This window comes from Balaenoptera musculus, chromosome X (assembly GCF_009873245.2).
Source record: "Balaenoptera musculus isolate JJ_BM4_2016_0621 chromosome X, mBalMus1.pri.v3, whole genome shotgun sequence".
Classification (NCBI taxonomy): domain Eukaryota; kingdom Metazoa; phylum Chordata; class Mammalia; order Artiodactyla; family Balaenopteridae; genus Balaenoptera; species Balaenoptera musculus.
In genome coordinates this window covers 69,596,410-69,884,767 of record NC_045806.1, presented here as the reverse complement: position 1 = coordinate 69,884,767, position 288,358 = coordinate 69,596,410, and the positions used below count along the sequence as shown (strand labels likewise).

The following is a 288,358-nucleotide window of genomic DNA, read 5'->3' as shown; positions in this document are numbered from 1 at the left end:
GAACCATGCTACTACCCAGCAAATCTAATGGAATTAATTAGATATACAGATGAGAGTTTCTCCAACCATTTATAAGGCCTGAATCCTTTCTATCACATTTTTGTATTCAGCATAGCAACACGCCACTTTTTTTTTTAACATCTTTATTGGAGTATAATTGCTTTACAAGGGACAACACACTGCTTTTAAAACTCAATTACAGGCACTGTAGGACTTAATCCACTATTTTTCAATAGGGTGCTTCCTAGACACTGAATTAACTTTGTTGAGGTAGAGATTTTACAAGTTATTCCATTAGAAGATTTTTCTATGATATTAGATGTGCAATTTAGCTACAAGAGTAAATACTGTGTTTTAACAACAACAACAAAAAGCAATACTATTGAATTAAAAATATACAGCATATATTTGCTTTTCTCACATTAGACCTTGTGATTAAAAGAGGTGATTTATTACATGCTATTTATACCTCTTGGAGACAGAACTAAATCAAAGGTGATGATTAATTTCATTTAGCAGGGAAGTGGGAAGTATATTTTTTAAAATACCTAAATCCACTAAATTGTACATTATGCTATTATGGTTCTAAGTACATACCAGTAGCTTGGCAAATCTGTTCTTTTGAAGCATATCATCCCCAAATGAGCCCACCCACTTCCTTAAAAACCTGTAACACTATTATTGTAGTAGCGGGTGGAAGGAAGGTGGGCTTTTTTTATAGCAGTAGACAAAACAACATTGAAATACTGTGTAAAAGCTTAGGGAATAAAAATAGCAAAAACAAATACTTGATATATGTATTCTACTTGGGAGAGACTTTATAGTAGAATATTTAATGTACTTAGAAGTTGGTTGATAAATTGGGTTCTAATGACCTTACTAAAAGTGAACTAAAGTATTTTCTAAATACATTAGTAGATAAGAATGAAATTTTAAAATGTCAAACCCTTTGGTTAAAGTTAAGAATTAGCAAAAATTAAAATGTTTGCATTTGACAAAGTATAGATTAAGGTAACAAATAAATTTGGGTTTACATGTGAATGAGATTTTGCACTGAAATGTCTCTGCAAATAACTATATAGAATTCGGTCATTCTTTATAATTATATTCTAATAATTATCCATTATACTAAGAAACTGTTAAGATAGGAACATATAAGGCACTACATGAAATCAAACCACAAATGAAGAGAAAAAATGCTTTTAATACTTATATAAATATCCAAATAAGTCTTGATATGAAGCTAAAAGCTTTATTTTATTTTCTTAATACCTCGACTAAAATGTTAAGCTTGGGGACATCCCGGCGGTCCAGTGGTTAAGACTCTGCCCTTCCACTGCAGGGGGCAAGGGTTTGATCCCTGGTCGGGGAACTAATATCCCGCATGCCGTGCAGTGTGGCCAAAAAAAGAAAATATATTAAAAAATATTAAATGTTAAGCTCTATAATGTGGATTGATACAATTCCAGTCTTATTAGTTATTTTGTGGTAGAAAATGTTAATATTCTTTATGAGCTATGTAGTCCTTACATTTTTTCCCTTGGTGTAGAAACAACAGGGTAGTTTCTCCTCTGCTAACTACTCATATGTGTAACTGTAATTATGCCATGTTATCTACCCATTGCATATAAATGGAAGTTTTTAGTAGCTTGATAGAAAAGTGCCACCATAACTGTCTGAAAATTAGAACAAGTGTGATTTTCCTAAAATACCCTTAAATAAAAATAACAGTGTCCAAAATTTGGGATAGTTAAGAAGTCAGCACTTCATTGGCTCACTTGATCCATGCATAGTGAGAAATGGGGGTCATAACAAGGTGCTTATTATACTTAACAAAGTTAAATGTATTTCTTTTCCAATTTTTGATTAAGTTCAATAGAAATAGTAGTGATTTTTTTCCTCTCACAAGTTTCGCACAGCTTATCTCTGAAAATTGCAAAGATATTGTCAGATGAGGAATGCCTGTTTATCTAATTTCTATTCCCAGCATATTTTGCTTTAGATGTTGAATAAAATGGAGACTGTGCAATGACATGCAAAGTAATTTGTTTAAGTGTGTAAATAAAATATATATCTGTATGGTCTTTGTGGAAGTCCTAGTAGGAAACATGCGGAATGGAGTTTTAGCTTAGCTGTATACTCTTTTCAGGAAGTTATTATCATGTGAATGTTTATGTTAGAGCTAACAAGCACCACTATAAAAATAATCCTGATGTGGGCTACTAGAGACAACAGTTTAACATAGTTGGACCTCTGGTTGATGCAGGTTTCTGCTTTAAATGAGAATTTCTTTGCTTACAAACCTAGTCTTCTAAGTTCTGTAATTCACTAAGTTCATAACTAGATGCCATAAAGCATTCTTCCTATTTTTGTAATGGTGCTTTAACTGTAATACTTTGTCTTTACACAAACAGTACAAAAGGAAAAAAATAAAGCTCAAAAAATTGCATGTCACCACCCAATTTAGATCACTTTAACAAAAAGCCATTCTCACTTCTTTCCTGTTATAATCTACAAAGATAACATGTAGAAATAATTCCCTCGAAAGTAAATAATAAGCCATGAAAAGACTTCCCTACAAGGTCTCTCTCTCCCACCACATACCATTACTGAATTTACTGGATTTCCATAGTACTTTTTTGTCCAATAAAAAAGTACAACATATTTCAAGCCCATCCTAGGATAAATAAAATATATTTTTTAAAAACAAAGAATGGAATAAACAACTACATCTGTCTTATAAAACCATTAATCTTTAGTGACAAAATAAGACATACTGCTTTTGAGTCTACAAAGGAAGACTGGAATTGTTGTATGACATGATTATAATACATGATAGCCAGGCAGTCTTGGTAATCTTGGATTGGTCTCTTGTAGATGAGATGTTAAGTCCAGTTCTTAATCTGTGCTGTTTTCCTTCAAAAATTCTTAAAAATCTGTCTGGGATTTACTTCAAATTAAGCCAGTGAGAGAAGGGGTCATCAAAATAAACCAATGAGAGGCAGGTTGGTGAAAGTAGGAGTGAGGAAGAGTAAAAATGAAACAAAATTGGCCATGAAGTGATGATTGCTGAAGCTGGGTAATGGCTATATGGGGGTTCATTATATGGTATGTGGTTGGAAATTTTTTACAATAAAAGTTATCTGTCATACTACATCTATCATACATATCTTTAAGGGAAGGCCAAGGTTCAAACTGGTGGTTGTCCTGTATGAGACGTGAATTGGAGAGGTCTACCTGAATAATTCTAAATATTTTCCTCTCCATCATGGTATAGGCCACTTAGAAGTGACAATCAGACAAATCCATCTCCACATAATGACCCTAATGACCCTGAACTGTCCTGGAAAAGTGCCTTTTATTTTTCTTTTGTTTGTAACATGGGCTGAATTCTTATGTGTTCTATCTTGGCTGTTTTCTAGGCCCAATTTATAAGAAAGAAAATTCATTTGTTTTTCTCCAGCACCACTGTAACCACGAACAACTGGAATAACCTCTTCACATGGCTGCCTGCTTCCTTTGGCCCCTGTACAATACATTCCTCACACAGCCTCCACAGTGATCTTGAAAACGTAAATCACATCATATCACTCCTTTCCTTAAAACCCTCCAATGACTTCCCATTTCAAATTCTCACAGGTCTCATCCCTTATCAGTCCCCCTTCACCATGATCCAGCCAAAGCTGGTACCATCTCAGGTTGTTCGCATTTGCATGTGCGTTTCTCTGCCTTGAATGCTCTTGCTCTTGCACAAGATTTTCATGACTGGTTTTTTCCTGCCACTCATGTCTCAGCTCAAATGCCAAGTCCTCAGTATGGATCTCCTCTATCTACTCACCCATAGATATTTGTTTAAGCAAAGTTGGCAAAGTGTACAGGAATTACACTGGGGGCTTTGTCTAACACCTTACTATTTCTATGGTGGTAACACATTGGGGGCTTGCTAGAAATGCAGAATTGTAGGCCCTGGCCTACACCTACGGAATTAGAATATATATTTTAACAAGATCCCTAGATGAACTCTATAGAATTAAAGCTTAAAGCACTGGTCTAACATGTAATAGCTAATAGATTCTTTCTTTTTCTCTTAGTGATCACTAAAGAATAACACAACTGACAAAGAATCTTAGCAATAGTGCTATATATTATATCCAGGTACATGGATTCTACTGAATGCTGACTAGTTTGAATACAGCACGTTATTTTTACGCTCATTTGCAGAAATCTTTCCCAAATACTTGATTTAATATTTTTCCTTTTGAACGTATATTGGTCTATTGGGAATATAATTAGATTCATTTTTCAGGATTGTGTTACTTAAGCAGGTTAAGAATTTTTAGTTTTCTCTGTAATACTAAGTCTCAAGTCTTAAGATGGGCAACTTAAAACATTCCATCACGGTTTTAGCAAAAACAAAATTTTGAGGAATAATCATGCCATAGTCATCATAATTGTTTAAATTCCTAGCTCATGTTGTTAATGCACAAAATTCTACAAGACACTAAACTGCAGACAAAATTGCCTAAGAGCAATTTTAAGTGAAGTCTTTTAATGAGGGACACTGCAACACAACTTTAAATAAACTCATAAAACCCTGAAGTGCAATAAATGCTTTTTATTATATGCTCATTTCAATGAGTAACATTTAGAAATAATCATCGCACGTAACAGTGACAATCTTATTTTACAGCGTGTACATCATTTACAATCACATGACACACAATTTTAGATTTCCAAATTTAATATTCTGAAGTTAAGAAAGATAAAAAATTTATTCTCAAGGAACTGATTCTTATCTGGTGCAAAAACAGAAAGGTGAACATTATTTAAAACACAAAGCCACAATATAGCATGAAGTAAAATTACATTTTAATTATGTTTAACAGCTGAGTGTAAACATGAAGCAACTAAAACTTAAAAGTACACATCATATGCATTACATTTATGAACAGGATTTTCATTAAGTTTCCCTAAACCTGCTTTTTATATTAAGCGCCATGTTGATTTGCAGCATGCTAACATAAAGCATTGTTAAAGGGATGCATATTTTAAATTTATACACTGTAAACTGAATATCCACCTCCAAGCTCTATTGGCAGCATAGTGTTTTGTTAAATACCGCATAAATACTGCCTCATATTGAAAATGCATGTTAATAATATGGTATATAGATTTTAAAAATCAAAATTTTCAATAATGGCGTAAAATTGCACCTTTAAACATTAGAGCAAGTAAGACTAGAACAATCATACTTGCTATGACTGTCCTAAAAAGCCTCTAAACATAATATTTAAGAAAACTGTGTTCTCTCAATTTAATCTTTAGATCATTAAGAAATATAGTGCTAACTTTGCAACATTACTGTTGCATCCACTTTAGAAAGCCACATTTGACTCAAATATACTTCTGTCATGTATGCCACACTGAACAACAATCAACTTGAACATCAGAAAAAGGGGAACTTTAATCTTTAGACTTCAGTACAGAATGCTATATTTTAAACATCCTATCCTGTGATAAAATCTTAGCAGCTCTGAAATTCTTTTAAATAGTATTGAATGAATCTAACCTGTTTTCCAGTGAAATTTCTTTTGATGAATACACAAAACTTTTGCCATTTCTGGAATTCAATTTCCAGGTACCATATAAAGGCTCAATGACTAAGTGACTAATGGATGACTGCATTTTATTTCCCCACTTCATTTCTAAAACTGCATAAAAGTGACACTTGCTTGCGATAGCAAAGCATTGCTAAACTCCTCAATTAGATATGATCTTTTCAGAAACATCTGTCTCTAGTATGATCAGCCAAATAAAGTGGTTGTCTTTGCTCTTCCCCTCTGTAGCTGAATTATGCTTATAATACTATTAAATAGACAATAAGGTTTTCTGCAACCATTCTATGGTGCTCCTTAAATTCTTTAACTAATTTCAAAGGGCTATGAGATCCCCTCTCAATTCAAATATCTTAAGATCTTTAATAAAAAGAAGGTAAATTTATGATTTAATATCAAGCTTTGTAACCAGGTGAAACAGTTCATGAAATTATCTTCCCATGTAACATGTCATATTTTCTAAATAGCTTCTTTCTTTATATTGATCTTATTACATAAGAGCCTCCTTGTGGTGCCTCATAATATGCTGATTTTTTTCTGATGGTCTTCGGAATCCCTTCTTGCAGAATTCACACCTGTGTGGATAGTCTTTTGTATGTATTGATATCACATGTCGTTTAAAGCCAGATGCATCTGTAGTGCTGTATTCACAATACTCACATTGGTAAATCTTCCTTCCAGTGTGAGTCTTCATATGCTTTTTGAGCTCATTTTGTTGTCTGAACCCTCTTTTGCACCTTTTACACTTCAATGACTGATCCTTAGTATGAACTGAAAGGATATGACCACTAAGAATAAATGGATCTGATGTTTTAAAGTCACAGTGCCTACACTGATGAATCTTCCTACCCTTATGGATATCACTATGCTTTTTGAGCTCAGAAGGACGATGGAAACCTTTATCACAGACCTCACATTTGTGAGGAAAATCCTTAGTGTGGACAGATATGATGTGCCGCTTAAGGTCACTTGAGTTGGTGCTCTTATGGTCACAATGAGGACACTGGTGTGTCTTATGTCCTTGAAACAAATCCAGATGGCGTTGAAGTTCCCTCTCATCACCAAATGCTTGGGGACAATGCTCACATTTATATGGCAAATTGTTACCATGCTTAGACTTAATGTGAGTTTTCAAATTTGATTGATCTGCACACCTGAAGACACAATACTGACATTGATATGGCTTCTCACCAGTATGGGTTCTCATATGCTTCTTGAGTTCAGAAGGATGTCGAAAGCCCTTCCCACACTCAACACAAACATGAGGAAAATTCTTGCTGTGAACAGCCAGTAAATGTCGGTTTAACAGTCCTTGTTCTGCAGTTTCATAGTCGCAGTATTTGCACTTGTGCATCTTCGGCTCCTTGTCTCTTAATATAAGTTTATTTGAACTCAATGGACTAGCCTCTCTGTATCTTCGTGTGTATTCCGTAAATTCATGGGTTTTGTCAACTTTGTTTATAAGCTTATGGCTTTCTAAGTGGTTATGGAAACTCACTTTCTTGTTAGTTGTAAAGTCACAATCTGTACACTGATATTTTTTTCTCATCAAATGATCAGGATGATTCTTCATGTGTCTTTTCAAGAATCCCCTGGATTTAAACTTTTTTGTGCAAATATGGCAAGGGTATACTGTCAGGGGCTGTCCATCAGGGCCTATTATAACAGCTAGATTTAAAAAAACAACAAAAACAAAACAAAACAGGGAAGTTGTGAAATTTGGCCAGACTGTTTTAAACAGTTTTACCACAAAGGCGGCAAAATTAGCTGACATTCACAATGTGAGAACTATACTAGTAGAATAAAATCCTGTAAGATAAAATGCACATTGAAAGCAATTTATAATAAAGTAGCTCACTAAAAAGTAATGAGCAGCACTCTACTATAGACTATTCACCTGCCAAAATGCTATATCACATGCACTTTGTAAACTAGAAATAGGAACCCATTATTGTTAAACCAATCTGAAAATTCTCTTTAAAAACATCATTTGGGTAAAAAGCAAACAAGCATAGTTTTATTAAGTACCAGTAGAACATTTAAAAAAACCCAACTATTTAGATCAAACACAAGTAGGTACATGGGAGTAGGACTAACTACACTACAAACAACTGGCATATTCTTGGGTTACAAAAAATACTACTGCATTTCAAATAATTATAATATTCATCGAGTAATGTATTAATATTTTACCTGTTTGCCACTGCCTCGTTTCTCCCCTTCTCCTCTTCTTAGCTTTTTGTTTAAGTACTTTGTTTGTATTAATGCTATCACAAATTTGAAGGTATTGTGCTGCTGTACTACTTCTGTTTTCTAATGTTGAGTCCAAAGTATTTCCTGGAAAAAAAAATCGATACACCATTAAACTGCATATATTTGTACTTTTTTGGTTTTGGTTAGATGAATTAGAGAAGACATGGCATCCAGTTGCCATTGCAGTACTAAATTTCACAAAGTACACCCATCTTCTCCTTCTCTCTCTTTTATACTCTTACACACACATGTGTATATGCAAATACTTTAAATACGATACCATGTGAAAGTAACTTCAAAATATCCCAATTTATTCATCCTAAAGGAACAAACTGATAAGGTGAATGAAACATAAGAAACTGAATTTTATGACCCTAAACAAAATCTTGATATCAGATCAATTTCTCATCGATGAAGGCTGATGAAATTAAAGAGAATTAGCAAAGAAATTTACACATGTCAGTTATCCAATACAATCATGGTAACTGTAATACATGACAAACAACAGATTTCTTGTATTTATGCTTTAGAATAGTTTACTTAATGTTAAAAGTATTAAGATTGATTTTTTTAAGTGTTAAGATAAATGTGGCAGGCAATCTACTGCAATTTCAGTGGGATCAGTGTTTATGGAATAAAGTACTTAATAAAATCTCAGTTCTCACAATCTCTTGTGTTATGCAATTCAGTTTAAAAGTGTAGCCCTAAGAAACTGTGTAGCTTAAATGCTATGATATATATGCCTCTCATTAATTCCCCTGAAATCTACAGTTAGAGAGTCAAATACCTCCTAAAGCTAGAAACAAAATAGACACTTCATCATAAGAAAAAGTCTCCTTGTGTAAGAAAATAAAAAGAACTATCAACCATGGAATAAATAACACTATATGAAGTGTATTAAAACTAAAAAAAAAAATTTACACTGACACATGAACTTTATGTAACAGCTATATAAATCTACTGGTTGCCATAGAAATTAAAAAAATAGTTCCATCCCAAGGAAGACATTAACAAGTGGTTGATATCATTGACAACTTTTAATTCCATGTCAGAATAATTCCTATTTTATAATTTTTTCCATAGTAACTTTTTTATGGCCCATGTAGTAAGTGGCCTGATATTTGTATCTTGAGGTAAATCTATTTTTTTAATTTTTAATTTTTATTTTTTGGCCATGCTGCATGGCATATGGGATATTAGTTCCCCAACCAGGGATCAAACCCGTGCCCCCTGCAGTGGAAGGGCAGAGTCTTAACCACTGGACCACCAGGGAAATCCCGAGGTAAATCTAAAATGAACTGCATTCACAGAATAACACACGCTATGTCTCTATATAAATTAATCAATTTCCCAAAGAGGTAAACTCTTCTAACTAACTAGATATGACCAGGCAAGTAAGAGTCTAACAAATGGGTCTGTACACACAAACTAATAACTCTGTATCTACCAAGCAGTACACAAAACCAGCTACTTAACTTACATCTCACATATAATGCTCTCTCACCTGATGACTGACAATCTTCATACCTTCGAGAAACTCTTCTTTCATCTCCTTAAAAAAAAAAGACGAATTAAAAACTGATAGACTGAGTATAATGATTACTAGTAGATCACATCTTAATCTACAAAATCTTACTTTGATCACCGTTCCTTGGATTAAACATTTTTTTGTTGTTGTTGAGTTCTTCCACTCCCATGGATTAGATAATATCACACACTGAAAATAAGGGCTGCTGTCAGCATCCTTCGAACTACTAACATCTAGGACAACCTTACTTTTCAAATAAAACCTGGGTAGATATTTCTGCAGAATGCCCTCAAAATTGAAGATGCTCAATAAATGACTGTTGAATGAATGAACCTTTGGAAAAACCAAGTTAAGATACATTAATGCATTTGAACAACAAAATTTTTCAAAGTAAAGAGTATACCTGGACCATCTTGTAAATTAAGTAAGAATGAGATAAAATAGAAAGGGAAAAAATAACTTGATAAATTTACCTTTCATTACGTACTTCCTAGAAGAGCACACCTGGATTTCTGTTCCTTTTCAAAACCCCAATATCTTATTATTTGTGGTGTTAAAACATAAAATAAGTTTTTCCAAAAGGGGAAGGATCAATTTTCAAAGGATATTCCTATTTTAGAAAAATAAAACTTTTTATGGCACTCACTTATACATGTAGGATTTAAAATAAATCCTTCTGAAAAACAAAGTGCATTAAGCAAGGTTCATTGTAAATAACACAAGATATGTGGTACAAAAATTATGTAAGTAACTAGAGATGAATCAGTCCACAGCAAAACATTTTATAGTATTAGCCAACTCATGGGGGGCATTAGCACAGCATATTTAATGACCTAAAGGCTGATCAAATAGATATGTTATGTACTTATCAGGTGAAAAAATGCCAGTGTCCTACCATATGTCGCAGCCCAGACAACAGGGACAATTGTTTTATTAACATCAGAGTCCTCAAGCTGAGTCTCAGGGAGAGAAGTTCCTTCCTCTTCCCCTACAATGACTTCCATGTAAACTTCATCTGCTATTTCAGCGCAACCTAAATTTTAGAAATAATTGCTTGTTTATAACCCCAAGTATTTAATAAATGGGTAAAAATTTCCAAACGATTATCTTTCAACTTTCAAGATTTCGATTTGGTTAATTTAAAAATTACATTAGGCACTTCGCAGGCTGGTGCCACTAGGAGACAGTAATTTATCAAAGTTCTTATCCTCCTCTTAAAACCTAGTCCTACGAAAATGACTTTTAGATTATATAAAACGTGCGCCTGAAATATATTGACTAATTTCACAGTCCACTGGGCATTAGGAATTTATAAGAAGAGTTGTATTCCATAATTCTGCCTGATAGTTCTTCAGAACTCAGAAGGCACTTCCCATAGAATCAGTACTAGAAAGTGGTCCATGCTATCCCACATGTAAATTAAATGCAGTACTGTACATGCAATGAAAAATTGTCAAAAATACTAGTAATTGAAAAAGAATTAAAAATGAAAGTAAGTAAAACCATAATATACGGTTATAATATAAAATGCTGGCGGCTCAAGGCTATGTGGACACCCATTAACAGGCAGGATTTTCAGAGACCCTACTGAAGACGAAAGCATTAAGTGAGACATTTAAAAAAACATCGGATTAGTGTAAAAGAATTTAAACCTAGAAGGTCAGTAAGTATATTTTATGTGAAATAATCCATTTGGATTTAACGTAGAAAATTGGCTTGAATTTACGCTTTTCCTTTGATTCACATACTGGGATTTTCTACTAAATATTTTTTTCTTTTTTTGGCCGCGCCGCGAGGTGCGGCATGTGGAACTTCCTCAACCAGGGCTCGAACCCACACCCCCTGCAGTGGACGCATGGAGTCTTAACCACTGGACCACTAGGGAAGTCCCTACTCACTACTGCAAAATGTGGAAAAAATGTGGGAAAAAAGTATCCCTCTTCTCCTAGGTTTCCCTTCTTTCAATTAACCAGAAGGAAACATTGGTCTAAGTTTTGCACATCCCTATGGAATTCTGGCATCAGCTAACCTAACCTTCAGTCTCCTGACCAATGAGTAAAAAAGAAAAGAAAGAATCTAGAGCCCAAATAGAAATTAATTCTTTTTCTCTCTAACCAAATCCTCTAGACTCATTTTTGACATTTTCAGCTGTGTTATATTATTCATGTTTGTTTGGGATTGGAATTCAGCTCCCTATGACTTCTAGGGGAGGAAATCTGAGGAGTGGGGATCATAGTGCAGTATAGGTAAAGCTAACTATTGTCAAGGTAATGCACTGAAGTGGAGGCTCTTGCTCTTCTAGGGCAAAACAAAGTAGTTTTTGTCTCAGCATGGCAAGAAGACAGAAAAAGCCTTAGGGAAGGGCTGCATTCCTACACTGAGGTGAGGAGAAAGTAGGAAGAAAGAAAAACATCTTCATAAGGAAATGTGTACCATGGCAGGAAAGGAAATGTGAGGAGCTTTTTTCACCCTGTGGTACTCAGCTGCAAGAAACTTTAAACAGCAACTACTTGGAGACCATCAATGGCATAATAAGTAAAAATCCTGGTGGCTTGACTTGGAAGAATACTTACTCAGCTAATCTCTCAGTGGCAGAAGGTAAACAACCAGCTAGCCCTTCTACTGCTAAATTCAGAGAGAGGTCAACAGTGCTCACTGCCATGTACAAAGATCACTGACAGCAGAGTTAGGCAGACATGAGTTCAAATCCTATCTTCCTCGTTTAATACTGGAATGACCTTGGGCAACTGCTTAACTTCCCTGAGCACTTTCTCCTTCCATAAAACAGGGATAATACCACCTACCTCAGAGATGAATTATGAGAATTAAATGAGATATTATATATGCAGCATATTCAATAACATATACAAAGTAGATTCTCAGTAATTCCCTACATATTTGTGGGCTCTCCTAAAGTCAGGAACCATATTTTGCTGATCTCTGTATCCCTAGTATCTCAGACACAGTATTTTATGTTTGCTCATTTGAACAATACATGCATGCACGGATAGTCAAAAGGACCCTTTTCCTTTAAATTAATTATAGCGAAGGGTCAGACTTATTTTATTGAACTTTGTTCCTATGTAGTGCTTGAATATGAAATTGCTTTTTTTTTTTAAGAATGCATGATGACTACTGATAAGTCACTACAGTGCCTTTTTTTCTTACTGATATCATCTTCTTCTTGAGAAGAATCTTTAACTGCCATGTAAACCATCTTCTCCCGCTGCATTCGGCTCTGGTCAAGCACTCCAGCTACAGAATGCCCATTGGTGTACTCACTCTCTGTGACAATTTCCGTTCCACCTTAAAAGTTAAAACATGTATCAAAATCAGTAAGTATCATGGAATAATTCCCTAAATTAATAAGAAGGATACATAAAAATATTTTCCTTTAGAAAAATATTCCCCCTCAAATATTCCAACATAAATTTCTAAGTGTCAAGAGAATTTTCTTATAAATTGCACTTTAAATTTTCAGTCATCACTAAGAAATAACAACAAATGTTAACACTTACATTACACTTGTATATGCCAAGCACTATTTAAGTCTTTTACATGTATTTACCCATTTAATCCTCACAATAGCATTATAAGGTAGTTACTACCATTATGGCCATTTTATGGATGAGGAAACTGAGGCAGAAGAAGGTTAAGTAATTCACCAAAGGCCACTCAGCTAAATGGAAGAACTAGGATTAAAATCCAAAGCACCCTTCCTCTAGCCTGCCCTTAAGTACTCATAATTTCCTACTCTAAACCAAATCCCCTCCACTCATATGTTTTGAAATTTCAACTGGAATCTTCTACTCAAGTTTAAAAGTATCTAAGATGACTTGTTCTCTATCCTTGCTTTATATTTATATATAATTTTTAAATATTCTATCCCCAAAGAAACCTTTTATAAGAGTTGCACTTTGAAGACAATATTAGAACTTAGTCTCCAGAAAAGAGAAGTTCTAATTCCTAACCATTATAGCAATAAATTAAAATTATTATTTGTACCTATTTCAACGTCATCTTCAGCCTCAGCTTTAAATATATACACTTTTATTACTTCTGAACCAAATCCATCTTCTTTAACATCTTCTTGTGAACCATCACTGCTGATTTTTAATGGTGTGTTCCCCATATGCTCTAATTTTTCCCCAACATCATCCACTGTAAAATATAAACGGGAAACTGTTTCAGTCAAAAAGTACCATTGACATTTAGTGGGTGTTAAGTATTAGTGCAATGTGAAATAATGTGTTAACCACCTACCCACTATATTCAATTAATGACCTATTATGCAACCATTAAAAGTGGTATATTTCATGAAAAAAAGTATACAAGACAGATATACTACATGATCATAATTATATAAAAGACATAATCACAGATTTCAATTTATGTATATGAAATACTCTTAACCATACAGCTTTAATTAAAGTGGTTTGGGAAAAGATTAAATAATCTTCCATTACGTTCAACATTTTAAGCTAAATCCTAACACCAAAATTAATAACAAAAATTAGAACATAAAATATATAGTACTCATGAAATAAGCTGACATAAACAATTCCCAAATTAAATAGCAGTATACTAAAACCAATTAACATATGAAATCTAGTATTTAAAAAAAGAGAAAACAGAAAACCTGAATTATTTTATAAAAAGGGCTTTTCAAAAATCATAAAAATAAAATCTTAGTAAATACTTTTAATTCCTGTTGAGTCAACGAAAGGCAACTTCAAATCAGAAATTTTGTATACTTCCAGGTTTACCATTATATGATTTGCTTCAAATCATATATAAAATAAAGCAACAATAATTACTTACATTTTAAGTATACTTAAAAATTTGATTCTTTAAGAATAGCATTTAGTTTCAAGTGAATACTGTGCATAAACTATGCAATGAATACATTATATTCATAAAGTTTGCTCTTTGGACATAAATATTAAACAATATACTCCCCCAAAGATTATATGCCTACCATTTTTTATTTCAATGCTTGTCCTGTCCCCATAAAAACTGAAATGTAACCTAAACTGAAAATCTGCTCCTCCCTACTATATGTATCATAGTATCATATATGAAACAAAATCATGAAGGCTTGACTATATCTAAACAATTCCAGAGCTACTGAAAACAGAATAAAGTGACATTAAAAAGTTTTTAACTCAGTACTCTTAAAATATGAATTTCAGTAAGATCTAAATGGGTCAAAGTCTAGATTTTCTCTACCTCAGTTTCAAATTTGATACATGCAAATTCAAAAATATTCCTTTGGCCTTTCAAAATGGTGAAAACACATTTCAGAAATTCTTTTTACAATGTAAAACTACTTTAACTTTGTGATTAAATATAAATGATTCCACACTATTTAAGAGTTCAAATAGTTTATTGTCTATGAAAGAGAGTACCTAAATGATCAAAATAAACAGAAAAAAAAATTTCATTCCATCATAAACCCTAATTCTGTTAGTATTTTTTTGGCAAATATTTTTTTCACAATGGGACAGATTAAAATGAAAGAAAAAAAGATGAGGAAGAATCTGATATTACTGGTTTTTAACAGCCTCTCTTTTAAAATACGTTGAATAAAACAATGAGATCATTAAAAAAATTAAGAGGCAAGTTAAGTCTTCAGAAAAAAAGTACTTTCTCATTCTTGGAAATAAAGACATAGGATATAAAACACTCAAAAAGTGTCCAAAATATGAATTTCTTAGGTTGCACTAACAGTAAATTAATGAAAAAAGTACTCTCATCTGATAAATACTACTTTATTACACTTCAATGGTTAAAAGTAATCACAGTTCCTCCTGGGATAAACTGAATTAAAACTGTAATTCACAAAATTAAAACTCATGAAATGAAATAGACATTTGTTTGGTCATTTCTCAAAAGTTTTGTACCATAATTTTTGCTTTAAGTGTTGAAATTACTGGTGCTATTCTGATTACATTTATACCTTTCCTCGAGGTCCACAGTTTAATGTATCCATTATTTTCTACTTAATTAGATTCCTCAGAATGAACAATTTTGAAATGTATTGAGTAATTAAACTTGTTCTGTATTTTAAGTTCACAGACGATGATAGTTATTAAATATGTTACTGTACAGTTTTAAGAGATAAACCATCAACTTCACCAAGATTTATTCTGTATCCTTTGTTATAGAAAGTACAAAGTTAACAAAGATTTAACAGGCAATCAACAGATTTTAGAAATAGATCCTGAAAGACTCTTCTTTACACAGATAGTACTCAAAATACCCAAAATTCAAGCTTAACCTTTTTGTTATAAGGCTTACAACATTCAAGTCCCACGGTGTTGTTTCCCAACCCACATGACATCCCAGCCAGTAATAAGTGGGTAATATTATATACAACGCAGAATTCTACTGGTGCTAAATATAACATTAAAACAGTAAGTTGCGGGGGGTGGGATGAATTGGGAGATTGGAATTGACATATATACACTATGTATAAAATAGATAACTAATGAGAACCTTCTGTATAGCAGAGGGAACTCTACTCAGTGCTCTGTGGTGACCTAAATGGGAAGGAAATCTAAAAAAGAGGGGATATAGGTATACGTATAACTGATTCACTCTACTGTACAGCAGAAACAAACACAACATTGTAAAGCAACTATACTCCAATAAAAATTAAAAAAAAAAAACAGTAAGGTGCATCATTTGCCAACCCTACAAAGTTTGCTATCGTTCAATATTCTTCTATAGCCCATTGGTACAATTTGATTAAAATTTCATTTTAGCAAAATGTACAGTATAATATTCCTTTTAAAAACTAAGTAGGCTTTTTACTGTACCCCTTTCATGTTACATCTACCAAAATTATATGGTGAATATGACATCAGTATAGACTATAGCTGACCCTTGAACAATGCAGGGCTTAGGGGTGCTGACTCTCCACATAGTCGAAAATCCATGTATACCTTTACAGTTGCCCCTCCGTATCCATAGTTCCGCATCTGCGGACTCAATTAACCTCAGATTATGTAATACTGTAGTATATATTTATTGAAAAATACCTTCGTATTAGTGGACCCACACAGTTCAAACCTGTGTTGTTCAAAGGTCAACTGTATATTGATGTACCACAGGGATGCAGTGAGGCAATGTGTAATGGATCCGTATTATGCAATGATGAAACAAACAAAAATTAGTAATATTTAAATTACAAAGGTGTTCCACCCCCAGGTGTATATATCCAAGACATCTGAAAACCTATGTGCACAAAAACTTGTACATGAATGTTCAGAGCAGCATTATTCATAACAGCCAAAAAGTGGAAACAACCTAAATGTCCATCGACTGATGAACTGATAAATAAACTGTATATCCATATAATGAAATATTACTCATTAATAAAAAGGAATGAAGGACTGATGCATGCTACAACATGGATGATCCTTGAAAGCATTATACTAAGAGAAAGAAGCCAGACACAAAAGGCCATATATTATATGATTCCATTTACATGAAATGTTGAGAACCAGCAAATCTATAGAGAAAGAATTTGGATTAGTGGTTGCCTGAGGGGTGAGTGGAGTGGTGGAGGTGATTGCTCAAGGGTATGGGGGTTTCTTTTGGGGGGAAGAAAAAATTCTAGAATTGATTATGGTGATACAATTCTGTGAATATATGAAAAACCACTGCATTGTACACCTTTAAGGAGTGAATTGTATGGCATGTGAATTATATCTCAATAAAGCTATTATACTAAAAAAAATACAAAGGTGTTAGCTTTTCTCTTTTACCCCTGAAATTGGTGAGGTTTCATGACCTCTCCCATAATGACCCTACCAATATATTTTGCTTTATACAAAATTATTTTCCTGAAAGAAATAAAAACTGATTTTATAGGTAAAAAAAATAATTTGAATGCATTATATTGGTTCATTATTTAAAGGAACCCCCTTTCTCCGGTGAAGCTTTTCATAAAGAAAATCATCACCCATAAATGTTTTGAGGGTGTTAGGTATTTTTAAAGAAAAGCACACCTGGGATAACTTTAGACAGATACAGTTATCCTATATTAATTTCCAAGTTACTTGGCACAAGTGGAAGAGCCTAACCAACTGCTAAGATAAAGAAATTGTGACATTTGGTCTGAAAGTGGAAAAAACTCAGATGCACCTCAGAGACTGAGAGAAGACAAACTCCCTACCACAAAAACTCAGCTGCTGATAAGATTTCCTTACAGGAATAGTTAGGGATTTAGGAATAAGATAACAGTCTGTTTTAAGTCCTCAATTTTACCCCTTGAGTAGTTTGAAGATATCTTGGTAAAAAAAGAGGACTTTTAAAATTACCATTGAAACATTTCAAGGCAATTTATTCTCTAACTCCTGAAAGATTCAATGGTCAACAGAAACCAAGAGGTAAAAAAATGAATTAAAGATTAAGCGATGAAGAAAAAAAAGGGAAAACTAAATAAAATAAAATAAATGAAAATGGTTAAAAAGAGTAACTAGTCCCGGGGCTTCCCTGGTGGCGCAGTGGTTGAGAATCCGCCTGCCAATGCAGGGGACACGGGCTCGAGCCCTGGTCTGGGAAGATCCCACGTGCCGCGGAGCGATTAGGCCCGTGAGCCACAATTACTGAGCCTGAGCGTCTGGAGCCTGTGCTCCGCAACAAGAGAGGCCGCGACAGTGAGACGCCTGCGCACCGCGATGAAGAGTGGCCCCCACTTGCCGCAAATGGAGAAAGCCCTCACACAGAAACGAAGACCCAACACAGCCATAAATATAAAAATTAAAAAAAATTAAAAAAAAGAGTAACTAGTCCCAATTTGAATATTCTAACCATTATAAAAAGTTAGGGATCTGGGTGGTGAGAGAATGAATGATATAAAAAATATTTAATTTTTGTATATTCTATTTTCTAAAATAAAAAATTATTTAAGTTTTAAAGGGATTTTTTTAATAAAGGAATGCCTTCAAATTTTATAAAGAATAGACCCACTTCTTCCTCAAGCTCCATCAATAACTTATGAGATTTTTTATTATTGTTGCTGTTCAGGCAAACTTACCACTTAAAATGAGAATAAGATATTTCTATCTTCCTCATTCAGATAGAATGTCTTAAGGACATCGTAAAGCAGTCTGAAATAAATATGTTTAAAGTATTTTTGCATAGACTATACAGACACATATATAGACAACAGAAAACAAACACAGGCAGAACTGTAGAACACAATCTGAGTTGATTATTTACTTTTCAAGTATTTAATTCAAAAAACTAATCATATTTCTTAACATGCTATGCTTAAACTCCTAAGCAAAACTGAACTGACAACTCCAGTACCTGTCATATTAAAAAGAAAGCAGTGGTTGCATGAAATAAACTTCCCATTTTGAAATATATATATTTATCATTAAAATATTGTCACTTAATGTTCTTCTTTGAACCTTCCAAATCTGTATTTTTGTTCTAAGATATTAATAAATTGCATTATTTTACTCCATTGTGGGTATAAATTTTCATAAATTAAAAACATGAACAAATTCAAAAAAGCATCTCAACACAGCTTTGAAAAAAAATTATTTTTCAAAAAGATCACCCCCATGACTTTTATTGAATAGATCCCCATCCCAGAAAACCTGTCCATGTTATACATAAATCAGTTTCTACCAAGTAATTATGGACTTTAAGTTTCACTTACAAGATATCATTAAGTAGTCTTCAGAAGTGCTCTTGACATCATCATCATCATCATCATCATCATCATCATCATCATCTTCAGTTTTAATAGTAACTGTAGAACCAGGAACACCGCCAGCTGCTTGAATCACAGTTTCTGTATCTGAATTAGTTACAAGAACCTCCTCTGATACCATTGTGGGAGAGTCAACTCCTGAAACACAATCTTGGACCACATGTTCTAAGTGTCCATCAGGACCAGTAACAAGGTCAGCCACAAAAACCTGCTCAGGTACTCTAACAGTTTCCGTAATTAGCTCAGACGTCAAGATGTGATCACCATCATCTTCCTCTAAATCTTCTTCAATAGCAACATCAGCCTCAAGCACGGCTTCAGGAACAATTACACCTTCTGTTACTACATCAGTCTCGGTGATGATATCAGGCCCATGGACAACTTCAGCTGCGAGGCCATGATCAAGAGTTATCCCATCATCTGTGACAACATCAGAAACTAATACAGCCTCAGGAACTGAAACAACAATATGGTCTCCATCGATATGCGCAGTACCAGCCATTCCAGCCACTACAATACAAACAATTATCCAAAAAAAGTAAAGTTATTTTATTAATTAAAAGTACTGTATGTATATATCAGATGACATAAAATAGTTTTTAAATATGAAACAGTCCTGGGCAAACTATCATTTTAAAGAACCACTGACAATTTAACTGTAATAAAAATCATCACCAACCAGGAATTGGGGTGGAGATGGGTGAAAACGATGTTAGTAAAATCTAAATTAAGAACTTAAAAAGAATGTACTTTATTTTCAAGTAAAAAAAAAAAAGCTACACTGAGATATCACTACACACTACTTAGAGTAACTAAAATAAAAAATAATAACACCACAGGTTGATGAGGATGCAGAGAAACTGGATCTCTCATACGTGATGGCAGCAGCCACTCTGGAAAATAATTTGCCCAGTTTCTTATAAAAAACATGTGCTTACCAATACAACCTAACAATTGTACTCTGTGGCATTTCTCCCATAGATATTAAAATATGTTTACACAAAAAGCTGTACATAAATATCCATAACAGTGCATAGTAGCTATTATTCCTAGTAGCAAAAAACAAAAACAAAAACACAACAACTCAAATGTCCTTTAGCAGGTAAATGGTTGATTAAGCCAACTCTGGCACATCCTTACTATGGAATACTACTCAGCAATAAAAAAAGGGACAAACTATTGATACATTCAACAACCTGAATCAACTGCTAGAAAATTATGCTGTGTGAAAAAAGTCAATTACCAAAGGTTACTGTACTGTATAATGTATAAATGGAATCATTTATATAACATTCTCAAAATTCTAAAACTATAGATATGGAGAACAGATTAGCAGTTGCCAAGGGTGGGTGTGTGTGTGACTATTTTGGCATAGCATATATATGGTGACGGAACCATTCTGTATCTTCATTGTGGTGGTGTCTACACAAATCTATATATGAAATAAAACTGCATAGAACTATATACACTCTCACACACACAAATGGTGAAAACTGAATGAGATCTGTAGTCCCATTAACAGTAATGTACCAATGTTAATTTCCTGCTTTTGATACTGTACTACAGTTATTATAAAGATGTCACCATTGGAGGAAGATGAGTAAAGGGTATACAGGACCCTATATACTATTTTTTCTACTTCCTGTGAGTCTAGCATTTCAAAAAATTAAAATTAAAATAAAAAGGACACACAAACATAAAAGGTTGCTAATATGTTAAATTGAGTTAATAAAATATGACAAGCTTAATACATTAGAAAATATGTATTACAAACATAAAAGTCCCTGAACTTCTTTATTTTACAAGAATTACTATATTCAAAAATGGAAAGCATCCTTTAACATCTGATTTGAGGAGGAAAAAAAACAACTCATTTTAGACAAAGATTTGGTTTATTTAAAAAAATACATACAAACTCTAAATTATATTAAATTCTAAATTAGTAAATCTGCAGGAATAAAGTTTTAAATAACGTTTTTCTTGAGTAGCACGGTAAAAACCAACTCCTACCCCCCTTTTAAATACTGTAAGAGTGTAAAATTCCTTCATGAGTAATTCTGTTACATTCTCTCTGAGGTGGTATAGTAAATAAATTAACAGAGTTTGTGGACCAGGTTACAACAAAATTACCTACATGAAATAATCCGGTACAAAGCCTTTTCTACATAATGATCACTTTCTATACAGTAATACCTGAAAGAGTACCATTTGTTATACACTGTTCACTGTTATTAACCAATTCATTATGGAAGTTTGTTAGCAAGTTAGGATGGAGACCAGTAAATGCTACTAATACCCTAACACATCAAAAAATAAGGTGAGAAGGGAAAAGCTGCCTTTCAGGATTATCTTCCTTTCAACCCTTCTGTAGCCTTCTCACTATTCTCAAACTCTCACCTAAACCACCATATTACCCAAAAGGACACAGCCTCAACCTTGAAAATCTGGTAGACAAAGGGAGTATGTATAGAACAAGTGCTTTCTATTCACTTGTTACTCCACTGGCCATTTTTGGAGACAGGGAGAAGGTGAGGTTCAAATTTAGTATTCAACCAGACTGGAAATGTGGTTTTTAGCAGGGAAAAATTAAATGTTAACCCTATAAAATTCACAGTATTGCAATTCTATGTATATGAACAATGAAATTAGTATTTTATAAAATCTTTTCATAAGTTAGACTTAAAATATGGGAAATCCCATTTATTTTAGAACATTGCTGGAGAGTAGTTTGGTTCCTGAGAGTAGACACTAGGGAAGGATGGAAGGATAGAATAATGCTAGTGCTGGCTTGGGTTCAGATTAACCTGTTTGGGAGGATTCTAAGAAGAAGGAATAAGTGTTTTTCAGTTTACCTAGTCTTTACTCTAGCAGGAACTTACAGGTCAAAATAAATCAGATCTAAACCAAAAAAATCCAAACATCCTTGTTTGCCCTGAACAAAATAATTTAAGGATCTTTTAGACCAAGAATTGATGGGTTCCTCACAGGGCATTGGCAGATTACTCAGACCAAGATCCAAGATGTCTTTTATTAAATTTTGCTCTTTCCTCTTATCAACTCATCTGTTAGATTTCACTGACTTTCTAAACAAAGTCACTTATTTTAGCTATACTCTAGCTATATTTATTGAGTACTATGCACCAAGCAACCTAATACTTTTACATATATTATCTCATTTAAGCCTCAGAACTGTGTAATAAGGTGAGTGTTATTATCCCCATTTTAAATATGAACAAACTATGGTTTAGAGAGGTTAAATAACCTTGCTCAGATGGGAATAAAGATGCAGACCTACTAGAGAATGGACTTGAGGACACGGGGAGGGGGAAGGGTAAGCTGGGACAAAGTGAGAGAGTGGCATGGACATATATACACTACCAAATGTAAAATACATAGCTAGTGGGAAGCAGCTGCATAGCACAGACAGGGAGATCAGCTCGGTGCTTTGTGACCGCCTAGAGGGGTGGGATAGGGAGGGTGGGAGGGAGGGAGACGAAAGAGGGAAGAGATATGGAGATATATGTATATGTATAACTGATTCACTTTGTTATAAAGCAGAAACTAACACACCACTGTAAAGCAATTATACTCCAATAAAGATGTTAAAATAAATAAATAAATAAATAAATAAATAACCTTGCCCAAGGTTCAAGCTGGGAACTGAACTCAATTGTTTTACTCCAGACTGGCTTTTTTTTTTAACTTGCCTAAATGAGGAGAATAGAATTTACTTATTCTAGAGAGTATTTTTTAAGGAATTTATAGGGCTAATCAAGTGAGTGACTACTAAAGGAAGAGTTTGAAAGAGAAAGAATAAGAAGACCTACCATAGAGTCACTCGTTTAAAATTTAAGGCATTTAGTAAGCAGCATTAAAGGGCATTAAAATTTATCTCACTAGGTAGCAAATTATAAATGATATGAAGATCTTTTAAAAAGTGTGAAATCAATTAGATAACCAGATAACAGTAAGAAACAAGTCATTATTTCAAGCATTCCCCTTTTTACTAAAGTTATTTAATTTAAATGTGAATACCTGGAATTTCACCAGAAAGACAGCATAAAATTTGGTATTTGTTGGGTCCGTCTTGGGCCACCATCTAAGGTTTTTTGCTACTTAAGTCCCAAAGCAATATGGACTTTTTTCAGCAATAAAATCTTAAACAACAATTAAATTCAATGGCACAGATTCCAAGGGCAACTATTATACTGAGACACGCACAAGTTATTACATAAAGCATACTACTGTAAAATTTAAACTCTGAAGTATCCTTCAAAAGAAACTGGTCCAATAAACTTCTGAATTAAATTAATAGTTCAGATTCTTAATATAGTAGCCATTTCATACCAACCAAAAACCTTACAGAATTTAGAGATCCTGTACCACACAGTGTGTTTGCTTGGCTAGCTCTACCTATGTATGCTAAACTCTTATGTTTCACAAGTATAATTAATTTATGGCATTGCAGATATCTAAGTTTTGATGTTAGCAAAAATTTAAAGACAATGTTTCTAATTTCTAATCAATTTTTGAATTTGGAAAGCTTAGTATTAGATATAATAAGGGATTAATTAAACCTCGAGACACTGAGGAGGAACAGTGGAAAGAAAGGTAAGAGGAACACCAAGCAAATATTCACCAGCACCAATCAGACATTTTTTTCACTCTTTGAAATGAATCAAGTTTTACTTGCTAATGGGCAACTTCTTCAGGAGTGAGGGGGGTTCTGGCACTTTACCAGATGCTACAGGGTAGGTAATATTTTGTATTAAATGGAGAAAATACTGCCTTTCTTCCATTTAAAAATATCTTATTTTTAAAAGGTAAAAAATTAAAGTTGAAATTTCAACCAAAACTTAATTTATCACATTGAGTTTCAAGTGTTCCAGAATTTGAAAAACTATCTCTAGCAAAGAATTCACAAAATTCTTTGTGAAATCTCTTATGCTTCAGCCTTTTGTCCTTCTTCTAGAGTTTATTCTTATTTTTTTTTTCACATAAAATCACTTCTAAGTCATCCATAATCAACACAACTCACTTCTGACTCTTTCAGCAGAATAAATCCATAATTCCTTTCTATTTCATCAGCTACACAGTCATCTCGATTCCCACCATATTAAATCTTAATCTATGCATTGCACCTTTACCATCAGACAGAAATGTCAAGGAATCAGAGAACTGGGGAGGACATTAAATGTTTTCTAGTCCAACCCCTTCATAAAAGTAAAATATGTAATTTGCCCATTTACACAGATAATTTAATAGGACTGCCAAGACTAGAATCTAGTTCTTCTGGCTCTCATTACTGTGGGCTTTACAACAGGAGACAACATAACATATTCAACCATATTATCTGAAAACAGTAGGAGCATTTTCTTAATTGAGTAAAGTATCACTTGTTGTAATCCCCCATTCCTAATTTCATCTTTAACAATTCTACAGTATCTCATGTTTCTGTTTACTTTTTGTCCCAATTTGCCATTTGTCTTTTCTACTCTCACTCTGATCTTTTCTTTAATTCTTACCACCCTATCCCTGCCTCTTACACTTCAGATACCTCTCTCTTCTATCATTCAGACTGAACCTGTCCAAATTCAGTTTCTTTGTTGACTGTCAAGGGAGTCTTATCATCTTCATCAAAATGACTACTGTTAAGAGGCTACTGAAAAACTTGGCCACAAAAGTGGGGAATTTTTTTTTTCAAAAAAAAGAAAAAGGTAATGCTATTAGTAACAACTTTCTGAGGATATGGCATCAGAATATAATTAATCACCTAGTGCAAGATATTCCTCTATCACTATATAAGCATCTAACTTCTTTGAAATGACTGAAGTACTTCCTTTTCCAGCTTTATTAACAATGCAACTTAAAATGTATTTTATATTTTAATATTTCCTACACATGAGAACTGATGCAGGTATTTATGCAAATTGAGTTTTTCATTTCCAATGACATATTACCACTATATTCCAAGTTTCCTTACCTCAACCTTCCCACAAAATTATAAGAATGATTTTATCTAGACTACTGACACATAGCTTTACTTTAAGAAAATAAGCCCTACAAATGTATTTTCCTGGCAAAAGAACAATTTTTCATTGTAATTTCTCCCCTTCTCCAATACAGTTTTGATATTTAGTATGTTCTGACTTTTAAAAAAGAAAGAAAAAATATAACAAAGAAAATGCTTTACCAAAATCCTGCATAATCATGGTATGTGCCATTCTAGAGTCTGATGTGTGCAATCCAAGACTTCCACCACCTGAATCCATACTTAGCAAAGTTCATTCACAAATCTCTGTAAAAGAAATGGTTTTAAAAATAGTTTAAATACATTTAGGCCAAAGTCAGTTGCTTTGAGAAAATAATGCAATTGAAAATAGGCCTCTCAACCAGGTGTGCAAATCTCATTACAAAGGAAAACAAAACAAACAAACAAAAACCTTGATTAGATGCTTTATGTGACAACCATAAATAAAAGAAGGGTCAAATGGAAGTAAACCAAAGATAATGGAGAATAAGCACAATAAGGGTGATGAGCCATAGGGAAGTGATAGAAGCAAGCAAAAGAACAAAACTGTAGCACTGAGGTTCCACTTAAAATACAGGTTATTAAATAAGAAGAAAAAAGAGAACAAGATGACAACAGACAATAGTTGGGATATTTATACATTACTAGAGGACTCAGGTGTCTAGTATTAGTGAATTTCATCCAGTGGCTCTCATCCATTTCTTCCAGACCCAGCTCAGCTCTGCAGCGTAGTTCTGCAGATAAACGTGTGTTTCACCTCTGGCTCCCGGGGTTCTACTTATAATGTAAAATGTTCTATCCCAGTTTCCCTGGAGTTCTTTGAGCCAGTAAGGACGTCTGGCCTTATTCTACTACATTCTCTTGTCTCACAGTTTTGAGGACTCATGAAACATGACTGCTTCCTAAATATAGTGGAGATAAGATCAATCACATACAAACATTTAGTAAATTGGTTCTTTCAGAATATCTTTTACTTGTAATTGTATGACTAATTTTTTCCATTAATGATTAATAAAGTCACACTAGCCTCATGCTAGTTTTGAAAGCAAGGGCTCAACCTATTTCATTTCAAATGACTTATCCTATATTTAAGATCACCAGATCGTATGGAACCTAAAGTCAGGTTCTGTAACTCAACGTATTTCTTACAACTACATGTATACTTCGCTTTCAAACATAAGATTCTAAGTAAATCAACCAAAAAGTCTGTCAATTTTATAAAACATTTCCTCATTTTTAGTTAGGGATGTTTAATAAATTGGGCTATATCACACAAAAGATGAGGTTGCATCATTAAGTTTTAGAAACTTTTAGAAAGCTGCCACGTAAGACAACTTAATCTATCCTTAAGTACCAGAGATCACTAAGATTTTTTCCCTTGTCTTAAAATTTGATAGGTGTAAAAGAGGCAGGAAAGTTTCACAGAGTAATCTTTATTAACATTTGAGTCATGTATATCAAAATCCTACAGCAGTAGGTTACTTTTCTGTATATTAAAATGATTCAAACAAAATTACTTCATGTGTGAGCAAAATTACAAATTTTTAGAAACTCTTAGCTATATTTCGCTATCTTTTTTCAAATACCACATTATTTTCTGCCTTCAAAATGAAGTCAAGAGGGGCCAAGAGAGTTCACAATAAACTACCCGGGGCTTCAGAGAGATAAATTAAAATGCCATAAGGACTTATTTTTAACATTTAAAACAGTGTACTATTTCAAATTTAATTAGAGTAATTGCTTTCTTTATCACATGACTAATAGAACAATTACAGATGTCTTTAAAATGTTTTAAACACTTAATTTTGTTTAATTATTAAAGATAAAACATTAAGTAACTTGTTAATCACCTTAATATGAGTATCCTGAAGAAACTGTTGATTTTCTTACATATTGTAAAATAAAATCTGCAGCACTTTCTTTTTGTTATTTTTCCTTCTGAACTACGTTACTTTCTTTGGAAAAACGTTCTTTTTACCTATTGTAAAAATACATTCACAATTAGATATTTTAAAACATTTTAAACCAAATCTCTTACACAACTTAAGAATTTTTCTTTACACTTTAATGTGCAGGGTGAGATTGGAAGGGTTCATATGCTCAAAACTGCTAATCTAAAAAGCAACCGAAGGGATTGCAACAGAAACAACTACCTAAAACGACATAAGCAACGTTATTTCACTTAGAATTCGACTACCTGATTAAACCAAAATCTTCCCTAAAGCATATTTTAATAATCACTAGCAATACCTTATTTTGGAAAGTGAAAGAGAACCAACCAAGGGCAAGCGTTACCCTCATAGAGAAAAATCTGCACTAGTGCTCAATGAAGTGTAAAAATTTTAACACACAGTGCAACTATTACGGGAAGTATCACACTGTAAGAATACCAAATAAATAAATTGGAGCACCTTCTTCCCATATAGGAAGTTTCAATAAGATCAATAATGAATGAGGTATGAGAACAGCAGTGTGTTAAGGATTCAACAGCCAATGGATAGCTAGGCTTCTCAGTCTTCTCAAGAGTGTATCTCACATCCTTATTGAATGGAGGTAACCACCAAGTACTCTTCAAGTAAACATCTTTCCATAAATATGTGGGGAGCAGAAATCAGAAAACAAAAATCAAAACAAGACAACCGCCCCCCCACATTTTACTCTCATTCGTCTCCTCGTCTCCTCTAAACATAGTTCACTCAGGACCTAGCTTCTCAATAATGTAAATAGGATGAAGGACAGGAGAGAAATCCTAAGGCGGCAGAGCAAGAGAATGTGAAAGTAGTATTAGCAGAGATAGGAGACAAAGGAGCCCTGGCAAGTAGCAGTATTGCAGCTTTGGACGCAACCCTCTTCCCGCAGAAGTCTCCCTTTCCCATGATCATGCCAAGTTTCAATCATTTTGAGCAGAACGCACACATGTGCCCTCCCATATATTACCCATCTGCCTGGATCTTCAACCAAACAAGAGAACCTTCGCAGTGGAAAGTCAAGAGACCGAAGAGACAAGAATACCCTTTCCCCTCCTCCTGCACTTGGTGCAGCGGTCGCCACCGCTGCTACCCACGCCGTGCTGCCCAACCCCTCATCCTCCTCCTGCTACCTCTGCCCCGCTACACGGGAGACGGTGGCTGGGAACCAAAATGGTGGTGTTTTAACGGAGGCGACAGTTGCCGCACACGGCCCCCCACCCCCACCCCAGGCTCTGACGGCTCCCTAGCCCCTAAAATGCCCGATTCAGTGCCACCTTCTCGCAAACGCCGCCATCCCTCGCGCGTTCCAAGGTTACCATCCGCGGCAGGCGGGGGGCGGGGGCGAGGTAGGGGCAGTGCAACCGAGAGGAATATTGCGGGGGGGGGGGTCGCCGAGAGAAAATGCCAGGGGGCCGCCGCATTCTTCACTTCACTGTTTTGTTTTCCGCCATTTTCCCGTCACCCTAAACCACCGACGGCCTCCACGACGGCTCTCGCCCCCGGGGGCTCTGGCCTTGGGGAAGAACGGATCGGCTGAGGGGGAAGTAATTCTCTCAATTCCTCCAGCCGCCCGCTGCTGCTGAGGAGAAACACTGTCTGCCCGAGGGGGAGGGAACGCTTAGGGACTAGACGCCACTTCCATTGTTCCCTTCGTCCTACACTACACGCTGGGTGGGAGCCTCTCCTCAACTCACGCTAACGACACTGAGCGCAGCGGACCCAAGTCCCTCTACTTTCTCCTCAGGAGTCTCCTTACCTGCAGCTGCCACCGCCAGTTGGCTTCTGACCGCGCTCCGGATTTCTGCGGGGGGCGGCAGCTGTGGATCCGTAAGCTCCTCACATTCGGGTTTCCGAGGTTCCGCAGCTCGAGCCAATCACAAGCTACTCTGCGTCTGGGAGGCGCGCCGCCTAGTCCTCCTTTATATCGCGGCTGACTTGCTGAGGTTGCATTACGTCACGCTCCCCTTGCTGCAGGGTAGGGGGCCGAGGGGGGAGCGCGCACGCGCGCGCGGTCGATCCAGAAGCCCGCGCTGGGTTTCTGCCCGGAGACCCCGCGGGCTTGCAAGCCGGGGCTGCGCCACCGGCCGAGACCCAGTGCGCAAGCCTCGATGTTGGCGCGACCCTGAGGAGTTTCCGTGGGAAGATTTTCTGTTTTCCAGGTTTCTCAAAGGAGAGGAAGAGGGGGAGGGGGAGAATTAATATCTGAATGGCCACTCACTGAACCTCTCTCATAGATGTTGGATACCGTTAAAAAAAATCGGCCCTACCCTCGAGGATTTGACCAATTAGGCTGACCAGAGTGATAAAAGGTTTACCTCCCCCAAATGAAACCCTTGTGTGTTTTGCAGTTTCCCTCCTTCATTTCTTTTATATTTCCTAATGGTAGACAATTCGATGAAGAAAGTAAAGTGAAGAAAAGCATAGAAGGGAAAGGTGGACAAAGGACCTAAATGAAGTGAATATTAAATATCTTGAATGTGTCACTTTCAGCTTGTGTCTGAACAAAATGGGAGAACAGTGAGAAATTCAGTGGTGAAAAGAGTGATGCGATGTGACTAAAAGGTTGCATTTGCAAAGGGCCTTATGTTCTGGAAATTTAGCTTTAGTACTATGAGCATTTGGAATGAATAGCAGAGTTTAAGGAGGGAAAGGGTACGATCCTTAAAAAAAAAGGAAAAGAAAAAGTAACATTACCTTTGCCTAAATAATTTGAATATTTTACAAATAAAACGTTATTTTTCTCCATCAGCTAGATAATTTCTCCATGTCTCTATAACCTAATATACCACTAAAGGTTTTGAGAAAAGTAAAAGAGACACGGTGTGAAAGCCCTGGCACAGTATCTGGCTTATAGAAGACCGGGAGTCTGCAAACTGTCTACGTACAGAGCCAAGTAGTAAATATTTTAGGCTTTGAGAGCTATAGGGTCTCTGTCACAACTATTCAATCTGCAGCTGTAGCCCCAGTGCAGCCATAAACAGTATGTACACAAATGAGCATGGCTGTGCTCCGTAGAACTTTATTTATGGGCACTGACATTTGAATTTTGTCATTTTAAAGTGTCTTGAAAAATTATTTTTCTTTGAATGTTTAAAAACTATTTAAAAATGTAAAAAACATTCTTAGTCTCAGACCATTAAAAATACAGGCAGCCATCCAGATTTGGCCTGTGCACCGTAGTTTGCTGACCCCTGTAGGTATTATTTGTTTACACTTTTATTTTCCCTCCTAGATGAAGAAAGGTATTTTTATGAGTATATTCCCATCCATGCTGTGTTTCTACATTGGATACCCTGGCAAATACTATTTGAAAGGTCTTCTCCCAGTGACAATTCCAATAGGAGACATGGAAAAATCTGAGAAAGATGTGGGGTTTTTACATTAAAAACCTTTGTGAACAGTACATTGTGGTAGATAATTTTTAAAACCTGAAGATCATCCTTGCTCTTCTCTCTTTCTCCAAACATCTCTTCCATCAAAATGTCCTGAGACTTCTACTTCCTTAATATCTGTGGAATTCATCCAATTTTTTCCATTCCTAATATCATTACCTTGTTCGGGTTCACATCCCTTCTTATCTGGATTACTGCAACACCTTCCTAACTTGTTCATCTGGTCCATTTGCCATCAAATCCTGAAATCAAAAATCACCAGATCAGAAAAATATCTCAGATCAAGCTTCCTGACTCCAATTTCATTTCAGTTGAGGCCCTCAGCAAATAGGTCTGTGCAATAGCCTCCTAACTCATTTCTCGGCTACAAGTCTGTCTTTACTCCACTTGATATCTTTTACTGTGTAAAGTCTACACCACCACAAAGATCACTTTGCATAACAAAACAAACAAAACTGATATCTCATTCCCCTGCTTAAACATTACTGTCAATTCCCACTGGAAGTCAAGGATGATATTCAGGCAAGGAGAGAAGGAGACTTGTAGGACTCCCAGCTGGGCAACCATGTGGAAGACGATCCAACATACATCTTTTAGATATTTGGTCAATATTTATTTGAAGGGTAAATTAAATACTATGTTAAGGATGGCTGTTTGTGCTATTATTTTAAATAGTAAGTGTTGCTTTTATAGTCATGCTTCAACGTTTTGCAGTTTCACATTAGCCCCAAGACCAATATTAGTTAGGTGCTATAAACTCTTTGTAGTTTGTAGCTTGCTTTGTTTTGTAGCTTGCTCACTTCACTCCCTCTACTTCCCTTGGTAGTCTTGGCTAACTAATAGTGTTTTGCTATGGTACATTTATAAACCACATGTTGCTGTCTCTCCTTCCTCATGTACTTCCGAAGTCACAGTTTGTCATCAGATACATTCCCTTTAACTTCAACCTGTTCTCTGAAAACTCTTAGACTCCTTCCTTTAACCGGCACCTGGCCATCTCCCAAGGAAATAATCTAAAATAAATTAACATAAGCATATTGAGAATCATCTAGAAGACTGCTTTGTAACTGAACACTGTCATACATTATCAACACTCACATTTGTTTTTGCATTTACAAGCACATCAACACCAGAGAGTACCACTTTAATTGTTTTGGGTTGATATGAAATGAAGGAGTCAGACTTTGTAAATTGTATGGTCTGGTCGTATACCAGGTGTGCTGTACATAGTACAATTTCTTGGTAGTTGGAATAAAGTGGTGGGGCAAATGAGTCATCCCACAGTATACAATAAGATAAGATATGCTCAATATGCTATTGTGGAGTCATATTCATGTTATGAAATGTAATTTACTTTCAGCAAAACAGTGTAATGCATAGCATTAATGCTGTTAATTTATTAGTTTTGTTGTTTATTGTTTTGGTTTTCTAATTGTATAAGCACCGTAAGCCTACGATATTTATTTATACATAGCTCTACTGTTATTTATGTTTAAGTAACATTATAATAAAACTAGCTTAAATCAACATTGACTACAAATATTTTTCCTTTAGTCTATAATAAAAATATACAAAATGATGCACAAAAAGTTCTCTAAATACTATTCCACAGAAAAAGTATGAGGACTTATTTCCAGGTTTGAGATAGGAAATAAGCAAGATGAAATTGTGTTATATTGTTGTGTCAATGAGCAAAACAACCATCAAAGACAGTGGGATCATGTCAAAAGTACACAAGAGGAAGAGGGACCAGAAAAAGTTGCTGCTGAAGGCGGCCCAGCTTTAGGAAGACCAGCTTTAACTACATGTTGAAAATTTTATCCCATAAAACAAAAACCTAGGTCGGAGGGGGCTGATGGCAGACTCTGGGAGGGCTCATGCCAAGGAGTACATCCCAGAAATTCTGCTGCCAGTGTCCTTGTCCCCATGGTTAGCCACAGCCACCCCCTGCCTCTGCAGGAGACCCTCCAATGCTAGCAGCCGTGTGGCTGACAAAGTCTTGGTGCTCCTTCCGGGTGTCAGGCCTTTGCTTCTGAGGTGGGAGAGCCGAGTTCAGGACACTGGTCCACCAGAGACCTCCCGGCTCCACATAATATCAAATGGTGAAAGCTTTCACAGAGATCTCCATCTCAACGCTAAGACTCAGCTCCACTCAGTGACCAGCAAGCTACAGTGCTGGACTCCCTATGCCAAACAACTAGCAAGACAGGAACACAACCTCACCCATTAGCAGAGAGGCTGCCTAAAAACATAATAAGGTCACAGACACCCCAAAACATACTACCGGATGAGGTCCTGCCCAACACAAAGACAAGATCCAACCTCATCCCCCAGAACACAGGCACTAGTCCCCTCCACCAGGAAGCCTACATAACCCACTGAACCAACCTTAGCCACTGGGGACAGACACCAAAAACAAAGGGAACTATGAACCTGCAGCCTGCAAAAAGGAGACCCCAAACACAGTAAGTTAAGCAAAATGAGAAGACAGAGAAACACATAGCAGATGAAGGAGCAAGGTAAAAACCCACCAGACCAAACAAATGAAGAGGAAATAGGCAGTGTACCTGAAAAAGAATTCAGAGTAATGATAGTAAAGATAATAAAAAATCTTGGAAATAAAATGGAGAAAATACAAGAAACGTTTAACAAGGACCTAGGAGAACTAAAGAGCAAACAAAAAATGATGAAGAACACAATAAATGAAATTAAAAATTCTCTGGAAGGAATCAATAGCACAATGATTGAGGCAGAAGAATGGGTAAGTGACCTGGAAGATAAAATAGTGGAAATAATCACCACAGAGCAGAATAAAGAAAAAAGAATGAAAAGAATTGAGGATGGTCTCAGAGACTTCTGGGACAACATAAAGTGCACCAACATGAGAATTACAGGGATCCCAGAAGAAGAGAGAAAGAAAGGGACTGAGAAAATATTTGAAGAGATTAGAGTTGAAAACTTTCCTAATATGGGAAAGGAAATAGTCAAGTCCAGGAAGCACAGAGAGTCCCATACAGGATAAATCCAAGGAGAAACATGCCAAGACACATATTAATCAAACTATCAAAAATTAAATACAAAGAAAAAATATTAAAAGCACCAAGGGAAGAACAACAAATAACATACAAGGGAATCCCCATAAGGTTAACAGCTGATCTTTCATCAGAAACTCTGCAAGCCAGAAGGGAGTGGCAGGACATATTTAAAGTGATGAAAGGGAAAAATCTACAACCAAGATTACTCTACCCAGCAATAATCTCATTCAGATTCGACAGAGATATCAAAACCTTTACAGAGAAGCAAAAGCTAAGAGAATTCAGCACCACTAAAACAGCGTTACAAGAAATGCTAAAGGAACTTCTCTAGGCAGGAAACACAAGAGAAGGAAAAGACCTACAATAACAAACCCAAAACAATTAAGAAAATGGTACTAGGAACACACATATTGATAATTACCTTAAATGTAAATGGATTAAATGCTCCAACCAAAAGACATAGACTGGCTGAATGGATACAAAAACAAGACCTGTATATATGCTGTCTACAAGAGACCCACTTCAGACCTAGGGACACATACAGACTGAAAGTGAGGGGATGGAAAAAGATATTCCATGCAAATGGAAATCGAAAGAAAGCTGGAGTAGCAATTCTCATATCAGACAAAGTAGACTTTAAAATAAACATTATTACAAGAGGCCAAGAAGGACACTACAAATTGATCAAGGGATCAACAAGAAGAAGGTATAACAATTGTAAATGTTTATGAACCCAACATAGGAGCACCTCAATACTTAAGGCAAATGCTAACAGCCGTAATAGGGGAAATCGACAATAACACAATCATAGTACGGAAATTTAACACCCCACTTTCACCAATGGACAGATCATCCAAAATGAAAATAAATAAGGAAACACAAGATTTAAATGATACATTCAACAAGATGGACTTAATTGATATTTATAAGACACTCCATACAAAAACAACAGAATACACTTTCTTCTCAAGTGCCCATGGCACATTTTCCAGGATAGATCATATCTTGGGTCACAAATCAAGCCTTGGTAAATTTAAGAAAATTGAAATCGCATCAAGGTATCTTTTCAGACCACAATGCTGTGAGACTAGATATCAATTACAGGAAAAAAATCTGTAAAAAATAAAAATACATGGAGGATAAACTGTACACTACTAAATAACCAAGAGATCACTGAAGAAATGAAAGAGGAAGTCAAAAAATACCTAGAAAAAAGACAATGAAAACACGACAACCCAAAACCTATGGGATGCAGCAAAAGCAGTTCTAAGAGGGAAGTTTATAGCAATAAAATCCTACCTCAAGACACAATAAACATCTCAAATAAACAACCTAATCTTACACTTAAAGCAACTTGAGAAAGAAGAACAAAAAATCCCCAACGTTAGCAGAAGGAAAGAAATAAAAAAATTCAGATCAGAAATAAAAGAATAAGAAATGAAGGAAACAATAGCAAAGATCAATAAAACTAAAAGCTGGTTCTTTGAGATAAACAAAATTGATAAACCATTAGCCAGACTCGTCAAGAAAAAAAAGGAGAAGACTTAAATCAGTAGAGTTAGAAACGAAAAAGGAGAAGTAACAACTGACACTTCAGAAATACAAGGGATCATGAGAGATTACTACAAGCAACTCTATGCCAATAAAATGGACGACCTGGAAGAAATGGACAAATACTTACAAATGCACAACCTTCCGAGACTAACCAGGAAGAAATAGAAAATACAAACACACCAATCACAAGCACTGAAATTGGGACTGTGATTAAAAACCTTCCAACAAACAAAAGCCCAGGACCAGAGGGCTTCACAGGCGAATTCTATTAAACGTTTAGAGAAGAGCTAACACCTATCCTTCTCAAACTATTCCAAAGAATAGCAGAGGGAGGAACACTCCCAAACTCATTCTATGAGGCCACCATCACTCTGATACCAAAACCAGACAAGATGTCACAAAGAAAGAAAACTACAGGCCAATAACACTGAGGAACACAGATGCAAAACTCCTCAACAAAATACTGACAAAGGGAATCCAGCAGCACACTAAAAGGATCATACACCATGATCAAGTGTGGTTTATCCCAGGAATGCAAGTATTCTTCAATATACGCAAATCAATCAATGTGATACACCATATTAACAAACAGAAGGATAAAAACCATATGATCATCTAAATAGATGTAGAAAAAGCTTTCGACAAATTTCAACACCATTTCTGATAAAAACTCTCCAGAAAGTAGACATAGAGGGATCTTACCTCAACATAATAAAGACCATATATGACAAACCCACAGCCAACATCATTCTCAATGGTGAAAAAAATGAAACGATTTCCCCTAAGATCAGGAGCAAGACAAGGTTGTCCATTCTCACCACTATTATTCAACATAGTTTTGGAAGTTTTCACCACAGCAATCAGAGAAGAAAAAGAAATAAAAGGAATCCAAATCAGAAAAGAAGAAGTAAAGCTGTCACTGTTTGCAGATGACATGATACTATACATAGAGAATCCTAAAGATTCTACCAGAAAACTACTAGAGCTAATCAATGAATTTGGTAAAGTAGCAGGATACAAAATTAATGCACAGAAATCTCTTGCATTCCTATACACTAATGATGAAAAATCTGAAAGTGAAATTAAGAAAACACTCCTATTTACCATTGCAAGAAAAAGAATAAAATATCTATGAAAAAACCTACCTAAGGAGACAAAAGACCTGTATGCAGAAAATTATAAGACACTGATGAAAGAAATTAAAGATAATAGAAACAGATGGAGAGATATACCATGTTCTTGGATTGGAAGAATCAACTTTTTGAAAATGACTATACTACCCAAAGCAATCTACGGATTCAATGCAATCCCTAGCAAACTACCAATGGCATTTTCCACAGAAGTAGAACAAAAAAATTCACAATTTGTATGGAAACACAAAAGACCCCGAATAGCCAAAGGAATACTGAGAAAGAAAAATGGAGCTGGAGGAATCAGGCTCCTGAACTTCAGATTATACTACAAAGCTACAGTCATCAAGACAGTATGGTATTGGCACAAAAACAGAAATATAGATCAATGGAACAGGATAGAAAGCCTAGAGATAAACTCACGCACATATGGTCACCTTCTTTTTGATAAAGGGGGCAAGAATATACAATGGAGAAAAGACAGCCTCTTCAATAAGTGGTGCTGGGAAAACTGGACAGCTACATGTAAGAGAACGAAATTAGAACACTCAGTAATACCATATACAAAAATAAACTCAAAATGGATTAAAGACCTAAACATAAGGCCAGACACTATAAAACTCTTAGAGGAAAACATAGGCAGAACACTCTATGACATACATCACAGCAAGATCTTTTTTGACCCACCTCCTAAAGAAATGGAAATAAAAACAAAAATAAACTAATGGGACCTACTGAAACTTAAAAGCTTTTGCACAGCAGAGGAAAACATAAACAAGACGAAAAGACAACCCTCAGAATGGGAGAAAATATTTGCAAATGAAGCAACTGACAAGGATTAATCTCCAAAATTTACAAGCAGCTCATGCAGCTCAATATCAAGAAAACAGAAAACCCAATCCAAAAATGGGCAGAAGACCTAAATAGACATTTCTCCAATGAAGATATATAGATTGCCAACAAACACATGAAAGGATGCTCAACGTCACTAATCATTTGAGAAATGCAAATCAAAACTACAATGAGTTTTCACCTTACACCAGTCAGAATGGCCATCATAAAAAATTCTTCAAACAATAAATGCTGGAGAGGGTGTGGAGAAAAGGGAACCCTCTTGCTCTGTTGGTGGGAATGTAAATTGATACAGCCCCTATGGAGAACAGTATGGAGGTTCCTTCAAAAACTAAAAATAGAACTACCATACGACCCAGCCATCCCACTACTGGGCATATACCCAGAGAAAACCATAATTCAAAAAGAGTCATGTGGGGGCTTCCCTGATGACGCAGTGGTTGAGAATCTGCCTGCCAATGCAGAGGACACAGGTTCGAGCCCTGGTTTGGGAAGATCCCACATGCCGCGGAGCAACTAAGCCCGTGAGCCACAACTACTGAGCCTGCGCGTCTGGAGCCTGTGCCCCGCAACAAGAGAGGCCATGACAGTGAGAGGCCCACGCACCGTGATGAAGAGTGGCCCCCGCTTGCTGCAACTAGAGAAAGCCCTCACACAGAAACGAAGACCCAACATAGCCAAAAATAAATAAATAAATAAATAAATTTTTAAAATTTTAAAAAAATGATAATAAATAAATAAATAAATAAGTAAATAAAGCAAGGGATTTAAAAATATATTTTAAAAAAAAAGAGTCATGTACCACAATGTTCATTGCAGCTCTATTTACAATAGCCAGGACATGGAAGCAACCTAAGTGTCCATCGACAGATGAATGGATAAAGAAGATGTGGCACATGTATACAATGGAATATTACTCAGCCCTAAAAAGAAATGAAATTGAGTTATTTGTAGTGAGGTGGATGGACCTAGAGTCTGTCATACAGAGTGATGTAAGTCAGAAAGAGAAAAACAAATGCCTTATGCTAACACATATATATGGAATCTAAAAAAAAAAAAAATTGTTCTGAAGAACCTAGGGGCAGGACAGGAATAAAGACACAGAGGAGGAGAATGGACTTGTGGACACGGGGAGGGGGAAGGGTAAGCTGGGACGAAGTGAGAGAGTGGCATGGACATATATACACTACCAAATGTAAAATAGATAGCTAGTGGGAAGCAGCCACATAGCACAGGGTGATCAGCTCTGTGCTTTGTGACCACCTAGAGGGGTGGGATAGGGAGGGTGGGAGGGAGATGCAAGAGGGAGGGTATATGGGGATATATGTATACATATTGCTGATTCACTTTGTTATACAGCAGAAACTAACACACCATTGTAAAGCAATTATACTCCAATAAAGTTGTTTAAAAAAAGTACACAGGAGCATCAAAAAATAATAGTAACTTCGTGGTTACTAAGTGATTGAAACACATTGAATATGTAAAAAAATCATGAGTTTATTAAGGATCCTGGAAGAGAAATAGAGAACGCCCCCCTACGCCCACCAAAGAAAAATCTCACTGGATACCATTTGAAATAAATAAAACATCAACTCCTTACTCTGACAATTAACAATTAAAAGAAAAGAACTCAGTATTTTATTCTGCTTTTCCTGTCCACACTATTTCAGTACAACCAAATAACTCTAGGTTGATGAGGCAAAGTTCTTTTTTCACAAGAAATATAATAACTATGGAATAAACATAGAAATAAATATAGAAATTCACCATTTTACAACCTTTAATGAAGTAACAGATCCAGGCAGTAATCATCAGTGGGTGAAACATTAAATGAAGGGCTGATGGAAAACTTTATAAAGGAGTTCAGGCTGTCATCACCTGGACCATCTAATCAGTTTCTCCCCATCTTCACCGGCATTTGGTATTATCACTATTTTTTATTTCAGTTGGTCTATTAGATGTGTAGTGATATCTCATTGCGGTGTTAATTTGCATTTGTCTGGTAGCTAATATTGCTAAACATCTTTCGTATGCTCATTTGCCATAATCTCTTTGGTGAAGTGTCTTTTCAAGTTTTTTGCCCATCTTTTAATGTGGTTGTTTCCTTATTGCTGAGTTTCATAGTTTTAAATATATATATTGTGGAAACAAGTCCTCTATCAGATTTGTGATTTGCAGATACTTTCTATCCATTGCCACCTGGTCTTTTCTTTTTCTCTCAGTGTCTTTGGCAGAGCAAAAGTTCTTAAATTTGATGAAGTCCAATTTATCAACTTTTTCTTGTATAGATTGCACTTTGATGTGAATTATAAGAATTCTTTTCCTAGTTTCAGCTCACAAACATGTTCTCCTATGTGTTTTCCCAGGAGTTTTATTGTTTGGGCCTTACATTTATATCTATGATCTATTTTGGGTTAGTTTTTGCATAAAGTGTGAGATTTAAGTTGTGGTTCATTTTTACATATATCGACGAGTAAAGATTCCAACATTTGTTAAAAAGTCTATCCTTTCTCCAAAGAGATTTTACACATTTGTAAAAAATCAAATGGCCATATTTATGCAGATATATATCTGTCCTATTTATTAGGTTCCATATATCTGTGTATATCTATCCCTTCACAACACTGACCTGATTACTTTAGCTTTTTTAGTATGTCCTAAAATTGGGTAGTGTAATTTTTCCAACTTTTTCTTTTTCAAAATGGTATTAGCTATTCTCCTTTATTTTAATATCACCGTGTCTATATCTATAAAAAAAATCTGCTGAGATTTTGATTGATATTTGTGAATCTGTAGATCTCTAAGGAAAATAGACATCTTTATTTTGTCGATTCTTCTAATTCATATAACACAGTATGTTTGTTTCTTTAGATCTTCTTGGGTTATTTCATCAGCGTTTTGTATTTTTCAGAATTCAGCTTCTGTACATGTTTTGTTAGATATACACCTAAGTATTTCATTTTGGGGGAACTGCTGTTTCTTTTTTAAATTTGGTTTCCAATTGTTAGTTGTGTTTAGCTTTAAGCACTTTGATTATAATGTGACTGGGCTTGGATTTCTTTGGGTTTGTCCTGTTTGGGGTCCACTCAGCTTCTTTGGGACATTTTCAGCCATTATTTCTTTGAATACTCTTTCAACGCCATCATCTTTTTCTAGTCCTTTGAGACTTTGATTAGATAAAGTTTAGACAATTTGTTGTTGTCCCACAGGTCCCTAAGGCTTTGTTCATTTTTTCAATCTTTTTTCTCTTTGTTGTTAAGACTGGATAATTTCTACTGGTCTAACATCAAGTTAACTGACTCCTTCCCCTGTCATGTCTATTCTGCTATTGAATCCAGAAACTGAGTTTTTCGTGGGTTTGTAATTGTTTTGGTTATTGCATTCTTCAGTTCTAAAATTTCCATTTGATTCGCCTTTGTATATTCTATTTCTTTGATGATACTTTATTTTAATATTTGATTCAGGAGTATTATGATTGCTTATTTGAACATTTTTGTCAAAGATGCTTTCAAGTCCTTGTTAGATAATTCCAACATCTTCTTCATCTCATCATTAGCACATGTTGATTGTCTTTTCCCAGGTACATTGAGATTTTCATGGATCTTCATATGCTGAATAATTTGGTTTGTGTCCTGTACATTTTGAGTAATACATTGAGACTCTGGGTCTTGTTTATATCCTATGGAGTATGTTGACATTTTTGTTTTAACAAAGACTTGTTTTGGTTAGGTCAATGAAGAATGAAGAAAATGAGAGAGAGAAAAAAACAAATGGTGTTTTACCTTACTCTCTTTGAGCTTTAGGAATTCTCTTTTTCTCTCTCAAGCTAGAGCTAGTGGATTTCTCATGGCTCTCTATCTCTGCACTCCCAGTTCTCACTTTTGGGTTTCCAGTTATATCAACTTCAGGCCAGGGAATACTGGAGGGGATAAAAAAGGGTAAACTTAATCACTGGTTCACTGGTACTTTGATTTCTGATTTTCTGCCCTGATCCTCCTGTTGTTGTTTACTTTTCAGAGTTCTCAAACAACTTTCTGTGCAGTCTGTCCACGTTTTATATTTTAATTCAGTAGGAGATAAAGGGAAGCATGTGTTTACTCCATCTCACCTGGAAGCAGAATCTTGAAAGTAAACTTTTCAATTGCTTGAAATTTATTCAAAAATAATTTTTAAAAATTTTACCAAAAATGCAAGGAATGATCAACTGTATCAATATCAAATGCTCTTGACAGACACTTTGAGTATGATAACAGCTAATATTTGATGATTGAATTGAGCAATATGAAAGTTATTGGTGATCTCGACCAAACATCTTTTGGAGAGTGGTGAGAACAAAAGCCTAGTTAGAATGGGTTCAAGGGAGAATTAGATAAGAAAAAGTAAATATAATGAATATGGACAACTCTTGGATTACTATGTTAAGACTTTATCAACCTGAGGCATAGAGGCTTAGTATTAGTCATTCATTCAGTCAAGCAGTTATTCACGCATTCATTCACCTATTTATTCAATAAAGATTTAGTACCAGGCACTTCTAGACACTGGCAATAGAGATATGAACAAGACAGTCTCTGCCTTCATGGAGCTTACATGCTTATAAGATCTAATATTTAAGCCAAAGAAGGAGTGATCTCATATGAACCACTTACCACGTTAGAGACTAAGGACAAAATTTTAAAACTCTGTGCCTCATTTGTAAACTGCGGATTTAAACAGTACTTTACCTCATAGGGTTGTGAGAATTGATGTGAGAACTGAAAGAGAGAATCCTTATAAATGCAGTCCAATGCTTGGTACACAGTAAAAGCTCAATAAATATTACTGTTTTTATTAATCTTGTTACCATCTTTACTAACAGAACAATTTGAATATGTTACTTCCCTACATTCTCTGGGAATCTGAAATGATTTATTCAAGGTTAAGTATCTGTGAGTGGCCATACACTTGCTTAAACTTTGTCTTTGTGCTTTAGAATAGTCCAGTGGTATTCTGGTAAACAGTCTGAGGGAAGATGGGAACCTTGAATTATAGTATTTCTCGATTTCCATGGTGTAAATACTCCCACCATGGGTAATTTTAAACTACTAATGTGACATTATTGAATGCAGCCTTGAAAGAGATGTACTAAAAATGGCTTTAGTGAGTCAATACATACAGCTCTAGCACACCATTGAAATACTCCTGTTATTTCCTGAATTCCTATATAGGAATCCATCTCACTTCAAACCAGGTAAAACTTAGGCAACTTGTGACCACCGAATTACTATTTTCCATAATGTTACCACCACTTTGGAAAACACTTTGGCAGTGTCTACTAAAGCTGAACATATGCATACCCTGATACCTAACAATTCCCCTCCTAGGTATATACCCATCAAAAGTGCATACATAAGCAAAACAATAACAACAAAAATATGTCCAAGAACATTTATAGCAGCATTATTCGAAATAGCCAAAAACTGGAAACAAACCAAATGTCATCAAGTCATTCATTCATTCATTCATTCATATTCTTTGAGTGCCTAATATGTGCCAGGCCCTTATCTAGTGTGTCTTTGCTTTTTGGAGCTTACATTCTAGTTGAGGGATACAGATAGTAAACAAAACAAACTAACAAGCAAATACATACAAATTGTGAAAGCTGCTATGAAGGAAAAGGAGTGAGTATTCAGGTAAATAAAACCTCTCTGAGAAAGTGATATTTAGGCTGAGACTTAAAGTCTGAGAATATTTTAGTCAGAAGAAGAGTTGGAGAAAGAGCAACATCCAGAGAGAACTGCATAAGTGAAGGCTTTGAGGCCAGAAAAATCTTTATGCACTTAAGAAATTGAAAGAAGGCCAATGTGGCTGGATCATGGTAGGTGAGGGGGAGAGCAACGCAAGATAAAGTTGAAAGCATGCAGATCTCAGATCATTCAGGGCCCTGTAATGAGTTTGTATTTTATTTTATTCACAATGAGAAGTCATTGAAAGATCCTACTGATTCAACTTTCCAAGTATTTTTTATATTCTCCATCCGTATTCCAGGTTGTCATCATCCCTCACCTGGATTACCGCAATAATTTCCTAACGCGTCTGCCCCCTTCCTTTGGTTTATCCTTTTCATGTCTATAAAAGAGATCTTTTAAAAATGCAAATCTAATCACTCTGCTATCCTATTTAAATCTTTCAATGATTCCCATTTATTCTACAAGATGAAGTTCAACTCCTTAACCAGGCCTATAAAACCTAGTGCAAGACCACATCATGACTTTCATGAGCCCTAGGCACTTCTGCCTTCCTCCGTAAGAATATACTAAAAATTACATTTTTTGACTGAATTGTTATAAAGACTAATATAAATCAGGCTGGATTCATTATTGTATGTTCATTATTATTCCTCTTTTTCTTCTGATTTTAAAATAAGGTTAAAACATTTTCATGACTTTTATAGGTATCATGGGCCCTAGGCATGGTGCCTATTTTACTTAGTGAGTATGTCACCCCTGTTAGTGTGATATAGCTCCATCATAACTCTCTATATTCATTCATTGATTAATTCAAAAAAATATTTATTGAGTACCTACTGTATGCCAGACACTCTTCTAGGTACTGGGAGTACATCAGTGATCAAAAAAGACAAAAAGCCATGACTTCATATTGCTTTCATTCTATTGTGGAGGGAGAGGGACAAAAGGTAAACAAATGAGTAAATAAAATGAGTAGTGTGATAAGCAGTGATGAAACAGGGAACAAGGATGATGGTTTCGGGGATGGTTTGCAATTTAAAATAGGATATTCAGGGGAAACCTTACTGAGAATATATTATTTTTGCAAACACCTGAAAGAGATGAGGGACTGAGCTAGGTGGCTATCTGGGATAAAAACATTCCAAGTAGATGGAACAGCAAACGTAAATGTCCTGAGACAGGGATTTGGCTAGTGTATCACTGAATAACTAGGAAGCCAGTGTGGTTGGAGTAAGAGAGAGAAAAATGGATAAGATCATGGGCCTTTTATCATTATAACTTTGACTTTTTCTCTGAAGGAAATGGGAACCTAACGGAGGGTTTTGACTGTTGAAGTGACATGATTTAACATATGGTTTATCATCCTGGCTGCTGTGTTGAGAGTAGACTATAGCAATGCAAAGGATGAGGCCAGGAAACCATTTAGGAAGGAATTACAACAATCCAGATGAGAGATAATGATGGCTTTGACCATCGTGGTAGCAGTGGGTGGTGAGAAATGGTCAAATTCTAGATATATTTTTAAAGTAAACCTAATATGTTTCACTGATAGGTTGGGTATGGGGCTAAGAGAAAGAGAGAAGTCAAGGATGACTGCAAAGTTTTCAGCCTGAATAACTGAAAGGATGGAGTTGCTACCAAGTGAAGTGGAGACATGGATAGAAGGGAAGAATGCTTTTAGGGAGTTCAGTTGTAGACTGGTTAAGTTTGTGATGCCTGTTAAATATCCAAATGTAGTGTGGATTTCAAAAATGTTTTTTAGGGGAAAAGTCCAGGACAGAAATATAAAATTTAGAGATGATCAAGAAAGGGTATAGATACAAAAGAGAAGGAATGAAATCTAGGGAAGTGAATTGTTTAGAAATCAGAAAAGTGAGAATGAACCAGCAAAGGAGACTGAGAAGGAGAGAGGAGCAAGGAAGGGGAAAACCAGTAGAGTATGTTGTTTTGGCTGCCAGGTGAAGAAACTGTTTTGAGAAGGGAGTGATAAACTGCATCAAATGCTACTGAGAGTTCAAGTAAGGTGGGGACTGAGAATTGACCACTGGATTTAAGAACATTGGGATTATTGGTGGCTTTCACAAGAGAAGTTCCAGTGGTGTGGTAAGAGTAAAAGCCTGGTTGGAATGGATTCCAGAGAGAATAGGATGGGAGGAGTTGGAAACTATGAATGTAGAAAACTCTTTTGAGGGGTTTTACTCTAAATGGGGCAGAAAAATGTGGCAATAGCTGGAGGGATATACAGGGTGCCTAAAGAGGACTTTTTTCTTTAATGTAAGAAATTATAGCATGTTTATATGCTGATTGGGGCTGATCCAGTAGGGAGGGGAAATTAATAATGCAGGTGAAATAAAGGAGAGTTACTGGAATGGCATCTTTGAATAGCTGAGAGGGATGGGTCCTTTGTACACTTTGAATAGTGTACAAATGAAGTGGTCTGCCTTACCATGGGGTGTGGATAATGGCAAGAGGGAAGCAGAATATGTGTGTACTGTTGCCGGTAAGTCAGCAGGAAGTTCTCTTCTGATTGCTTGTGGAAAATCTCTCTTTTAAAATATTCTTCATTTTGGAAAAGTTCAAACATATACTGAAGTAAAGAGAATGGGATAATGAACCTCTTGTTGTCATCACCCAGATTTAGCAATTATCTCTTCATCACCTATCTTGCTTTTCCTGTAGGCCCACCTACACTCTTTCCTTTCCCCAGATTACTTTGAAGGAAATCCCATATGGCATATTATTACCATAAATGTTTCCATAATAAGTACCATAAGAACCTTAAATATTTATGATTTATGAAACATAAATATTTGATTATATGTCTCTAAAAGATAGTTCTTTTAAAAATTTAACCACATTACCACAATTAAAAGACTAATGATAATTCCTTAGTAGCATTAAGTATCCATTCAGTGGTCAAAATACCCCAATTGACCTTTAGCAATGTTTTCTTGAAATAGGATCCAAACAAGGTCCATGAAATGTAATTGGCCAATGTGTGTCTTAAGTCCCTTTTAATCTATAGATTCTCTTTCCATCTATTTTCCTTAATTTGCTTGTTGAAAAACTGAATTATTTGTCTTACAGAATCTCCCACAGTCTAGATTTTTCTGTTTGCGTCCTCATGGTGACTTTTAACATGTTTTTCTGTTCTCTGTAATTTGCATTCTAGAGGCTTAATGAGATATGGGTTCAAGTTTTTGCAAGAATATTTCATAGATGGCACTGTATAGTACCATCAGGAGGCATATAATGTCCAGATGTCTCTCTTGTTAAGCTGTTAGCAGCAATTGATGATTTTTGCTTAGATCTATGAATTCATTAGGGGTTGCTGGAATTAGCTGGAATATTTCTAAAATAAGAAACTTCCCCTCATTCCTGATAAGGTTACACTAGTATACAGTTGGAAGTTTTATTTTGATTGATTCAATTTTCTCAGTGAAATAGGAAGGAATGTCATCAACTAGAGTGAGGAGAGAGAGGAGATACTGGAGATTTGATGAGGAGAAGGTATTAAATAGACATCTAGGAGAGTGGGAACAAGATTGGACTAAGGAAATTTAATATGATTTCCAGGTAATACTAAAAGCACAGATGAGGTTCATGATGAAGAATTTGACATAAGACCAGTAAGTGTACTTGTGTGCTTTTCTCAAGCAAACTGCAGCTGCATGGGTGCAGGTGAAAGTAGGTAAAGAACTGGATTTAACTAGGATTGGGTTTTGGAAGATGAGTACAAGCAAGAAAAAGACAAGAATATTGAGGATATGTGCAAGGGAATGATTATAATGATGAACCATGGAATTTGAATTAGGTATAGGGGGAAGTGAGAGCATGAGAATGATGAGGAACAGTGAAAAGCTGATAGGGTCAAAGGAGTGCATATCCTATAATGGCTGAATAATTAAAGAAGTCAAGGAGCTAAAAAAAAAAAAGAGTGTGCTATAGGGATAGGTGGTTTTGATCAGATAATGTAAGGCTAAAAATTGAGTTATGAAGAGGGTAATGAATGACTAGGGCTAGAGAAAGACTACGGGAGTAAGTGGCTGAGGTGGAGTGAGGGACAAGATCACTGGAAAAGAGAGGAGATCAAGGAAAAAGAGGCCAAAGGATTGGAAAATTCATTAATATAGATATTGACATCATTAAGTATAATGACGGCTAGTGGGCCAGAAGCTAAACTCCTCAAGGGATGAGTGGTATAACTCAATGAGGAAGGGTAGTAAAATATAAACTCCATATGAGCAGGGATTTTTCTCTATATTTTTTATCACTATATCCTCAGGTCTTAGGATAATACCTGGCATATAGCTCAATAAGTTATTATATGAATTAATAAGTGAATGAATAAATGACTTGAAATTCAAAGCTGAAGAGTGTTTAGGGAAGAGAGAGAGAGTAAATGAGTTGTAAGTAGAACATTTAACCCACCTCTAGGACCATTGATTTGAGGGGTATAGGAAAGGAAACAGCTGCCACTTGATAGGACTTCAGGTGAAGCAATGTCTTCATGGGAGAGCCAGAGTTCCTAGATCAAGAAGGTGAAAGGAATGTTCAGAAAAGAGGTTGAGGATATAGGGAATTTTTCTGGTGAAGGATTGTAAGTTCCAGTAGACATCGTAGAAGAAATTCAGGAGGGTGTGAGGGGTGGGGGAAAAGGACAAAAAGAGAATTTGCGCAGTTGTATGCAGATTAGGGATTTGGGATTTCTGGACTTCTTTAGGCGACAGAAGAAAACAGAGATAAAGGGTGAAATGAGATGATTCTAATGATCTCAAAGCAGATAATAGTTGTGAGGCTGTGAGTGTTGGGGGTGAGGGAGAGAGAGGTGGGGATCCTGCAAGGAATACAGAGAGATATGAGGCCAATTCTTCATTTATGTAATGAAAAGGTGGAGACCAGGGAAGGAGGTATGTCTTTCTCCTAACTCTTGGAGAACAAGAAATGCTAGGGTTCTCTTTCAATTCTTATGTATCATAGTGTTGAATTCCAGGGATTCCTTTTGACTACTACCAATGGTGAACATTTCAGGAAAAGTGATATCTCATGCATATGCTCTTTATGCTTCAGCCATACTTCACTTACTTACAGCTCACTCAGTCTGGCATGCTCTCTCAGGTTTCTTTGCCTTCTAGTCTCTCTTCCTGGAGTATCCCCTATATACATTCCCCATCTACCTGGAGTGCTCCTACTCATTTTTCAAGACTCAGTTTAGGCATCTATTTCAATACAAAGTCTTCCCTTTTCCCCACATCCAAGGCAGATTTAAGTACCTCCTCCTGTTGTATTCCTTAACACTCTATAAATATACCATCATGACATTAACTTTTTTATTAAGATAGTGTAGATTCACATGTAGTTGTAAGACATAACACATAAATAATCAATGTACCCTTTACCCAGTTTTCCCCAATGGTAACATCTTGCAAAACTATAGTACAATATAGCAACCAGGATACTGACATTAGTAGAGTTCATCAATCTTATTCAGATTTCCCCAGTTTTATTTGTATTCGTGTGTGTGTGTGTGTGTGTGTGTGTGTGTGAATTTAGTTCTATGCACTGTTATCATATGTGTAGGTTCCTGTATCCACCACCACAGTCAAGGTACAGAATAATTCCTTCACCACAAGGATCCCTCTTGCTGCTCTTTTATAACTACAGCAAACTCTATTCTACCTCCTGCAACCCAACCCCTGACAGCCATGAACATGCTTTCTATTTCTAAAATGTAGTCATTTCAAAAATGTTATAAAAATGGAATCGTATAGTTTGGAAAATTTTAGGATTTACATTTTTCACACATAATTCTTTGGAAATTCATCCAGGTTGTTGCATGTATCAATAGCTCATTCTTTTTATTGCTGAACAGTAGTACATCATATGGATGTATTATGGTTTATCCATTCACCAGTTGAAGGACATTTGGCTTCCCCCCCCCCCCCCAGTTTTGGCTACTACAAATAAAGCTTCTATTCATGTATAGGTTTTGTGTGAACATAAGTTTTCCTTTCTCTTGGATAAATACTCATGAGTGGAATTGCTAGATGTAGTGGAAGGACTAGGGAAGTCCATCTCCTCTTATCAGGAAGGCAAAAACTTTCCCAGAACCCTATCCCCATCATACTCCCCATTCAATTTCATTGGCCAGAAATAGCTGCAAGGGATGCTGGAAAAAACAGGGACAAACTTAGATGACCCAAACAAAACTGGGATTCTGTTAGCAAAGATGAAGGGGATATTGGTTATAAAATTAAAAATGCCTGCTAAAAAGTCAATGTTTGAGAACAAAAGAAACTGAATAGGAGAACGTGTATCATAGTAGTTATAGTGGGCTAAATGGTGACTTCCCCAAAACTATGTCCCTAACCCCTGGAACCTGTGAATATTACTTAAATGTCAAAATATGTGAGTAAGTTAAGGATCTTGCTTGTCTGTTAAGAGACAGAAGAGGAGACAGAGACATACACAGAGGAGAAGGTGATGTGAAGATGGAGGCGGAGATGGGCATGATGTGGTCACAAGCCAACAAAGCCATCAGAAGCTGGAAGAGGTAGGGAATGGATATTTCCCTAGAACTTCTGGTGGCAGAGCAACAGTGCTGACACTTTGAATTCAGGGTTTTATATTCCAGATCTGTAAGAGAATAAATGCCTACTGTTTTAAGTTGCCCAATTTGTGGTAATTTGTTATAGCAGCCACAAGAAACTAATACAGCAGTTAAGAGCACTGACATTAGAGTTACTTCTGAGTTCAAAGCCTTCCTTAGCTACTCAGGACTATGACATTGGAAAAGTGACTTAAAGTTTCTATGTTTAAGTTTCCCCATTAGTGAAGTGGTGACATAACATAAAAACATTTAGCACTGTGGCTGGCACACAGTAAGCACTTATTAGCTTTTAGCCATTAGTGTTATTCAGAGAGGTAAAGCTACAGAGGAAAGCAAGAAAAACACTCGCATTAGTATATAATCCACCAATCTCAATATCTCTCTCTCTTCCAGTGTTATCATTTCCATAAAGAATGCTTCAGGGTTTTAAAGATGGCAGAGGAGTAGGAAGGCATGGAGTTCATCTCTCTCCACAAATGCATCAAGAATACATCTACAGATGGAACAATTCTCACAGAACACCAGCTGAACACTAGCAGAAGACCTTGGACACCGGAAAGGACAATAAAGATCCCCGCATAACAGGGTAGGATGGACGGAAGAAGGGAGAAAGAAGAGGAGAGGAAGCAGGACGGGACCTGCAGACCTGGGGGGGAGCTGAAGCAGAGGAGAGGTTCCCGCATTCAGGGAAACCCCATCACCAACAGGGAAATCAGTTGGGACAGAAGGGAAATAACTGAGGCTGTTAGAGGAGGGTGAAATGGCCTGTCTGTGGCAGACGGGACAGAGTGAGAACTACATAGACAGTCCGTGCCATGGCCCTGTGTGCCTCAGACTGGGACATGTATCCACTGGTGTGCATGTCCACTGTGGGCTGAGAGCTGTAGTGTGGGGATTGGAGAGCAAACCTAGGGGGAGAACTTCTGTTAGCTGCAAGGAGACAGACTGAAGGGACGGGGGGAGGAAATCTGCAACAAGGAATGCTTGTGGAGGAATCCTGGTCTGCCATGGAAGCAAGGTGCCACTGTTGAGTGATGCACAGGGGGTGGAGCCATCATTGCGGCCTCTCTCTCAACACGTGCTGTCCCCTGCCACCTGAGGCACTAGGAAAGGGCCCCACCAGGGCTGGCCCTTGCACACCTGCCACCAGGCACTAGAAAAGACTCCCACTAGGGCTGGATCACTCGTGCCCGTGGCCGCTGGCTTACCCGTGCACCTGTCACAGCTGAGGGTCCTGTGACCCAGGAAGCCATGCCACCTCTGTGACCTGTCCTCACTGGGGCAGACCTGAGTGCTCTAGGGCAGGCTCGGGAGCAGACTCCTGTGGGTGGCCTACATGCAGAGGTGGGGCTAAAACCACAGCTGAGCCCCAGTGGGGGGTGACTAAGGAAGAGTAACGAAAATCTTTCCCTCAGCTGCACAAGCCACAGATTAAATGCCCGCGATCTGCTTGATAGACCCTGCATCTATGGAATACCTGAATGGAAGAGTGTTCCCACAAATGAAGCCAATCTAGCTCTGGCAGCTGTGGACTTTGGGGGCAAGCACACATAAGAGTTGGGCCAGATCAGAGTCTGAGCTGTCCCCACAGGGCCCACAGCAGGTCCAGAGACCAACCTAGAGGCAGTGGAGGGCCTCCTGGGGAGGCAGAGGTGGGCTGTGGCTCACAACAGGGGCAAGGACAGTGACAGCTGAGACCCCAGGGAAATACTATTATTACGATTATTTTTATTATGTTTTGATTCATTCAGCTGTTGGTATTGTTTTGTTTTCTTAAATTATTTTTATTTTTAATTTTTATTTTTATTTAGTTTTCCTGGGGTTTTTTTTGTTTGTTCATTTTTTTCTTTTTTCTCTTTTAAATTAAAAAAAAATTAATATATTTTATTGTTTTATATTTCTATTTTTACTTTGCTTTTTCATTCTGTTTTTTCCTTTTATCTTTTCTTTGTTCTGTTTTGTTTTTATCTTTTATTAAATCGTTTTTATGTGTTTGTTTTGTTTTCTTTGCTTTATTCTTCAGTTTGCATTCCACTTTAGTTTTGTTGTTTCCTTTGTGTTTTTGTTAGTTTTGTTTTTAATTGTTTGATTTCGTTTTGGGGTTCTTTTGTTTGTCTGGTTGTTCTCTTGTTTTTTGTTTATTTTGTTTTTGTTTCTTTTTTTGGTGTTTGTGTGTGTTTCTTTGCTTTTGTTTGTTTGGTTTTGCTTTTACCATTTGTCTGGGGTTTTGTTTGCCTTTTTTTTTTAATTGCTGTTTGTTTGCTTCTGTCTTTGCTATTTGTCTTCAATTTTGTTTCTCTGTTTGTTTTCATTTGTTTTCTCCCCCCCATTTTTTTTCCCTTTATTGCCATGATGTGTGGCTTGCAGGGTCTTGGTTCCCCAGCTGGGGGTTGAGCCTGAGCTTCTGGGGTGGGGGTGCAAAGTCCAGGACGCTGGACCACCAGAGAATTTCTGGCCCCAGGGAATATTAATCAGAGAGAGCTCTCCCAGAGGTCTCCATCTCCAATCCAAGACCTGGCTCCACCCAACTGCGTGCAGCTCCAGTACTGGACACCTCATGACAAACAACAAGCAAGACAGGAGCACAAAACCACCCATCAGCAGACAGGCTGCCTAAAGTCGTACCAAGCTCACAGACACCCCAAAACACACCACCAGACATGACCCTACCCATCAGAGGGACAAGATCCAGCTTCACCCATCAGAGTTCAGGCAACAGTCCCTCCCACCAGGAAGCCTACACAAGCCAGTGGACCAACCTCACCCACTGGGGGCAGACACCAGAAGCGAGAGGAGTTATGACCCTGCAGCCTGTGGAAAGGAGAACTTGAACACAGCAAGTTAGAGAAAATTAGAAGACAGAGAAGTATGTTGCAGATGAAGGAGCAAGGTAAAAACCCACAAAACCAAATAAATGAAAAGGAAATAGGCAATCTACCTGAAAAAGAATTCAGAATATTTATAGTAAAGATGATGCCAAATCTCTGAAATAGAATGGAGGCACAGATTGAGAAAATACAAGAAATGTTTAACAAGGACCTAGAAGAACTAAAGAACAAACGAACAGTGATGAACAACACAATGACTAAATTAAAAACACACTAGAAGGAATCAAAAGCAGAATAACTGAGGCAGAAGAACGGATAAGCCACCTGGAAGATAGAATGGTGGAAATAACTGCCATGGAGCAGAATAAAGAAAAAAGAATGAAAAGAAATGAGGACAGTCTCGGAGACCTCTGGGACAATATTAAATGCACCAACATTCAAATTATAGGGATTCCAGAAGAAGAAGAGAAAGAGAAAGGGCCTGAGAAAATATTTCAAGAGATGAGAGTAGAATACTTCCCTAACATGGGAAAATAATAGTCAATCAAGTCCAGGAAGGGCAGAGAGTCCCATACCAGAAAAACCCAAGGAGAAACATGCCAAGACACATATTAATCAAACTAAAAAAATTAAACACAAAGAAAAAATATTAAAAGCAGAAAGGGAAAAGCAACAAGTAACATACAAGAGAATCCCCATACGGTTATCAGCTGACTTTTCAGCACAATCTCTGCAGGTCAGAAGGAAGGGGCAGGATATATTAAAAGTGATGAAAGGGAAAAACCTACAACCAAGATTACTCTACTCAGCAAGGATCTCGTTCAGATTCAAGAGCAAAATCAAAAGCTTTCCAGGCAAGCAAAATCTAAGAGAATTCAGCACCATCAATCCAGCTTTACAACAAATGCTAAAGGAACTTCTCTAGACAGGAAACACAGGAGAAGAAAACGACCTACAAGAACAAACCCACAACAATTAAGAAAATGGCAATAAGAACATACATATCAATAATTAGCCTAAATGTAAATGGATTAAGTGCTCCAGACAAAAGATACAGACTGGCTGAATGGATACAAAAACAAGAACCGTATATATGCTGTCTACAAGAGACCCATTTCAGACCTAAGGACACATACAGACTGAAAGTGAGGGGATGGAAAAAAGATATTCCATGCAAATGGAAATCAAAAGAAAACAGGAGTAGCAATTCTCATATTAGAGAAAGTAGACTTTAAAATAAAGACTATTACAAGAGACAAAGAAGGGCACTACATAATGTTCAAGGGGCCAATCCAAGAAGAAGATATAACAATTGTAAATATTTATGCACCCAACAAAGGAGCACCTCAATATATAAGGCAAATACTAACAGCCATAAAAGGGGAAATCTACAGTAACACAATAATAGAGGGGAACCTTAATACCCCACTTACACCAATGGGCAGGTCATCCAGACAAAAAATTAGCAAGGAAACAAGGCTTAAATGACACATTAGCCAACATAGACTTAACTGATGTTTACAGGACATTCCATCAAAAAGTAGCAGAATACAGTTTATTCTCAAGTACACACAGAACATTCTTCAGGATAGATCACATCTTGGGTCACAAATCAAGCCTTGGTAAATTTAAGAAAATTGAAATCGTATGAAGCACGTTTTCTGACCACAACACTATGAAATTAGAAATCAATTACAGGAAAAAAAAACTGTAAAAAGACACAAAACTTGGAGGCTACACAATATGTTACTAAATAACCAAGAGATCACTGAAGAAATCAAGGGGAATTCAAAAAATACCTAGAAACAAATCACAATGAAAACATGATGACCCAAAACCTATGGAATGCAGCAAAAGCAGTTCTAAGAGGGAAGATTATAGCAATAAAATCATACTTCAAGAAACAAGAAAAATCTCAAATAAACAACCCAACCTTACACCTAAAGTAACCAGAGAAAGGAGAACAAAAAACCCCCAAAGTTAGTGGAATGAAAGAAATCATAAAGATCAGACAAAGATATCACAAAAAAGAAAATTACAGGCCAATAACACTGATGAACATAGATGCAAAAATCCTCAACAAAATACTAGCAAACCAAATCCAATAACACATCAAAAGGGTCCTACACCATGATCACGTGGAATTTATCCCAGGGATGCAAGGATTCTTCAACATACACCAAACAATCAATGTGATACACCATATTAAAAATTGAAGGATTAAAAACCATATGATATTCTCAATAGATGCAGAAAAACCTTTTGACAATTTTCAACACCGAGTTATGATTAAAAAAACTCTCCAGAAAGAGGACTTAGAGGGAACCTACCTCAATATAATAAAGACCATACATGGTACACCCACAGCAAACATCATTCTCAGTGGTGAAAAACTGAAAGCATTTCCTCTAAGATCCGGAACAAGACAAGGTTGCCCAATCTCGCCACTATTATTCAACATAGTTTTGGAAGTCCTAACCACGGCACTCAGAGAACAAAAAGAAATAAAAGGAATCTAAATCAGAAAAGAAGAAGTAAAGCTGTCACTGTTTGCAGATGACATGATACTATACATAGAGAATCCTAAAGATGCTACCAGAAAACTACTAGAGCTAATCAATGAATTTGGTAAAGTAGTAGGATACAAAATTAATGCACAGAAATCCCTTGCATTCCTATACACCAATGATGAAAAATCTGAAAGAGAAATTAAGGAAACTCTCCCATTTACCATTGCAACATAAAGAATGAGATACCTAGGAATAAACCTACCTAAGGAGACAAAAGACCTGTATGCAGAAAACTATAAGATACTGATGAAAGAAATCAAAGATGACACAAACAGATGGAGAGATATACCATGTTCTTGGATTGGAAGAATCAATTTTGTGAAAATGACTCAACTACCCAAAGCAATCTACAGATTCAATGCAATCCCTAGCAAACTACCAATGGCATTTTCCACAGAACTAGAACAAAAAAATTCAGAATTTGTATGGAAACACAGAAGACCCCGAATAGCCAAAGCAATCGTGAGAAAGAACAACGGAGCTGGAGGAATCATGCTCTCTGACTTCAGACTATACTACAAAGCTACAGTCATCAAGACAGTATATTTCTGAAATATAGATCAATGGAACAGGATAGTAAGCCCAGAGATAACCCACACACATATGGTCACCTTATTTTTGATAAAGGAGGCAAGAATATACAATGGAGAAAAGATAGCCTCTTCAATAAGTGGTGCTCGGAAAACTGGACTGCTACATGTAAAAGAATGAAATTAGACCACTCGTTAACACCATATACAAAAATGAACTCAAAGTGTATTAAAGACCTAAATGTAAGGCCAGATACTATAAACTCTTAGCGGTAAACACAGGCAGAATACTTTTTGACATAAATCGCAGCAAGATCTTTTTTGACCTACTTCCTAGAGTAATGAAAATACAAACAAAAATAAACAAATGGGACCTAATGAAACTTAAAAGCTTTTGCACATCAAAGGAAACCATAAACAAGATGAAAAGACAGCCCTCAGTATGGGAGAAAATATTTGCAAAAGAAGCAACTGACAAAGGATTAATCTCCAAAATATGCAAACAGCTCATGCAGCTCAATATGAAAAGAATAAAAAACCCAATCAAAAAATGGGCAGAAGAGCTAAATAGACATTTCTGCAAAGAACATATACAGATAGCCAAGAGGTACATGAAAAGCTGCTCAACATCACTAATTATTAGAGAAATGCAAATCAAAACTACAATGAGGGATCACCTCACACCGGTCAGAATGGCCATCATCAAAAAATCTACAAACAATAAGGGCTGGAGAGGGTGTGGAGAAAAGGGAACCCTCTTGCACTGTTGGTGGGAATGTAAATTGATACTACCACTATGGAGAATGGTATAGAGTTTCCTTAAAAAACTAAAAATAGAACTACCATATGACCCAGCAACCCCATTCCTGGGCATATACCCAGAGAAAACCATAATTCAAAAAGACACATGCACCCCCATATTCACTGCAGCACTATTTACAATAGCCAGGACATGGAAGCAACCTAAATGTCCATCAACAGAGGAATGGATAAAGAAGGTGTGGTACATATATACATGGAATATTACTCAGCCATAAAAGGGAACGAAATTGGGTCATTTGTAGAGATGTGGATGGACCTAGAGACTGTCATACAGAGTGAAGTAAGTCAGAAAGAGAAAAACAAATATCATATATTAATGCATATATGTGAATTCTAAAAAAAATGCTATAGATGAACTTATTTGCAAAGAAGAAATAGGGACACAGATATAGAGAATAAACGTATGGATACCAAGGGGGAAGGGAGTGTGGGATTAATTGGGAGATCGTGATTGACATATACACACTACCATAAACAAAATAGGTAACTAATGTGAACCTACTGTATAGCACAGGGAACTCTCCTCAGTGCTCTGTGGTGACCTAAATGGGAAGGAAATCCAAAAAAGAGGGGATATATGTATACATATAGGTGATTCACTTTGCTGTACAGTAGAAACTAACACAACATTGTAAAGCAGCTATACTCCATTAAAAATTAAAGAAAAAGAATGCTTCATTTTCATTTTGTAATCTGAAAACATTAGGCAGTATACTCCCAACTATGATTCATGCCTGCATTTATCCTCTATTCCCAGAGACATAAAAGTGTACAGTGCCTTCTTCATTCCTATACTTGAGAATATATTCTTTTACTCTCAGTCTAAATACCTAGTTTTGAATGTTGACAGAGAAAATATCCTAAGGTTAATGTAGTGACATATCTGATTATCTGTTCAGCTAAGGCTCTGGGCATTGAAATACTATCCTACAAATACTACATCTACCAAGGGAGTTCCTCAATATCAGTAATGAGTTCACCAGTGAGAATTAGTTTTGTTTCAAGGAGCCTTAGGCAAGAAAGTAATTTAATATACAGTATAATGCTTCATTTTAATTATGTGATTCAAAAACATAATATACATGTGTTACAGCTGATTTCAAATGGATGTACCTAATCAGATACTAAACTGTTAAAATTTGGGGTTCCCATCAGAAAGCTTAACATATTCTCCAGTCCTGTGTTTGGAAAGTAAACACGCTATTGCCAGATGCCAGCTTTCTTAAAAGGAAAACAATTCTGTGAATTGCAGGCTTCTGACTAACACACATTTTGACTCTCATTTGGGGACCATAACTGGACCTTTATCTTACCTAACACAGAAAGGAAATCCTGGTAAGTTTATCAGGACTTCAGAGTTTCAAGAACTTTTAGAAAAGACGAAACATGCTTTGATTTCATTACTAATGTTGAAAGCTCCAGTCTTTTCAAATCTATTCATAATGGCCTACTACAAAATTGGATGCAGCTCTGTTTTAGGAACATGAAAATATAAAACACCTTGTAACATATTTCAATAGAATGTTATTGCTAAACGAAAGAAAATTATTTTCTTTCTAGAAATATAATCTAGTAATTTTGCAGGACATAATTTTTAAGTAAGAATTTTCCTTTTGAACTCATCCCTAATCCCTGACAAAGATATTTGCTATGATGGCCTTTATCTAGAACTATCCCTGCTCCTCTAGTCCGTTATTTTAGACAGTCACTCCTAATTTTGTGTCTATAGATTCAAGTCTGCACCTATGTTGAAAACTGTTCTGAGTGACCCTGGGCAGGAGGCATGTAGGAAGTTCCTCCTGAAAAGGTGTTTGGCTCAGCATCAAGTGTCTCTTTTGTTGCTGATGCCCTGTGCATATCACTCAGATCCATAATTAGAAAGCAGCTTTTTGTGGCCCTGATTTTTTGGTCTAGGATTTTTGTTTCCCAGTCAGTAAGCCTGGGAAACTGATCTCTGCTAATTGTCCTCCTAGATCTGATCCACTTTCTGGACATATCTTGGTTCATCCTGCAGGATTTGGATGATGCAACTTAATGGCTGGAAGGGAACTGAGAGGCCATCTAGTCTAACTTCTTAATGTTATAGGGGAGGAAACTAAAATCTTGACCTCTTTTTTTCTCTCTGGCCCTATCATACCTGCCTGCTTGTCTTGGTCTTAGATGCCCTCCTTGAAACTCGGTTTTCTGACTTACTCAAAATATTATCCCTCTTCCAGTCTAATAAAACACCCAGCCAGGCACTCACTCAATCCTACCAAGTCTCTAAATTACAAGTGTCATAACACAAACTTTGTGGGCAAGGACATGGGAGAATTCCTAAGATAAAATATTTTTATTGTGACAGTATCTCAACCACATGATATGAAGGCACAGACCTTGAATGTGTACTACCTAGACCAATCACAATTAAATATACAATGTGCTCAAAACAAATATTAAAATAAAAGCTTAACAGTAGAGGAAAAATAAAAAAATTTCCTCTGAAACTGTTAAAAATCCCAGAAGGGATGAATATTCCTTCAGAAAGCAGCATGAATAACTTTGTATATGAGGCTATAACATTGTAGCCATTTCAAGGATAGCTAAAACAAGAGCCATTGTGTATAAACTTAAAAGTAATCTTTGCTAGAGACTTTTAGTTAGTAAAGTAATGTTAAGTGGACTCTTTTATTCCTTAAAAGTTCGGTAAAAAATATTCTCTCCTAATTGAGGAGAACCTATTCATAGGGGTACTTACTTTCCTACACTGCTATCTGTGTTATTTTTTGTCTCTGTCTTTTAGTCATGAGGAGCAAAGGATATACGGACTTATAGTTGTTTCTTGACAGTGTCAGAAAGGCAAACTAAAATCATCCTTGTGTCTGGCAGGAAGCAATTAAAAAATTGCTTTTGTCACTGTGAGGTAGATGTAGGAGTCAACAAAACAGACCTGATTGTAATTTCATAATTAAAGTAGTTAAATCAGGCAATCCAGGTGGCATACACCAAGGGAATAGACATAATTGGCAAAAGTAAATTTTATATACGTGTGTGTGTAAAAAGTTTGGAAAAGTCAGCTAAGGAAGGTATAATCAAGCACATACTGAAAGCTGAAACGTGATATTTGTTCCCTAAAGTGCCAAGAGCATAGAAAATAAGTCACTTGCTCAACGTGCCATAACTAATAAGTGGAGAGGCTAGGGTTTTAATACAGAGGCTGACTACAGTGTTGTCTAGGCTATTAACCACTATACTATATTATCTCTAGTATATAAACCATGCCTTTGACTATCCTGGGTTCTTTCCTGCTCTGTCTCTAGCACTTATAATAGAAGCTTCTGACAATTTGGCAACTCTTCAGTGCATACAAACAAAATCTCAACTTCACAGACTATATTCTTATGCCCGCCTCATCATGAAGAGACCAATGCTCAAAATCCAATATATGTTTTTGTTTAGAACTATAGGAGCCAGGTAGAATCTGCTCTTATGTGGTATTAAGCACCTAAAGGAGTACTACTACACAGGGTCTGCTCCTACAAGACTTTCAGGTTGAGTAAAGAAGGCTTTCAACAACCTGAAGCCTATTGCTATTCAGGACTTATGTGGCATATCATACAAAACATTCAACCACCCAGGAACACTTTCAGGGCCAGCCTCTAACTTAGGCTGTGGCCACATCTTCCACAGAAGAAGCATCTGAATGCCAGAGACTTATTTCTGATTAGGTTATCAAGGTAGAGGAAACTACATGTTTGAAGGCCCTCAAAAAGAAACTGAAAGTCCAGTGAGACCAGAGCAGAGAGCCAGAGGGAACGTGGTGTATGAAGAAACTGGAAAGAATATAATTCAGTTGGTACAGACTTTGGAATCAGGTTGGTTATGTTTGAATCCCAGCTCTGATACTAATTGTGTGACCTTGGGAAAATTACTAAACTAATTAAAGCCTCAATTTCTGTATTTGTAAAATGGGAAAAATAATATTACCTACCTCATAGGGACTTTGTGAGGACTCCATAAGATAATGCATGTAAAGCATTTTGCACTTACATCATGATAAGTATTCTATAAATATTAAACACTAACACACACTTGATCGACATAGATGTATATATAGATAGGTAGGTAGATAGATGGTAAGAAAGAGAGAAAGAGAGACAGAGACCATAGGTCTTAGAGTCTTGGAGGGCCTTGTAAACTATGGTAAGAATTTGAAGCTTCATTCTAGGGTAATTGATAGATATTAAAGGCTTTTTTTAAAACATATTTATTGGAGTATAATGGCTTTACAATGGTGTGTTCGTTTCTGCTTTATAACAAAATGAATCACCTATACATATATCTCCATATCTCCTCCCTCTTGCATGTCCCTCCCACCCTCCCTATCCCACCCTTCTAGGTGGTCACAAAGCACTGACCTGATCTCCCTGTGCTATGCAGCTGCTTCCCACTAGATATCTATTTTACAGTTGGTAGTGTATATATGTCCATGCCACTCTCTCACGTCGTCCAGCTTACCCGTCCCCCTCCCTGTGTCCTCAAGTCCATTCTCTATGCCTGCATCTTTATTCCTGTCCTGTCCCTAGGTTATTCAGAGGCAATTTTTTTTTTAGATTCCATATATATGTGTTAGCATACGGTATTTGTTTTTCTCTTTCTAACTTACTTCACTCTGTATGACAGCATCTAGGTCCATCCATCTCACTACAAATCACTCAATTTCATTTCTTTTTATGGCTGAGTAATATTACATTGTATATATGTGCACAATCTTCTTTATCCATTCATACGTCGATGGACACTTAAGTTGCTTCCATGTCTTGACTACTGTAAATAGAGCTGCAGTGAACATTGTGGTACATGACTCTTTTGGAATTACGGTTTTCTCAGGGTGTATGCCCAGTAGTGGGAGTGCAAGGTTGTATGGCAGTTCTATTTTTAGTTTTTTAAGGAACCTCCATACTGTTCTCCATAGTGGCTGTATCAATTTACATTCCCACCAACAGTGAAAGAGGGTTCCCTTTTCTCCACACCCTTTCCAGCATGTATTGTTTGTAGATTTTTTGATAATGGCCATTCTGATAGGTGTGAGGTGATAACCTCATTGTAGTTTTGACTTGCATTTCTCTAATGATTAGTGCTGTTGAGCATTCTTTCATGTGTTTGTTGGCAATCTGTATATCTTCTTTGGAGAAATGTCCATTTAGGTTTTTTGCCCATTTTTGGATTGGGTTTTCTGTTTTCTTGATAATGAGCTGAATGAGCTGCTTGTAAATTTTGGAGATTAATCCTTTGTCAGTTGCTTCACCAGCAAATATTTTCTCCCATTCTGAGGGTTATCTTTTCATCTTGTTTATGGTTTCCTTTGCTGTGCAAAAGCTTTTAAGTATCATTAGGCCCCATTTGTTTATTTTTGTTTTTATTTCCATTTCTCTAGGAGGTGGGTCAAAAAGGATCTTCCATGTGATATATGTCATAGTGTTCTGCCTATGTTTTCCTCTGAGAGTTGTATACTGTCTGGCCTTACACTTAGGCGTTTAATCTATTTTGAGTTCATTTTTGTGTATAGTGTTAGGGAGGGTTCTAATTTTATTCTTTTACATGTAGCCATCCAGTTTTCCCAGTACCGCTTATTGAAAAGGCTGACTTTTCTCCATTGTATATTCTTGCCTCCTTTGTCAAAAATAAGGTGACCATATGTGCGTGGGTTTATCTCTGGGTTTTCTATTCTGTTCCACTGATCTTTATTTCTATTCTTGTGCCAGTACCATACTGTCTTGATGACTGTAGCTTTGTAATATAGTCTGAAGCCTGGGAGCCTGATTCCTCCAGCTCCATTTTTCTTTCTCAAGATTGCTTTGGCTCTTTGGGGTCTTTTGTGTTTCCATACAAATTGTGAAATTTTTTGTTCTAGTTCTGTGGAAAATGCCATTGATAGTTTGCTAAGGATTGCATTGAATCTGTAGATTGTTTTGGGTAGTAGAGTCATTTTCACAAAATTGATTCTTCCAATCCAAGAACACGATATATCTCTCCATCTGTTTGTATCATCTTTAATTTCTTTCATCAGTGTCTTATAGTTTTCTACATACAGGTTTTTGTCTCCTTAGGTAGGTTTATGCCTAGGTATTTTATTCCGTTTGTTGCAATGGTAAATGGGAGTGTTTCCTTAATTTCTCTTTCAGATTTTTCATCATTAGTGTAAAGAAAAGCAAGAGATTTCTGTGCATTAATTTTTTATCCTGCTACTTTACCAAATTCATTGATTAGCTCTAGTAGTTTTCTGGTAGAATCTTTAGGATTCTCTATGTATAGTATCATGTCATCTGCAAACAGTGACAGTTTTACTTCTTCTTTTCCAACTTGGATTCCATTTGTTTATTTATTTTATCATTGGTGTGGCTAAAACTTCCAAAACTATGTTGAATAATAGTGGTGATTGTGGGCAACCTTGTCTTGTTCCTGATCTTAGTGAAAATGGTTTCAGTCTTTCTCAGTAGAGAATGATGTTGACTGTGTGTTTGTCAAATGTGGCCTTTATTATTTTGAAGTAAGTTCCCTCTATGTCTACTTTCTGGAGGGTTTTTTATCATAAAACGTGTTGAATTTTGTCAAAAGTGTTTTCTGCATCTATTAAATTGATCATATGGTTTTTATCCTTCAATTTGTTAATATGGTGTATCACGTTGATTGATTTGCATATATTGAAGAATCCTTGCATTCCTGGGATAAACTCCACTTGATCATGGTATATGATCCTTTTAAGGTGCTGTTGGATTCTGTTTGCTAGTATTGTGTTGAGGATTTTTGCATCTATGTTCATCAGTGATATTGGCCTGTAGTTTTCTTTCTTTGTGACATCTTTGTCTGGTTTTGGTATCAGGGTGATGGTGGCCACGTAGAATGAGTTTGGGAGTGTTCCTCCCTCTGCTATATTTTGGAAGAGTTTGAGAAGGATAGGTGTTAGCTCTTCTCTAAATGTTTGATAGAATTTGCCTGTGAAGCCATCTGGTCCTGAGCTTTTGTTTGTTGGAAGATTTTTCATCACAGTTTCAATTTCAGTGCTGTGATTGTTCTGTTTAAATTTTCTATTTCTTCCTGGTGCAGTCCTGGAAGGTTGTGCTTTCTTAAGAATTTGTCCATTTCTTCCAGGTTGTCCAATTTACTGGCATATATTTGCTTGTAGTAATGTCTCATGATCCTTTGTATTTCTGCAGTGTCAGTTGTTACTTCTCTTTTTTCATTTCTAATCCTATTGATTTGAGTCTCCTCCCTTTTTTTCTTGATGAGTCTGGCTAATGTTTTATCAAGTTTTTTTATCTTCTCAAGGAACCACCTTTTAGTTTTATTGATCTTTGCTATCATTTCCTTCATTTCCTATTCTTTTATGTCTGATCTGATCTTTATGATTTCTTTCCTTCTGCTAACTTTGGGGTTTGTTTGTTCTTCTTTCTCTAATTGCTTTATGTATAAGTTTAGGTTGTTTATTTCAGATGTTTCTTGTTTCTTGAGGTAGTATTTTATTGCTATAAACTTCCCTCTTAGAAGTGCTTTTGCAGCATCCCATAGGTTTTGGGTCGTCGTGTTTTCATTGTCATTTGTTTCTAGGTATTTCTTGATTTCCTCTTTGATTTCTTCAGTGATCTCTTGGTTATTTAGTAGTGTATGGTTTAGACTCCATGTGTTTGTATTTTTTACAGATTTTTTCCTGTAATGGATACCTAGTACCATAGTGTTGTGGTCAGAAAAGATACTTGATATGATTTCAATTTTCTTAAATTTACCAAGGCTTGATTTGTGACCCAAGATATGATCTATCCTGGAGAATGTTCCATGAGCACTTGAAAAGAATGTGTATTCTGTTGTTTTTGGATGGAATGTCCTATCAACATCAATTAAGCCGATCTTGTTTAATGTATCATTTAAAGCTTGTGTTTCCTTACTTATTTTCATTTTGGATGATCTGTCCATTGGAGAAAGTGGGGTGTTAAAGTCCCCTACTATGATAGTGTTACTGTAGATTTCCCATTTCATGGCTGTTAGTACTTGCCTTATGTATTGAGGTGCTCCTATGTTGGGTGCAGAAATATTTACAATTGTTGTATCTTCTTCTTGGATTGATCCCTTGATCATTAGGTAGTGTCCTTCGTTGTCTCTTGTATTAGTGTTTGTTTTAAAGTCTATTTTGGCTGATATGGGAATTGCTACACCAGCTTTCTTTTGCTTTCCCTTTGCATGGAATATCTTTTTCCATCCCCTCACTTTCAGTCTGTATGTGTCCCTAGGTATGAAGTGGGTTTCTTGTAGACAGCATATATACGGGTCTTGTTTTTGTATCCATTCAGCCCGTCTGTCTTTTGTTTGGAGCATTTAATCCATTTACATTTAAGGTAATTATCAATACGTATGTTCCTATTACCATTTTCTTAATTGTTTTCGGTTTGTTATTGTAGGTCTTTTCCTTCTCTTGTGTTTCCTGTCTAGAGAAGTTCCTTTAGCATTTGTTGTAAAGCTGGTTTGGTGGTGCTGAATTCTCTTAGCTTTTGCTTCTCTGTAAAGCTTTTAATTTCTCCATCGAATCTGAATGAGATCCTTGCTGGGTAGAGTAATCTTGTTTGTAGGTTTTCTCCTTTCATCACTTTAAATATGTCCTGCCACTCCTTTCTGGCTTGCAGAATTTCTGCTGAAAGATCAGATGTTAGGTTTATGGGGATTCCCTTGTATGTTATTTGTTGTTTTTCCCTTGCTGCTTTTAATATTTTTTCTTTGTATTTAATTTTTGATAGTTTGATTAATATGTGTCTTCGCGTGTCTCTCCGTGGATTTATCCTGTATGGGGCTCTCTGTGCTTCCTGGACTTGATTGACTATTTTTTTCCCATATTGGGGATGTTTTCAACTCTAATCTCTTCAAATATTTTCTCAGTCCCTTTCTTTTTCTCTTCTTCTTCTGGAACCCTTATAATTCTCATGTTGGTGCGTTTAATGTTGTCCCAGAGGTCTCTGAGACTGTCCTCAAATCTTTTCATTCTTTTTTCTTTATTCTGCCCTGCAGTAGTTATTTCCACTCTTTTATCTTCCAGGTCACTTATCCGTTCTTCTGCCTCAGTTATTGTGCTATTGATTCCTTCTAGAGAATTTTTAATTTCATTTATTGTGTTGTGCATCATTGTTTGTTTGCTCTTTAGTTCTTCTAGGTCCTTGTTAAACGTTTCTTGTATTTTCTCCATTGTATTTGCAAGATTTTGGATCTTTACTATCATTACTCTGAATTCTTTTTCAGGCAGACTGCCTATTTCCTGTTCATTTGTTTGGTCTGGTGTGTTTTTACCTTGCTCCTTCATCTGCTGTGTTTTTCTCTGTCTTCTCATTTTGCTTAATTTACTGTGTTTGGGGTCCCCTTTTCACAGGCTGCAGGTTCGTAGTTCCCATTGTTTTTGATGTCTGCTCCCAGTGGTTAAAGTTGGTTCAGTGGGTTGTGTAGGCTTCCTGGTGGAAGGGACTGGTGCCTGTGTTCTAGTGGATGAGGCTGGATCTTGTCTTTCTGGTTGGCAGGACTATGTCCAGTGGTGCTTTTGAGGTGTCTGTGACCTTATTATGATTTTAGGCAGCCTCTCTACTAATGGGTGGGGTTGTTTTCCTGTTTTGCTAGTTGTTTGACATAGTATGTCCAGCACTGTAGCTTGCTGGTTGTTGAGTGGAGCTGGGTCTTACAGTTGAGATGGAGATCTCTGGGAGAGCTTTTGCTGCTTGATATTACGTGGAGCCGGGAAGTCTATGGTGGTCCAGTGTCCTGAACTCGGCTCTCCCACCTCAGAGGCACAGGCCTGACAGCCGGCTGGAGCACCAAGACATTGACAGCCACACAGCTCAGAATAAAAGGGAGAAAAAAAGAAAGAAAGAAAGAAAGAAAGAAAAAAATAAAATAAAGTTATTAAAGAATAAAAAAAAATTATTAAAGCTAAAAGAAAATTATAAAATAATAAAAAAAAAGAAAGAAGAGAGCAACCAAACCAAAAACCAAATCCACCAATGATAACATGTGCTAAAAACTATACCAAAAAAATAAATAAATAAAAGAAACGACAGACAGAACCCTAGGCCAAAAAGAAGCATACACATACACACTCACAAAAAGAGAAAAAGGAAAAAAATATATTTATCATTGCTCCCGAAGTCCACTCCCTCAATTTTGGGATGATTCATTGTCTATTCAGGTATTCCAGAGATGCAGGGTACATCAAGTTGATTGTGAGATTTAATCCGCTGCTCTTGAGGTTGCTGGGAGAGATTTCTCTTTGTCTTCTTTGTTCGCACAGCTCCTAGGGTTCAGCTTTGGATTTGGCCCAGCGTCTGTGTGTAGGTCGCCTGAGGGCATCTGTTCTTTCTCAGACAGGACAGGGTTAAAGTAGCAGCTGATTAGGGGGTTCTGGCTCACTCAGTCCTGGCGGAAGGAGGGGTACGGAATGCGGGGCCAGCCTGTGGCGGCAGAGGCCAGCGTGACATTGCACCAGGCTGAGGTGCTGTGTGGTCTCCGGCGGAAGTTGTTCCTGGATCACGGGACCCTGACAGTGGCGGGCTGCACAGGCTCCTGGGAGGGCAGATGTGGAGAGTGACCTGTGCTTTCACACCGGATTCTTGGTGGTTGCATCAGCAGCCTTTGCGTCTCATGCCCATCTCTGGTGTCCGTGCTGATAGCTGCGGCTCACACCCGTCTCTGGAGCTCATTTACGTGGTGCTCTGAATCCCCTCTCTTCACGCACCCTGAAACAATGGTCTCTTGCCTCTTAGGCAGGTCCAGTCTTTTCCCGGACTCCCTCCCAGCTAAGTGTAGCTCACTAGCCCCCTTCAGGCTGTGTTCATGCAGCCAACCCCAGTCCTCTCCCTGGGATCTCACCTCCCAAGCCCGAGCCTCAGCTCCCAGCCCTCATCCGCCCCAGCGGGTGAGCACACAAGCCTCTCTGGCTGGTGAGTGCTGGTCAGCACTGATCCTCTGTGCAGGCATCTCTCTGCTTTGCCCTCTACATCCCTGTTGCTGCGCTCTCCTCGCTGGCTTTGAACCTTCCCCCACCCCGCCCCCGTCTCCACCAATGAAGGGGCTTCCTAGTGTGTGGAAACCTTTCCTCCTTCACAGCTCCCTCCCAGAGGTGCAGGTGCCATTCCTATTCTTTTGTCTCTGTTTTTTCTCTTTTTCTTTTGCCCTACCCAGGTACATGGGGAGTTTCTTGCCTTTTGGGAAGTATGAGGTCTTCTGCCAGCGTTCAATAGGTGTTTTGTAGGAGTTGTTCCACATGTAGATGTATTTCTGATGTATTTGTGGGGAGGAAGGTGATCTCCACGTCTTACTATTCCGCCATCTTGAAGGTCTCCTCTCTCATTTTTGTTTTTTACTTGGTTTATTATCATCTAAAGGTCCTTCCTCTACAGGAATACTGTTCTTCACTTCACTGTTTGGGAGAAGAGGGAGCGATATTGAAAGCTTTAAGAAGAGAAGTAACATTAGATTTGTATTTTTTATTGAAATATAAATGAAGTAAAATATGTTGATTTCAGGTGTATTACATAATGACTTCATGTTTGCATACATCATGAAATGATCACCATGATAAGTCTTTGTATTTGTCCCCATGTAAAGTTTTTACAATTTTTTTTTTTAAATCTTTGCCAACACTTGTCACTTGTTATTTTTCTTTTTTATTTATTTATTTATTTATTCATTTTTGGCTGTGTTGGGTCTTCGGTTCGTGCGAGGGCTTTCTCTAGTTGTGGCAAGCGGGGGCCACTCTTCATCGCGGTGCGGGGACCGCTCTTCATCGCGGTGCGCGGGCCTTTCACTATCACGGCCCCTCCCATTGTGGGGCACAGGCTCCAGACGCGCAGGCTCAGTAGTTGTGGCTCACGGGCCCAGCTGCTCCATGGCATGTGGGATCTTCCCAGACCAGGGCTCGAACCCGTGTCCCCTGCATTAGCAGGCAGATTCTCAACCACTGCGCCACCAGGGAAGCCTTACAATGTTTTTGACAATATTACTTATGCTGCATATTACAGCATAATGTGACCTATTTATTATATGACTGGAGGTTTGTACCTCTTGATTTCCTTCATCTATTTTGCCTATCCCCCATCCCCCACCCTTCTGGCAACCACCCATTTGTTCCCTGTATCTATTAGTCTATTTTCACTTTGTTTTGTTTTTTAAATTCCACATATTCAGTACATCATGGGGTGTTTGTCTTTCTCTGTCTGACTTATCTCACTTAGCATAATACCCTCCAGATGCAACCATGTTTTTGCAAATGGCAAGATTTCATTTTATATTTGGCTGATTAATATTCCATTGTGCATATATATATGTATATATATATACACACATACATACATACAATATCACGTTTCTTTATCCATTCTTCTATCAATGGATACTTAGGTTGATTCCATATCTTGGCTATTGTAAATAATGCTGTAATGAATATTTGAGTCCATATGTCTTTTCAAATTATTGTTTTTATTTTATTGTTATAAATACCCAGAAGTGAAATTTCTGGATCATTTGGCAGTTCTATTTTTATTTTTTTGAGGAAACTCCATACTGTTCTCCATAATGGCTGCACTAATTTTCAATCTCACCAACAGCGCATGCGGGTTCCCTTTCTCCACAGCCTCGCCAACACTTGTTATTTGTTGTCTTTTTTGATGATAGGCATTCTGACAGATGTGAGGTGGTATTTCATTGTAGTTTTGATTTGAATTTCTCTAATATCAATTTCTCTTTCTGATAGTTCATTGTTAGTGTATAGAAATGCAACAAATTTCTTTACATTAATTTTGTATCCTGTAACTTTACTGAATTCATTCATTAGTTCTAATAGTTTTTTCGTGGTATTTTTAGGATTTTCTATATATGGTATCATGTCATCTGCAGAGTGACAGTTTTCCTTCTTCCTTTCCAGTTTGGATTCTTTTTATTTCTTTTTCTTGTCTGGTTGCTGCGGCTAGGACTACCAATGCAATGTTGAATAAAAGTGGCAAGAGTGGGCATCCTTGCCCTGTTCCTGATGTTAGAGGAAATGCTTTCAGCTTTTTACCCTTGAGTATGTTAGCTGTGGGATTGTCATATATGGCCTTTATTATATTGAGGTATGTGCCCCCTATAACCACTTTGTTGAGAGTTTTTTTTTTTTTACCATAGATGTATGTTGAATTTTGTGAGATGCTTTTTTCTGCATCTATTGAGATGATCATATGATTTTTTTTATACATCTTCACTGGAGTATAATTGCTTTACAATGGTGTGTTAGTTTCTGCTTTATAACAAGGTGAATCAGTTATACATATACATATGTCCCCATATCTCTTCCCTCTTGCATCTCCCTCACTCCCACCCTCCCTATCCCACCCCTCTAGGTGGTCACAAAGCACCGAGCTGATCTCCCTGTGCTATGCAGCTGCTTCCCACTAGCTATCTATTTTACGTTTGGTAGTGTATATATGTCCATGCCACTCTCTCACTTTGTCCCAGTTTACCCTTCCCCCTCCCCGTATCCTCAAGTCCATTCTCTAGTAGGTCTGCATCTTTATTTCCGTCTTGCCCTTAGGTTCTTCATGAAGATCATATGATTTTTATTCTTCAATCTGTTAATGTGGTGTATCACACTGATTTATTTGCAGATATTGAACCATCCTTGCATCCCTGGGATAAATCCCACTTAATCATGGTGTGTGATCCTTTTAATGTGTTGTTGAATTTGGTTTGCTAATATTTTGTTGAAGATTTTTGCATCTATGTTCATCCATGATATTGGACTATAATTTTCTTCTTTTGTAGTTTCTTTGTGATATATCTTAAATTCGGGGGGGGCACAATTGCTCTCTTACCATAATATTAGTTTTAGTGGAGAAATTGATTTTAGGTACTCTAAAGAAGAACTAGCCTCACTGTAACTTTGACTAGAAGACCTCTATATTCTCTTCCTCCCACTGCATCCACAGGTTCTGAACAGCTTCTACATTCAACACTAGAGATCATGGAATTTGCAAAACTTTCCCAACTTTGGAACAATCATATGAATCCCTTCTCTCCAGTTGTTGGAAAACAATTTAGCTGGAGAAACAGCTAAGCCAATTCCCCCATCAACCCATCTCCATCTGCCTTTCTGTGAGGGAAAAACGGTGCTGCATGGGTTAGAATTATATTTGGGGAATGTGGCAGACACTTCTGGATGCCATTCCAATACCCATTTTCTCCTTTCCTCTTGCCAACAAAACCTTTATTGTGATCAAAGTCTTGAATGATACAATAGTCAGAATAATGCCCTTCCCCCAAAGGTGTCCATGTCATAATCCATAGAACTTGTGGATGTTACCTTAAATGGTAAAGGGGAATTAAAGTTGCAGATGTAACAAAGGTTGCTAATCATCTAATGTCAAGATAGGGAGATTACCCTGGATTTATCTGGGTGGATCCAATGTAATTCTTAAAAGTGGAAGAGGAAGGCAGAAGAGGTATTTGGAGTGATGCAATGTGAGAAGGACTCAACCCACCATTGCTGGCTTTGATGGGGACCATAAGCAAAGAGATGTGAGAAGTTTAGAAGCTGGAAAAGGCAAGGGAATAGATTCTCCCCTAGAGCAGGAGCAATACAGCCATGTCCATACCTTTATTTTAGCCCAGTGAGAGTCATGTTCAGACTTTGACCTACAGAATTGTAAGAGAGTAAATTAGTGTTATAAACCAACTAAGTTCTTGGTGATTTGTTACAGTGGCCATAGGAAACTAATATGAGCAACTAGATAGATGAGCTCACTTTCAGAAATATTGAGTTTTCAATGCTTTTGAGATATCCAAGTTTACAGTGACATTAATCTGCCTCTATCCTCCCAGTTCTTTCGTTCTCTTACCCCTCACCCAGTCTGCTCATTGACCTGTTGATCTGTTAACAACCTACCTCATTGAATAGTCCCAACGTCCTTTCAATCATAATAACTTCTTCCTCCCATCTGTGACATCTCATGAGCCTTCATGTCCTGTCAGTTTACTTCTTGGAATTTGCTTCAATCTGCCTTTCTTCTCAATCTTTTTCTCTCACTGCTACAGTGATACGATTCTTCATCTCTACCTTCTAACTGGTCTCTCTGCCTCTCATCTTGTCTCCTTTATTTTTAAAAAAACATTTATTTATTTATTTGGCTGTGCCGGGTCTTAGTTGCGGCATGCAGGATCTTTAGTTGCGTCATGCGGGATCTAGTTCCCTAACCAGGGATCAAACCTGGGCCCCCTGCATTGGGAACATGGAGTCTTAACCACTGGACCACCAGGGAAGTCCCTCATCTCCTTTAAATCCATCCTTCATATAGGCATCAAAGTGATCAATCTAAACATAAAATCTGATTATGATTATTTAAAACCCTTCAAAGGATCCCCATAACCAATAAAATTTAGTCTAAACTCCTTAACAAGACATATGAGACCCTCCATGACCTAGTTTTTGGCTACCTCCTCAGCCTCATCTTTTATCTTACGCCCTTGCTCACTTTTACACGCCAGCAGTACTTGAAGTTCCCTGCATACTCCATGTTGTTTTTCATTTCTCCACTTTTTGCTTTCTCTCTGTCTCAAAAACTCTCTCCCAACCTCACTTCATAAAGCTATCTCCCACTCACCTTTTATGACAGCTTAGGCATCACCTTCTTTTATGGCCTTCTTCCTTCACCATTATCATCACGCTTCTCCCTAGGTTTGGTTAATTGTTCTTTGAGCTCCTACTTCCTTGTATACATTTTTATCATTGTATTGATAACCTTGGATAATAAGTGGTTTTTGTTTCTGTCTCTTCTACCAGTCTGAGCTCCAGGGACTATCTCAGATTCATCCGTACCTTTGCAACTAACCAGTGCTTGGCACATAGTTGGTGTGAAATAAGTGCCTTTTAAAGAAAGGAGGGATGAAGGAAGAGAAGTAGGAATAAGGGAAGAAAGGAAAAGGGGAAGGAGCAACCCAGATCTTGGGATCATTCCACAGCACCACTCAGTTACAGAAATCATTTAGCAATTCTTAGTTTATTTTAAGGAATTAATTTATAATCAAATCACACATTTCAAATAAAATTCATTATTTATATGCTGATGCTTTGGTGCAATTCCATAGATTTATCCAGTAACTAAAAAGTATTCATTATTCTCTATAAGCAATTTGCAACCAACCTTCTATGCATTTCACTGAATACTTCATAAAGATACATGTCATAAATCAGTAAGCAAGTGTTATGCTGAATTTTGGAGATAACAAGTATTTGCCATCCCTGCTGGTTAAAGAAGTTGGATATTGGAAATGAAAGTTTCGCTCTGTGGTCATAGAAGGAAGGGTTGGGGGAAGGAAAAGTTAAAAATATAAAGAGATAAGAATTGATGCCACTAATACAGAAAGAAAGGTAAAGTATAATTTATAGCATAGGTAACTCATACCCATAGTTTTCTAAAAATATTCCAAGTATGCTTTGAAAATGATCAAATTATATTATATATATAATATATATAAATTATATAAATTATATATATATTATATATATATATACAGATTTTTTTCTGCCGGAAACGTTTATTAGTTGGGTTTTGTCTGCACACGTCCTATCTTATAAGGGATTTTTGGCTCTTCAGAACTTGGGTATCCAATTTGTTGTCTCTCTCTTTGAGTGTAGCTTGACTTTGGAACTCCTGGTGTGGCCAAACTCTGCAAGGAAGTTAAAAATATCAAACATAATTAAATTATATTTAATAAAGTTTCTATTCTTGTTTAGATATGTTGTGTATTAGAAAATTGTGCATATAATATCTGAATCATTTTAGAAATTTGTTTAATCACCATTATACATTTTAGTTATTTCAAAAAACACACACACAGAATTTTTTTTAGCAAATGAATTGTTGGCTGCTTTTAAATAACCATTAAATACTGTACTCATAGTACAGTTTCCCTAGACAAGTTTAGATATTGTCCAATCCAGAATCTCTGTACTAAAGTAAGAAACTAACATTACAGGAGCAAATTTATGGAAGAAAGACAGATACCTCTTTTTTCTGAAATTACAGTACCAAAGTCCACACTCTAATCTTGCAGTGATGAATGTTAGTACTATATAACTGCACAATTAAATTTGTTGCTTTTATGAAGTATCTCACTTTTCTTTTGTTGTATGATCTTATTCACAAATATTAAACTACATTAATAGTGTTTCCACATCTTATGTTATTATAACAACATTGTTTATGTCATAGTAACCCAGACTTTTGTTACCACTATAAAATTGTTTTATGATAGGGGTTCATGCTAAAACCTCATTTTCTCAGCATAACATGTTACTTTTTGACAATTAATCTCTACTCACAGATGCACTTTTCTATTGCAAAGACTCTCAGAAACATGTTCATGAGCATTTAAAAATACCATTTTAAAACCGATCTGAGAAAGGAATGAAGGCCTTTTGAGAATTCTCTATTTTTATTGGAAAACATTGCACTGATCACTTTCCTCAACTGTAAGAGAATGGTTCAAAGGTAAACACACATATGTGCACATATACACATATGTTGACCACCACTCTGTGGCAGGCATTGTACTTGGCACTAAGGATACAATAATGAATAAGTGAGGTTTCCTGATCTGGATGAATTAAAAATCAAGTGGAAGACACATACCAATAGTCAGGTAGATAAATAATTATAACATAATATCTTAGTATAAGAATGAAGGCAATAATAGTGCTGCTGGGAGGGCAGAGGATAGAGCACTACCTCTGCTTAAAGATTTGGGAAAGGCTTCATGAATGTGATATTCAAAGTACATATTAGGATGACTAGGAGTTTTCCAGGCATGGAACCATAAATGCTTTGGAACCATATACTTGAGAAACCATACATGTGGTATGGCTGGAACATAGAGTGAAAACCTAAGATCAGCCATAGATGAAGCTAGAGAGCTGGAGAGATGAGGGGAGCTAAAATCCTTCACATTATGCTTGCTTGAGGAATTTTGACTTTGACCTATTGGTAATCAGGATCAAGTATGGTCTTTTAAGCTAGATAACAATAAGATCATATTTGGTTTTAAGATGATAACTTTGGCAGCTGTGTGACAATTAAGCCTGAAATAGAGACACAGGTGGCAGAGGAATTAGTTAGTAATAATTTAGAAGGGACATGCTGAAGACCTGAATTTAGTCCGTGACAGAGGGATTGAGTTTTCCCAGAGCTGAGGGCGTTCCTGGAATGTGGGACTTTCACTTTTAAAACCAAGACTGTCCCAAGCAAATTGTGGTGAGATGGTCACCCTAGATTTAAGGGAAAAAATTAACAACACATGACTTTGTGCACGATTAGATTTAGAGAGAGCAGTAAAGGAGAGAAAAGAGCCTCCTAGTGTTCACAGACTTCAGTCTTAGATGATTGGGTAGATGGCACCATTCACTTTAATACAGAATACAGGAGAGGAGCAGGGTGGAGTGAAGAGATAATGACATAGGTCTTTAAGGGGCCTGCTAGAAATACAAATGTACAGATATCCTATAGACTACTAGAATCACTGGTCTAGATCTAGAGAAACTTCTATGAGTTGAAATTAGATTTGAAATTCACGAACAAGATGGAACCCTGAAAAAACAGCACCATTTAAGTTGTGGACAGAGTTGGAAGTGTTTCAGAAGGAGTTTGAGGAATAATAATCAGAGAAGTATGCAGACAACCAGGGCAGTGTTACCCTGGCAGTCAAATGAAGAGTCAGGAAGCAGTGAGTGTCAAATGCCAACAGAGACGTCAAGTAAGGTAAAGTCTTAAAATAAACCTTTAGGTTTGCTTATCAGGGACTTACAGGTATATGTAATGAGAGCAATCTTAATAACATGGTTTAATAAAATGCTGAGTTTGGTCTCTTGTGTCCTTTAAATCATAGTACAATGAAAGATTTCTTGAGAAAAAGATAAGTTGAAGTTGTTAAAAGAAACTCAGATGAAAATTTCCCTAGGTATTATGTAAGGAGCTCTTGGCATATTGTTTTCTTGTTTGGTGCACTATCTTCTACGCTTATCAATATCAATTTCACTTCAACTTTTTCTCTTACCTTGCCTCCTCCACTTCCAATCCTGCCCCTACTTAGAAATTGCTACTACTTTTTGACTGAGGTAACCACAAAAGGGAGCTACGGCCCACTTCTTCCCTTTTAAGTCTCTTGTCCAACTCTTGTATATTACTGCTTTTCTTTTAGTGACTGCAATTAAGGGTAAAACTGATATGCACACTGCATTGAAAGTGACTGCACCAACTTTGTTATTTTCTCTCACTACCCTCTGAGCTATTTCCTCATAGCACTTATCACAATTAGTAATTCTATATGTGTTTATTTGCTTAATATATTTCCCCCACTATATTACAGCTCCATGGAGCAGGAACTTTTCTTTCATCGTTCTTTAACTACCACAACAGTGCTTGGCATGTAATGGGCAACAAATTAGTTGAATGAATGAAAAATGTCATGTTACTCTGTTAACTTCACTCAGTTTTAAAAGATTAATCTACCTGTCCCAAGATTTCTATAACTCTATAATCTTTAAGGGTCACTATTTTTTCCTGTTCACCTTGTCTTCCAGTAAAATGCTGTTTTAGTACCATTTTAGTCCACTTTAAGTGGTAACCTGCTATTTATCTGGACACACCCTAAAGAATGACCCTCCAATGAGTCATGTCCCCTGTGTAACCCCCTACCCTTGAGTGTGAGCAGAACCTGTGACTCGCTTTTAGCCAATAGAATATGGAGAAAATAATAGGAAGTATCAATGGAATAGTTATTCCCTTTAATAGATTTTCTTATATGACTCCATCTTAGGAGAATGGAGCTGAAGCTTCTTCTGCTGGCTTTGAAGAAAGCTGTAATGTTGTGAGAGAGTCTGTCAGAAGGCCAAGTGGCAACTGTAGGTAGCCTCTATGGACCGACAGCGATGCCCTAGTTGACAGCCAGCAAGGAAAGATATGGGGCAGGGTGGGCGGAATCACCTAAGTGATTCCTAAGGAACTGGATTCTACCAACAACCGTGTGAACTTGGAAGAGGACCCAAACTCCAGATGAGAATGCAGCCTGCCTGACACCTTGATTGCAGCTTGGTGCAACCCTGAGCAGAGCACCCAGAAAAGCCATATCCAGACTCCTGACCCACATAAATTGTGACATAATAAATGTATAATATTTTAAACTGCAGAGTCTATGGTAATTTGTTATGCAGCAACAGAGAACTAATGCATAGATCAAAACTGATCATGATGTCACCTGCATTCAAACCCAGACAGTTTACCTGCTATATTCTCAATATTAGTCTTTCCTCTTTCATTATTTAGATTGTATTTTCTCTTGGATTTCCAAGTATATTGACCCACAATGAGTTCAGTACCATTCTCTTTCTGATTTTACATGTCACTTAAAAATTCCCAGTTTCTTCCCAGTTCTATCTTCCAGAATCACTGGTCCACATAGATGGTACCATTTATCTAATGTGTGAAAAATCAGTTTTTATTCCATCACACATCCAGCATTTTGTCTTTCTCTTGTACGTCACTAAAACTCCACATTTGTATTTCCTTTCTTTACCTCTCTGAGGTCACTCATCAATTCACAGTGTTTTTTCCCCCAATTTTAATGAGAAATAATTAACATGCATCACTGTATAAGATTAAGGGGTACAGCACGATGGTTTGATTTACATATATCATGAAATAATTACAACAGGTTTAGTTAACATCCATCATCTCATATAGCTACAATAAGAGGGAAAAATTTTTTTTTCCTTGTGATGAGAATTCTTAGGATCTACTCTCTTAACAACTTTCCTATGTATCATACATCAGTGTTAACTACAGTTATCATGTTGTACATTACATCTCTCATAGTTATTTATCTTATAACTGGAAGTTTATACCTTTTGACCACCTTCCTCCAATTACCCTCCCTCCACCCCCACTTCTGGTAGCCACAAATCTGATTTCTTTTTCTATGAGTTTGGTGGTTTTTCATTTGTTTGTTTTACATTCCACTTCAAGGACCATCCATGTTGTTGCAAATGGTAGGATTTCCTCATTTTTATCTTGCTGAAAAATATTCCATTGTGTGTGGTATATATATATATATATACGCACATACCACAACTTCTTCATCCATTCATCCATTAATGGACGTTTAGGTTGTTTCCATGTCTTGGCCATTGTAAATAATGCTGCTATGGGCATGAGGGTGCAGATATCTTTTTGAATTAATGTTTTCATTTCCTTTGGATATATTCCCATAAATGAAATTGCTGGATCATATGGTAGCTCTGTTTTTAAGTTTTTGAAAAATCTTGTACCAATTTACAATCCCACCAACAGTGCACCAGGGTTCCCTTTTCTCCACATCCACATCAGCATTTGTTATCACTTGTCTTTTTAATGATGGTCATTCTAACAGGTGTGAGGTGATATCTTATTGTGGTTTTAATTTGCTTTTCCCTAATGAATAGTGATGTTGAGCATTATTTTCATGTAACCATTGGCCATTCATATATCTTCCTTGGAAAAATGTCTATTCAGGTCCTTTGACCATTTTTAATTTAATTATTATTATTATTTTGCTGTTGAGTTGGATTAGTTCTTTATATATTTTGGATATTAACCCCTTATCAGATGTATGGTTTGCAAATATTTTCCCCATTCTGTAGGTTGTCTTTTTACTCTGTTGATGGTTTCTTTTGCTGTACAGAAGCTTTTTAGTTTGATGTTATCCCATTTGTTTATTTTTTATTTTTTTGTTTGTGCTTTAGGTGTGAGTTTCTAAAAAATAATTACTGAGACTTGTGTCAAGAAGCTTTGTCCCTATGCTTTCTTTTAGAATTTTCATGGTTTCAGGTCTTACATTTAAGTTTTTAACACATTTTGAGTTAATTTTTGTAAATGATGTAAGAGAGGGGTCAAGTTTCATTCTATTACATGTGAATGTCCAATTTTCCCAGCACCATTTATTGAAAAGACTGTCTTTTCTCCATTGAGTATTCTTGGATCTTTCACGTCATTGGTTAAGTTTATTCCTAAGTAGTTTACTGTTTTTGATACTATTGTAAATAGCTCAGTTAGTTCTTCTTTTTCTATTACTTAAGGCATAGAGTTAGGTTGTTTATTTGGGATCTTTCTTACTTCATAATGTAGTCATTTATTGCTATGAAGTTTCCTCTTACAACTGCTTTTGCTGCATCCCATAAGTTCTCACATGTTGTGTTTCCATTTTCGTTTGTCTCAAGAAACTTTTAAATTTCTCTTTTAATGTATTTTTTGATCCAGTGGTTGTTCAGGAGGGTGTTGTTTAATTTCTATGTGTTTGTGAATTTTCCAATTTTCTCTTGTTATTGATTTCTAGTTTCATGCCACTGTGGTCAGAAAAGGTAGTTGGTATGATTTCAGTCTTCTTCAAGTCACTAAGACTTGTTTTGTGGCCTAATGTATGGTCTATTCTAGAAAATGTTCCATGTGCAATTGAGAAGAATGTATATTCTGATGTTGTTTGATAGAATGTTCTGTAAGATCAATTGGACTATAGCATTGTTCAAATCCAAATCCACTGTTTCTTTATTAATTCTCTGGCTGATCTATCAATTGTTGAGAATAAAGTATTAAAGTCCCCAAATGTTATTGTATTACTGTTTATTTCTCCTTTTTAAAATAAATTTATTTATTTTATTTATTTATTTTTGGCCGTTGGGTCTTCGTTGCTGTGCGCGGGCTCTCTCCAGTTGTGGCAAGCAGGGGCTACTCGTTGTGGTGTGCAGGCTTCTCATTGCAGTGGCCTCCCCCATTGTGGAACACAGGCTCTAGGTGTGTGGGCTTCAGTAGTTGTGGCACACGGGCTTATTTTCTCCACGGCATGTGGGATATTCCCGGACCAGGTCTCGAACCCATGTGCCCTGCATTGGCAGGCGGACTCCCAACCACTGCGCCACCAGGGAAGCCCCTATTTCTCCTTTTAATGTGTTATTGTTTGTTTTATATATTTAAGTGCTCCAATGTTGGGTGCATAAATATTTGCAATTGTTATATCTTCTTGATGGATTGACTACTTTATCATTATAATATGACCTTCCTTGTCTCTTTTTACCAATTTTAGTTTAAAGTCCATTTTTTTCTCATATAAGAATAGCTACCTCTGCTTTTTTTTTTGGTTACCATTTGTTTGAAATGTCTTTTTCTATCCCTTCACTCTCAGTCTATTTGTCTAAGGCTAAAGTAAGTCTCTCATAGGCAACCTATCGTTGGATCTTGTTTTTTTTTTTTAAATCCATTCAGCCATTTTATGTCTTTTGATTGGAGAATTTAATCCATTTCAGTTTAAGGTAATTATTGATAAATAAGAACTTACTATTACCAATTTGTTAATTTTTTTCTGGTTGTTTTGTAGATCCATTGTTTCTTGTTTCTTATCCTGCTCTCTTTTTTTGTGTTTTGATGCTTTTGGTATCAGTAAGCTTTGACGTCTTTATCCTATTCTTTTGTGTAATTGCAGCAGGTTTTTTCCCTTATGGTTATCATGAGGCTTACATAAAATATATATAACAGCTTAACGTCAATGAAATTCCTAAACTTTACACTTTTCCTTCTCTTCCCTCTTACATTTTATGTTACTGCTGTTATAATTTACATATATTATGTTGTGTAACTAATAACAGATTATTGTAGTTATGGTTATCTTTACCATGTTCATTTTCTTAAACATTTAAACTAGAGTTGTAAGTGAATTATGCACCACCATTACTATATTATAGAATCTAACTTTGAGTATATATTTACCATTAACAGTGAGTTTTTGCTACCTTTTTAATGTTTTTATGATGTTAATTAATGTGCTTTTACCTCCACTCAGAGAACTCCTTTTAGCATTTCTTGTAATGTAGGTCACATGGTAATAAACTCCTTTAGCTTTTTTATTTTTTCAGGAAAGTCATTATCCCTCCTTCAGTTCTGAAGGACAGCTTCACTGGGTATACAGTTCTTGGTTGACAGGTATTTTTCTTTCAATATTTTGAATGTCACCCCATTCCCTCCTGGCCTGAAAAGCTTCTGTTGAGAAATCTGCTGATAATCTCATGGGGGTTCCCTTTCATGTAACTTCTCTCTTTAGTCTTGCTGCTTTTAAAATTCTTCATTGCCTTTGACTTTTGACAATTTAAATAATGTCTCAGTGTAGCCCTACTTGGGTTCAACCTATTTGGTGTCCTTTGGGCTTCATGGATCTGGATGTCAATTTCTCTCCCCAGGTTCAGGAAGTTTTCAGCCATTATTGCTATAAATATACTTTCTGTCCCTTTCTCTTTCTTTTCTCCTTCTGGAATTCCAATCATGCAAATATTGTTTCTTTTCATTGTGTCCCATAAGTCCCATAGTCTTTCTTCACTCTTTTGCATTCTTCTTTCTTTTGCTTCTCTGACTGGATAATTTTAAATGTCTAGTCCTACAGGTTGCTGATTGTTTCTTCTGCATGGTCGAGTCTGCTTTGGAAACTCTATTGGATTCTTCAGTTCAGTTTTCATATTTTCCAACTCTAGGATTTCTGGTTGGGTTGTTCTGATGGTTTCTATTTCTTTGCTGAACTTGTCATTTTGTTCATGCATTGTTTTTCTAATTTCAGTTTTTTGTTACCTATTCCTTGTTTTTAATTACAGGGTAACACAGTAAACTCCAACACAAAGGTAGGGATGGGGGAGTGCAAAAGGAATAAAGAAAACAGAACCAGTATTTCACAAAAGCATCAAGCCAGTGATGAAGTAGCAGTTAATGCTTTGCAGAGTCTTGAGGGTAGAATTTGCTCAGGGTGCTCTGAGGGATTCTCTTCAGCATTTCTTTGGAGAAGATTTGGAGCAGCTGCCAGTCAATGTTCAAAGTCTCATAGACAGTGCGATTTTCACGAGGACTCTGAGCAATAAAGTTCCTCTCAAACTTCTGCAGAAATTCCAAGTAAAGAAGATCATCTGAGGTAAGGGCTTCGTCTCCAACTACAGCTTTCATGGCTTGTGCATCCTTACCAATAGCATAGCATGCATAGAGCTGGTTAGATACATTGGCATGATCATTTCTGGTCATATCTTCTTCAGTAGTAGACTTCATTAACTGTGATAATGAGGGCAGCACATTAATAGGTGGGGAAAACTGTCTGTTGTGTAGATCTGCCCCTCTGTAATATATCCAGTCAAGTCAGGGATTCAGTGAGTGATATCATTGTTATGCATGGTGAGAATAGGAATTTGAGTAATAGAGCCATTTCTACCTTCCACTCGACCAGCACATTAATATATTTTGGGTAAATCTGTATATATATAATGTGGGAAGCCTCGTTGACCAGGAACCTCCTTCCTGGCTGCTGAAACCTCTCAAAGTGCTTCAGCATAAGAACTCATGTCTGTTAGGGTAACCAATACATGTTTCTCATACTGATCTTCACCACTCAGCTGTGGTTAGAGCCAAGTGAGGAGTGATAATTTGCTCAATAGTTGGGTCTTTAGCCAAGTTAAAAAAGAGGCAGGCATTGCCCCTTGAGCCGTTTTCTTCAAAGTCAGATTTGAAGAACCTGGCAGTTTCCATGTTTACAGCCATAGCAGCAAATACAATCACAAAATTTTTCTCATTGTAGTCCACTACATCTTTGGATTTTTTTTTAACCAAACCAGGCTGGCAATAGATTAGAGCTGCAATCTAATTGTGTGGTAAGCCAGCTGCAGAGAAGACAGGAATTTTCATGCCATCTATGGGCAAAATACCAGTCTGAATCATCTCCTCTGAATAGATTCAACACTGAGGATTGATTGCCTGGCCCATGATGTCAATGAAGTCTTTAGCCAGTACAACAGGACCTCTGTTGATTGGTTTTTCTAATCCATTGAATACCCCACCAAGCACCTCCTGAGACACTGGTGTTTGGAGAATATCCTCAGTAAACTCACAGGACGTTTTCTTGGCATCTATACCTGAAGTCCCTTCAAATACCTGAACCACTGCTTTTGAACCACTGACTTCTAGAACTTGCCCACTCCGCTTCATGCCATCAGGTAATGTCAAGTGCACAATTTCAGCATATCTGGGAAACTTAACATGAACTAAGATCACTAGTGGACCATTGACTCCTGATACTGTCTTGTATGCCCTAAAACAATTTCTTCATTGTTCTCATTTTAAAAGCATCCAAACATTGTTTTTCAATGACTTTCTAAAATCAACTGTCTGGCTCATCACTTTTTCTTTAACTCTGTGCTGCTGCTCAAATTCTAAAACTGAACTGCTAATTTTTTTGTGGTCTGGGACACTCTTGTATCATTACTGAAAAACAATATTTCTCCAATGGAGTGTAGCCACTGGAGAAGTTCTTCGGTCACTGGCTAAGCACACACAGAATGTTGAGAAATCATACTCATCTTCCTTAAGGGTTTACAACCTTAATCATGGAGTACTCTTTAAACTATGTTATTGTTTCAGTTGATACTCTCTGAATTGAGATTGAGTGAATAATTATATGGAAAAGTGACAGCTGCCCCTTATAATCTTTTCCTAGAAGCTGCCCCTTCTAGGGGCAAAACATATGAATGAAATTCATAAAAGAGTATTTGTAATTGTTAGGTATAAATTTATTGTCATAAGAATGCAACATCTGTCAGTTACTTGGCACATTTACTTCAGCTCACATAAACTCCCAAAAGGCATTCTCTAATGCAAATAATTCCCATTATAAAAAGCACATCTGGGAGAGGAGGGATAAATTAGGAGTTTGGGATTAAAATATACACACTACTGTTTGTAAAATAGATCACCAACAGGGACCTAGTGTATAGCACAGGGAACTATACTCAATATCTTGTAATAACCTATAAGGGAAAAGAATCTAAAAAGAGTATATATACTGAATCACTTTGCTGTACACCTGAAACTAACACAATATTCTAAATCAACTATATTTAAATAAAAAAATTTTTTTATAAAAGCACATCTCCTCAAACCATAGAATCAAGTCTTTTCCTTCTTCCTTACACTGCAGTGCTGTCACATGACCCAGTGACTCATCAGGACAGGATTAGTCAGGCAGGAGAGCGCCCAGACTGAAACCCTTCATCTGAAATTCTTTTTAACCAATGAGCCACAAACAGGCACTCTGGCAATTAACCAGTGCAGACATAGTCTTACAACCTGGGGAAATATCAGGTGCTTTCCTAAGTTTTAAAGAGTCTACTTCCAGGGCTCATCCCCAGTTCCTAAGAAAGCTATGAAGAGGTCTGATGCTACACAATTGTATTGTTTAGTAATCAAGAATCATTTCTTTCAGAACTGCTGAGCAGTCCACTTAAGTCTGGTTTATTAAGGTCTTTTTACAATCACAACACTTAAACATATCAGTGCATATGTTTTGGATATATGCTATATAATATGGGCAAAGCTGCTTGTCTTCCCCAAAGAGAGCCTTGAGCTCAAAAAAGTTAATGGTAGAAAAAGGTCAAACAAGACTTAAGAAACCTGGAATTTTCCTCCTCTGCCAATAATCAGGTGTCTAAATCCTGGCAAGCCCTGTCCCTCCCAGAACCTTAGGCTTCTCACTGTAAAATGAGAGGGTTAGACTAGATGACCTGCAGGGTACTTTTCAGCTCTAGCCTTCTCTGATATCTAGGTGTCCTCCTACGGAGCAGCCTCTCCACTGAACAACACCTCCCTCTGGCTGCGGGCCTGACCTCCATCCATGAAAGCAGTTTTCTTAATTTCATTTAGTTGTTTGTGTGTGTGTTCTTGTATTTTGCTAGATTTCCTTAAGAGAATTATTTTGAATTCTTTGCCTGACAGTTCATAGATCTCCATTTTGTTAGCGTCAGTTCTTGGAACTTTATTAGTTTCCTTTGTTGGTGTCATATTTTCTTGGTTTTTCGTTATCCTTGATTCCTAACATTGGTATCTGCACATTTGAGTAATTGGGGTCATCTTACAGACTTTACAGGTTTGCTTTGGCAGAGACGGATCTTCACCAGTCAGCTCAGTTTGGGTCTCTAGGCATATTTGTTGGTAATATCCTTAGGCAAGTGGGGCCTACTGTTATGCTGGGGGTGGAGGGAGGCAACTGTTCAAGCTCTGAGGTTGGGGACGGGAAGGTGTGCCACTGGCTGAGAACAGTTGGATAGGACTGCTGGCTTGGTTCCCTACTCAAGTAAGGCTGTTAGATGGTGCTGCACTTTCCTGGATTCTCTGGTCAGGCTTACTAGATGGTTGGGACTGGGTACAATATTCAGTAGTAGATGGGGCTATGAATTAGCTTCACTCCCTGGTAGGGTAAGAAGGACCTGTATGGCTTTATTGTTTGGGAACCCAGATCAGGCAACAGTGTGCACTGAATTTCCTGATCAGGTGAGACCACCAGTTTTTTTCTGCAAATGGGGAAAGACATGGCTTGTGCTCTCTGTTCAAGTGCCACTCTAATCTGGGCTGTTGGATGGGCTATGCAGCTTCCTGTGTGCTCTGATTAGGTTCCCTGGTTAGGCAGGCTAGAGGCTGTATTCATCAATGAGCAGGGCTATGAATTAATTTTCCTGCCTGGGTGCAGTGAGAGAAGCAACATAAAGCCAGTAAAGGTCTTTGTTGTCTTAACTCAAGCCAATCTGCACTCCAAGTTCTCTGGCCGAACAGGTTCATTGGCTTTGCTCTGCAAACTATCAGCTCTGCCTGCCTGCCTCTTGCCTTGAGTGCTGCTAGGCTGCACAGCTTCCAGGTTTTTTGCCAGCCTTTCTGATCAGATGGGCTGAGAGATACTGTCCACAGTGAGTGGGGATATGTCTCAGTTCCCTTGCCTGGGCAGGCCCGCCTCTTGGCTCGAGCATTGCTGGTTACACAGCTTCTAGGGGTTCTTGCCAGCTCTTCTGGTCAGATGGAGCTCTGGAGCCACAATGGGTGGGGCTATGTTTCAGGTCACTTCCTTGAGTGGGACAGTGAAGGGTCATTCCAGGCAACTCCCATTTTTCTCCAAGCAGGATTTCTGGTCTGGAGGGGTTGGGAGCTACCCTCAGCCTTGGCTATGAGTTAATCCCCCTGCCTGGGCTTAGCAAGAGAACCCTCCATGCCCAGTACTGGCTTTACTCTGGGGGCAATCAGCTCTGTATGTCTCTCAGCTGGAGTGTTGCTAGGATACACAACTCCCCGGTGCTCTCACTAGCTATTCATCAGATGGGGCTGGGAGACACTCTTCCCAGTGGATGGATCTATGACTCAGCTCCTTGCCTCAGACTCCTTGGTCCAGGCTCTACGGCCAGAAAAACTCCTCATTTGAGTACCCAAATCAGGCAGATCTGTATCCTAATGGGTTCCCTAGTCAAAGTGCACCACTGACTTGGTTCTGCATATGAGCAAAACCATTAGTTAGGATTACTACTTGGGCACTGCAGGTATGAACTTGGTCTGCCAAGATCTTTGTTTCAAGCCCCTTCTCTCTTCTCCATAACAGTCAGATTCCCAGTGGTTGAGCCCTGCAGATTACCCTGCAGTCTCCATGTAGCGAGACCAGAGTAGGGGCTCCCACATGAGTAGGGGCTCCAAGAAACTTAGGAGGTTGGTTGTCCCCCTGGCCTCTCCTTTCCCACTGGAGGAACCAGAGACTCAGGGAAGACCTCTCTGTGTGTTGCTACACTGGCAATGGGAGGGACAATGCAGTCTTTGTGTAGCAGCTTCTCTTATCCTTCTGAAGCAGTATCTTTTGGTCTCTGTGGTGCAGGGGGTGCTTTAGTCTCACCCTTATTTATAGAATTCTTTCAGTAGTGCCATGTTCTTGAATAGATATTAGTTCTTCTTCTGAGGGGGAGTGAAGTCAGGAACGACATATGTTGCCATCTTGGTGATATCACTCTCCCCACTGTGGGTTTTTTGGGGAAGGTTATTTTGTCAGTGGTCACTCAACTAAAAATGACCCTTCCCACAAAAAAACACAACAATTCAATATGTCAACAAACATAAGGTATTCGTTTTTGGTGAATTAGTTTCATTTTTCTATAATTCATTGCATTTGTCAAGAACATTCATAAAGATAACTTTCGGGTGATAATCCATTTCACTTTTTTTTCTGATTTCTGGTTTTAAACACATACAGAGAAACACAGTTTGCACTTCATGATAATTGTTAATATGTCTTGTAATTAGAGATCAGCAATTAGCCAGTATTCAGCATTAGCTTGAGCAATGTACTATTTAATGTATTAAGTACACTAAAACAGAAAATAGCAGTTGTCTTTTTAAATTATGATAATTTAATGATTATCATAAGACCAGTCTCATAGAATTTAACCAGTCTTCCTTTGATCTCAAACCTCCTTTCTAAAGATTGCAAATTTAAGTTACATACATAGTATATTAATACATATGAAGTATTATATGTATTATACCTTTGACTCATATTTCCTAATCCCATTTTACAAAATGAAATAGTAGCGATAGTGAGTCTTATAAGCTAAGCTTTCCATATCTTTATCTCAACTGATTCTGTCATATCATTTTGCTATAGCAAAGTCTTAGCGTTCATTATATTACCTTTACTAGAACTACAGTGATGATAACTATATATAGAAATGGAAATGCATGATACATACGAAAAGTGGCTTCATGTGCATGGCTGAAGAATACTTGTCCCCATAATTTGCTTCAGGTCTAGCTGTTCCCAGAGGGCCATTCCAATTAAAAGATGGATAGATGTAAGGATTGTCCTCTTTGGGCTCATGAGTCATAATGCTATTTTAAATGAAAAAACAAACATGAAATATTTTAGGATATTTTAAAAATATCAAACACACATAGATTCTTATCATTATATTCTCTAGGAAGCAAATAAGTGAAAGCATACAGAAGGCACATTAGATCGATATAGCAGATATACTAAAATAATGGCATCTTCATAAAACAAAGAAAATCATTCTGCTTTTATTCTATTCCTCACTAATACTAGGGTTTTTGTTAGGGAATATTTCCTATGGTCTAAGAATGTCTGAGAAATTATTATGATACTTAGAGAAATGAAGGAAATACAATTTAAAAAATCTTACAGATTAATCTAGGTCAGTGTTTTTTTCCTCAGGAAATGTGTTATCTTCTGGCATAAACACAATTATGTATATATTCATAGTTAGAAACACTGTTATCTCTGACTATGCCTCTCCTTCTCTGCAACCCCACCTCCTACTGAAAAATAAATACATAAAACTTTCTGCTAAAATTCTTTCCAAATAAGATCCTGCTTTCTTTCTTTTTGAGTATTTACAAGCTTTAATTTTCCTTTTAAGGGATTGCTTACTTGTAATTTCTTCCAGAGAACTGTTGTGGTGGAGATACAGGACTTCTAGGAAGGATGCTCTGAAGGGATGAACTCCAGGGATTCTGCACATAGATTTTGTTTTTTTTTTAAGGGAGAGAGGAAAGGTTTAGCCATGATTTTAAGGAAATTTGAAATACAATGGCTCATATTGATACCACATGCTAAATATCTAAATGTCAAGATATTTCCAGGCCTGTTCCTAAAAAATGACAAATAAGCAAAGGTATTATTAAAAGGCAAATGTTTACATATTATAGTGGTAACTTAGCAGGTCTTTGTCTATTTCTATCTATTATCTATTTATATTTATTTATCTTTCTCTCTATGATGTAGAATGGCTTACTGAAGGGGAAATGCAAATGGAAGATTCATTTCAGCTGGTACTCTAAGCAATATGTGGAGCTTCCAGTCAAAATAATTAAATATAAATCCCCCTTCCTATTGTCATAGTGTGAAAAACGCTTATCCCCAGACAAAACAGAGTTGACAAAAAGTAACTTAGACAGAGAATACTGAAGCTGAATATAGAGAGCTGCAACATTAAACAGTTACAGCATACAGCAGAGTTTTGGAGGGAAACTAATACAAATCAATTGATAAAGAGTTGGTTCTTAAAGACCATACTTTGAGTAAGTATATAAGCAAAGAGTAAATTGTATCAATATGGACTTTGAAATAAGAAATTGGCATTTTAACACAGACATGAGGCATATAAGTGGATCCAGACCAGATCTACACAGAGCCTATTCTTACAGCCATACTGGTTATGAGTGGGTACATAACATTGTGACATAGCCATTTTGATGGAGCCATATTGAAATCAAGGATATTTTTACATAGGTACTTTGATAGAGATATTTTGACATGGGGAAATTTGATGCAGACTATAAAATAATCCATTGCACTTTCTGATTAAAATAAGATTAAGTTGGATGTGAAATATATACCATGACTCATCCCTAAGTTTCAGTTCATGTCCATCCACAACCACCCCTGGAGGAGGGGGTGGTGAGGAACCTTGGATTGATAATAATGTTGGAGATGAGATAAAGGTTAGGTATTATCTGGAAAAAAAAACTGATACAAACAGGAAGAATGAGACAGACCCAATATTTTTCCTCCATTGTTTAAATATCTTTCTTTTGTCTTTGGACTTTCCTTTTCTGCTTTGTTTTTGCAATCTTCTTTAAAATAAAATTTTTTAAAACCCACAAAACTAAAAAAGAAAACCATGACTCTTGAAAGTGTGGTTTCAGTGAAGCTTGGCAAGAAAGCTTCACTTGGGTCTATAACCAGTCCCTCTTATCTTGGCTCCCTGATGTCATAGTAGACAGAATCACGGGTTCCTGAGCATTCTGTACATCAGTTCTTAAAGGGGCTACCTTTCCTCCCATGGACTTAATTTCATTGGTCCCGGCCTTTTTCTCTAGCAGGCAAGAGAGAATAGCATATCTGATGCAAAGAAAAGAGAGCTATCTAAAATTTGGATTTGGGGGCCACAAACCAGATTTTCTAGCTGAAGCAGTATGGATATATTTGGGGAGAAGGATCCCATAGGAAGTAGTAGGTGAGTCTCGGCTGCTATATAGAGGGATGCTTCATAATTCTCACTTGTCTATTTTTGGCCTAATTTAAACTCATTAAGCCAGACCTGGGCCTTGATACAGCTAGATAGATGTAGAAAGGTGTTTCAGGCAGAACCTAAGGGGTATAAACTTACAGAATAGAAGGCAGGGTCAGATGGACATGGTGACTTTTTTTTTTTTTTTGAGATCAGGTCCTAGGGGTGGTGGTGATGGTCATGTGATCATAGTGTGGCACCCTACTCTTTTTTTTTTAACATCTTTATTGGAGTGTAATTGCTTTACAATGGTGTGTTAGTTTCTGCTTTATAACAAAGTGAATCAGTTATACATATACATATGTTCCCATACCTCTTCCCTCTTGCGTCTCCCTCCCTCCCACCCTCCCTATCCCACCCCTCTAGGTGGTCACAAAGCACCGAGCTGATCTCCCTGTGCTATGTGGCTGCTTCCCACTAGCTATCTATTTTATGTTTGGTAGTGTATATATGTCCATGCCACTCTCTCACTTTGTCACAGCTTACCCTTCCCCCTCCCCATATACTCAAGTCCATTCTCTAGTAGGTCTGTGTCTTTATTCCCGTCTTGCCCCTAGGTTCTTCATGACCTTTTTTATTTTTCTTCGACTCCATATATATGTGTTAGCATACGGTATTTGTTTTTCTCTTTCTGACTTACTTCACTCTGTATGACAGACTCTAGGTCCATCCATCTCACTACAAATAACTCAATTTCGCTTCTTTTTATGGCTGAGTAATATTCCATTGTATATATGTGCCACATCTTCTTTATCCATTCATCTGTTGATGGACACTAAGGTTGCTTCCATGTCCCGGCTATTGTAAATAGAGCTGCAATGAACATTTTGGTACATGACTCTTTTTGAATTATGGTTTTCTCAGGGTATATGCCCAGTAGTGGGATTGCTGGGTCGTATGGTAGTTCTATTTTTAGTTTTTTAAGGAACCTCCATACTGTTCTCCATAGTGGCTGTATCAATTTGCATTCCCACCAACAGTGCAAGAGTGTTCCCTTTTCTCCACACCCTCTCCAGCATTTATTGTTTCTAGATTTTTTGATGATGGCCATTCTGACCGGTGTGAGATGATATCTCATTGTAGTTTTGATTTGCATTTCTCTAATGATTAATGATGTTGAGCATTCTTTCATGTGTTTCTTGGCAATCTGTATATCTTCTTTGGAGAAATATCTATTTAGGTTTTCTGCCCATTTTTGGATTGGGTGGTTTGTTTTTTTGATATTGAGCTGCATGAGCTGCTTGTACATTTTGGAGATTAATCCTTTGTCAGTTGCTTCATTTGCAAATATTTTCTCCCATTCTGAGGGTTGTCTTTTGGTCTCGTTTATGGTTTCCTTTGCTGTGCAAAAGCTTTTAAGTTTCATTAAGTCCCATTTGTTTATTTTTGTTTTTATTTCCATTTTTCTAGGAGGTGGGTCAAAAAGGATCTTGCTGTGATTTATGTCATAGAGTGTTCTGCCTATGTTTTCCTCTAAGAGTTTGATAGTGACACCCTACTCTTATGAGCCCATAGGGGTTCAGAAAGAATAGCAGCTAGCTATGAAAACATTTTTCTCCACAGTCAGTGACTGTATCAGCCTCTTGAGATAGAATGACTATATAATTTATTGCCCAAACCAGAACACTTATGAAAGTGACAGGGGTAAATGTTCATGTTTACATTGGAACAGCCAATAGAAAGTGGGGCTATCCTGATCACCCTACATTGAAATCACTGTTGTTGTACCCAAAAGCTGAGCCTCCACCTGTTTTTCAGAAATACAGTCAATATGGCTTCCACTTTCTCCATCAAAAGAAATTTATCTTCTATATCTTACTTCAGAAAACCTTGTAATACCCTATTTGGTATTACATAGGCACAATCATTAATTCCATTGTTCAGCACCCACAAGTAGGTTGACCCTGTGAGTGTGTGAGACAGATGTGTTCAGTAAAGCATTAAGCCATGGTCCATCTTGACAATTTCAAAGGACAATGAAAAAGCCATGTGGAGGGAACCATTAGGATATGATAAATGTAGAAAAGTCAGCAGATTCCGATTTAAATCTATGATCAAAGAGCAAAACATCATCTGAGGGATGGGAAAATTAAAGAAATCAAGAGAAGTCTCTGGAACTCTCTGATGACATTCCAAAGAGCAAAATTTGTATGTAGGAAGACACACAGGTCAATCTAATCTATCTGGGACAGCCTGACTAGGTGCCCCATGTATTGAGAGTCAGAGGAAAAGTACTTGTCCTATTCATTCTCTTCTCCAATGCCAGTGAAGTTTTTCCAATTGTTACAGATCAAGGCTCTTTCTAGGGCAGCAATACCTGGAACCAGGAGTAGACTGTGCCAATGGAGGGTTGGATTTTAGCTTCTCAGATGAATTTCAGATTTTAAAATGTATGATTAAAAATCTCCAAAGGGCCAAACAGCACTGCCTAGCAATCTTACAATTTCCTAATTTATTTTCCTATTCTCTGAGACAACTATTTCACCATTCCGTCTCTCCACAAATCTTCAACTTCTCCTCTATGTTATTTATTCCCAGTTAATGACCTCACATCTTATTTCACTAAGAAAATAGGAACAGTCAGAAGAGAACTATTTCATTTTCCAACCAGCAAATTTACCAACCGACCTGAATCTGTATCCACATACTCTATTATGGATAAAGTGTCTCTTCTTGTATCAAAGACCAACTCTTCCAAATGTTCTCAGGATCCCTCTTCTTGCCCTCCCATGGCTTTTTTTTTTCATGCAATTATTAGCATTATATCCCACAGTGTCACATTTTGTCCTCTCAACTGGATCATTCCTATTAACATGTAGATTTGCATTACACAAAACTCTCTTAACTCCACATAATTTCCCTGCTGCCGCCTCATTTTTCTGCTTCTTACGTTAAAACATCACAAAAAAAGGTTGTCACCCTCATTGTAACCATTTCCTCACCTCTCTTTCACTTTTCAGTCCACGTCAGTCTTGCTTCTGTCCCCACCACTCTGCTGAAACAGCTCTTGTGAAGGTTATCAACCATCTAATTTTACCAAATCTAATGCTATTTCTCAGTCTTCACCTGACTTTATCTCTCAGGATCATTTAATATAGTGGATCATTCCCTAATTCTTGAAATACTTTCTTTTCTCTCTTTGCTTCCTTGAGACTGCACTCTCCTGGTTTTTCTCCTATTGCTCTATATGATCTATCGCAGATCCTTTTCCTGGCCCAGCTTCTCCTTTGCTACATGATCTCTAAATGTTGGAACACCTGAGGGCTTGTTACCAACTTCTCTTTTCCTCTATATTTATACTCTGTCTATAAGTCCAGTAACGACTTTAAATAGCACTCATATCCTGATGACTATCAAATTTATATCTCTAGTTTGTACTTGTCCCCTGAGATCTAAATTCATATATCCAACTGCTGACTCAAGACCTCCACTTGGAAGTCTAATAGACATATCCAAATAACCATGAAAAAACCAAAAAATTTGACCCCTCTTCCATCTAAAAAACACTCTGCTTTTCCTCCAGTATTCCTCATCCATCCAGTTGCTCAAATCAAAATCCTTGAAGTCATCCTTTGTTCCTCTCTTTCCCTCATGCTCCATATACAATCTGTCAGTAAGTTTTCAGCATTCAGAATCATTCCCATGGAGAAAGTCCTCCAGTGTGACTTTCCACTGAACTAATAACAAAATCAAATCCTACATACCTTACCATATTCTACAAAACCCAGTATAATCTGCTTACCTCATCAGCAATTCAGCCATGTTGAATTTCTTTTTTTGAGCACATCAAGCCTGTTTTTTCCCTTAGGGTTTTTGTATTCTTTCTGCTTAGAAAGTTCTTTCCCTGACTTTTTGTATGGAAGTGTTTTTTACAACTTTCAGTCTCAATTTAAATATCACATTTTCAAAAAGTCATCTCTAACTTTCCCATCTAATGTTTCCCCACTCCAAGTCACTATTATATCACTGTTTATTGTACTTATAGAATTTATCACAATCTGAAATTATCTTATTTCTTTACTTGCTTATTTGTTTATTGTCTGCCCCCTCTCCCTTCTCTAATGTAAGATCAATGAGGACAAGACTTAATCTCAAATACCACTGTATCCTCAGAGTATAGAACAGTTCCAAGAACATAGTAGGCATTTGGTAATTTTTTTGTTCAATGGATAAATGAATAATGATATCTAATGAACACAACTGAGTGCATTTTTATGCTAAGAACCAAAGTGAAACATTGGTTCCTTCTTGTTTGGAGTCTGCAATCCCTTTGCTGTGACCTTCTACTTTAATGGCCTCATAATATACCTATCTTGAAAGAACATCAAGCACAGATGAGGAATAATCTGAACAATAATAAGGCATAGTAGGCTCTCAATCAGAACTAGTGTACTGATTATCTAGGATATTTTACTTCTCTATCCTTCTTACTGCCTGCCTGTTGGTACCTTTGTGCCCTCCTAAGGTGAATAAGAATGAAAAAATAAAATTTGATACTCAAACTTATCAATTTGGTTTCCATTAGCAGCTTTAATCAGAAGTTGGTAGAAGGAAAAGTATTCTGAAAGGAAATTTGATTAATTTTCTGTTTAGAGATTTAATATATCCACATTTCTGCTTGTCTCACCTCTTGATCAGGACTAAAGATAATTAAGCATTGGGAATTTAAGATCTGGTGAATAGTGGTCACCTATCCAGGGAAAAAGTGAGTCAAAGAAATGGAAGAAAGTGAAAGAGGAAAGTACTCTTTAAACCCCACTCTAAGATTACTCCAACAATCAGAAAGGAACTGTTTCTTTTCCTGCTTCTGCCTCAAATAATAGTCCTGTCCACCAAAAACAGTGACTCTAGGCCCTGCTAGAGTTCTTTTGGATCAGTTGTGAAGTGAGTTTTTAACTTGCTAGACTGGCCTGTGAAGTTCAGAGAAAAGTTTCACACCCATGACAAAAAAAAAAAAAACACATCCATAAATATATATAAAGTATGTATAAATGGAGTTAAAACAACTCATTGAGAGTACAACTTAAAAAAGATTAAGTCTATATTAACACATGATACAGTCTTTAAAATGGGCCTTGAAACTAGCATAATAGAGCCTTAATCTCCTTTAAAAATTCTTGTTAATTAGCAACATCCTAGGCTGTGTTTAAATTCTCTCTAGCCAGAAGCACTGAAGTCTAATGAAATTAAGTATTTTAAAGTTTTGAGTAAAATTTTTCTTACTTTTGATCTAAGAAACACATACACATACATGCACACACAAACATACACACAAACACACATTTATGTGAGTGTGTTGGAAGCTACATTAAAATGCAGTCACCTCTTTGGGTTCTATTTAATATCACAAAACAGTATCCTGAGGTATTGTAGACCAGAAAGAGTGAACGCATTTGCCAAAGGTATACATTTTACAAAGGTTGTAATTTCAATCCTGAGACAGTGTGACTCATGTTACTCACAGTTTCCTCCATTAGCACTACACCTAATAGAGCGACCATATGCCTTACCTTTTTATAGGGACAACACTGACTTCATGTAACTTTTTTTCAATAATGGAAATTTGCTAAATGTATTATAATGCCAGGGACTTCCCTGGTGGCACAGTGGTTAAGAATCCACCTGCCAATGCAGGGGACACAGGTTCAGTCCCTGGTCTGGGAAGATGCTACATGCCATGGAGCAACTAAGCCCGTGCACCACAACTACTGAGCCTGCACACCACAACTACTGAAGCCTGATCGCCTAGAGTCTGTGTTCTGCAACAAGAGAAGCCACCGCAATGAGAAGCCTGTGCACCGCAACAAAGAGTAGTCCCCGCTCGCTGCAACTAGAAAAAGCCCACGCACAGCAACGAAGACCCAACGCAGCCAAAAATAAATAAAATTAATGAAAAAATAAGCATGATGCCATACCTCTGCAAGAACTAGCATTGACATATATACACTACCAAATGTAAAATAGATAGCTAGTGGGAAGCAGCTGCATCACACGGGGCGATCAGCTCGGTGCTTTGTGACCACCTAGAGGGGTGGGATAGGGAGGGTGGGAGGGAAATGCAAGAGGGAGGGGATATGGGGATATATGTGTACACATAACTGATTCACTTTGTTATACAGCAGAAAATAACACAACACATTGTAAAGCAATTATACTCCAATAAAGATGTTAAAAAAAAAAAGATTAGATGAGGTGACTATTTACCTCCCAATAAAAGAAATATACATTGCAAATAAAAAATAAATAAATAAATACACAGGGTAAACAAAGAATGTTGCCTGCCCTTCCAGTTCTACAAGGATTAAGTTGCAACCCACTGCAGTGTGGCCTGAGGGGAATTCAGGATGGAAAAACAGGAAGCATTCTGTGTTTTGGATATACAGGGCCCCTCAATAGTTAAGATGCAAATCTAAGGAAGAATTTCAGTGACCCTAGATTCTTGCATCTTCCCATACATAGAAAAGCACTAAAATCATTAACTTCAGATTTTTTCTTTAGCTTATGAGAACTGGCTTCATTATTTTATAGTAGAATTTTGAACTTGTGTCTCTTTTGAACGAATGACAGGGTCTAGTGATAAGACAATAAAGTACAACTGCTAACTGAATAAGTTCCATTTCATTATTAATTTTATTAAATAGCAGAGTATTTGTTCTAACATCTAGTATATCTTTTAGTGGGTATTACCTAAGATGTCTGTCATTAATGTTGATAGTTCTCTTACAGCACCTTTCCTAGTGATTAGCCTTAACCCAGATATCATGCTTATTAGGAGAATAATGCAAACTGGATTGAGTTCCTTGAAAAATAAGACCATCACCTTTATCCAGCTGGGTTAGACACCAACATGTGTGGATTAACCATCTGTAGATAATCATGAGTTTTTAGTATTATTACTATTATAAATTTATTTTTATATCAGATGACTATATCTTATTCAAACAGGACAGATACTATTGGATATGGACATTGGTTATTAGAATAGAATTTTCCTGGTGAGAGAAAAAGTCCTTTATTTTTGTTATTTCTAAATTTTATTTCTGCTATTTCTAATTTTATGTATCTATCTTACAGGCTAGACTATTTTGTCCTTAGCTCATGATGACAAATAGAGGCACACTATTGGCCAAGTGTAGCTGTTTTATAACCATAATTTCAGAATAAATATGTTTCAAAATAATTGTATTAAGACCATTCTGCAATAACTGTAAAGGCTGCAACTGGACATTATATTTATTTGTAATTCAATAAAAGAACATTTTTAAGCATGAATACATAAATGCTCATATTTTTAAGTTTTTACATTTCTAAAAAAGAGTTTGACAATCATACTTTTCAGTTTAGTAATAGATTGGTATGGGAATAAATCAGCAAGGAAATGATTAAAAAAGAGATAAGAGGTTACTTTCTGTGAGCATTCACTTATTGAATACCGCTATTAACTATTCTGACCATGCTGTATAGTTAGTGGCTGTCTGGCTCCAACTGTGCAACATCCATATTAGAGCGCTACATGCCAATTGAATATCAAATCTTGCCAAGTAGCATTCATTGTCTCATGTTACAGATACCTTGCTGTGCCTGATGTCTGAAAACTCCATGTATGATTCAAGTGGTTATTAGCATTAATTTCATAGAGAACTTTTATCTGAGATTTTGAAACAATAGTTACACAAAGTGGCTCCCTTTTTGGGTGCTATGCAGCTATCAGGAAATCTGTGATTACATTTAATCCTCGGACTGTGGGGAAGCCAAAAACTGTTCCACACATATTCAGAATTCAGCAAGTTTCAATGCTTAAACCTGGATGAAGACCTTTTGATACAACAAAATGCCACATCAAAATCTTGTTTGCTTCCAAAAAGGACCCCCTTAGCGCAAGTTTTCTGAGATATCATGCCCATAGAACCAGAGATAGAAACTTTCAAAGATAGAACATTTTAGCAAAGCTAACAGAAATGAAGCTTCACAGTTTCTGTGTTTGGCCGATATGACTAAAATCACTGGAGCTTGAAAGAATTTGGTATGGTTATTTTGATCAGCCTAATGGTTGAATTATATTGCTGCGTGGGTGAGCTAATTAACTGCATGATCAACAATTTGTTCTATACACTGAAATAAAAAATCCAAAAATATTGTGACCAATTTGGCAAACATTGATATAAATAATGCTTTGCTTTAATATGTATGAGAGCTAGAAGTGAGAAGTAAAAAGTGGCACTGTTTACTAAATATCTGTTCTTCATCATCATTAAATAAAATTAATTGAGCATTCATGTGGTACATAGCACTCATATAAGCATACAGGAATATCAAGATGAATTTTGTCACATCCTATTTATTAAGAAATTTGCAATCCAAGTGGAAAAGTAATGAAGATATTTCCTCCCAATATTTTATAATATCTCCATTTTGAAATATACTATTTTGCTTGTACAAACACGATTGAGAAACCTATCTCTGCATGAAAAGGCTGTGGCTAATCTATATTAACAATTATTTTCATTTAGATATTCCCTTTTATAATTTTAACTATTTTTAATTCTTACAATAAAAGACACACACACACACACACCTCTTCCCAAACGTCTCCTTAAATCTTTCCACTTCCCCACATGTCACCCAACTCATAGACATGTAAAACTATCTTTAAACCCACAACAGCCTGAAAATTTTAAATTTAATTATTTTATGGAAAGTATGAAAAAGAGAGCACCATATACCCACTGGATTAAAGCATATTTACTTTTCATTTTCACGTGTGTGTTATGGCCAAATATCTTCTTACTTATTTTTTAACATCATTATTGGAATATAATTGTTTTACATTATTGTGTTAGTTGCTGCTGTATAACAAAGTGAATCAGGTATACATAAACATATATCACCATATCGCCTCCTTCTTGCATATCCCTCCCACCCTCCATATCCCACCACTCTAGGTGGTCACAAAGCACTGATCTGATCTCCCTGTGCTGTGTGGCTGCTTCTCACTAGCTATCTATTATACATTTGGTAGTATATATAAGTCCATGCCACTCTCTCACTTCGTCCCAGCTTACCCTTCCCCCACCCCGTGTCCTCAGGTCCATTCTCTACGTCTGTGTCTTTATTTCTGTCCTGCCCCTAGGTTCTTCAGAACCTTTTTTTTTTTTTTTTTTTGATTCCATATATATGTGTTAGCATACAGTATTTGGTTTCCCCTTCTGACTTACTTAAATCTGTAGGACAGACTCTAGGTCCATCCACCTCACTACAAATAACTTAATTTCCTTTCTTTTTATGTGTGCCACATCTTCTTTATCCATTCTTCTGTCGATGGACACTTAGGTTGCTTCCATGTCCTAGCTATTGTAAATAGAGCTGCAATAAACATTGTGGTACATGACTCTTTTTGAATTATGGTTTTCTCAGGGTATATGCCTAAAAGTGGGATTGCTGGGTAATATGGTAGTTCTATTTTTAGTTTTTATAAGGAACCTCCATACTGTTCTCCATAGTGGCTGTACCAATTTACATTCCCACCAACAGTGCAAGAGAGCTAACTTTGCTCTACACCCCTTCTGGCATTTATTGTTCGTAGATTTTTTGATGATGGCCATTCTGATCAGTGTGAGGAGATATCTCATTGTAGTTTTGATTTGCATTTCTCTAATGATTAGGGATGTTGAGAATCCTTTCATGTGTTTGTTGGCAATCTGTATATCTTCTTTGGAGAAATGTCTATTTAGGTCTTCTGCCCATTTTTGGATTGGGTTGTTTGTTTTTTGATATTGAGCTGTATGAGCTGCCTGTGTATTTTGGAGATTAATCCTTTGTCAGTTGCTGCACTTGCAAATATTTTCTCCCATTCCGAGGGTTGTCTTTCGTCTTGTTTACGGTTTCCTTTGCTGTGCAAAAGCTTTTAAGTTTCATTAGGTCCCATTTGTTTATTTTTGTTTTTATTTCCATTTCTCTAGGAGGTGAGTCAAAAAGGATCTTGCTATGATGTATGTCATAGAGTGTTCTGCCTATGTTTTCCTCTAAGAGTTTAATACTGTCTGGCCTTACATTTATGTCATTAATCCAGTTTGAGTTTATTTTTGTGTATGGTGATAGGGAGTGTTCTTTTTTTTTTTGAAATATTATTATTTTTTAATTAATTAATTTATTTTATTTTGGGCTGTGTTAGGTCTTCGTTTCTGTGCAAGGGCTTTCTCTAGTTGTGTCAAGCGGGGGCCACTCTTCATCGCAGTGCACGGGACTCTCACCATTGTGGCCTCTCTTGTTGTGGAGCACAGGCTCCAGACGCGCAGGCTCAGTAATTGTGGCTTACGGGCCCAGTTGCTCCGTGGCATGTGGGATCCTCCCAGACCAGGGCTCGAACCCCTGTCCCCTGCATTGGCAGGCAGATTCTCAACCACTGCGCCACCAGGGAAGCCCTAGGGAGTGTTTTAATTTCATTCGTTTCCATGTAGCTGTCCAGTTTTACCAGCACCACTTATTGAAGAGGCTTTCTTTCCTCCACTGTATATTCTTGCCTCCTTTATCAAAGATATGGTAACCATATGTGTGTGGGTTTATCTCTGGGTTTTCTATCCTGTTCCATTGATCTATATTTCTGTTCTTGTGTCAGTACCATACTGTCTTGATGACTGTAGCTTTGTAGTATAGTCTGAAGTCAGGGAGCATGACGCCTCCAGCACCGTTGTTCTTTCTCAAGATTGCTTTGGCTATTTGGGGTCTTTTGTGTCACCATAAAAATTGAGAATTTTTTTGTTCTAGTTCTGTGAAAAATACCATTGGTAATTTGATATGGTTGCATTGAATCTGTAGATTGCTTTAGGTAGTATAGTCATTTTCACAGTGCTGATTCATCCAATCCAAGGACATGGTATATCTCTCCATCTGTTTGTATCATCTTTAATTTCTTTCATCAGTGTCTTATAGTTTTCAGCATACAGGTCTTTTGTCTCCTTAGGTAGGTTTATTCCTAGGCATTTTATTTTCTTGTTGTTGCAATGGTAAATGGGAGTGTTTCCTTAATTTCTTTTTCAGATTTTTCATCATTAGTGTATAGGAATGCAAGAGGTTTCTATGCATTAATTTTGTATCCTGCTACTTTACGAAATTCATTGATTAGCTCTAGTAGTTTTCTGGAAGCATCTCTGACATGCTCTATGTATTGTATTATGTCATCTGCGAACAGTGACAGCTTTACTTCTTCTTTTCCGATTTGGATTCCTTTTATTTCCTTTTCATCTCTGATTGCTGTGGCTAAAACTTTCAAAACTATGTTGAAAAATACTGGTGAGAGTGGGCAACCTTGTATCGTTCCTGATCTTAGTGGAAATTATTTCAATTTTTCACCGTTGAGAATGATGTTGGCTGTGGGTTCTCATAAGTGGCCTTTATTATGCTGAGGTAAGTTCCCTCTATGCCTACTTTCTGGTGGGTTTTTATCATAAATATGTGATGAATTTTGTTGAAAGCTTTTTCTGCATCTATTGCGATGATCATATGGGTTTTATCCTTCAATTTGTTAATATGGTGTATCACATTGATTGATTTGCATATATTGAAGAATCCTTGCATTCCTGGGATAAACCCCACCTGATCATGGTGTATGATCCTTTAAATGTGCTGTTGGATTCTGTTTGCTAGTATTTTGTTGAGGATTTTTGCATCTACGTTCATCAGTGATATTGGCCTGTAGTTTTCTTTCTTTGTGACATCTTTGTCTGGTTTTGGTATCTGGGTGATGGTGGCCTCATAGAATGAGTTAGGGAGTGTTCCACCCTCTGATATATTTTGGAAGAGTTTGAGAAGGGTAGGTGTTAGCTCTTCTCTAAATGTTTGATAGAATTCACCTGTGAAGCCATCTGGTCCTGGGCTTTTGCTTCTTGGAAGATTTTTAATCACAGTTTCAATTTCAGTGCTTGTGATTGGTGTGTTTATATTTTCTATTTCTTCCTGGGTCAGTCTCAGAAGGTTGTGCTTTTAAGAATTTGTCCATTTCTTCCAGGTTGTCTATTTTATTGGTATATATTTGCTTGTAGTAATCTCTCACGATCCTTTGTATTTCTGCAGTGTCAGTTGTTACTTCTCCTTTTTCATTTCTAATACTGTTGACTTGAGTCTTTTCCATTCTTTTCTTGATGAGTCTGGCTAATGGTTTATCAGTTTTGTTTATCTTCTCAAAGAACCAGCTTTTAGTTTTATTGATCTTTGCTATTGTTTCCTTCATTTATTTTTCATTTATTTCTGGTCTAATTTTTATGATTTCTTACTTTCTGCTAACATTTGAGTCTTTTGTTCTTCTTTCTCTAATTGCTTTAGTTGTAAGGATAGGTTGTTTATTTGAGTTGTTTCTTGTTTCTTGAGGTAGGACTGTATTGCTATAAACTTCCCTCTTAAAACTGCTTTTGCTGCATCCCATAGCTTTTGTGTCATTGTGTTTTCATTGTCATTTGTTTCTAGGTATTTCTTGATTTCCTCTTTGATTTCTTCAGTGATCTCTTGGTTATTTAGTAGTGTATTGTTTATCCTCCATGTCTTTGTGTTTTTTACAGATTTTTTCCTGTAATTCCTGTCTAGTCTCATAGAGTTGTGGTCGGAAAAGATATTTGATATGATTTCAATTTTCTTAAATTTACCAAGGCTTGATTTGTGGCCCAAGATATGATCTATCCTGGAGAATGTTCCATGAGCACTTGAGAAGAAAGTGTATTCTGTTGTTTTTGGATGGAATGTTCTATAAATCAATTAAGTCCATCTTGTTTAATGTATCATTTAAAGCTTGTGTTTCCTCATTTATTTTCATTTTGCATTATCTGTCTTTTGGTGAAAGTGGGGTGTTAAAATACCCTACTATGATTGTGTTACTGTCGATTTCCCCTTTTATGGCTGTTAGTATTTGCCTTATGTATTGAGGTGCTCCTATGTTGGGTGCATAAATATTTACAATTGTTATATCTTCTTCTTGGATCCATCCCTTGATCATTATGTAGTGTCCTTCATTGTCTCTTGTAATAATCTTTATTTTAAAGTCTATTTTATCTGATATGAGAATTGCTACTCCAGCTTTCTTTTCATTTCCATTTGCATGGAATAACGTTTTCCATCCCCTCACTCTCAGTCTGTATGTGTTCCTACGTCTGAAGAGTGTCCCTTGTAGACAGCATGTATACAGGTCTTGTTTTTGTATCCATTCAGCTAGTCTATGTCTTTTGGTTAGAGCATTTAATCCATTTACATTTAAGGTAGTTATTGATATGTGTGCTCCTATTATCATTTTGTTAATTGCTTTGGGTTTGTTATTGTAGGTCTTTTCCTTCTCTTGTGTTTCCTGACTAGAGAGGTTCTTTTAGCATTTGTTGTGATAATGGTTCCGTGCTGCTGAATTCTCTGAGCTTTTGCTTGTCTGTAAAGGTTTTAATTTCCCCGTCGAATCTGAATGAGATTCTTGCTGGGTAGAGTAATCTTGGTTGTAGGTTTTTCTCTTTCATCACTTTAAATATGTCCTGCCACTCCCTTCTGGCCTGCAGAGTTTCTGCTGAAAGATCAGCTGTTAGCCTTATGGGGATTCCCTTGTGTGATATTTGTTGCTTTTCCCTTCCTGCTTTTAGTATATTTTCTTTGTATTTAATTTTTGATAGTTTGATTAATATGTGTCTTTTCATGTTTTTCCTTGGATTTATCCTGTATGGGACTCTCTGTGCTTCCTGGACTTGATTGACTCTTTCCTTTCCCATATTAGGGAACTTTTCAACTATAATCTCTTCGAATAGTTTCTCAGTCTCTTTCTTTTTCTCTTCTTCTTTTGGGAACCCTATAATTCGCATGTTGGTGTGTTTAATGTTGTCCCAGAGGTCCCTGAGACTGTCCTCAATTCTTTTCATTCTTTTTTCTTTATTCTGTGCTGTGGTAGTTATTTCCACTATTTTATCTTCCAGGTCACTTACCCGTTTTTCTGCCTCAGTTATTCTGCTATTGATTCCTTTTAGAGAATTTTAATTTCCTTTATTGTGTTGTTCATCATTGTTTGTTTGCCCTTTCATTCTTGTAGGTCCTTGTTAAAGGTTTCTTGTATTTTCTCCATTCTATTTCCAAGATTTTGGATCATCTTTAGTATCATTCCTCTGAATTCTTTTTCAGGTAGACTGCCTATTTCTTCTTCATTTGTTTGGTCTGGTGGTTTTTACCTTGCTCCTTCATCTGCTTTGTGTTTCTCTGTCTTCTCATTTTGCTTATCTTACTGTTTTTTAGGTCTCCTTTCTGCAGGCTGCAGGTTCGTATTTCCCGTTGTTTTTGGTGTCTGCCCCCTGTGGCTAATGTTGGTTCAGTGGGTTTTGTATGCTTCCTGGTGGAGGAGACTGGTGCCTGTGTTCTGGTGGATGAGGCTGGATCTTGTCTTTCTGGTTGGCAGGACTGCATCCTGTTGTGTGTTTTGGGGTGTCTGTGAAGTTATTATTATTTTAAGCAGACTCTCTACTAATGGGTGGGATTGTGTTCCTGCCTTGCCAGTTGTTTGGCATAGGGTGTCCTGCACTGTAGCTTGCTGGTTGTTGAGTGGAGCTGGGTCCTAGAGTCGAGATGGAGATCTCTGAAAGAGCTTTTGCCATTTGATATTATGTGGGTCCAGGAGGTCTCTGGTGGACCAGGGTCCTGAACTCAGCTCTCTCACCTCAGAGGCTCAGACCTGAGCCCCAGCTGGTACACCAAGACTGTGTCAGCCCCACAGCTCAGAAGAAAAGGGAGAAGAAGAAAGAGAGAAAGAAAGAAAGAAAGAACGAAAGAAGAAAGAAAGAAAGGAAGAAAGGAAGAAAGAAAGAAAGAAAGGAAGAAAGAAAGAAAAAGAAAAAATAAAATAAAGTTATTAATTTAAAAATAAAAATATTATTAAAAATAAAACAGTAATAAAAATAAAAAAGAATGAGAGCAACCAAACCAAAAATCAAATCCACCAATGATAATAAGTGCTAAAAAATATAGTAAAAAAAACAGAAAAAAAACGGAGACACAGAACCCTAGGACAAATGGTAAAAGCAAAGTTATACAGAGAAAATCACACAAAGATGCATAGACATACACACTCATAAAAGGAGAAAAAGGAAAAAAAAATATATATATATATATATAAAGGAAGAGAGCAACCAAATCAATAAACAAATCAACCTGTGATAATAAGCTCTAAAGACTAAACTAAGATAAATTAAAACCAGAAACACATTAGATGCAGAAAGCAAACCCCAAGTCAACAGTTGCTCCCAAAATCCACTGCCTCAATTTTGGTAAGATTCATTGTCTATTCAGATATTCCAGAGATGCAGGGTACATCAAGTTGATTGTGGAGATTTAATCCGCTGCTCCTGAGGCTGCTGGGAGAAATTTCCCTTTCTCTTCTTTGTTCACACAGCTCCTGGGGTTCAGCTTTGGATTTGGCCCCACCTCTGCGTGTAGGTCGCCTGAGGGTGTCTTTTCCCTGCCTAGACAGGACAGGGTTAAAGGAGCAGCTGATTAGGGGGCTCTGTCACTCAAGCCAGGGGGAGGGAGGGGTATGGTTGTGGGGCAAGCCTGTGGCAGCAAAGGCCAGCATGACATTGCAACAGCCTGAGGCGTGCTGTGTGTTCTCCTGGGGAAGTTGTCCCTGGATCACGGGACCCTGGGAGTGTCGGCCTGCACAAGCTCCCTGGAGGGGAGGTGTGGATAGTGACCTGTGCTTGCACACAGGCTTCTTGGTGGCTGCAGCAGCAGCCTTAGCATCTCATGCCTATCTCTGGTGTCTGTGCTGATAGCCACAGCTCGTGCCCATCTCTGGAGCTCATTTAGGCAGTGCTCTGAATCTCCTCTCCTCATGCACCCCAAAACAATGGTTTCTTGCCTCTTAGGCAGGTCCAGTCTTTTTCATAGACTCTCTCCTGGCTAGCTGTGGCGCACTAGCCCCCTTCAGGCTGTGCTCACGCAGCCACCCCCAGTCCTCTGCCTGGGATCTGACCTCTGAAGCCCGAGCCTCAGCTCCCAGCCACCACCTGCCCTGGTGGGTGAGCAGACAAGCCTCTCAGGCTGGTGAGAGCTGGTCAGCACCAATCCTCTGTGCTGGAATCTCTCCACTTTGCCCTCTACACCCCTGTTGCTGTGCTCTCCACCGTGGCCCCAAAGCTTCCCCCCCCACCGTCTTCACCAGTGAAGGGGCTTCCTAGTGTGTGAAAGCTTTTCCTCCTTCACAACTCCCTCCCAGAGGTGCAGGTCCTGTCCCTATTCTTTTGTCTCTGTTTTTTCTTTTTTCTTTTGCCCTACCCAGGTACGTGGGGAATTTCTTGCCTTTTGGAAGTCTGAGGTCTTTTGCCAACGTTCAGTAGGTTTTCTGTAGGAGTTGTTCCACATGTAGATGTATTTTTGATGTATTTGTGGGGACGAAGGTGATCTCCACATCTTACTCCTCCACCATCTTTAACCTCTGCCCCAAATATCTTTTTACATACTACATTTTTTACATTCAAGAAAGGTAAAAAATTATTTCCAAAGAGATATTAAATGGTAGAATATGCTTAAAACATACCAGAGTCCATTCACAGAGTCATAGTATTTTTTAGATGAACAAATTAGAAACTATTAGAATTCTGTGGTAGTCTGTTTTCTCTTTACAATTATAGAGTAAGGGTTAGAAATTTCCAGAAAATTTAAAAAGTCTAAAACTTTTAAAAAATGAAGTCTTGTTTTATTTTGAGAGTTACACATTTTAAATGTACCAAAAAACCCAGAAAAAATGTACAGTCACTTAACCTATCTTATTGTTGATTTCCTCGTTATTAAAAATAGGGGTAATACGACTATGCAGGGGCAGTCGTGAGGATTAAAATAGATATCCTATGTTACAGATATTCTGTGATTTAAAAACGCCTTGTGTATGGGAAGTGTTCAATAAATGTTAGTTCTTCTCTACTCCATTACCTTACTTATATCCCAGAGTACCTTAATCACAGTAAAGTCTTAATGATACTGAATGGATGGTTGATTGGGAAAAAAAGTCATTTGAACTGCTTGATTACCATGATTCAACAGATTCAGATTGTATAAATTCTATATGTAAAAAGATCACAGAACTATTTCTCAGGCTCTGATCATATGATTTCAAACTCAGATATTTTTACACCATAATCCAAAGAGGGAAATGAGAGAACAGACAAAAAAGCTAGTCTTTGAATTAACAATAAGATTAGAGAAGACACTACATGAATTATTTTCATTGTTTTTTACTGAGGGAAATTAAGAATAAAGCTTTCCTGAAAGTGTTTAGTAAATCAAAGGGGACTTCCCTGCTGGTCCAGTCGTTAAGAATCTGCCTTCCAATGCAGGGGATGCAAGTTTGATCCCTGGTCCGGGAACTAAGATCCCACATGCCACAGGGCAACTAAGCCCATGTGTCACAACTACTGAGCCCGTGCGCTCTGGAGCCCACATGCCATAAGTAGAGAGAAGCCGGCACGCTGCAACAAAGAGCCCATTCACTGCAACTAAGACCCAACGCAGCCAAATAAATACATTAAAAAAATGTAGAGTAAAAAGAATCAAAGGTATCAGAGAAAAGTTATTTTAAATGTGTAGGGTGGTCTATACCTGTTCTATCCAATATGGTAGCCACTAGCCAGATTTGGTTATTTAAATTTAAATTAATTAAAATAAAATAAACCCACTCCTTAGTCATACTAGCCGAATTTCAAGTCCACTATAGCCACATGTGGCTAGTGGCTGACACATTGGACAGCACAGATTTATAGAACAGTTTTGTCATTGCAGAAAGATTTATTCAGAATCACTTGTCAAGTCTTAGTCAATATACTAGGTGTAGGAGAATCATAAGGGCTGGAGAGCATCTCTTGAACAGTTTGAAGAAACTCAAAATTGAAATTGTGGAATAGATGACCACGAAGTGTTACATTTTGTTATAAATGGCCACTATGCTGACTCCAATCCATAAGAATCCTGAGAACTATAGACCAATAATTCTTATTCTTACATTGTGGGTGAGGTGGAAGATTAACAGTAATATCGTCAGATGCTTAAGAAAACATAACTTATTATGTAGAAGCAATCATGATTTCTATAAAGGAAAATTATGACTGACAAAATCAACTAGGGTTTTTTGAGCATTTTGAGTAAGGGGGTTGAAATGGTTATAACTTATTTAAACTTTCAAAAAACTTTACAAGTTTCCACACCAAAGGGCTTTAAAGTGTCTGTCATTGAATAGATGGTCTCTAAAATTTCTTCCATACTAACATCTGATGCTGACCTTCCTGAAAATGAACTGCCAAGCTGACAAGGATAATCTGCATGGAGATCTCGCAAGACTGGGTGAGTGGTTAGAACTCAGCAGATAAGCTTCAGTGAGCTAAATATTACTTATTAGTAAATGGACTTCAAACAATAACCTTGGCATTTAACATACTGAAAACACAGAGTTGAAGGATAGCAATAAACAAAAGCTCCTTTGATTCTTCAAATATGAAGGAAGCTGAAGCAAATTTAAAGTATGATATGCCAGAAAGGATACAGAATCTTAGCAGTGACTATCATAGAATCTTATCTGTTATCTAGTCTACTCTTCCACCTGAAGATATCACTTCTGTCTCATCCTACCCTCTTTTGGAATATTTCCAGTTTTGAGGAGTGCACCCCTCACTGGGCCAATCTGTTTAATTATTTGATTGCTCCAACTATTAGAAAATAGATATATTACATTGAATTGAAGTTTGCCTCCCATAATCTCCACCATTGGTTTTGGTTCTGAATTTCGGAACTAGGCAAAAGAAAAATAATCTTTCTTTCACTTACATTCCCTACACATGCTTTAAGACACCTATCATGCACCATATGCACATACATTTTCCTGCTACTAGTGGGGAAGCAGACATTAAAAAAAAATAATCGGTGGAGATTTGAGAAGATGGAGGAAGAGTAAGACGTGGAGATCACCTTCCTCCCCACAGATACATCAGAAATACATCTACACGTGGAACTGCTCCTATAGAACACCCACTGAACGCTGGCAGAAGACCTCAGACCTCCCAAAAGGCAAGAAACTCCCCACGTACATGGGTAGGGCAAAAGAAAAAACAGAGACAAAAGAATAGGGATGGGACCTGCACCAGTGGGAGGGAGCTGCGAAGGAGGAAAGGTTTCCACATACTAGGAAGCCCCTTCACGGGCAGAGACTGTGGGGGGTGGAGGGGGAGCTTCGAAGCCATGGAGGAGAGTGCAGCAACAGGGGTGCAGAAGGCAAAGCGGAGAGATTCCTGCACAGAGGAGCAGTGCCGACCAGCACTCGCCAGCGCAAGAGGCTTGTCTGCTCACCCGCCGGGGCGGGCGGGGGCTGGGAGCTGAGGCCCGGGCTTCGGTCGGATCGCAGGGAGAGGACTGGGGTTGGCGGTGTGAACACAGCCTGAAGGGGGCTAGTGCGCCACGGCTAGCTGGGAGGGAGTCCAGGAAAAGTCTGGAGCTGCAAAAGAGACAAGAGACTTTTTCTTGCCTCGTTGTTTCCTGGTGCGCGAGGACAGGGGATTAAGAGCGCTGCTTAAAGGAGCTCCAGAGACAAGTATGAGACGCTAAGGCTGCTGCTGCAGCCACCAAGAAGCCTGTGTGCAAGCACAGGTCACTATCCACACCTCCCCTCCCGGGAGCTTGTGCAGCCCGCCACTGCCAGGGTCCCGTGATCCAGAGACAACTTCCACGGGAGAAAGCACGGCGTGCCTAAGGCGGGTGCAACGTCACGTCGGCCTCTGCCAATGAAGGCTTGCCCCGCATCTGTACCCTTCTTTCCCCCTGGGCCTGAGTGAGCCAGAGCCCCTGAATCAGCTGCTCCTTTAACCCCGTCCTCTCTGAGTGAAGAAAAGACGCCCTCAGGCGACCTACATGCAGAGGTGGGTCCAAATCCAAAGCTGAACCCCGGGAGCTGTGCGAACAAAGAACAGAAAGGGAAATTTCTCCCAGCAGCCTCAGAAGCAGCAGATTAAATCTCCAAAATCAACTTGATGTACCCTGCATCTGTGGAATACCTGAATAGACAATGAATCATCCCAAATTGAGGAGGTGGACTTTGGGAGCAAGATAGATTATTTTTTCCCCCTTTCCTCTTTTTGAGAGTGTGTATGTGTATACTTCTGTGTGAAATTTTGTCTGTATTGCTTTGCTTTCACCATTTGTCCTAGGGTTCTGTCCATCGGTTTTTTTTTTTTTTTTTACTTAAAAAAATTTTTTTTCTTACTAATTATTTTTTATTTTACTAACTTTATTTTATTTTATCTTACTTTATTTTATTTTATCCTCTTTCTTTCTTTCTTTCTCTCTTTCTTTCTTCCTTTCTTTCTATTTTTTCTCCCTTTTATTCTGAGCCGTGCAGATGAAAGTCTCTTGGTGCTCCAGCCAGGAGTCAGTGCTGTGCCTCTGAGGTGGGAGAGCCAACTTCAGGACACTGGTCCACAAGAGACCTCCCAGCTCCACGTAATATCAAATTGCAAAAAACTCCCAGAGATCTCCATCTCAACACCAAGACCCAGCTTCACTCAACGACCAGCAAGCTACAGTGCTGGACACCCTATGCCAAACAACTAGCAAGACAGGAACACAGCCCCATCCATTAGCATAGAGGCTGCCTAAAATCATAATAAGGCCACAGACACCACAAAACACACCACCAGACATGGACCTGCCCACCAAAAGACAAGATCAAGCCTCATCCATCAGAACACAGACACTAGTCCCCTCCACCAGGAAACCTACACAACCCACTGAACAAACCTTAGCCACTGGGGACAGACACCAAAAACAATGGAAACTATGAACCTGCAGCCTGTGAAAAGGAGACCCCAAACACAGTAAATTAAGCAAAATGAGAAGACAGAAAAACTCACAGCAGATGAAGGAGCAAGGTAAAAACCCACCAGACCTAACAAATGAAGAGGAAATAGGCAGTCTACCTGAAAAAGAATTCAGAATAATGATAGTAAAGATGATCCAAAATCTTGGAAATAGAATAGAGAAAATGCAAGAAACATTTAACAAGACAGTAGAAGAATTAAAGAGGAAACAAGCAAAGATGAACAACACAATAAATGAAATTAAAAATACTCTAGAAGGGATAAATATCAGAGTAACTGAGGCAGAAGAACGGATGAGTGACCAGGAAGATAAAATAGTGGAAATAACTACTGCAGAGCAGAATAAAGAAAAAAGAATTAAAAGAACTGAGGACAGTCTCAAAGACCTCTGGGACAACAATAAATGCACCAACATTCGAATTATAGGGGTCCCAGAAGAAGAAGAGAAAAAGAAAGGGACTGAGAAAATATTTGAAGAGATTATAGTTGAAAATCTCCCTAACATGGGAGAGGAAATAGTTAATCAAGTCCGGGAAGACAGAGAGTCCCATACAGGATAAAACCAAGTAGAAACACGCCAAGACACATATTAATCAAACTCTCAAAAATTAAATACAAAGAAAACATATTAAAAGCAGCAAGGGAAAAACAACAAATAACACACAAGGGAATCCCCATAAGGTTAACAGCTGATCTTTCAGCAGAAGCTCTGCAAGCCAGAAGGGAGTGGCAGGACATACTTAAAGTGATGAAGGAGAAACACCTACAACCAAGATTACTCTACCCAGAAAGGATCTCATTCAGATTTGATGGAGAAATTAAAATTTTACAGACAAGCAAAAGCTGAGAGAGTTCAGCACCACCAAACCAGCATTACAACAAATGCTAAAGGAACTTCTCTAGGCAAGAAACACAAGAGAAGGAAAAGACCTACAATAACAAACCCAAAACAATTAAGAAAATGGCAATAAGAACATACATATCAATAATTACCCTAAATGTAAATGGATTAAGTGCTCCAGACAAAAGATACAGACTGGCTGAATGGATACAAAAACAAGACCCGTATATATGCTGTCTACAAGAGACCCACTTCAGACCTAGGGACACATACAGACTGAAAGTGAGGGGATGGAAAAAGATATTCCATGCAAATGGAAATCAAAAGAAAGCTGGAGTAGCAATTCTCATATCAGACAAAATAGACTTTAAAATAAAGACTATTACAAGAGATAAAGAAGGACACTACATAATGATCAAGGTATCGATCCAAGAAGAAGATATAACAATTGTAAATATTTATGCACCCAACATAGGAGCACCTCAATACATAAGGCAAATACTAACAGCCATAAAAGCGGAAATCGACAGTAACACAATCATAGTAGGGGACTTTAACACCCCACTTTCACCAATGGACAGATCATCCAAAATGAAAATAAATAAGGAGACACAAGCTTTAAATGATACATTAAACAAGATCGACTTAATTGGTATTTATAGGACATTCCCTCCAAAAAAAACAGGATACACATTCTTCTCAAGTGGTCATGGAACATTCTCCAGGATAGATCATATCTTGGGTCACAAATCAAGCCTTGGTAAATTTAAGAAAATTGAAATTGTATCAAGTATCTTTTCCGACCACAATGCTATGAGACTAGATATCAATTACAGGAAAAGATCTGTAAAAAACACAAACACATGGAGGCTAAACAATACAATACTTAATAACGAAGTGATCACTGAAGAAATCAAAGAGGAAATCAAAAAATTCCTAGAAACAGATGACAATGGAGACACGACGACCCAAAACCTATGGGATGCAGCAAAAGCAGTTCTAAAAGGGAAGTTTATAGCAATAAAATCCTACCTTAAGAAACAGGAAACATCTCAAATAAACAACCTAACCTTGCACCTAAAACAATTAGAGAAAGAAGAACAAAAAAACCCCAAAGTTAGCAGAAGGAAAAAAATCATAAAGATCAGATCAGAAATAAATGAAAAAGAAATGAAGGAAACCATAGCAAAGATTAATAAAACTAAAAGCTGGTTCTTTGAGAAGATAAATAAAATTGATAAACCATTAGCCAGACTCATCAAGAAAAAAAGGGAGAGGACTCAAATCAATAGAATTAGAAATGAAAAAGGAGAAGCAACAACTGACACTGCAGAAATACAAGGGATCATGAGAGATTACTAAAAGCAACTCTATGACAATAAAATGGACAACCTGGAAGAAATGGACAAATTCTTAGAAATGCACAACCTGCCTAGACTGAACCAGGAAGAAATAGAAAATATGAACACACCAATCACAAGCACTTAAATTGAAACTGTGATTAAAAATCTTCCAAAAAACAAAAGCCCAGGACCAGATGGCTTCACAGGCGAATTCTATTAAACATTTAGGGAAGAGCTAACACCTATCCTTCTCAAACTCTTCCAAAATATAGCAGAGGGAGGAACACTCCCAAACTCATTCTATGAGGCCACCATCACCCTGATACCAAAACCAGACAAAGATGTCACAAAGAAAGAAAACTACAGGCCAGTATCACTGATGAACATAGATGCAAAAATCCTCAACAAAATACTAGCAAACAGAATCCAACAGCACATTAAAAGGATCATACATCATGATCAAGTGGGGTTTATTCCAGAAATGCAAGGATTCTTCAATATACGCAAATCAATCAACGTGATACACCATATTAACAAATTGAAGGAGAAAAACCATATGATCATCTCAATAGATGCAGAGAAAGCTTTTGACAAAACTCAACACCCATTTATGATAAAAACCCTGCAGAAAGTAGGCATAGAGGGAACTTTCCTCAACATAAGAAAGGCCATATATGACAAACCCACAGCCAACATTGTCCTCAATGGTGAAAAACTGAAACCATTTCCACTAAGATCAGGAACAAGACAAGGTTGCCCACTCTCACCACTATTATTCAACATAGTTTTGGAAGTTTTAGCCACAGCAATCAGAGAAGAAAGATAAATAAAAGGAATCCAAATGGGAAAAGAAGAAGTAAAGCTGTCACAGTTTGCAGATGACATGATACTATACATAGAGAATCCTAAAGATGCTACCAGAAAACTACTAGAGCTAATCAATGAATTTGGTAAAGTAGCAGGATACAAAATTAATGCACAGAAATCTCTGACATTCCTATACACTAATGATGAAAAATCTGAAAGTGAAATTAAAAAAACACTTCTATTTACCATGGCAACAAAAAGAATAAAATATCTAGGAATACACCTACCTAAGGAGACAAAAGACCTGTATGCAGAAAATTATGACTCTGATGAAAGAAATTAAAGATGATACAAATAGATGGAGAGATATACCATGTTCTTGGATTGGAAGAATCAGTGTTGTGAAAATGACTCTACTACCCAAAGCAATCTACAGATTCAACGCAATCCCTATAAAACAATCACTGGCAGTTTTCACAGAACTAGAACAGAAAATTTCACAATTTGTATGGAAACACAAAAGACCCCGAATAGCCAAAGCAATCTTGAGAACGATAAATGGAGCTGGAGGAATCAGGCTCCCTGACTACAGACTATACTACAAAGCTACAGTAATCAAGACAGTATGGTACTGGCACAAAAACAGAAATATAGATCAATGGAACAGGATAGAAAGCCCAGAGATAAACCCAGGCACATATGGTCACCTTATCTTTGATAAAGGAGGCAGGAATGTACAGTGGAGAAAAGACAGCCTCTTCAATAAGTGGTGCTGGGAAAACTGGACAGGTATATGTAAAAGTATGAAATTGGAACACTCCCTAACACCATACACAAAAATAAACTCAAAATGGATTAAAGATCTAAATGTAAGGCCAGACACTATCAAACTCTTAGAGGAAAACACAGGCAGAACACTCTATGACATAAATCACAGCAAGATCCTTTTTGACCCACCTCCTAGAGAAATGGAAATAAAAACAAAATAAACAAATGGGATCTAATGAAACTTAAAAGCTTTTGCACAGCAAAGGAAACCATAAACAAGACCAAAAGACAGCCCTCAGAATGGGAGAAAATATTTGCAAATGTAGCAACTGACAAAGGATTAATCTCCAAAATTTACAAGCAACTCATGCAGCTCAATAACAAAAAAACAAACAACCCAATCCTAAAATAGGCAGAAGACCTAAATAAACATTTCTCCAAAGAAGATATACAGATTGCCAACAAACACATGAAAGAATGCTCAACATCATTAATCCTTAGAGAAATGCAAATCAAAACTACAACTACACCAGTCAGAATGGTCATCAACAAAAAATCTAGAAACAATAAATGCTGAAGAGGGTGTGGAGAAAAGGGAACCCTCTTGCACTGTTGGTGGGAATGTAAATTGATACAGCCACTATGGAGAACAGTATGGAAGTTCCTTAAAAACCTACAGATAGAACTACCATACAACCCAGCAATCCCACTACTGGACATGTACCCTGAGGAAACCATAATTCAAAATAGTCATGTACCAAAATGTTCATTGCAGCTCTATTTACAATAGCCGGGACATGGAAGCAACCTTAGTGTCCATCAACAGATGAATGGATAAAGAAGATGTGGCACATATATACAATGGAATATTACTCAGCCATAAAAAGGAACGAAACTGAGTTATTTGTAGTGAGGTGGATGGACCTGGAGACTGTCATACAGAGTGAAGTAAGTCAGAAAGAGAAAAACAAATACTGTATGCTAACACATAAATATGGAATCTAAAAAAAAAAAGAAAAAAAAATGGTCAGAAGAACCTAGGGGCAAGACGGGAATAAAGATGCAGACCTACTAGAGAATGGAGTTGAGGATATGGGGAGGGGGAAGGGTAAGCTGGGACTAAGTGAGAGGGTGGCTGGGACTAAGTGAGAGGGTGGCATGGACATATATACACTACCAAACGTAAAATAGATAGCTAGTTGCAAGCAGCCACATAGCAGAGGGAGATCAGCTTGGTGCTTTGTGACCACTGAGAGGGGTGGGATAGGGAGGGTGGGAGGGAGGGAGATGCAAGAGGGAAGAGATATTGGGACATATGTATATGTATAAGTGATTCACTTTGTTATAAAGCAGAAACTAACACACCATTGTAAAGCAATTATACTCTAATAAAGTTGTTAAAAAAAAATCACCCAAACCAGAATATAGTTGCAAAATAAGATATGTAACTAAGGAAGAAACATCTTCCTGCAAGAGGGTATAGCATGGTTTCCCTGGTGGTGCAGTGGTTAAGAATCTGCCTGCCAACGCAGGGGACATGGGTTCGAGCCCTGGTCTGGGAAGATCCCACATGCTGCAGAACAACTAAGCCTGTGTGCCACAACTGCTGAGCCTGTGATCTATAGCCCGCAAGCCACAACTACTGTGCCCAGGTGCCACAACTACCGAAGCCTGCACGCCTAGAGCCCGTGTTCCTCAACAAGAGAAGCCACTGCTATGAGAAGCCCGCGCACCACAACGAAGAGTAGCCCCTGTTCACCGCAACTAGAGAAAGCCCGCGTGCAGCAACAAAGACCCAGTGCAGCCAAAAATAAATAAATAAAATAAATAAGTTTATTAAAAAAAATAAAGAGAGGGTATATCAAAGGAACCTGACCTAGACTTGTACATTGTTTCATGGATCTTTATCATATCCCTGGATACCAGGCATAATGATGTTCATCTGTCTTCCCACACATTCCAGCAGCACTTTGGACCAAAGAGGTTTTCAACCAATGTTTATTTTAAAAAACTTTTTATTTTGAAATGATTTTAGACTTACAGACAATTTGCAAAAATTGCACAGTGAGTTCCTGTATTACCTTGACTCAGCTTCCTCTAATGTTTACATCTTATATAACTATAGTACATTATCAAAATCAGGAAAATAATAATGGCACAATATTACTAACAGCTGTAACTAATTAACATAACTAAGGTTTTATTTTTTTCCATTATTAAAAGCAAAGTACTCTGAAAATTTTTGAATGAGTAATAATTTAAACAATGAATTTCTTTTTCTCACCCCTGACCTCCAACCATTCAGTCTCCACCCCCAACCCCCTAAGCAGTAATCATTTTTATAGTTGCTTGTGTATTCATCCAAAGTTTTTTTATATAAATATAAGCAACACGAATATATATTCTTACTTCCTCCTCTTTCTTATACAAAAGGAAGCACACCATACACACTTTTTTCCACCTTTTTTTTTTTTCACTATACCTATCTTGGAGATCTTTTCATATCAGTACAGAGATAACCCACTTGTTCTTTTGTAAAGTCCCATAGCGTTCCATTGTATGGATGTACTATAGATTATTTAACTAGCCTCTCTTGATAGGTATTTGTGTGGTTTCCAATCCTTTCCTATTGTAATCCATGCGGCAATAAAAATCTTATAAACATATCAGTCTGCACTTATGGGGATATATCTTCAGGATATTCACTCCCCCAAGTGATATTGCTAGGTCAAATGATATATGCATTTGTAATTGTCAAACTGCCTTTCCACCAGCCATTTTCCTCAGAACCTTTCTAATAGAATATATTATCAAACTTTTGGATCTTTACTAAAATGATAGGCAAAAAGTGGTATTTCAGTATAATTATAGTCACATTTCTCTCATAATAATGAAGGAAGGTTAACATATTTTTATATGTTTAAGAGCCATTCGAATTTCCTTTTCAATGAACTGTCAGTTCATCTAATTTGCCCATTCTTTTATTGAATTGTTGATCATTTACTTCACGATTATGAAGAATTTTTATATATTAAGGAAAATTAACCTATAGTTTCCCACCTAAAGAAAAGTATTGTTAATATTTTGGCATACGTATTTCCATCATATATGTATACTTTAGAAAAAGGATAGTTGTGATCCTTCAGCATTACAGTTTTCTATTTTCCTATTTTCCACTTGATTGATGCTTGCTTTACAATGCTGTTAGTGTGGCACAAATCAGTTAGGATTTTATCAGAATCGCCATAATTTGATACTGATGGTAAGTCCTCTCAATGATTTGGCCCTGAGTGCTTAACTACAGGTTTTCTGCTTTTGAATTTTTACAGAGGAGGCTCTTCCTCAGCAAACCAGAACGGCCTAGGAAGATACACTTAATGGTTAATCACTGCCATCTGTTGGTAAATATGGAGAATTTCATCCAGTGACTTTCCCCTGTGGCGTGGATATTTTATTGTTTTTGAAAACATATTTTTAAAAATTCCAGAAAATTTGGGTGCATGATAATCTTAAATAAAATGACAGAAATAGGAACAAAGATTAAGGAACCTTAGGAGTTTAGTCAAAACATATTTTTCTTCGAAACACTAATTCAAAAAGGTGCATACACCTCAATGTTCATAGCAGCGTTATTTACAATAACCAAAACATGGAAACAACCGAAGTGTCCATCAACAGATGAATGGATAAAGATGTGGTATAGATATACAACGGAATACTACTCAGACATAAAAAAGAATGAATTTTTGCCATTTGCAGCAGCATGGATGCACTTGGAGGATATTATGCTTAGTGAAATAAGTCAGAGAAAGATAAATACTGTATGATATCACTTATATGTGGAATCTAAAAAGTACAACAAACTAGTGAATATAACATAAAAGAAGCAGACTCACAGATATAGAGAATACAACTAGTGGTTACCAGTGGGGGGAGAGGGAGGGGGAAGGGCAATATAGGGGCAGGGGAGTGGGAGGTACAAACTATTGGGTATCAGATAGGCTCAAGGATGTATTGTACAATACGAGGAATATAGCCAATATTTTGCAATAACTGTAAATGGAAAGTAACCTTTAAATATTGTATAAAAATAAAAAGTAAAAAAATAAAATAAAATAAAGGTTAAAAAAGCTGCAAAATAATATTCCCCTTCCACTTACTAAGATTCCTTTAGTGTTTCTAACCAATTAATATTATTTTCCTAAGCAGAATATTGGACTGTTGAAAAAAACTAATCTCAGTAGAAGATATTATTTCTACCTTGCTGATTTCCAGTTCACTTTACATAACTGGTTGTCATGAACAAATTAATTTCATGAATTGGATAAGTGACACAACATAAGGTTTTAACTATGCAAATATTCATAAAACTGTGACTAATTTTTTACTGATAAGGTAGAATAATGTACATATCCAAAGATAATGCAGACTGAAAATGTAGCAACGGTCTGGAGATTATCACAATTTGCACAGTGCCATCTGTAGTGGATTGCTTGATAATGTTTAACTGTTTGAAGATGATATTAACAACTTCTAGTGAGAAATTACTTAAAAAATATAATATTCTCAGGTATCAGTAAAGAATACTTTAATTATTGGATATTATTTTCATTTATTATCTAGGAAGAATAATCTCCTGGATTTGGTAAATTGATAATTTAAAGCTTATCTCATTATCTCCTCCTGCTTTCAATTCATTCTATTTGAAAACACAATAAATCCAGCAATTTGGTAAGTTTGTGATTATAATGCCAAATTTAGAAGATCTTATTTTTAGTCAAAGTATTCTTCCTTTTCAGTGAGCACATCTCAATATTTGTTGCCTCCACTATATGGTTCATTATATGCTCTTTAAGTCGTACCAGTATTTATTTCTTTGCTCTTTGGACTATGCCAGTTACCTGGGTCTCTATCAAATGTAGGGGTGTTTTTTTTTTTTTCTCTTGACATAGTTGCTGTATATTTTCACGAGGTGAAAGTAGCTAAAACATGTTATATCCTGTGGCTGAATGTGGCTGAATCATGCCAGGTAACCTTGGTTTTAAAGGCAGATAAACTTAAAAATATATATTTATGATCAGAACAACAACTAAAAATAAACAACAATAGCAATGGTGAATTCTCACAGGACTAAACTATGCAGCACACCTTTCTGCCAGAGATTCACAGAATATATTGGGACTTCTAATTATATGCTCATGCTAGGATTGTAACAGCTTTGAAAGCCACAAGCTATTCTGTGCTAAAAGTAAAAGTGGGTGGAGGTGAAGAAGAGGTAGCAAATACGTAGTCTTACCTCCACCCACTCAAATCTAATTGTTAAGTCAATTAGAAAATATTAACGTTGACAATTCAAGAATGAACTCAGGCTCTGCTTATTAATTCCTGGTTCTCTGCGTATGAGTTAGCTGAATAAAGAAAATAATGATGAATTTGCATGAAAAAGCATTATTCACTTCTGTGGAAACCTGACCTGGGCCTTAGCTTCTGAAAAGTCATCACACGCCAAAGTCAATATTTTAAATGTACAATCAGAGCACAGTGCATCTGGACACCCTTCTAAAAAGTTTAACTCAGTTGGAAAGTTTCCTAGTCCTCTATTAAATTGTTAACCTGCAGTCCACTTCTACTTCCTAATGCCCTAGACTCTGGGAAACCCTCAAGAAGAGAAGAATATGGTAGATTGAGACCAGGCATGGCAGTTCACTTGTGCCGTCCCCAGTAAAGGGAAATTTAGGAAATGTTCACAGCGATAAAGAGAAAGTGTCTACAGTGGAAGTATTTAGATAGATGTAACAGGAACAAAGCAGGTATTTAGCCATAGGAAGACTGAGACCAGGAAAAGGGAGAGTAACATTTATTGAATATAGCCTAAACGATGTGCATTGTACTTGGCCCTCCTCCTGAATTTTATCCACTATTAGAGCTTGTATAGCATTAAGTAAAAAAGGGATGATGAAAGGAGAGAAGGAGATTTGAAAAATAGGTGGGTAGCCAAAGTAACTACAGAGGCTAAGAATAAGTGAATACTTAGAAGAGGAAAAACACCACCTCCCTGCTTGCTTTTCTAACTCATAGGATTCATCTACAAAATAATTGGTCACTTCAAGAGAACAACAGACAACTAAAACAATTTGACAGCCCTAGAGTTAGCCTTTCATAACATCAACGTTATTCACCATAGTATATTCATCCAGAGTACCTTAAACTTCGTTTTTGAAAAATGTTTTAGATAGATAGATAGACACAGATATATTCAGAAACACATAAATCCTATCCTTCATTCTCTAAGTCCCAATATTTAATTGTTCTGACTTCTAATAAAAATATATGACCACTATCATTCATTCATCCACCGTTTATCAACTTTTTATCTTAAGCTTTTCATGAGTTTTAATTTTAACTGGCCTTGATACTATTGAGAAGGTACCATATCAGGAATATAGGTAGAATTATACTGAGGCTTCTGTTCTTTAGTCTCAAAGTAGGTCTTCCTTAAAATATAGAGATCATAATTGGGCACATTCTAGGACTAAAAGATGATGCTGCAGTGTCTTACTAGCGATTTGTTTGATTTAAAACAATAAAAGCATTGCTGCTGCTTCTGATACTTGTGGTTGGGTATGACACTCAGACCTCTTACTTCAGAGCTATTCCTAAGGTACACTGAATTGAAGAGATCCACACAAGTCTTCTGTTTCAGAGGATCTGTGCTACTGAGAACATACTGTTAGATAAGAAGAGATTTTCAGTTAGTTCAAAAAAAAAAAAAAGCCACATAGCTCTAATCCGTGTCCTGTTACCCATATCTTTCTAGCCCTCTTTTAGTGGCTTCCTTTTCCCCTTTGATATGTGTTTTAACTTTCCCCAAGGCTGCCTTTGATATATGTTTTAACTTGATTTTACCTGGAAACAAATGCTGGAGAAAAGAAGGAGAGAGCACTCCCAGTGTAATTTGCCCCAGGCCTGGCCTGTACTCTACTGATAAATAACTTGTCATCAACAATCCCATATTTGTACAATTTTATCTTCTGATCACACTTCATTTTGTTGTCTCTGACTACTTCTTTAATCTCCCAAAGTTTTTTTTGTTTCTCTAAGGCATTTCTCTCTTTGGTGTCTTCTGTAAACTTAGTTTACCTTACAAATGAATTTCAGTGTTTACCTGGCCTTGATCAGGTTGAGAAGGTCTCATAGCAGTATCAAAAGCATGTGCAGAATTATGCTGAGGTTGGAGTCCTGATAAACTCCTCTGTTCTCTGGCACAGTAAATTAAAAAAATATATATAGTTAGGATAGAGAAGTAGCTTAATTGGTTATAAATCACTTTTTAAAATAAACTCATTTTTGACAACACAGAATGAATGTTCCCATCTTAAGACTCCATTATTATATGTACCCGAGAGAATGCAATAATATTGGCTACTATTTGTTGAGTATTTTCCATGCTCAAAGTGTTTTACTTTACATTATCTGATTTTTCCCAACATTTTATTAGGAAAATTTTCAAACACACACCAAAATTGAATTTTATAGTGAATGCCCATGTATCTACCACCTCGATTTAATCGTTAACACTTTACTATACTTGCTTTTGCTTATATCTATCCATCTATCCATCCTTCTATCCACCCATTAATCCATTATATTTTTGATGCAATTGAAAGTAAATTTCACACATCAGTTTATTTCACAAAAATTACATTATCTTACTTGAGTAAGGCTTGCAAGATAAATATTATTAACTCCATTTTACAGATGAGAAACGTGAGGCTGAGAAATTTTAAGGAAATTCCCCAAGGCCGCACAGTCAGTGATTTATAGGGCAGGGATTTGAACCCCAGTCTGTCTTGCTCTATGCCCATACTTTTTCCACTACACTAAGGAATCTTCCAGAGTATATATAGAAACACTCTGTCAATTCACAATTGAGGGAATGGCAGAAGGGAAAAAAAGGAGCTCAAACTAAATTATATTTTAACTGAAGAAAAATAAGGCAGATTAATTCTTTACCCAAAAAAACCTATAAATAAGTCTAAATGCTTATAAACACTACTACTATTCTAATTTATAATCAAGCTTTTTGTTTTGCTTTTGCTTCTCAATGCAATTTTCCATTAATTATTTAATTTGATTCTCACAACTATGGAGAAGTAGGATATGTATACCCAACTCTTCATTTATAAAGGACGAAACAGGGGCTAAGTGATCCTCTCAAAGTCATAGACAAGTAGTAGAAGAGAGAGGGTTGGAATACAAATCCAGTGTTCTAGAAAGCTTTGGAGTAGGAAAACTATGGAGAATACTTAAAAGGTGACTTGTTTATGGGTATGATTTCTAATTAAAATGATTCTTTAAAATCTCAGGAGGTTTCCAACCTAATTCTATTCTTAGAAGTGTGAGGCTGACAGTACAAGCCACTTCCAATTTTAAAGTAATATTTCAAACTATCCTCATACTGCATAGAGGGTAACATTATCTTGTCACTGGAGAATGATACTTCAAAGTAGATGCTAATTTGAATTAGCTGATATAAAATTGGTGAGATTTTACCCTACTGGTATTTACCTTTCATATTTCTATCATTTAGAGGCAGTGCAAAATATAAAGGGTACTATTTGCTTTTAAGCAAAGAAACAAAAGGAAAGCAACAGGGCTTTACAGCTTTCAGGGCACTGTTTTATCTCATTAGAGTCCATTAGTGTAGCATGGGGATTAAGAGTTTAAGCCTGGGAGTCAGATTGCCTGGGTATAGACTTAGCCCTGTAACCTCAGCCAAGTTATTTGACCTCTCTGTGCCTTAGTAATCGCATCTGTACTTTATAGGGTTCTTGTGAGGATTACATGAGTCAATAGGTATGAAACATTTATAATTCAGCCTGATACATATAATAAGCTGTCTGTAAATGATTGTTGTTTTCAGTATCAATCTCACCATCTCTGTGAGATGTGTAGGTCAGATTATAGCAATCTCTATAGCTGAGAAAATTGAAGCCCAGTGAAGTGACGAGATTTGCCCAAGACAGAGTCAGATTACAGTCAAGCCTATTGGATGCTGGGGGTTGAGGTAAATAGGAGGTACTGGTATAGCTGTCCCCCTTCCCCTGCCTCAACTCTTAGAACAGTATATGTGGTGCATACAAATAGCACCTTGGTGGAAGGAAGGCACTGAAGTAGAACAATTCTTTAGTGAATTACACTTGGCTCACTTGGTTTTTATCTGAGGAAGGGGCTTTCCAGTTTTTGTTGTATCCAAATCCTGAACAAAATGTATTTAGTTATCCTGACTTTTGTTCAAATTTAATTAAATGTTGATGAATATGGAAGAGAATATATCAGCTGTATGCATGATAAATGATATCCATTATTTCTTGAATCATTTACTGATCTCACAAGCGATTTCCCATCATTCTCAGAGGTATTTAGAAATTTCTTACCGGTGATCATTTGTATTCTTCTTTGACTTCTTTTTACAGTAGTGGATAGTCTGGATTGTTACACCAACTAGTAAAGCCAGTCCTATTCCAGGCAATGCTGCTACTAAAATCAGGTCCAGAGTATTCCAGAGCTGGTCACATTTGGTCCCCATGTACCAATAATTTCCCCACCGACCTCTGAAATTTGGACATCTTGATAGAGATAATAAAAATAGAAAAAGCTCACAAATTAGAGAAACAAAAACAAATTGTTTCCCCTGAAAGAATCCAATCTTTCATTGTTACTAAACCATAAGGTTTCCCTTTAAGGCCCTCAAGAGATTTCTATTGTCCTATTTTACCACTTGAGCAAACATGCTAAAATGTACAGGTTTGAACACATTGAGTTAGCATGCAGAATGTGGTCAGGATTTCCCAACCATTGGCTAATGAAGATGTAGTACTTAGAAGTGATAAAAAAAAGTCTCACCCAGAATGGCTGTCTCAAGACTGCTTTTAAAACTATCCACATTTTGCCCATTGCTCATGCCTCTATTCACTCTGGCTACTTCAGTTCTATGACTACTATGAAAAGAGTTTGAAGTGGCCTAATCTACTAGTTCTGTAACTGCAGCTGGGTGTTCCCTTCACCAACTCCTACAGTGATGAATGCAGGTTAACAGCCTGACTATGCCACTCAACAGCAAATACAAGAAGAAACATGAGAAGGTGAGAATAGACTGTCTGCCAGCAAAATCTGCCTGTTTCCATCTTTCCCATGACTCCAGATCTTCCTCCTCTATTTTAAAGAAATAAATGACTCATATATAAACTTCTTGTGTTTTTATAAAGCCTGACACTTTGCCAGATAACCTGAGTGTGGTTCTCTGGTGCCTAGATTGAACTGGCATAGCACACACCCACATAGAAATGTCTATGGGTTTTTGGAGAGGAAAAATGTGACTTCTCACCATCCTCAATTAGAGTGACTAATGGTGAGGTTAGTTCATGTAGTGTCTTTAGAGATTAGTTCATTATCTCCTGTAGAATTGATAAAGGATTACCCAGTTGAACAGTAAATATCAGATCCTAAGTAAACTAAACCTGGTTTGTATTGTTCCAATACATTGAGTAGTGTCATGGATGACATGAAGGAATTGATTAGATGATTACTATAATCTTTTATAGCTCTGATAGTCTAGGCTTCTATAATAAAGTGCAGCTACCAGCTTCAAATAGGTAGTAATCTACTCAATGGGACTTGGCTTCTAATATGTAATATAATGTAATTCATTTAAGGAAGTTAAAATATGTTTGAAAAATATGTCTTATAAACTCTCACGGATTTCTTCCTAGAAAAAAAGACTTTTTCAAGAGTGTATTTCTTGTTTAGTTTAGGATTGAATCGCAAAAGGAATTATATATAAAACAGTAACAGTTCATTCATTTATTCAACAACATTTATTGGGTTCCTACCATGTACCAAGTACTGTGCCAGGCATTTAAGATAGACCAGTAAATAAAACAAAGATCCAAGTCCTCAAGCAGCTTAAAATGTAGGAAAGGAAGACAGACAACAAAAATAAGCATTATTAGTAAATTATCTAGAATGTTTAAAGGCGATAAGTGCTAAGGAATAAAGAAAAAGTAGAGCAGGGTAAGGGGGATTAGCAATTTGGGGGGGCAGGATAGTGGGACAGGTTGCAGTGATATAATAGGCTAGTAAAGGGCAGGCCTTATTGAGAAGATAATATTTGAAGAAAGACTGAAGGAGGTGAGGGCGTTAGACACAGGTTTATTTGGGGAGAAGAGCATTCCAAGAAGCAGGAACAGCAAGTACAAAGGTTCTAAAGCAGGATGGAATGTGCCTACATGTCTGAGGATCACAGGAAAATCAGTGTGGCTGAAGCAGAGTAAGGGAGTAGGGTAGAAAATAAGGCCAAAGAAAGAAGGAGACCAGATCACAGAAGTCCTTATAGGTCATTGTAAGGACTTTAAGTTTTATACTGAGTGAAATGAGGAATGGTTACAGGATTTTGAGGAGTGACATGATCTAGGTTGTTTTACAAGGATCACTCTGTTTTCTACAGTATTGAAAAACAGACTATAGGGGACAAAGGTAGAAACAGGGAGAAAGGTCACAAAGCCATTCAGTAATCTAGGTAAGAGATGACCAGAGTAGTTTAGACCAGAATGATAACAGTGGGGGTGAGGATAAAAGATGGTTGATTTCTGCTTATCTTTTTAAAGGTAGAACCAACAGGATTTCCTGATAGACAAGAAGGAGAGTGTGCAAGAAAAAGAGGACTGAAGGATGACTTTAAGTTTTTTGGCCTAAGCAAATGAAAGGATGGAGTTGCCATCAACTGAGATGGGAAAGACTGTGTAGAAAGAATATTTTGGGGTGGGGGTGATGGGAGTTGGTGAGTTCAATTTTGTACTTGCTGAGTTTGAAAGGAGTATTAGATAACCAAGTAGAAATGTTGAGTAGGCAGTTATACCTCTAAGTCTGGAGGTATGAATTTTCCTAGTTGGATGGTATTTAAAGACATGAGACTGGATGACATCACCAAGGGAGGAGGTACAGATGAAGAGGATGAAGGACTAAGTCCTCGGACACTCCAACATTAAGTAGGTGGGGACAAGAGAAGAGATTAGCAACAGTAATTCAGAAGTGGGCAGTGAAGCAGAAGAAAAAAATAAAAACAGGAGAGAGGGATATCCTGGAAGCTAAGTGAAAATTCAAGGAAGAGAGAGTTATCAACTGTGTTAATTGCTGCTGTTGGGTAAAGTAAGATGAAGACTGAGAATTGACCATTGGGCTTAACATCATATTGGCTAGGGAGAAGAAATGAACTGACTTTGCAGGAGGACATTTCTGAACCAGTTACTTTACGAGGAATTTTAAGTATTTTATCTTACTTAATTCTCATAGCAATCCTGGGAGGTATGTAATTTTTTTCTATCATAAATGGAAAATAAAGCCATTATATAAAAATACACTTAAAATATAGTTTAGATTTTTTTCCTCAGAAACCAGTAAGTATGTGAGAAATGTGAACATTGGTTGAGAGATACATTAACAGTTCCAAGTGAAAATAGTCAAACTCATAGAAGCAGAGAATACAATAGTGGTTTTCAGGGGCTGGGGGGGGAGGGGGAAATAGGGAATTATTTCTCAATGGGTATGAAGTTTCAGTTGTGCATGATGAGTAAGTTCTAGAGTCTGTTGTACAACATAGTACCTATAGTTTACAATACAGAATTGTGCAATTTAAAATATATTAAGAGGATAGGGGATTGGAGACAAGGTGGTGGAGAAGGACCTTGAGCTCACCTCCTCTCACAGACACACCAAAATCACAACTAATTGCTGAACAACCATCGATTAAAAAGATTGGAACCTACCAGAAAAGATATTCTGTTAATACATCCAAAGACATAAAGAAGAAACCACAACAAGATAGTAGGAAGGGTGCACTTGGGATATAATCAAATCCCATACAACCTGGCTGGGCGACTCACAAACTGGAGAATAATGATATTGCAGAAGTTCTTCCACAGGAGTGAGAGCTCTGAGCACCACATCAGGCTCCCCAGCTTAGGGGTCCAGCATCAGGAGGAAGAGCCCCCAGAGCATTTAGCTTTGAAGGTTAGCGGGGCTTCATTGCAGGAGCTCCACAGGACTGGGGGAAACAGAGACTCCACTCTTAGAGGGTGCACACAAGGTCTATCACACACTGAGACCCAGGCAAAAGCACTGACTTCATAGGAGCCAGCAGGTTGGCTTGACCTACCTGCTGGTCTTGGAGGGTCTCCTGGGGAGGTTAGTGGTAGCGGTGGCTCTCTCTGGGGTCATAAGAAGTGGTGGACATATTGGTGACTGTTCATCTATATGAACTCTTGCTGGGGGTTGACAGCAAGACCCTTGCTCGAGTCATTAGCACCAAGACCTGGCCCCACCAAACAGCTTGTAGGCTCCAGCTGGGACACCTCAGGCCAAACAACCAACAGGGTGGGAACAAAGCCCCGCTTGTCAGCAGAGAGGCAGCCCAAAGACTTCCTCACCCCACAACTACCTCTAGACACTTCCCTTGACACAGCCCTGCTCACCAGAGGGTCAAGACCCAGATCCACCCACCAGGGGGCAGACACCAGAAGCAAGAAAACTGTCATATCAGAACCTGTGGAACTGAGTCTGCAAACATGGGTCAGAACTTATCCTGGGACCAGCTGGTCCCTGACCCTTGGGTGACAAGAGGAGAGTGTACTGCTTGGACACATAGGACATCCCCTACAGAGGGCCAATTCTCCAAGGTCAAGAAACGTAACTAACTTACTACATACATAAAAACACAAATAGAATTTATAAAAAGTGAGACAGCAAAGGAATATGTTCCAGATGAAGGAACAAGATAAAACCCCAGAAGAACAACTAAGTGACATGGAGATAGGTAATGTACCCGAGAAAGAGTTCAGAGTAATGATTGTAAAGATGATCCAAGAACTCAGGAAAAGAATGGATACACAGAGCGAGAAGTTACAAGATGTTTTTAAGAAAGAGTTAAAATATTTTAAGAGGATAGATCTCGTGTTGTGTTCTTATTTAAAAAAGAAAAAAAAAAAAGGCACGGTGGGGGGGAAGCAAGCAAGGAAGAAAGGAAAGATACCACAGAAGAACACAGGAAAATTTTTGGAGGTGATGGATATGTTTAGTGCCTTGGTTGTGGTGATGGTATCACTGGTGTATGCATATGTTCAAACTCATCCAGATGTAAACATTAAATGTGTGCAATTTTTGTATAGCAATTATACCTCAATAAAACAGCAATACCAAAAAAAGATTTGCATCCTGTTTAAATGTACTGAGGTACTGATTCTCATTTTGATGAGTGATGGACATAGGGGGTCAGAGTTAATTGAATTTTCAAAAAATCTAAAATTACCTTAAATAAGCTTTATTCTATTTGTATCAATGTAAAATGTAGTTCTATTAAATAAAACATGACTGAAAAATTTAAAAAGTGTGTATCAGGCATGTGTTCTTAGTTTGGCTTATTTTCTTAAATTGTCTATCTTTAAACATATTTTAAATTTGGCTTTTGTTCATTCATTATTTGAATGAAATATTTGGAACATCTGTGCATGTACGTGTGTGTGTGACAGAGATCTGCCTGGAGGGGTGTGGGTGGTGGTGATGGTATATATATCCTGACAATTTCAGCAATGCCATTAAAATGTTTTAAGAACTTAAAAATAATGATCATACCATTTAATTTGATATGTTCAATTATAATTTGTTAGTGCCTAACTCTGATTAACAATGTCAAAATAACTGACTCAAACTGTGTGGTGCTAATATATTTAGTAATAAAAATGATCCCTTGTCATTAGGTAGACATTCAAAGACCCTGACAGATACATATATGCACAGGCACATCAAGTCCAGAGCAGTTATGTTCCACATTGAGATCTACCAGTAAAATAGGTTGAAGCAATTTGTTTGAATCAACTTGGTGGAGAAAAACTTTAAAATAGGCATAATGTCGATGTATGTGGCAATTAACAATTGTAAAGACTTGTAAAAGAAATGAGGTACATGATTATAATAAGGATTAGGAAGATAGGTAAAAGGTAATTAGCTTTTAGCCAAAATTTTGATTACATGCCTCCAGAATTCCTCCAACTAAGAGTTTACAAATAACATTAAAATTGTCAGATGACTTATATATGTTTCTTCATTGCCGTATTACATTTACTTCCCACTCCTTGGATGTAATTTTGCAATCTGGTTTGTATTCTCATCTCAGTCTTGGAATATTCTCAAAGATTATAACCAACAACTCCTAAATGCTAAATCCAATGGATTTTAAAAATCACTTTTCAACTTTTTCAATATTTTTCCAATATTTTGCACTATTGAATGACTGATTCATTCAACAAACCCTTGCAGAACGTCTTCTATATGACAGGCATTGTGCTAGATGCTGGAGATAAATAAAACTAAATTTGTGTTCGTGTGGTGTTTTCAAAAAGGAAACATATACCCTACATTCATAGGCAGAACACCCTATGACAAAAGGATAATAGCAAGATCCTTTTTGACCCACCTCCTAGAGAAATGGAAATAAAAACAAAAATAAACAAATGGGACCTAATGAAAGTTAAAAGCTTTTGCACAGCAAAGGAAACCATAAACGAGACCGAAAGACAACCCTCAGAATGGGAGAAAATATTTGCAAGTGAAGCAACTGACAAAGGATTAATCTCCAAAATATACAAGCAGCTCATGCAGCTCAATATCAAAAAACAAAAAACCCAATCCAAAAATGGGCAGAAGACCTAAACAGACATTTCTCCAAAGAAGATATACAGATTGCCAACAAACACATGAAAGGATGCTCAACATCACTTATCATTAGAGAAATGCAAATCAAAAGCACAATGAGGTTTCACCTCACACCGGTCAGAATGACCATCATCAAAAAATCTACAAGCAATAAATGCTGGAGAGGGTGTGGAGAAAAGGGAGCCCTCTTACACTGTTGGTAGGAATGTAAATTGCTACAGCCACTATGGAGAACAGTATGGAGGTTCCTTAAAAAACTACAAATAGAACTACCATACCACCCAGCAATCCCACTACTGGGCATAGACCCTGAGAAAACCATAACTCAAAAAGAGTCATGTAACCCAATGTTCATTGAAGCACTATTTACAATAGCCAGGACATGGAAGCAACCTAAGTGTCCATCGACAGATGAATGGATAAAGAAGATGTGGCACATATATATAATGGAATATTACTCAGCCATAAAAAGGAACGAAATTGAGTTATTTGTAGAGAGGTGGATGGACCTAGAGTCTGTAATACAGAGTGAAGTAAGTCAGAAAGAGAAAAACAAATACCATATGCTAACACATATATATGGAATCTTAAAAAAAATTGTTCTGATGAACCTAGGGGCAGGACAGGAATAAAGACACAGACGTAGAGAATGGACTTGAGGACACGCGAAGGGGGAAGGGTAAGCTGGGACAAAGTGAGAGAGTGGCATGGACATATATACACTACCAAATGTAAAATAGATAGCTAGAGGGAAGCAGCCACATAGCACAGGGAGATCAGCTGGGTGCTTTGTGATGACCTAGAGGGGTGGGATAGGGAGGGTGGGAGGGAGGCGCAAGAGGGAGGGGATATGGGGATACATGTATACATATAGCTGAATCACTTTGTTATACAGCAGAAACTAACACAACAATGTAAAGCAATTATACTCCAATAAAGATGTTTTAAAAAAATACAATAAAATTGAGAGGAAAGAAACCCAGAAATTGCAGTAGAGTAGTTTAAGTGCTATGTTAGAAATATGATGGAGCTTACTCTTGAAGTTTAAGTAGGAATTCACCAGGGGAAGAAGAGCTGTGATGAGAGGAGGGAGGGTGAATGAACAGTAATAGGGAGAAGTTGTAGTATATGTCAACATCCAAAGGTGAGAGAGAAAATAGTGCACTTGAAGAACTGCAAATACTGTTATTCCGTATATCCAGAGCAAACTAGTCACATTTCTCCAAACACAAAATTCTCTCAAACCTCAGGTCCCTTTGCCTACTCCTGGTTTTCTTACTATCAGTTTAAGAGGCAGGGACCCAGGAAAACCTTTCACTATTGCCCCATCCCCACCTATCCTCTCTTTCTCTCACTTATGAATGCTTTCTTATTCTTGTGTTATGTTTTTTCCTAGGTCTCCTTCTATTTTTTGCTCAAATACTCTCATTTTTTTGATTAGAACAAAGTAGAAAGTCTGCCTAAATTCATATCAAAGAATACACACTTTTATAAAAAGCAAACCTGGAAACAAAGAGGGGGAACCACAGTGCATTTAAAATATTTCTTGATTTACAAAAAAACTTTATTTACACATAACACGTCAGGATTATTGCTATTGCATAACATGAGGCACACCTTAAGTTCTTCTTCTTTAGAACAGCAAAATAGTTTATCCATGAATATATATAACTAATCTATTAAAAGTCTGTCTGAGGAAAGCTGTTTTGAATGATGCTAATCTCTTAAAGTTAATAAAACTGTCTCAGTTAATCTTTTAAATTTTATTATATTGTTTTTAGAACAGTAGATTAAACTATTTTAGGGAATCTACAATAACTGTGCTATTTGTGTAGGGGTTATTTCTGATTAAAATATTATTTTAAAAGAAGTGTTGCATTGTTGAATATAACAAACAAAAACAAAGTGCATTATTACTTACAGTATATTGTACTTTGCTTTTACAGCATATATAACCACTTACTTGCAAAAAGGCTCTCCATCTTTGCATGCACAAATACTATTCTCTGGACAGAAATGTGTTATATTCCCTGGACAATCATCAAAGTCAGTCACAGATGTACAATTGGCTGTAAATAACAACATTCAAAAATCCCTCAACAATATAGAACAAATGTTTCAAACTTAGCTAATACACATGTGAAAAGTTCTACATGTTAGAAAAACTATATGTTAAAGAATCTTAAAACATAAAAATGAAAATAACTTTGTTGTACTTTGAAAATGTTCAAATATCATATTTTCAAGTACCAGTCTCCAAAAATCAAGATGAACAATACAAGTGATTTCATTCTGTTATTTTGTACCTGATGGATTTTTACAACATGGCTTTAAAAACAGTCGCTACACGGCATTATAGCTCAAAGGCGATCTAACATTTGAAATAAAGTTCTTTTGTACTAAATTTGAGAATCATCTCTGGCTAAGGGAAGACAAAACAATATATCCAAAGATAGGACCAACATACATCTTGGTTTGCAAGGGCAGTTTCAGTTTATGCCTTTTGTCCTGGAATAAATATTAATACTGCTCTCTTCACTTTCAAAGTGTTCTGGTTGAGACAGGTGGATTAGTTACCCTACTAGTAGGCCACTGGGGGTGGCAGACACCTCAGCCCCAATCCTTGATGATTTTCTGGTATTTCTAAGGTTACCCTGGAGAGTCATTCTGTCAATGATATGGCTGCGGTACCCCTTCCAGAAATCTGGACTGAGAAAAGGTTTTCTAGAGTCTGAAAATCAGTGAGTAGGAAAATTTATCTGGAGTCACAGGACCTATAAACATGCACAGAAACTGTAATTTCAAGAAAGGGAAAACTATTTTGACCCTTCACCAGCCTAAACACAAAGAAGAGGTTCTATAAGCATGAGATTTCAGATTGCCCGAGTCCCAAGGTTAGAGGTGACAGGCAAGAAGGGAAAACAGCTCCAATAAGATCAGGCCTATAGAATCCAAAAGAAAACTGTTTGCCCTTTGGAGAGCATATTTTTTCCTAATGTAAAATATGACACATTGATTTTGCTACATAAACACATTTTTTTAAATAAATGAAAGGGTGACATCAGAAAAATACAGTACTTTAAAACAGTTTCTTTGAATCTGGAAACCATTTCAGTTGTCCAAAATGCACCACTGACCATCTAAGTACCAACTAACATTGCAAAAAGCCCTCACCAGAATTAGTGGGTCAAATGGTACTGCTTGGAGAAATTTCAACAGGCAATATTTTGAAAAAGAATTGTACTTCTGGTCTCGGCAAAGATGTTAGGCCGTTTTACAGACCAATATGATTATATAATTTATTTCTTTGGATATCTCTTTCCTTTTATAGGGATTCACATGGTTTATATTATGTCAAGTAAGTACCTGTTTGTATTGGACATGTTAACAGAGAGAAATTTTTCTGAAAAATAAAGTATAACCTTATATATTATAAGAAACAAAGTGTTAAATATAAATAGCCTAAAACAATCACTAATATTGATGCAAGTAAACATTTTAGTTGGTAGTCCATAGAATTTTTCATACTTATCTTAGATATCAGAGACAAACATGTCAGCTTCAAGATAAAACAATTATTTATCCCTTCTAAGAATAAACGTCTTTTAAAAGAACCAGATATTTTCAGGTTTGTGAATTTTTAACAATAGAACCTTTGCTTAGAGTTCTGTCTAGTCCCTTAGGCTACCTACTGCAGCCTTGATTCCCTCTCTGATTAATATCTAATGAATTCTTTACATCTTCAACCTATGGAAATAAAGCAATTAAAAAATTTCTTACGTTGTGCACAATGTACAGTCAGAAAACAGCAGGAGATGAACAAAATTTGAGTCAATATAAACGTGCAATCCACCATCGTGAGAGTAAGACAGAAATACAAACAGTCCTCACAGCAGCACTTAAAGACTACTGCAATTATGAGAGAAGATCAGCGAACAGAGACTGTGAGTGGTTAATATAGGAGATAAGTGAGCATGGATTTTGAACTTTCTCCTCCAGCCTGCATAAATTACTAGATAACTTTTTCGTTGTACACTTGTTGGTTCCTCACATCTATAGTTCCTATATATAGAACATACATGACTTGTTTGTGAGTTGTATACTGCTTGTGTTTAGTCACAGGCATTTGTTACTTGTAAAAACTATTTGTTCATCTTTGTACTAGGTTTCATCATGTTTTATTATTTGCCAAAAAATCCCCCACATCTTATGCATGAAATATACTGCTACGAATGCAGTTTTCAACCCTGTGCAAATCAGAGATCTCTGACCTTATAGCCACCAGGACTGCTAAACAGTAATCTGAGGATATCATTGAGTATCATTGGCAAGGAGAAGAGATGAAGAAAAAGTAAGAAAAAAAAGCAAGTGGAAAAAGACAGAAAGAGTGAAACAGAGGTAAGGAGAGTTGCCAGGAAGAGAAAATAAGGAGGAGACAGGGAAGGAAGTATTAGGCAGGGCAACAGACACAGATGTAATCCAGCTGGGACACCAGGCTTTCGTTAAGATTCATTCTCTCTCTCTCTCCCTCTGTCTCTCTTTCTCTCTCCCTCAGGTCTACATTTGCCAGGATGTCACTTCACATTCTGCTAATATTCCCTACCATATATTTTCCATTTAGGTCATTTTGATAAGTTGTTAACCTTCTACCCACTGTGTATCTCAAATTCTACTACTTCCCTTACCTATTGGCAAATATATTTTATGTACTATTTCCTGCTTGGAATGTATGCATTTTGTACTTTATTCTCCACTTCTTCTTCCTGGAAACCAATAAAATGGAAGTTTCATGAGAATGAGAATTCCAGGGTGATTCATGCCACCTGTTAATGCAAATAATCTTTTATCTACCTGGCCACATTGACCTACTATAATTTATTTGTTTCCAATAATTATATCTCATTTGAAAAATAATCTCCTTGTTTTAGAATACTTATAGCAGTAAAATAGGTATTCCATGGTATTAGTACAATATTTTGAGAATATATATACCCATCTTTGAAAAATGGGAATTTTTAAATTTATTTCTATTATCATGAGAACCAAGTCCTTATTTGAGTGTTTAGTAAGAAATAAGATACAAAGGGTTATGAACCACAGAGAGTAGTAGAATCTAACTCTATGTAACCTCTGCCAGAATTCCCTTCACAAAATTACACTGGCCTTTGAGATGAATCTCAGCTTCTCTTGGTTCAGAATTTATATATTACTATTGTCCCTAAAGTGCTCTGCTTAAACATTCTGGTGACAGGTAACTCAGACCTTCTGGAAGCAGCCAGCTCTGCCAGAAGTATTAGTCCTTCTATTAAGCCAAAGTTTACTCTCCTGAAACTTCCAGTCAATATGGAGCAAATTCACCATGGACCACTGAAAGACCTGCCATATGGTGAGACTTCAGAAGCACAGCGGCAGACAAGTTGTGGGAAGAGAATATTTCAGCTAACTTATCTCATTTACTATGGGTGTAGTTAATGTCCCCCTTCTTCATCTCTATCCTTTCTAAGACAATAAGATTTTTTTGTACTGAAAGGAATGAGTGACAATAACATTTTTAATAATAATGATAACGTTGCTTATCAACTCATACGTTCGTTCTCAACTTCTCTTGCCTACTTAAGGACTCTGCTCAGCAATGCTTCGCTCTCTCTTCTGCATTAGAATTTTTGGTTCTCCATTGGATCACTCCCATCAATAAACGTGCTCTCATGCCAAGCAGCTCAAAAACAAACAAAAATCCCTTGACCTTACATCTTTCTCCAGGTATTTTCCTTTACTCCCATTAACAGCAAAACTCCTCAAAGGAGATGTCTAGACTTGTTATCTCCAATTTTTCTTCCACTTTGTCTTGAACCCACTTCAGTCAAACTTTCTTCTCATTATTCCACTAAAACTGCTCCTAGCATGCTCACCAATGATTAACATGATGCTAAATACAATGGCCAATTCTCAATTCTCAACTTACATGACTTATTTTGGTGACCATGTGTTCCAGTTTGCCCAGGACAGTCATGGTTTTAGCCGGTTCTACCCACATGATTATTAATACTGTTATCTGTCACTCTCATAAGTGTCCCATTTTGATCACCCCACCATACCTATTTGACACAGTTGCTTACTCTTTATTTCTTGAAAAACTTTCTTTACTGGGGTTCCAGGACATCCTTCTCTTTTGCTTTTCTTCTTAGTTTTCTGGCCATTCCTTCGGAGTTGTCTCTGTTGGCTTGTTAATTTCTTAACCCAGGTCTATAGCTAAACCTCTTCTCTTTTCTATCTCACTTCATAGGAGATATCATCTCACCCCAGGCAAATGACTCCTGCATTTCTATCTCTACTCCAAACCACTCAAAACTCCAGACTCAAATATCCAACAACCTACCTGACATTTCCACTTTGTTGTGTAATAGGTGTCTCAAACTTATTTCCAAAAGCCCCTTCTGATCTTTCCCCTTAAACCAACCCCTCAAATTCTTACAATAGACTAAGATTGTACATACTCTAACCATATATCTTTCTAATTGCTTCCTTGTTTACTGAGCTTTAAACCACTACACTGGCCTCCTTACTGTTATTCCAAAATGTTAGGCACTCTCCTTCTCTTGGACTATGTACTTGTTGTTCCCTCAACCTGGAATGCTCCAACCCCAAATATCCAAAAGTTTCACTCTTTCATTCTTTCAAGTTTCTGCTAAATGTCAACTCTTAAGTGAGGCCTTCCCTGGCCACCCTAATTTAATTTTGCATCACCTCCACAACACCAGCTCTTCCAAATTTCCTTCCTTGTTTTATGTTTTTTCATAACAGTTATAACCATCTGACATTCTATACATTTTGTTAGCAGATTATTTCTGTCTCCCTCAATTAAAAGGTAAGATTCATGAAGGCAAGGATGATATTTAAGCAGAGATTTAAAGGAATTAATGGAGGAGTCACGTGGTTTTCTACCTGAAGGGCATTCTGTGCAAAGGGAACAGGATGACATCATGTTACCGAACCAAACTTGGGTTCACTTGCTTGCGTGCAGTAAAGCCAATCTACTGACATCGGGTTGTGGTGAAGGAAAGTGCAGTATTTATTGCAGGGTGCCAAGCAAGGAGTCTAGGGCAGCTAGTGCTTAAAAGATCTGAACTTTCTGAAGGCTTTCAGGGAAAGGTTTATAAAGACAGAGTGAGGGAGTGGGGTTGTGGGCTGTGTGATGGGCTCACGGACAGTCTTCTGATAGGTTGGTGGTGAGGTAATCAGGAGTCAACATCATCAACCTTCTGGTTCCAACTGGTCTGGGGCAGCATACTGTTAACTTCTTCTACCTGGTGGGGCTTTCAGTATCTGCAAAACAGCTCAAAAGACATGTCTCAGAATATTATCTATAGTAGGGGTCTCCAACCCCCGGGCCACGGCCTGTTAGGAACCAGACCACACAGCAGGAGGTGAGCAGTGGGTGAGTGAGCAAAGTTTCATCTGCTGCTCCCCATCTCTCCCCATCGCTCGCATTACTGCCTGAACCATATCCCCCATCCCCATCCGTGGAAAAACTGTCTTCCACGGAACTGGTTCCTGGTGCCTAAAAGGTTGGGGACCACTGATCTATAGCCCTTGAGAAGGAACTAAATGTCCTTGACTTTGTTTAATGGCTAAACTATTATTATTTTGCCTTGCTTGACTGTTTTCCTTTCTTTCTGCATTTTCTCACTTCTCTGATTAAATGTACTCTTTGGAACTCAGGGAAGCTTAGGAGGCTACAGTTTTTCTATAGACAAGAAGCAGGTGGAGGACATGGAGGGGTACTGTTCTGAGAAGGCTCCATCGGGTCCTGCTCGGTTACAATTATATGACTTAAGTTTTTAAAAGCATCATACTGGCTACTGAGAAAATACTTCAAGGGTAAAGAGTAGAAGCAGGGGGACAGTAGAAAGCTGTCATGGCCTTCTGGTTTCAGCTCCCATATGTGAAGAGCTTGTAAGTCATCACTCCCATCCTTACAACAAGGAAAAGGCTGAACAAACCGAAGATCAGTGATTTTCTTAGACCCATCAGAGAATTGAGGTCACAGGCCAAGTCATTGCCCCCAAAACTAGAGTGACAGGTGAACATAGAAAATAAAAGTCCAGATTGTCTTATCTGGAATAGACGCCACTGGAGCCAGTAACTGGTAGAAACACTTAAATGCTAATTGAAGAATTGCTGGAGGCTGAACATCCACCAGCTGGAGAGTTAAAAAACTCCTGGGGCCCAGTCTAGGGGGTGGGCACACTTTCATTAATTTTAACTCCAGGAGCCCCACCAGATTCTCATGGTGAAGATCAGAGGAAAATTTCTCATACTTTGGGCAGGTGGAGGGGAAAAGTAATCATACTGAAATATGACCAGAGGAAAATAACCACTTTGAAATGTCCATAGAGTTCTTTTCTCTGTAACAAAGGCCTTCCCTCAAGGGAAACTACTTTACCAGAGCCTTATCTGACTTAAGGGAAGGGCATTTAGGCAACTCCAGTCCCCTATAATTTTCCTTTTTCAGATACAAGAGGTGAAAAAAAACTAAGAAATACTTCTGAAAGTCACAGCCCAAGGACTCAGGCCCACTAACAAAATGGGATCTAATCACAAGATTTTAGAATGCTTCCCCTCCCCAATACCTTACTGCCACATCAACAGGGTTGCAGTATAATAACAGTAGACTACAACTGAGAGAGCTGCAAGTCACAGACTTTATTTAAGGAGTCTCTAGGAAAATCCAAAGACAATAGGAGGCAAAAACAAGGACACTAGAGGACATTTTAGCCACTGACACCACAACTATAGCAAACAGTAAGTACAGCCTAACTCCAGCTAAACATAATATCTCACAGTAAAGGTCTACCTACATTAGCTCCTTCTACCTCATACATTATATCCAGTTTTCCAAAAAAAAAAAAAAAAAATTAGCATGCTAAAAAAACATGCTAAAAAGCAGGGGAAAAAAAGTCTGAAAAGCAAACCAAAACAAGTATCAGAACCAGATTCAGATATGGCAGAGATTTCAGAATTATCAAATTGGAAATTTAAAATTATCGTGATTCATATGCTAAAGCTTCTAATGGAAAAAGTGGACAGCATGGAGGAATAGATGGGTCAGGTAAGCAGAAAAATGGATACTCTAAGACAGTGTCAAATGAAATGCTGCAAAGCAAAACACTGTAACAGAAATAAAGGACACGTTTAATGGGCTTATTATTAGACTGGACATGGCTGGCGAAAGAATCTGAGCTAGAAAATATGTCAATAGAGAAAGAGAGAGAGAGAGAGACCTCCATCAAGCTCATTGCCCCTTCAGTTATCACTATTTCTTTCTTCATAGCACACCTAGTTGGAAGAGTAACACTCATTCATTGCTTCTACTCCTTCACTTCTTATCCATTCCTCAGCCTATTGCAGTTTGATTCCACTTCCTTCATTTTACTGAAATTGAAACTGTACTCAATAAGTTTATATACAACTTAATTGTTGCTAAATCCAGTGGGTACTTTACAATCTTTATCTCCTGAGAACATTTACAGCATCTGACACTGGTGACCACTCCCTTCTGGAAACTCTCTGCTCTCTTGGCCTCTGTGATGTCACTATCTTTCTGACTTTCCCCATACCTTTATGGACAATTCTTTTCAATCTTCTTCAGGTGCTTCTCTTCTTCCATTTAGTCTATATACATTGGTACTCCTTAGGACTTTATCATTGGGGTTTTAATCTTCTCACCTTCTATACTCTTTATTGAGTAACCTCGCTGTGATTGTGTCCTCGAATACCATGTCTTTGAAAGTAGGTCTAAATCTATCTCCAGCCCAGATTTCGAACTGCTAACTGAATATCTTTGCTTGGAAATTTCAAAGATACCTCAAATTTGATTATGACTGAACTCATAATTTTGCTTCCTTGCCTGCTCCTTTCCCTTCTTATTTGTCATGTTTCATTAAACTGTGCTCTTATCCATCTACTCACTAAAGCCCCAAACCTAGGGATCTTCCTATGACTTACCATCTCCCCCATCCTCACATGTAGTCAGTCACCAAGTCTTCTCACTTCTACCTTCTAAAGAATTCTTGAATGTGTTCCTTTCCCCCCTTTCTCCACAGCTTTACTTCAGAACCTCTTTTTTTTTCTTAAATCTAGATTAAAGTAACAATCTCTCAACTAGTTTTGGCTCTTTCCTCTTTTCATTAGATTTATCTCTAAAACACAAAACTTGTCACTGTTCTGCTTAAGTTCCTTTGATGGCTTTCAGTCACTTCTGGATAAAGCCAAACTCCTTAGCAAAGTCATGCCAAGTTCTTTCAAGATCTGGCTCCCCCTGACCTCTTCAACTTCATGTATTGCTACTCCTCCTTCCCTCACACTCTAAGCATTGAACAAGTTGCGGATTTCTGGAATCCTCCTTGCTTTTTGTTATCTCCAGATTTTCATAAAGGCTTCTTTTACTACCTGGAATACACCCCACTCTCCTTTAATATGAATAACCCCTATTTCTCAACTGTAACTTAGCTCAGAATGTCACTTCCTCCAAAAAGCCTTACTTGGCCCTTCAGTTTGAAACAGATGTTCTTTTTGTCTGCTCCTTTGGCAGCCTCTGCATATCTCTAGCACAGCACTTACACCGACTTTTTAATCTATCTATCTATCTACCTATCATCTATCTATCTCTCCAATAATACTGAAAACTTTGAGAGCAGAGATTTATCTTATTCATCTTTGTCTCCTCAGAGCCTAATGTAATATCTGTCTGACATATAGTAGATGATCAATAAAATTTTATGAATAAATGCTTAACTGAATGAATGCTTTTCCCCTTTATTCAATCTAATCTCCAAATTTCTACATTCTCCTTCACTCATTTCTTCCCTTTCTTATGAGCCAAACATTTCTCTTTTTTGATTTAATGTCTTAAAGACTTCTGTCTTTAAGTTTTCCACTGGGAGAAAACTTTGTGTGTTTGTGTGTGTGTGTATACATATACACACACATATATATTCAAATAACTTTTATGTTGTTATTACTGAAATAGAATACTCATTCATTAGAGTTCATATACTTTTAGAGTTTTAATTCTGAGCACAGAAGAAATATTTGCTCCTGGTACAAGCTTATTTTATTTACTTCAAAAGCTCCCTAAAATATCTATTTCTTTCAGTTTATTTTTGTGTAATGCAAAGAGATTAATTTACTCTTTTCCATATAAGGTAATATACATACAGTATTTGCTTCATCATCATTTATAATTATAGAAAACAGGAGGAATTAAAATAATTTATTCATGCAAAAGAGTTATGTAACTACTAAATGGCAACGCAAGACAATGATATAAAATAACTTACATTATGGCATGGGTTGAAAAAATTCAGTAACAATTAAGTTTTTTGGTTTGTTTGTTTTTTAGTATCAGTTTTTCTGTTATTTGCCAACAGGATATGGAGGAAATTAAGATCATTAGATCACAAAATGTTAAAACTGTAAGCTGCTTTGTTTTACAAATGGTGAGAATGAGGTTCAGGGAAGTTAATGCCTTCAATCAAATCACACAGTTTAGATTAGGGGCTAATATGAATTAACATTTCTGTTTTCAGACCTGATACTATGAATAATAATAATAAAACCTACATTTGTATAGTGCTTTAAAGTTTAAAAAGTACTTTCAGATGCATTATCCTCTTTGATCCTCAAAACCATCTTTGAGGTAAGGCAAATATTATCCCCAATTTATAGATGAGAAAGCAGGTGAGGTGGAGGAAGGGCTTAAAGAGATTAAATAACCTCTCAAATTTATATAACTAGTAAAGATGTAGAGTTGGGACTAGGATTCAAGTCTTTTGGCTCTAAATCACACAATAAATCACAATAAACTAAATAGGAATCTGAATCAGCAAGTTAGTAACAAAAATTAATTTGCTCTTTAATTTAATTTTATCTTCTCCTTTTGGTAAAATACCTCACTAAAGAATTATAAAATGGCAGACTTTGAGGAAGTTGAGTTGATAAATTAAAATACTCCCTGAGTCTGTTTTCCAATGTTTCAAAATAATTTTGAACTTTGATTCATGAGTCATTTTAACTATGGTGAATAATTTCCTATAATGGTATACATCAGCTTAAAATAATCAGCAGGGTGAAATTTGTAATGAGAGGAATAAAGGTCATCATTGGATATTTCAGCCTCTGGAGGTTTGCTCAAGTCTTGGGCAACTTATTAGGTACCTAGCCCTGTGCTAGGCCCTGAAGAGATTTTTTAAGACCAGGAGCAACACAGGATTACAATGAGTGAGGCGTACTTAAATCTCTTAAACTACATCATGGGTCAAGCAATTCTTTCCCTTCAGAGTTCACTAAGAACCTTGAGCAGGCAGTTCACAATTTTTGAAGAAAATCACACATACAAATTTAAGGCATTGCTTAGCAATGGATCACATATTCGGTGAGGTCTTCAATGGAATAATTCAAGAAGGAATTGACTGGAATGTGGAAGGACAGTTTTAGTATTGCAAGTTTCATGGCATTGATACATTGCAAAGAAAACTTACAGTTTGCTAGTAAAAAGATTTGAAAAGTACTTGAGCATTCAAACACGGTTTTGGGTTTTTTTTCCTACAAGATATATATATATATATATATATATATATATATATATATATATATATATATATATATATATATATACACACATACATACATATGGTTTTTCATCTGAAATCTGTACATTGCATGTTATGTTACTGTAGATGTTTGGTTAAGCAAATTCCTATGGGCTCATTACAGATTGACTTTGAGATAAGTTCTCAAGTGTGCAGAGTTCAGAAATGTTATCTACCATTTACATAAGCCAATGGGCAATTCTCCATTCTTTTTTCTCTCCCTACACACACACACAAAACTTTCCTGTTTTTCTACCTTCAAATGGAAGGAAGAAAAATCATGCTTCAGATTTAAGCAATACAGGGCTCTTTTTGCTTTTGCCTTCATTTTTGTCTGGCCAACTCCTAATCAGTTTCTTCCCAAGGAAGATACCTACTTTTCCACATTAAAAGAAAACCCAACAAATTATTGGGTTACCCTGTGCTGCTCTCTCATAGCACCCTTTGATTCTTCTTCACAGTACGTATCACACCTTTTTCTCTAGGCAGATAGATATAATTTAATGTCTGTGTCCCCCAGGGACCACGCTGGCTTTGTGCACCAGTGTATTCCCAGTGCATAAAGTGATGTCTGGCACATAGGTACTCAGTACATATTTGTTTAATGAACAAAGTGGAGAAGAAAGCTGGCATTTATTGAACACCTGGTCCTATGCTAGACACTTTCACATAACTCACATTTATTCTTTATAACAGTTTTGTGAGGAAGATACTATTAGCACATTTATAAGAGGATGAAAGTCAGAGAGACTAAACAATTTTTCTAACATCACAAAATTATTAACTGGCAGTGTCAGGATTCAAACTGAGGATCCTCTGACTTCAAAGCTAGTGCTCTCACTCTACCATGTTGCTTCTTCTTTTATTTTAAATTGAGATATAATTGACATACAACATTGTGTAAGTTATATATCGCAACATGATCACTACAGGAGTGTTAGCTAACACCTCTATCATGTCACATAATTATCCTTTCATTTTTTTTTTTGAGAACAGTTAAGATCTAGTCTCTTAGCAACTTTAAAGTTTATAATACAGTTTTGTTGTCTATAATCACTAGGCTGTGCATTAGATTTCCAGAACTTATTTACCTATTAGTTGCAAGTTTTTACCCTTAAACAACATCTCCCCAGGTCCCCCATCTCCAAGCCTTTTACTACATTGCTTCAGTATCTGTTTAGTGTGACTTCTCTATTGACTCAGTGATGTAAAGGATGTACTAGCAAGCCATATTTAAAAGAAACAGAAGGAAGGAATAAGGCAAATATTTGAAGCTAAATACTTTCACTTCATTCCCAAATATCTAAATATCACAGAGAAAGTTGGATTACAAACAACTATCCAAATACATTTTTGTAGAGTAGCATATTGATAAATCATGGCATCAGTAGCACAGCCCTGAACTTTTAAAAACATATTTTATTTTGGGTATTTTTTAAATGTAAAAGGTAATATGTCTACAAATAAGAAATGCTGTAGAATGTGTGGAGAAAAGGGAGCCCTCCTACACTGTTGGTGGGAATGTAAATTGGTGCAGCCACTATGGAGAACAGTATGGAAGTTCCTTAAACAACTAAAAATAGAGCTACCATATGATCCAGCAATCCCACTTGTGGGCATATATTCAGAGAAAAACATAATTTGAAAAGATACATGCAACCCAATATTCATAGCAGTGCTATTTACAATAGCCAAGACATAGAAGCAACCTAAGTTTCCATCAACAGATGAATGGATAAAGATGTGGTACATATATACAATAGAATATTACTCAGCCATAAAAAGGAATGAAATAGTGCCATTTGCAGCAACACGGATGGACCTAGAGATTATCATACTAAGTGAAGTAAATCAGACAAAGAAAGACAAATATTATATGCTATTGCTTATATGTGGAATCTAAAAAATACAAATGAACTTATTTACAAAACAGAAAGAGACTCACAGACATAGAAAACAAACTTACGGTTACCAAAGGGGATGTGGGATAAATTAGGAGTATGGGGTTAACAGATATGTACTACTATATATAAAACAGATAAACAACAAGGATTTACTGTATAGCACAGGGAACTGTATTCAATATTTTGTAATAACCTATAATGGAAAAAATATGAAAAACAATATGTATATATATATATGTATAACTGAATCACTTTGCTGTACACCTGAAACTAATGCAATATTGCAAGTCAACTATACTCCAATAAAAAGGTAATATATGCTCCTAATTAAAAAAAGTCAAACAATACAGAAGTGTATAAAGTAAAACCTCAAATCCCTTACCTTCTCTCCCAATCCTACTCTTGGGCAGTAACCAGATTTGACAGTTTGATGTGTTGTGAACATGCCTTTTTTGTTTCTGAAAAATCATCTACACTTTCCATTAAAAAACTGTCATGAAACTCATAATTGACAGTTATTACGACAGTGAGTCCAGATGTTGGTAAATGTTTTGCATTTAGTGTGCTTGTTCTTAGAGCACATCTTCTTCGTAATAATTGAGATGCAGGGTTCAAAGGGCCACGCAAAGTTCATATAGTTCTTCCTACTTTAGGAAACCTGTTCTTCCGCCTTCTTTTCTTTCTTTCATATAGTCATTCATTTATTTATTTACTCCAATATGTATTGAGTGCCTACTATATGTCTGGCACTGGGAATACAATCGTGAACAAGATAGACGTGGTCCCTGCTCTCGTTACAGGTTAGAGGGAAGAGACAAATATACTATTTTAACTCAGGGTGATGAATAGTATGAGAGAATGTGCTTCTTAAACTTTAGTGCACAGCAGAATCACTTGGGATTCTGGCTAAATTGCAGGCTGGTCCTACACCAGACCCACTGAATCTGGAGGGTGGATACTAGAAATTTGCATTGTAATAAGCTCCCAGGTGGTTCCAATGGAAGTGTTTTTTTTCTGTGACATATAGAGGAAGAAGGGGTGCAATAGGGAGTGAGTGGGGGGCAAGTTTGTTTAAAGGGAGTCAGGGAAGACTTCTGCAAACAGTATGTCTAAATTGAGACTTGAACAGTGAGTCAGAATTAACTAGGCAATTGGAAGTTGAGGTTTGGGAAGTGGGTAAGTGCATAAGAAGAGAGACTTGCCTGAATCTGAGAGGGAGAGGGCCTACACTCAATAAATGAAAGAAGTTCAATATGGTTAAAGAATACAGTTTGAGGAGGGTAGGTAAATGACAGGTGTGTAGGTGGGTAAGAACCCCCATGGAAAGGGTAGCTTGAGGTGATAACCAAGGTTGGTACCACAGGGATTGTTAACATTTAGAGGAAGTGTGGAGGAGGAAGAGGTCAAGAAGACTAACAAGGGCCATTCAATTATTTTCTGTCATATCCTTGGTCAATTAACTATCTCTTTTTTTCCATTTATACATATATCATTTTCTCTCTAAATATAAAAATAATCCCTTACATTTGTACTTTCTTATACATTTTTTCTTTTGAGTGGACCCTCACAACAAATCTGTGAGGTAGTTTGGGCAGGAATTATTATTTCCATTTTACATATGAGAAAACTATGGCTCATAGAAGTTAAATTTCTTAAGGCCTCAAAGTTGCTAAGAAACACAGAATTGATTCTTGAACTAGGATTTTTTATGTTCATTATGATTTGTTTTGGGGTTTGTTGATGTCAAGTTCAATGTTCTTGTACTCTCTATTTCCCTATTTGAGGGTATTATGAATTCTGACTTTATCTTCCAAAATTCTATACATTCCAGCCAGCTGAAAGCCATTACAAAGTTGAGCATATCATCACCAAACTAGTGATGATGGCACAGGGCCCAGGGCCAACTTAAGCAGGACCTATTCTTTTTCACCTCTCTCTGTGATGGATAACTCTAAATTTTTTGTAACAGATAGGCTTGTAGAAGAAAAAGAGTGTGTCTTAGAGTATATGTTGAAAAATCACCAGCATCTTTTGAGTACTTATTAACTAAGCACAATATTCATGGTAATAACCTTTTCTATAACAGCCCAGGATATTACAGAAGATAGTTTACTGCTATGATTTTCAGTTTCAAAGTTCAAATGAAGCAGAACTCTCTCGTCAAACACCATTGACATAAACTCAGTTTCTGGAAATGTGCTTCCTTTAACTTTGCTTCCTTCTATTTTGCATATTTCCTAATAACTCCAAAGGGAACTGAATTATCAATTTCATCAACTTTCTTATCCTTTTTAGTCTGCTTTCACCCCATAATTATGTTCTTCTTAAGAGCTTCTAATTTTACCTTTCATTTTCTCCAAGAATATTACTTCTACACTAGAGGTGGAGAAAGACTGTCATTATTCCTGTTTTAGAGTTGGGATTTCCTTTTAAACTGGGGACATTTCAGAAAGATAATAACTAAGTGGCTAAAGGTTAGTAAGATTAGTGGGTACAATTAAGGGGAAGAGAAAATAAAATTTCTTTGGGGCCATAGCTACAGTATCAGTCCCCTGCCTCCACCATACTCTGGAGGGAGAGGCTTTCCCAGAGAACTAGTTCAGGAGCAGGGATATTTGAAGAGACTAGAAAGGTAAGATTATAATAATATTTAATTGGGTTACTAGGCAGTTTAAAAGGAGGAGTCTTTGAAGGGGAAAAAGCAGGATTTAAATTACATTAAATTTCTTAATAAGAATTAAAGCAAGGATAAGTAATTTAATAAATATTTCTTGAATTATTTTATTCTAGTACTTGAATTTTTTTCTTTTTAGTCTTTTTTTCATTGAAGTATAGTGGTTCAGTTATATATATATATATATATATATATATATATATATATATATATATACACAGTTTTTCAGATTCTTTTCCATTATAGGTTATTACAAGATATTGAATATAGTTCCCTGTACTGTATAGTATGTCCTTGTTGTTTATTTATTTTATATATGGTAGTGCGTATCTGTTAATCCCAAGCTCCTATATTATCCCTCTCCTGCTTTCCCCTTTGGTAACCATGAATTTGTTTTCTATGTCTGTGAGTCTCTTTCTGTTTTGTAAATAAGTTCATTTGTATCATTTGTAAAGATTCCACATATAAATGATATCAAATGATATTTTTCTTTGTCTGACTTACTTCACTTAGTATGATCATCTCTTGTTCCATCCATGTTGCTGCAAATGGTATTATTTCATTCTTTTTATGGCTGAGTAGTATTCCATTGTGTATATATACCATATCTTCTTTATCCATTCATTTGTTGATGGCATTTAGGTTGCTTCCATGTCTTAGCTATTGTAAATAATGTGGCTATGAGCATTGGGGTGCATGTATCTTTTCTAATTAGAGTTTTTGTCTTTTCCTGATATATGCCCAGGAGTAGGAATGCAGGATCATATGGTAGCTCTATTTTTAGTTTTTAAAGGAAACACCATACTATTTTCCATAGTGGCTGCACCAGTTTACTTGGATTTTTCCTTTTAGTCTTTTTAAAACTTGAAGTATAGTTGAGTTACAATATTGTATTAGATTCAAGTGTACAGCATAGTGATGCAGTAGTTTTGCAGATTATACTCCATTATAAGTTATTACAAGATCCTTTTAGTTTTTTATTCATTTAATGTAAACATAAATTTATCCTGATTTTACTCTTTGTTATTAAAATAAAATGGAAAAACCCAGAAATTTTAAATATCATTAATTGCTACTAATGTTATCAAAAAACTCTTTTTAAGGATAGCTTTACTCCACCAATTTCCTCTGATTCTCCTTAAGATATTTGAGGAGTTAGAATTAAGAAAAATTTTTTTTAACTTGAAAAGAAAGTTCTAACTTGACACTCCCTGGATATTTGCTGAAACTTGTATACTGAGGAAGATCATTTGCCTAAGAGTCCTATATATCAAATGCCAGGTATTCAAGCATCTTAAGTAGAGCTTTTGTCTGGGCTTCATCTACTGCTATTTTTCCAAAAAATTTCTGGGTTTTTCCGGAATATTTAAAGTGATATTTATTTAAAAATTTATTGCACAAATATGTTCACTGGAAAGTTGTTTGATACCACAAAACTGGAAACAATTAAAATGCACATCAAATATGAGGTTGATTAAATAAAAGAAAGCATATACATGAAGAGTGAAGTGACTGCATCTGGTTCAGAACAGTGGGCTCAGGAGGTCACACTAGTCCTGAGTTTGAATCTTGACTCAACCATTTCCAAGTTGTGCGATCTCAGGCAGGTTAACTTCTCTAAGCCTCAGTTTCCTTCTCTATGAAACTGGGATCATTGTGCCTACCTCACTGCGAGGATTAAATGGGATTATGTATATAAAACATGTGTCATAGTACCTGAAACTTGATAAATGCAGGGCTCAAACAATTTGGCACATGGTTGGTGTTTAATAAAGATTTGTTGAATGATAGCAAATTTTAAAAAGTGTTATATGTTATGCTATAGCAGCTGGGGAAGACTAATAATACATTGTTAAGTAAAGAAAGCTAGTTACTATGATGTCAATTTTATTTAAAAAATTATATATACATATATATATAGAGAGAGAGAGAGAGAGAGAGAGGGAGAGAGAGGGAGAGAGAGAGAGAAATATAGAGAGAGAGACAAAAGATAGTTTTGAATCATTGAAATGTAAAAAATGGTTATGTACAGATAGGACTCTGAAAGATTTTTAATTTCTGTTTTATGCATTTCTTAGGTAACTCAAATGTCTCCCAGTCTTCTGGAGCCATTTATTCCTGTAATAACCAAATGTCTTGAGTTCCTACCCCAGGTAACGGCAGGGTCTATGCTCTCTACCCACCCCTCTTCCTCTAAGGTAACCTTCTTCTTAGATACCTGTTCATGAATTAGTCCAAGCTTCAGTTTTCCCAGTCCCTGGGTTCAACTCCTGCAGCTGCTGTCTTCTTTCAGCACCTCTGTCAGGCATGCAGCCTTCATCTCTCCATTTTCATGGCCCCAAACCACCAAGGCTAGTCTAGTGACTTTCACTAAATTACTGGTAAGTGTTTTTCCACAGAACATCTAATAGGAAACAATTTAAAACTGAATACTGAAACCTTAAAGAGAACATTTACTGGCTATCTTGTGCCCTAGACCTTAGCCTACCACCATTTGGCCAGGTACTGCTCCTCAAGCCAAGAATTCTTCCTTTCCATTTAATTTCTCTTTTCCTAGTTCCTGAAACACCCAGCCTCTTTCTCCAGATTGCTCCCTGGAAAAAAAATCCAAGTTCTTCTTTTTATATGCAAAGAAATCTAATTTTCAGTCCTCATCCCAGACTAGGCTCTGGCTGGACCCAACTTGCCTTTCACATAAGGTTACTGTTGGGGAACTTTTCTAAACAAAAAAGCCATGCACCCCTGATCTACACCCTCAGCTAAGCAAAGAGACAGTATAAGCAAAGTCATGATTTTCCCTTAATTGGAAATTTGCTGATAATATCTGGAAAGGAAGAAAATTCATATTCTTGGATGTGCTCAATTTTAACCAGTGCAAAATCTAGAGGTAATTTTTTGTCTGTCTGTTACAGATATTTTCCAAATGTTTTACAATGAGCATGTATTCTTAATAAAATAAAATACAACAAATATTATAAAAATATTAATCTGTTCATTGATGAATGTCTTAAGTTTTCATTTCAGAAAATATCCCCATATGTTAGTTCTGTTCTCCTTGCCTTAAGTGCTTCCTCACCCCGCTCCCCACCTCCTGCCTTTTCTTTTTCTTTCTTTTTGTTTGTTTGCATTTTACAGGGGTAAAAATAAAAAGCTTGTGAACTTAAAAGGGACAGGAAAAAGATGGGCTCTGAGGTATAGGGAGATTCCAACAAATTTGTCTGCTTGCTATAGATGAAAATTATATAAACGTCTTTCTCAATTGTGAATATTCATTTAGATGAAACCAAGCTGGGGTCAGAATTCCAAATGCTGGATTTTACATAGCATCTTCAGAAAAGGGGGTCTAATGTATTGTAGTAATTAGAGTTTAAGTGCATAAACATATCCATGTTTTTAGACCTATGGGAGGTGGCTTATACATCATACTAAATTAAAAACATTTTGGTAGAGCAGACCATGAACACACATTCTGAATTCTTAGAATTTGGCAGGTATTGGCTTACAAAATTTACCACCTAGACTAGATCTGTAATAAAAGATCTGTATGTTAAGACTAAAATTATATTTTAGAAAATTTCTGATAATATCTGGAAATGATAAAGACCTGAAATTTAAATAATATGTACACTTTTATTAAATATAAACAAGATTGCAATGTTTGTTTGTTCCTAAACTGGATTACATTTCCACCTTGTGGCAAAGACTTATTATTGATGCTTTTGTTTAAATATTGCAAAAAACTATTTTTTCCCTGATAATATACCAGTTATAGTGTGGAGATAATTTGCATGGCTGATGGAGACAGTCTCATTCTGTTTCTAAGATGGAACAAGTTGTGTTAATAAGTAACTGTGAGCAAGACTATGCATTTTCGTGCATCCCCTTAAAATCACCATTGTATAATGTTAAAAAAAACATTAAAAATTAAAAACAAACTAACACCCAAATCACCTTCAAGTGATGGAAAGTTCATGAGCCAAAGTACAAAAGAAACTTGTTAAAAATTCTAGATCACTAAACTATAATTTTTAATTTTACCCCTTTAAGGCATCAGCCAGAAACCTAACACATGCCTCCTCCTCTTATAAAGCAAAAAAGCAACGTCAGTCATCCCCACAATAAGTTATGAAAGTGATTTGATTTTGTAAAGCAAACAGCAAAATTCCTTCACCTCTTTTCTGGCATTTCAGAAAAGCCAAAATGAGAACTGGGTTTTCCTTATTTTGTCTGGAGTTTCAGTTGTGTGACTTAAATCAAGTTACCTAACCTCTCTGAATCTCAGTTCCTTTACCTGAAAAATGAACATAATAATATAATCTACCTCACTGGATTATTGTGAGCATTAAGTGAGCTAATATAAGTAAATTGTTCCTTAGAACCATGCCTAACACCACAGGAAGCATTCATAAAATTTTAGCTTTCATTGTTATTACAGGTTGATCAAGATCAGGAATGTACTTACATTTAATTTGTGTTAGGTTTGGCATAGCTCTGCGATGTGACTTGATTTGTCTGTCATGCTAAGAAGGTGGGCTCTCTAGTTTTCATTCATAGCTAGTATAGGCAAAATGGTGAATGTACTCTTTAGTTCTATTCGAAACTTCCATCTATGGGATGGGCCTTGGACTCTCCCCATCTGGCATGTATTAGATTTGGAAAATTAATCTTTCTAAGTTCCAGTTTCTTTATTGATGAAAATGGGGAACAAGAGTATATATCTCACAGGGTTGCTTTGATGATTAAATAAGTTATGCATACCTAAAGACCTTTTCACAAAGTGTGAGACTTCACAGCTTCAACCAATGTTTTCTGGTATGTTTAGAAAATAAAAGACACTCCATCTACAACAATATTAGCACCAGTTATATAATATACATTGTTGAGGAAGTAAGCCAACAGATAAAAAGATGGGAGAGGGCTTCCTTAGTGGCGCAGTGGTTAGGAATCCGCCTGCCAATGCAGGGGACACGGGTTCGAGCCCTGGGCCAGGAGGATTCCACGTGCCGCGGAGCAGCTGAGCCCGTGCGCCACAACTACTGAGGCCCTCGCGCCTAGAGCCTGTGCTCCACGACGAGAGAAGCCACCGCAATGAGAAGCCCGCGCACGACAATGAAGACCCAATACAGCCAAAAAACAAACAAATAAATAAATAAATTTATAAAAAAAAAAAAGATGGGAGAAGGAATTCTGAAAGGGGAGATGGGGTGAATGGACAATATACCTGATCTTACAGATGTGGGGGGTGGAGAATAAGCATAGCGTGTGTAAGGGGCAGGATAGTGTGATGGTAAAAACCGTGGAATTGGAATCAGATAGACGTGGGTCTGAATTCAGGCTCTTTGCCAACTGTTCAGGTCTTGGTTAGGTTGCCAAACCTTTTGAATCAGTTTCCTTAGAATTGGGGATAATAGGGTTGCTGTGGAATTGAATGACAAAATGTAAAGTGCCTCCCACTGAACCTAGGTCATAAAATAACTCAATAAATAGTAGCCATAGTTATTCTTAATTATTTGTAAAGAAATATTTTCTTCATTAGGGACTTGAGCACCTCAATAGGAGAACACTTTTAAGCATTCTATTTTCTATGGTGTGGGGAAAAGGTAATAAGTGGAAGTCAGAACAGAAATAGGAAGTGAATTATTTCAGGGCTGGGGCATGGGGAAAACAGAAAGGGTTAGGGCAAATATCCTTATATTTGTTGGTTAAAACAGTGGACACTCTCAGGGTGAGTGTCAAGCATATGCTCTGAGATTCCTCCCAGCTTTTTGCTTCAGCCTCTTAAGCTCTTGGGAGGAGGAAATAAAGTGGTGTAGCGGCCCCTGCCTCGCCCCTTTCCCACCACGTGGGGGAGCACGTACACACGTAAATAAAGGCATTGTGACTTCATCACTGTGACGCAGTGATGGTGCAAGGTGGTGAGGCAGTAATACTCTCCCAGGGTCATTTTCTTCTTCCCCTCACTACCAGCCTGTTGGCAGGGAAAGGCCAGATGACAACCTGAAACCCAGCCAAGCCTACAGCTGTGATAGCTGGTGAGGTCAACTCCAGCAAATCAGAGGCATCAATAATCTTCTTTAGGTAGCACTCCTTTATTTTTCCCATTCTCATCTTGATAGAAGGGTATCTCGAAGAACGAATCAAGCTGAGATAAAATAGAAACATCCTACAGCCTCCCACCACAGCACTGTAGTTAAGGGCTCCTGTTACATGAAGGCACTTAGTCATTGGCCAACCAGTCGTCTGCCAACCCATCATCCACCAACTAGTTCTAAGCCAAATAGCCCTCAGCCAACCAGACACGAATCAACTGGGTATGAATCAATCAAGCTTACCAGACATGAACCAGCTAGGCACGATCTTACTTGGTATGAACCAATTGGACATGAACCAACCAAGTACAAGCCAACCTGACACTAACCAACTGGGTCAACCAGGCACGAGGCAACTAGGCCTGTGCCAAATAAGCATGAGGCAACCTGGCACATGCATGCAGGCCTGAGTCAACTAGGCATGAGGCAAACAGTCGTGAGCCAATCAAGCACGACCCAATCAAGCACAAGTCAGCCAGGCCTGAGTCAATCAGGCATGAATCAACTGCAACCAGGCCCGAGCCAATCCAGCATGAGTGAACCAGGTATGAGGCAACCATGCCCAAGCCAATCCAGCACGAATCAACAAGGCATGAGGCAACCAGGCCCAAGCCAATCAATCATGAGTCAGCCAGGCATGAGGCAACCGTGCCCGAGCCAATCCAGCACAAGTCAACCAGGCCCAAGCCAGTCAGGCACAAGCCAAACAGGCATGAGCCAAACAGGCAGGAGACAATCAAGCATGAGGCAACCAAGTGTGAATTCTTTCCGAGTAAGACCTGCGGAGGCTCGAAACTGCCTATGTTTTCCTCAAAGAGTTTTATAGTGTCTGGCCTTTAATCCATTTTGAGTTTATTTTTGTGTATGGTGTTAGGGAGTGTTCTAATTTCATTCTTTTACATGTACCTGTCCAGTTTTCTCAGCACCACTTATTGAAGAGGCTGTCTTTTCTCCATTGTATATTTTTGCCTTCTTTGTCATAGATTAGGTGACCATAGGTATGTGGGTTTACCTCTGGGCTTTCTGTCCTGTTCCACTGAGCTATATTTCTGTTTTTGTGCCAGTACCATAGTGTCTTGATTCCTGTAGCTTTGTAGTATAGTCTGAAGTCAGGGAGTCTGATTCCTCCAGCTCCATTTTTCTTTCTCAAGATTGCTTTGGCTATTCGGGGTCTTTTGTGTTTCCATACAAATTGTAAAATTTTTTGTTCTAGTTCTGTGAAAAATGCCATTGGTAATTTGATAGGGATTGCATTGACTCTGTAGATTGCTTTGGGTAGTATAATCATTTTCACAACATTGATTCTTCCAATCCAAGAACATGGTATATCTCTCCATCTGTTTGTGTCATCTTTGATTTCTTTCATCAGTATCATAATTTTCTGAGTACAGGTCTTTTGCCTCCTTAGGTAGCCCTAGGTATTTTATTCTTTTTGTTGCAATGGTAAATGGGAATGTTTCCTTAATTTCTCTTTCCAATCTTTCATTGTTAGTGTATAGGAATGCAAGAGTTTTCTGTATATTAATTTTGCATCCTGTGACTTTACTGCATTCATTGATTAGCTCTAGTAGTTTTCTGGTAGCATCTTTAGAATTTTCTATGTATAGTATCATGTCATCTGCAAACAGTGACAGTTTTAGTTCTTTTCCAATTTGGATTCCTTTTATTTCTTCTTCTTCTCTGATTGCTGTGGCTAGGGCTTCCTAAACTGTGTTGAATAACAGTGGTGAGAGTGGATATCCTTGTCTTGTTCCTGGTCTTAGAGGAAATGCTTTCAGTTTTTCACCATTGAGAATGATGTTTGCTGTGGGTTTGCCATATATGGGCTTTATTATGTTGAGGTAGGTTCCACCTATGCCCACTTTCTGGAGAGTTTTTTTTTTATCATAAATGGGTGTTGAATTTTGTCAAGAGCTTTTTCTGCATCTAATGAGATGATCATATGGTTTTTATTCTTCAATTTTTTAATATGGTATATCACATTGATCGATTTGCATATATTGAAGAATCCTTGCATCCCTGGGATAAACCCCACTTGTCCAAGGTGTACGATCCCATTAATGTGTTATTGGATTCTGTTTGCTAGTATTTTGTCGAGGATTTTTGTGTCTATGTTCATCAGTGATATTGGCCTCTAATTTTTTTTTGTGACATCTTTGTCTGGTTTTGGTATCAGGGTGATGGTGGCCTCGTAGAATGAGTTTGGGAGTGTTCCTCCCTCTGTTAAATTTTGGAAGAGTTTGAGAAGGATAAGTGTTAGCTCTTCTCTCAATGTTTGATAGAATTTGCCTGTGAAGCCATCTGGTCCTGGACTTTTGTTTGCTGGAAGATATTTAATCACAATTTCAATTTCAGTACTTGTGAATAGTCTGTTCTTCATATTTTCTGTTCCTTCCTGGTTCAGTCTTGGAAGGTTGTACTTTTCTAAGAATTTGTCCATTTCTTCCAGATTGTCCATTTTATTGGCATATAGTTTCTTGTAGTAGTCTCTTATGATCCTTCGTATTTCTGTGGTGTCCGTTGTAAATTCTTCTTTTTCATCTCTAATTTTATTGATTTGAGTCCTCTCCCTTTTTTTCTTGATGAGTCTGGCTAAAGGTTTATCAATTTTGTTTATCTTCTCGAAGAACCAGCTTTTAGTTTTATTGATCTTTGCTATTGGTGTCTTCATTTCTATTTCATTTATTTCTACTGTGATCTTTATGATTTCTTTCCTTCTACTAACTTCGGGGTTTTTCTTTTGTTCTCCTTTCTCTAGTTGCTTTAGGTGTAATATTCAGTTGTTTATTTGAGATTTTTCTTGTTTCTTGAGGTAGGATTGTATTGCAATAAACTTCCTGCTTAGAACTGCTTTTGTTGCATCCCATAGGTTTTGGGTCATCGTGTGTTTTTGTCATTTTTTTTCTGGGTATGTTTTGATTTCCTCTTTGATTTCTTCAGTGATCTCTTGGTTATTTAGTAGCGTATTGTTTAGCCTCCATGTATTTGCATTTTTTACAGTTTTTGTTTTTCCTGTAATTGACTTCTAATCTCATAACATTGTGGTCAGAAAAGATGCTTGAAACGATTTCAGTTTTCTTAAATTTACAGAGGTTTGATTGCTGACCCAAGATGTGATCTATCCTGGAGAATGTTCCATGAGCACTTGAGAAGAAAGTGTATTCTGCCACTTTTGGGTGGAATGTCTTATAAATATCAATTAAATCTATTTGGTCTATTGTGTCATTTAAAGCTTGTGTTTCCTTTTTTATTTTCTGTCCGGGTGATCTGTTAATTGGTGTAAGTGGGGTGTTAATGTCTCCCACTATTATTGTGTTACTGTCGGTTTCCCGTTTTATGGCTACTAGCATTTGCTTTATGTATTGAAGTGCTCCTATGTTGGTTGCATAAATATTTACAATTATCTTCCTCTTGGGTTGATCCCTTGATCATTATGTAGTGTCCTTCCTTGTCTCTTGTAATAGTCTTTATTTTAAAGTCTATTTTGTCTGATATGAGTATTGCTACTCCAGCTTTCTTTTGATTCCCATTTGCTTGGAATATCTTTTTCCATCCCCTCACTTTCAGTCTGTGTGTGTCCCTAGGTCTGAAGTGGGTCTCTTGGAGACAGCATATATATGAGTATTGTTTTTGGATCCATTCAGCTAGTCTGTGTCTTTTGGTTGGAGCCTTTAATCCATTTACATTTAAGGTAATTATTGATATGTATGTTCCTATTACCATTTTCTTAATTGTCATGGGTTTTTTCTTGTAGGTCTTTTCCTTCTCTTGTGTTTCCTGCCTAGAGAAGTTCCTTTAGCATTTGTTGTAAAGCTGGATTGGTGGTGCTCAATTGTCTTAGCTTTTGCTTGTCTGTAAAGCTTTTGATTTCTCCTTCAAATCTGAATGAGAACGTTGCTGGGTAGAGTATTCTTGGTTTTAGGTTTTTCCCTTTTGTCAATTTGAATATATCATGTCACTCCCTTCTGGCCTGCAGAGTTTCTGCTGAGAAATCACCTGATGACCATATTAGAGTTCTTTTGTACATTATTTGTTGCTATTCCCTTGTTGCTTTCAATATTTTTTCTTTATCTTTAATTTTTGTCAATTTGATTACTATGTGTCTCGGTGTGTTCCTCCTTAGGTTTATCCTGCCTGGGACTCTCTGCCCTTACTGGATTTGGGTGACTGTTTCCTTTCCCATGTTAGGGAAGTTTTCAGCTATTATCTCTTCAAGTACTTTCTCAGGTTCTTTCTCTTCTCCCTCTGGTACCCCTATAATGCGAATGTTGGTTGTTTAATGTTGTCCCAGAGGTCTCTTAGACTGTCTTCATTACCTTTCATTCTTTTTTCTTTATTCTGCTCCTCAGCAGTTATTTCCACCATTCTATCTTCCAGCTTACTTATTGGTTCTTCTGCCTCAGTTATTCTGCCGTTGATTCCTTCTAGTGTATCTTTCATTTCAGTTATTGTGTTGTTCATCACTCATATTTTGTTCTTTAGTTCTTCTAGGTGCTTGTTAAACATTTCTTGTGTCTTCTCGATCCATGCCTCCATTCTCTTTCTGAGATCTTGGAACATCTTTACTGTCATTATTCTGAATTCTTTTTCAGGTAGATTGCCCATTTCCTCTTTGTTTATTTGGCCTTGTGGGATTTACCTTGCTCCTTTGTCTGCAACATATTTCTCTGTTGTTTCATTTTGTCTAACCTATTGTGTTTATGGTCTCCTTCTGCAGGCTGTAGGGTCATAGTTCCTCTTGCTTCTGTTATCTGCCCCCTGGTGAGTGAGGTTGCTCCAGGGGCTTGTGTAGGCTTCCTGGTGTGAGGGACTGGTACCTGCACTCTGGTGGGTGGAGCTGAGTCTTTTCCCTCTGAAGGGCAGGGCCGTGTCAGGTGGTGTGTTTTGGAGTGTCTGTGAGCTTAGTACGACTTTAGGCAGCCTGTCTGCTGATGGCTGGGGCTGTGTTCCTGTCTTGCTGGTTGTTTGGCATGAGGTGTCTTGTGCTGGAGCCTGCAGGCAGTTGTGTGGGGTTGGGTCTTGATGTTGATATGGACTCCTCCAGGAGCGTGCATGCTGAATAATATTCCCTGGGGCCAGAAATTCTCTGGCAGTCCAGTGTCCTGGACTTGGCGCTCCACTCTGGAGGCTCAGACCCAGCCACTGGCCAAGGAACCAAGAGCCTGCAAGCTGCACAGTGTGGCCAGAGAAAAAGGAAAGAAAAGAAAAGAAAACCAACAGACAAACAAAACCCAAGACAAATAGCAAAAACAACAGCAAACAAACAGCAGCAATAACAACACTACACACACACAGAAAAATTAAAAGAAAATTTAAAAAAACAAGAGAACAAACATACAAAAGAATTAAAAAATGAGAATAGTCAATAAGGACTAAATGAACAAGAACAAAAAATGAAGAAGAAAACAAAAACAGAAAGCAAACAAAAAAAAGCAAACACAAAACAAATACATAAAAATGATCAAAAAAATATAAAAAACAAAGAACAAAACCAAAAATAAACACAAAACCACAAAAAAGTAAAGTAAAAATAGAAAAATCAAAAAATATATTAAAATTTTTTATAGAATAAATAATAAATAATAAAAACAACCACAACTGGACAAAATGAAATAGTAATAATAATATTTTCCTAGGCTCTCTGCTGTCAGTGTTCTTACTCCCACAGTGAGCCAGAGCCAACCCCTGCCTCCCCAGGAGGCCCTCCAATACCTCTATTTAGGTCTCTGGACCTGCTGTGGGCACTGTGGGGGCAGCTCAGACTCTGGGCTGGCCCAACTCCTGTGTGTACTTTCCCCCAAAGTCCACTGCTGCTAAAGCTAGAACAGACTCAGTTGTGAGAGCACTTTTTGTCCATCCACATACTCCACAGATGCAGGGTTTACCAAGCTGATCTTGGGGATTTAATCCTCAGCTTGTGCAGCTGCATGGAGAGATTTCCATTCCTCTTCCTTAGTCACACCACCCCTGGTGCTCAGCTTTGGTTTTAGCCCCACTTCTGCGTGTGCACCACCCTCAGGTGCCTGTTTCTTTCCCTGGTGAGAGGGAGTGAAAGCAGCGGCTGATTGGGGCACACTTACTCACTTAGGCCGGGGAGGGGCACGGCGGCCACAACTGGGGTGTGCGTGAATTGCCTGCGGCTGCATAGACTGTTGCAACAGACTGGGGTGTGCTCGCTCTTGTGGGAATCCCTCCCAGTGCCTGCTGAGGCAGGGGCTGGCATGTGGAGGCAGTGGTGGCCCTGACCCCTTGCATGCCACTCAACAATGGAGCCTTGTTTCCTAGGTAGACCATGCTTCCTCTAGGGGCATTCAACCTGTGGAGCCCCTCACTCCCATCCCCTTTGTTATACATGCACAGCCAACATTGGTCCTGTCCCTGGATCTGCTTTCTTAACCCCATGCTTTAGCACTCAGCCCCCATCAGCTTTGGTGGACTCCCATTTCAGGCAGGGGTGCCCAGGGCTGATTCCCAAGGAGGCTTTGGGATGGGCAGCGCTCAGGTCCCCAGAGCCTACACGGGTGGAGGAGGCCTTGGCTTGAGGGGCGGGCAAGGTTGCTCAGATGGGTGACTCTCCCAGTGGCTGTGGAGGCTGAAGAAGCCAGCAGGTGGGAAAAGGGTTGTAATTGTGGCTCCGCCCCTTGCACGCCACTCAGCAATGATGCCTTGCTTCTATGGTGTCCCGGGCTTTTTCTGCAGACTTTCCTGGCTGTGGAGCTCCTTACTCTGTCCCTTCAGGCTGTCTTTTCACAGCCAACAGCTGTCCCCTCCCTGGGTCCACGCTCCAAACCTCACTTTCCAACACACAGCCCCCCTTCGCAACAGGTGACTTACGACTCAGGCTGGAATGTGCAGAGCTGCTGTGTAGGCCATGCGTGCAGTTCTTACTTTGTCCTGCCTTCCACAGACCATCTACTGCATTCTCCTTTGATCCCCTGAATGTCCTTTTCTGTCCCAGCTGCTTTCCCCACTATGAGGGAGTTTATCTGAGCGTGGGGACCTCCCCTCACTTTCAGCTTCCCACCAGGGTTGCCGGTCCCTGTTTTGATTCCTTTTTCCTTTTTTTCTTCTTCCTTTCATCCTACCCAGTTGTGAGGGGATTTTCTTGTCCTTTTAGGTGTCCAAAGTCTTCCGCTAATGTTCAGCAGGTGGTCTATGAGAACTGTTCCATTTGTAGATGTATTCTTGATGTACTTGTGAGGAGCAATGAATTTCATGTCCTCCTATTCTGCCATCTTGATTTCTCCTCAATTTTAACTTTAAAAGAGGATCTTTGATAAAAGGAATGCTTAACTCAAATGAATGACCTGTCAGTGATAGAATTTCAGGTATTAATGGCTAAGATTTTAGGGTAGGGCCTCTTGCTTTGAAGACCGCACCTACATGTAGAAGCTAATGATTGACTGCCCAGGAAACAATATTTGTCCACAACAAATTTTCCATATAATTTCAGACTGTTCTTTGACTCCTGAAGCCCATCCACAGATAGCCTCCCAGAAGTCCAAGGAGCAGGGTTAAAAATTTCTGATTTAAAATTCATTTAAATGATTTTCCTGGAAATCATCCCAGTGCAGTAAAGGTGATAAACTATTAGCCATACTTCAGCTACTGTGCTGAAGTTCTGTGGCACTCAAGGCAATCATGTATGTAATGCACAACCTAAACAATTCCATATAAAAGTCCATATAAAAGCAGTAGCCTAGATTTTTTAAAGGAGTAAATATGTGGCTGGAACAAGGCACAGGTTATAGGTAAGGAAAACTTGGAAAAGAGTTTTGTAATGGAACTGTTTCCACATATATATGTATATAATTTAAATTAGGCCAAGTTTCTGTTCCCTTTGATCAGAGCATGTATTTTAATGGACAAAATAAAATACCAGAAGTTTTCTACTGAAATCTATCTGTTGAAATGATGCTAGGCCTGGTTACAGATCTGTAAGAACTGGGTTATCTCTCTTCCCATGCCTTCCATTCTATTCTATCCCCAAAAGCTCCCACATCATTTCTCTAACTGGCATTAATCCGCATGACTAGGTCATCAATCAAAATACTATGCCCAACATGTTAGTTATTCTAGAAGCACATTTTTCCAGGTAGAAAATAATTTTAAAGGTTTTTTTTTTTCTTAGCTTAGTATCTGACACCCAGTTGGCAATTAATAAATTTATTATTGAACAACAGTGAATCTTTCTATCCAGAAAACTTACCTTCCTTATCTTTCCAAACAGTGCCCATTGTTATCACCAAGGGAAAAATATATCACTAGATTCTCCGAGTTCAGTGAACCTGTATCTGTGAAGTTCCTAGCCACATTTACTTTTGAATTTGCCTCATGTACCTGAATATACACTAGATGTTTCTTGGAAATAATTCTAATGAATGTTCACTGTAGAAAAATAATAGAAAAGCTAAATTACTCTGTATCACAGACATGAATATAATGATTAATTAGCTTTGGGATGTTATTCTCTGATACATACATGTCCATTCACCCTAACTCCTGTCCATTGATAAGTTTTCAAAGCATTCTCTCTTTGCTTTGCAAGGGATTTACGAGAGTTTGCCATCTACAAATTGTTTCCATCTACATATATATGTGTAATATATATATATATATACATATATATATTACACACATATATATAAAACTCATATATATAAATACTCATTCCTTAACTGAGTATTTTGCAGGTTTTACTTACTGTCCTGCCACTAAAATTCTTCCAACCATCCTTTGTATGAATCTGTTTTATCCTATTCTTAATCACCACACCACAGCATTATTTGGGGATCTAGTCACTTTATGGCTAGGCAGCTATAACTTCTTGCTTACCAGACTTTCCATTTAAAGCCTTTTATTATGGTGGTTCTCAAACTGTGGTTTTTGGACCATTGATGATCCATAAGAAGGACTGTGTACTATTAATATCTGATTTTTGTTCTTTATGCAAATATTGAGTGCATACTAGGGGAAGGCCATGTGCTAAGTACTATAAAGGATATCAGATTATTAAATTATAGCCCCTGCCCTCAAAGAGTGTACAGTGTCTTAGGGAAGGTGCTCAAAACAGCAGCCAAGATGCTCAAATTCCATTGGGTTCTGGTTGTACTGAGAATAAAATCCAAATTTCTTAGCAATGCTGTACATAATCTGGCCCTTGCTGTCTTCCTTATATATTTTATACATTTTTTCCATTATAAATTTAATGCAATTCCAGTCAAAATCCCCAAATTTTCACATGGAAGATTAAACATGTGACTGTTTCTAGAAAAATTCCAAAAAGAAGAGCGATGAGGGGAGATGATCCCTATCAGATATTATAAAGCTGTAAGTAATTAAAATACTATGGTAATCTATTACCATAGATGCAGAGATAGATCATTGGAACAGAATGGAGAGTCCAGAAATTCTGTTCAGTATATATGAGAATGTAGTACATGATAAAATGGACACTTCAAGTCAGTTAATAAAAGATGGGTTATTAAATAAACAGTGTTGGGATAACTGGGAGAAAAAGATAAAGGTGAAATTCCACCTTACTTCTTACATACACACACACAAACAAAACTAAATTAATAAAATTAATATAAGGAATTTAAAACAGATTGGTGGTTGCTAGAGGGGGGAGGTAGGGGTGGGGGAAATGGGTGAAGGTAGTTAAAAGGTAAAGGTTTCCAGGTATAAGATAAATAAGCTCTGGGGATGTCATGTACAGTATGGTGACTATAGTTAACAAAACCATAGTGTATATTTGGAAGTTATTAAGAGAGTAGATCTTAAAAGTTCTCATCACAAGAAATAAATTGTAACTATGTGAGATCATTGATGTTAACTAACCTTATCGTGGTAATCATTTCACAATATATACATACATCAAATCATTACGTTGCCCACCTTGGACTAATACAATGTTACATGTCAGTTATATCTTAATAAAACTGGAAAAAATAAAAAAAATTAAGAAGGGAACAAAAGTGACTATTTTTATAATCCCAAAGTGGGGATTGCCCTTCCAAGCTTGAGATCCAAACTATGAAGAATTGATTTGAATGTGTAGAATTATTTTAAAAAGCCAAATAAACAGAGTCTAAAGTTAAATTGGGAAGAACACCTCACAAGCAAACACAACAGACTTCTCCGTAAAGTCTATGAGCTTTATAATACATAGACTTTGTGATATCTACCTTGAATGCTCAGAAAAACTTTTGGCTTTACTTCCTGATTTCTGGTTGTATTCAAGCTAGTTACCTAGACAGTTGACCTTCACAGGAATGATGTATTGACATAGTTAATCTTCTCTATATATATTCTCTTGTTGCATATGCTGTTTTGGATTTTAAGTTTCTAGATGACTGGAGTTAAGTCTGACTCACTTTTAATACTACCCAGGACATCATATGTTAATAAATGCTCAATAAAAGCTTCATGCTTATCATCTTTAGAATTTGTTACTAGGAATTCTCTGGTGGTCTACTGGTTAGGACTTGGCACTTTCACTGCCATGGCCCAGGTTCAATCCCTGGTCAGGGAACTAAGATCCCACAAGGCGCTCAGTACAGCCAAAAAATAAAAAAAAAAAAATTTTAATAATTAAAAAAAATTTGTTACTAAACCATAAACTGAAAGTTTTCTCTACTTTGACAGGAATTGGCTGCCTGTGAAAACATGCTAGATGCAATGAAGTTAACAGCAAAGGGTAAGATGTTTTATGGTATTTTCAGAGCTAGAAAAAGAAGCATGGCATAATGTATGCACAAAGCACTACTTGTACCTAGATATGTGGACACTGCTGTCCTTGGTACACAAAGAAGTTGTCATTAATAGTATTTAGATATACAGGGCAAAAGTTTGTATAAAAAGCTATTGTTTAATAGCTTTGTCAGTGCACCACTATTTTATATTTTCCTCATTTTTAAAGTATGAAATTGATAGTTAAGAGCTTTTACATCTTTACAGTGGCAATAAATTTCAACTAATTTTGGAAATGTAAAATGAGAAGTGTAGTTGGTCAAATACAATATAATTTAATGCCCAATGTTAGTAGTAGCTTGATAGGATGAAATGGATAAAAGCAAAATGACTTAAAACTATTTTCAAGATATTTACTACATTTTGAGAGCCAGCAATATTAATACCCAATGCTAGTGTTTTATGATGAATTGCAACATTTTAGGCAGGAAATGTGAATACTGAGAGAAGAGATGATTAAAGTGTACAGACAGTCCCTGACTTACTTATGTATGACTTTGAACAATTTTTCGACTTTATAAAGCAATACACATTCAGTAGAAACCGTACCTCAAATTTTGAATTTTGTCTTTTTCCTGGGCTAGCTATATGCAATAGGATACTCTCTTATGATGCTGGGTAGCAGCAGTGAGCCACAGCTCCTAGTCAGCCATGTGATCATGAGGGTAAATAACTGATACACTTACAACCATTCTGTACCCATACAACCATTCTGTTTTCACTTAGTATTCAATAAATTACATGAGATATTTGACACTTTATTATAAAATAGGCTTTGTGTTAGATGATTTTGCCCAACTCTAGGCTAATGCAAGTGCTCTGAGCAGGTTTAAGGTAGGTTAGGCTAAGCTATGATGTTTGATAGGTTAGGTGTACTAAATGCATTTTTGACTTTTATGACATTTTCACCTTATGATGGGTTTATCAGGATGTAACCCTATTGTAGGTCAAGGAAAGTCTGTATAAAATTATACACTTGGAATTCTAAATGAATTTGAGGATCAGCTTTACCACTCTTGTAAAAAAGGATGTTAGAATTTTGATAGGGACGACATTGAATCTTTAGATCACTTTGGGTACTATTGACATCTTAACAATGTTAAGTCTTATCTATGAACACGGGATATCTTTTAATTTATTTAGGTCTTTAACTTCTTTCAGCAATGTTTTATAGTTTTTAGTATGCAAGTGTTTCACCTCCTTGTGTAGATTCGTTCCTAGGTATTTAATTATTTTAGAGGCGATTGTAAATGGAATTGCTTTTTAAATGTACTTTTTGGTTTGTTCTTTGCTGGTGTATAGAAATAAAACTGATTTTTGTTTGTTGATCTTGTAGCCTGCAACTTTAATGAATTAATTTATTAGTGTTAATAGCTTTCTTTTGGATTCTTTGGGATTGTCAATCAGTAGGATCATGTCATCTGCAAATAGAGAGAATTTTACCTCTTCCTTTCTAATTTGGATGGCTTTTATTTCTTTTTCTTGTCTAACAGCTCTAGCTATAACTTCCAGTACAATGTTGAATAGCAGTGGTGAGAGTGGGCATCCTTGTCTTGTTCCTAATCTTAGGGGGAATCCTTTCAGTCACTCACCATTAAAGTAAACTTTTTTTAAAAATAGGTACCCATTATCATGTTGAGGAATTTCCCTCTATTCCTAGTTTTCTAAGGGCTTTCATCATAAAAGGGTGTTGGATTTTGTCAATTGCCTTTTCTGCACCAATTGAGATGGTCATGTGTTTTTTCTCCCCTTTGATTGATTTCCTTATGTTGAACCATCCTTTCGTTCCTAGGATGAATCACACGGTCATAGTGAATGATCCTTTTAATATGCTGTTGAGTTCAATTTGCTATTTTGTTGAGTATTTTTGCATCTGTATTAATAAGAGATATTTATTTGTTTTTTTTCTGCTAGCTTTGAGCTTAGCTTACTCCTTTTTCTAGTTTTTAATGTGTAAGGTTAGGTCACGGCTTGATCTTTCTTCCTCCCTCCTTCCCTTCCTTCCCTTTTTTCCCTTCTTTCTTTCCTTCCATCCTCCCTTTCTTTTTCTTTCTTTCTTTCCTTTATTTCTTCCTTTCCTTTCCTTTCTTTCTTTCCCTCCCTCCCTCCCTTCCTTTTTTAATGTTGGAATTTACAACTATAAGTTCCCTTCTGAGCACTTCTTTCACTGCATCCCATAAGTTTTATGTATTGCTTTCATTCTCATTTATCTCTGTTTTATAATTTCTCTTGTTATTTCTACTTTGAGCCAAAGTTGTTTGAGTGCATTGTTTAATTTCCACATATTTGTGAATTTCCTAGTTTCCTTCTATCAGTTTCTAGTTTCAATCCATTGTGATTGGAAAAGGTACTTTGTATGGTTTCAATCTTTCAAAATGTACTAAGACTTGCTTTTTGGCCTAACATATGGTCTATCCTAGAGAAAGTTCAAGAAAAAATGTGTATTATGTTGTTGGGTGGGATGCATTGTATATTTCTGTTAGGTCCAATTGATCTATAGTTTTGTTCAAATAATCTATTAACATATTTATCATTGGTCTGTTTGTTCAGTACATTATTGAAATTGATGTAATGAAGTTTCCTAGTATTATTTTAGAGCTGTCTCTTTCTATCTTCAATTCTGTCAATATTTGCTTCATATATTTTGGAGCTCTGATGTTTGGTGCATAAATGTTTATAAATGTTATATCTTCTTGGAAAATTGAACCTTCTATCACTATATAATATCCTTCTCTGCAGTAAGAGTTTTTTACTTAAAGTCTATTTTGTCTTATATTAGTACAGCCATCCCAGCTTTCTTTTGATTACTATTTTCATGAAATATCTTTTTCCATCATTTCACTATCAACCTTCTTGTGCGTTTTTTTTCTTAATCTAAAGTAAGTCTCTTACAGACAGCATATAGTTGGATCATTTTTTTTAAAATTTTTTTAACATCTTTATTGAAGTATAATTGCTTTACAATGGTGTGTTAGTTTCTGCTTTAAAACAAAGTGAATCAGTTATACATATACATATGTTCCCATATCTCTTCCCTCTTGCGTCTCCCTCCCTCCCACCCTCCCTATCCCACGCTTCTAGGTGGTCACAAAGCACCGAGCTGAGCTCCCTGTGCTATGCGGCTGCTTCCCACTATCTATCTATTTTACATTTGGTAGTGTATATATGTCCATGACACTCTCTCACCCTGTCACATCTCACCCCTCCCCCACCCCATATCCTCAAGTCCATTCTTTGGTAGGTCTGTGTCTTTATTCCCATCTTGCCACTAGGTTCTTCATGTCCTTTTTTTTTCCCTTAGATTCCATATATATGTGTTAGCATACTGTATTTGTTTTTCTCCTTCTGACTTACTTCACTCTGTATGACAGACTCTAACTCCATCCACCTCATTACAAATACCTCCATTTCATTTCTTTTTATGGCTGAGTAATATTCCATTGTATATATGTGCCACACCTTCTTTATCCATTCATCCGATGATGGACACTTTGGTTGCTTCCATGTCCTGGCTATTGTAAATAGAGCTGCAATGAACATTTTGGTACATGACTCTTTTTGAATTATGGTTTTCTCAGGGTATATGCCCAGTAGTGGTATTGCTGGGTCGTATGGTACTTCTATTTTTAGTTTTTTAAGGAACCTCCATACTGTTCTCCATAGTGGCTGTATCAATTTACATTCCCACAAACAGTGCAAGAGTGTTCCCTTTTCTCCACACCCTCTCCAGCATTTATTGTTTCTAGATTTTTTGACAATGGCCATTCTGACCGGTGTGAGATGATACCTCATTGTAGTTTTGATTTGCATTTCTCTAATGATTAAGGATGTTGAACATTGTTTCATGTATCTGTTGGCCATCTGTATATCTTCTTTGGAGAAATGTCTGTTTAGGTCTTCTGCCCATTTTTGGATTGGGTTGTTTGTTTTTTTGTTATTGAGCTGCATGAGCTGCTTGTAAATCTTGGAGATTAATCCTTTGTCAGTTGCTTCATTTGCAAATATTTTCTCCCATTCTGAGGGTTGTCTTTTGGTCCTGTTTATGGTTTCCTTTGCTGTGCAAAAGCTTTTAAGTTTCATTAGGTCCCACTTGTTTATTTGTGTTTTTATTTCCATTTCTCTAGGAGCTGGGTCAAAAAGGGTCTTGCTGCGATTTATGTCATAGATTGTTCTGCCTAAGTTTTCCTCTAAGAGTTTGATAGTGTCTGGCTTAACATTTAGGTCTTTAATCCATTTTGAGTTTATTTTTGTGTATGGTGTCAGGGAGTGTTCTAGTTTCATACTTTTTTTTTTTTTTCAAATGGTTCCTAGGTTCTTTTTTTTTTTAATGCTTTCCTTTTTTGTTAAATTTTTATTTATTTATTTATTTATTTATTTTTAATTTATGGCTATGTTGGGTCTTCGCCTCTGTGCGAGGGCTTCCTCCAGTCGCGGCAAGTGGGAGCCACTCTTCATCGCTGTGCGCGGGCCTCTCACTATTGCGGCCTCTCTTGCTGCGGAGCACAGGCTCCAGACACGCAGGCTCAGCAATTGTGGCTCACGGGCCCAGCCGCTCCATGGCATGTGGGATCCTCCCAGACCAGGGCTCGAACCCGTGTCCCCCGCATTAGCAGGCAGACTCTCAAGCACTGCGCCACCAGGGAAGCCCTAGTTTCATACTTTTACATGTACCTGTCCAATTTTCCCAGCACCACTTATTGAAGAGACTGTCTTTTCTCCACTGTATATGCTTGTCTCCTTTATCAAAGATAAGGTGACCATATGTGCGTGGGTTTATCTCTGGGCTTTCTATCCTGTTCCATTGATCTATATTTCTGTTTTTGTGCCAGTACCATACTGTCTTGATGACTGTAGCTTTGTAGTATAGTCTGAAGTCAGGGAGCCTGATTCCTCCAGCTCCATTTTTTGTTCTCAAGATTGCTTTGGCTATTCAGGGTCTTTTGTGTCTCCATACAAATTGTGAAATTTTTTGTTCTAGTTCTGTGAAAAATGTCTGTGGTAGTTTGATAGGGATTGCATTGAATCTGTAGATTGCTTTGGGTAGTAGAGTCATTTTCACAATGTTGATTCTTCCAATCCAGGAACATGGTATATCTCTCCATCTATTTGTATCATCTTTAATTTGTTTCATCAGTGTCCTATAATTTTCTGCATACAGGTCTTTTGTCTCCTTAGGTAGGTTTATTCCTAGATATTTTATTCTTTTTGTTGCAATGGTAAACGGGAGTGTTTTCTTAATTTCACTTTCAGATTTTTCATCATTAGTATATAGGAATGCAAGAGATTTCTGTGCATTAATTTTGTATCCTGCTACTTTACCAAATTCATTGATTAGCTCTAGTAGTTTTCTGGTGGCAGTTTTAGGATTCTCTATGTATAGTATCATGTCATCTGCAAACAGTGACAGCTTTACTTCTTCTTTTCCGATTTGGATTGCTTTTATTTCTTTTTCTTCTCTGATTGCTGTGGCTAACACTTCCGAAACTATGTTGAATAATAGTGGTGAGAGTGGGCAACCTTGTCTTGTTCCTGATCTTAGTGGAAATGGATTCAGTTTTTCACCATTGAGGACAATGTTGGCTGTGGGTTTGTCATATATGGCCTTTATTATGTTGAGGAAAGTTCCCTCTATGCCTACTTTCTGCAGGGCTTTTATCATAAATGGTGTTGAATTTTGTCAAAAGCTTTCTCTGTATCTATTGAGATGATCATATGGTTTTTCTCCTTCAGTTTGTTAATATGATGTATCACGTTGATTGATTTGCGTATACTGAAGAATCCTTGCATTCCTGGAATAAACCCCACTTGATCATGGTGTATAATCCTTTTAATATGCTGTTGGATTCTGTTTGCTAGTATTTTGTTGAGGATTTTTGCATCTATGTTCATCAGTGATATTGGCCTGTAGTTTTCTTTATTTGTGACATCTTTGTCTGGTTTTGGTATCAGCGTGATGGTGGCCTCGTAGAATGAGTTGGGAAGTATTCCTCCCTCTGCAATATTTTGGAAGAGTTTGAGAAGGATAGGTGTTAGCTCTTCTCTAAATGTTTGATAGAATTCGCCAGTGAAGCCATCTGGTCCTGGGCTTTTGTTTGTTGGAAGATTTTTAATCACAGTTTCAATTTCAGTGCTTGTGATTGGTCTGTTCATATTTTCTATTTCTTCCTGGTTCAGTCTCAGTAGGTTGTGCATTTCTAAGAATTTGTCCATTTCTTCCAAGTTGTCCATTTTATTGGCATAGAGTTGCTTGTAGTAATCTCTCATGATCGTTTGTATTTCTGCAGTGTCAGTGGTTACTTCTCCTTTTTCATTTCTAATTCTATTGATTTGAGTCTTCTCCCTTTTTCTCTTGATGTGTCTGGCTAATGGTTTATCAATTTTGTTCATCTTCTCAAAGAACCAGCTTTTAGTTTTATTGATCTTTGCTATTGTTTCCTTCATTTCTTTTTCATTTATTTCTGATCTGATCTTTAAGATTTCTTTCCTTCTGCTAGCTTTGGGGTTTTTTTGCTCTTCTTTCTCTAATTGCTTTAGGTGCAAGTTTAGGTTGTTTATTCGAGATGTTTCCTGTTTCTTGATGTAGGCTTGTATTGCTATAAACTTCCCTCTTAGAACTGCTTTTGCTGCATCCCATAGGTTTTGGGTCGTCGTGTGTCCATTGTCATTTGTTTCTAGGTATATTTTGATTTCCCTTTGATTTCTTCAATGATCACTTCGTTATTAAGTAGTGTATTGTGTAGCCTCCATGTGTTTGTATTTTTTACAGATCTTTTCCTGTAATTGATATCTAGTCCATAGCATTGTGGTCGGAAAAGATACTTGATACGATTTCAATTTTCTTAAATTTACCAAGGCTTGATTTGTGACCCAAGATATGATCTATCCTGGAGAATGTTCCATGAGCACTTGAGAAAAATGTGTATTCTGTTGTTTTTGGGTGGAATGTCCTAGAAATATAAATTAAGTCCATCTTGTTTAATGTATCATCTAAAGCTTGTGTTTCCTTATTTATTTTCATTTTGGGTGATCTGTCCATTGGTGAAAGTGGGGTGTTAAAGTCCCCTACTATGATTGTGTTACTGTCAATTGCCCCTTTTATGGCTGTTAGTATTTGCCTTATGTATTGAGGTGCTCCTATGTTGGGTGCATAAATATTTACAATTTTTATACCTTCCTCTTGGATCGATCCCTTGATCATTATATAGTGTCCTTCTTTGTCTCTTGTAATAGTCTTTATTTTAAAGTCTATTTTGTCTGATTTGAGAATTGCTACTCCAGCTTTCTTTTGATTTCCATTTGCATGGAATATCTTTTTCCATCCCCTCACTTTCAGTCTGTATGTGTCTCTAGGTCTGAAGTGGGTCTCTTGTAGACTGCATATATATGGGTCTTGTTTTTGTATCCATCCAGCCAGTCTGTGTCTTTTGGTGGGGGCATTTAATCCACTTACATTTAAGGTAATTATCGATATGTATGTTCCTATTCCCATTTTCTTAAATGTTTTGGGTTTGTTGTTGTAGGTGTTTTCCTCCTCTTGTGTTTCTTGCCTAGAGAAGTTCCTTTAGCATTTGTTGTAAAGCTGGTTTGGTGGTGCTGAACTCTCTCAGCTTTTGCTTTTCTGTAAAGGTTTTAATTTCTCCATCACATCTGAATGAGATCCTTGCTGTGTAGAGTAACCTTGGTTGTAGGATTTTCTCCTTCATCACTTTAAGTATATCCTGCCACTCCCTTCTGGCTTGCAGAGTTTCTGCTGAAAGGTCAGCTGTTAACCTTATGGGGATTCCCTTGTGTGTTATTTGTTGTTTTTCCCTTGCTGCTTTTAATATGTTTTCTTTATATTTAATTTTTGATAGTTTGATTAATATGTGTCTTGGCGTGTTTCTCCTTGGGTTTATCCTGTATGGGACTCTCTGTGCTTCCAGGACTTGATTAACTATTTCCTTTCCCATATTAGGGAAGTTTTCAACTATAATCTCTTCAAATATTTTCTCAGTCCCTTTCTTTTTCTCTTCTTCTTCTGGGACCCCTATAATTCGAATGTTGGTGCGTTTAATGTTGTCCCAGAGGTCTCTGAGACTGTCCCCAGTTCTTTTCATTCTTTTTTCTTTATTCTGCTCTGCAGTAGTTATTTCCACCATTTTATCTTCCAGGTCACTTATCCGTTCTTCTGCCTCAGTTATTCTGCTATTGATCCCGTCTAGAGTATTTTTAAGTTCATTTATTGTGTTTTTCATCATTGCTTGGTTCCTCTTTAGTTCTTCTACATCCTTGTTAAATGTTTCTTGCATTTTGTCTATTCTATTTCCAAGATTTTGGATCATCTTTATTATCATTATTCTGAATTCTTTTACAGGTAGATTGCCTATTTCCTCTTCATTTGTTAGGTCTGGTGTGTTTTGACCCTGCTCCTTCACCTGCTGTGTGTTTTTTTGTCTTCTCATTTTGCTTATCTTACTGTGTTTGGGGTCTCCTTTTCACAGGCTGCAGGTTCGTAGTTCCCATTGTTTTTGGTATCTGTCCCCAGTGGCTAAGGTTGGTTCAGTGGGTTGTGTAGGCTTTCTGGTGGTGGGGACTAGTGCCTGTGTTCTGGTGGATGAGGTTGGATCTTGTCTTTCCGGTGGGCAAGTCCACGTCTGGTGGTGTGTTTTGGGGTGTCTGTGGCCTTATTATGATTTTAGGCAGCCTCTCTGCTAATGGATGGGGCTATGTTCCTGTCTTGCTAGTTGTTTGGCATAGGGTGTTCAGCACTGTAGCTTGCTGGTCGCTGAGTGAAGCTGGGTCTTGATGTTGAGATGGAGATCTCTGAGAGATTTTCACCATTTGGTATTATGTGGAGCTGGGAGGTCTCTTGTGGACCAGTGTCCTGAAGTTGGCTCTCCCACCTCAGAGGCACAGCCCTGATGCATGGGTGGAGCACCAAGAGCCTTTCATCCACACAGCTCAGAGTATAAGGGAGAAAAAAATAGAAAGAAAGAAAGAGGATAAAATAAAATAAAATAAAGCTATTATAATAAAAAATAAGAAAAAAAATTGTTAAGAGTAAATGTATTCAGAATTTTTTTTTAATTTTTAAAGACAGATTTATTAATTTTTTTAATAAAAAATAAGAAAACAAATTATTAAGAAGAAAATTTATTAAGAAAAAAATTTTTAATTTTTTAAAATAAAAAATATGAAAAAATTTATTAAAATTTTTTTTTTAATTTCTAAAAATAGAAAATAAGGAAAAAAATATTAAGAAAACATTTATTAGGGAAAAAAAATTTTTTAAGTAAAAAAAAAGAACAAAAAACAAAAAAACGGACGGACCTAACCCTAGGACTAATGATGAAAGCAAAGCTATACAGACAAAATCTCACCGAGAAGCATACACATATCCACTCACAAAAAAAGGAAAAGGTGAAAAATTAATATATCCTGCTCCCAAAGTCCACCTCTTGAATTTGGGATGATTCGTTGTCTATTCAGTTATTCAACAGATGCAGGCACATCAAGTTGTTTGTGGAGCTTTAATCCGCTGTTTCTGAGGCTGCTGGGAGAGATTTCCCTTTCTCTTCTTTGTTTGTACAGCTCCCGGGGTTCAGCTTTGGATTTGGACCCGCCGTTGCATGTAGGTCGCCTGAGGACGTCCATTCCCCGCCAAGACAGAACACGGTTAAAGGAGCAGCTGCTTCGTGGGCTCTGGCTCACTCAGGCTGGGGGGAGGGAGGGGTACGGATGTGGGCCGAGCCTGCGGCGGCAGAGTCCGGCATGACGTTGCAGCAGCCTGAGGCGCACCGTGCGTTCTCCCAGGGAAGTTGTCCCTGGACCACGGGAGCCCGGCAGCGGCGAGCTGCACCGGCTCCTGGGAGGGGCAGTGTGGAGAGTGACCTGCGCTTGCACACAGGCTTCTTGGTGGCGGCAGCAGCAGCCCTAGCGTCTCCTGCCCGTCTCTGGGGTCCGCGCTGATTACCGCGGCTCGCGCCTGTCTCTGGGTTCCGCGCTGTTAGCCACGGCTCGCGCCCGCCTCTGGGGTCCGCGCTGATAGCCACGGCTCATGCCCGCCTCTGGGGTCTGCGCTGATAGCCACGGCTCACGCCCCTCTCTGGAGTTTGTTTAGGCGGCGCACTGAATCCCCTCTCCTTGCGTGCCGCGAAACAAAGAGGCAAGAAAAAGTCTCTTGCCTCTTCGGCGGCTGCAGACTTTTTCTCGGGCTCCCTCCCGGCTAGCTGTGGCGCACTAGCCCCCCTCAAGCTGTGTCACGCCACCAGCCCCAGTCCTCTCCCTGCGATCCGACCGAAGCCCGAGCCTTGGCTCCCAGCCCCTGCCCGCCCCGGCGGGTGAGCAGACAAGCCTCTCGGGCTGGTGAGTGCTGCTCGGCGCCGAGCCTCTGTGCGGGAATCTCTCTGTTTTTCCCTCTGCGCCCCTGTTGCTGTGGGATCTGCGCTGATAGCCACGGCTCGCACCCGTCTCTGGAGTTCGTTAAGGTGGCGCTCTGAATCCCCTCTCCTTGCGCACCGTGAAACAAAGAGGCAAGAAAAAGTCTCTTGCCTCTTTGGCAGCTGCAGACTTTTTCCCGGACTCCCTCCCGGCTAGCACTGAAGCCCGAGCCTCAGCTCCCAGCCCCGCCCGCCCCGGCAGCTGAGCAGACAAGCCTCTCGGGCTGGTGAGTGCTACTCAGCACCGATCCTCCGTGCAGGAATCTCTCCACTTTGCCCTCCACACCCCTGTGGCTGTGCTCTCCTCCGTGGCTCCAAAGCTTGCCCCCTCTGCCACCCGCAGTCTCTGCCCACGAAGGGGCTTCCTAGTGTGTGAAAACCTTTCCTCCTTCACGGCTCCCTCTCACTGGCGCAGGTCCCGTCCCAATTCTTTTGTCTCTGTTATTTCTTTTTTCTTTTGCCCTACCCAAGTAAGTGGGGATTTTCTTGCCTTTTGGGAGGTCTGATGTGTTCTGCCAGCGTTCAGTAGGTGTTCTGTAGGAGCAGTTCCACGTGTAGATGTGTTTCTACTGTATCTGTGGGCAAGAAGGTGATCTCCGCGTCTTACTCTTCCGCCATCTTGCTCCTCTCCCTTGGATCATTTTTAAAAGTTCATTCTGCTAATCTCTCTTTTGATTAGAGCATTTAATCCATTACATTTAAAGTAATTACTGATAAGGAGGGACTTCTGACATTTTCCTATTTGTTTTCTATATAGTTTTTTGTCCTTCATTTCCAACATTGCTACCTTCTTTTGTATTTAGTTGATTTTTGTAGTAAAATGTTCTCATTTCCTTATGTCTATATTCTATAGACATTTTCTTTTTTGTTATTGTGGGGATTACATTTAACATCTTAAAGTTATAACAATAAAATTTGAATTTATACTAGCTTGATTTCAATAGCATACAAAAACTCTTCTGTACACGTCAATTCCCCTTTTATGTTACTGATGTCACAGATTACATCTTTATACATTGTGTGCCCAAGAACACACATTAATGACTAATTTTATGCACTTGTCTTTTAAATCATGTAGAAAATAAAAAGAACTACAAACAAATTTAAAATAACACTAGTTCTTTATAATTGCCCATGTATTTACCTTTAACTAGGCACCATAACCTTTATCTTTATTTCTTCATATGGCTTTGAGTTACTACCTATTTTCCTTCCATTTCAACCTGAAGGACTCCTTTTAGCATTTTATGCAGGGCAGGTCTGGAGATAACAAACTTCCTCAGGTTCTTTGTTTGGGGGGTGGTGAGTCTGGGGATATCTTAATTTCTCCTTCATTTTTGAAGGACAGTTTTGGTGGATATAGAATTCTTGGTTGACAAGTTTCTGCACTTCTCCCCTCCTTCCCTGTCCCCAGTACTTTGAGTATATCAATCCACTGCCTTCTGGCTTCCAAGGTTTCTGATGAGAAATCAGATGATAATCCCACTGAAGATCCATTGTATGTGACAAGTTACTTCTGCCTTGCTGCTTTCAAGATTTTCTCTTTGTCTTTCAACAGTTTGATTACGTGTCTTGGTGTTGACTTTTTGGGGTTTATACCACTTGGAGTTTGTTGAATTTGAATTTGTAGATTGATGTCTTGCATCAAATCTGGGAAGTTTTCAGTTGTTATTCAAATATTCTTTTTTCCTTTCTCTCTCTTCTTCTGAGAGTCCCATAATTTGTATCTTGGTCCATTTGATGGTGTTCCACAGATACCTTAGGCTCTTTGCTTTTCTTCATCTTTTTTTTCCCTCAGACTTGATAATTTCAATTGTCCTATCTTCAAGTTAACTCATTCTTTCTTCTGCTTGCTTAGAAATTCTGATTTTGAACCCCTAGAGTGCACTTCTCATTTATTATACTTTTCAACTTCAGAATTTTTTAATGGGCATTCTTTCTTTTATAATTTCTATTTATTGATATTCCTATTTTGTTTATACAAAATATATTTTCTTGTCTTTGTGCATGTCACCCTTTAGCTCTTTTAGCACCTTTAAGACAGTTGTTTTAAAGTCATTGTTTAGTAAGTCTGACATCTGGGGTTCATCAGGTATGTTTTCTGTTAATTTACTTGGTTCCTTTGAATGAGCTATACCTTCCAGTTTCTTTGTATGCACTGTGATTTTTTGTTGTTGAAAACTGGACATTTTAATCTTATAATGTGTTAACTCTTGAAATCAAATTCTCTTGCTTCTCCAGGATTGGCTGTTTTTTTATTGTTATAGGGTGCCTGTGTCAGAGATCAATCTGAGTTAAATGTTTAAAGGTATTTTCAAGTCTTTTCTAAGTCTGTGTCTTTCCCTGATCATGCATGGTGGCTTTCTAGATTCTCCTGTATACATGGTTGTTTTTGAATGTCTAACAAAACTGGAGTGGCTCCTTTAAATCTCCTGGAAGCTGCTTTAGTTGATGGATGTTAGAAAAATGGAGGCCAGGCTCTAAGTCCTCACCTCAGCATTGAGAGTAGCAATCCACTCCAGCAATTCAGGAGTCTCAGCAGTCCCTACAGTTGTCTGCCATGAGATGAGGTAGGACATGATGGAGTGGGGGGTGTGTGCTTGGAAGCCACCACTGGGCTGATGGCTGAATTTTGCCAAAATTAACTGCAGTTTACCAGCCAAGCTGTCCTCTGGAAGTTGTAAGTATTCAAATAAACTATAGTGTTCCAAAATATTCACTTCAGGCAGTTTATGCCAGTACAGTTGTTGTATAGGTGAAGAAAGGAATTCTGGTGCTGCCAACTCCACCATCTTCCTTTTCTCTACTGTAAATTTTCTAACATATTTTATGTGAATTGATATTTCAGATGTACTCAGGGGTGGCTTTGGGGACAATCCCCTTTTCTACTGCTTGATTGCAGAAGTACACAATCATCAAAAACCATCAGGTAAAATAAACCTTCCTTTTTCAATTTAATCTAGAGTATATTTTCTCTATCCTGAAAACAAAGTACAGTTTGATAGCTTATAACTACTATTAAGCAGAGGAGAAGAGCGTAAGTACATAAATTGAGTCTTGTTTTTTAGAGAAAATGTATGGTATGTACTTATGTTTGTAAATGCATAGAAAAAAAATTTAGGAAGAATATACTCCACACTGTTAAAAGATGGGTTATCTCTTAAAGTTTGTATTATAAAGGACTTAAACCTTCTACATTATACATTTCTGTATTGCTTGAAATTTTGTCCAGCAAGCTTTTATTACTTTAATAGTTATTTTGGAAGAAAGAACATTACAAGATTCAAAGCATTAACCTCTTTATACCCTCTCTTTCCTCTTCCTAGGCAAAGTGACTGTTGGATTTGCCATGTACTACTTTACATACGACCCCTGGATTGGCAAGTTACTTTACCTAGAGGACCTCTATGTCATACAAGCTTACCGAGGTCAAGTAACACTTATAGTATTACTTATACTTTAAAAATTAAAATGGTATATTTTCATTTAAGGAGAGTTAGTATAAATGTGTTTAAGCTAGTTTATATAACTCATTTCTATTTCATGAGTCTGATCACTATCCTAGTTATCCTTGCATATGGTGAAGATTCAATCACAGATTAGAAAAAGATTTATTAGTTCCCATCAAGGCTTGAATAAGCCAAGTTATCAAAGCTATATTTTCATGTTTAAAAACGTGCTTTTACATTTTGTGTTGGTTTGTCTAAAATGAATAAGAAATATATTCTGTGATAAGATGATAGTGATAGGGACACATTTCCTCTTCACTGATCTTTAAAGTAAATCCAAAATCTTTTCCATTACCTTTGGAACCACATGCCAATTAGGAAAAAGAGATATGAAAAACATTCATGAGTTGAATTTTGACACAAGCTATTACGAATATATAACAACCAGATACAGGGTTTAAAGTAAAGCAAATAACTTGTTAAATGGAGTTTTTCAACTTATGTTTTTTTCATTTTGCATTATCTATTTAAAAGGTCTAGGTATTGGAGCTGAAATGCTGAAGAGGCTAAGTCAGGTATATATTACAGTTAGTATTATTATTCTATATGCTATCCTTTTCTTCATCAAATGTTATTATTTAACATGGCATAACTTAGATAATTTATCTTAACATCTGAATATAATCTCAAACTATACTTAATTTTTTATTTTAATTACACTGGATCTTCAAAATAGATATTCATACAGGTCATAATTGAGTTATGTTTAATTAAGAGTTGTGTTCTATATAACCCACAACCACATTATATACCTTTTTGCTACAAAGCAGAAGTAAGCAAAAGGGAGATTAGAAGGCAATTTTACCCATAAAATAGGTCTACCGTATGAATATGAGAACAGTATAAAAAGATTCTTTTATATTTTGGAAATACACATGAGAATTTTAGGTAAACTTTTTCTATAGAATAAAGAATAAAAATAGTGAAATAGATTTATAGAAAACCAATGAGTAGACTTTGCAAATGTGTTTTGGACTTTTAAAGAAAGTATTTTATAACTTGACAGGACTTTTTTTCTTTTTACAGATTTAGAGAAGTCCAAGAGATAACTATTGTATTATTTTTGGGGAGTATTTTACACACACACAGTGCCTTGCATACAGTAGACCTTTAATAAAATAAATGTGCTAATGAAGATTATACTTTCAAGTAACAGTAATCTCCATTTGTTTTTAAACAGATAGCCATCAGAAGCCAGTGAAACTGCATGCACTTTCTGGTCGTCATTTGGAACCAGGCTTCTACTGACTACTACACTCGTCGAGGGGCTTTAGAGCTTTCCTCCGAGGAGGGCAGGCATCTGTTCAGGTTTAACAGAGAAGAACTCATGGACATGGCAGGGGAAGAGTGAAAGATGACTCATCACAAATTGCCCCAATACAGGCTCCAATATTTAAATGTCACCTGAGTCCAACAGCAGTTTGATTTTGAGTGTTGTACAATACAACAAGTGAACAAACTCTCGTTTCAGCAGATCTTTTACTCTGAAACAGATTTTACAGATATAGTCAACTTTCCATTATCCAAACTAATATACTAATGGCTAGTAGCAGAGCTGACGATCCAAAATAGCAGATAATTCAAAAATAACTTACACTTGGCTTTAGGGTATTTATTTTTTTATCCACCATATCTTATTGTATTTCAAATGCTTATATTTTTACACTGTAACACACCTGAAATCGGGATAAGTATTATCATCAACTGGCAGCACTTTTTTATTTTTTTTAACATCTTTATTGGAGTATAATTGCTTTACAATGGTGTGTTAGTTTCTGCTTTATAACAAAGTGAATCAGTTATACATATACATATGTTCTCATATCTCTTCCCTCTTGCATCTCCCTCCCTCCTACCCCCCCCCCATCCCACCTCTTTAGGTGGTCACAAAGCACTGAGCTGATCTTCCTGTGCTATGTGGCTGCTTCCCACTAGCTATCTATTTTACGTTTGGTAGTGTATGTATGTCCATGCCACTCTCTCACTTTGTCACAGCTTACCCTTCCCCCTCCCCATATCCTCAAGTCCATTCTCTAATAGGTCTGTGTCTTTATTCCCATCTTGCCCCTAGGTTCTTCATGAACTTTTTGTTTTTTTCTTAGATTCCATATATATGTGTTAGCATACTGTATTTGTTTTTCTCTTTCTGACTTATTTCACTCTCTATGACAGACTCTAGGTCCATCCACCTCACTACAAATAACTCAATTTCGTTTCTTTTTATGGCTAATATTCTATTTTATATACGTGCCACATCTTCTTTATCCACTCATCCGATGATGGACACTTAGGTTGCTTCCATGTCCTGGCTATTGTAAATAGAGCTGCAATGAACATTTTGGTACATGACTCTTTTTGAATTATGGTTTTTTCAGGGTATATGCCCAGTAGTGGGATTGCTGGGTCATACGGTAGTTCTATTTTTAGTTTTTTAAGGAACCTCCATACTGTTCTCCATAGTGGCTGTATCAATTTACATTCCCACCAACAGTGCAAGAGTGTTCCCTTTTCTCCACACCCTCTCCAGCATTTATTGTTTCTAGATTTTTTGATGATGGTCATTCTGACTGGTGTGAGATGATATCTCATTGCAGTTTTGATTTGCATTTCTCTAATGATTAATGATGTTGAGCATTCTTTCATGTGTTTGTTGGCAATCTGTATGGGTTGGGTTGTTTGTTTTTTTGATATTGAGCTGCATGAGCTGCTTGTATGTTTTGGAGATTAATCCTTTGTCAGTTGCTTCATTTGCAAATATTTTCTCCGATTCTGAGGGTTGTCTTTTGGTCTTGTTTATGGTTTCCTTTGTTGTGCAAAAGCTTTTAAGTTTCATTAGGTCCCATTTGTTTATTTTTGTTTTTACTTCCATTTCTCTAGGAGGTGGGTCAAAAGGGATCTTGCTGTGATTTATGTCATAGAGTGTCCTGCCTATGTTTTCCTCTAAGAGTTTGATAGTGTCTGGCCTTAAGATCTAAATTAAGATTTAGATCTTTAATCCATTTTGAGTTTATTTTTGTGTATGGTGTCAGGGAGTGTTCTAATTTCATACTTTTACATGTACCTGTCCAGTTTTCCCAGCACCACTTATTGAAGAGGCTGTCTTTTCTCCACTGTATATTCTTGCCTCCTTTATCAAAGATAAGGTGACCTGGCAGCACTTTTTTCTTGGATTTGATGAAATATCAGTGTATTTGATCATAAACAGATCTGAGGTAGAAAAATTTATTTAAAATACTGAAGCTAAATTTTGAAAAGCTTACCTACAAAAAACTAGCAAGTGAACTGCTTCCCCACCTTGAGCAGATCAAGGACCACTGCCTCCTTAACTTCATCTCAGAACTACATTCCATCTCTGAGCATCCATAGTTCTTTTGTAGTACCTATCTTAGGGAAGATACTACATAGAACACTGTATTTGTGTATGTTTCTATCCTTTCTAGTAGAATGTAAGCCTTTTGATAGGTGCCAAAATAATTATAATTCTATGTTACAACTAGCATGGTAGAACATGTGAGTTTCTACTACATACCAAGTATTGATGGGCATAAAAGCTACACAAATATGATTCAGTCATACCCACAAGGAGCCTTGTAAGTGAAAAAATACTAACCTAGTTTTAGTTTTATAATAAATTGTATGGGCTATCACAGCTATAAATACCAAATGTAAGGGAATGTACAGGAGAGAGCATCTAAATCGTACCTTGGAGAACTGAGAAAGGATGGGTTTGAAGGATGCGTAGGAAGTCGGAATGAAGCAGGATGACAAAGAAAAAATCCTAAGAGAAAACACCAACATAGGCAGAGAAAAAGAGACATAAAATAGCAAAGCATGTTCAAGAACCAAGTGGTAAGTTATAGATAAAATATAACATACATTGGCAGTAGGGTGGGTGGGGAGAGGAAAATATAACATACATTGGCAGTAGGGTGGGTGGGGAGAGGGAAGGAAGGATTAAAGTTTAGTTGGGATCATATATGAAGGGCCTTGTATGTCATACTAAGGGGTCTTGATTTGATTCTGTAGGCAATGATTAGCCACTGAAGACTTCAGGAAGAAGTCTAACCCATAACAGTTGTTAGAAAGATAACTATGTCGTAATAATATGACAGATGGGTTAGAAGAACAGGGTGGCAGATACTGTGTGTTAGCTTAAACTCAACACCCATTCCAAATCCCTTACCCCTTGCCTTTCTCTCCATAGACAAAAATGTGATTTGCCAATCTTCCTTGAGCTAAGTGTGGCTTACATGACAAATTCTGGTCAAGATATAGACATAAGTCTTTTGAGAAGGGTTTTGAGAAAGCACTTACTTCTCTGATAAAAGGGGGTCAGAAGCATCTGGTAGTTTCTGTAACCCTTCTTCCTACTCTGAATGTGTATGTGTTCCCCAGAGGTATAGGAGCCATTTTGTGATCATGAGGTGACAAATCAACATGCTAAAGAGCAGAGTGGAAAGAGAAAATGTCTAGGTCCTTGATGATACCAATGAGCCACTATACCAACCCTGTACTGACCAATTCCCAGACTTTAAATAGACTCTCATTTATTTAAGCTACAGTTAACTTGTTTACTGTTACTTATAAGCAGAATGCGTTGTTAAGTGACAAAAAGCAAGATTGATAGCAGGCAGATTAACCAGAGGCTACTGTAATAATCCAGGAAAGTGATGAAGAAGACTTGAATGAGAGCAAGGATTAGAGAAGTTAGAAAAGATTTGAGAAACACAGAAATGAGAGAGATGTAGAGACAATTTAGTTTTAAGTCTATTGACATTGAGGATATCTATGGGATATAAGGTGGATATGACTAACAAATAATTAGAAAGATAGGTATACACTTCTGAAAAAATACAGGAGCTGGAAATATAAATAATAAGGACATATAAATGGTGGCTGAAGTCAGTAAAGTATGTTGAATGGAAATGAGAGAGCACAGAATGAGAAAAGACTAGAAATGCAACCTGAGAAGCCTCAGCATTTAAGGGATTCAGAGCAAGAGAAGAATGAAGAATAACAAGAGGAGCAGGAATGACACCAAAGGGAGGACTGAATTTCAGGAGGGAGTGGTCAAGAGTCAAACATTACAGAATATTCAAGTAGGTATAGAGGCCAAGGTGTCACAAGTTAGAGAGGAATTGAAAGAGAGGAAGTAAGAAAGTGACATTAATTACTGTTTTATGAAGTCTGAAAATCATAGGAAAGAGAAAGAAAAGATAGCTCAAGAGGAAGAGGCAGAATTGGGGAATGGTTTTTGCTACTGTTGTCTTTGGATAAAGAAGATCTGAAGCTATTTAGAGATTGAGGAAACGAAATGAATGAAAAGAGAAACCAAAGACTGAAGATTAAACGGGATGGAATATGGTACTGGAAAAGATAGGAAAGGAGGAGATCAGGAACACAAATAGAAGCATTAGCTTTAGAAAAGGGGGATGCATGGTTGAAAGGAGGTAAGTCTTGAAGGTAGATGGGAAGAAGTTGGGAAAAACTATGTCTAATAACTTATTTTTTTCTCTATGTAATAGGAGACACAGTCATCTTTGGCAGGTATAGGAGGCTTGAGAATAAAAGGTCTGTAATGCCTCTCCTGGAGAACAGAATAGGAAACCACCCAGGAACCAGTAGAAGGAATGCTAAGCAGCATTGGGGGTCCCGTGTAGCATATGTTCCTCTCAAATAGTTAGAGGTATTTTGGGACATTTAAGAGGAGTTAACATTAATAAAACAAAGAGACAAAGCCAAGCCCAAGTGTCATAAAATATGGATATTTTATTCTAGCTCTGGGAAATGAAAAACAGAGAGGGAGGGAACACATCCTTCCACACACAATTCTAAGTTAGCTGACATTAATTCTTAAAAGCTAAAGCAAATATATATGTGCATATGTATACATAATTATATACACACATACGTATTTTTTCAGATTTTAGTCTCATCAGTGTTCATATATTTATTTTTATGTTTTTATAAATACCCTTAAAAATCACAAATGCATCCTAATACTTCTATCTCTGCCTCCTCATCGATCATTTAATATTGTTCGGATTGTATTCAATTTGAGTTTTAATCACTTATGTGATTTGTCTAACTGTACATTAGAAGATGTAAGGGAAAAACTTGGCTTAAATTATACTCCATGCATCACAGTTACCCATTACATGTTTTTTTTCATTGTTATTCACAACTTCACACATCTTGTAGTTCTCTGTGCAGACTATTTCAGCTTCTAGTGCTGTACATATCTACATCTTCTGGATGGGACTGCCCGTGATCCATGAGCTTGGGGTCAGGCATAAACTGTGTAGCACCTGATAAAGTATTAAAATGAAAAAAATTAGTCATTCATTTAACAAATTTCTTGTTGATATGGGGCACACATCAGTGAACAAAACAGATAAAAATGTCTGCCAACATGGACGTAACATTCAAGTTGGGTGAGAGAGACAATAAACTAAATGACATATCAGAAGGTGGTAAATGCTATGCAAAAAAAAAAAATCAGGAAGGAGGGGCATATGGAGTGCTTGGGTGATTTGCAGTTTTAAATAGGGTGGCCAGGGAAAGACTTCTATATTTGAGCAAAGAACTGAAGGAAGTGAAGGTGTGAGCCCTGTAGATATCTGAGGGAAATGCCTTACAGGAAGAGCAGGCAGCAAGTGTAATAGAACTTAGGCATGTCTGAGGAGCCATAAAATGGCCAATATGGCTAGAACAGAGTTGGCAAGATATGCTAATGGTGGGTACAATGAGAGTGGTAGGAGGCATGATCAGAAAACAATGGAAGGCCAGGCCACATAGGGCCATGGCAAAGTTTTTCTCCTTATTCTAAGAGATGAGAAGTCTCTGGACAGTTTTGAGCAGAGTGACATGATGTTATGTTTCTTAAAAGATTACTCTTGGCTATGGGGAGAAGAGAGTATAGGGAAACAAACATGGAAGTAGGGAGAGCAGTTAGGAAGCTATTGCAGTACCCCAGGAGGGAGATGCTGATGGCTTTTATTAGGGCAGTAGCAGTGGAGGTGGTGAAAAGGTATTGGATTCTGGATAACTTCTTAAGGTAGAATGGACAAGATTTCCTAAATGGACTCAATATGTTGTGTGAGTGAGACTCTTTAACTTGAGAAACTAGAAGAGTGGAGTTGACATTTACTGAGATAGGGGAAAGTGTAGAACCATGTTTGGGAGAAGGCAAATGAAGTGTTAAGTTTTGGATGTGCTATATTTGAATTGCTAACTAGACATTTGAATACAAATATTGAGTAAGCAGTTAGAAATGTGAATCTAGAGTTCAGCACAGGAGTAGCCTGTGCTGGTTTATAAATTTTACGTTCCTAGCCTATATATGGCATTTAAAACTATGAGACCATATGAGGTCTTCCAGAACATCAGAAAAGAGGTCCAAGAAATGAGCCCTTTGGATACTCCAACTTTTTGAGGTTAAGAACATTAGGAGAGGAGATTCAAGATGGTGGTGGAGTAGGTGTACGTGGAGTTCACCTCTCTCCACGGGTGCAGCAGGACTACATCTATAGATGCAACAACTCTCATGGAACACCAGCTGAAAACTAGCATAAGACCTTGGACATTGGAAAGGACTATAAAGATCCCTGCATAACTAGGTAGGACGGAAAAAAGAAGGGAGAAGGAGGAGAGAGGAGGCGGGATGGGACCAGCACCCTGGGGTTGGGGAGCTGAAGCAGAGAGAGTCCTGAATTTGGGGAAACCCCCTCTCTGATGGGGAAATCAATTGGGACAGAGGGAAGCATTTGAGGCTGTCGGAAGAGGGTGACACAGCCAATCTGTGGCAGACAGGACAGAGTAAGAAATACAGATGGTCCATACCATGGCCCTACGTACCCCAGACTGGGACATATGTTCACAGGTGTGCAAGGGGGCTGGGAGTTGGTACGTGGGGATTGGAGAACAGGCCCAGAGCGAGAACTGCTGTTGGCTGTGCAGAGATGGACTGAGGAGACAGGAGGGAGGAAATCCACAGCAGGGAATGCCTATGGAGGAAGACCAGACTACCATGGAAGCAGGGCGCTATTGCTGAGTCACACGCAAGGGGAGGAGCCAGTATTGTAGCCTCTCTCTCCCAACATGCCAAAGCCTGCCAATGACAATAAAAGAAGCCTGCTCAGGGATGGCTCCTGTGCACTGGCTGCTGAGCAATAAAAAAAGCCCCCTTAGAGCTGGCCCTCACGCACTGGCTGCAGGGTAATAAAAAAAAAGCCTTCTCAGGGCTGGCCCTCACACACATGCTGCCAGGTGCCAGAAAAACCCCAGCGAGGGCTGGCCCTCATACATCTTACACTGGGTGCCAGAAAAGGCCCTCACTAGGGCCATATCTCTTTTGCCTGTAGCCGCTGGCTTCCCTGCGCATTTGGTGCCGCCAGGGCTCCTGCGATCCAAGCAGTCATACCACCTCTGTGCCTGGTCCTCCCAGGGATGACCCAAGAGCTCCAAGGCAGCCTCAGGACCAGACATCTGTGGGTGGATCACACGTAGAGGTGGGGATAAAACCAAAGCTGAAACTCAGGGATGGGGTGACTAAGGAAGAAGACTGAAAATCTTTCCATTAGCTGTACAAGCTGCAGATTAAATCCCCACAATCAGCTAGGTAGACCCTGCATCTATGGAATATCTGAGTACACAGTGAGTGTTCCCACAAATGAAAATGGTCTAGCTCTGGCAGCTGTGGAATTTGGGGGCAAGTGCACACAGGAATTGGGCCAGATCAGAGTCAGAGTGGTACCCACAGGGCCCACAGCAGGTCCAGAGACCAGTCCAGAGGCAGAGGAGAGCCTCTTGGGCTGTGGTTCACAGCGTGTGCAAGGACAATTACCGTGGAGACCCCAGGGAAACATAATTATTACTATTAATTTTATTATGTTTTGATTCCTTCTGTTGTTGGTTCTAGCTTTTTTTTTGGTTTCTTTTTCTGTTTTTGTTTGCTGTTGTTTCTTTTTTTTAGTCTTTTGGGATCTCTGTGTTTTATAACATATTTTTTAATATATTTCTATTTTTACTTTGCTTTTCTGTTGTGTTCTTTTCCCTTCTTTTCCTCTTTTTCTTTAATGTGTTTTTCTTTTTTTTAATATATTTCCATTTCTACTTTGCTTTTCTGTTGTCCTGTGTTTTTCCCTTTTTATTTTATTTTATTATTATTATTTTTTAAAATCATTTTTATCGGTTTGTTCTGTTTCCTTCCTTTATTCTTCAGTTGGCTGGCACACTGCTTTGGTTTGTGTTTTTGTTAGTTTTAATCCTAATTGTTTGATTTCATTTTTGAGTTCTTCTATTTGTCTGGTTGTTCTCTTGCTTTTTGTTGTATTTGGCTCTGTTTTTGTTTCTTTTACGTGTGTGTGTTTCCTTGTTTCTGTTTTTGTTTGTTTGATTTTGCCTTTACTATTTCTCTGGGGTTTTGTTTGTCCCTTTTTTTTTTCTTTAATATATTTTCTATTTTATTTTTTTTTATATTTCTGTTTCTACATTGTTTTTCTGTTGTTCTGTCTTCTTTCCCCTTTCTCTTTTTCAAATATCATTTTTGTCAGTTTGTTTTGCTTCTTTGCTTCATCCTTCAGTTGGCACTCTGCTTTGGTTTTGTTTTTTGGTTTTGAGTTTTTGTCAGCTTTCTTCTTAATTCTCTGATTTTGTTCTTGGGTTCTTTGGTTTGTCTGGTCTCTTGCTATTTGATTTATCTGGCTCTGTTTTTGTTTCTTTTGTGTGTGTGTGTGTGTGTTTGTGTGTTTCCTTGTTTCTGTTTCTGTTTGTTCGATTTTACTCTTTACCATTTGTCTGGGGTTTTGTTAGTGTTTTTTTTTTTAATCCCCTTTATCGCTGGGACTAGCGACTTGTGGGGTCTTGGTCCGTCGACCGGAAGTCAGGCCTGAGGCTCCGGAGTGGGAGCACCGAGCCGAGGATGCTGGACCACTAGAGAATTCCCAGCCACAGGGAAGATTAATCACCTAGAGCTCTCACGGAGGCCTCTATCTGAATCTAAGACCCGGCTCCACCCAACTGCCAGCAGCTCCCAGTGCTGGATGCCTCACACCAAACACAAACAAGATAGGAACACAAACCCACCTGTCAGCACACAGACTACCTAAAGTCATGCTAAGCTCACAGACACCCCAAAACACACCATCTGACATGGCCCTGCTCATCAGAGGGAAAAGACCCAGCTCCACCACGAGAACGCAGGCACCAGTCCCTCCCATCAGGAAGCCTACACAAGACACTGAACCAACCCCACCACCAGTGGCAGAGAACAGAAGCAAGAGGAACTACAACCCTGCAGCCTAGTGAAAGGAGACCTCAAATACTGTAAATTAGACAAAATGAGAAGACAGAGAAATACCTTACAGGCAAAAGAGCAAGATAAAAACCCACAAGACCAAATAAAGGAAGAGGAAATAGGCAAACTACCTGAAAAAGAATTCAGAGTAATGATAGTAAAGATGATCCAAAATCTTGGAAATAGAATAAAGACAAGAACGTTTAACAAGGACCTAGAAGAACTAAACAGCAAACAAACAGTGATGAACAACACAATAACTGTAATTAAAAATACTCTAGAAGGAATCAATAGCAGAATAACTGAGGCAGAAGAACGGATAAGTGAGTTGGAAGATAGAATGGTGGAAATAACTGCCCCAGAGCAGAATAGAGAAAAAAGAATGAAAAGAATGGAGGCCAGTCTCAGAGACCTTTGGGACAACATTAAGCATACCAACATTCGAATTATAGGCGTCCCAGAAGAAGAAGAAAAAAAGAAAAGGTCTGAGAAAATATCTGAAGAGATTATAGTTGAAGCCTTCCCCAACATGGGAAAGGAAATAGTCAATCAAGTCCAGGGAGCACAGAGAGTCCCATACAGGATAAACCCAAGGAGAAACACACCGAGACACATATTAATTAAACTAGCAAAAATTAAACACAAAGAAAAAATATTAAAAGCAGCAAGGGAAAAGCAACAAAAAACATACAAGGGAATCCCCATAAGGTTAACAGCTGATCTTTCAGCAGAAACTCTAAAGGCCAGAAGGGAGTGGCAGGACATATTTAAAGTGATGAAAGGGAAAAATCTACAACCAAGATTACTCTACCCAGCAAGGATCTCATTCAGATTCGACGGAGAAATCAAAAGAGAATTCAGCACCACCAAACCAGCTTTACAACAAATGCTAAAGGAACTTCTCTAGGCTGGAAACACAAGAGAAGGAAAAGACCTACAAAAACAAACCCAAAACAATTAAGAAAATGGTAATAGGAACACACATATCAATAACTATCTTAAATGTAAATGGATTAAATGCTCCAACCAAAAGACACAGGCTGGCTGAATAGATACAAAAACAAGGCCCGTATATATGCTGTCTACAAGAGACCCACTTCAGACTTAGGGACACACACCGACTGAAAGTGAGGGGATGGCAAAAAATATTCCATGCAAAGATAAATGAAAAGAAAGCTGGAGTAGCAATTCTCATATCAGACAAAATAGACTTTAAAATAAAGACTATTACAAGAGACAAAGAAGGACACTACATAATGATCAAGGGATCAATCCAAAAAGAAAATATAACAATTGTAAATATCTATGCACCCAACATAGGAGCACCTCAATACATAAGGCAAATGCTAACAGCCATAAAAGGGGAAATCAACAGTAACACAATAATAGTAAGCAACTTTAACACCCGACTTATACCAATGGACAGACATCATCCAAACCAAAAATAAATAAGGAAACACAAGCTTTAAATGACACAACAGACCAGATGGACTTAATTGACATTTATAGGACATTCTATCCAAAAACAACAGAATACACTTTCTTCTCAAGTGCACATGGAACATTCTCCAGGATAGATTACATCTTTGGTCGCAAATCAAGCCTTGGTAAATTTAAGAAAATTGAAATTGTATCAAGCATCTTTTCTGACCACAACACTATGAGACTAGATATCAATTACAGGAAAAAAACCTGTAAAAAATACAAATGGAGGGTAAACAATATGCTACTAAACAATCAAGGGATCACTGAAGAAATCAAAGAGGAAATCAAAAATTACCTAGAAATAAATGACAATGAAAACATGACGACCCAAAACCTACGGGATGCAGCAAAAGCAGTTCTAAGAGGGAAGTTTATAACAATACAATCCTACCTCAAGAAACAAGAAAAATCTGAAATAAACACAACAACCTTGGCTCTTCTGTAAAATGCGGCTTAGAGCAGTAACAATGTTAATTATTTACTTTTAGTATTCAACATAATGCACACAAAGTGGTACATACAATACCCTGTGCATGGTAAGTAGGTAAGAACAATTTTTATATTTACTTTGTGACATAAGACTAAAAATATTTTTTTCACAAACTTGTTTTTATTTTAAATGTTTTTCAAACTCTGATTCATTTTGAAATGATTTTTTTTTTTAACATTTGGGAGACACACCTTTTTTCCATAGAGGAATTTAATTTCCAGTTTTATGATGAAAATGAAGGGGAACAATTTACATACAGTTATTTATTTTACACCTACCTTTTCAGAAACAGTTTCTGCTTTATAAACTGGGATAGACCTATATGTAATTTCACCACTAAGTATATTTTAAAAACAGCCAGATCTTAAATAATCACTATCTATGACATTAATACAGTTCTCCACAGACAGATTTTTAACCTGGGATCCCTTTGGGGGAGGGAGGTCTGTGGATAGAATTCATGTGATCTACGAACTTGAATGGGGGAAATTTGTCTTTATTTTCATTAACCTTTGACCGAAGATGAACGTTTTCTTCGATAATGAATGCAGGCAACAAACCACAATAATATTGACGGTACCTTAGACTTTGTCACTAATAGAAATCACAGATAATCACACTGCAGTTGCAGGTATCTTGAAATATTTACACTTACTACTACTTCAAAATTATAGCCTTAATCAGATGTGTTGTTAGATACTGTTGATTAACACAATTAAGGAAGCTCATACATTACTATGTATTTTAGTTTATGCATTTAAAACATTCTGAGAAGGGGTCTGTAGCACACAGAAAAGGTTAAGCTTAGTGGTTCTGTCTGCTTCTTTCCCAAATGCATCTTTACTGCCACCTGGTGGAAGCCTTTGCTCAGTACAAGTGAAAAGTATACTACGAAATAGTTTAATCAATGTTTTTTTTTTAATCAAACAGACATACTATAGTAAGTATTGACAAATAATTATTTTATATAAGTCTGAGTGTGTCTAATTTTCTTAACAATGTCCACCAATTGACTAAGTTCTCTAACACTTCTACTCACTACCTTAATTTATATTCTTGTCCAAAATCTGGTCAAAAGGTCAGATCACCTAAATTTGAAAGGCTCCTTTGCCTTTAGGGCTCCACCTCTCAAAATTTGTTGAAAGGCTTCAAATTTTTAGTTTATCCATAGCTTATGTCAGATATTATTAACTAGAGGAATATACATAGAGAATTCCCTGTGGAGCTTTTCCTACAATCCACCTGCTTGGAGGCCTCACCACTGGAGATTCTGCTTTATAATTCTTGTTAGAGTGAATTTTAGAAAAAACAAAAACAAGAACTCAAGAAATTGTGATGTGGATCCCTCTGGTTTAGAACCATTCAACCTAGGTCATTTGATTTCTGCCTTTTTTTTTTTTAAAGGGTCATCTCATGCTATTCTGAGTAATTAAGGATTATATCTTTCCTCTTAGAAATTTCCTCATCCCTTTTGATCCAGGGCTCTCTGTCCTCCCAAAGAATTACCAATCATAAAAACTCTTCTTGAATCTCAATCCCCTAATCATTGTAATGATTTTCTTCGTACTTTATCATATTTTAAATCTCTAATAAAAAACAATTTATGCTTAGTTTTTTTTAGTAGACTTTAAAAAAAGCTGCTGTTATACAAACAGGAAAGGAATAAAGATATTTAAAGTTATAAAACAGCAATGAATTATTATCTCAAATAGCCATTAGGTGTTATCTGTTCACTGATAATTTAGTTCACGCCTTATCTCATTTATATTTTAAGCAAGTTAGGTACAAAAAAAATAGGACAGATCACTAATAAATTGCTGAGTGAAGTTACGAATGTTAGAGATTCTATTTTTATTTCTTTTGTATAAAATTGGGATGATATGCAGTATTCAGCTTTTCAGTAACTGAAACACTAAAAGATATTAGTCATTGCAAAGTACTTTCACATGCTGTTCTATTCTTTCCATTCTTTTTTCTCTCTATACTTCAGTTTGGCTATTTTTTTATTGTCCTGTATTTGAGTTCATTATTTCTGTCCTCTTTTTTGTATACGATCTGCTATTAAACCCGTCCAATGAGTTCATAATTTCATGTACTGTATTTTTCACATCTAGAATATCCACTTGATTTTTTAATAGATTTCAACTTTCTGTGAAATTCTCCATCTTTCTATCCATTTTGTTCATCACATTTTCCATTTGACATATTAGTCATAGTTAAAGTGCTTTTCTGCTAACTTCAATATTTAGATCACCTGTGGGTCTGCTGTTATTTTTTTTTTTTTCTCTTTTGTTAGTCACATCTTCCTGCCTCTTTGCATGACTAGTATTTTATTTGTATGGTGGACACTGTGTAAAAAAGAACTGAAGAAGCTCCAGATGATATCATCGGCCAGAGGGGGGACCCTTTTCCTCTTTTAGGAAGGGTGAAGTACTTAACATATCACTCCAATCAGGCACTGAGCTGAGCTGCAGTTATAGTAAGAGTCAGTCAACCTCTGGTTCCTCCCTCCTCCTCAGGTATGATACTCTCTAGCTTCTGATTGACAGCCTGAGTTTCTGTCTCCCTCACACTAAAAGACTGTAGGAAATTTGGTTTTGCCCTTCAGGGTTTTGAGTTTGACTATTTAGTGTTATGACCCATAAAGTAATCTGGGAAATATCAAGAGGGGAAGATGAGTCATGTATGTATGGCACACATCATCCCTCTAAAACAGAAATCAGCAAACTTTGTTTGCACAGGGCCAAAGTAAACATTTTCAACTTTGTAAACCATAAGGTCTCCATCACAACCACTCAACTCTGCCATTTTAGGGTGAAAGCAGCCACAGACAAGACAATACACAATGAGTGTGGCTGTGTTCCCATAAGACTTTATTTATTTATGGACACTGGAATTTGAATTTCATAGAATTTTAACTTGTCATGAAAATATTTTTCTTTTGATTTTTTAACTATTTTAATCACATAGGAACCATTTGTGGAATGTACAAAAATAGTCCATGAGCCAGATTTGGCACAGGGTCCATAGTTTGCCAACCTCTGAGAAGGACATTAATCTTGTGAGACTGTGAGAGATTTCATTCTGCTCTCATCAGATTTTGAAGAGGTCCATGTCACCAAATTTCCGAATTTGTGATTCCCAAAATAAGTTATTGGCATAAATGTATATGGATGATAGAGAACAACCAAACTCATATTCAGAGCCATGATATATAGTTGGACAGTACACCCAATGTATTCTGTATGGTGAGAAGTGGTGGCCATGGCTAGGTTCCCTAGCTAAGTAATGTGCTCCCAAAGCGTGCTCAGTGACAATAAATTTGTTTATCGGTAAAATGGCTAATTACTCTAGGCCAATGATAATGATATCTTCTAACACTTACTGAGAACTTAGTATGTGCTTGACATGGTACTTTTTGCTTTACATGCAATATCTCATTTAATCCTCACAACAAGCATGTCAGATAAGCACTATTATTGTCCTCCTTTTACAGATGAGGAGACCGAGGCTTGAGGTATTAGATAACTTGCCCCAGGCAATAAAACTAGTAAATGTTGGATTTAGGATTCAGATCCAGGTTCTATTCTAAAACCTGTACTCATAACCACTACTGTTTTGTGTCTTGGACCTTTGGGATTGCATGTGAAATGTGGAAATAGTGAGTCTCAAGGGTCTCAAGTATAATCAACTCTGAATACTATATGATAAGGATGAATAGTACTGGGTATCTCTCTCCTCTACATGTCTCCTTAGAATGCTTTTCATATACCACATTACCCATGACAGGCAGGCAAAATGTTCCAGAATCCAGATGTGTGAAGAAAAGACATTGGCTGGGGATGGTTTGGTCCCATTGTGAAGTTGCAACATCTCCACAAAGATCTCTGGAGTTGACAGGCATGTAGAGAAATGACCAGATATATTATATGCCTGTGGGAATACGATCAACTGGGGATTACTCAGAGAGAGTCTAAAAACTGTATAACTTATCTTGATTAGAAAGGAGACGTGACAGGGAATAGTAAAACTCAAATCAGGTTTGTTACTCAGTGACAGCTTTTATAAAGATTAAGTAAGAGAGGAGGAGGCTGAAATTAGAGACTAAACTCTGGCTTTGAATTAGATAATCTATATGCAATGGAAAGAGCTGGGACTTTGCTGTCAGGAATATCTAGACTATAAACACAACTCTATTCATAAACTATAATTTTGGGCAAGTTACTTAAGCTCCCTGAGTCTCAGTCTCTTTATCATAAAACAATTATAATTACATATATACCAGAGTTCTTTTGTTTTGCTTTTTGGGAGAGAATTGAATAACATAACATACTAACAGCTCTTTGCACCACTGTAGTTGCTCAGTAAAGGGGAGATATTTTCATTATTCCCTAATTCTCTACCTCTGAGTTGGTCCTATTTCCTTTGCAATAAGACAACTTAATGCATAGTACCATTTACTTGGTACAGATAAACAAACCTACATAAACCAGTGACTGGTGAGTTTATGTGAATACACTACTGAAATGGTATTAAACACTCTGTTACTTTCTTTTTGATCACAGTAAAACCATGGTAGTATTTGCCTAGGAAGTATAATTGTCACTATTTGGTCCCACAAAGTATTAATTGCCTGAATCTAATACTAGCAAAGATATTAGTATTATATAACTTGTGTTATTTTTACTATTTGATGCTGAAAGTTCTCCTAGTATCTAAACTAAATAAAACTGATGGTAGAAGAGAAGACTGATAGGGGTATATAGCACAAGAAATGGAAACCTGATATTTCTTCTATGTAGATGTGACTCGTTACAGCATGTAAACTGGTAGAATCCAGAAAGACACATTTTCCTCCACCTGATTAAAAATCTCTCATCTATAAATTGATTAAATGCTTCACTCACCCAACCAGCCAGTGCTATTCTCTACTCCCATATGCCAAGAACTATGTTATGAGCTATGTGGCAATTAGAAAAAGTTCCACGTACCTGAGTACCTCATAACCTAAAAAGATACAGACTACAGATGAGAAAGACAAAACATTTATGAGGAAAACACATAAATAAGTTCAAACTATTAATTATAATACTATAAAATTATTTAAGAAAAGAATGAAAACAAAATTGAATTATTCCAAACAAACCTGAGGTGGATTCTGATTTGGTCTTTGTTTCAGAGCTGAGTTCTGCTGACAAAGGCACTGCATGTTTCAGGTTGTGAGTTGTTTTTGCAGGTATTTCTATTTCATCAGAGCTTCCTAGCTGTTTACCAAAAAGGATTTTTCCTTCATAAGTAAATTATTTTACTAAAAGAATAAAATATCCTAAAAAATTATAGCATGCAAAGGTAGTATATTCCTTCATCTCTTTTCAATCCATCCTTGACGTCTGTCTAGGACTCTCATTACAAGCTAAAACCCACCCAAACAAAACTCAAAATCTACCTTTTTGGTCCATTTAAACTCTACCTTAGTTTTTTCTTTAGGTTCAGGAAGTGACTCTTTTTTGTTGTTTTTTGTCCACAATGATTTAACTGCTTCATAAATTTGCTGGCTTGCAGCATATGCCTTTTTCCCAGTTACCTAATTAAAACAAAAAGTGAGTCAAATAATATACACTTTTAAAAGTTAAAATAACAAATACTAAAAAATTTACACCTGGTATTTTATATGAACACTCAGGTCAGAATCAATAATAAAGATATAAATCTCTAGATCATGATAACACAAAGTCTCATTTTCTATATCTTACATGAAAAATTATTTGCCTCATGTAAAAGGCTAAAATATATATAGTTAGTACAACACCAAGAGTGAATCCTAATGTAAACTGTGGACTTTGGGTGATAACAATGTGTCAGTGTAGGCTCATCAATGGTAAAAAATTACCTGACTCATTAGTGCAGTAGGTAGTGTACAGCCTCATAATTGTAAAAAATGTATCCCTCTGGTGAGGATGTTGATAACGGAGGAGGCTATGCATGTGTGGGTGCAGGGGTGTACCAGAAATCTCTGTACTTTCTCCTTAATTTTGTCGTGAATCTAAAAGTACTCTAAAAAAAATAATAAAGTCTTAAAAATGTATAGTTTGCATTCACACTGTAACGTGAATTTAAAACTATGTCTGTTTAACAGGAGTTTGGGAAAGACAGTTTGAGATAACAAACAGCTGACTGAGAAAATGAGATTTTAAGATGCTACAAAGTTAATGCTTTTGCTTAAATTTTTATGTTGCTTTCTCCAATCATAAAGAAAAATAATTAATGTATTTCTCTAGAGAATAAGACTTTTTTGGTAGAAACGTGAAATAAACAATGAACTACAAACACACTAAAGCAGAGGCTAGGATGCTGACTGAATTCCTGAAGCTGCTATTATTTTCATTCATATCTCTTTTCCTTTGGAAAAAATCTCTGATTCCTCCTTTCTATTCTTTTCCCACCCTTTTCTTTCTTAGTTAAAGTAATGTTAATAGCTATTGATTTTTCAAACTTTAAAGAGGTTTTGAGGCGCTTTCTAGTTTTACACTTTCTATAAACATAAATTTTTAAAAACTATGTTTTTCTTCCTTAAATAGAAATATTTTTATTATTTTTGCTAAGTATATATCTATACTTAAGAAAAATCAGTCAATCCACTAGTAATGAAAGTCCTCTTCCTCCTCTCAGTGTAACCTTTTTTAACAACTGTATGGATATTCTTCTTGAATTTTTACTCTTTTATGTTCATTATATATGCACACACATAGCATTTTAAAACAAACAGAATGTTGATACTTATACATCTACCAAAGGGATGACGTAGATCTATATGCACTGACATGGATAGAAATCCATGATGAACCACTGAATTGCAAAAAAGAGAACAAAGAATAGATTATAAACTACAATCTCAATTATGTTTTAAATTAACATTTAAAATAAACTGCCCACACATACACTTTTTTTCCTTTTTAAACACAAATGGAATCACGCGATACATATTATTTTGAGGTGTGATTTTTTAAAAGCTTAACAATATGTCACAGAGATGTTTCCATATCAGTTTATATGCCAGTAGATCTGCTTCTAACAGCTGCACAGCTAGTATTCTATATGGATACATAACAATTCGTTTAACAAATCCCTTGTTGATGGGCATATGGAATACTTCCTTTTTTATCCTGGCAATTATAATCCTGCTGTAATTAGCACCCTTACACAAATAACTGGGAACATATACCGTTGTGGTATTTCCTTGGAAAAATTTCTAGATGTGAAATATCTGGATTAAAGATTATACACATTTTAATTTTTGATAATACTGCCACATTGCCTCTAGAAAGTCAGCTCTATACTGTAGCAATTTACACTCCCAGCAAGAGTATATATGTTTTCCAACCCCATTTACCAGCAGAAGTGTTATGATTTTTAAAAATCTTTGTCAAATGGAAAAGCTAAAAACCAGTATCTAAATGATTATTTAAATTTTCATTTATTTGATTGCTGATGAAGTTAAGCATTTTTCATGTATTAGGCCATTTATGTTTCTTATTTTGTGGACTGCTTGTTCATATACTTTATTTTCTTAGATGGCATTCATCCTTTTCCTATCGATTTATAGAAGCTTTTAATATACGGAAGGATATTATTTAATCCTTTGTTAATATGTTGCAAATAGTTCTTCCAGTTTTTCATTTATCAATTAACTTCGTATATGGTATACTGTGGTCAACAGAAATGTATGACTTTGATGTAGTAAAATATATTCATTTTTTTTCTTTGATGGCTTCTGGATTGTGTTTTGCTTAAGAAAGCCTTTCCTATCTCAAGATTACACAAAAATTCCTCTTTTCTCTTCTAACATTTTATAGCATTATATTTTATCATTAGATCTTTATTCCACCTGCAATTTATTTTGCATGATTTTTAGTAAAGGTCTAAGTATTTTTCCGAAAAGCCAATTATTCCAACACATTTCTTGAATAGTCCATCTTTTCTTTACACATTGATCTGAAATGCCACTTGAACCATACCCTCCCCCTCCCTCCACAACGTATACGAAGACATACTCCACATATTTGTTTTGGACATTCTCTTTGTTCTCTTGGTATATTTTATTATCTATGCTATAGCTTAGTATCGTTCCCAATACATGTTACATGGACAACAAATACTGGTTGAATGAATGTCACGTTTCCTCCAAATCCAGGAATTTTGTAAGAACCGAATTAAATATATAAATTTGAGAACATCTGCCATATTCTAATATTGAGTCCTTTCATCCAGAAAACAACACATATCACTAAACTTATTGAATTAAAAAAAAACGCCCTACAGTAAAGTTTAACAGTTTTTAAAAAATATGTTTTAAAACACTATTTAATAAGTTTATTCCTAGATATTTTATAGTTTTCAAATAAAGATTTTTTGTTACTCTTTACATAAGTTAATAATGAAAATATTGTGAAGAAAAAAATATAAAAAGCAAAGAGTAATTCCATTCTGAAGTGTATTTCCAAAATAGTGAATAACTGGAGTGTGACTTTCATTTTTCAAAGAACCTTCTGGACTATCATTTTGTAACCTTTTTAACATCATAGACCCCCTTGGACAATCTCTTGAAATGTATGAGCCATTTCCTTCCGAAAAATACACATATACCTGACATTCTTTTAAGAGACTTGTCTGATTAACTAAAGCTGTTTTAAAAATGTATATTGGAGGAGCTTCAAGATGGCAGAAGAGTAAGACGCGGAGATCACCTTCCTCTCCACAAATACATCAGAAATACATCTACATGTGGAACAACTCCTACAGAACACCTACGGAATGCTGGCAGAAGACCTCAGACCTCCCAAAAGGCAAGAAACTCCCCACGTACCTGGGTAGGGTAAAAGAAAAAAGAAAAAACAGACACAAAGAATAGGGACGGGACCTGCACCAGTGGGAGGGAGCCGTGAAGGAGGAAAGGTTTCCACATACTAGAAGCCCCTTTGCGGGCGGAGACTGCGGGTGAGGGAGGGGGTAAGCTTCGGAGCAACAGAGGAGAGCGCAGCAACAGGGGTGTGGAGGGCAAAGCAGAGAGATTCCCGCACGGAGGATTGGTGCCGACCAGCACTCACCAGCCCGAGAGGCTTGTCTGCTCACCCACCGGGGCGGGCGGGGGCTGGGAGCTGAGGCTTGGGCTTCGGAGGTCGGATCCCAGGGAGAGGACTGGGGTTGGCTGCGTGAACACAGCCTGAAGGGGGCTAGTGCGCCACAGCTAGCCAGGAGGGAGTCCGGAAAGAAGTCTGGAGCTGCCAAAGAGGAAAGAGACTTTTTCTTGCCTCTTTGTTTCCTGGTGCGCAAGGAGAGGGGATTAAGAGGACCACCTAAACGACCTCCAGAGATGGGAGGGAGCCACAGGTATCAGCTCGAATCCCAGAGTCAGGCATGAGGCGCTAAGGCTGCTGCTGCAGCCACCAAGAAGCCTGTGTGCAAGAACAGGTCACTATCCACACCGCCCCTCCCGGGAGCCTGTGCAGGCCACCACTGCCAGGGTCCCATGATCCAGGGACAATTTCCCCAGGAGAACACAAGGCGTGCCTCAGGCTGGTGCAACGTCACGCTGGCCTCTGCCACCGCAGGCTAACCCCCCACTCCATACCCCTCCCTCCCACCGCCCTGAGTGAGCCAGAGCCCCCGAATCAGCTGTTCCTTTAACCCCGTCCTGTCTGAGCGAAGAACAGACGCCCTCAGGCGACCTACACGCATAGGCGTGTCCAAATCCAAAGCTGAACCCCAGGAGCTGTGCGAACAAAGAAGAGAAAGGGAAATCTCTCCCAGAAGCCTCAGGAGCACCGGATTAAATCTCCACAACCAACTTGATGTACCCTGAATGTCTGGAATACCTGAATAGACAACGAATAATCGCAAATTGAGGAGGAGGACTTTGGGAGCAACGAAATATATATATTTTTTCCCTTTTTCTCTTTTTGTGAGTGTGTATGTGTATGTTTCTGTGTGTGATTTTGTCTGTATAGCTTTGCTTTCACTATTTGTCCTAGGGTTCTGTCTGTCCATTTTTTTTTCCTTAAAAAATTGTTTTTGTTAATAATTATTTTTTAATTTTTACTTTAATAACTATTTTATTTTACTTTTCTTACTTTTATTTTATCTTCTTCTTTCATTCTTTCTATTTTTTCTCCCTTTTATTCTGAGCCGTGTGGAGGACAGGCTCTTGGTGCTCCAGCTAGGTGTCAGGGCTGTGCCACTGAGGTGGGAGAGCCAAGTTCAGGACACTGGTCCACAAGAGACCTCCCAGCTCCACGTAATATCAAATGGCAAAGAACTCCCAGAGATCTCCATCTCAATGCCAAGACCCAGCTTCACTCAACGACCAGCAAGCTACAGTGCTGGACACCCTATACCAAACAACTAGCAAGACAAGAACACAACCCCATCCATTAGCAGAGATGCTGCCTAAAATCATAATAAGGCCACAGACACCCCAAAACACACGACCAGACGTGGACCTGCCCACCAGAAGGACAAGATCCAGCCTCATCCACCAGAACACAGGCACTAGTCCCCTCCATCAGGAAGCCTATACAACCCACTGAACCAACCTTGGCCACTGGGGAGAGACACCAAAAACAACAGAAACTATGAACTTGCAGCCTGCAAAAAGGAGACCCCAAACACAGAAAGTTAAGCAAAATGAGAAGACAGAGAAACACACAGCAGATGAAGGAGCAAGGCAAAAACCCACCAGACCAAACAAATGAAGAGGAAATAGGCAGTCTACCTGAAAAAGAATTCAGAATAATGATAGTAAACATGATCCAAAACCTTGGAAATAGAATGGAGAAAATAGAAGAAACACTTAACAAGGACCTAGAAGAACTAAAGCGCAAACAAAATGTGATGAACAACACAATAAATGAAATTAAAAATTCTATAGAAGGGATCAATAGAAGAATAACTGAGGCAGAAGAACGGATAAGTGACCTGGAAGATAAAATAGTGGAAATAACTACTGCAGAGCAGAATAAAGAAAAAAGAAGGAAAAGAAATGAGGACAGTCACAGAGACCTCTGGGACAACATTAAACGCACAAACATTCGAATGATAGGGGTCCAGAAGAAGAAGAGAAAAAGAAAGGGACTGAGAAAATATTTGAAGAGATTTTAGTTGAAAACTTCCCTAATATGGGAAAGGAAATAGTTAATCAAGTCCAGGAAGCACAGCGAGTACCATACAGGATAAATCCAAGGAGAAACACGCCAAGACACATATTAATCAAACTCTCAAAAATTAAATACCAAGAAAACATATTAAAAGCAGCAAGGGAAATACAACAAGTAACACATAAGGGAATCCCCCATAAGGTTAACAGCTAATCTTTCAGCAGAAACTCTGCAAGCCAGAAGGGAGTGGCAGGACATATTTAAAGTGATGAAGGAGAAAAACCTACAACCAAGATTACTCTACCCAGCAAGGATCTCATTCAGATTTGATGGATAAATTAAAACCTTTACAGACAAGCAAAAGCTGAGAGAGTTCAGCACCACCAAACCAGCTTTACAACAAATGCTAAAGGAACTTCTCTAGGCAAGAAACACAAGAGAAGGAAAAGACCTACAATAATAAACCCAAAACAATTAAGAAAATGGGACTAGGAACATACATATCAATAATTACCTTAAATGTAAATGGATTAAATGCTCCAACCAAAAGACATAGACTGGCTGAATGGATACAAAAACAAGAACCGTATATATGCTGTCTACAAGAGACCCACTTCAGACCTAGGGACACATACACACTGAAAGTGAGGGGATGGAAAAACATATTCCATGCAAATGGAAATCAAAAGAAAGCTGGAGTAGCAATTCTCACAGACAAAATAGACTTTAAAACAAAGACTATCACAAGAGACAAAGAAGGACACTACATAATTATCAAGGGATCAATCCAAGAAGAAGATATAACAATTGTAAATATCTATGCACCCAACATAGGAGCACCTCAATACATAAGGCAAATACTAACAGCCATAAAAGGGGAAATAGGCAGTAACACAGTCATAGTAGCAGACTTTAACACCCCACTTTCACCAATGGACAGATCATCCAAAATGAAAATAAATAAGGAAACACAAGCTTTAATGATACATTAAAGATGATGGACTTAATTGATATTTATAGGACATTCCATCCAAAAACAACAGAATACACACTCTTCCCAAGTGCTCAAGGAACATTCTCCAGGATAGATCATATCTTGGGTCACAAATCAAGCCTTGGTAAATTTAAAAAAATGAAATTGTATCAAGTATCTTTTCCAACCACAACGCTATGAGACTAGATATCAATTACAGGAAAAAATCTGTAAGAAATACAAACACATGGAGGCTAAACAACACACTATTTAATAACCAAGAGATCAGTGAAGAAATCAAAGAGGAAATCAAAAAATACCTAGAAAAAAATGACAATGAAAACACAACGACCCAAAACCTATGGGATGCAGCAAAAGCAGTTCTAAGAGGGAAGTTTATAGCTATACAAGCCTACCTTACAAAACAAGAAACATCTCAAATAAACAGCCTAATCTTACACCTAAGGCAATTAGAGAAAGAAGAACAAAAAAACTGCAAAGTTAGCAGAAGGAAAGAAATCATAAAGATCAGACCAGAAATAAATGAAAAAGAAATGAAGGAAATGATAGCAAAGATCAATAAAACTAAAAGCTGGTTGTTTGAGAAGATAAACAAAATTGATAAACCATTAGCCAGACTTATCAAGAAAAAAAGGGAGAAGATTCAAATCAATAGAATTAGAAATGAAAAAGGAGAAGTAACAACTGACACTGCAGAAATACAAAGGATCATGAGAGATTACTACAAGCAACTCTATGCCAATAAAACGGACAACCTGAAAGAAATGGACAAATTCTTAGAAATGCACAACCTTCCGATACTGAACCAGGAAGGAATAGAAAATATGAACAGACCAATCAAAAGCACTGAAATTGAAACTGTGATTAAAATCTTCCAGCAAACAAAAGCCCTGGACCAGATAGCTTCACAGGCGAAATCTATCAAACATTTAGAGGAGAGCTAACACCTATCCTTCTCAATTTCTTCCAAAATATAGTAGAGGGAGGAACACTCCCAAACTCTTTCTACGAGGCCACCATCACTCTGTTACCAAAACCAGACAAAGATGTCACAAATAAAGAAAACTACAGGCCAATATCACTGATGAACATAGATGCAAGAATCCTCAACAAAATACTAGCAAACAGAATCCAACAGCACATTAAAAGGATCATACACCATGATCAAGTGGGGTTTATTCCAGGATTGCAAGGATTCTTCAGTATATGCAAATCAATCAGTGTGATACACCATATCAATAAACTGAAGTAGACAAACCATATGATTATCTCAATAGGTGCAGAGAAAGCTTTCGAGAAAATTCAACACCCATTTATGATTAAAAACCCTGCAGAAAGTAGGCATAGAGGGAACTTTCCTCAACATAATAAAGGCCATATATGACAAACCCACAGCCAACATCGTCCTCAATGGTGAAATACTGAAACCATTTCCCCTAAGATCAGGAACAAGACAAGGTTGCCTACTCTCACCACTATTATTCAACATAGTTTTGCAAATTGTAGCCACAGCAATCAGAGAAGAAGAAGAAATAAAAGGAATCTGAATTGGAAAAGAAGTAAAGCTGTCACTGTTGGCAGGTGACATTATACTATACATAGAGAATCGTAAAGATGCTACCAGTAAACTACTAGAGCTAATCAATGAATTTGGTAAAGTAGCAGGATACAAAATTAATGCACAGAAATCTCTTGCATTCCTATATACTAATGATGAAAAATCTGAAAGTGAAATTAAGAAAACACTCCCATTTACCATGGCAACAAAAAGAATAAAATATCTAGGAATACACCTACCTAAGGAGACAAAAGACCTGCATGCAGAAAATTATGACTCTGATGAAACAAATTAAAGATGATACAAATAGATGGAGAGATATACCATGTTCTTGGATTGGAAGAATCAATGTTGTGAAAATGACTCTACTACCCAAAGCAATCTACAGATTCAACGCAATCCCTATAAAACAATCACTGGCATTTTTCACAGAACTAGAACAAAAAATTTCACAATTTGTATGGAAACACAAAAGACCCTGAATAGCCAAAGCAATCTTGAGAAAGAAAAACGGAGCTGGAGGATCAGGCTCCCTGACTTCAGACTATACTACAAAGCTACAGACATCAAGACAGTATGGTACTGGCACAAAAACAGAAATATAGATCAATGGAACAGGATAGAAAGCCCAGAGATAAACCCACGCACATATGGTCACCTTATCTTTGATAAAGGAGGCAAGAATATACAGTGGAGAAAAGACAGCCTCTTCAATAAGTGGTGCTGGGAAAACTCGACAGCTACATGTAAAAGAATGAAATTAGAACACTCCCTACCACCATACACAAAAATAAACTCAAAATGGATTAAAGACCTAAATGTAAGGCCAGACACCATCAAACTCTTAGAGGAAAACATACGCAGAACACTCTATGACATAAATTACAGCAGGATCCTTTTTGACCCACCTCCTAGAGAAATGGAAATAAAAACAAAAATAAACAAATGGGACCTAATGAAACTTAAAAGCTTTTGCATAGCAAAGGAAACCATAAACAAGACCAAAAGACAACCCTCAGAATGGGAGAAAATATTTGCAAATGAAGCAACTGACAAAGGATTAATCTCCAAAACATACAAGCAACTCATGCAGCTCAATATCTAAGAAACAAACAACCCAATATAAAAATGGACAGAAGACCTAAATAGATATTTTTTCAAAGAAGATATACAGGTTGCCAACAAACACATGAAAGAATGCTGAACATCATTAATCATTAGAGAAATACAAATCAAAAGTACAATGAGATATCATGTTACACTGGTCAGCATGGCCATCATCAAAAATTCTACAAACAGTAAATGCTGGAGAGGGTGTGGAGAAAAGGGAATCCTCTTGCACTGTTGGTGGGAATGTAAATTGATAGAGCCACTATGGAGAACAGTATGGAGGTTCCTTAAAAAACTAAAAATAGAACTACCATACGACCCAGCAATCCCACTACTGGGCATATATCCTGAGAAATCCATAATTCTAAAAGAATCATGTACCAAAATGTTCATTGCAGCTCTATTTACAATAGCTAGGACATGGAAGCAACCTAAGTGTCCATCAACAGATGAATCGATAAAGAAGATATGGCACATATATACAACAGAATATTACTCAGCCATAAAAAGGAACGAAACTGAGTTATTTGTAGTGAGGTGGATGGACCTAGAGACTGTCATAGAGAGTGAAGTAAGTCAGGAAGAGAAAAACCAATACTGTATGTTAACACATATATATGGAATCTAAAAAAAGAAAGAAAAATAAAAAAAGGTCAGAAGAACCTAGGGGCAAGACGGGAATACAGATGCAGACCTACTTGAGAATGGACTTGAGGATACAGGGAGGGAAATGGTAAGGTGGGACAAAGTGAGAGAGTGGCATGGACATATATACACTACCAAATATAAAATAGATAGGTAGAGGGGGGCAGCCACATGGCACAGGGAGATCAGCTCGGTGCTTTGTGACCACCTGGAGGGGTGGGATGGGGAGGGTGGGAGGGAGGGAGATGCAAGAGGGAAGAGATATGGGGACATGTGTGTATGTGTAACTGATTCACTTTGTTGTAGAGCAGAAACTGACACACCATTGTAAAGCAGGTATACTCTAATAAAGATGTTAAAAAAAAGGTATAATAAATGATGGTCATAGAATGCTGAATATTCATCATTAGTAGGTACTCTACAATATACGCAACTACTGTCTTTCACAAGTGCTTTGTATGCTTATCAAGAATAAGTTGTATTTGTTTCCAGATCTCTAATCAGCTTTACTATAATTAAATAGTTTAAATGTAACATAACAGGATGAAATGTAAGTGTAAAGAGAATTGTTCTGTTTACAAAAATTAAGTGGTTTGTAAAGACTCAAAAGTGAATTACTAAAAAAAAAAAAAAAAAACTACTGTCAAATTAGAGGTGCTCAAGGTAACTGTAAAAGGCTAGGAGAAATAAAAAATTAAACAGGATTCTGCACTCATATTATTTAAAAAATGTTTTTAAGTGTTCATTTGATTTTTGGGACTTCCCTGGTGGTCCAGTGGTTAAGACTCCTTCCTTCCACTGCAGGGGGTGCTGGTTAGATCCCTGGTGAGTGGAAGTAAAATCCCGCGTGCTGCGCGGGTGTGCCCCCCTGGCCAAAAAAAAGCATTCATTCGATTTTAAAGAAACCTCTAAACTGAAAACAGTAGAAGACATATTACAGATATGGATAATTATAAGAAAGATGTTATGGACCTTCAACTAGGAGACTCATACTCATAGAAAAGTCCTACTTCAAAAGACAGAAAAATGAACATACATTTATGTTTTAAATTGAAATATAATATTTAAGGTACATATCTATGATTTTTAAAAAACTTCTTGCTTTAACAATTTCAATTAATTGTTAACTACTGGTCCTGACAATATCAAATTAGAAGGCATCTATTGTATACCTACAATTTTTCATATAGTTTTGGGCAGGGGAGTCACAGATTCTCTGAAGTCTATCATGGATCTCAGGATAAGAACCCGTGTTCTCTCTCTCTTTCTCTCTCTCTCTCTCTCTCTCTATATATATATATGTATATATATATATATTAGAATTCACCAAATATTACATGTGATGCTGTTATATGACAGTCAAAGAAAAGCAAAGGTCTCAACTCTAGGAATTTAAGTAACAATCATTATTTAACTACAGAAACTTTTAGGAACTCATATTAATATCTTTTACCATAGAAATTTTTATTTGAAGTCCCGCAATTCTTTTGTTTTTATTTTCCTTCTGTTAAAGTAAAATTAAACTTCATACTTTATTTTTAAAATTAAAAATAAGATGCATACTATACTATGATCCTGTTCTTACGAAACTGTATCTATTCATCCATCTATCTTTCTATGTCTATGTATGCATGAAGAAATGTCTAGAATAACATTCTATCAAATTTTAACACTTATTTTTCTGGATGGAAAAATTTCAGGTGGTTAGTTGGTTTTTTTCTTATACTCTTTTGTAATGCTTAAATTATTTAAGAATAAGTAGGTACCAATTTTATTTAAAAAAAACCCACAGGGCTTCCCTGGTGGTGCACTGGTTGAGAATCTGCCTGCTAATGCAGGGCACACGGGTTCAAGCCCTGGTCTGGGAGGATCCCACATGCCACGGAGCAACTGGGCCTGTGAGCCACAACTACTGAGCCTGCGCATCTGGAGCCTGTGCCCCGCAACAAGAGAGGCCACGACAGTGAGAGGCCCACGCACCGTGATGAAGAGTGGCCCCCGCTTGCCGCAACTAGAGAAAGCCCTCGCACAGAAACGAAGACACAACACAGCCAAAAATAGATATAAATTAATTAATTAATTAAAAAAAACCCCACAAAGTCATTATTCTAAACAAACAAAAACAATCAGTGGCAGCATCATGCACTGGGAAGAGAAATGGACAGGGAAGCAAGATGTCTGAAGCTGAATAGAACCCTGGAGAAATCAGTCACAGAAACTTCTCTGGGCCAGTTTCCAAATTGGCAAATGAGAAAATGAGGAAGTTGAACGTAATGAGCTCAAAGGTTTCTTTTAGTACTAACATTATATGAACTTAAGTGGCTAATTCCTATGTAAATTCTTAGAAAATATTAAAAAAAATAAGTTTATCATTTTATCCATCAATTACCTCAAGTTTAACTAGATTTAATGAATAACGCTCTCTTCCTTTGCTGTAAGCTTTTATAGCTTGATCATATTAGAAACTACATAGGGCACTATATCCTTGACATTCTCAAAATACTAAATAGGAAGCTTTATCTACATCAATAATTAAAGAGATGAAGTAATGAGAATACAAGTACAGAAAGTCCTGGTAACACCACACAATACTTCAAGTGTGAGGGGGAAATGTTAAATGTTGGTAATTAAAGGAAGAAGGAATGGAAGAAAAAAACTATATCTCAAAGCTCTCCTTCTCAATCCAAATATGTATTAAAAATAAAATAAAAATACTGACACAAACTCTTCAAATCATTAGGAGAATCTTTGGATTTGTAGGGTAAACTCACAAGAAAATGACAAAACAACTATAATATGGATTTCAAAATTGAGTGTGCATATGTGTATGTATTTTTTTTAATCCTCAGAAGCCTCTGTTTTCTATCAGTTGGTTATTTCTTGCATTATGTTAATCTGCTGAACTGACAACTGCCAGCAGGTATAATTTTCTGTTAATTAAAAACTGAATTTTACACAGCTCAACAATGGAGCAGTATTTCTCCCCATAAATTCCAATTCACTGTCTCTGAACTTAAACCTCAAATCAGCATTTACTTCCTTGAATTACATTTAAACAAATTCATCCTATTTATTTGTGATAATCATGTAATCAACCATGGCATTTACCACGCTGAGATGTTAATGTGATTTTGCCAACATAAGAGAATACCAACCATATTTCTCTGAAAATTAAATGTTGCAGGTGCTGTATGACATTTAAACATTGTCACACTGAGAGTTTAAACAAGTACTGAAATGAAGCTATAGCTTAAAAAGAACTTACCTTTGCAATTATTACTGATTGAACAGGGTAGCAAACAGTTGCTCCTAAAGTGGCCAGTCCCAGTGGATAAGCAATTCTCTTAAACCTAGAACCTATGACATTCAAACAAACTATTAAACTCCAAACAGATGCTACCAGAGACTTGATGCTTTTATAACTTTCATGCTTTCTTTGTTCCTCTTTAAGCCATCACCCTATGTTAAATTTTCTTTAGGTAATAATACCAATCAAGATGATAGGTAAAATGTCCTTAAGTATTACAGTTCAATTAATACTCCTTAGTTGTCATGTCCAATTTAAGAAAAGTATTCTCAATCTAACATTGATAATTACCTACACAAAGGGGGTTGATGATTTTCTTCTTTTTAAAAACTAGGTATTTTTTCATGTCCTAAGAAACCCAGAGTTGTAACCACATTTTTTTCAAGTATCTAATAAAGCATGATGATATAGAGAATTAATCAACTACCATGTTTGTGACACCATGTTAAACTGAAATGGACTCTTCAGAGATCCTTTTTTGATTAAGTCCTTAGATAGCTAAAGGATCCAACTAACTAATCAGCTAAGGATTTTAAAAGGGACATAACTCCTTCGTGTCACTGATTTCGAATACTAAAGTAATAATTTAATAGAGAAGGAGAAATATCATAAGATGTCGCTTATATGCAGAATCTAAAAAAAATGAAACAAATGAGCTTATTTACAAAACAGAAACAGACTCACAGACTTGGAGAACAAACTTATGGTTACCGGGCGGGGATGGGTAGTGGGGAGAGATAGGGAGCTTGGGATTGACTTGTACACATCAACACTGTATTTAAAATGGATAACCAACAAGGACTTACTGTATAGCAGAAGGAACTCTGCTCAATATTCTGTTAACAACCTAATTGAGAAAAGAAATTGAAAAATAATAGATACATGTATATGTAAAACTGAAACACTTTGTTGTACACCTAAAACTAACACAACATTGTTAATCAACTGTACTCCAATATAAAATAAAAAGTTAAAAAAATTGCAAATAACTTGCAATAATTCATTCATTTCCAAAAGTGCCTTAACTAAGCATCTGAGTCATTTTCAAACTTTTTTTTTTAAATAGCAAAATCCTTTAAAAAAGTCTTTCAAATAGAATCTCACCTGGAACTTCATATATAAAACTTCATATATAAAACCTTCAAGTAGACTTGAAGCTACTCTGGTTAGCCTGAGGGAGTGAAGCTCATTATCAAGCCCTACCTACACGGCTTTTCCCTTATCCCTATACAACCCCTAAACACTTCCATGGAACCCTAGGTTCTACAGAATAGTGTGAAACCCACCACTCTAAGCCATAGCTTAGTTCCAACAGACTGTTGGTTGAAAACAATATGTATTTTAAATGCTTATCGGGGTACCCTGGACTGTAAATGTGATCTGGACAATTAGATGATGGGATTTCTAATTAGGGTAAGTACTTTTATTTTCTGGAACAGCTCTTACAACCCTTAATTTAAAAATGAGACACCCTATCTGGTATATCAGTAAAGACTATGGTGAAAAATACCTGGCAATGTTTGCAGGCAACTTTACAGTTTAGGGTAGGTAAAAACAAGATGTATTTCTCTGTCTGGTTTAACTATTAGTAAGGAGGCCTTCTACAGTCATGTCTACAACAGACTGAGCATTGAGGGAGGTGGGTAGATAGGCTGCTTCAACCTTTACTGTAGCTTTCCTTTAGATATTGACAGGTTTTTGTGATACTGGGAAAGAGGGTCTAGCTATATTAAAATATGTCTTGCTCACTATTATTCTAGTATCTGTAGTTTGGTTCTTGATTTTACTGACCTAGCATCCCTTAATGTAGGTTTCCTTGACTCAGCCAAATTCCCCTAATTGTGCTGCTCCTAAACTTGGAAGGTGTCAGTTTTTCCTTGATGTGTCATCTTATTTTATTTTTTATTTACTTTTTTTGTAGTTGCTATACTTTTTTGAACCATTTTAACACATCTTTGACCAGAGATGTATTATGGCCACAGGCATCAGTTTCTGCGAAAATCCCCCAGTCAATAATGTGTTAAAATTGAAGTATAGTTAATTTACAATGCTGTGTTAGTTTCAGGTGTACAGCAAAGTGATTCAGTTATATATATTCTCTTTCAGATTCTTTTCCATTATAGGTTATTACAAGATATTGAATATAGTTCTCTGTGTTATATAGTAGGTCCTTATTGTTTATTTTACATATAGTAGTATATATCTGTTAATCCCACACTCCTAATTTACCTCCCTACACCCCCACCTCCGCCATCCCCTTTGGTAACCGTAAGTTTGTTTTCTATGTCTGTAAGTCTATTTCTGTTTTGTAAATAAGTTCATTTACATATTTTTTTTAGATTCCACATATAAGTGATATCATATGATATTTGTCTTTCTCTGTCTGACTTACTTCACTTAGTATGATAATCTCTAGGTCCATCCATGTTGCTGCAAATGGCATTATTTCATTCTTTTTTATGGCTGAGTAATATTCCATTGCATATATATATATATATATATATATATATATATATATATATATATATATATATATACACACACACACACAATGGAATATTTCTCACACACACCACGTCTTTGTTATTATTTTCAATATTAAAAAGACTTACATTCATCCTCTCTTTACTTGATATGAAAGGCCAGTTTACAAGAAAATAAATTTCATTTGGGTTCAATAGCCCTACTCCCATAAGTAGAAAGGGACTCTAGACATAGACACTAACTAGCTATGTAATATGTACTATGAAATCATTGAATGATTTCCTTTCTCTGGACCTCTAGCTGTAGCATTATAGGATTAGACTAAACCAACATCTTTCATACATTTTTGACCATGACTCATACTAAAGAACAAATTTTACATTATGACCTCTCTCTCTCTCTGTTTCTGTCTCTGTCTGTTTCTCTCTTTCACACACACACACATACACACTCCACTGAAACAGAAGTTTCACAATATTTATCCATACTGAGTACAAAACACTCTGATATTTGCTATTGTCCTCTATTTTATTTTTAATAAAATGCTTCCTGAGAGTCACCATATTTATTTCACTACCTACTTATAAACTGAGCTCTGTAATTTGAAAAATACTGGGTTAGATTATTCTAGCTCTGACACTTGGAGTCATTGTGAATGACCTAAGGAACATTTTCTCTTACAAGTGGATTATGAGTTTCTCACTGAGAACTGAGTAATATGCTTTGGCCAGTTTCATTCAAAATTTAATTCCTTCTCTTATTGTTACATGTGGTGATCCTGATTTTCAATGTCTTTCCTAATGAATAATTTATAACATGTATTCAATTAGAAGTTGCATATAGTGTTAGAATAAAAAATATGATACAAGCTATGATTAATACTAGCTATAGGGAAGGTCTATTGGGATAAGATATATGGGCTAGAGTTAGAATGCTGGAATGTTCTTATAATTCAGAGGTTTTGTATCTGATTAGGTGTACTTGGGTTAAGGCTACTTTAAGGACTAAAGCTGGGCAAACCAACCATAATGTATCTGATGTCAGATTCCAGGTTGGTTCAGAGCTGTGACTTGCAACAACATGTAATTTAATTTGGGGACAATGACTGACACTGGGGACAGAGGATGAATGGAAGGTGACCCAAATGGCTACTGACCAGAGAACTGCACCAGCTTAGTAAGGGCTTAGGTGAGGAGGGGAGGCAGTAATCCTACTGAGAGAGATTTCTATACCCAGAGATGGAAGATGGGCAAATACAAAATTCACCATGTGCTTATGAAAGAGTTATTTAGTGATGTGCAGAAAAGAGTTAACATATGCCCAAGACTGCCATTGTTAGAAAGGCATGCTTACAAGACTGGCCATTGGCTGGCATCTGGGAACCTGACTGGTAAGCAGTTCACTACACTAATAGAAAATGTTCCCTGAATCAGAAGAGTGGTACAGTAAGTCCCCTACATACAAACGAGTTCCATTCCAAGAGCGTGTTCATAAGTCCAATTTGTTTGTAAGTCCAACAAAGTTAGTCCTAGGTACCCAACTAACACAATCAGCTATATAGTACTGTACTGTAATAGGTTTATAATACTTTTCACACAAATAATACATAAAAAACAAACACAAAGAATTTTTTAAAATTTTAATCTTACAGTACCTTGAAAAGTACAGTAGTACAGTACAACAGCTGGCATACAGGGGCTGGCATCGAGTGAACAAGCAAGAAGAGTCACTGACTGGAGGAGGGAGAGGAAATGGGAGATGTAGAGCTGAAGGATCATCAGTAATAGGAGATGGAGGGCAAGCTGCAATTTCACTCATGCCTGACGTTGATGGCACAGGTTCTGGTTCCTTGCTGGATTCATTTCTATCTACCCTCTAAAAGAAACGATCCAGTGATGTCTGGGTAGTAGCTCTTTTTTTCTCGTCACAGATGACACTGTAGCACTGGATTGCATTCTGAACGGCTGCTGCAACCTTTGTGTACCATTCTACATTAGGGTCCTGTGCCTCAAAAACTAAGAAAATCCCCTTGCCATTTCCTGTGTCGTGAATCTCTTCAGTTCTTCAGTTACTTCTTCCTCTTGTCTCTCTTCATCCTTTCCCTGGGCCTCCAATTCCATCAGGTCTTCATTACTAAGCTCCTCATGTTGCACAGAAAGGAGTTCAATGATGTCGTCCTCTTGCAGATCTAGCTCCAGCTTCTCGCTGAGGGTCAATAAGTTGCTGAAGACCTCTTTGGACTCCTCATCCACCTTCTCAAATCCACGAAAATCGTGAACAAACTGCGGGCAAAGGTTCTTCCAAACCCCATTCATGGTGATGGCCGTAACCTCACGCCAAGCAAAGTCAATGTTTTTATGGTTTTGTAGATGTTATACTCCTCCCAAAATTGTCGCAAGGTTGTTCCTGATTCGTCACTTGCCTTTACTTCCTGACGAAAAGTGTGACGTAAATAATATTTCTTGAAAGTCGCTATAACTCCCTGGTCCATAGGTTGGATGAGCGATGTAGTATTCGGTGGCAGATGCACTACTTTGACATTGGGATGAAAGTCGTCCATGAATGGAGGGTGGCCTGGAGCACTGTTGAGCAGCAAAAGAATGTTGAATGGGACGTCCTTCTCCAAGCAATATTTCCCTACCTCCAGAATAAAGTGGTGGAAAAAGCAGTCCTGGAAAATGGCCTCTGTAACCCAGGCTTTGGGGTTACTCTTCCACACAATAGGAAGAGAGCCCTTGGCTGTTTTAAAGGGCTCTTGGGTTCTCTGAATGATAAACTAAGAGAGGCTTCAGCTTCATCCTGCCAGAGGCACTGCCACCAAACAACAGAGTTAGCCTATCCTTTGCTGCTTTATAGCCTGGCATCAACTTTTCTTCCTTGCTGATATAACTTTGGTCTGTCATCCTCTTCCAGTACAGTCCTGTCTCATCCACATTAAAAACCTGCTCGGGTAAATACACGTCTTCATCAATAATTTCCCGAAGCATTTTAGGAAATTCCCAGGCAGCTACCATATCTGCACTCACGGCCTCGCCACTTACTTTTACGTTGTAAATGTTGGCTGTAGCCTTGAACTGATGAAGCCAGCCATGGCTGGCATTAAAAGATGGGCCCTCTGATTCTTTGCTGTGTTTCTTCTTCAAGTCTTTATAAAGGCTGTTACCTTCCCCTTGAACCAGCATTAAGCTGAGTGGGACTTAACGCTGATGCTGATCCTGCATTCACACACTGAGAAGTTTCACCATGTCCTCCATCACTTTTCCACGTTTCTTTGATATTATTGTCCACATCACTGGCACAGCAGACTTCACATGTTCCACGATCTTGTTCTTGTTCTTGTTCTTTAGAATCTTGTTGATGGTTGAATGATTCATGTTATAAGAACGAGTGACGTCTACCATCTTTTCGCCTCACTCCACTCTCTCAATTATTTTCACTATTATTTCCATCGTAATCACTTGGTGCTTCTTAGCAACGCCAGACACGTGAACTAACTTACATGATTGGACATGCGAATGCACGTTCGCTTCTCTGAAAGTTTGCAACTTGAAGTTTCATATGTAGGGGACTTACTGTACACTGTGCTTAAACTGTGTATATAAATAAATTCAGAAATTAATATAATGGCATTAAAAGAGAGAATATATATTTTTAACCCTACCTTTTCTTGCTGAAATGAAGCCTGCCAATCCTGAAACTGTAATCACTCCAATTTTCGGAAGAAAATCTCGAGGTGGATTCTTCAAATAGACATATGCATCTCAAGAAATCATTTAAAAATTAATATAAATAACTTACTATAATTGAGCATTCTATATAGGTATGATGAAGAAAAGTTAGAGATTTGCTAAGATAATAGCAGATGGTTTAAACATTCTTCAAAAGAACTACACAAAATAATGATTTGAGTAGCAACTTAAAAAGCCAGTTGGTAATAGTTACTTGTTACAAAATAAAATCTTCCTTCCACAGCTGATTTAATGGTATTTGTTTTCTTAATACAGGCGATTATTATACTTTAATGAAATATAATGATAGAGTGTACACTAGCATTATATGGATTAAGATGGATTACTATAAAGCAAATTCCTCATTGTGTATGTATTATATTCTTATAATGGAAATGCTTCTGGCCTTATCTGTTCAAACATTGGTAGGATCTAGTAAGAATTGAAATAGATACTTTAGCAGGAAACTTTGAATAACAGTCTAGGGAAACATGCAGCTATCACTCTGCTTGCCACTACTCCCCAGTAAACTCAGAGAAGCCGTTGCTCTTGGTTAAAACCAATGATCAGAATGAGAAGTGAGCCTAGACAAAAAATAGATGGAAAGGGAGCAGAGGTCCAAATTTCTTGGCTTTTTATAAATTTAAATGGTTTCTGGTTCCATGCAATCCAAAAAACACACTCTTCTATCATAATTATTTATTTAATTATTAATTATTTATTTAATGGAATTTAATCATATTCCTCAAGGTTGATGAGGAATATAATTTGGAATTAATTGGAATTAATTCTTACACACATTAAATAATGATAATACATACAGGTCATCAACATCACAGAGGCATTTAAAATTTTAGGTGTTCTTTCTGTCCCCCAATACACATTTATTTTGACAACTGGCTTAGGCTAAAAAATATTAGGGAGCTATACTTGATGCCAAACACCATTATCAAACTAACGAGTCTAATACAATTGTTTTCCAACATTAGCTCAAATATTCTAGGGTGACTAATTGATATCGTGTTTCCTAGCAACCAATAGCAAAATACTACGTATTTTAACAGCAAATAGTACTTATTTAAACTAATTAATAACAATGGAGATATATGTTTAATTTATGCTGTATGAGTATACAATATGAGTTTTGTACCTAAAACAGCCAGTTTGAGTCCAGGTGTTGCCACTTACACCTTGGTAATCTACTTAACCCTTCTAAACCCCAGTTTCCTCATCTGTAGAATGGGAGTCATTATAATACCAACATCCAGAAATTTGCTACAAAATAAAATTAGATGCTCATCATAATGCCTCAACATATAATAATTGCTAAATAAATAATGGATACTATTGCTTTGTTATTATTATCATAAACTGCTATATAGAGTATCTTCTGAGTTGGTAAAACATGATAATGGTAACATACCAAGTTTATTTTTCTCACATTTAAACCTTGCAAGTTAAAAAGACAATAGAACATTTCTAATTATAGACAGTTCACTCAACCTACCTTTTCCAAATTGTACTGTATCCATTATCCCATATTTCACGAAGACATAAACACCCTAAGTAAAAAGGGGGAAAAAAGGACATCTGCATTTTTGAAGATGTTGATAATTAGGTCAAATAGCCCACATCTTTGAGATTATATGAAATTGCACCAAAATCTAAATCTAGTTTTCCTGTTTATTCTCTATGTGGACACTTGTTGAACTTAGCTTCTCTTCACTTCTTGCTTTTCATTCTATTTAACATGGATAATACTTGTTTGCTATATTCCTCATATAAATGGGTAAAGTAATGCCAATAAAATAATCAGAGCAGCTCACAGAAAAGCTATTACAGAAGTACAAAGATTTATCATCTTATTTTATGATAGCGTAGAAAAATGAATGGAAATTTTTAGAAGCATGAAGAGAGGTATATTTCAGCTTAGAAGCAACATCTGATTAATAAAGATGTGGCAGCAACAACATAACGATTTGTGGAGAAAACAACAAAAAGCCTAAAGAAAAGTGCTTCATCTTCTCTCTTTTTCTTAGTGTTCATTAGAATAAGAAAAATAAATCTAAATAAGACATTTATCTTAGAATAGAAATCATCCTACACAGACTAGTGTCCATCTTGTTTTCAACAGGAACATAAATTATCTGCAAATCAAGATTATATTAGCCCACTGAAGGGATTAAAGCTTTAAATCAAATGATTCTTTTTACCTGTTTCTAACTATTTATTTTAATGCAAGAAACATTGTTAAGCATATTTTTTGATATGTACTATCTCAAGTACATCAGAAGAAAAATGAAGGCATGGAATAATTTACCCATAGTAATTGCCCATAGTCATGCTGTACTCTATTGATAAAACTAGAAAACACAGTCTAAATATGTGGTCTCCATCTCTGAACTAGCTGCTATGAAACCATGGGATAAAAACAACAAAAGAGATTTTCAAAGCAAAGACAATAGAAATGATTATATTAGATAGGAAAGAATTAAATTATTGCTATTGATATACCTTGGTATTAGTAACTTTATCTCAGACAGATACTTTCATGATGATCACATGCAGAAGTTCATCCTGTTCATCATGGTTTAAAGCTGTACAAACCAACACAGACCCTAACCGCCACTGAGCTACTTCTCCTTGGGGACTGTCTCTTGAGAAAATTTCACCTCAAAGTTATAATGCTTACTGATCAGTTGATTGGGAATAATGTAACTGTTGAGGAAGAAAACTTTGGGGAAATTTTCCTTAGCTGTGTTTAGGAATTCACTTTTACCACTGGAGGTCACTGCTACCTAAATTTCGAAACACTAAGGAGTAGGAATAGAAATTGAATTTGCCCTACATGATTCTAAGTTTAATGCAGAATGTAATTTGAGCCGGAGGTAATTTTTAAAGAATAGATTACATTTTAAGGAGAACATTAGAGAGGAAATGTTTACATTGAAGATGAAATGCATTTGGAAGCGCCCTTCTTCAATCTATTCATTTCAGCATATTAACAGAGTAAAAAGTCCTTTTAGTCTTAAATTGGGTGATAGTAACAATAGCAATTTAAAGATCTCACAGGAACAATTAACCTCACTGAAAACAACTTTGAGAACACTATGGAAAATTAGGTGTCAAGAGACTTCAGTCTGAATCATCCAGCTGTTGGCATACAGCCTCAGAGGCATGACTCAGACCCTAATTAGTTAAGCTATTTCCTGCTGAGACCAAACTATTAATAGTGTGTAGTACAACTAGTCAAACTATTAAAAGTGTATTATTAGAATTATAAATGTCTATTAGAATTGTTTGACAGGCACAAATTTAAAAAAAAATAACACCATGTATTCATCAGATGTTTGAAATATCTGAAATGACCAGAGTTCACAGATTTGATATTTCATAAGACCGTTAGAATTTTCTTTTTAAAAAGAATGGATTAGAAACAAAAAAAGCACAAGGGTTCACAATTGGATAGGTTAGATTTGAGGAAATGTTGTGTGGTTATTAGGTCAGAATGATGAAAACAATGGTACCACCATTATCATTATGACACTGACACTGGAGATGTTGATGTTAGCACACATCTATGTTGATGCTATGATTATGAAACAGCAGTATTGTACTAGCTTACTCCACCCCTCTGCTGCTGGATAATGCTGATTGAAGGCTAAGTATTAAAATAAGGTGAATTATATTTTGCCCAATAGCTGACTATAGCCAAAATGGTCTTATGAACTAAACCTAACAAGTGAATATTTTACTCAGCCAAATAAGTAACAATGCAGAAGTAATATCAGAACTTCATATAAAAGGTCAAGCAATGTTTTGTACATGCCATGTGACATAAATGCTTGATGAACTACTTTAATCTATGCAGTAGTGGTAGAGTAGATTAAATATGGCCACAAATTCTTTGCTGCTACTCATATTGAGAGATGGTATCTAATTCCCCTCCCATAAAAACTGGGTTGGCCTTAATGACTTGATTTAACAACAGAATGCTGTAGAAGTAACCTTCCTGGACACCTGAAGACAGGTAAGAAGCTTGGCAAATTCTGACTAAGGCCTCTTGCAACATTTTCTCTAGGAGCCCTGAACTGTCCATGTAAGTTATCTGACTACCTGAGGCCAGGTGTAGATGCTTCAGTCAACATTCCCAGCTGAGCCCAGCCTTCTAGCCATCTGTGACAAGGTGCCAGCGAAGAGAATGAAGCTGTCTTGGACCCTCTTAATCAGCCCATTCACCGGATGAATACCACTGGGTGGCCTCTGTCAACACCACATGCAACAGAAGAATCAGCTGTCTGAAGTCTGATTAAATTTCTGACTCACAAAATCATGAGATAGAACAGTTGCTGTTTTAAACCACTAAGTTTTGGGGTAGTTTGTTACACATCAATGAATAACTGGAACAATTGTTATGTAATAAAATGAGAACCCTCTGATATGAAACCACTATCAGAATTCACTTACCTTGCACCAGCCAATATAACGAGCAGTTGTAGTGCGAATGGACGCAAAGCCCATTTGTAAATGACCAGGCTGCTCATCAACATATTTAGACTGGAGAGGTGGTGCAGTATATATGGGGAGCTAGAAGGAAAAAAATTCATGTCAAAAATATAAAATAGCTGAACTTCCTTTTCCAGCAGTATGGCAGAATAAGAATCCTCATCAACATTCCTACTGAAAACAACTAAAAATGCTGATAAAATATATTCTAAACCAGCTTTTACCTTGATGTCATTTGCTGTAAAACAGATGGTTCATGGAGTATGGGATCAGGAAACAAAACCCAGAATGAGCTTGTGGTGGGCAATCTTACTGGAGAGCCTATAAAATTGGCATCTCAAGGTGCTGCATCCTCAATTTAAGGTTGAACTAGAAATAAACAGTTCACTCCAAGGAACTGTTAGGAAAACTGATTGTCTCAAAGATTGGGCACTGAGTAGAGAGGAAAGAAATATTTCCTAAGAATTGGCAATCACAAGTGAGAACTCATAATGTGCAGCATAAAACTATCTTGATAATCTAAGAAATCTCAAATTAAGTATACATTTAAGGTGCTCCCAGGCTGGTATCCCCCACAGATGCTTGGCAGAAGCAAATGAACAGCTCCTCTCTGGAGGAAGCTGCCCAGACTTCAAAGATTTACAACAGATAAAGGCCCAAGAAATATGAGACCACAATTTCAAAAAATTAAAAAACACAAAGAAGCAAAATCAGAAAACACAAGGAAGCATCTGGACAAGAGCTAGCAGAAACAACAAAGAGCAGAGTCAGAGCCACAAAAAATGTATATACTAGAACATATGGTATCAAATACATATATTTTTATTTTTAAAGAAATAAAAGGGGAAATTTGAGTTAAGAGCAAGAGACTACAAAAATTACCAAAGCTAATGAAAATAAAGAGAAAGAGAACTTCTAGAACTGGAAATTAAAACAAATAAAGAACTCAATTGATAAGTTTTGATAGATTGGATACAGTTTACAGTTGCTGAGAGATTTTGTGAATTAGTAGACCTAAAGAAATTTTTATGCAAAGAAATGAAAAAAAAATATGAAAGAGATACGTATAATAGAGTGAGAAATATTAATATATGTCTAATCAGAGTTCCAGAGGAAAGGAGAAAGATGGGGCAGAAGTAATATTTGAAGAGAATAGTCAAGATTTTTCCAGAACTTATGAACACTTGACAGGTTCAGAAATCTAACATATCCCAAACAGGATAAATAAAAAGTAATCCACAATTAGACAAGTCATAGTAAAACTCTATAACACCAAGGACAAAGAGGGGATATTAAAAAAAAAAAGCCAGAGAGAAAAGACAGATTACTTTCAAAGGAATAAAAATTAGATAAACTTTGACTTCTCAAAAACAACACTGGAAGGCACAATATAATATCTTCAATGCGCTAAAAAAAGTAACTCAACTGAGAATTATATACTCAATAGACTATCTTTGTTTCAAAAATGAGGGGAGAAGTAAGGACACAGACAGACAAAACCCAAGATAGTGTGTAACCAAATGACCCTCAGTGGGAAATTTTAAAACATGTACTTAAGGCAGAAGAAAAATATTCCCATTGAGAAGGTCTGTGATGGAAGAAGGAATGATTAGCAAAGAAAGTGGTAAATATGTGGGTAAAACTAAAACAATGAATATATAACATAATAATTTTTATGCATGTGTTTAAAAAATAGAACTACATCCCTGAGTATCAATATAGTATAAGTTAGGAAGGGATGTCAGAAATTAAAATGTTCTCGGTTCTTAATATGGTTTGGACAGAGGGTAAATATACTGATGAGACTTGAAATAAATGCAGGTTAAAATTTCTAGGGTGACCAATAAAAGAAAATAAAAAGAAGGCAGAATTAACAAACTCTGTTATAGAAAAAAAAAAAAAGAAAAAATAAAGCAAAGAAAGGAAATAAAAGAACAGAAGAGGTAAGAAAAACAAAAACCACAAAAACTTGGTAGAAATGATTCCAAAGATATCAAAAATTATAATAAATGCAAATGGATAAAATGATCTAGCTGAAAGCCAAAGATGACGAGATTGCATTTACAAAATACAGCCAACATGTTGTTTATGAGACATTGTTAAAACAACTATTTAGAAAGGTTAGGGAAAAAAAAGGAATAAAAAACACATATTGGGCAAATAGCCACCAAAAGAAAGCTACTATAAGCTATATTAATATTAGACAAAACAGACTTTGAGACAAAAATCATTACTAGAGATCAAGTGCCTATATTAAGACAAAAAGTTTAAATAATGAGGGAGAGTACACTCTTAAACTTGTATGCATCTATTAATATATTCTCAAAATACATGAAACAAGGGGAAATAGACAAATTCGCCATCATAGAGGAAGTTTAACTTATTCTCCATGATGGTTGATCAAAAAGCAGATTAAAAATAAAAACTAATAGTAATGAGCAGAAGTGGGCAAACTATAGCCCATGGACTTGTCACCAGTTTATGTAAATCAAGTTTTACTGGGTCACCAGCTATACTCATTCATTAACGTATTGTCTACGGCTGCTTTTGTGCTACAACAGCAGTTGAGATGATGTGACAGAGTTGCATATGTTTAAAATATTTACTATAGGGCTTTTTAAGAAAAAACTCTATTGACTCCTGGTACAGAAAAATATAATCAACAAGCTTGATCTCACGGACATATACAGCACAGTGCATTGAACAACTGCAAAATACATAATATTTTCAAGCACAAATGGAAATGTATAAAAAACTGACTGCACCCTGGTCCATTTCAGGAACTGAAAGTCTTAGGAAATTTCAAAGGACTAATATACAGAATATGTTCTCTTAACACAAAACTCCCACAGCTAAGTCATACTTACTAGTAACAGAATGAATGTTTTCTCCTTTACATCAGAAACATACAAAATGCCACTCTCACCACTTCTATTCAACATTTTACTGGAGGTTCTAGTCAGTGCATTCAGAAAAGAAAAAGAAATAGAAGACACTAAATTGGAAAGGAATAAATAAAACTATGTCTATTCACAGATGACATGACCTTGTATATAGAAAATCCTAAGGAACCCCCATAACCCCTACTACAACAAATAAACAAATTCTGTAAGGTTGCAGGGTAAAAGATCAATATACAAAAATCAATTGTATTTTTATACACTAGCAATAAGTGATCTGAAAATGAAATTAAGAAAGCAATTCCATCTAAAATAGCATCGAAAAATAAAATACTTAGGAATACATTCAACAAAGAAGTGTAAGACTTGTACACTGAAAACTACAAAAATGTTGAAAGAAAGAGAGAAGATGTAAATAAATGGAAAGACATCACAGACATCCCATGTTCTTGGATTAGAAGGCTAAATATTATTAGAATGGCAATATTTCCCAAATTGATCCACGGATTTGAAGGAAGCACTATGAAAATCCTGCTTGCCTTTTATTTCCCCATAAAATGAAAATTTGATGCTAAAATTCATACAGATGTGAAAGGGAAACAGAATAGCCAAAACAATCTCGAAAAAGAAGAACAAAATTGGAGGACACATACTCCTCAATTTCAAAACTTTTTACAAAATAATAGTATGGTATTGTTATAAGGATAGATATATAGATAAATGGAATAGAATTTTGAGTCTAGAAATGAACCCATGCATTTATGGTCAACTGATTTTCAACAAGGTAACAAAGAAAATTCAATGGAGAAAGAACAGTATTTTCAACAAACAGTACATGGACAACTGGATATTCACATACAAAAGAAAGAAGCTGGACCCCTACCTCATGCCACATACAAAATATTAACTCAAAATGGATCTCAGAACTAAATATAAGAGCTAAAATTATACAACTCTTAGAAGAAAACATAAAGGTAAATCTTCATGACTTTGGGTTAAGCGATGATTTCTTATATACAACACCAGAAGCACTAGCAACAAAAGCAAAAAAATAAAAATAAATTGGCTTCATCAAAATTAAAAACTTGTGCTGCAAATGATACCATCAATATAGTAAAAGGACAACCCATGGACAATACTTACAAATCATGTATCTCATAAAGAACTTGTATCTGGAATATATAAAGAACACTTGCAATTCAACAATAAAAAGACGAATTACCCAATTTAAAAAATGACAAAGAATTTGAATAGACATTTCTCCAAAGATGTACAAATTACCAGTAAGCACATGAAAAAATGCTTGATATCATTACTTATTAGGGAAATGCAAATCAAAACTCCAGTGAAGTATCATTTCACACCTACTAGGATTGCTATAATCAGAAAAGAGAGACAATAACAAGGGTTGGTAAAGATGTGGAGAAACTGGAACCTTCATACACTGCTGGTGAGACTGTAAATGGTGTAGTTGTTTTGGAAACAGCCTGGCAGTTCCTCAAAAGGTTAAAGATACAGTTGCCATATGGACCAGAAGTTCCACTCCTAGGTTTATACCCAAGAGAAATGAAAACATATGTTGACACAAAACTTACACAACAAAGTTCATAGAAGTATCAGCCATAATAGCCCCAAAGTGGAAATAACCTTAATGTCCATCAGTTGATACATGGATAAACACCTACTGTATTTACAGAATGAACTATTATTCAGCAATAAAAGGAAATGACATACAAATACATTCTAAAACATGGATGAAACTTGAAAACATTTTGGTAATTGAAAGAAGTCAGTCACAAAAGGCCACATATTATATGATTCTACTTATATGCAATGTCTAGCATAGTCATATCCACAGAGAAAGAAAGCAGATTAGTGGTTATCAGGGGCTTAGGAGAGACTGAAATCTAAGTGATGACAATGGGTATAGGCTTTCTTTCTTTCTTTCTTTCTTTTTCTCTTGGAGGGGCTTTCTTTTTGTAGTGATGAATTTTTTCTAAAATTAGCAGTAATGGGCTTTCCAAGATGGCAGAAGAGTAGGAGGACGTGAAGTTCATCTCTACCCACAAACACATCAAGAATACATCTACAAATGGAACAGTTCTCACAGAGCACCTGCTGAACACTAGCAGAGGACCTCGGACACATAAAAGGAGAAGAAAGATCCCATGTAACCAGGTAGGATGAAAGAAAGAAGAAAGGAAAAGGAAGAGGAGAGGAAGCAGGTTGTGACCTGCACCCTTGGTGGGGAGCTGAAGATGAGGAGAGGTTCTCGTGTCTGTGGAAGCCCCCTCACGAGCGAGGAGATCAGCTGGGACAGAAGGGGAGCTTCAGGAGCTTGGAAGGGAGCCCAGCAACTGGTTGGTGGCAGGCAAGACAGTGAGACCTACACAGAGGGTCCGTGCCAGAGCACTGCACTCCCCAGCCTGAGACAGATGTCTGCTGGTGCACATAGGGGCTGCGTGCTGGAACATGGGATTTGGAGAGCAGACCAGGGGAGGGGGCTGCGGCTGGCTGTGAGGAGACAGCCTGAGGGGACAGGAGTGAGGAGCTCCACAATCAGGAATGCTCATGGAGGAAGCCAGGACCACCACAGAAGCAATGTGCCCGTGTTGAGTGATGCGCAGTGGGTGGGGCCCCCATTGCAGCCTTTCTCCTCAAGTGCCAGCCCATGCCTCCATGAGCACTTGGGAGGGCTCCCGCCGGAGCTGGCACATGTGGCCCTGCAATCGTCTTCCCTGCCCCCCCACCTCCCTGCCTGGGCAACCTGCTCGCCCCGGTCACTGCCTGACGGGCTAGCGCGTTCCAATTGCTACCCCAGCGTCCTGCCACCAGGGTGGCCTGCTCACCCCAATTGCTGCCTTGGCTCCTTCCTGCCTGATGGGCTCGTGTACTCTAGCAACCTCTGGAGCAGACTCCAGTGGGAGGAACACATGCAGAGGTGGGGCTGAAACCATAGCTGAGCCCCAGGGGTCGTGGGACTAAGGAAGAAGAGCTGAAATCTCTCCTCACGCTGTGTGAACCACGGAGTTACACCTCCACTGACAGCTTCCTAAATTCAGTGCCTGCGAAACATCCAAAAGGACAAGTGCTCCTGTAGCTGGGACAGGTCTGGCTTTAGCAGCTGTGGGCTTTGTGGGCACGTACACATGGGGATTGGGCCAGGTCAGAGTCTGAGCTGCCTCCACAGCTCCCACAGCAGGTCCAGGTGCACGACTACTGCAGTCCTGGGACCTGACCTCAGTGGATCTGTGCAAGCGACCAGGTGAAAACAATGCTTGAGAGTCACTACGGCCAAGTGCTCGCACACCCACAGTTAAGGTGGGACCAAGAGCAGTGCCAACAACAGTGTACTTTGTGAGCCCACACAATGGACGAAAGGGGACACAACAGAGCACATTCACAGGCGAACAGCTCCAGAGAAGGAATACACATTGGCTTCTCTCCCAGTGGGAGTGCTCCAATCCCACCCACTTCGCACCGCAGATGAGAAACATAGCTAAGATCTGGAGACATCTACTCCAACAATTAGGGAGCAGACCCTGCCCCTGACAGGGCAGTGACAACCACAGAACAAAGGGGAGGCCCTCTCAATATCCAGGGCAGGCTCTGGTCACCATACCACCAGTCAAATCACGTATCAAGGGGATAGGAGCACAAGCCTCAGGACCAAGCTCACCCACTAGGGGGCAGACACCAGAAGCAACAGGAACTACAATCCTGCAGCCTGCAGAAAGGAGACCACAAACACAGTAATTTTGACAAAATGAGACGACAAATATGTTGCAGATAAAGGAGCAAGATAAAAACCTACAGGAACAACTAAATGGAGAGGTGATAGGCAATCTATCTAAAAAAGAATTCAGAGTAATGATACTAAATATGATCCAAGATCTCAGAAAAAGAATGAAGGCACAGATTAAGAAGATACAAAAATGTTTAAGAAAGACCTAGAAGAACTAAAGAACAAACAAACAGAAATGAAAAATACAATTACTGAAATGAAAAATACACTAGAAGGAATCAATAGCAGAATAACTGAGGCAAAAGAAGGGAAAGGGCGCTGGAAGGCAGAATGGTGGAAATCACTGCCGCAGAACACAATAAAGAAAAAAGAACAAAAAGAAATGAGGACAGTCTCAGAGACTTCTGGGACAACATTAAATGCACCAACGTTCGAATTATAGGGGCCCCAGAAGAAGAAGAAGAAAAAGGGCCAGAGAAAATATTTGAAGAGATTCTAGTCAAAAACTTCCCTAACATGGGAAAGGAAATACTCACCCAAGTCCAGGAAGCACAGAGTCCCATACCGGATAAACCCAAGGAGTACCATAAAGAGGCACATATTATTCAAACTAACAAAAATTAAATACAAAGAAAAAATATTAAAAGCAGCAAGGAAAAAGCAAAAAAATAACACACAAGGGAATCCCCAGAAGGTTATCAGCTGATTTTTCAGCAGAAGCTCTGTAGGCCAGAAGAGAGGGGCAGGATATATTTCAAGTGATGAAAGGGAAAAACCTACAACCAAGAATACTCTACCCAGCAAGGCTCTTGGTCAGATTTGAAGGAGAAATCAAAAGCTTTACAGACAAGCAAAAGCTAAGAGAGTTCAGCACCACCAAACCAGCTATACAACAAATGCAAAAGGAACTTCTCTAGGCAGAGTAAAAAAAAAAGAGGCCACAACTAGAAACAGGGAAATTACAAACGGGAAAGCTCACTGGTAAAGGCAAACATACAGTAAAAGCAGGAAATGATCTGTACACAAATATGATATCAAAATGAGCAACTGTGAGAAGAGAATACAAATGCAGGAAATGGGAATTGTATTTGAAATTAAGAGACCACCAACTTAAAACAACCTTCTCTATATAGGCTGCTTTATCAAAACCTCATGGGAAATGTAAATCAAAAATCTACAATAGATATACACACAAAAAAGATAAGTAACCCAAACACAACACTAAAGATGGTCATCAAACCACAAGAGAAGAGAACAAAAGAGGAAGGGAAGAAAAAAGACCAAAAAAACAAACCCAAAACAATTTAAAAAATGGCAGTAGGAACATACATATCGATAATTACCTTAAATGTAAATGGATTAAAAGCTTCAACCAAAGGACACAGATTGGCTGAATGGATACACAAACAAGACCTGTATATAGGCTGTCTACAAGACACCCACTTCAAACCTAGGGACACATACAGACTAAAAGTGAGGGGATGGAAAAAGATATTCCATGCAAATGGAAATCAAAAGAAAGCTAGGGTAGCAATACTCATATCAGACAATACAGACTTTAAAATAAAGACTATTACAAGGGACAAGGAAGGACACTACATAATGATCAAGGGATCAATCCAAGAAGAAGATATAACAATTGTAAATATATATGCACCCAACATAGGAGCACCTCAATACATAGGGCAAAGGCTAACAGCCATAAAAGGGGAAATCGACAGTAAAACAATAATAGTGGGGGACTTTAGCACCCCACTTACATGAATGGACAGATCATCCAGACAGAAAATAAATAAGGAAACACAAGCCTTAAATGACACATTAGACCAGATAGACTTAACTGATATTTATAAGACATTCCATCCAAAAGCAGCAGAATACACTCTCTTCCCAAGTGCACAGGAACGTTCTCCAGGATAGATCACATCATGGGTCACAAATTGAGCCTTGGTAAATTTAAGAAAACTGAAATCATATCAAGCATCTTTTCTGACCACAACGCTATGAGATTAGAAATCAATTGCAGGAAAAAGTGTAAAAAACACAAACACGTGGAGGCTAAACAATATGTTACTAAATAACCAATGGATGACTGAAGAAATCAAAGAGGAAATAAAAAAAAATACCTAGAAAAAGATGACAATGAAAACATGACGACCCAAAACCTATGGGATGCAGCAAAAGCAGTTCTAAGAGGGAAGTTTATAGCAATACAATCTTATCTCAAGAAACAAGATAAACAAAAATCTCAAATAAACAATCTGTCCTTACACCTAAAGCAACTAAAGAAAGGAGAAGAAACAAAACCTGAAGTTAGTAGAAGGAAAGAAATCATAAAGATCAGAGGAGAAATAAATGAAATAGAGATGAAGAAAACAAAGATCAATGAAACTAAAGGCTTGTTCTTTGAAGAGATAAACAAAATTGATAAACCTTTAGCCAGACTAATCAAGAAAAAAAGAGAGAGGACTCAAATCAATAAAATTAGAAATGAAAAAGGAGAAGTTACAACTGACAGCACAGAAATACAAAGGACCATGAGACTACTACAAGCAACTATATGCCAATAAAATGGACAACCTAGAAGAAATGGACAAATTCTTAGAAAGGTACAACCTTCCAAGACTGAACAAGGAAGAAACAGAAAATATGAAAAGACCAATCACAAGTACTGCAATTGAAACTGTGATTAAGTATCTTCCAACAAACAAAAGTCCAGGACCTGATAGCTTCACAGGTGAATTCTATCAAACATCTAGAGAAGACTTAACACCTACTCCTCTGAAACTCTTCCAAAAAATTAGAGGAAGGAACATCCAAGCTCCTTCTACAAGGCCACCACCACCCTGAAACCAAAACCAAAAACAGTATCACAAAAAAAGAAAATTACAGGCCAATATCACTGATGAACATAGATGCAAAAATCCTCAAGAAAATACTACCAAACCGAATCCAACCACACATTAAAAAGATTATACACCATGATCAAGTCGGATTTATCCCAGGGATGCAAGGATTCTTCAACACACACAAATCAATCAACGTGATGCACCCTATTAACAAATTGAAGAAAAAACATATGATCAACTCAATAGATGCAGAAAAAGCTTTTGACAAAATTTAACACCCATTTATGATAAAAACTCTCCAGAAAGTGGGCATAGAGGGAACCTACCTCAATATAATAAAGGCCATACATGACAAACTCACAGCAAACATCATTCTCAATGGTGAAAAACTGAAAGCATTTCCTCTAAGATCAGGAACAAGACAGGATGTCCACTCTCGCTTTCATTCAACATAGTTTTGGAAGACCTAGCCATGGCAATCAGAGAAGAAAAAGAAACAAAAAGAATCTGAATTGGAAAAGAAGAAGTAAAACTATCTCTGGAGATGATAGGATTTTATACATAGAAAACCCTAAAGATGCTACCAGAAAACTACTAGAGTTCATCAATGAATGTGGTAAAGTTTCAGGATACAAAATTAATATACAGAAATCTCTTGCATTCCTACACACTAACAATGAAAGTTCAGAAAGAGAAATTAAAGAAACAATCCCATTTATCATTGCATCAGAAAAAATAAAATACCTAGGAATAAACCTACCTAAGGAGGCAAAAGACCTGTACTTAGAAAACTATAAGATACTGATGAAAGAAATAAAAGATGACACAAACTGATGGAGAGATAGACCATGTTCCTGGAATGGAGGAATGAATATTGGGAAATGACTATACTACCCAAAGCAATCTACAGATTCAATGCAATCCTTATCAAATTACCAAGGGCATTTTTCACAGAACTAGAACAAAAAATTTTGCAATTTGTATGGAAACACAAAACACCCCGAATAGCAAAAGCAATCTTGAGAAAGAAAAATGGAGCTGGAGGAATCAGGCTCCCTGACTTCAGACTATACTACAAAGCTACAGTAATCAAGACAATATGGTACTGGCACAAAAACAGAAGTATAGATCAGTGGAACAGGATAGAAAGCTGCAAGATAAACCCACGCACCTATCGTCACCTAATCTATGATAAAGGAGGCAAGAATACACAATGGAGGAAAGACAGTCTCTTCAATAAGTGGTGCTGGGAAGACTGGACAGCTACATGTAAACAAATGAAATTAGAACACTCCCTAACACCATACACAAAAATAAACTCAAAATGTATTAAAGACCTAAATGTAAGGCTAGATACTATAAAACTCTTAGACAAAAATATAGGCAGAACACTCTGACATAAATCACAGCAGTATCATTTTGGTTCCACCTCCTAGAGTAATGAAAATAAAAACAAAAGTAAACAAATGGGACCTAATTAAACTTAAAAGCTTTTGCATAGCAAAGGAAACCATAAACAAAACAAAAAGACAACCCTCAGAATGGGAGAAAATATTTGCAAACGAAGCAACCAACAAGGGATTAATCTCCAAAATATACAAACAGTTCATGGAGCTCAATATCAAAAAGACAAACACCCTAATCAAAAAATGGGTGGAAGATATAAATCGGTATTTTTCCAAAGAAGACATACATATGGAAAAGCACATGAAAAGATGCTCAACATCACTAATTATTAGAGAAATGGAAATCAAAACTACAATGAGGTATCACCTCACAGTGGTTATAATGGCCATCATCATGAAACCTACAAATAATAAATGCTGGAGAGGGTGTGGAGCAAAGGGAACCATCCTACACTATTGGTGGGAATGCAAATTGGTATAGCCACTCTGGAGAACAGTAGGGAGATTCTTTAAAAAACTAAAATAGAGGTACCATATGATCCAGCGACCTCACTCCTGGGTGTATATCTGAAGAAAAACGTAATTCAAAATGATACCTGCACCCCAATGTTCATTGCAGCACTATTTACAATAGCCAGGACATGGAAGCAACCTAAATGTCCATCAACAGAGGAATGGATAAAGAAGATTTGGTGCATATATACAATGGAATATTAGTCAGCCATTAAAAAGAATGAAATAATGCTATTTGCAACAACATGGATGGACCTGGAGATTGTCATACTGAGTGAAGTAAGTCAGACAAAGAAAGACAAGTATCATATGATATCACTTATATGTGGAATCTAGAAAAAGGTATAAATGAACTTATCTACAAAACAGAAATAGAGTTACAGATGTAGAAAACAATTTTATGGTTACCAGCGGGCAAGGGGTGGGGGAGGGATAAATTGGGAGATTGGGATTGACATATACACACTACTATATATAAAATAGGTAACCAATAAGGACCTACTGTACAGCACAGAGAACTCTACTCAATAGTCTGTAATGGCCTATATGGGAAAAGAATCTAAAAAAGAGTGGATGTATGTATCTGTATAACTGATTCACTTCGCTGTACACTTGAAAGTAACACAACATGGTAAATCAACCATACTCCAATAAAATTAAAAAAAAATAAAATTAGCAGTAATGATCACACAACTCTAAATATACTAAAACCCAACTAATTGTAAGAAAAGAAAAACAACTAAAACATGAATAAATGCTTGTGACTTTTCATCAGGCAAAAATGTCTTAGACATGACAGCAAAATAATAATCCATAAATTCAAAAATGGATAAATTGGAATTTATAAAATTAAAATTTTCTGTTCCTCAAAAGACACTTTTTTTTTTTTTAAAGAAATTCACGTTCTTTTATTTATTTATTTATGACTGTGTTGAGTCTTCGTTTCTGTGTGAGGGCTTTCTCTAGTTGCGGCAAGTGGGGACCACTCTTCATCGCGGTGCGCGGGCCTCTCACCATCGCGGCCTCTCTTGTTGCGGAGCACAGGCTCCAGACGTGCAGGCTCAGTAATTGTGGCTCACGGGCCCAGTTGCTCCGTGGCATGTGGGATCTTCCCAGACCAGGGCTCGAACCCGTGTCCCCTGCATTGGCAGGCAGATTCTCAACCACTGCGCCACCAGGGAAGCCCAAAAGACACTTTTAAAAGGAGGTAATGTGTGCAGAACAATGATTCCCCACCCAAAGACATTTATGTCTTAATCTATGGAAGCCATGAATATGTTATGTTACAATGGCAAAGTGGAGTTAAGGTTGCATATGTAATTAACATTAATCAGGTGACCTTAAGATAGGAAGATTTTCCTGGATTATCTGGGTGGGTTCAAAGTAATCATAAGATATTAAAAGTAGAAGAGGGAGGTGGAATGGTAATGCCAGGAGAAGATGTGACTATAGAAGCATGGTCAGAGTGATGTGACATGAGAATGACTTACACTACTTTTCCTGGCTTTGAAAATGGAGGAATTGGGCCACAAACCAAGGAAAGTGGGCCAGTCTCTACAAGCTGATAAAATGAAGGAAATGTATTTTCTCAACAGCCTTCAGAAAGAAATGCAACCCTGCCAACATCTTGACTTTAGCCCAGTGTACCTGTGTTAGAATTCTAACTTAACAGAAACTATAATAAAATTTTGCTGTTTAAAATCACTAATTTCATGGTAGTTTGTTACAGAAGCAATGAAAAAGTAATACAGAAGGAAGAGATAAGCCACAGTTTGGGAGAAAATATTTGCAAAACACATGCCTGATATAGGGCTGAAAATCCAGAATATATAAAAAACTTTCAAAGCTCAATAATAACAAAACAAACAACCTAATAAAAATGGGCCGAACATTTTAACTGACTCTTCACCAAAGAAGAATGGCAAATAAACACACGAAAAGATGCTCAACATAATTAGTCATTAGAAAAATACAAGTTAAATGTACAATGTTATACCTATACATAACCACTAGAATGACTAATATATAAAATGATGTTCAACTTCATTAATAACATGGAAATGCAAATGAAAACCACAATGAGATAGCATTTCAACTCCAACTGTTTGGCAAATTAAAGTCTGTCAATATCAAGTGTTGGCAAGAATGTGGAGCAACCTCAACATCTATATACTGCTTGTGGGAATGTAAATTGGTAGACATACTTTGAAAAACAATTTGGCATACTATAGCAAATTTGAAAATCATACATATTGTATGACTCAGTGGTTCCACTCCTAGGTATATTTAGAGAAACGATTGTAATTGTGTACCTAGAGATATGTACAATAATGTTCACAGCAACATTTTAATTGCAAAAATCTGGAAACACCTCAAATGTCTGTCAGCAGTAGAATGGATAATTAAACTGGGATCTATCCACAAGATGAAATACTATAAATTAGGGGAAAATATATAAATTACAGCTACATGGAAAAATCTCGATGGATTTCAGGAATTTGAGCATAAAAAAATATTTGTAGAGCAAAAAAGGTAAAATGTAGAAAATTATGCAGGTATATTTCTATCAATATATAGCTCAAAAATTTACAAAACCAAAAACATTGTTTAGTAATACAGACATATAAGGTGAAGTTAAAAAATTAAGAAAGGGAACAATAATCAAAATTCAGGGTAGGGTAGTGGTTATCTCTGAATGGATAGGGAATGGGATGAGAACCAGGGGATTTTATTTTGTTTTTCCTTTAAACTGGGTGGTAGGTAGGTATATGGTTGTTCATCATGTTATTATTTTTATACCTTTCATAAACTGGTTAAACAGTCTCTTGGTTCTAATCCATATTTAATAAAAACAAATATAAAACATAAAAGAATTATGAAAAATTTAATGAGGTAAAGACTTATTTCCTTCAAAAATACTTATTTTTTACTTTATGTTCAGGGTATAGCACCTTTCTATAAGGTTTGGTAAAGACATATTTGGGGAGAATCAAGTTTACAAATCAACAGCAAGGGAACTAGATTATTAATAGCTTCAGATTTGATCTTCTACCAGCAACAAATATGAAACAGTGTAGGTTTGGTAAAACTTTAACAGTAATGGGTCACAAAAGTCTTGTTTTTACCATTAGATAGATGACCCTTTGCTACCTGTACCAGGATTAAAGTGCTTATCTTTCCAGACTAATACTTGATTTTTAAATTCACCACATTGGCAACTATGTGTAGTTAGGAAGGTCAGAGGTGCAATTTTATATTAAAGGTGCACTACATGCATAAAAAGCAGGCACACAGTAAGTAAGGAAGTTCCCCAACTCCTCAAGGAAGAATGCATGTGGATGCATGGGTGTTAAAGTAGATAACAGTTGTCCATTATGTCCCCATCCTCTCTATTCTTCATGCTCCTCAATTCCAAACTTTATGAGTCATTAAGTGTTCTTGTTCTCTCTTCTATCCTAGTCAAAACCTACTGATTCTTCATTTATACCCTAGTATAAATTAGATTAACAGTTTAAAGAACAGGTTTGTTATTTGTGGTCTACTGTAAGCAAAATTTTGTATATGTACTTTTCTAGGAAGAGCATCCAAAGTTTTCGTCAGATTCTCAAAGGGGTCAAAATGGTTAAGAACCAGTGCTTTAAAGTATTTTCCTTCTTAGATATGGGCATTCAAGCACACTTGAAAGGTTTATGATAAAAGTATTTATTGAAATGGTAAACAAAATTGACAAACTCTTAGCTAGACTAATAAAAAAAAGAGTAGATTCAAATAAATAAAATTAGAAAGGAAAGATAAGACATTACAGTGGATGCCTCAGAAACAAAAAGGATAATAAAGGATTATTATGAATAAGTATATGACAACAATTGGATAACTTAGAAGAAATTGATAAATTCCTAGAAACTAACAACTTACCAAGACTGAATCACGAAGAAATAGAAAGCCTGAACAGACCAATAACCAATAAGGAGATTGAATCAGTAATCAAAAACCCCTCAACAAAGAAGAACCCAAGGTCAGATAGCTTCATGGGTGAATTAGACATTCAAAGAATACCAATTCTTCTTAAACTCTCCCAAAAAATAGAAGAGGGAACACTTCCAAATTCATTTGATGGTATCACTCTGATATTAAAGCCAGACAAAGGCACTACAGGAAAAGAAAACTACAAGCCAATATCCCTAATGAACACAGATGCAAAAATCCTCAATAAAGTAATAATAGCAAACTAAATTCAACAGCATATTAACAGGATTATACAACAGGAACAAGTGGACTGTATCCCTCAGATGCAAGGATGATTCACCATATGTGTATCAATGTGACACACCATATTAACAGAATAAAAGATGAAAACCACATTTGTGATCACCTCAATAGATACAGAAAAAGCATTTTACAAAATTCAAAATCCATTCATGAGAAAAAGCTCTCGGTATAGAAGGAACTTAACTCAATAAACATCATATATGAAAAGCCCACAGCTAACATCATAATCAGTTGGGAAAAACTGAAAACTTATTCTCTAAATCCAGTACAAGTCAAGGATGTCCACATCTGAAACTTCCGTTTAACATAGTATTGGAAGTCCTAGCCAGAGCAACTAGACAAGAAAAAGAAATATAAGGAATTCAAATCAGAAAGGAAGAAGTTAAATATCTGCAGAAGACACAATCATATATGTAGAAAACTCTAACAACAACCACAAACTATTAGAATTAATAAACAAATTCAGTAAAGCTGCAGGATATAAAATCAACATACAAAAAATCAGTTGTGTTTCTATACACTAACAATGAACTATCCGAAAAAAATTAAGAAAACAATTCCATTTCCAATAGCAATAAAAAGAATGAAACAGTTGAGAATAAACTCAACCAGAGGTGAAAGACTTGTGCACTGAAAATTATAAAAAACTAATGAAGGAAATTAAAGACACAAAAATGTAAAGACACCCCATGTTCATGGATTGGAAGAATTAATATTGTTAAAATGTCCATTCTACCCAAAGTGATCTACACATTAAATGCAATTCCTATTAAAATCCCAATAGCATTCTTTACAGAAACAGTAGAAAAATCCTAAATTTTATATGGAAACAAAAAAGACCCTGAATAGCCAAAGCAAGTCTTGAGCAAGAACAAAGCTGGAGGTATCACACATCCTGATTTCAAAATATATTACAAAGTTACAGTAATCCAAACAGTATTGTATTGGCATAAAAACACACATAGACCAATGTAACAGAACAGATTACAGAGAAATAAACCCATGCATTTATGGCCAACTGATCTTTGACAAGGGTGCCAAGAACACAGTAGGGAAAGGATAGTCATTTCAATAAATGGTGCTGGGAGAACTGGGTATCTAGATGCAGAAGAATGAAATTGGATCTTAATTTCGCATCTCACACCATATAAAATATCAACTCAATATAGATTAAAGACTTAAATGTAAAAACTGAAATGTAAAACTACTAAAAGAAAGCACAGTGTAAAAACTTCTTGACATTGGTCTTAGCAATGACCCCAAAAGCACAGACAACAAAAGCAAAAATAAACAAGGGGGACAACATCATAAAAAGCTTCTGTACAGCAAAGGAAACAATTAACAGAGGCAACCTATAGAATGGTAGAAAATATTTGCAAACCATTTATCTGATAAGGGTTAACATCCAAAACATATAAGGAACTCATACAACTCAACAGCAAAAAAATAACTGACTAAAAAATGGGCAAAGAACAGTAATAGACATTTCTCAAAAGAAGACATAAAAATGGCCAACAGGTATATGAGAAGGTGCTCAGCATCACTAATCATCAGGGAAGTGCAAATCAAAACCACAATGATATATCACCTCACAACTGTTGGATGGCAAAAAGTCAAGAGATTCGTGTTGGCAAGGATGTGGAGAAAAGAGAACCCTTAAACACTGTTGGTAGGAATGTAAATTGGTATAGCTATTATGGAAAACAGTATGGAGGTTCCTCAAAAACTCAAAAATAGAACTACCATATGATCCAGTAATCCCACTTCTGGGAATATATCCAAAGAAAATGAAATCTGGATCCTGAAGAGATACTTGCACCTCCCATGTTCATTGCAGCATTATTCAAATAGCCAAGATATGGAAACAACCTAAATGTCCATCAACAGATGAATGGATAAAGAAAATATGGTGTGTGTATGTATGTGTGTATATGTGTGTGTGCGTGTTAATACTGAATACTGCAAATTTCATGGTTTAAAAATGTATATACATATATGTGTGCATGTGTGTGTATACACACACATGCATACACATACATACAATGGAATAAAAAGGATATCCTCCCATTTTTGACAACATGGCTGAACCTGGAGGACATTATACTAAGTGAAATAAGGCAGACTCAGAAGAGAAATACTGTATGATCTCACTTATATGTATAATCTAAAATAGACTCAAAAGCAGAGAGAAGAATACTGGTTACCGGTGTGGGGTAAGGTAGAGGGGAAAATGGGGAGGTGTTTGCCAAAGACTACAAAGTTTCAGTTATGCAAGAAGAGTAAGTTCCAGAGATCTAATGTATATCATGGTGACTATGGTTAATAATGTTGTATTGTATACTTAAAATTTGCTAAGAGGGTGGATCTTAAGTGTTCTCACCACATACACACACATACACAAAAAAATGGTAACTATATGAGGTGACAGATATGTTAATTAGCTTGATTGTGGTGATCATTTCACAATGTATACGTATGTCAAAACATCAAGCTGTACACTTTAAATGAATATTCTCATCCTGGATTGGAGGCCCTGGGCTTAAATGCCATTTATTGTATTGTATAAATACAACTTGTTTGTATTCAATTAGAAATTAAGATTAGATTTAGTAAACTATAAAACAACATTTAAATTAAATTGAACGAAAGTAACTAGAACTCTCAAATCAATATTTCTTCTCTGTTATTTTTTGCTGAAAACAAGCAAATGACAAGAAAATAAGTCAAACTCACATTATAGAAATACTTTAAAAAGAAACATCCGGTAATGTCTATGGCTGACTGTATACACACAGCCCAACCTCCAGTCATTTTAGTCTGAATACTGCAAATTTTATGGTTTAAGAAAAGGGTCACCCCACAGCTCTGCAGAGTTCTCAAATAAAGAGAGATTTAATTACATTCGCGACATCATAATTAATAAGGCAGGAGTATATTGGTACAGTTGAAAAAGATGTTTAACAAGAGAGTTAAACTGAAAAAGGACCTTCTCATTAGCCACAAGTTTACCAGAAGAGTCAATTAACCAGAACACCTCATTCATAAAGCATTTTGGCTTAGTACAGACTTATTGTAAATAGATGTAAACAAAGGCATAACTCAGTTTACACAATAAAAGTACCTGGGAATAGTTCATGCAAATCACATTTTCATTCCTTCAGCAGTTCTAAGTTTCTCAAGGACTGAATCCTGATTATGTGAATAGTCCCTAGCACTCAGCTGGCAAGTTTATTTAATAAGTAATTCAATTGAATTCTATTTAAAATGTACTGGGGAATACAATAAATACCAAGAAATCCTGTTTATTCCATAATATAGTAAAGAGCAAACATTTATTTTAAAATTCAGAAATATGTAAATTCAGCTATTAGGGACAAATGCTAGTTACTTATTAGCCAATCTAGATTTTGAGCTTTCCAAAGATAGGAGTGTCAAGGTAGGCTTAAAAACATCATCTCTCTAAGACTAATAAAAAGGAGAAAAAATACTGAGAGTCAGCAAGTATATAAGAGAGTGAAGCTATTCTAGACTGCTAATGAAAATTAATAAAACTTTACCCAGTGCTTCGTATATGCCTCAAACATATATAAGAAAAGTTCAGGAAATATTTTTTTGTTTAATAAATGAATAAATACCACCTTTATGTATGTCAGTTTGGCAATACATTGATATTTTTCATGCCTTCTGACTTACAATTCCATTTCTAGAAATTTATTCTAAGGAAACAGTTATAGATGTACATAAAGATTTACGTACAAGGTGTTTCGACAAAGCATTGATTACATTAGCAAAATAATTGGAAATATGTTAAATTTCCAAAAATTTATGAAAATTGTACATTTGAAAATGGTATATTCATACACAGAATATTTATGCCACTGTTAAGAATTCTGTCCAATGCCATCCAACTAGTCAGTGGTGGGGTCAGGATTCAGTTTCAGGCCTGTTTGACTCGAGTATATATTTCTAAGCATGTAGGTAAATTCAAGAATAACTTGAGGCTAGAAAAGATGAAAAGTACAACGGTGAATAGAATCAGTTACTACAATGAGATACCAATAGGCTGGCATGATAGATTAGATCAACAAGATAAAAGTTAAAAAGACATAAATGTACCTGTAACTAAGTCCAAAAAGTCTATATGCCTAAGTACAGACTGAGAAAAGACACAGCTTACCAGTGGCCCATGTAAAAAAGTTTAATGAATTTTAGAGAACTGCACAATCACTATATCACGGTCAAAGGCTGATTACAAGCAAGGTTGATTGTGATGACTCAGAACAAAAATAAATATAAAAACAAATGTGATCTTTGGCAGCTTTAACAGAAATATATTATCTAGAACAAGAGAAGTCAGAGTCTGACTCTATCCTGCAGTAGTCAAAATACTTACACCCGAAGAAAACACTAACCATCCTGAACATGTTTGGCAGAGAATGATCATGAAAGTGAAGGAACTCAAAGCTATGACATATGAGGAATGGTTAAACTACTAATACACTTATCCAGGAAGCAAAACTACTTAAAGTGTAACTGACATCTGAAGAGTTGTTTTGTGGAAGAGAGATGAGAATTGTTCTGTATGGCACCAATGCAAGAGATACAGGGCCAATGGGTAGAACTTATAATTATGAGACAGGTTTGTGTTTGACATAAGAAAGGACCTTAAGTTGAATGAGAGCTGCCAGAATATGGAATGGACTGCCTTAGGTTCCTTTATCCAGAGTTTTATTCATGTAGAAGAAAACAGTCAGTTAGCCTACCTACTGTAGAGGGGACTACAGTACCACAGTGAAGACTGAACTAGAAAACATCTAAGATTACTTTCAAAACTGAGATCTTAATGAATTTCTTAAACTAAGGCTTCCAAATATCAGGTGTACCTGTATAAACTTTTTAAGGAAGAGAAGTCAGACTGCTTAGAAGAACTAAAACCCTGTACTACTCATCGATTATTTGTTAAGAAAAATCACCAATTGTTTTTCATTGGAGTTAGGATTTTAGATGTTTGGGTTAAATATAATAGTGTTTACTTTGAGACACCTTGTAACTATTTCTCACAACTTAAAAAACGTGCCTAACAAATACTTCAAAGACGTTTTTGATGAATAGAGCTAACAATCAAACCAACCTCACAGCTTTTACATCATATTTCTGTTATACAAAATTCAAACTTTTGTAGGCAAGTTACCTGCTCTGGTTTCACTAGACGCTTTCTGGACTCCTCTTCTTTGGCCACATGCACACTTATAGATGCACATATTAGAGCTGCTGGCATGGTTGTCAGCTTTCCCATCTGAGAAAGATATAACAAAAAGGTATTTTTAATTGAGAGCTTCCCACCCTCTATTTCCTGATAAATTTTGGGGGGCATCTGAGGAACACTATTGGTTTCATTTAAATTTATTAAAAACTCAAGCACTCCAAATTATTCATACATTTTTAGGATATAATTCATAAAATTCTTTTCTCATGGTAGATGGTAGAGTCTTATTTTTACCAATTTGTTAACTATCTACTTCATATGTAATATAGCAATATGATAATTACCAGTTAGAAGTGAATATAAATTTTGAGGGATGAAGTGAGATATAGATTATGATATTCACTCAGTCCACAAATATTTATTGAGCAATTACTATATGCCAGACCCATCAGGGAACAAAACAAAGATCCTTGCTCTCATGGAGCTGACATTCTAGTGGAGAAGAGGCAGGAGATAAGCACAATACATATATTATATGGTATATTACAATCGATAAATGCTATAGAGAAAGTAAAGGATAAGGGTGATCTGGAGTACTGGGTGATTCAGGTTGTATCTTGAAATAAATTTTATAATTACATTATTTATAAAAATAACTTCCTACCATTACAAATCTTATGCCCCTAACTAACATATTCCTTTTTACCTATTTCATGCTTGATCTAAAGCCAAAAGTGACCTTAGTTTTAGATATAACTTGATTTGAATTGAGAATGCAGGAAAATTACTGGCTCTAAGAACAAGGCGTTCCAGTGTTTATCCAGGTACCAGAATAATTCCTAAAGATTATTCATTCAACAAGGCCAAATGAAAAGCTTTCCAGGGAATGACTATTTTAAGAGCTTGATTCTTTAGACTCAGAAGGAGGCCTGCTGAAATTGACCAAAGACATCCAGAGGGAAGAGGTCTCTCTGGCTTACACATAAGTGGAATTGTTCAAGAACTGGAAGAAACACTGGCCAAAGGATTCCAAATGTTATCGGATAACAGTGATAGTGTCTGCACTTCATTTCTGACATATTTTTCAATATTTTCTGGGCAGAATACGGGAAGCTACAGGCACTAGTTAAGCAATTTCCTGTTTAAACTAGGCATGATTCTGATTTAGATTGAGACTCCAGAAGTATAGGGTAAAATGAAGACTCAACACTAATAAAAGAAATTGTGTTCACTGTTTTTCCCCCTTCAAGCCTCCCTCTAGTACATATGTCAGCATCACAGAACAATTTATCTAGGCCTGCCTTCCAAAAGGCATCACTTCTGATTTCTTACACACAGTTGGTATTCACTAATGAAATAAGATTTCCACTCAGTATCTAATGTCGGGTATCAATAAAAAACATATTAAAATGGATGCCAGCAACGGATGTTCTCCCGTGTACCTGAAAATAATTTTCAATAAAGCTCTGAAGTGATTATTTGAAGCATGTCAATTCTTACAATATTTAAAACCTATTTTAAAAATACCAGAGTAGACCTTACTCCCTAGATAGAACTTTTGAAGTATGCTAATATCTGAAAAAATTTCAATACCCTATGTTCTTAGTATAGTCATTTTATTTCACATAATGGAAAAATAATAGTATGTAGACTATAAAATAAATTCATAGGTATTATTTAATAATTATGATCGATTGCTCCAGAGTGTGGACTGACTAATTGAACTAGTGGCCTAAAAAGTTAATACAGTATACCTTGAAAAATGCTTAAGTATCTTTGCTACATTTTCTACTCTGTAGGGCAGGGTCCATCCACCTTGACTTTTATTAATAAGGCAGTGTGGCATAATGGTAAAAACATAAGCTTAGGAGTTGCACAGACCTGGTTTTGAACTCAAGTTGTAGAACTTACTATCTAAATCTGGGCAAGTTACCTAAGCTCTTAAGAATTATGCTGCCCAATATGGTAATTACTAGATGCATATGGTTATTTAAATTTAAATTTATTAAAAATAAATAAAATTTAAAATTTAGTTCCTTAGTCACATTAGCCCCATTTCAAGTGCTCAACAGCCATAATGTAGGGCACAGATATACAATATTTCCATCACTGAAGAAATTTCTACTGGACAGCGCTATCTTAAGAGTCTCAGGTTATATATCTGAAAAGAAATGGGAATGCCTTCCTTTTTATGATTATCTTGAGGATTAAAGAATTACATAAAAATGGCTTGCACTTGGTAAATGGGCAATTAATTCTAGCTCCCCATTCTTTCTGATTGCTGAATAAAGATGTTAAGTGGTGGTGCTTACTCCCCATTTTTCTTCTCACATGTATTTGATGTTAATCAGGCTCTAGTGAGGGCCATAATAACAATAAAAAACATAGCATACTTATTGCCTCTAAACAAAAAAGGCCAAGACTTTGATCAAAAGAAAAGAGGCAGATTGGCACACTCAGGTCTTTTCAAAACACAGGTTATACTGATGAAAAAGGCATCACTACCCAGAGAGACAGCTGATTATATACCACACTGAAAAAATTAGAATATGGATTGGTAAACTACAGATCTGGGATAAATCTGGTCTGGACTCTGAGCTAAAAATGTTTTTTTTAAAAACATATTTAAAAATTTATAAAAACAAAATAAACAAACAGAAAACAAAGAAGAATATGTGACCTTTTGTGTCCTACAAGTCTAACATATTTACTATCTGCCCCTTTATAGAAAAAACAGTTGCTAATGCCTAATTTAGAAAATAAAATAAGGTATTTAAAGAACATCAGAGCTTGGGGGTATTATAAAATTTACAGGCTCATAGGCTGTTAGGTAAATAGTATTAAAATTGGGCAGAGGCAATCCTAGTTTTAACAAGGTAAGACCTTGAGTTAAAATTATTTGTAACTTCAAAATAATGACTTGTCAATTCAAAATTATGTGTCTTGTTTAAAATCAATTACCTTCCTATTAAAGATAACAAACAGGTCCTAGAACAGAATTCTATCATATAGAGATTTACAAATAGCAAGACTGAAGATGAGCATCAGTTAACTCCCCCATGAGACTCAACCCTTCCAAGTACTTCTGTAATCAAAATATAGTTGATTCGCATTATCTGCAGTAGTTATATTCCATAAAGTAGCCATGAACACTGATTTAGGGAATAATGAACACTACTCCTAGGGAAAACACAGGGTTAATTTCTTGTGAACCTCTGGTTACATTTTCATCAACTGATCAATACATAACCTTGTTTTATATGTGTTTCTGTTTAAAGACACCTTGTTTACTATATATTGTTGATTCAGTAACATTGAACTCACAGCCAACAGCACTATAACTCATGCCACGATCAAGTTTATCCAACATACATATTTTCTCCCTAAGGCGTATCACAGCTTTCTTGCACTTAAGAACACTAGATAGCACTTCTGTACTATGCATGGAGCCATTTCAAATAGCAGCATTTCCAAAAAAAAAAAAAAAAAGTGAAAACACTTAGCACTATTTACCACAAAAGGGACACTTGTTCACAGTATGAGAGCTGGAAAAATAAGGCAGAGAATTAACTGGTCCAACTTTACTTGGGAGTATAAACATATCTGTTTTCTCTTCTTTACTAACAGAATTGAAATTTAAAGTTCTCTTCTATAAGAATTTTTGTTACTTATTTTGTAAGAAGGAGCATATAATTATTATAGGCTAATCTAAAATCAGTCCTAATCATTAATTCTGCTTTAGAGATATATTATCATGTAGTAAATGCTATTTTATTAAATCAAGAGTCCTGTGATAAGTATAAAACAAAACTGAAATTTAGAAAGGTAAGCCCTAAAAACTAAGAGGAAAATGAAATAAACAATGTTGAGGCAATGATCACACAGACAGGAACAATTCAAAATGAACTTACAACCAGTAATTGGGCTACACCCAAAGGACAAAGAGAACATCAACAAAGAAACAAACCTTAAAACTTAATAATCATATTGTTAGTGGCAGTTTTGGTATTTTATTATGAACCTGCTCTGTGTATGTTATACAAGGAGACATTTAAATATGCTGGCATTTTAAAGATTGGGATTTTCAGTGTGGGAGAAAGATGTAAGATTAATGAAGTTAAAGCAAGATGCTGTAGTTCTGAATTAGAATAAGATTTATCAGTTGATTATCTTATATTATCATGATACAGGAAATATAGAAGATGGAGAAATACATTAAAAGACACCACGGTGTATTGGAATATAGCTATGCAACAAAGTACCCCACACAAACAGCCAGATAGACCTTCAAGTTGAGATTTGTTAGAAAATTCAATTGTGCTTGCAATATTGCAAGTGTAAACTGCTTTAAAATATTTGGCTCAAGAACTTGGTGAGTCTATTTCCAGCACCCAATGAGTTGTGACAAGTTGAGATTAGTCATCAAAGTTCAGTACAGCCATCAGCAGCTTAACAGAACTTTGTATGCTGTAGTGCCTTTTGAGTTGTTTACGTGTGAAGATCTGAGAGGAAGTAGTGATACAGTGGAAAGAACACCAGGCTGTGAATTGGAAAAGCTGTGTTCTAGTCTGCGCTCTGCTAATAATTCACTATGTCACCTTTTACAAGTTAATTCCCCCTCACTGTGTGTCAGATTGCCCATTTGTGAAAGGAAGCTGCACTACAAAATGTCTACACTTCCTTCTAATTTTGACAATGCGTGATTCTAAAGTTCAGTGATAATTTCCAAGTATATAATTTACTACAGATAAGATATTGCCATTTTGTTTCTCTAAAAACCAGAAGGAAAGTCACCAACAAATAATTACCTTATATTAAAATAATACTCTAGATTATATAATCAGAATCACACTTCTACTCACATCGAACATCTTAAATGTGAAGACCACAGAAGGAATTTCAAGAATTTAAAAGTCATTTAAAAACATACACAACTAAAAAGTACCTCCTACTTAATTAAATAAATGAATTTTAAAACTTCTTCCTAAAAAAAATAAAAAACAAAAACTTCTTCCTAAAGACACCATTTTTTTTTCTTAACATCTTTATTGGAGTATAATTGCTTTACAATGGTGTGTTAGTTTCTGCTTTATAACAAAGTGAATCAGTTATACATATACATATGTCCCCATATCTCTTCCCTCTTGCATCTCCCTCCCTCCCACCCTTCCTATCCCACCCCTCTAGGTGGTCACAAAGCACTGAGCTGAAAAAGACACCATTTTTTTAATGGAGATAATGTAAGTGTGTGTGAAGGAGAGGAAGCAGTAGAAAGGATAGGAAAAATGGGTAATTATTACTAAACACAATAAATGGAATAAAAGTAATAATTCCAATTTGATTAGCAACTTAAAATTTCAAAGTTATTTAGTAATACCACTGACTTGGCCATCAAGACACCTGTATTTAGTCCCAGCTCTGTTCTTGAACAACTATGTAATCTCTAGTTAGTCATGTCATCTCTCTGGGCCAAAGCGTCTTTATTTGTAAAATGAAAGACCTTGAGCAGATAATCTCTTAGGGCCTTAGAATTGCACTATCCAATAAGGTAGACGATATCTACATGTGTTATTTAAATTTATGTTTCAATTAATGAAAATTTAAAAATTAAAAATTCAGTTTTTCCAAAAAAAAAAAGTGAAAACACTTAGCTCTATTTACCACAAAAGGGACACTTGTTCACAGTATGAGAGCTGGAAAAATAAGGCCACTTCATTCCCTTAGCCACATTTCAAGGCCTCAGTAGATACATGTGACTCCAGTGGGTACCATACTGGACGGCATAGAAATAGAACATTTTCACCATTGAAGAAAGTTTTACTGGACAGCACTGCCTTAGAGCTCCAACCTTTAGGATTTTCTTATGATTCTATCAAAAAGAAGAGATTAAGATTTTGATGAGGGGACTTCCCTGGTGGTCCAGTAGTAAAGAATCTGCCCTCCAATGCAGGGGACGCAGGTTTGATCCCTGGTCGGGGAACTAAGATCTCACATGCCACAGGGCAACTAAGCCCGCACGCCACAACTACTGAACTCGCGGACATCAACTAGACAGCCCACGTGCCGCAAACTACAGAGCCCATGCTCCACAACTAGAGAGAGAAAACCCGCACGCCACAACTAGAGAGAAGCCCACACGCCACAACAAAGATCTCCCATGCCTCAAAGAAGATCCTGCATGCCACAACGAAGACCCAATGCAGCCAAAAATAAAAAAAAATAATTAATTAATAAAAAAAAGATTTTGAAGAGATATATACACTCTTATGTTTATCACAGCATTATTCACAACAGCCAAGATATGGAAACAATCCAAAAACCCACCAATGGATGAATGGATAAAAAAGATGTGGTACATGTACAAAATGGAATATTATTCATCCATGAGAAAGGAGGATATCATACCATTTGCAACAACATGGATGGGCTTTGAGCACATTCTACTAAGCCAGATAAGTCAGAGAAGCAAAAGTACAGGATGATGTCACTTATATATGAAATCTAAAAAAGTCAAACCTGTAAAAACCAGAGAGTAAAATGATGGTTACTAAGGGAAGTGGGGGAGGGGAATAAGATTGATGGGGTTTAAGGGTACAAACTTATAAGTAGTAAATAAGCCACAGAGATCTAATGCACAATATAGACAATATTGTACTGTAATTATGTAATTTGATAAATATTATTATAATAGCAGTCATATTATAACATATAAATGTATAAAAGTAACACACTGTACACCTTAAACTTACACAACATTACATGTCAAATTTATTCAATAAGAAAAGAAAATGATTTATATGATTTTTGCTTTCAAACATACCAGTTTTAACTCTATATCCATCCATTCAGGGCATATATGCTAACCTGAAAACAGCAGAAGAAAGAACTGGACACTGTTTATACCACTGTAGAAGAATATAATGGCATTACATTTTCAAGAAAGTAAAAGGAAAATAGGAAAATGAGAAATTTTATCCTTTTATAGGAATGGTTCTAAAAGATGGTCTAAATGTATAAATCAGAAAACAGTCTCATAAAATCATGAAAACAAACCTATAATACTGTGTCTCCTGTACTACTTCCAAGGGCATTTTCCTTAAAGACAAGGACTAAATCTTAGCAGTGTTGTAGCTACTTTACTCCAGCCTTGTATCAAGTACATGTTTTAGTATAAATTAATGATAGCAAATCATCAGGTCAAAGTAACCTATCCTTGGACAAATGTAAGATGTAAGGTTTAAAATATGAAGTAATCATATCATCTTTATCCATTCTTTAGATTTTCATTTGGCCTACAGATCATTACCACTTTCCTGAAGTGTTAAAACTTAGAGCTGGGGATAATAATTAGTATATCCAAGATAACCTCTCTGAAAGGGAACCCTTGTACACTGTTGGTCGAAATGTAAAGTGGTGCAGCCACTGTGGAAATCAGTACAGAGCCTTCTCAAAAAAACTAAAAATAGAATTACCATATGACCCAACAATTCCACTCCTGGGTATATACCTGAAAAAAATAAAAACACTAATTTGAAAATATACATGCACCCAATGTTCATACAGCATCATTATTTACAATTGCCAAGATATGGGAGCAACCTAAGTGTCCATCAACAGATAGATGGATAAAGAAGATGTGGTATGTATACACACACACACACACACACACACACACACACACACACACACAATGGAATATTACTCAGCCATAAAAAAGAATGAAAATTTGCCATTTGCAGCAACATAGATAGACTTGGAGGACATTATGCTAAGTGAAATAAGTCAGAGAGAGAAAGACAAATATCACTTACATGTGGAATCTAAAAAATATAACAAACTAGTGAATATAACAAAAAAGAAGCAGACTCACGGATATAGAGAACAAACCAGTGGTTACCAGTGGGGAGAGGGAGGGGAAGTGGCTATACAGGGGTAGGGGATTAAGAGGTACAAACTAGTAGGTATAAAATAAGCTACAAGGATATATTGTACAACACAGGGAATATAGCATTTTATAACTATAAATGGGACATGACCTTTAAAAGTTGTGAATCACTATACTGTTCACCTGTAATTTATATAATATTATACATCAACTATACTTCAATAAAAAATAAAAGAGGATAACCTCTCTGTTTATCCATTATTATATATTATTCCATAGGTTTACTCTTGGAATAAGCCAGATTTATGCCTTAAACAGGTCTCTCACCTGAAATTTGTTATGGTATGAAACACAAGGCTTATGAAATACAAACATGGTTTAATTTATTAATGGTCATCAAAAGTCTACAAATAAACCCAAAATCTATTAGAGAAACATTTGTTGGCTTATTTGACATGAAAACTGTCAAATCATGAAATTGCTTATTTTCCCCTTAGCCCTGAACTGACATTTTTGCTAAAAACAAAACCAAAAAAGTACCACCTGGGAAAAATTATGAAACCTGTTACTTGTACTATAAACACAAGGCTGCTTTCTATGATAGTTGTCCACTATCACCCAGTGTTTTTCTAAAATAATATTTATAAAATATTTGAATAGCAGTTTTATTACTTCTAGTCTAACAACACTATGTGGACACATGATGATCAAATGCAATCCCAAACTGAAATAACGGGGTGCTGGGGAGACATTCTGCAAGAAAAGATATTTTTTTCCCAATGACATCAAACTTACCTAATGTTAAGATATAAAAATAGGGCTTCCCTGGTGGCGCAGTGGTTGAGAATCTGCCTGCCAATGCAGGGGACACGGGTTCGAGCCCTGGTCTGGGAAGATCCCACATGCCACGGAGCAACTAGGCCCGTGAGCCACAACTACTGAGCCTGCGCGTCTGGAGCCTGTGCTCCGCAACAAGAGAGGCCGCTATAGTGAGATGCCTGCGCACCGCGATGAAGAGTGGCCCTTGCTCGCTGCAACTGGAGAAAACCCTCACACAGAAACGAAGACCCAACACAGTCATAAGTAAATAAATAAATAAATAAAATAATAATAATAATAATTTAAAAAAAAAAAAAAAAAAGATATAAAAATATACATGGTACTATGGATTGAATGTTTGTAGTATCCCACCAGTTTCCCATGTTGATGTACTAACCCCTAATGTGGTGGTATTAGGAGGTGGGGCTTTTGGGAAGTGATTAAGTTCAGAAGAAGTCACAAGGGTGGAGCCCCCCCATAATGAGATTAGTGTCTTTATACGAAAAGGAAGTGACATGAGAACTCTCCCCACCTCCCCTGCAGCATGCACAAAGATGTCATGAGAGCACACAGCTTGATGGTGGCAGTATGCAACCCAGGAAGAGAGCCCTCATCAACAACCAAATCTGCTGGCACCATGATCTTGGACTTCCCAGCCTCCAGAACTGTGAGAAATAAATACCTGTTGTTTAAACCAGCCAGTCTGGGGTATTTTGTTATAGCAGCTGGAGCTGACTAAGAAAAATGGTGTGACTCCAAAGTAAGATTAATTTTCCTGCGGCTTTTAGAAATCTGTCTCTTTCATAAACCATGCTTATTATTAGGTACAGTATGACCTTTGCTACCTAAAACTTTTAGGTACCTAGAGGAGTTCTAAAACGTGGGTAGGGGGAAAAGAAACAAGACCTCATGTTGTAGAAACTCTTGTGGCCAAAAAGCTGTCCCTGAACATCCAGTAACCGACAAAAGGGAAAAGAACCAAAGAGCTGAGTATTATAGGCAAGGGTATTCCAATTGGCTAGTTGTGTTTACAAAAGGCTAGATTTATTATACAAAAGCCAAAAAGTGGAAGAAGTAACAAGAAATGTAAGAGATAAGAAAGAATAAAAGCAGAATAAAAGATAGTAGCAGAGGCACACACCATGGTTGGGAAAGAAAGAGAATCAGCAATGAAGTTAAAAATGCAACAGCTCTACAACCTGGTAGTGGTACCTGTTCTATGCCTTAATATAATGTCCCTGAAAATATAAGCGATCCCTGAAGACAGGGTGTTCTGTGTTTAAGGAGCACTTACTATGTGCCAGGTGCTTTACATCCATTGAGTTTTATAATCTTTACAAAAATTCAATATTGGGGATTTAGGATGGTTTTGGCTAAAGTTTTGGAATCCCCAACTTAAACAGGCTTCAACAATGACAAACATTATTCTCTCATGTAATAGGAAGTCTGGAAGTAGACAGAACTTTAGGATTGATTTGGTGACTTATCAAAAACCCAGGTTCTTCCACCTCTCTGTTCTGTTGCTTATATTTAAAATGCCATTTTAAATGGTACATAGGATCTGGTCTTTTCTTGGAAATTAAATATCAAGGAATACTAAGAGGAAGTAGTGACCTATAGCGCATCTGTAAAAGTGGAATAATCTGAAGATGAATGTGCTGACAAAATAATACTTCTACTCTAATACATTAGTAACAGGAAAGGGATAAATAATGTTTTTTGAATGCCTACTACTATGCATCAGAAAGTATCTTATGTTAATGGTGCAGGAAACATACAGAATATTTTCAATGGGGCAGACAAGGAAAAGGACACAAGTATCACCAGTGACCTTTGGAGGGCAGAAAAACACTTGGAAAAAGGCTGCCTTCAGTTTATTGAGCATGTGACACTGCCCACAAAGCTAAGAAGTTGCATATATTTTATTTCAAAAAAAGAAAATGACACCAGAAATGTTTTCAAGATAGCATATCCTAAGGCTATTTCCGCATTCAATACCATTCACTATCTATATAGTATCTTCATTAAGAATAACAGCTATAGCATATTAAAATTGGCAAAGTTAAACAACGAACATACCGAATGATGATGAATAGGTTTAAGATGGATGGGAAGTACATGGTACACTTGAGCTCTGATCTTCATCAAAATTAAAGTTCCAGCACTTAAAAGGCCAGTCTTAAATTAGACAAAATAAATAACTGCCCGCCTCAGTGTGGCTTGGATAGGTATGGTTTTTACTGTATTATTTAATTATAGAACATTAATTAATGTTAAAGCATTTCAAGCACCTAGTGCTTTAATTATGATGTATGAAAGAACAAAATTATTTTGGAATTTATGAACACTCAATAATTGTGATGTAATTGTTACTGAGTACACTTGAAAGTGTCAAAAGTTTACCTTAGATAAATAAAAATTTAAGTAGAAAATTAAAAATAAAAACAGGGAATGTAGCAGTTACGTAAACATTTTTTAAAAATCCTCCAGAAACAGTAACACAGATTGGCATAATTCAATTTTAGTCAGTTTATGGTAATCAGGGTCAGACAAATACTAACTTATTGTCAAAATCAGTAACTAAATTTTAAAAAACACCTAACAGCTCCCTTTCACGATACATATTTACAAACATGTGTGCTATCTATAGCAAAGAAATTAGGCTATATCTACCTTGTAGTGATGTGGGAAAGGAATATTGAGAGCATTCTATTTACTTGAGAAGACAGTAATACTCCAGTAAGAGTTGATTTTCAAGATGTTGTCCATTTAGAATTCAGTTGCTGCTAAATTTCAAAATAGGATTAAGTAAACTACACAGGAAATGAAATGAATCTTTCTAAAATACTGCTTTATTCTCCTGGTTCAACAGACAAATAAACCATCTTAGTTTATCCTTCTCTATATACCCTCTGGGGTTAGCAGATATTTGGTGTTGTGCAAAACGTCCAAAAGACATGCCAAAAGGTCCTTGATATTTGGTCCTGTCCAAAACCACTTGGCACATACCAAATATGCTCATGGACGTTTTAGATAGGGCCAAATTTCAAGGACCTTTTGGTGTTGTCCAAATGTCTTATAAACCAAATGTCTTATGGACCAATGTCCTGTTAGGCTCTCTGGCTCTAGCCAAATTAATCTTCCTAGGCCGAAACATGTCAAGTACATTCCTTCCTCAGTGCCTTCACTCATTTCATTTTCCCTGCTAGAATGTCTTCACCTCTCCTGCACCTAACAGTGCCTGGCACGTAGCAGGTACTCAAAAACTATTTGTTGAATGAATACACTGCCTAAACTCTGTCCTTCCTTGAAGGTTTAGCTCAAGTCCTACTAGATCACTCATAGTCATCTCTCTGAGTTCATAAAGTTATTTGTATGAAACACTAACCTGGAATTAAACAAACATAATGTTACATTATTATTTACCCAATGAAATATATATAGCCTATTTTTCTACTAAAATGCAGGTTCCTTGTGAGTAGTCTTATGCCTTTTTGTATTCAAAGGGCTTTGCAGGACTAAGGATCTCAAAAAAAGTAATAAAATCATTCACAGATTTAAATAAGGCAGTATACATAGGTAATCTAGCAAGTTCTTCTATGTAACATTTACTGACTACCTATGTGCCAAGTATTTGTGAAGGCAAATGATAACTAAAAGTCCTAAAGCTGATCTGAAATTGTAAGACTGATTTAATGATCTTAATTTTTTGAGAATCCAATGAAAATTATGCATTATGGTCCCCCAAAATGTAGTTATTCTCAAAATTTTGCATATGCTTGCAGGCTCCACCACACTCTCTGAAGCATTTGGGGACCCAATTAAATCCAGGCCCACCACAACTAAAATTTATCACAAATGCATCTTATCCTGATACAAGTATAAATGCAATAGAGAATATTTCTCTTCTTACTAAAAATTCTCACAAGAATGTTCCAAGAATCAAACACTATAATACATGAAAATTTTATAAACTGTTTAGTGCTAGATAAATGGAATGTAGTATTCTTATAACACATTTCTTGACTAAATTTCAAACTTCTGAAGACTATATCTAAGTGGACAACAGAGCAAGCGTGATTATTTCTTACTAGAAACAACATTCTACTTTCAATGTGCCATGACAAAACTTTTTGGTCAAATTAATGTGGTGATTATTATACTAAATCAAATAAATACCTTAAAATATAATACTTTCTAACTAAATTGATACATTTTTAGCTAGAATGGTCAATAATACCTTGCTTAAGGAATCCCTTAGGAAAAAATATTCCTTTATACTATAATTGCTTAAATATAGTTTTAAAAAGGCTTCATTTTTTGGAGGTCAAAAGATTCAGAAATGGGGGGAGTTGGAAAGGCATGAAAAGAAGTATTCTTTTCAGTGTGGGGCTGGTGCCTGAGGAGCTGTTCACAAGGAAAATCTCATCACCACAGGGCTGTTTCTGATTTGAGACCACTAGACTTGGGTAGGGAAGAGAGGAAAGTTACAGTCTTCCATCCCTGGTAGAAGAAAAAGTAGCTTACCCATCTCCAATCGCTCCCACTTTTTGCTCTTTCTTGTCCTCACCTCTTTCCCCCACCCTTTTATTTTTTTCAGCGACTATTTGTTCCAATTATTTTTCAATACTTATTTTACCTCCATTTCCTACTTTTCCTTCTTTCTCCCTTTCCTTTGCTTGGTAGATCTGAAGGGCTAATAGCGTGCCTTAGCAGCAGGGGAGAGAAGACTGTGACTTACTGGGTGATTTCTGGGTGATTTCCTTTGTCCACCGAGCTAAACTACAAATACTCCAGAGGAAACCAAACACAGGGGCATAACTATACAACTAATAAAGTTTAGCCTCTTCTGAAATATTAGGTAGAAGATGGGAAGAACAAAAATTGGCCTGAAAGATCAAGTACTGCTCCTGAGTAAACTAATGATTATTGAAACCAACATAAAATGGTAAAAGAGAGATTGGTTTCAAAATATAGTGCTGAGTTTCAGGCATACTACCTTCTTTGTACTAGAGTTTTAGTCTCAGAATGCAAAGGGACCTTAAAGGTCTTCTGGTCCAACCATTCCTCTGATGATAGAATCCCTTCTGTAACACACTATCAAGTGACCCTCAAGTTTATGTATGACCCCCTTTAGTAATGGGAAACTCCGCTAATAGATCATCCCATCTTTTTACAGCTCTTTAAGCAAGTTCCTCCGTAGACTGAACTGAAACACATATCCATATAATTTTCACGGCTCCTAGTTCCACTCCTTTGGGTCACGCAGCACAGGTCCAGCCACTCCTGCCAATGAAAGCATATTTTAATTCCCCATTATTAACTTCTGGAATGCACTCTTGTGTCTCCTTGTACTACTTCCAAGGGTAATAAATTTCTGACAATGGCAAGTGCTACTGAACTCATCTTCTGCTTTAACAGAGATATTACCATATCTTTTTTTCTGAGTAAAACTGCAACAAGAAAAGGTGCTAATGCTTCATTTTGTAGCTATCGCGTAACAGCTAATATTTCTTGACAGCAACATAAAACTCTTACACAAGGATGCCTTGTTTTAAAGTAATCACCAGTGAGTCACTAACAAGTCTGTATATATCATGGTGCTTATTTTCTTCAGAAAATGAGTGGGTGAATCATCTTTAAGAGAATAAACTATCATTAAATCTACTGAGAACAGAGTCTATCAGCTACAGCATTATTTATTATACTGGTACATGAAAAGCATATACTTTGCTGAAATAGGGAATTTTAAAACTTTGCCTGTATTTTTTCATAAAACTCTTGAAAAAGATAGTGGTACTGAAGAACAAATAATCAAACTATGAAAATGTATCTGTACAATTTGGGCCTTCCATATCAGCATTTCAAACAGTCTATTTCAAAGGACTGAAATACTGAGATCAAAAATAAAGAACCTGTGAAAAAGCTATAGGGGTAAAACAGCCACAAACTATAAAGCCTTTAGCATCTCAATCCTTGAAGGTTCGAGACTCTAGTATGCCTTAATTTACACTCTTATCAGCTAGGCTTTTATAGATGATCAATGAAAATGGTAATCTCATTCCCACTCTACTAGAATTTTACCAATGGAATCCTTAAATCTGGGTTATTCTTTTTTTTTTTTAATTAATTAATTAATTAATGTATTTATTTATTTATTTTTGGCTGTGTTGGGTCTTCGTCTCTGTGCTAGGGCTTTCTCTAGTTGCGGCGAGCGGGGGCCACTCTTCATCGCGGTGCGCGGGCCTCTCACTGTCGCGGCCTCTCTTGTTGCGGAGCACAGGCTCCAGACGCGCAGGCTCAGTACTTGTGGCTCACGGGCTTAGTTGCTCCGCGGCATGTGGGATCCTCCCAGACCAGGGCTCGAACCCGTGTCCCCTGCATTGGCAGGCAGATTCTCAACCACTGAGCCACCAGGGAAGCCCTGGGTTATTCTTAAAAGAAACTTAAGTCATGTTTCACAGGATAGTTTTTTAGTAAACAATCTCTGCAACAATCTCTGCATTCAAATTACATATAAATGGTATGGTAACCAAATAAACAGATTATATTTTATACTTTTAGAGATGAATTCTGTTATTAAAAACATCATGAATAACCATCAAGGGTCTGAAAGAAATCAAAATAAGTCTAAGAAGAAACAAGGCTATAAATATATACTCATTTTAATAAAAATTGATAATATAACACAACAAATTCCTATTCTACTTGCTTGAGACTACTGATGTTCACTGTCATGAAAAACAGGTTATCAGCCCACTGGCATGAAGGAGGTGTGACTTAAATTGGGATCTGAAGGTCAAAAGAAATGTAGCATTATACTAGGTGCTGGGAATATAAAGATTCTTTTAAATACTGATAAAAACAGCAGCTAGAAATTACTGGGCATTTGCTATAGCCCGGGCATAGCATTGTGCACAGCATATATTATCTTTTAATATTTCCTAATATAAAATGCTACAGAATAAGGTTTAGACAGGTTAAGTGATTTGACCAAAGTCATACAGCAGGTAGAGCAGGGAAACTCTCACACGAGCCCAAGGAAACTTGCATATGATTGTTCATAACGGTTTTATCTGTAACAGAAAAAGGTGTGGGGGAAGTCATCACAACATCCATTAATAGAGAAGTAAATGTGTTATATTCTTAGAGCAGAATACTACGCACAATGGAAAGGAATGAACTACAGCTACACATACAAACATGAGTAAATATCACAAACAATGCTTTGATAAAAACAAGATGCAGGAGAACATAAGCAGCAAAAATAAAATTCATATAACGCTTAAAAACAGGCATAGCAATGTTAAATACAAAAGTGAGGAGAGTGGCTATGGGGAGTTCAGGGAGCAAGGGGAATGCAATCAGAGTTGGAAGGATACACAGGAGGCTTCAACTGCATTTGCAGTGTTCACTAATACGTCTTTGTACATCTGTAATATTTTACATTAAATTTAAAAAATCATAAAGTATTTTGGATCTGTTTCAATGGCTTTTGCTGACTTCAAAACAAAATTCCAACTTATCCTAGCATTCAAACACTTCACCATTTTCCTATTTCTAATCCAATTGTATCTTCTATAAGTAAACCCAAATTAACCTTTCTGACTTAGTCAGCCTAACTGCCTTAAGTTCCTAGAACATATAACAATGTTAACCCAAAGCCATTGCTGACAAGCTAACTGCTTCATTCTTAGTAAACTAAATGCTATCATTCAAGGTCTGAGAGGCCTTAAACTATCATAATATATGTTGGTTACTTCTTGAATTGCTAAGGATTTTTATATATATTACATGTTTTAATATTTAAATATATGCTCTCTTATATTATCCATTGCATGTGGATATGTCTTCCGTCAACAAAACAGTAAGCTCCTTTAGAGCAGAAATGACGTCATAGAATTTGTGCACATCTGTACTGTACTTGGTGTGTAATCAATACTATTTCAGCAGTCGAATAGAACTTGAAGCATTTTGTAGAGCTAGAATCCTCAGATAATTCAGGCTTTAACGCAATAAGAAATTCCTAAATACAAGTTCATAACAGAGGTTCAGGACAAATCAAACACCCCACCATGGAATGATGTTAAAGATACAGTCCTAAAAAAAGTAACTACATACCTCTATTTGATAAGGAAGCTGAAGTGTGATTACCATGATATAAAATCTGGTATAGGGCACAATTAAATATTTCCTTTACCAGTATAAGGTGCAGATTTTGGAGTTGGGGGTTATTTTTGCTTTTAAAGATGAGAAGTCTCAATTGTTCAAAAGAAAAGCAAGTAAGAAGTATAATTTAACAACTCTGAGTCACAGGCACAATCACAAAGAATACTCTCCTTAAGAAATATTATTTAGTTTATGTACTTTCTGAGAAATATACTGTAATTCTCATCTCTTTTACTCTTTATGTAATGCGGTCTTTCTTCTCTGGCTAGATTTTCTCTTTTTTTCAGAAGTATGGAAGTGATGTGTACCGGGGAGTGGGATATGTGTGTGTGTGTGTGTGTGTGTATGTGTTCTATTTATTTTACATGAGGTTTTTTTCTGATTCTTAGATCTGTGATTTGATGTATGTCATTATTTTTGGAAAATTCTGTCATTATTTCTTCAAATATTTCTTCTGGACTGCAGAAATATTATCAAAAATATCAATAAAGGTTAAAACTTCAAATCACTAGAAGAGTCATTTTTTAAAGAAATTTTTTTCAAATGAAGTTTTGAAAAAAATGCATAAGTATAGCTCATGTTAACATTACCCTTTTTATCAATTATTTTAAAATCTATAGTTATGATAAATTTCCCTCTAAATATATTTAAATATAAATACCTAAACATAAAAATGTTAATCTTATATTTGCTTATATGGGTGTCACAGAATGCACTCATTCATTCATTCAACAACCATTCAAGTGTCTACCGTATACTATATCTCAAGAGCCTGAGAGACTTGAGATACAAATATGAATAAGACATGGTCCCTGTTTTTAAGGAAACTCTCAGCTTAATGTGGGAGAAAAACACAAAAATAAATGCAATACATGGTTCTAAGCAGTATAACAGAAGTGTGTACAGTGGGGACACAAAGAAGGAGTTGATCTATTCTATTTAGGGGCCAGAGATAAGGAACATATCCTCATTTTCAAAGAGATGGAAAATTTTACCTACAAAGGACATAAACTGCCCAGTCTATGAAGGCCTGGGATAATTTAGGATTTAACCATGTACTATTATGAACTATTACTTAATTAATATTTCTCCAACCAGGATACTTTGTTCTTAAGGGCAAGAAGTCTAAAAGTTATTCAAAGTTTTAACTCAGTCAACAAATCTTCCTGAAGAAACACTGTGCTCCAGGCAGGTGCCCTCTTAGGCCATGAGGGGTATAAATATGCAAAGACATTGTTCTTGTCCTCAAGTATTGTATAATCTCTAGTGTGGGAGTCAGACAAATATATCACCAGTAAAGGATGATAAAAGTATATGATGGAGGACTTCCACTTATGGAAAGATGAAGTAGATATACTTTTTCCAATTCCGTCCACTGAGTACAGTTCAAAACCCTGGATATTATATAGAAAATAAGTACAGGAAGACTCTGGATGGTGCAGAGAAGATGGCAGACCAGTTAGAGACGACAGGACCTGAGGAATGACATGGCAGTGAGGTCCCTGGATTTTCTTTTTGCCTCATATGTCTTAGACTGGGTGCTGGAGAAGCTAGCAACACAGAAATGGCAACCAGTGAAGACAAAGACCCAAGAAAAGCCTGCTCTCTCTAGCCAGAACACCAGGAAAGGGGCGGCCTAGCAAGACACAAAACTTTTATACAACAGCCACTCTACTATAGCCAAACACCACAGACAAAACTGAGGCCATAACCCCACCCACACAAGCAAAGCCTGAGGGGAGAGCCTACACTTTCCCTCTGGCTCGGCTGAAATAAGGCATTCTAACACTCCCCATCCCACCAAGGTAGTGTTAAAGAAGGTGGAACTTTCATCTCTGCCAGGTGGTAATGAGCCCTGGCCCTCAAGATATTAGTGGAGACCATATAGGGAACATGAATATCCATCACCACCTGATGTTAATGAGGCAGGCCCTCCCCTTCCCTGCTAAGGTGGTATCTGAGAAGGCCTAGTGGAGAGTCAGGATTTTCATTATCATCAAATGGTAACAAGGTCACTCCCCCCCACCGCCCCAACAGTGGTCATTAGTGGGGAGCACTAATGAGGTACTCCTACCTCTCCCAGCCAGGGTTGTAAGAGCAGAAGCCTATGGGAGACCTAAACTCCCACTCTTGCCCAGGAATAGCAAAGGGGCCCTCCTCTCCTTGGGTGTCAAGAGACTGAGCAGGGAACCTTGACTTCTACCCTCCACCTGGTAGTAACAAAGCAGCACTGCCCTTTCCTTTGCCAGAGTAGTGTTAGAGGAAGCCAACTGAAACAGAAGTTTTGAATAAGATTATATCATAATATCAAAACATACAGATATTAATTGAAAACTACTCATTATAACAAGAACCAGGAAAATCTCAACTTGAGTTTAAAAGGACAATAGACAAATACAAACAATAAGATGACAAGGATGTTAGAATTATCTAACAAATATTTTAAAGCAACCATCATAAAAATGCTTCAACAAGCAATTATAAACATATTTGAAGCAAATTAAAAAATAGAAAGTCTCAGCAAAGAAACACAAAGTCTTGGCAGAGAAATACAAGATATAAAGAAAAACCAAGTGGGTAATTTAGAAATGAACAATACAATGACTGAAATAAAAACTCAATGGATGAACTCAAAGAACCCAAAGAAGTTCATACCAAGACACATCATAGTTGAACCCCTGAAAACTAAAGAAAAAGAGAAACTATTGAAAACAGTGAAAGAGAAACAACATCTAAACTATAGGGGGAGAATGATTTGAATAACAGCAGATTTCTCATCAGAAATCACAGAGTCCAGAAGGAAATGGCACAACATTTCTCAAGTGATGAAAGAAATGGACTGTTAACCTGTACTTCTATATCCAGACAAGATTTCCATTAGGAATGAAGAGGAAAGAAAACTAAAAGAATTTTTCACCAGCAGACCAACCCTAAAAGAATGGTTAAAGTAAGTTCTCTAAAGAGAAAGAAAATGATAAAAGAAGGAACCTTGGGACATCAGGAGGGAAAAAATAACAGTGGAAAGAGTAAAATTATGGATAACTACAAATAAAATAGCTATTCCTAGAAAAATCACTAAAGAGTTATACAGGAGATACAGCCAAAGTACTACAGATAAATCAAAATGGAGTTACAAAACAAGTACAAAAAACCCATAGAAAAGCAGGAAAAAGAAAACACAGTAATCAAAAGAAAGCAGGCTATATTAATATCAGGTAAAGACCAACTCAGGACAAAGAAAATTACCAGTGTCAGACATTTAAAACGATAAGAGGACTGTGATAGACTGAATAATACTCTACCCTCCTGCAAAGATTTAGATGTCTGAATGCCCAGAAGTTGTGAATATGTTCCCTTAGATAGTAAAAGGAACTCTGCAGATGTGATTAAGTTATAGATTTTGAGATAAAGAGATTATGGTAGCTTATCAGGGTGGTCCTGATGTAATCATGACTGCCCTTATAAGGATGTTGAGGGAGTTTTGACTACAGAAGAGGAGTACTGAAGTAATGCATCATGTGAAAGACTTGAGCAGCCATTGATGGGTTTCAATATGGAAGAAGAGGTCATGAGACATGGAATGCAGGTGGTGTCTAGAAACTAGAAAAGGCAAGGAAATGGATTCCCCCCTAGAACCTCCAGAAGGAATTCAGGCTTGCCAACACCTTGATTTTAGCACAGTGAAATTGATTTTGGACTTCTGACCCCCAGAACTGTAGGGTAATAAATTTGAGTCTGTGGTAATTTGCTACATCAGCAATAGGAAACTAATACAGGGGTCAATCCACCAAGAACCCGTTTTTCAAAAAACTAAACGTAATTACCAAAGAACACAGAAATCACACTTTTGGGCATTTATTCCAGTGAAATGAAAATTTATATCCACACAAAATCATGTACATGCTTCTTCATAGTAGCTTTATTTGTAACAGACCCAAACTGGAAACCTGCATTTGGTTCTTGTATGTAGTGTGAGGAGCTTGGTGAAACCTCTCCCTCAAAGAGACATCTATTAAACTAGTCAAATTAGCAAATTCTCTGGATATGGATCAAAGGGCTTACAACAAATTGAGATGCTTCTTTCCACAAAATCTACAGAACATGGTAAGAAGAGTGGGAGACAGTTGCACTCAGCTTAGAGCCTGTAACCCTCCCCCCCACCAGTGCTGTGTTATAGAAGAGCTATTCTAGAAAGCTCTCCAGCAGAGTGGTAACTCTCATCTTCCCCTGAGCTAAAAAGAGGTATTCCAGGTGGATTTGGCAATTGGTGAAAACTGGCAGATACCATACACACTGATTCCCCATCCCCATATCCTGCTCCATGGAGAGGATTCAGGAAAGCAGCTGGTGAAAATTCCAGTCCCCTATTCCCTCGTATCTCTATGCTGCTAAAGAGCTGTTCTGATACTCACAGTACTTGATTGGCACAGCATAAAATATCCACTGAATACATGAAAAGGCAGTAAAGAAGGAAGAGAAGAACAAAAAAGACATGAGGCATAGAAAATGAAAGCAAAATGGCAAAAATAAATCCAATCACACTAATAATTACATTAAATCTGAATGAGTTAAACAATTCAATCAAAAGACAAAGATTGTCAGATTTTATTAAAAAAACAAAATCCTGTCCAAAGGAAACACATTTTAGATTTAAAGATATATTTACGTTAAAAGTAAAAGCATGGAAAAAGATATACCAGGAAAACAGCCACCATAATTTGACTTTGAGTCAAAAATTGTTACTAGAGTTAAAGAGACATATTATAATGATAAGAGGGTAAATCTATCAGAAACATATAACAATTATAAACATATATGCACCTAAAAACAGAGCCACAAAATACCTGAAACAAAAACTGACAGAAAACACAGAAAGGAAAAGCAGAACAAACAGAAAACAAAGAACAAAGAAAACAGAGGGAAAAAACAGACAATGTAATAATAATAGTTAGAAAATTCAATACCTCATTTTAATAATGAATTCAACTAGGCAGAAAGTCAGCAATATAGAAGATTTGAACAACAATATAAACTAAGTAGACCTGACAGACTTCCACAGCACGCTTCCACCCAACAACAGCAGAATATACATTCTTATTAAGTGCATATGGAACATTCTTCAGGATAGACCATACAGTAGGCCATAGGACAGGTCTCAAAAGATTTAAAATTGTACAAACAAAGCATGGTCTCTAACCACAAAAAGTTAAATTAGAAATGAACAATAAAAAGATCTGGAAAATGCACAAGTATGTGAAAAATAATTAAAAAACAAAATACTCCTAAATACCAATAGGCCAAAGAAAAAAAGTCACAAGTAAACTTAGAAAATACTTTTGAGTTGAATGAAATGAAACAAAATGAAAACAAAAGACACCAAAACTTATGGTGTAGTGAAAGCAGGGCTGAAAGGGAAATTTATATATAGCTGTAAATGCTAAAAAAAAAAAAAATACCTCAAATCAATAATTTAATAATTTACCTTAGGAAAACAGAAAAGCAAACTTAACCCCAAAGCAAGCACAAGGAAGGAAAGAGTGAGGATTAGAGTGGAAATAAGTGAAATAGAGGAAAGAAAATCAACCCAGAAAATCAACACACCCAAAAGTCATTTCTTTGAAATGATCAACAAAATTGACAACCCTTTTGATAAGGTAACAAAGAAAAAATAGAAAGAAAAGGCTCAAATTACGAAAATTAGTAATGAAAGAGAGGACATCACATACTGACCTTACAGAAATAAAAAACATTTTAAGTTAATACTATGGACAACTATACAGCAACAAATTAGATAACTTGGAAGAAATGAACAAATTCGTAGAAAGACACAAATTACCAAAAGGATGAAAGAAGAATGGAAAATCTGAATATGTAACCAGTAAAGAGACTTAATTAATAATCAAAAATCTTCCTATAAGGAAAGCCCAGGCACAGACTGCTTCATGGGTAAATTCTAGCTAAAGTTTAAAGAAGAATTAACACTAATCTTTCAAAACTTTTCCAAAAAATAGCAGAGGAGGCAACACTTCCCCTCTCATTCTATAAGGCTAGTACTGCCCTGGCACCAAAACCAAAGTCGTCATAAGAAAACTACATTAATTTTGTATCCTGCTACTTTACCAAATTCATTGATTAGCTCCAGTAGTTTTCTGGTAGCATCTTTCGGATTCTCTATGTATAGTATCATGTCATCTGCAAACAGTGACAGCTTTACTTCTTTTCTGATTTGGATTCCTTTTATTTCTTTTTCTTCCCTGATTGCTGTGGCTAACACTTCCAAAACTATGTTGAATAATAGTGGTGAGAGTGGGCAACCTTGTCTTGTTCCTGATCTTAGTGGACATGGTTTCAGTTTTTCACCATTGAGGACGATGTTGGCTGTGGGTTTGTCATATATGGTCTTTATTATGTTGAGGAAAGTTCCCTCTATGCATACTTTCTGCAGGGCTTTTATCATAAATGGGTGTTGAATTTTGTCGAAAGCTTTCTCTGCATCTATTGAGATGATCATATGGTTTTTCTCCTTCAATTTGTTAATATGGTGTATCACGTTGATTGATTTGCATATATTGAAGAATCCTTGCATTCCTGGAATAAACCACACTTGATCATGGTGTATGATCCTTTTAAGGTGCTGTTGGATTCTGTTTGCTAGTATTTTGTTGAGGATTTTTGCATCTATGTTAACCAGTGATATTGGCCTGTAGTTTTCTTTCTTTGTGGCATCTTTGTATGGTTTTGGTATCAGGGTGATGGTGGCCTCGTAGAATGAGTTGGGGAGTGTTCCTCCCTCCACAATATTTTGGAAGAGTTTGAGAAGGATAGGTGTTAGCTCTTCTCTAAATGTTTGATAGAATTCGTCTGTGAAGCCACCTGGTCCTGGGCTTTTGTTTGTTGGAAGATTTTTAATCACAGTACCAGAAAACTACTAGAGCTAATCAATGAAATTGGTAAAGTAGCAGGATACAAAATTAATGCACAGAAATCTCTTGCATTCCTATACACTAATGATGAAAAATCTGAAAGTGAAATTAAGAAAACACTCTCATTTACCACTGCAACAAAAAGAATAAAATATCTAGGAATAAACCTACCTAAGAAGACAAAAGACCTGTATGCAGAAAATTATAAGACACTGATGAAAGAAATTAAAGATGATACAAATAGATGGAGAGGTATATCATGTTCTTGGATTGGAAGAATCAACATTGTGAAAATGACTCTACTACCCAAAGCAATCTACAGATTCAATGCAATCCCTATCAAACTACCACTGGCATTTTTCACAGAACTAGAACAAAAAATTTCACAATTTGTATGGAAACACAAAAGACCCCGAATAGCCAAAGCAATCCTGAGAACGAAAAATGGAGCTGGAGGAATCAGGCTCCCTGACTACAGACTATATTACAAAGCTACAGTAATCAAGACAGTATGGTACTGGCACAAAAACAGAAATATAGATCAATGGAACAGGATAGAAAGCCCAGAGATAAACCCACACATATATGGTCACCTTATCTTTGACAAAGGAGGCAAGCATATACAGTGGAGAAAAGACAGCCTCTTCAATAAGTGGTGCTGGGAAAACTGGACAGGTACGTGTAAAAGTATGAAATTAGAACACTCCCTAACACCATACACAAAAATAAACTCAAAATGGATTAAAGACCTAAATGTAAGGCCAGACACTATCAAACTCTTAGAGGAAAACATAGACAGAACACTGTATGACATAAATCACAGCAAGATCCTTTTTGACCCACCTCCTAGAGAAATGGAAATAAAAACAAAAATAAACAAATGGGACCTAATGAAACTTAAAAGCTTTTGCACAGCAAAGGAAACCATAAACAGGACCAAAAGACAATCCTCAGAATGGGAGAAAATATTTGCAAATGAAGCAACTGACAAAGGATTAATCTCCAAGATTTACAAGCAGCTCATGCAGCTCAATAACAAAATAACAAACAACCCAATCCAAAAATGGGCAGAAGACCTAAATAGACATTTCTCCAAAGAAGATATACAGATTGCCAACAAACACATGAAAGAATGCTCAACATCATTAATCATTAGAGAAATGCAAATCAAAACTACAATGAGATATCATCTCACACTGGTCAGAATGGCCATCATCAAAAAATCTACAAACAATAAATGCTGGAGAGGGTGTGGAGAAAAGGGAACACTCTTGCACTGTTGGTGGGAATGTAAATTGATAAAGCCACTATGGAGAACCATATGGAGGTTCCTTAAAAAACTAAAAAGAGAACTACCATACGGCCTAGCAATCCCACTACTGGGCATATACCCTGAGAAAACCATAATTCAAAAAGAGTCATGTACCAAAATGTTCGTTGCAGCTCTATTTACAATAGCCAGGACATGGAAGCAACTTAAATGTCCATCATCGGATGAGTGGATAAAGAAGATGTGGTACATATATACCATGGAATATTACTCAGCCATAAAAAGAAACGAAATGGAGTTATTTGTAGTGAGGTGGATGGAGTTAGAGTCTGTCATACAGAGTGAAGTAAGTCAGAAAGAGAAAAACAAATACAGTATGCTAACACATATATATGGAATCTAAGGGGAAAAAAAAAAGAAGGTCATGAAGAACCTAGTGGCAAGACGGGAATAAAGACACAGACCTACTAGAGAATGGACTTGAGGATATGGGGAGGGGGAAGGGTTAGATGTGACCATGTGAGAGAGTGGCATGGACATATATACACTACCAAACGTAAAATAGATAGCTAGTGGGAAGCAAACGCATAGAACAGGGAGATCAGCTCTGTGCTTTGTGACCACCTAGAGGGGTGGGATAGGGAGGGTGGGAGGGAGGGAGATGCAAGATGGACGAGATATGGGAACATATGTATATGTATAACTGATTCACTTTGTTATAAAGCAGAAACTAACACACCATTGTAAAGCAATTATACTCCAATAAAGATGTTAAAAAAAAAGAAAACTATAGACCAATATTGTTTATAGATATAGATTAAAAATCCTCAATGAAATAATAGAAACTGAATAGAGACACGTATAAAAATAACTAAGCATTTGATCAAGTGGGATATATTAACATATCAAGAATGCAAGGTTAGTCCAACATACGAAAATTAATCAATGTAATATACCATATTAATAAAATAATGGACAATACGTACATGTCCATATCAGTAGACATAGAAAAAGCATTTGACAAATACTAGTACTCTTCCATGTTTAAAAAAAAAAAAAACACTCAAGAAACTAGGAATAGAAAAGAACTTCCTTAACTTGGTGAAGGGGGTCTATAAAAAATCCCACAGCTAACATATTTCATGATGAATAGCTGAAAGCTTTCCCCCTATGATTAGGAACAAGAACAGAATGTCTGTTGTCACTACTTCTATTCAACATTGTACTGGACGTTCCAGTCAGGGCAATTAGACAATAAAAAGAAATAAAAGGCATGCAGTTTAGAAAAGAAGTAAAACTACCCTTATTTACATATGACATGATCTTGTATGTAGAAAATCCTAAGGAATACACTCACTCACACACACGTACATGCATGCACTCAACTATTCAAGCTAATAAACGAATTCAGCAATGTTGCAAGGTACACAGGAAATAAATCAATACACCAAAATATATTTTATTCCTATTTGCCAGTAAGGAATAATCTGAAAATGAAATTACAAAAAACAATTTCATTAACAAGAACATTAAGAAGAATAAAATAGGAATAAATTTAATGCAAGCCTAAATTTGAAAGTCTTGCAAGACTTGCAAAATAAGTGCAAGACTTTTAGACTGAAAACCACAAAATATTGTCGAAAAAAATCAAAGACCTAAATCAACTGAAAGACATCCCAAGTTCATGGATTGTCAGACTTAGCACTGTCAAGATAGCAATACTCCCCAAAGTGATCTACTGATTCAAGACAGTTACTATCAAAATTCCAGATGCCCTTTTTTTAAATTGACAAGCTGTTTCTAATATTCATATGGAAATGCAAGGAACCTAGAAAAGTCAAACATCTTGAGAAAAAAGATCAAAATTGGAATTCTCATCAAAGGAAAATTTTTTTTTCTATTTCTTTAATTTTGTATCTAAATGAGATGATAGATGTTCACTAAACTACTGTGATAATCATTTCATGATGTAAGTCAAATCATTCTGTACAACTTAAACTTATGCAGTGCTGTATGTCAATTATATCTCAATAAAACTGGAAGAAAAAAACTGTCAAGGTCACTCATGAAAGATAGGAAAGAGTACGGAAATATTCCAGATTAAAGCAGATCAAAGAGATATGATAAGGAAACATAATGCATGATCCTAGATTTGGATCCTGGCCTAGAAAGGAAGAGGAGACATTGTGCAGTGGGTGAAATTTGAATGGCATCTGTGGATTGGATGATAGTGTTGTATCAGTATTAACATCCCGATTGGGAGGCTTGCACAAAGGTTATAGAACAGTATACTTCTTTTTGAGGAAATATACAGTGAAATATTTAGGGGTGAAATAGCAACATGTCTGCAACTTGCTCTCAGATTGATCAGAAAAGGAATAATTATAATAGAGGAGAAAGGGAGAAAATGTCAAAAGTTAACAACTGTAGAATCTGATTTAAGGAGATGAGTTCTTTGTACTCTTCTTGCAACTTTTCTGTAAATTTGAAATTATTTCACCATAAATTATACTAAAAAAAGGACTAAGTTAGAGCACTCACATTTTCCCATTTCAAACTTAATAAAAAGCTACAGCAATGAAGACAGTGTAATACTGGCATAAAGACAGAAATATAGATCAATGGAATAGAGTTAATTGAGAGTCCAAAAATACATTTAGGGTCAATTAGTTCTCGACAAATGTGCCAAGACAATTCAATGGGAGGATGAATTGTCCCTGCCAGTTACATGGCTCTGTGAATTTTTGTCACAAGAGCTCTATTGTGAATTTTGTCACAGGGGCCCAAAATTTCAGCTTTTGCTATAGGCAGAAATATAAGTATAAAAATACATCCCAAAGTTAAGTGCAGATATTGGTTTTCAATTATTTATGCTGTTCCTTTCCTTCCATTAGTCCAGATGAGTGAATGGATATAACGGTATTTTCTCTGCTTACAAAATTAAGTTCTGTTTAACTCTACTGGCTCTTTCATGATAAACAGAAGGACTTGTGTTTCAATTAGACTAAGGTAGAGTAAATATTTTGCTTTAACCATATTTTGATCAGTACCAAAATATGCCAAAAACAAATTATAAAATTATTTACCTAGTAAAGTAATACTAGTCATTCTTGAGGTAGAGGGAAAGAATAAGAAATCTAGGCAGGGGTGTATCATCCTCTCACAGGAAGAGAAAGAAAATATTTGAAATCAAAAATACAATCTACCACCACATGGCAAGTAGCAGTTCTTAACCCATGGTAGGTGCTTAATACATACTTGTTGAAGAACTAAATGAATGAACTAAAATGAACAAATATTATGAAGCAGCCTTATGTTCTGTAGGCATTTAAACTACTTCTTCCTCTTTTCTCCCATAGTAACTTTTAGATATCTTTTATTTTGAATACAACTTGTGTTTACTTATCAGTTTCACCCACTAGAGTCCATTCCTTGAGGACAGTACTTTGGTCTTGTTCTTCTTTGCCCTCCCTCCTTTAAAATTGATTAATACATTCATTTCCTTTAATCGCCAAATTTCACTCTAATTCATCCACCATAGGTAGCTATTTTCATATATTTAATGATTATCTTTTTGTTTGAATGTTTACAAAATGCATATTGTAGTAATGTGTACATGTATTTTTAATTTTGTTACACATCTCATTTTTTCTGTTTTCACAAAGTAAATGGTGTATTACAGTTGTTTTGTTTCTTATCCTTTTTCATAAAACATAGCCTTTTATATCCATCTGTGTTCCTATGTGTACATATAACCCATTTCTTCTAGCTGCTATATAGTACTATATGATATACATCCACCACATTTCACCTATCCCTGTCAGTGTTGGACACCTATATTGCCTCAAACTCCCCATGATCATAAAAAAACACTGTGATGAATATCCTCCTATAAGTGCCCTCATGAACTTGTATATCTTTGTGATATACACTCAAGAACAGAATTGCCATGCCATAGAACATGTGTATATACTTAATTTCACTAAATAATATCAGATTGATCTCCACAGTGGCTGTACCAGTCAATACTCCCACCAGCAGTACATGGGGGCGCTTACATTCCAATATCCCTAACAACATTTGGACTTAACCAGCATTCTATTTTCCTCTAGCTTAATAAAATGTTATCTCATTGTTCTAATATGTAGTTATCTGTTAATTATTTTGAGCATCTCTTCATGTGCTTATTAGTTTTAGTGTTTTCTCTTCTATATACCTCTTGTTCCTATCTTGTTGATCTTTGTATCCCCAATGTTTATCACCATCTCCTGCACATTATGGGCATTAAGATTTTTTTTTGAAAGAATGTATAAAAGAATAAGAATGTATGAAAGTAAAAAGTATTCACAAGACTTGTTAACAGTATGGATGTAGAGGATTCTTTAAAATGATGGAATACAGCAGAAAAATCAAATGTGGTAAAGATAAAGGAATTTTGCACATGTTGAATTTGATGCACCTAAAGATATCAAGTAGGAATTTGGATGTATGAATGAATGAGGTGAACTATAGAGCCAGGCTGAGGAGGGGATATGGCAGTAGCAGTTAGCCTAGTGATATGAGAAGTCCCTAGTAAGTTTCAGAATGACTGAGAGAAAAGATCCAAAAACAGCCAGGCCAAATCTACATTAAGTATGCAACTCATGCCTTAGCTTAAGAGTATTAATATCCATCAAGTCTATATAACTCAGGAGAGATTACAGAAATGGGTTACATTTTCCCTGAATATGTTCAAATTATACTAAGCAAATTTTATTATCCACCACAGATTGCTACTTACTAGTTGTCTTGGTGTTTTTTTATCCTTGGGCAACCAATTTCCCAATTTAAATTACAAGATCTTAATAAGTTAGCTTTTAATAACAACTCTAAATATATCCTACCATATTTTCAACAACTTTATCACTTCTGGAAAGTATTCAAAAGTAAATTGTACCAGACCATGAACCCCAAAAGTATCCATCCATTGCCTTGCCCCTTCTAAGAAGTCCTAGAGCATCTGACAACTATATTGCTCCCTTCTGTGATTTCTAACATAGGTCACTATGCTGTTAACTACAGGACTGATGCACTGGCCAAAACTGACTGGACCAGGGATTGGTATCTGAGGCAAAGGCAGCCAACAAGAGACTGCCTTACAAAGGGGCCCGATGTGCAATTTCTGCCTAAGAAGTGTATTTTGCAGTGGTTAGTGACTAGCCAACCTGATCAGATCTTCTCTCTAGGGAAGTCTGGATGTGAAACACATAGAGTTAGCAGTAGCAGAACAGTCATGAGAATGGTAACTACTAGAGTTGCTATGGTATCCTGAACGGTTCTTCTTGAGATTTGTTTAGCTGATGAGACAGTTTCCTAGGCTTTCTTCCTAACCTATGCAACTTTCCAATAAACTACCACTTAAGATGACTTGAACTTGCCTCTGTTCTTCATAACCTGAAAAGCCTAATACCCTTTCTTCTCTAACCTGTATAAAAGCCACAAATTCTCCCCTAAATCAGTGGTTCTCAAACCTAGCAACACATCAGAATCACTGGTGGGCTTTTAAAATATTAAAATGCCCCATCTGGGGTGGGGCTCAGGCAACAGTACCTTTTCTAAGCTGCCCAGATGATTCTAATGCACAGCTAAGATCAGGAAATATTGACTTACATGCGCCTGTTATGCAAACATTTTAGGGTCCATGTCAAGCAATTTTTAATTTCCATATTAAATGAGGTTCACAGAACACCTAACAGCCACCTGTGAGGATGGCATCACAGGGAATAGCTCAGTCATATAGGTGTGGTAGGAGGCAAGGCACAGATCATTTTCACTCTATGGCATAAAGCAACATCCTGGAACCTATACCAAGTATGGTTAAGGGTTTCAAAGCATACTTTCAAAGTTGCACTGAAAATACAGATGCTCAACAATGCTGAGTGGAAAGTGAAAAACTGATTTTGCTGGAGATAACCAACCGTCTTCCCAAGAATGAACTTCACTTTGTTAGGTTCCAACTACTTTCTGATATCAGTCACATGAAACAAAAGAGGAAAGAGACAAAGACTAAAGTTGACACGAAGGCTGGTATTATCAAGGATTTTGAAACCTTTAGGTCTATGGCATCCATGTTCCTTCCCATCCCCATCATCCTTGACTCAAGCCCCAAAACACAATTACAGAGTCATGTATCATCTCCTGTATTCTAATTTCTACAGCGATCTGTATTTTCTCTTCACTGACCAAAGTTCCTGCTACTCTACCAAACTCCAAAAGCCCTTCCATTGGGTCTACCCTCTTCTCTCCTTGCCTGAAATGAAACATGACTGTCCCCTGAGGTCACTGCAACTCTCAAGTGGAGGCTATTCAAAGTGTCTCAGGTATAGGAGGTAGAGTTTTTCTTCTTCTGATTGCCAATGCTGCTTCTAAGCCATTACTTCCCCAGCCTTAGGTAAAAATCTCTGTTCTTGTTAGTGAGAAAGTGGAACAACTGGAACCCTCATGAATGGGAATGTAAATTGGTACAACCACTTTGGAAAACTATTTGGCAGTAGCTACCAAAGCTGCATGCCCTATGACCTGGCGATCCCACTCCTAGGTATATACTCAACAGCAATGTGCACTTATGTGCGCCAAAAGACATATACAAGAATGTTGATGGGAGCAGTATTTGTAATAGCTTAAAACTGAAAATAATTCAAATGTCCATTAACAGTAGAATGGATAAATAAATCATGATATATTCACCCTCTAGAATATCACAGAGCAATAAGAATGAATGAACTAGCATACACGTGTAATGGCTGAATCTCAAAAACAATATTGGGTGAAAGAAGCCAGACATAGAGTAAATACTGCCTTATTCCATTTACATAAAGTGAAAACTAGGCTAATTAATCTATGGTGGAGAAGGAGCAAAGGGGAGGGCTTCGGGGCTGCTGGTAATTTTTTTTTTTTTTTAATTTGGCTGCTGGGTGAACAAGTATGATCATTTTTTGAAACTTTACCAAGCTGCTTATGATTTGTGTACTTAACTGTATGTATGCTATACTTCAACTGAAGAAAGTTTTCATAAAGGAAAGAAAAGTAATTCTCATCTGAGACTCATACCACCCATCTATTCATCCTTAGCACCTGCCTCCTGGTCACTTCATCGCATTGAAGATTTAGGATCCTGGTTAATAGTCTTCTTCTATACTCTAAATCCTGCCATAACTCTGAGTGACTTTAACATCCATATGGCTGAACCACTCAAAAGCCTCACCTCACTCTTCTTTGACCTCACCTTTTTAGACCTTCATATTCACTCCACTCCAGTTACCCACTCCATGAGTACACCCTGAATTTACCATTTCCCAGAACTTGTTAATAGTTAAAATCATAAACTCAACAAGCTTTTCTCTGACTATAACCTCCTATTTCAGCCTTGTTTTCCTTACTGCTTTACTCCTGTTCTTTAAGCCAATAAAGCTATCTACCACAGAAAACTTTTTGTGAGAATTAAATAAAATAATGTGCATCAACAGCATAATACAGAGTCTGACACATAGGAAATACTCAATACATGGTAGCCATATTTCAATATTAAGTATTCTATTAGAAACAAATATCTTTCAGGATGAAAATTTTCCTCAAATTCACTCAATCTCTGGCATTAATGAAATCTAGCTTTTGACACTACATTCCTTCCAATCCTTTTAAATGAAGGCCAGTCCTCCAGCCATTCTCTCTGATTCAAGAGGTCTGGAGGAGAGATCAGTACAGTACTTGTTCTCAAGGCTAATTCCACATCAGTGTTCCACCATCACATCTGCTCAAAAAGTTCTTATCTCTCAAAATGTACGTAAACTATTTTCAGAGTTATCTACCAACTTTCAGGACTCCTTTCTACCTTATTCCTTGTTATTAATCTCTGGGGCTTCAAAATTAACACAGATCAGCATTTTTGTACCTTGGCCTCACAGATGCTTGCTCAAGCTTAAGCCTCACGATCTGAACTCAGACCATAGCGATTTCAGATCCAGATCTACCACTTCTGACTGAGTGACTGTGGGAAAGTTACTCAACCTTTCTAAGCTTCAGTTTCTTTACCTGTAAAATGCTGGTAATAACAGTACCTAGATATAGGGCCACTGTGAAGCATAAATGCAAAAATTCACATAACGTGCTTAGCAAAATGCCTAACACAGTAAATGTTCAATAGCATAATAGCTGTGATCACTATTATTAATTCTTACCAGTTCTTGGCACATTTCCACTTGTCTCCAAACCTGCTCAGGTCTCCTGACATTTTTTTTTTTCACCAGTTTTATTGAGATTTAATTGGCATATAGTCTCCTACTTTTTTAAATGAAAAGAAACCTTCCCGGAATTTGCTACCCCCATCTCAAGATTTCTTCCCTACCTTTTGCTGCAACATTTCTCTAAAGAGTAATGTACACTTCCCTTCCAGAGGAGGCAAGGAGTAGTGGAAATATCAGGGACTCTGAAGCCAAATATACCTGTGTTTGAACCTGGTTCTTCCACTTGGATAACCCGAAGCAAGCACTTTTTCTAAACCTCAGTTTTTTCATATGTAAAATGGGGATACTACCCATTTCTTAGGGCCATCAAGAAGATTAAACTGAAATAATACATGTAAAGCAGCTGGTCAAAGTAGGTGCTAAATGAATGCCAGTTTCCCACCCCTTATCCTTTCCCTAACCCCTTACAATCTAGGTTCTCACTCTACCACTTTACCTCACTTCAGCTCTTATTAGCATTGTGACTTTGGACAATTTAATTGAATTTTCTAAATCTTAGTTTTCCATTTGTAAAATGGTGATCATTAACATCTACAACATAAAGTTATCTTGAGAATTAAGTGAAATAACATATGCAAAGTATTTTAGCATGGTGCCTGGCCTTGCAGTAAGCACTTAATAAATGGCAGCTACCAGTGACTTATTAATAGCCAAATCAAAAGACTGTTCAACTCGCTCCTTCTCTAGGCTTCAGTGACAACACACTATTCAGGTCTGCTTTTTAACCACTGACCATTCCTTCTCTCTCTGTACTCCCTCCATGATGTCCTTCTTTATTCTCTTCAACCAGGTGTGAACTCTCTCTTCTGAACCCTCAGATCACTTTGTACTTCTCCTGAGACAAGGCACTTCCTCTACTCTGAATGACAATCATTTGTTATATGATACATCTCAACTACTTAATTTAATATCTTTTATGTCCATTGCCTGACACTTATTTATTCATGTAGAATTTATTGAGTCCCTAATATAGCTCATACCTGTGCTAGGTACTAAGGATACAAAAATTAACATATTATAATTACTATCCTCAAGTAGCTTATAGTTTAGGAGGATAGAATACACAAGTAAGTAGTCTACTATTTGCAGTATGATAAGTCCTATGGTAAAAGTATGCCCAGAATCCTCTCGAGCACAAAGAGGAGTTATTTAAATCAGACTGGGGAGATCTGGGACACTATCTTGGAAAAGGCCTTTTGTATTTAGCATACGGGGAGGCAGTACACAAATCCCTGTTAAATGAATGAGTGAAATATGAATAGGAACTAACTAGATGAGGATGGGAAAGGGCACTTCAGGCCCAGAGAAAGAGCAGGGAAAAAGGCTTGGAGTACAGATATTAGGAGAGTTTCTGAGAGACAGGAAATGAAGCTGGAAAGCCAAAGCAGAGTCGGCTGTTCCAGACATAGGAGTCTGATCTGACTCTAGAGGGCAGATGATAGAGTGCCAATAAAGATTTTTAAGTAGTGGAAGGGCATAATCAGATTTACATTTTAGTACTCTGGCAGTGCAGGGGGAAATTAATTCCATGAGAGCCAGGCTAGAGGCAGCGAGTCCAGTTAGAAGGGTGTTGTGATAATTCAAATAAATTCTGAGAGCAAAAATGGAGTGAGAATGGCGAATCAAGACGGATACTGAGCCTGAATTATTCATATTTGTATCTCCTGCAAGCAGTGCATTTTACACTTAAAACCCGTTACAAATATCTACCCATAGATATTTGTCTACTCATATTTGTCGACTACTGTTACTGAAACCTACTTAGGGAACTGCAGCTAGCAGCCACTTGTGTCACTTCCTGTACACAGATTCCTAAGTAAAGGCACCTTTTCCCATTACAGAACTGAAAAGAAACTTAGGTTTGTCATTCAAACCCGTAAAGTAACAACAGTGAATACAAACCCAGGCACTGCAGAGAGACTTGAGACGTCTCTATCCTGGTCTATTTCACCCGAAATAATGTTTGAACAAAGTCCTTCAAAGGGTCGTGAGGCCCCGCCCTGTGCACCCAGGCAAATGCCCAGGATTCTTTTCTCTTTGTTTCATCTCAAGACCCAAGTCTGTTCGCTGCTCGTCGCCTGGCGGGCCATTTCCGCCCAGCTGTTTCCCAGTTTTAACCCTGCCGCTGTATAAACAGTCAACAGCAGGGGATTGAGGAGAGAGAACTGTCCCAGGCTGAGGAAACTCTAAAGAGGAGAAGCAGGTGTCTTGAGGCTTCAAACGTTAAAGATTCCCTGACCTTGCCAATTCTCTCGCAACCCCATCTCCACCTCGCCTCTTGCTGTGGGACTCCCTTCTGAAGTTGGGAGGATCCCTTCTACAGTTATCAGAGCGCTACCAGCATCCAGAGAAACTAAGCAAAGTATTTTTTACTTACGCTAACGGCCGCCATAGCTGTAGCACTCTCCGCCCAGGTCTTCGCACGGAGAGCGGAAAGGGACAAAATAGCTCAACTAGGCACCGCTCAAAGTAGTCCCACCCAGTTCCGCCCCTCGTCGGTCGGCTCCACCCTTTCTCCGCCTTCCTAGTGCCGCTCTAGGAAGCTGCAAAAGTTGGCCCTCTTTCTCCGGGGAAAACGGTTCAACCCTGTGGTTGACTGTCGTTATCCCTGATGACACCTTTCAGAATATTCTCCATAGTCCATTTGAAAATTACTTTGCTGGGTGCAGAACTTTTCATTATGTTCGTTTTTTCAGGCATATGTGATTTGTCTAGTTGAGGACTTAAAATCCAAGTCCGGCTGCCTTAATAAATAACTGTATAGTCACAAAAAGAACATGTTACCTCTGCAATACTTGGGCAAGTTCATACAGCCTAAGAGTATGTCGCTAAGCGCCTACTACGTGCCAGGCACTTGTTCAAAGTACAGAACATAACGTAATGCCTTCCCTCACGGAGCTTGTGATTCCAGGAGGAAAAGAGAAACAAATAAATGTTACAAAGTGCCAAATGCTATGAAGGAAAATAAAACAGTATGGGGATGGGGTGGGAATTTATTGATTTAGATAGATTAGGGAAAGGTTTTCTGATAAAGTGACATTTGAGGAAAGTCTTGAAGGAATTTAGGGAAGAACCTTCCACGCAGAAGGAACAGCAATAAAAAAAGGCCAGTGTGTCAGAAGTGGCTACGTCTGATGGCACTGACTAATTTAACGTGAGAGGAAAAGTATGTGCAGCTTCTTAAATTTGCCCCTAGGCATATAATAAATCTCAGGGACCTCTGATGGCCATACTAAAGAAAGCCCCTTTACTTCTCACGGTCAAAAAAAGCTGATATTTTTAAAAGCTAAACTCAAAGACTGATTCTTTTGGTTTCTAAAATTATTTCAGTTGAATTTATACCTAACCTTGATAGGTCACTTATGTAAAAATTTAGAGCTTTGAGCAGGAGAGAGTGGTAGTCTGACATTTTAAGGGGGCTATCTGGGAGGATCTGGAGGGCTAAGAGTATTCAAAATCCCTACACCTTTCTCTCTGAACTACTCTTTATTCCTGATACCAATTTCTGTATTGGTCAGTATTCTTTGATTACAAGCAACAAAACCCGGGCCCCCTGCACTGGAAGCACGGAGTCTTAACCACTGTGCCACCAGGGAAGTCCCTCATTCAAGTTCTTATTTGCATTTCCCTGATGTCTAATGAAATTGATCACCATTTCATATTTCAATTGGCCATTTTGATGTTATCTTTCATAAAGTGCTTATTCGAGTTTTTAGCCCACTTTTTCTATTCTGTTGTCCATCTTTCTCATTTATTTGTAGGTGTTCCTTCAGAAGACTGTATACAAGCACTTTGCCAGATTTATGTGTTGTTAATATCTTCTCTCACACTGTGGCTTGCCTTTTTATCCCTTCAGTGGTGTCCAGAAACCAACCCTGCTGGACCTGGATCTGGGACTTCCAGCCTCCAGAACTTAGAAAATATATTTCTGTTGTTTAGGCCACCCAGTCTATAGTATTTGGCTATGGCAGCCTAAGCAGACTAATACATTATTCTTCTTATATATTGCTTAATTCCATTTGCTAATATTTTCATTAGGATTTTTACATCTATGGCCATGATGGTTATTGGTTTGTAAATTTCTTTTAAGACTTTGGTATCAGTGTTTTATTAGCTTCATAGACAAACTGGGAATTGTTTCCTCTTTATTTTCAGGAAAAGTTTGTTTAAGATTGGCATTATTACTTCCCTAAATATCTAAAAGATTTCACCAATGAAGCCATCCAGGCCTGGAGATTTCTTTGTAATAAGGTGTTTCATTATAAATCCAAACTATTTAACATGCTCTCAGATTTTCCATTCTTTCTTGTGGCTGCTTTGCTGAGTTGTGCACAGTCAGTTCTACAACAACACTTATTTAAAAAGGTGAATTTGTTCCAATATGGTGGATATATTAGGAAACAATTTGAAAATTACATAAATTTCATGTTCACTCATGCACTATTTCGTCCATAAGAAACACGATGTGAATGCAGAAAACAGCACCCAGCTCAATCAGACTGTGTAAGAATGCACAAAACACACACACAGACTCCTCAAACATCTACCAGATACCTTGGTTCACTCAGGTGTTACCTACAAAATTGTGTTTTGTTACTATTTTTTATTTGTGAATTTTTCTATGTAAGTAAACAATATCCTAAACGTGTCTAAGCACTCTCGCCCCAAAACACCAAGCACTGCATGAGAAAGGAAAGCTTTAAATATTGAGGTGAAGTTTGAAGTAACCAAGAATTTTGAAAGAAGTGTGAGAATATGTGATATCTCCTGAGCAGTAGGTATAAAGAAATATGCATTTTTGGACCTTCTGATACAATACAGTGAAAATAAAAGAAACATCTATGTCTGGAAAAACTTCAAGGAATACAAAATCAGTAATGAGACCTAAAGTAATAGAAGAAATGAAAAGATTGATGAATCTATGGATTGAAGACTAGACAGTAAAAAAAATTAGGAACAACCTTTCTCACATTTGATGAGAAGGCACTATCTATACACAAAGGCCTTAAATGAAAATTGTCAGGCCCTGCAGAAGTGGCTCCTTCAATGATGGTTTGGTGATTTAAAACACTGTTGCAATTTCCAAAGCTTTCAGCCTTGGGTGAAGATGTGATTGCAGATTTAAAACTTGCAGAAGAACTTCTAGCAATGAAACACATAATAATTGAAGAAGAAGGATTACATTGGATTACATTTTCAATTTTAATGAAACAGTTATCTATTATATATGCATCTCTTGAAAGGCCTACATTTGAAAGAAAGAATAATATGACCTAAGATTTAAGGCTGTGAAAGACTGCAAATTTTGATAACCCTGCTTAAAACTACTTCACAATGACTCACAAGCTGCAACCCTTCCTACATCCATTTCCATAAGCAAACTTCAGTTGACTTTCCTATGTATTGTATGTAGTATTTATATATTTCTTAACTGTTTAACATGCATAAAAGTGTGCTACCATGTTTATTAAGTTCCTATCTTTTTGTAATGGGTCACTGATGAAGTGTTTGGGTGCTGCACCTCTAATCTCATTTCCCCCATAAGATCTTCAGTTTTTATTACATGATTTCATGGTGCATTGATTTTTAGGGATTCATATGTTGAGCTATAGTAGTACTGACATCTCATTTCATCTTAGTTGTCAAATATGTTGGCACAAAATTATTCATAATCTGTTAACCTAAATGAGTGAAGGAATATATAGCTTTTTTTGGTCTACCTTTTATTTTCCCATTTTTGGAAAAAAGGATACAAAGAAAACAACACTAGTGCAATGATCAATGGCCCCTGGTACTCAGCCTCAGCGTCAGGAAGACAATAGAAAGAGAGAGATATTCTGACAAATATTACAGCAGTCCCTTCTACTCAGTTCCAAGTTTTCAAGACAAAATATTATGATATTTAAATATTTAGACCACACTCATAGTCTGCAACCTAAATTCTGGACGTTATGAGTAGTAGGAAGTGGCAGGAAGTCCCTAGTCCTGTGTTCATTTTGTATTGTTACCGACCAGGGTTCCTGGACTCTTTAATCAATAGAAATTGATAAAAGGCCAGACAAGAAAATTCAGGCAAGGCTTTATTGGGGTTCATGCTGCTGCATGAGGGAGTGAGAACAGGAAACATGTTCCCTTGCTCGCTCCCTGAGGGGGGGCAAGCTGGTCCCTTAAATGGGGTGAGGGTGGGGGCAGACTCGTGGGTTAGGCAAGAAGGGTGGCTTAGGTGGTCTGCTCACTCCTTTGGTGGTGTTATCTGCAGGGATCTTGTGAAGTATCCTGCTTTTGTCCCAACACCTCAGAAGTGGCAGTTGGATTTTGGTCTTTTTGTATCTTGTTGCTCATAATTTGCCTCAACTGCGCATGTGTGCAGTTATTTTTAGTCCCTTACAGTTTCTTTGTATTCTGTTGCTCGAGGAGATATTTGTCTAGGTGCAAGCACTGCAGCAAAGGGTCCCAGGTCCCAGCCTGTCTCATTGCAATAACTTGAGGCACAATATGGCAAGGTTTCCACTCAGGTTGAGTGGCCTAACCAGGTGAGTCATCTCCAAGCTATGGTTCTGGTTTGAATTCTCCATTTAATAAGAGATTCTGGGCACTTGCACAGTGCCCTTCATAGCAACCCACTAGCTGCAGCACCTTCCAGACTACAGTTTATGGGACTCAAGGATATGGCCAGGCATATGAACTTCAGGACACAGAGCCTCTTCTATCTGTCTTTTGCCCTGCTCTTTCTACTCACTTTTTCTTTAGAATCTTATTCATAAAAGCCTTCATTCTAAAATGTCTCCCCCATAATAGGGTATGATGATCATGAGAAAGAGCTTGATGTCCCCAGTCCTTCACAACACATTAACTTTTAATTTTTTACATCTTTTCCCAAGTCCTTGGAAATAGAATTCTCCTTCACTGGAAGAGAGGAATAAATACTCCACACTTTGTACAATTAGTGTCCCTCAATCTAGGATAGAAGAGAAGCTCATCGTTAAAGCAGAAAACCAAATCCTATAACTGTTATGCCCTGCAACAGTTGGGTTTCATGAGATGAAAAAAATAAATGTGATCAACCTTGAGTAAATTTCTGTTTATTACAATCAAATGTGCCCAAGGACAGTTGTATAGTGGAGCAAAGGAGGATGTGAGTTGATGATGAGTTCAGTTTTGGATGTGCCAAATATGAGATATTTGTGGGACATTCAGTTGCATATTGGAGCAATTGATACAGCCACTATGGAGAACAGTATGGAGGTTCCTTAAAAAACTACAAATAGAACTACCATACGACCCAGCAATCCCACTACTGGGCATATACCCTGAGAAAACCATAGGTCAAAAAGTGTCATGTACCACAATGTTCATTGCAGCTCTATTTACAATAGCCAGGACCTGGAAGCAACCTAAATGTCCATCGACAGATGAATGGATAAAGAAGATGTGGCACATATATACAATGGAATATTACTCAGCCATAAAAAGAAATGAAATGGAGGTATTTGTAATGAGGTGGATGGAGTTAGAGTCTGTCATACAGAGTGAAGTAAGTCAGAAAGAGAAAAACAAATACAGTATGCTAACACATATATACGGAATCTAAGGAAAAAAAAAAAGGCCATGAAGAACCTAGTGGCAAGACGGGAATAAAGACACAGACCTACTAGAGAATGGACTTGAGGATATGGGGAGGGGGTGGGGTGAGATGTGACAGGGTAAGAGAGTGTCATGGACATATATACACTACCAAATGTAAAATAGATAGCTAGTGGGAAGCAGCCGCATAGCACAGGAAGATCAGCTCGGTGCTTTGTGACCACCTAGAGGGGTGGGATGGGGAGGGTGGGAGGGAGGGAGATGCAAGAGGGAAGAGAAATGGGAACATATTGTATATGTATAACTGATTCACTTTGTTATAAAGCAGAAGCTAACACACTATTGTAAGGCAATTATACTTCAATAAAGATGTTTAAAAAAAAATATGGATAGTGAACATAACTTTTATGTTTTTCTCTATTTCTGTATCAGTTGAAATTTCTTCTGATGAGAGTGTATTCATGTATTACATATTTAATAAAAATAAAGATATAAAAAGGTGAAGAATTGGTGAAGAGTTAGAGAAAACAGTATAAACAACTCTTTTCCTATGGACAGAGGTAAGACATTATTAGCTAATTAATAATGAGACATTAATTATTAATAAGACATCCTTATTATCTAGAAGGAAAAAAAATAGTAGCATATTTTTAGTATACTTTTTGAGCAAATATAGACTATTGGTCATTATGCACTTAGACACATGAATCTGGAAATGTGATAATTTTGCATAAGTAGCATAAGTAGCTTTTAAAAAAAAGGAAAAAAAGGTACAAGGAACTACAATGGTAAATATCTAAAAATTAGATTTCATTGGACCAGTGATGCATTCACTCCGAATCCTTAGGATGTTGTCCATTATGAGAATTATGAAAATAATGGATTGATTTTATTGATGCTTTCGTGCCATGTTCAGAGTACATTCAATGTAAACTGAGTTTTTCTAAAACAAGTACAAAGTAATTATTTATGAAATAAAATTGATGACTTTTTTCTCTAAAAGTTGGGAAGAGACCAAAACAAAGAAGCATCATTCAAAGATGTACTTATCATAGGAAACAGAGGAAAAGACTTCCTTTTGCTAAGAACTGTGTAAATCTAGCTGCTAAGAACTGTGTAAAGCTAGCCACTAAGCATTTGTACAGAGAGAACAAACTGTTGGTAAAATTCCTCTATGAAACCATACTGTTACACATTACATAATATCAAAGATATATACAAGACAGGAGAGAAATTATTATAGAGGATGTGCACAAGGCAAATCTTCATGACTGTGGGTTAGGTATTCTATATTTCCTGTTTATAGTATTTCCCAGATATAATACCAAATATGAAAACACAAAAAGAGAAGATTAAGTTGGACTTATCAAAATTATAAACTTTTGTGCTTCAAAGGACACCATTGAGAAAGTGAAAAGAAAATGTATATAAAATATGGAGAGAGAGAGGATGGGAGAGAAAATTTTTGCAAATCATATAGCTGAAAAAGGGACTTTTATCTAGAATATGTAAAGAACTCTTACAACTCAATAGACAACCTAGTTAAAAATGAGAAAACAACCTGAATTGACATTTCTACAAAGGAGGTTTACAAATGGCCAACAAGTGCATAAACAATGTTCAACACCATTAGTCATCAGGGAAATGCAAAACCAAATTGCAATGAGACATCACTTCACACTCACTTTTTGATTAGCTATAATAAAAAAAATGGAGAATAACAATTGCTGGTGTGGATGTGGAGAAAACCCTCCTACACTGCTGATGGGGATATAAAATGGTATAGCCACTTCAGTAAATAGTTTGGCAGTTCCTCAAATTGTTAAACCTAGAAATAACTTATGATGCAGCAATTCCACCATTAGGTATCCAATCAAGAGAAATGAAAAGTATGTGCACACAAAAACTTGTGCACAAATGTTCACAGCAGCACTATTCATAGTAGCTAAAAAGTGGAAACAAGCCAAATGTCCACCAATTGATGAATGGATAAACAAAATATGGTATATACATTAAATAGAGTATTATTTGGCAATAAAAGGTAACAAAGTACTTATATACACTACAACATGGTTGAAACTTTAAAACTTTATGCTAAGTTAAAGAAGCCAGTCACACTAACTGGAATAAAATAAGAAGTGAATTTTTGTGAAGTCTAATATTCACTTGTATGTTTTCTAAATGATGATTTAAATTATTTGTGTAACTGGCAAGTTTTATATATATATATGAATTTTATATATATGTTAAATATATGTAAACATGAATTTATAAAATTCATGTTATCTAGTAGCCATCCATACTTATCACATAGGAAGAACTGCATACCATTCATTTTTAAATGTGTTACAAATAAATGCAGTTTTAAAAGTATAGGGATGAATGTAATCACATTTCCCCTAACTGCTCATCTCATGATTATTCATACTTTTTTTCCTTTAAACACACAGCCTAATTCCAAAATAATTGGTCACAATTATCTTTCCTCTCTCCATATGCCTGTGTATAATGAGGTCTTCAAAGGGAAATAACCATATTAATAAAACGTTTATTGTCATTGTTTTCTTATTATAGTCTTTCAATAAATATTTGTTGCCTAAATAAAATAATATCTTTTTAAAATAAAAGGGAAGCCAGTCACAAAAGTCCACATATTATATGATTCCATTTATATGAAATATCCAGAATAGGGAAATCTATAGAGACAGAAAGTACATTAGTGTTTTCCTAGGGCTGAAAAGTTGGGGGGAAATGGAAAGTGACTGCTAATGGGTAAGGGCTTTCCTTTGGGATTATGAAATGTTCTAAAACTAGATTGTGTCAATGTTTGCACAATTCTGTGAGTATACTAAAACCATTTTATAAGGGTGAATGTTTATATAACTTGTATCTTAATAAAACTGGTACAAAAGAGTATGTGCTAGCATACATTTTCTTTACAGTGGAGTGAAACCACACATATGCAGAACATGAACTATTTCTTGAAATAAGTCCAATTCTTATAAGAGAGAAATGTTCTACAACCTTGTTCGGCACATCACTGAAAGTGTATTACACAGAAGAGATCTTTTCATTAGTTAATTATATTGTGAGTTAATTATATATATAAACTTGAAAACAACCATAGAACTAGGACATCGGTGGCCATGTGAATCTAAATGTTTTCATATACCCTCCAACAAAGGAGTAAAATCAGCTAGGGGTGTAAACAGAACCACACATGACTCATGTCTTAAACATTACTAGGAGAGCATACCACAGATCACATTGATTGATTTGCATATGTTGATCATCCTTGCATCTTAAATAAAAACCCCATTTCATCATGGGGTTTAATCCTTTTAATTCACTGTTAAACTCATTTTGTTAGTATTTTATTGAAGATTTTTGCATCTATGTTCATTAGGAACATTGACTTGCAGTTTTCTTCTGGTGTCTTTGGCTTTGATATCAAGGTGATGCTGGCCTCATAAAATGTATTTGAAAGTGTTCTCTCTTCTATTTTGGAAGAATTTAAGAAGAATTGATATTAATTCTTCTTTGAATGTTTGGTAGAATTCACCTGTGAAACTATCTGGTCCTAGACTTTCCTTTGTTGGGAGGTTTTCAATTACCATTTTAATCTCCTAATTTGTTATTGGCCTGTTCTGGATTTCCAATTTTTCTTGTTTTAGTCTTGGAGGGTTGTATATTTCTGGGAATTTACCCATTTCTTCTAGGTTATCCCATTTGTTGACATAAAATTCATAATAGATTTTTATGATCCTTTTTGTTTCTGAGGCAGCCATTGTCATATGTCCTCTTTCATTTCGAATTTTATTTATTTGAGTCTTTTTTTTCCTTAGGTAATCTAGCTAAGAGTTTGTTTATCTTTTCAGAAAACCAACTCTCAGTTTTATAGACTGTTTCTTATTGCTTTTCTAATGTTTATTTATTTCTGCTCTAATCTTATTGTTTCCTTCCTTTTGCCAACTTTGGGCTTAGTTTGTTCTTTTTCTAATTTCTTGAGGTGTAAAGGTAGGTTTTTTATTTAAGATTTTCCTTCTTTTTTAATGTAGGTATTTATTACTATGAACTTCTCATTTAGCACTGCTTTTACTACCTTTCATAAGTTTTGGTGTGTTGTGTTTTGTTTTTGTTTTTCTCAAGATATTTTTAAAATTCCCTTTTGATTTCTCTTTGACCCAATGGTTGTTCAAGTGTGTATTGTGTATTATCTATGTATTTGTCAATTTTCCTGTTTTCTTTCTGTTATTAATTTCTGATTTCATTTTACTGTGGTCAGAAAAAGTACTTGGTATGATTTTAGTCTTCTAAATTAGTTAAAACTTGTTTTGTGACTTAATATGTGATCAATCCTGGAGAATAGCCCATGTACTGTTGAGAATAATGTGTTTTCTTCCACTCTTGAGTGAAAATTCTGTATATGTCTGTTAGGTTCATTTGGTCTATAATGTTATATAAGTCACCTGTTTCTTTATTGATTTTCTGTCTAGATGTTCTATCCATTATTAAAAGTGAGGGTATTGAAGCGTCCCACTATTATCGTATTGCTATCAATTTCGCCTTTCAGATCTGTCAATATTTGCTTTATATATTTAGGTGATGTAATGTTGGGTGCATATATATTTATAATTATTACATCTTCCTGGTGAACTGACCCAATTCCCATTATAATGACTTTGTTTCTAGAGACAGTTTTTTTTAAAGAATTTTATTTTATTTTATTTTATTTTTAACATCTTTATTGGAGTATAATTGCTTTACATTGTTGTGTTAGTTTCTGCTGTAAAACAGAGTGAATCAGCTATATGTATACATGTATCCCCATATCCCCTCCCTCTTGCATCTCCCTCCCACCCTCCCTATCCCACCCCTCTAGGTGATCACAAAGCACCGAGCTGATCTCCCTGTGCTATGCAGCTGCTTCCCACTAGCTATCTATTTTACATTTGATAGTGTATATATGTCAACGTTACTCTCTCACTTCGTCCCAACTTACCCTTCCCCCTCCTCATGTCCTCAAGCCCATTCTCTACGTCTGCGTCTTTATTCCTCTCCTGCCCCTAGGTTCTTCAGAAGCATTTTTTTTTAGAGATTCCATATATATGTGTTAGCATATGGTATTTGTTTTTCTGTTTCTGACTTACTTCACTCTGTATGACAGTCTCTGGGTCCATCCACCTCACTACAAATAATAGAGACAATTTTTGACCTAAAGTCTATTTTGTCTGATATAAGTGTAGCTACCCCAGTTTTCTTGTTACCATTTGTGTGGACTATGTTTCCTACCCCTCCACTTTCAGTCTATGTGTGTCCTTGAATCTAAAGTGAGTTTCCTGTAGACAGCATAAAGTTGGATCTTATTTTTTATCCATTAAGCCACTGAATATCTTTTTTTTTTTGATTGAGGATTTAATCCATTTGCATTTAAATAATTATTGATAGGGAATGATTTACTATTGTCATTTTGTTAACTGTGTTCTCTTTGTGTTATAGGGGGTTTTTTGTCCCTCTTTTTCTCTCTTGCTATTTTCTTTGTGTTTCTTTCCTTTCCTTTTGTTTTCTTTTTGTATTGATAGGCTTTAATTCCTTTCTCTTTTTCTTTTGTATAACTTCTATAGGTATTTTTTGGGTGGTTATCATGGGGCTTACATAAAATATCATGTATTTATAACAGTTTTTTAAACTAATAACAAATTAACTTCACTTGCATACAAAAACTCTATGCGTCCAAACCACAATCTTTGTTCTTAGTGGTCCCCAGGAGGCTAGAGTATGCTAAGTCCCATCAGAGCCCTGAGACAGATGAGATAGATAGAAGCCAGTCCTTTGAGTAGTAGCAAGAAAAGCTGGGGCACTAGATGTTTGGTCCAATTCCTTCTCTCCCCAGGAGAAGATAGGAGCTGGATTTTATCTTCCATTCACTGTGCACTGAGCCAGAAAGAGGAGTTGTTGCAGATGTCTGCACACTTGTTCAGACCACATGCTGTTTTAAACTATTGCTTGGCTCTCTGTCATCCACAGGGACCTAGCTAATGCTGGACAGTATCAGCTCTCAGAGATTTGTGGATTAGAAGCCAGCCCTTTGGGTAGCAGCCAGAAAAGTTGGGGGACTAGACGTACAGTCCAACTAACTCCTAACATGCTGGAGGCAAACTGCCTTCTACAGTGGCTGTATTATTTTGTATTCCCACCATTAGTGAATGAGAGTTCTTGTTGCTCCACATCATCCCCAGCATTTGGTGTTATCAATGTTTCAAATTTTGGCCATTCTAATATGTGTGCAGTGATATGTCATTGTTGTTTTAATTTTCAGTTCCCTAATGACACATGATGCTGAGCATCTTTTCATATACCTACTTGTCACCTGTATATTTTCTTTGGTGAGGCATCTGTTCAGGTTTTTTGCTCATTTTTAAATCAAGTTGTTCATTTTCTTATTGATTTTCAAAAATTATTTGTATATTTTTGATAATAGTCCTTTATCAGATGTGTCTTTTGCAAATATTTCCTGCCAGTGTGTGGCATGTCTTCTCATTCTCTTGTTGACTAATGATTTTTTTTTACCAAGATACAAAGTCAGTTGGGTGGCAAAAGGAGAGCCTTGTTAACAAATGTTGCTGGGACAATGATGGGATATCCAGATGCACAAAAAAAAAAAAAAGAAAAAGAAAAAAGGAAGGAAGAAAGAATTTTAACTTTAATCCATTTCTTGCACCATATACAAAAATTAACTGAAATGGAGAATAGACATAAATATAAATCCTAAAACTATAAACTTCCAGATGAAAAAGAGAGAAAAAATTTTGTGACCTTAGATTTGGCAAAGATTTCTCAGATATGACGAAAAAAGGAGTAGAGGTGACATTAGTGGTGGTGGTATGAAGTAAATATTTATGTATCTTAGCATGAAGTCAATAGATAATATCTAAAAATGTTTTTAAATAGTAGTATAAGCATATGATTTAAAATTAATTTTTGAATTTTATTTAAAGAAAAAATGTTAAGTAATGACTATTAGAAGAAACAGCTAAAGTATTTAAAAAGTGGTTGCCTCTGAAGAACTGGACTGGTGATAGGAAGAACTATTACAAGAAACGGTCGGTTTGGAGCATGACAGATGTTTGGATGCTGTTCGTCACTTTAAGGACAGCATTCCTTGTGGAAATGTCAGCAAGGCTATTTCAGTTAGTTTCCAGAGAGTGAAGTTTAGAATGCCCCAGAATCTTAAGAATAGCTAAATGGTGGGT

General features: G+C 36.8%; 3 protein-coding genes and 1 pseudogene across 12 annotated transcripts; 1 reads left to right on the top strand and 3 right to left on the bottom strand.

Annotated features, from left to right (window-relative positions):
* Positions 1-4,597: 4,597 nt before the first annotated feature.
* ZNF711 (zinc finger protein 711) lies at positions 4,598-29,004 on the bottom strand. 8 transcript variants are annotated; one of them, XM_036841048.1, is made up of 11 exons: positions 28,887-29,004; positions 27,011-27,138; positions 25,801-26,062; positions 25,323-25,427; positions 19,076-19,639; positions 13,402-13,557; positions 12,565-12,702; positions 10,292-10,429; positions 9,373-9,420; positions 7,809-7,952; positions 4,620-7,283 (listed from the first exon to the last, which is right to left on the bottom strand). In XM_036841048.1, exons 4-11 carry the CDS (start codon positions 25,399-25,401, stop codon positions 6,106-6,108), a joined length of 2,445 nt encoding a protein of 814 aa, XP_036696943.1. In that variant the 5' UTR covers positions 25,402-25,427; positions 25,801-26,062; positions 27,011-27,138; positions 28,887-29,004; the 3' UTR covers positions 4,620-6,105. The 8 variants fall into 8 exon arrangements, with proteins under 8 accessions (XP_036696949.1, XP_036696943.1, XP_036696941.1 ...); XM_036841046.1 differs by having other exon boundaries at positions 25,806-26,062; XM_036841052.1 differs by having other exon boundaries at positions 9,373-9,417; positions 25,806-26,062.
* A 51,984-nt stretch (positions 29,005-80,988) lies between these two features.
* LOC118888308 lies at positions 80,989-123,359 on the bottom strand (annotated as a pseudogene).
* Positions 123,360-153,273: 29,914 nt separating this feature from the next.
* On the top strand, positions 153,274-178,882 carry SATL1 (spermidine/spermine N1-acetyl transferase like 1). The gene is made up of 6 exons (XM_036839290.1): positions 153,274-153,624; positions 163,497-163,551; positions 176,871-176,951; positions 177,349-177,450; positions 178,006-178,046; positions 178,769-178,882. The coding sequence occupies exons 1-6, from the start codon at positions 153,274-153,276 to the stop codon at positions 178,880-178,882; spliced, it is 744 nt and encodes a 247-aa protein (XP_036695185.1).
* A 4,398-nt stretch (positions 178,883-183,280) lies between these two features.
* APOOL (apolipoprotein O like) lies at positions 183,281-276,002 on the bottom strand. Of its 3 annotated transcripts, XM_036841140.1 has the most exons (10): positions 275,899-275,913; positions 255,590-255,669; positions 240,159-240,263; positions 219,247-219,366; positions 216,287-216,341; positions 214,713-214,811; positions 208,526-208,617; positions 195,274-195,387; positions 194,950-195,067; positions 183,281-183,839 (listed from the first exon to the last, which is right to left on the bottom strand). In XM_036841140.1, the coding sequence occupies exons 3-10, from the start codon at positions 240,261-240,263 to the stop codon at positions 183,751-183,753; spliced, it is 792 nt and encodes a 263-aa protein (XP_036697035.1). In that variant the 5' UTR covers positions 255,590-255,669; positions 275,899-275,913; the 3' UTR covers positions 183,281-183,750. The 3 variants fall into 3 exon arrangements, with proteins under 3 accessions (XP_036697035.1, XP_036697033.1, XP_036697034.1); XM_036841138.1 differs by lacking the exon at positions 255,590-255,669 and having other exon boundaries at positions 275,899-276,002; XM_036841139.1 differs by lacking the exons at positions 255,590-255,669; positions 275,899-275,913 and adding an exon at positions 246,579-246,608.
* Positions 276,003-288,358: the final 12,356 nt, after the last annotated feature.

Bases quoted from the DNA above. Each gene is read 5' to 3' on its own strand.
- ZNF711 (XM_036841048.1), bottom strand. From the start codon at position 25,401: ATGGATTCAGGTGGTGGAAGTCTTGGATTGCACACATCAGACTCTAGA. The intron at 19,640-25,322 runs GTAAAGCATTTT...TTTGTATTGTAG, and splicing joins CATGATTATGCAGGATTTTG to TGGCTGGAATGGCTGGTACT. The intron at 12,703-13,401 runs GTACAAATAATA...TTAACTTTTAAG, and splicing joins TGAAGATGACGTTGAAATAG to GTGGAACGGAAATTGTCACA.
- SATL1 (XM_036839290.1), top strand. From the start codon at position 153,274: ATGAGGCAAACAGTCGTGAGCCAATCAAGCACGACCCAATCAAGCACA. The intron at 163,552-176,870 runs GTAAGATGTTTT...TTGATATTTCAG, and splicing joins AATGAAGTTAACAGCAAAGG to ATGTACTCAGGGGTGGCTTT. The intron at 177,451-178,005 runs GTCAAGTAACAC...TCTATTTAAAAG, and splicing joins TGTCATACAAGCTTACCGAG to GTCTAGGTATTGGAGCTGAA.
- APOOL (XM_036841138.1), bottom strand. The intron at 195,068-195,273 runs GTAGAGTTTAAA...TTTGGTAAACAG, and splicing joins AACCTAAAGAAAAAACTAAG to CTAGGAAGCTCTGATGAAAT. The intron at 183,840-194,949 runs GTTTGTTTGGAA...ATACTTTATCAG, and splicing joins CAAATCAGAATCCACCTCAG to GTGCTACACAGTTTATGCCT.